General features: G+C 40.2%; 4 protein-coding genes, 1 long non-coding RNA gene, 1 other non-coding gene and 2 pseudogenes across 16 annotated transcripts; 3 read left to right on the plus strand and 5 right to left on the minus strand.

Annotated features, from left to right (window-relative positions):
- Window positions 48,914-48,994, plus strand: MIR155 (microRNA 155). Its single transcript, NR_038583.1, has one exon. It is a non-coding gene; the product is annotated as a microRNA 155 (primary transcript).
- MRPL39 (mitochondrial ribosomal protein L39) lies at window positions 58,803-76,394 on the minus strand. 2 transcript variants are annotated; one of them, XM_005670308.3, is made up of 11 exons: window positions 75,802-75,930; window positions 75,239-75,458; window positions 74,783-74,989; window positions 72,707-72,846; window positions 71,334-71,433; window positions 70,926-70,993; window positions 67,648-67,760; window positions 65,155-65,220; window positions 63,770-63,920; window positions 61,848-61,895; window positions 58,806-59,024 (listed from the first exon to the last, which is right to left on the minus strand). In XM_005670308.3, the coding sequence occupies exons 3-11, from the start codon at window positions 74,934-74,936 to the stop codon at window positions 58,977-58,979; spliced, it is 888 nt and encodes a 295-aa protein (XP_005670365.1). In that variant the 5' UTR covers window positions 74,937-74,989; window positions 75,239-75,458; window positions 75,802-75,930; the 3' UTR covers window positions 58,806-58,976. The 2 variants fall into 2 exon arrangements, with proteins under 2 accessions (XP_003132793.4, XP_005670365.1); XM_003132745.6 differs by lacking the exon at window positions 75,239-75,458 and having other exon boundaries at window positions 58,803-59,024; window positions 75,802-76,394.
- On the minus strand, window positions 104,300-107,067 carry LOC110255310 (annotated as a pseudogene).
- On the minus strand, window positions 108,325-109,799 carry LOC100621445. The gene is made up of 2 exons (XR_002338019.1): window positions 109,686-109,799; window positions 108,325-108,807 (listed from the first exon to the last, which is right to left on the minus strand). It is a non-coding gene; the product is annotated as an uncharacterized LOC100621445 (long non-coding RNA).
- JAM2 (junctional adhesion molecule 2) lies at window positions 109,881-185,935 on the plus strand. Of its 3 annotated transcripts, none has more exons than XR_002338018.1 (11): window positions 109,881-110,488; window positions 150,096-150,161; window positions 156,411-156,518; window positions 159,449-159,601; window positions 162,406-162,608; window positions 167,500-167,599; window positions 174,563-174,670; window positions 175,219-175,266; window positions 176,656-176,671; window positions 180,652-180,694; window positions 183,753-185,935. XR_002338018.1 is itself a non-coding variant. In XM_021070861.1 (10 exons), the coding sequence occupies exons 1-10, from the start codon at window positions 110,422-110,424 to the stop codon at window positions 183,783-183,785; spliced, it is 897 nt and encodes a 298-aa protein (XP_020926520.1). In that variant the 5' UTR covers window positions 109,881-110,421; the 3' UTR covers window positions 183,786-185,935. The 3 variants fall into 3 exon arrangements, 1 of the variants encoding a protein (XP_020926520.1); XR_002338017.1 differs by lacking the exon at window positions 175,219-175,266 and having other exon boundaries at window positions 183,753-183,881; window positions 184,510-185,935; XM_021070861.1 differs by lacking the exon at window positions 175,219-175,266.
- Window positions 178,580-179,169, minus strand: LOC106507178 (annotated as a pseudogene).
- ATP5J (ATP synthase, H+ transporting, mitochondrial Fo complex subunit F6) lies at window positions 191,521-200,326 on the minus strand. 6 transcript variants are annotated; one of them, XM_021071448.1, is made up of 6 exons: window positions 200,152-200,326; window positions 199,975-200,055; window positions 199,649-199,690; window positions 195,219-195,392; window positions 192,191-192,315; window positions 191,521-191,649 (listed from the first exon to the last, which is right to left on the minus strand). In XM_021071448.1, the coding sequence occupies exons 4-6, from the start codon at window positions 195,380-195,382 to the stop codon at window positions 191,612-191,614; spliced, it is 327 nt and encodes a 108-aa protein (XP_020927107.1). In that variant the 5' UTR covers window positions 195,383-195,392; window positions 199,649-199,690; window positions 199,975-200,055; window positions 200,152-200,326; the 3' UTR covers window positions 191,521-191,611. The 6 variants fall into 6 exon arrangements, with proteins under 6 accessions (XP_020927107.1, XP_020927106.1, XP_020927108.1 ...); XM_021071445.1 differs by having other exon boundaries at window positions 191,525-191,649; window positions 195,219-195,395; window positions 200,152-200,284; XM_021071447.1 differs by lacking the exons at window positions 199,975-200,055; window positions 200,152-200,326 and having other exon boundaries at window positions 195,219-195,395; window positions 199,649-199,799.
- Window positions 199,605-237,593, plus strand: GABPA (GA binding protein transcription factor alpha subunit). 3 transcript variants are annotated; one of them, XM_021071441.1, is made up of 10 exons: window positions 199,605-199,730; window positions 207,278-207,382; window positions 210,093-210,237; window positions 212,617-212,701; window positions 215,810-216,055; window positions 222,397-222,591; window positions 226,576-226,629; window positions 227,774-227,914; window positions 228,161-228,353; window positions 233,908-237,458. In XM_021071441.1, the coding sequence occupies exons 2-10, from the start codon at window positions 207,306-207,308 to the stop codon at window positions 234,134-234,136; spliced, it is 1,365 nt and encodes a 454-aa protein (XP_020927100.1). In that variant the 5' UTR covers window positions 199,605-199,730; window positions 207,278-207,305; the 3' UTR covers window positions 234,137-237,458. The 3 variants fall into 3 exon arrangements, with proteins under 3 accessions (XP_020927100.1, XP_020927099.1, XP_020927101.1); XM_021071440.1 differs by lacking the exon at window positions 199,605-199,730 and adding an exon at window positions 199,831-200,243; XM_021071442.1 differs by lacking the exons at window positions 199,605-199,730; window positions 226,576-226,629 and adding an exon at window positions 200,039-200,243 and having other exon boundaries at window positions 233,908-237,593.

The following is a 243,793-nucleotide window of genomic DNA, read 5'->3' on the forward strand; positions in this document are numbered from 1 at the left end:
ATAATATATTGAGTTTTTGTGTTCCTATATGTGATCATGTTTTAACTTTCTATGAACATATTCTTTGTCTACAGGATACAAAAACTGATATTACCTGCATTATTTAAGTGGTTATTAATGAAAGAATATGGCCTCTGGAATGTGCCTTAAAACATAACAGCATTAACTCTCTAATGAAATACGTACATACATAAAAGGGGGAGACATCAATGAAAAAAGAATTGTAAAATGTGATTTTATCTTTTATCAATACAAATTGGAAGAATGTACACATGTATATGCAACTGGGTCACCTTGCTGTATAGGAGAAAATTGACAGAACACTGCAAGCCAGCTGTAATGGAAAAAATAAAAATCATTATAAAATAAAAAAATAAATAAATTGGTAATGGTTTTGCTTCAGATGCCAGCTTTCCTTATTTTTGTATTGCTCTTTGTTTATTCTTTTAACTTTTTAGATGATTTTGCTTAAATGGTCTCTTTTTCCCAACATTATTTTGTTGAATTTTTAAAATGCTACGTGCAAATACTGTTTAATAGAGGAGTTTAATTCATTTATAAATAGTGTCTTAATTTATATATTTCATATTAAACACATCCTTCAAAGCTATTTTTAATCATTCCTTGTTTATAATTGATACTATTATTCAGCTATCTATGCTAGCCTCTAATATGAAAAAGAAAAATATGTCTTTTTTGTTTTTGTTTTTTGCTTTTTAGAGCTGCACTTTCGGCATATGGAAGTTCCCAGTCTAGGGATAAAATCGGAGCTACAGCTGCCAGCCTATGCCACAGCCACAGCAATGCAGGATCCTAGCCTCATCTGCAACCTACACCACAGCTCACATCAATGCCAGATCCTTAACCCACCGAGCAAGGCCAGGGATAGAACCCACATCCTCATGGATCCTAGTAGGTTTTATTAACCACTGAACCACAAAGGGAGCTTCCAATATGTCTTATTTTTAAATTCTATTTACAGTTACATTAGTTTTTAACTAATTTTTAATCTATAAATCCAAATTTCAGAATCAAGAATGAAACGCATACATTCAGTCAACAAACATATATTGAGCCCTTACTCTATGCCAGCCACTGTTATGAGATTTGAAAATCAAACGGCAAAAAAAGATAAACCTAGTCCTTGTCTATACATAGCTTAAAATCTACTTGAAATATAAGTGAACAGGCAGTTACGACTCAGCACCGTAAGGGCGACTGTAGGAAGGCAAACGATGCTATGGAAACATTCAGGGGAGACCCCACCTTGACTAAGAGGTTCAGAGAGTATTTTATGAAGGAAATGACATCTAAGCCAAGACTTTAAGATTGAATAGGCATCAATCAATACCTTTTAAGCTTTATTATTTAACTTAGAATATGTTCAATTCTCTCCCCTACCATCACTACTTCTTAAGTTGTTATTAGTATTATTAAAATTATCTTATGTTGTTATTAATATTATCTTATGTTGTTATTAATATTATCTTATGTTTTATATTTAGGTATTTGCCATTAGTTTGCCAGTTTGCATTTGGGAGAAAATGTTGACCCTTTTCTCAGATTTTTAACAAGATAAGTTAGATACATCTTTATTTTGATTAGCTTTAGTGCTCATACCCATGACTTTTAAGCCATTATCTCCTTATGTTTTAGTTGCTGTTTTCCCTAAAAAATTCTGGCAAGGAGTTCCTGTCATGGCTCAGCAGATAACAAACCCGACAAGCATCCATGAGGATGTGGGTTTGATCGCTGGCCTCACTTAGTGGGTTAAGGATCTGGCGTTGCCCTGAGCTATAGTGTAGGTCGTGGACGCGGCTCAGATCCCGTGTTGCTAGGGCTCTGGCTCCGAAAGGACCCCTAGCCTGGGAACCTCCATATGCCACAGTGTGGCCCTAAAAGACAAAAGGACAAAAAAAAAAATTCTGGCTATTTTCCCTGAGCTCTATATCTAATTCTTCCTCCATGTCTTTAGGGATATTGCTCAATTAATTATCCCTCCTTAACCATATATTTAGCTCTCCCTCTCTTTCTCGGTCTTTTCCTTCAGCCTATAAATATCCTATTCATTGTTTCCTGTTTAAAAGGTCTTGCTTTTTGACCCTCTTGTTTCTTGTAGCTACTACCTACATCATCCTCTTCAATGTCAGACTACTTCCTACTTGGAAAAATTGTCTACACTCTGGGGTCCAACTTATGAACACTCATCTGCTCTTCAAACTGCTGTAAGCCAGTTTCTATCCCAACCCTGCTCTCACAAAGATCATCAAACACCTTTCTGTTGCCAGATTCAAAGAAAAGTGTTAAATTTTATGTCACTTGGCTTTCTTGCCCACCTAAATCTGTAGGGCATCTCCTGGGTCACAATATTCTCTCTTCAGTTGGCTTTTAAGACTCTGCTGTGGTTTTCCTCCTTTCTGGTCCTTCTCCTTTCCCTCTTCCTTCACTCATCTCTTAAGTATTGAGGTTCTCAGACTTTCTGAGGTTGAATGGGATTTTTGTCCTCATCTCTTCTTTTCTCCCTCTAATACTTCTCCTATCTGATATGGTATAATCTCCATGGCATCAAATAATGCCTACATGCTAGTGACTCCAAAATATACATCTGAAACCCAAAACAATGTTCTGGCCATCCCTGTTGTGGCTCAGCAGCAAAGAACACAACTAGTTTCCATGAGGATGCAGGTTCAATCCCTGGCCTCACTCGGGGGTAAACGATCCATTGTTGCAGTGAGCTGTGGTGTAGGTTGCGGACACGGCTCAGGTCTCGCATGGCTGTGGCTGTGGCCTAGGCTGGCAGCTCCAGCTCCAATTCAACCCCTAGCCTAGGAACTTGCATATGTCGCAAGTGCAGCCCTAAAAAGCCAATGAAAAAATTTTTTAAAAATTTAAAAATTAAAAAAAATTAATGCTCTGGGTTCTAATTCATTCTAATTGTGCACTCATGTCTTCGTATGGATGTCCAATTAGCATCTTCGTTCAATGTGTCCATCTTCTTCCAAATTATCTTTTCACCTGTCCCCTGGGTTTTTCTCTTTTCCCAAGCCAGAAACCTCGGGATCACCCCTGACTCGTTCTTCTCCCTGACCCATCATATGGTCAGGTATCAATTACTATTATTTCTACCCTTCAAATTTATAGCTTCTTCTCTGATTCCCTATTACTAACATAATTCAAGGAATCAGAATTTACCAACTGGATCATTGCCAAGGTCTTCCATTGTCTCCATTCTTACTCCACCGCAATTCATTAATGAGATTCCTCACAGAATTATTTGCCTAAAACACATATATGATCATGCCACTTATATACTTCCATCTTTCAATAATTCCTCGCTGCCTTGAAAAGAATATTAGAATCCCTTAACCTGGTATATAGGTAGTTTCTGATGTAACCCCTTCCATTAGTGACTGTCTCATCATGATCACCTCATACACACAGGCTCACACAACCATTTTTCCTAACAAAGCACTTCTTCCCCTTTATATATGCAGCTCCCTCTAACTGAAAATTTAAAAGCCACCTTTTCTTCTTTACCTGACCAATTCCTATGTATCCTTTGAGATAGTTCCTATGTTAGCTCCTGTCCCCTCTACCAGTTTGTGTCTGACAATTTCATCCCCTAATCTGGGATACATATTTTTTCAACTATTTATATCAGTCTTATAATCAATTTTACTGGACCAGTTATACCATGTAAATGATCATCTCTAATATTCAACTAAGAATTCAATGAGGGCAGGAATTATGTCATAAATCCTTCTGCTCTGAGGGTCTATCGCCAGTGCCCTATGATCAAAGTATAGTTTTATAGGTTTACATGAATGAAGAACATGTATTTCAGCATAGATGTATTATGAGGACATACAGGAAAATGGCCAGATCATTTTTTTAAAAAAAAAAATGGCCAGATCTTTAAAAAAAAAATTCAGATAAGGTCTTTGAAAGTCATCAAAGTCATTTTAACAGGAAATGATACCACCAAATGTATATGTTCAAAACCTCATCCTCATGGTTGTGTGGTGAAGAGACCAGAGAAGAACGGAATTGGGAGAAGCAAGTGCTTTGAAATGGTAAGAGGAAACGACTGTGAAAACCAAATTGATGACAGCAAGGATGGAGAGTGGGAGGCAGATATAAAAGATAGTTGGAAAGTAAAGTGAATGGGGTTAAATGGCCAATTCAATATGGGGATTAATGAGGTATTAAGAACCAAGAACATCCCTAAGCCGTCTGACTTGAGTGACTTAGAAAGTAGATTATTCATACTGTAAATCATCAAATCATATTAAGCCTATGCTCTAAACAGGCAATACACCAGGTGCTTAGATCAGGAGATAAATAAATAGAGCATAGTTCTTGCCCTTCAAAATGTATAGTAAGAGAGATGAACACATAATAGAACATAATCAATGTCATTATAGATCTATAGGCAAAGTCCTACAGAGGCAGAAAAAAAACATGCTTAACTCTACTTGGGAATAACTAGCTCACAAAAGTACCCAGAGTGAAATAAATGCCAAGAAGAACGAGGCACAGTCGATGACAGGAGGGAATTCAGGAAGTGGAGCAGAATCTGAAGGAGAGAGGGGTGGCTATTTCAAGTTGGGATTGAGTGGCCTGTTGCATAATCCGGGAGATGCCGATCAGGCAGTGAGGACCCAGAATTCATGGGCACAAGCTGAGCTAGATAGCCTCACAGTGGGATTAGCAAAAGGGCCTGGTGTATATACATTTTAATGTAGCTGCCGTAACAAATCACCACAAACTAGGTGGCTTGAAACAACAGAAGTTTATTTCCCAGAGCTCTGCAGGCGAGGAATCCAAAGTTAAGATCTGGGCAGGACCATGCTCCCTCTGGAAGCTCTATGGAGAATCCTTCGTGGCCCCTTCCAGCTTCCAGACGCTGTCAGGATTCCCACATTTGTGGCCTCAACATTGCCGTCTCTGCCTCTGTGCTTACATCACCTCCTCCTCTTCTGTCTGTCCCAATCTCCCTCTGTCTTTCTCTTCTAATCCAGCAGGATCTCCTCATCTCAGGATATTTAAGTGTATCTACAAAGATCCGTTTTCCCAATAAGATAACATTCATAGTTCTGCAGATTAGGCGGTGGACATATGACCAGTCAACCCATTACAGGCATCCTAAGTGAAGTCCCTGCTTTCACCATTGCCTCTTTCAGTCAGTCCTCAAAACTGCAGCCAGCGAGACTCTTTCAAAACTTAAATCAAGGAGTTCCCACTGTGGCTCAGAGGGTTAAGAACCCGATGTTGTCTCCATGAGGATGCAGGATCGAGCCCTGGCCTCACTCAGTGGGTTAAGAATCCGGCGTTGTGGCACAAGCCTCAGTTGCCGTTCCAATTTGACCCCTAGCCTAGGAACTTCAATGTGCCATAGGTTCAGCTGTTAAAAGAAAAAAAAAAAAAAAAAGGTAAGTCAATTCACTTCTCCATTCAAATCCCTCTATTGCCTCCCACTCCCAGAAATAGCCAAATGGCTTACCGAGCCTGAGCAGATCTGGCCCCCAGTTACCCCTCTGTCATCATCTCCTCTTTCTGTTCCTCATGTTCACTCCACTCCAGACACACCAGCCTCCTGGCTACTCCTCAACATGACAAACACATGCCATCTAATATAACATAGTGTGATGGTTAATTTTAATGTGTCTACTTGACTAGGTCCTGGGGTAGCCCACACATTTGGTCAAACGTTATTCTGAGTGTGCCTGTGAGGGTGTTTCTGAATCAGGTTAATATTTTTTTAAATTCTGTCAATTTATTTCCCGTAAAAAGAACTGGTTAAAGGTAGTTTTCAGTAAAAACCTTTACAAAACCGTTGCATCACAAATACACAAACACGATTAAAAAAACAAAACAAAACAAACAACAAAAAAAAAAACAGTGTCCTGGTGGTTTTGGTTCTGAACATGTATTTAGAAGTTCCCTGTTAGACTTTTCAATAGTGAATAATGTTTATAATTCTAAAGTACGGCAATCCATTTAAGACATATCCATGTGTCAAATTTTTCCTCATCCTACATACAGCTAGAAAGTAATGATTTACTGAAATGTATTCATGAAATGCCGTATTTCAGTGGAAAAGAACATATAGTGAAACCCTAATTATATTAAAAAAGAAATCGGAACGCTAGGCAATGACACTAACGCCATCGAAATCCAGCCAAATACAAATGCACAAAACATCTTGAAACTAGTTAAAACTATGAAAAAATTGGAAGTTCTCTTGCCATGCAGTGAGTTAAGGATCTGACATTGTCACTGCAGTGGCTTGGGTTGCTGCTGTGGTGCCAGTTCCATCCCTGTCCTGGAAACTAACACATCCTGTGGGTACAACCAAAATAAATAAATAGGAGTTCCCTGTTGTCGCTCAGTGGTTAACAAACCCGACTAGCGTCTATGAGGATACGGGTTCCATCCCTGGTATTGTTCAGTGGGTTAAGGATCCAGCGTTGCCATGAGCTGTGGAGTAGGTCACAGAAGCGCCTGGGATTCAGGGTTGCTCTGGCTGTGGGGAAGGCAGGCAGCTGCTCGGATTCGACTCCTAGTCTGGGATCCCCCATGTGCTGTGGGTGCAGCCCTAAAAAGACAATAAATAAATAAATAAATAAGAATATACCAAATCTGTATATAAAATTTACCCCTCCCCCAAAAAAAACCAGGAAAATTAAAATGATCAGATCTCTATAAATACAAGAATCATGTTAATAAGATGTCAGGACTGGTTTTCATTTCATGATTTTAACACAAATAAATGTAAATACAAAGCAATGTGCAGAAATGTCACAGCCAAGGAAAATCTCAGCCAATGACAGTAGGTTAGGACACCGGCAATGGCTCCCAGGTCAGAAAGCACTTGTTTGAGTATAGCCACGCTCACCGTAGTTCACTGCAGAAAGCGCTTTAGCACAGCTGAGAAAGACATTGCAGAAAGTTATTTACGTTATCTCCAGGTTCATTAAATTCAGGCACTCTGCGGGGAGATGGAGTGTCAGACTTCTGTATGCTGCCGTGAATCTAGCAGAGGAATTGTCATCTCTTCAAGGTGGCCATCGTCTGCACTCCCGTGGTCACTCGTCATGACCTTAGATTCCCCAAGGGGCTTATGCATCAGGACAGGACGTTGTGGAGACGTACACAGACATGGGCCCCTTTTCTACAGTAGAGGCTTCAAAGTTGTTTGATACCCTGGAGCAAAAAGGGCCTAGCGTTCCCCACAAGTACTATTCTCACCAGCACCTGCTTTTTTCTTTTTTTTGTCTTTTCGCCTTTTCTAGGGCCGCTCCCGCTGCATATGGAGGTTCCCAAGCTAGGAGTCGAATGGGAGCTACAGCCGCCGGCCGATGCCAGAGCCACAGCAACGTGGGATCCAAGCTGCATCTGCAATCTACCCCACAGCTCACGGCAATGCCGAATCCTTAACCCACTGAGCCAGGCCAGGGATCAAACCTGCAACCTCATGGTTCCTAGTCAGATTTGTTAACCACTGAGCCATGGCGGGAACTCCAGCACCTGCTTCTTGAGGTTCAGCCACATTTACGAGATAGAATAACTGGGCAGATGACTGATTCAGGTTGAACTTCCACCAGTTTCTCAATGAAGAACCCAAACTACCCGCCACAAGCATATCTCTAAGAGGGTCAATGGACTCAAGTTTTTTTGTTTTTGTTTTTTTTTAATTTATTTATTTATTTTTGTCTTTTGAGGGCCACACCGGCAGCATATGGAGGTTCCCAGGCCAGGAGGTCGTATCGGAGCTACAGCTGCTGGCTTACACCACAGCCACAGCAATGTCTGCGACCTACACTACAGCTCATGGCAACGCTGGATCCCCAGCCCACTGAGCGAGGCCAGGGATCGAACCTGCAACCTCAAGGTTCCTAGTCGGATTCATTTCCGCTGCACCACAGTGGGAACTCCCCGGACTCAAATTTATCACTGAATTCTGGAAGTCATGGGAAAGTCTTCTAGTGGTGGCAGAAAAATCAGTTTCAATGTCATAACCTCCCGGGTAATAGTCTGTATCAATGGCATTTGGATCTGCTAAGTGCAGTGGTGTCAGCTCCTCAATAATTGGGGACTCTTGTGTATGTGGCTGGAAACATTTGGTATCCTTTCCAATGTATCTCAGTGGTCCTCATTGTCATCACACAATTCAGAAGGAAGGAAGCTAAGGGACTGCCCTTCAGACAAGCTTTCCCAGCCTTTCTGAAGAAGTCCTTTCAGATTTCTTGGAGGGACAAGGATCAAGATTCACTATTTTAGGAGTTCCCGTCGTGGCGCAGTGGTTAACGAATCCGACTAGGAACCATGAGGTTCCAGGTTCGACCCCTGGCCTCGCTCAGTGGGTTAGGGATCCGGCGTTGCTGTGAGCTGTGGTGTAGGTCAAAGACGCAGCTCAGATCCCGTGTTGCTGTGGCTCTGGCATAGGCTGGCAGCTGCAGCTCCGATTGGACCCCTATCCTGGGAACCTCCATATGCCACGGGAGCAGCCCAAGAAATGGCAAAAAGACAGAAAAAAAAAATCGCTACTTTATACTTTAGTGTAAGTCTGTGTTAGGCTTCTATATTGAGTCACTCTCAGGAGGAGAGTTTGAGGGAATGGGGGAAGCCAGTATAGGGCTATGCACAGATGGCCGCTGCTTTTCCATATCTTGTCACAGACTTGGGGTTAAAGGTACTGAATTCAGGATGCTCTGGTATAACAGATCCTTCCAAGGAATTTCAGTCAAGACTGGTCCAACAGTCACATGGAATGCTTGGAGTGTGAGAAATGGGATGGAAAGACACCTGGGGTGGCATGTCAGAGCGAATGTTTTTATTTAGCTTTGAATCAGATTATGGTCTTGGCAAGAAAGCTGTGATTGGTCTCAAGAGTTTGCCTTCAGATCCAGCCTGGTTTTTCTTCTTTCAACTAATCATCTTGCAGCAAAGGACAAACACCCACCACCAGCAAAAATATCCTCATTATAAAAACGGTAATTCCTAGTCTTTCAACCGATCTAACATTTCATAAAGTCAACATATGTTGGTTGGAGGTGGCATTCTCAAAGTGTTTTTCTCTGTACTTGTAGCTGCAGTTACAGTAATCGGAGCCTTGAGTATTCTCACAAAGGACCCTGTTATGGCAGAAGTTTCCAGCACATTCATCGGTTTCACTCTAACGCTTTTCTTCTCTAATACCTGAATCACACTGATAAACAGTACCATCCGAACTGTTAAAACACATTCCACTATTTTTACAGGGTTCATCTTTGCAGCCTGGAGTAAGCTGTCACCTCCGACTAGGACATAATTGTCTACATTGGCAAACAAAGTGCACTGTCCACAATGCATGTACCACCATAAAGACATGGAATGGAGGAACACAGATTGATGCTCACCTCCCAATATGCCCTTACATTTAAGGCATTGCATTTGTAGTAATAACCTTCAGTAGGTGATGAGTTGCAAATGCCTCCATCCTAGCAAGGGTTATTTGAGAAGTCTTCTATAGCTGTTCATAACCACCCAAGGGATGTATTGGCTGATTATTCAACGTGTGCATAGCTTCTTGACTTGCTATTTAAAGGGATCTCCTGCCCATTCAATTAAGCAGAATCCATACAACCTCTGAAACACTTATTTGCCTTTCTAATGGATAGGACCACCAAAAAAACCACATGGTTGATTATCCAGGTTTAGGGTTTTCAGAGCCCCTGGGACTGTGTCTGATACAGCGTGGACTTGGTCTAGAACTAATCTAGTATCATTTCCATTCATTTCAAGAGTCTTTGGCTATCACAGCCTATCATTGACTTGAATGCTTTAAATGAACACAATTTCAGGACCACTTCCACAGTCAAATTTGAGTTGTAGTCTTTCATTATGAATCTCCTGATGCTATAGTCAGTTCCGCGAGCATACATTACAACTGCATGAGTAGAATATGTTCTAAGCCTCAGGATCAGTTTTATCTCTAATTTGTTGTTATTTTCCAGGTTACCATCTTTTTGGGCCATGTCCATGCATGCAGATCCAACCTGTGCCACAGCTACAATCTGAGCCACAGCAGTGACAAGGCTGGATCTTCAACCCTCTGCACCAAGGGAACTCCCAAGATTACCATTTTAATAGGTAGACTAAGTAATGCATATCGTCCTCCCTAAGATGGGCAGAGCTTGTCCTATTAATGGAAGGCCAGAATAGAACAAAAGGCTGATCCTTCTGCAGAGGAGCAAACTCCTGCTTGACTACTTGACTGTCTTCGAGCAGAGACATTGGCTTTTTCTTGCCTTCAAATTCAAAATGAAGCAAAGACTCTCTCTGCGTCTCAAACCTGCCAGCTTTTGGAATGGGACTATGTCTTTATCTTTCCTGGTTCTCAGGCTTTAGGACCCAGACTGGAACTAAACCATCGGCTCTCCTGGCTCTCCAGCTTGCCTACTCACTGAAGATCTCAGGTCTGGCTAGCATCCATAACTGCATGAGCCAACTCTTTATAATAAATCTCTTTACATGGATACACCCATCAGTTCTGTTTCTCTGCAGAACCCTCATACAAATATATTTTTACCTATTTATCTCGTTGATTGTCTCCCCCAAGAAGACAGCATGAGGTCAGAGATTTTTCTTAGTCTCTGGTCACTTAGTTTTACAGCCTAAAATATGTCTGGCACAGTTTAGGCATTCAAAAAAAGAAAATCTAGGAATTTCCGTTTTGGCTCAGTGGTTAATGAACCCGACTAGTATCCATGAGGACACAGGTTTGATCCCTGGCCTCACTCAGTGGGTTAAGGATCCAGCCATGAGCTGTGGTGTAGGTCACAGACACTGCTCAGATCCCGCATTGCTATGGCCGTTCTGTAGGCCAGCAGGTATAGCTCCAATTCAGCCCCTAGCCTGGGAACCTCCATGTGCCATTTTAGGTGTGGCCCTAAAAAGATTTTTTTAAAAAATCTATTATTGAGTTAATTCATGGATGTATAAAGATCTGAAAGTACTCAGAAAAGCACTGTAATTCCCTTTCAGTTTAAATGACATAATATACAGAATATTTCTTGTGATCTTCAGTGGATTCTGATTCACCTAAAATATTAATGGTCTGTGGTACAAGAGTCATGTAGGAAAAGACTTTTAAATACCCTAAAATTTCAAAGAAAGATGGGAAGCTTTTAAATCAGACAGTATGAAGGAGTTAAATACCCAACAAAAAGAGGAAGAGACAGATAAGAATATGTATCTCTTGAGAAGAAAATAAGTCAAAAACAGAATGATAGGAAGTTTTAGATTGTGCCTTCAGGATCAAATATTTTTAAAAGAGAAGTTAATTAGAAACTCCTCTAAATGTGAGTGCATAATTATGTTTTTAGACTGCTTTTTCTGAGAGCTTTCTGATTTGTAGTCTGTAAGGCTTTTATGAAAAGAGGAAAGGCCATTGAATTATATCATTTAAAAATGTGAACGTTCTGGCTTCCAGTTGAAGATGATTGACCAAGCATCCACACTTCCTTTTCTCCTCACCACAGAGCTCTCTAAAATAAAACAAAATAAAAATATGAATAAATAGGGTGATGCAGGAAATCCAGGAAGGCTTGGATAGGTAGAGTGAGGACTTCTTGAAAATATAAAGGAGATAAAAACGGAGGCTGAATGTCTTTCAAAATGAGGTATAAATAAATGAAGATTTCACTAAAAAGTGAGTTTTTCCCCCAAAGAAATCTTGACAAAAAACCTAACAGCCTAGGCAGCCAAACCTGAGCCATCTTTTAAGCTATGAGTTGGTAGGTGGGGAGATTAAAGCTCCATAAGGCTCTAAGTTCAAGGCGCCATTGAGTACACATAATATCTGCCAAGGCGCTGTTGCAGCACAGTAAACACACAGCTGAGAGAACAGGAGGATGACTCTCAGTCAATAAGGGATTCGATAAACATCTGGAAGCCACAAAGCATGCGAAGGAATAAGCTCTTGATGATGTGGAACAGAGGAAGGTGTCGCCTAAAACATACCCAGAGGCTGACCAGTGGGAGGTGTCTTGTCTTGTTGGTAAGACTCAGAAACTCTATAACTGGTGTGTCAACTGCTGGAAGGGAGGGGCAGGCCCTAAAAACGAGAGGATCAGAGAAATGATCAATCATCTCCTGACAGCCAGGTATTTCTCCCTAAGGAATGAAAAAAATAAAAATGGGGAATTCTCTTTAAACATGGGGTGAAGTCTCAGAGCAGAACAGAAGTGGCTGAGTCTCAGCACCCCAGAGACCATGCCCCCACCTCCAGTTTCCCTAGAAGAAAACTTGCCAGCAGACAGGCCCCACCCCTGCTCATAGACCTCACAGTCAGCTTTTCTATTTTCTCATCTTGAAATATGAATAGAAAACCAAGGATCACCAGACATGTGTGGGAAAAAAATAATATACTAACTATAAGATAACTTCAAGGAAACAGATAAAGTCCCAAAAAGCAGAAAATAACTAAGAAAAATGCTAATGAGTACCCTCAAAAAAATTAAAGTATGATAAAAACCTAGGTTTTGTGTAACTTAAAGCTTAAGCAATACTTTTTAATTTTTTAATTTGTTTTAAATGTAGTTAGATTATTGTTAACATACAATGTTATATTTGTTTCAGGTGTATAGCAAAATGAATTAGTCTTACATATAAAAGTATTCATTCTTTTTTCCCATATAGGTTATTACAAACTATTGAGTTCTATCTTCCTGTGCTATACAGTAGGTTCTTGTTAATCATTTACTTTATATAGTAGTGTGTATATACTGGGGGTCTTTTTTAAAATACTAATTTAGACATATAAGATGGTGCAAAAATGAATATTTATATATGAAAAATACATCACGGTTTAAATTATATAATCTTAGAGATTCCAATCCCTGTCTTTTAAGATTTAGCCAGAACAGCTTTCACAGAACTGCTTCCTGATTGTAAACCTAGTTTTACATGCCCACTTAGAACAGTCTACAGCAACTTTTGGAACTCAAATGTGGGGTCATTAGCTTTCTGGTAAATCTATTCTGCAGGGGAAAGGGAGGTGGAGGAGAGGGAAGATTAGACAGCAAGAAAAAGGTATTTTTAAATGTTATTGCCAAAAAATTCAATAAAAGTTTGGACAGATATAGTTGAGGAAACCTCTCCAAAAATAAGACAAGGAACTCCTCTTCAAAAAAAGAGAAAAAGACTTGACACAAAGAGCAATTATCCAAGTGGCCCATCATCAGACCAATGCAGGTTCCAGAAAAAAAAGATCAGAAGCAACAAAACAGAGATGAGTATAAAGTGAACGAGGAGAATTTCCCTGGGTTGGAGATGGAAGTCAGGTTTTCAATCTAAAATATCCCTCCATATGCCCAAGAGTTGAGAAGACCCACACCTGTACATATTATTGTGAAAATTTAGGATGGAAAGATTAAAGAGAATATTCTAAATGGTCTCAGGGAAAAATTAAAATAGAAAAGGAAGCGATATACAAAGAAACAAGATTTAGTCCAGCATCAGACTTCATTCACAACACTAGATGCAAGAATACAAGAAAATGTGGCTTCAAATTCTAAAGAAGGGATTGGCAAACTACATTCTGTGGGCCAGATCCAGCCGGCTGCCTCTTTCGCAAATGAAGTTTTAATGAAACACAACCAGGCTCATTCATTCACCTTTTGTCTATAGCTACTTTTATGCTACAAAGGCAGAGTTGAGTAGTTGCAACAGAAACCATATGGCCCATGAAACCTAAAGTACTTACTGTCCAGCCCTTTACAGAAGTTCACTGACCACTGTTCCATAGGAAAGTGATTCTCAACCTAGATTTCTACAACCTTCCACAGCATCATGCAAGCTTGAGGTAAGGCGTATTTACAGACATGTAAGAACTAATAATTTAATCTATTATTTCTTCTTAGTTATTATAGATTGGAAAACATAAGTGGAGTTATATCATGGGAAAGGAAAGGACACGTGACCTAAGAAACAAGCGCAGCAAGTCAGGGCGCCACATCCATACTGGGTTGGGATGACAGAGGAGAGGCCTCTAGGAATCAGAACTTTACAGAATTGACCTGATGAAGAGATTTAGGCAGGGAGGAAATGAGGCTATGGTGAAGGCAATACTCTTCAAGGAGAAAATTCTGTTTCCTCTAATAACGTAAGTGCTGACTATTGAGTTTCAAATTGTATCACAAACCTATAAGCAAACACGGAAGATGTAAAACAAAGTTAAATGTCATCAATCACTATGGTGTAAAAGGAAAAATGCAGATTGAAGAGGTCGAAAGATTAAGGGGAGAAGAGACTAAAAGGAAGGTTCTATTCTCTTTGTTATTTCTCTATCTTACCAAGCGAGGCAGGACTCTGAGGTATCAAGTAATAAAGGGACAGTGCTAACCAATATAGCATCAAATGTGATGATGGAATCATATTAGGAAGAGAAGAAAGAGGGAGCGCGTGGTGTTAAGGGAGCTAAAATGTCTCAATCTGATCTAAGAAGGACAGTGATAAAAATGTGTCATTTAGTAATAGGGTTGAAATCACCTGGAAAAACAAGTGAATGTCTTTAAAATGTATCTTTGGGAAGCAGAAGTAGGAGTGGGAAGGATGAGGCATAATTGATATTTTTTAAGCATATGTATCTCTGCATTTGATTTTTTAATGATGTGCTTGGTAAAATATTTGTTTTAAAGTTGTTATTAATTTCTGGATAGTAAAATGAAGAAATGAAATAAAATGAAATGAAATGAAACAACCTGTATTGTATGCAGAATAGATTCACCACTTATTTCTTGATTCTGTTTTATCTTTCTTAAGGTTGTGGAGGTCTTTGAGATTTTTTGGTCATTTGTCTTTGTTTGTTTGTTTGTTTGTTTGGCTACCCTGAGGCACCAGGGATCAGATTTGTGCAACAGCTGGATCCTTTTAACCCACTGTGCCAAGCTTGGGGTCGAACCTGCATCCTGGCGCTACAGAGATGTGAAGATCCCATTGCCCCTCAGAGGGAACTTCAGTTGTGGAGTTTTTTAAATAACATGGGGTTTTTTAAGTAATTTACCCAGACTTAAACTGTGGAATCACTGATGTCTCTGCTCAGGTTTTTAATTAATTTTTTTTGACTATCTAAAAGTATCCTTTTTATGACCATAGCTTAGAGGTGAGCCAATGATTTGGGCAGAGATTGAGCTCAAATTCCTCATTCCCATAGGACTTCTACCTCTGTCAACTGATTTTTGTATTGCTTGCAAAATGCATTCAAAATTACAGCCTGCTTTCAAGTCTTCCCTGGCTTTCACATTTCACCAGGCCCTCTCAGGTCTCCTCCATGCATATATCGTTTCGTAGTCAGCCAAGACTATATGGAGAGTTTATCTCAGCCTTCCTATGGATATCTCATGTCCGTGGTCTTCCCGTTAAATGGCTGGCTGGTCTGCCATTCACCCCAACCAGGACCACATAGTCAGACTTCCAAAGCTATAGATTTTTCCCCATTTATTCCCAATCATGTCCACCCCTTTTAAACAACAAAACAAATTATTTCATCCCCCACCCAAATTGAGTTCATCTCCTTTTTCAGCAAAACTATTTGTTTTAGCATCATCCCTATGCTAATAAAACGTTCATTCTTGCCAACCAAGTTTGAGTGGGGGCTGGGGGAAGGATCCATGCAATCCCAGTCCAAAAGCCAGACTCCTACTGTTCTTACCTGAAATCCTAGCATTTTCCTCAAGAATAAATGCTTCTCAATTTGTCATCTGACTTTGCCCAACTTCTTCACAGCTTCATAACCGGAAATGCCTTCCATCAGAGATTTGAGAAATTATCGAATGCTAAAAACATAAGAACATACTGTTATAAACACACACACACACACACACACACACACACACACACACATCCTAAACCTAAGTCCCCAGAAATGTTAAAAAGTCTTGTATAAAGTGCTTGAATAGGAATTCCTTTGTGGCACAGCAGGTTAAGGATCCCACATTGTCACTGCAGTGGCTCTGATCACTGCTGCAGTGTGGTTTGGATCCCTGGCCCAGGAACTTCCACAAGCCACAGGTACAGCAAACAAACAAACAAACAAACAAAACAACAATAAAAACCCACTAAGCAAAGAAGAAGTCTCAACTATGATTATGGACTAATTAGAAATTAATACAATTAAGACAACACATATAAAGACTAATGAAGTTATGCCAGAGTGGTACCCAAAGCTTTACATTTGTAAGAAAGAAAGAAGAAAGGAAGGAAGGGAGGAAGGAAGGTTGATTAAAATTAAATTTAGGACATTAGAAAAAGAAGAAAATAAACCAAAATAAAAAAGAAGAGGTATTCCTGCTGTGGCTCAGTGGGTTCAAAACCTGACATAGTGTCCATGAGGATTTGGGTTCAATTCCTGGCCTCACTCAGTGAGTTAAGGATCCAGTATTGCCCCAATCTCTGGCATAGGTCGCAGATGTGGCTTTGACCAGGCATTGCTGGGGCAGGGGCGTAGGCCAGCAGCTGCAGCTCTGATTCAACCCCTAGCCCAAGTACTTCTATATGCCACAGGTGTTGCCACAAAAAGAAAATAAAACCAAAAAAAAAAAAAAAAAAGAAGGAAGAGAAGCATAAAGTTAAAAGAAGAAAATAATGAAATACAGAAAAGAAAATGAATCTTGGAAAATAAATACAGTAACTGGTTCTTTGGAAAAGACCAATAAAATACACAAATTTCAAGCATGTCTAATGAAGGAAAAAATAACACTAGAATTAAGCTCCATGAGAGCTTTGTTTGCCACTGCATTCTCAGCACCAGGAAAATTGCATGGTTCATGTGTTACTCTATAGATATTTGTTATATCGAAAAATAAATGAAGAAACATTGAATTGCTTAAAGAGTAGAGAAACAAACACAGAAGAGAATTTTAAAACATTATATAGCAATATTCTCAATCTTATACGTCTCAAAGACATAGAAGCAAACTTAATGGAAATATGTTTGTATTAATCAGTTTTTGCAATGATACTGTTGTATAACAAATAACTCAACACCTTAAAATAATAACCACATATTTTTCACTTATAGGTCTGCAAGTTGACTGCATCTCTGCTGGACTATGTTGGGTTCCATACTCTGGAGTTCAAGCTCTAAGCTCAGGTTCCAGGCTAAAGGCTAGGTTCAGTTCTCTTCCATGTATCTCATCTTCATTTTGGACACAAGACTACTCTTGTAATGATCACAGACATACAAGAGGCCAAGCCAAATTATGCAAGCACGCTTAAGACTTTTACATGCATCGATCCATTAATGTTCCATTGTCCAAAGGAAGACAATGTGGCAGTTCATGCTGTAACAGAATACCATAGATTAGGTAGCTATATATATTTCTCACAGTCTTGGAGGCAAGATCAAGGTGCCAACATGGCCAGATTCTCTTGTAGTTAGCTACTTCCTTGTTGAGTTCTCACATTGTAGAGAGATCATCTCTTGTTTCTCTCTCTCTCTTTTTTTCTTTTTAAGGCCACACCTGCTGCATATGGAAGTTCCCAGGCTAGAGATTGAATTGGAGCTACAGCAGCCAGCCTACACCGTAGCCACAGAAATGCTGCTAGATCCGAGTTGCATCTGCAACCTACACTGCAGCTTGTGGCAATGCCAGATCATTAACTCACCGAGCAAGGCCAGGGATCGAACCCGCATCTTCATGGACACTAGTCAGGTTCTTAATCCACTGAGCCACAATTAGAACTCCTTGTTTCTCTTTTATAACAGCATGAATCCCATTCATGAGGTATCTGCCTTCATGTCCTAATTACATCCCAAAGGCCCCACCTCCAAATACCATCACATTGGGGATTGGAACTTCAAAATATGAATCTTGGGGAGCACAACACCTGGTCCATGGCAGGCAGGAACATAAGCCACACCTTCTCCAGTGTACTGCATGGTATATGCCAGAGGAAGTAGTAATGGATTAGGAACAGTAACCCAACTTACAACAAAGCCCAACTTACCATAATAGCTGAAATGAAAAATAAGACTACAAAGAAGTAACACTTCTTCAACCCAAACAATTGAGAAAAATCCTAAATATATTTTCGTGGTGAGGCTATGGGGAAAGAGGCATTCTAATGTGTTAATAGAATACAAAATGGTACAATCCCTCTGAAAGGGAATTGGGCAAGCTCTAGAAAAGTTTATGTATGTGTTTATCTTTGACCCAGAAATTCCACATCTAACAATCTACAAAAAGATACATCAGTGTGATTATCAGTTTTATGTGTCAGCTTGGCTAGATTATAGTCCTTAGTTACTCATTCAAACACTAATCTAGGCGTTGGTGTGAAGGTATTCTGAAGATGTGAATAAACTCCATAATCAGTTTCCTTTAAGTAAGAAAGATTATACTAAGTGGTTTGAATGGGCCTGATTCTTTTAGCTTGAAAGTTTGAAGAGCAGAGGTTTCCCTAAAGAAGAAATCCCACCTGTGGACTGTGGCTTCACCTTAAACCAAGATTTCTAGTCTGTCTGACAGCCTGCCCTGCAGATTTCAACCTAGCCAGTCTCAACAATCACTCAAGCCTATTTCTCACAATACATATCCAACTAGTTCTGTTTCTCTGGGAGAAACTTGACTAATGAAATTGGTAAAAATACTAAAAGACATAACACAAGAGTATTCATTATAGTACTATTTATAATTACCAAAAATTGAAAACCATTCAAATGTCCATCAGCATGGAGCCTGCCATGGAGGACTACTGCTATGCCCTGTGCATGTGTTGAAACCTTCATCCCCAGTGCAATGGTATTTGGAGGTGGGACCTTTAGGAGGAAGTTTGGTCATAAGAGTGGAACTTCATCATGAGAAGAGCACCCTTGTAAGAAGAGTCAGGAGACTGGTTGCTTCCTTCCTCCATCATGTGAGCACACAATGAGAAAGCAGGAACTACAAACAGAAAGCAGACTCCTGTCAGACCCCAGATCTGACGGACCTTTATCTTTGACTTCCAGCCTCCAGAACAGTAAGAAATAAACTTCTGTTGACCTAGACTGTGATACTTTTTATATCAGGTCAAACTGGATAAGACAACTATAAATCTAAAATGAGAAAAAATGGAACTCCAAAATTTCTGTCATGGCACAGCAGAAACGAATCAACTAGGAACCATGAGGTTGCGGGTTCAATCCCTGGCCTCGCTCAGTGGGTTAAGGATCCAGTGTTGCCGTGAGCTGTAGTGTAGGTTGCAGACACGGCTCAGATCCTGTGTTGCTGTGGATGTGGTGTAGGCTGGCAGCTGCAGCCATATATGCCATGGGTGCGGCCCTAAAAAGAAAAAAGAAAAAAAAAGAAAGAATGGAGTTTCTGTTGTGGCTCAGCAGTAATAACCTGACTAATGTCCATGGGGTTGCAGCTTTGATCTCTGGCCTGACTCAGTGGGTTAAGGATCCGATGTTACCATGAGCTGAGGTATAGGTCATGGATACGGCTCAGATCTGGCATTGCTGTGGCTGTGGTGTAGGCCAGCAGCTGCAGCTGCCATTCGACCCCTACCCTGGGAACCTCCATGTGCCATTGGTCTACCCCTAGAAAGCAATAAATAAATAAAATGAAGAGTAAAGACCATCTCTACCTTCTGCTATGGTGTGATATCCAGACTATATTATAAATCAAGAAACATGAGATAGAGGAAAGTATAGACAGCACACTGACATTTATGTAAGAGAGGAGGATGAGATATATGTTCAAAAAATTGAAGGACAAATTCAATTTATATAAGAAATTTCAAATTATAAAAATATATTTTAAGGAAACTAAAAGAAGAAACAGTGAGGAGACGGAGGAACAGATAGACTTTTTAAGTATGTTTTGTGAATTTGAGTTGGAGACTGTGTAAATGATTTATGAAAAAACACAAAACAAAAACAACTCAAAATTTAAAAAAAAAAAAAACTACCTAAACATTGAAAGCAAATTAAACAAGGGAACTTGATTGTGAATCAAGTTATTCAGAAACAGGGAGAAATTACTTCAAGCAACTTGAAAACAGCGTTTTTGGACTACACATTTTCATGTCCCCTGTGGCTTATACTCTAAGGACGAAGAGAAGTGTAAAAAAATTAAGCTATTTTCATTAGTAATATTACCAGCAATAGCACTGGTTTCATACCCTCTGATGTATATGCAGTAGGATAAGGTAAACAAGTGGTAATGTTGATGCTGTTGGGAGCCAGGATACTGGGCTGGAGAAGAAAGAGATACTGATGTGACATCAAAGTAAAGTGATACCTTGTAGCTTTAAATTTGAATTAAAATTATTAGTGAGAGGTAGGAGTTAATGATAAGGGTTGACTTGTCCAAGAATGGCCACCTGCAGGGAGAAGAAGTTGGCCTCTGCCAAGGGAATGTGATGACTGGCTACAACCCAGCCACTCAAGGCAATCAATCCAGGGCCACCATGATGTTTAGACCTAGCAAATCCGTCTGTATTAGTTTCTTATGCTGCTATAACAAGCCTCTACAAACTCAGTGTTTTAAAATAACATGGATTTATTATGCTACGGTATTTAAAATCAGAATTCTGGAGTTCCTATCGTGGCACAGCGGAAATGAATCCGACTAGGAACAATGAGGTTCAAATCCCGGCCTTGCTCAGTGGGTTGGGGTTCCAGCGTTGCCGCGAGCTGTGGTGTTGGTCGCAGATGCGGCTCGGATCTGGCGTTGCTGTGGCTGTAGCGTAGGCTGGCAGCAACAGCTCCGATTAGACCCCTAACCTGGGAATCTTCATATGCCACAGGGTGTGGCCCTAAAAAGACAAAAAAAGAAAAAAAAAAAGAAAAGAAAATCAGAATTCCAAAATGGGTCAGCAGAGCTATGTTCCTTTAGAAGACTCTAGTGGAGATGTTGTCCTGCCTTTTCCAGTTCCTAGAAGCTGCCCACATTCCTTTGCTCATGGCCTTCTTCCATATTCAAAGCCAGTGATGGCCAGCCCAGTCTTCCTCACATCAAATTACACATCAATATCAACCTTTTTTGCCTCCTCTTTTACATTTAAATGACCCTTGTGATCAAATTGGGCCCAACTGAAGAATTTAGTATAATCTAATGTTACGGTCAGCTGATTGGCAAATTTAATTCCATCCACAACTTTAATTCTCACTTGCCATGTAAACATAACATTCATAGATGCCAGGATTAGGAGGAGGACATCTCTGAGACAGTCATTATTCTGCTTACTAAACCACCCCACCCAAGACATGCCACGAAAGAGGTTATGCCTCCCCAACTATGAATGCTCATGTGGTGAATTCTGTCACTAGCTTGTTATATTGTGTGGCTATAACCATAAGACTGGGACCCTGACCCCTTAATGACCTCGGGAGAAAGGCAAGTGTGTCCCTCATCACGATGCTTACAGATACACAGCCCAGGAGTCAATATCACTCTCCCCAAATCCAACATCTTGTCTGTCAGGTTGCTGCGACCTGCCTTAGAGTGTGAATGGCAACAAGGAAACTTCACATCTGCTGCTGCCCGTGTGCTCATGAATTTTCCCCAGTGAACACTAATCCAGCGGCTTTGGTGATTAAACTATTTGCTCCATGGAAATTGAATACAGCCCAGTGCTTAAAGCAATCAATCATGGTCAACAAAAAGGTTTGGAGTCTGTCACACTAGATAATTTTTATAACAGCAAATGAAGGTACTCAACATTCCAGCAAATTGAAGCAAAAGTTTTGTTACAGAAGGTAGTAATGCAGTAATGGAGAAGAGAAAAGAACATTAACAGAAAAACCTACACTGCATCCAGATCCAGTATTCACACAACCTAGAGAGACAGGAACAATAAAACTGAATGGGTGATCAGCTGCAGCAAGAATGGGGCATTTGCAGCTTCTCTCACTGGGATGAGACAAAAATGACCTTACTACCCTCAAGGTACTGAGCTTCTTTAAATCCCCAGAAGCCTCATATTAGTTACACAGGCAGCTACTTCTAGAGTTAGTTTTCCTGTTGCATAACAGATTTTTTTCAATTTAAAACTGTGCAGCATGAACAAACATTAACTCAAAATGGGTCATAGACCTAAATGTAAAATGCAAAACTATAAAGCTCCTAGAAGAAAACATAGAAGACCAGGAAGATCTTGAGTGTGGTGATGACTTTTTATATACGCCACCAAAGGTATGATCCATGAAAGAAATCACTGATAAGCTGGACTTCATTAAAATGAAAACTCCTTCTCCGTGAAAGGCAACATCAAGAGAATGAGAAGACAGGACACAGGCTGGGAGAAAATATTTGCAAAAGACGTATCTGCTGAAAGACTATCATTCAAAATATACAAAGAACTATTAAAATTGAACAGTAAGAAAATAAACAATCTAATTAAAAATGGGTCAAACACTTTAACAGACACCTCACCAAAGATATACAGATGGGAATTCAGCAAAGATGCTCTATGTCATGGGTCAGGAAAGTGCAAATTAAAGCAAAGAGATACCACTCTACACAAAATGTCCAAAATCCAGAACACCTACAGCATCCAATGCTAGAGAGGACACATAGAAACAGGAATTTTCATCCAATCCTGGTGGTACAGCTACTTTGGAATACAGTTTGGAAGTTTCTTATGAAACTAAACAAGCTTTTTTTTTTACCATATTACCCAGCAATCATACTTCTTGGTATTTACGTAAATATCTAAAAACCTAATTACGTAAATATCTAAAATGACCCTAAAACTGAAAATTTATAGCCACACAAAAACTGTACATGCATTGTTTATAGTAGATTTATTCATAATTGCTAAAATGTGGAAGCAATAAAGACATCCTTTAGTAGGTGAATGGATAAACTGTAATACATATTGACAATGGAGTATTATTCAGTACTTAAAAGATATGAGCTATCAAGCCATGAAAGAATCTTAAATACATATTCTTAAATGAAAGTAGCCAATTTGAAAGGCTGTTTACTAAATGACATTCTGGAAAAACTGAAACTATGGGGACAAAGGTTAAGTAGTTGCTACAGGTTGGCATGTGGGCAGGAATTAATGGGCAGAATACAGGATTTTTAGGGCAATGAAAAATTATGAATAATACCATAATGGCAGGTATATGTCACTATATTTTTTCCAAACCCATAGAATGTATGACACCAAGAGTGAACTCTAAAGTAAATTATGATTTGGGGTGACTATGATGTGTCAGCATAGGTTCATCAATTGTAACAAACTTACCACTCTGGTAGGGAATACTGATGATGGGGGAGGCTATATACATGTAAGGTAGGAGGGTATAGGTGAAATCTCTGTACTTTCTTAAATTTGCTATGATTCTAAAACTACTCTTAAAAATAAAGTCATGGGACTTTTAAGTTTAATTAGGCCCATTCATTCATTTTTGTTTTTATTTTCATTATTCTAGGAGGTGGATCCGAGAAGATATTGCTGCAGTTTATGTCAGAGGGTGTCCTGCCTATATTTTCTTCCAAGAGTTTTATATTATTTGGTCTTATATTTAGGTCTTTAATCCATTTTGAGTTTATTTTTTTGTGTATGGTGTTAGAGGATGTTCTCATTTCATTCTTTACATGTAGCTGTCCAGTTTTACCAGCATCACTTATTGAAATGACTGTCTTTTCTCTATTGTATAATCTTGCCTCCTTTGTCATAGATTAGTTGACCACAGTCATGTGGGCTTTCTATTCTGTTCCATTGATCTGTATTTCTGGTTTTGTGCCAGCACCATACTGTTTTGATGACTATAACTTTGTAGTATAATCTGAAGTCATAGAGCCTGATTCCTCCAGCTTCATTTTTCTTTTTTGGGATTGCTTTGTCTATTTGGGGTCTTTTGTGTTTCCATACAAGTTTAAAATTTTTTTATCTAGTTCTGTGAAAAATGCCATTAGTAATTTGATAGGGATTGCCTTGGGTAGTAAGTCATTTTGACAATATTGATTCTTCCAATCCAAGACCATGGTATAGCTTTCCATTTGTTTGTGTCATCTTTGATTTCTTTCATTAGTGTCTTAAAGTTTTCAGAGTAGAGGTCTTTTGTCTCTTTAAGTAAGTTTATTCCTTGGTATTTTATTCTTTTTGATGCAATGGTAAATGGGATTGTTTCAGTAATTTTGCTTTCTGATCATTCATTGTTACTATATAGAAATTCAGTTGATTCTGTGTATTAATTTTGTATCCTGCAACTTAAAAGATTTGCACAGCAAAGGAAACCACAAACAGAATGAAAAGACAACCCACAGAACAGGAGAAAATATTTGCAAATGAAGTAACTGACAAGGGATTAATCTCCAAAATATACAAACAACTCATGCAGCTCAATATCAAAAAAAAAAAAACCCAATCAAAAAAATGGTCAGAAGATCTAAATAGACATTTCTCCAAAGTAGATGTACAGATGGCAAAAAAAAAAAAACAAACAAAAAAAAACCACATGAAAATATGCACAAAATTGGGAGTTCCCATTGTAGCTCAGCAGAAACAAGCCTGACTGGTATCCATGAGGACATGGGTTCGATCTCTGGCATCACTTTGGGTTAAGGATCTGGCGTTGCCTCAAACTGTGGTGTAGGTTGCAGATGAAGCTCAGAGCCTTCATTGCAATGTATTCCTATCCATCCTAAAGAAAAAAAAAAAAGAAAGGTATATATCACTGAAGTATTTTTATATGTACACTTTCTAGATAACCTTTAAATTCATTGACTTTAATGAATGACTTGATTTATAAACTGTAGTCTAGCCCTTATAATATTGTTAAAAATTTTTAAAAATATGGAGCAGGAATCCTGTTGTGGCTCAGCAGGTTAAGAACCCAACACAATGCCCCTGGCCTTGCTCAAGTGGGTTAAGGATCAGACATTGCCCCAAGCTATAATGCAGGTAGCAAATGTGGCTCATATCTGGTGTTACCATGGCTATAGTATAGGCCTCAGCTGCAGCTCCAACTAACCCCTAGCCAAGGAAATTCCATATGCCACAGGTGCAGCTGCAAAAAGAAAAAAATATATATGGAGCATACCAAATACATTTCAATAGTTCCATCATCTTTCTTTCACTAGGTGAGGGATTAAGCCTTTAGTTCTCCCTAGAAACTATCTAGAAATCATCAAGAATGAATCAGGTGTCAAAGACACTTGTCAGGTTTTTGGGTTTTGTTTTTTGTTTTTTTTTCTGAATTTAGTATCTGATCTTGGGAAGGCAATATCAAAAATTTTTGATAGAAGGAGTTCCCATCATGGCTCAGTGGTAATAAACCTGACTAGTATCCCTGATAATTCAGGTTTGATCCCTGGGCTGTCTCAGTGGGTTAAGGATCTGGCATTGCTCAGAAGCTATGGTATAGGTTGCAGATGTGGCTTGGATGTGGTGCTGCTGTGACTGTGCTTGTGGCATAGACCAGCAGCTACAGCTCCAATTAGATCCCTAGCCTGGGAATTTTCTTATGCTGTGGGTGTGGCCCTGAAAAAAAAAAAAAAGACAAAAAAATTTTTTGTCAGATAAGACTGGTCCTACTAACAAAAGATAAATACAGCTATGTTCATTCACCAAAGTGACAATACAGTGCTTAAAAATAGGCAGAGCAAACAAATGACAATCATTGAGAACTTTAGTATTTCCTGAAATAAGGAGTCCTTGTTATTTAATTTAAATCAAGCCAGGAGCATAAGAAGTAGCATAAAAGCAGTAAGTTAACAGGTGCTCAAGAATTGACAGAATTCATAAGGTGAGGCAGAAGGAAATGTTTGCTATCTGAGTAGAACGTACAAAAGACAAAGGATAATTATTTCTTCATGTCGAGGGAAAACTAAGATCTTTTTTTTTTTTTTTGCTTTTTTTTTTTTTTTTTTTTTTTTTTTTTTTGCTTTTTAGGGCTGAATGTACAGCATATGGAGGTTCCCAGGCTGGGGGGGTGAATTGGAGCTGCAGCTGCCAGCCTGTACCACAGCCACAATAGTGCCCGATCTGAGCCATGTCTGCAACCTACACCACAACTCATGGCAACATGGGATCCTTAATCCACCGAGTGAGGAGGCCAGGGATCAAACCCAGATCTTCACAGATTCTAGTTGGATTGGTTACCACTGAGCCACAATGAGAACTCCTAAGATCATTTTATAGTATTCGTCCTCTTTTTTTTCTATTTTACTTAAGCTGCCTTGTTTATTATCAATATAGCATTTTGATTGTGTGTATATATCATACACAACAGCTACATATAATATATACAATACATTATATGATATATATACAGAGAGGGAGAGGTACAATGTTAAAACAACTCTCAAAGTAATAAATTTTTGCTTTACATCATGTAACATCATGGCTCAGGAGGTTAAGAATCTGACATAGTATCTGTGAGGATCCAGGTTCGATCCCTGGCCTCTCTCAGTGGGCTAAGGATCTCATGTTGTCACAAGCTGCAGCATAGGTCACAGATGTGGCTCAGATCAGGTGTTGCCTGGCTGTGGCATCTAGGCTAACAGGTGCGGCTCTAATTCAACCCCTAGCCCAGGAATGTCCATACACCACAGGTGTGGCCATAAAAAGAAAAATAAAATTATGTAACCACGATGACAACATCCTCCATAGGGATGAGAGAGGAAAGGGTGGATCTCTATGGGGCACCTCCATCAATAGAGGTACCTGGTGGGAGCAGAGGTCCTGCTCCCACAAACTGTCACCACAAGTGTGCGTCAACCACAGTGCAGTGTGACATCCCAGAGACAGTGGCTTCCAGGAGGTAGTACCTCTCCCAACAGGCACCTGCTGAGGATTTACCTCAGTGGGGATTTTCTTCTGTGATAATGCCTTTGAAGGAGACTGTAGCAGAGGGTTGGTGAGGAACACCAAAGACCTTTCCAAACAGTCTGTCACCCTCCATAGGTGCACAAACACACAGGGGTCTGCCGTCACCTCCTGGGGAACTTGTGCCTCAAATGGGAGGTGAGAAGGAATATCGCCACTTGTGATGATCCATTTTGCGTGTCAACTTGGCGAGACCACGGGACCCAGATATTTGGTCTAAGATTATTCTAGAAGGAATGGGAATTCTGCCAGCAGACTGCCTGAAGACTTGAACTGCCTCACCAACTCTTCACTGGGGGTCTCCCGCCTGCTGGCTTACCCTGCAAACGGGGGACTCGCCAGCCTCTGCCATCACATGAGCCAATTCCTCACTATAAATATATTTCTCATACATATACATACATAAATACAAATCTCCTATTGGTTCTTTTTCTCTTGAGAACCCTAGTTTAATGCACTGCTTCCATTTGCCTCGAGGAAAGGCATTAGCTCTGTTCTCTCGCCAGCGCCTAAGAGATGAGTCCCCAAGATGCTGAACACTTTAGACACCACACTCTGAAGAAATGGTCACTTCGCAAAAACTCATTTACCCAAAGGGAAAGACAATTTATATCTCTGAGCACGGAGGTGTTCTGTCTGGCTTTGGATATAGTCCTAGCGTGTGAAATGTGCTCATTGTTCGAGTGGAGGAACAGAGCTGGAAAGAGCAGTGACCTGGGCCTTAGGAACTGACACCCTCTCCCCTCTTCCCCCCACCCCCCACCCTCCACCCATGGCAGCACCAGGGGTATTTACTCACTGTGTTTTGAGGTAGAAGAAGATTCTGATCTCTGTCAAGCTATATTCCTCAGCTCTGTCTTATTACTCATCCTCAACCTCCTTTCAGTCACCATTCCTCACAAAGAAAACCAAATTATTTGTAAAACCAACTGTCTGTAATACATTAAAATGTTTACATTACCTTTTGAAAAAATGTGGGTTTCTTGCCTGGCTTAATCAGCAGGGGCAGTTCCATTTTACTGGGAACAATAAAGTTTATTCCCCTAGAGATCAGAGTTAACCAAAGCATCCATCCCACAGTTTTGTTTGCTTATCTTCAAAGAAAACCTCCCCCTTACTATATAGAGAACATAAAGTTAGATAGATCGCAGTGGCCATGGTAGTGCAATTTTTTTTTTTTTTTTTTTTTTGCTGCACCCAGGGCCATCCGGAAGCTCCGGGGTCAGGCATCAAAGCCAAGCCATAGTGGTGACAACTCGGCATATTTAACCCACTGCACCACCAGGGAACTCCCACAAATTCTTAAGAAAGAGTCAGCCTCAATTAATTCCAAGAATAAAAATAAGGCCAGGGAGCTGAAATATAGCAAGAGCAGGAAATGCATAAGAGATGAGGTCAAAGGGAAATTTAGGGACCTAGCTGCTATAGGACTTTGCAGACCACATAGAAAGTTTGGAGTTTCTTCAGAGTGCAAAGGCAAGCTATTGCAGAGTAAGGATGTGACATCTGAGTTAGGTTTTTAGGTTTTTAAAAGACCACCCTGGCTGTGTATGCATCACAGGAGGAAAAGGTGGGAAACAAGACAGTTAACTAAGCAAGAGAAGATGGTGAGTTGGACTAGGAGGGTAGCAGTGGAGATGGAGAGAGCTAGGTGGTGTCAAACTATGGTTTAGAAGAAGAGTTCATCAAATTTGTTTTTCTTTTTATGGCCACACTTGCAGTATACAGAATTTCCTGGACTGGGGTAGAATCAGAGCTGCAGCTGCAGACCTAGGCCACAGCCATAGCAACAGGACCTATGCTACAGCTTGTGGCAACATCAGATCCTTAACCCACAGCAAGGCAGGGATTGTACCCATATCCATATGGAGAATATGTTGGGTTCTTAACCTCTGGAGCCACAGAGGGAACTCCTTATTAAATTTTTAATGGATTGAATATGCAGAGTAAGAGAAAGCAAGAAATTAAGGGTCCTCAAGCAATAAAGTGGGTGGTGGCATCAATTTCTAAGATGGACAAGGCCACAGAGGAATAAATTTGGCCATATAAATCAAAACCTCTAAAATTTTGAATGTAAAAATAAATTTTTGTTATTCTTCAGGTAAGGATATCCACCAGTCAATACAATTTGATTAATACACATGTACAAAAATACACTAAATGCATTAGTATATTCTTAAGGCTTTATTAGCATCGATAGACCTTTAAACGGTTGACTCAAAATCTACCCCTCTTAAAGTTACCTTTGAATGTATATGCTTGTTATCCTTCTGTTGGCCTCCTGTCTCCTAGCAAAGTTAATTTAATTCTGGATATATTGATTAATTACTTTGTGTTTAACACTGAGCACAATTCTAAGTATTATGAGGAATACTAATTTAGTAACAAAATATGAATCTAATTCCCAAAGATGTTACATTTTCATTGGCAAGACAAAAACAAACACAAGTAATGCTGCTAAATTATGAAATCAAATGAAACTATATTAAATATAAAAGTTAATAATAGAAAAAAATCTTATCGTCAATGTCCTAAGAGTTGGGAAAAATGTTAAGACTATGAAGCTTGGAGAAATTAGGGAAGACTTTTTGAAAAAATAAATATATAGAACTCTAACAAAAAGCTGTGTTCAAGAAGTTAGAAATCAGCCAGACTCAAGCTCTGTTTGTTAATATCAAAGATACTGGTCACTTTTACAAAAGGGGGAATTGCAGCTACACAGTTCCTTGAGGACTGGGTGAATATAGAGTATTGGAAACTAAGGTTGTTATCCAGTAAGAGAAATCACATGAAAGGATTTTGTTGCTTTTTAAGATAACTGAGCCTGGAATATACCGAACTGTGTGTTTCTTGTTAAGTATATTAATCCTTTGTCACATTTTGTGTATCACCATACTATTTCTGTAACTCATTTGTCTCCTCCAATGATAACCCTGAAGCTCAGACTAGCTCTGGTTTCTGGAATTTACTGTCACTATTCTTTTTTACTGAAATACAGTTGACTTACGATATTATATTAGTTTCAGGTATATATCATAATTCAATATTTTATAGATTACATTTCATAAGAACTCATTATAAAATATTGACTACATTCCCTGTGCTGTATATCCTTGTAACTTATTTATTTTATACCTAGTAGTTTGTACCTCTTAATCCCCTTCACCTATTTTCCCCTTTCTCACTCCCCTTCCCTCTGGTAACCACTGTATCTGTGAGTCTCTTTCTGTTTTATTTGTTCGTTTCTTTTATTTTTTAGATTCCACATATAAATGAAAACAGAATTTGCTCTTTCTCTGACTTATTTCACTAAGCATAATACCATCCATGCCTTTTCAAGTGGTAAGATTTCATTTATTATGGCTAATATTCCTATATATATATATTTCCATATATATATACATACCACATCTTCTTTACCCATTCATCTATTACTATCACTATTCATGCTGCTCCCTTAGATCCACTTTTTCACATTTTCTAAGCCAAGCACTGGGGTCCACTCTCAAATTATACTCAACAGAATCAACATTAGAGTACTGTTCTTAAAACAAGCATGGGCCCAAATATAAGACTTGGCACCATAAAATTCCTAGAAGAGAATATTGGCAAAAGATTCTCTGACATAAATCATAGCAATATTTCCTTAGGTCAGTTTCCCAAGGCAATAGAAATACAAGCAGAAATAAACAAATGGGACCTAATCAAACTTAGAAGGTTTTGCACAGCAAACAAAACCATAAACAAAATAAAATGCCAACCTAAAGACTTGAAGAAAATATTTGTAAATGATGCAACCAAAAAGGGCTTAGTTTCCAAAATATACAAACAGCTCATACAACTCAGTATTAAAAACAATCAATCGAGCAACCCAATCAAAAAATAAACAGAAGACCTAAATAGACATTTCTCCAAAGAAGACATACAGATGGTCAGCAGGCACATGAGAAAAAGGCTCAACATCACTAATTATTAGAGAAATTCAAATCAAAACTATAATGAGGAATCACCTCATACCAGTCAGAATGGCCATCTTAAAAAGTCTACAAATAGTAAATGCCAGAGAGGGTGTGGAGAAAAGGGAACTCTCCTGCACCATTAATGGGAGTGTAAACTGGTGCAACCACTATGGAGAACAGCATGGAAGTTCCTTAAAAAACTAAAAATAGAGCTACCATATGATACTGCAACCCCACTCCTGGGCATCTATCTGGAGAAAACTATAATTCAAAAAGGTATATGAAACCCAATGTTCACTGCATCACTATTTACCGTAGCAAAGACATGGAAGCAGCCTAGATGGCCACCAACAGGTGAATGAATAAAGAAGATGTGGTGCATATATATATATGTAATGAAATACTACTCAGCTGTAAAAAAAAAAAAAGAATGAATGAATGAAATAATGTCATGTGCGGCATTATGGATGGACCTAGAGATGATCCCACTAAGTGAAATAACTCAGACAAATATCATATGATATCACCTATATGTGGAATCTAAAAAAAAAAAAAAACAAATGAACTTATTTACAAAACAGAAAGAGACAGACATAGAAAAACAAAGTTATGGTTACTAAAAGGGAATGGCGGGGAGGGATAAATTAGGAGTATGGCTTAATAGATACACACTACTATATATAAAATAGATAACTAACAAGAACCTACTGGATAGCACAGGAAAATTTTTTTTTTTTTTATATTTTTTGCTTTTTAAGGCCTCACCTATGGCATATAGAAGTTCGATGGGTAGGGGTCAAATCAGAGCTACATCTGCCAGTCTTCACCACAGCCACAGCAATGCAGGATCCAAGCCTCGTCTGTGACCTATACCACAGCTCACAGCAACATTGGATCCTTAACCCACTGAGCAAGGCTAGGGATCGAACCGCATCCTCATGGACACCAGTCCGGCTTGTTTCTGCTGAGCCACAATGGGAACTCCAGCACAGGCAACTGTATTCAATTCAATATCTTGTAATAACCTATAATGGAAAAGAATCAGAAAAAGAATATATATGTTACTTTGCTGTACACTTGAAACTAACATGATATTATAAATCGGTTAAACTTCAATTAAAAAAATTTTTAAACAGAACTGGCAATGCAAAAGAGGGTACAAAAGAGCCACTGGGAATATTTAAATAATTTTGAAATAAATCTCTATGAAGAGAAAACTGAGATTATTTTATTGATGTAAAAGAATAGAAGGTGGGAGTTCCTGTTGTGACTCAGCAATAACAAAACTAACTAGTATCCAGGATGCAGGTTCAGGCCCTGTCCTCACTCAGTGGGTTAAGGATCTGACATTGCCATGAGCTGTGGTGTAGGTTGCATATGCGGCTCGGATCTGGCATTGCTGTGGCTGTGATATAGGCTGGCAGCTGTATCTCCGATTCCAGTCCTAGCTGGCAAAATTCCATATGCTGCAGGTGCGGCCCTAAAAAACAAAAACCAAGCAAACAAACAAAAACAAGGAGAAAACCAAACACCGTCATCACAGTCAATGAGTGCTATGGACTGAATTGTATCACCCGCAAAATTCATATGTTGAAACCCTAGCCCTTAGTGAAATTGTACTTGGAGATAGGGCTTTGGGCAGGTAATTATGGTTAAATGAGATCCTAAGGGTGAAATCCAATTCAATAGGATAAGTGGCCTTTAAAAGAGAGAGAGAGATCTCGCTCCATGTACATGCTCGGAGGAAAGGCTTTGGGAGGCCGTGGTGTGAAGTTAGCCACCTAGAAACCAGAAAGAGACCTCACCGTGAACCAAATGGGCTGGCACCTTGATCGTGTACTTTCCAGCCTCCAGAACTGTAAGAAATCAGTGTCTGCTCTTTAGGCCACCGCCTCACCCCCCACCCCAGGTTATTTTATTACAGCAGCCCAAGCCCACTAAGCAAACACATCCAAGTCGCGCTGAGTTGTCAGCATGGTTCCAACTACCCGGTTTGGACACCCTGGTCTTCAGGCAGAAAGACAAGACAAGAACGGATCGCGCTAGTGTTTGGAGAAGTTCCCCTGGTCATTTCAGGGAAGAAAAAACAAAAAGACAGTGGAGAGTGATTTACTGTGAGTGACTCATCAATGCACCAACTGAAGCTGAGAACACTGGGCCAGGCCAGAAGAGATAAGAGCACAGCTGAGGTCAGATACTGAGAGAAGCTGTGTGCCTTTGGGGGAGGTGGGTGAAGGAATTTTCTCTATATGCAATGACGGTAGTAGACAGGGAAGCAGAACAGTTCCCTGCCACTGTTGTTCATAAACCAAAATAGTTTTAGGATCTCCATTCAATCCCCAGACCCTAACTCTTCCTCTATTATGTGAAATTTTCCACCAGACTATGACAACCTGGCTTTCCAAACATACAAAAGGAGAAATGGGGCTGAGAGCAAAAAGACTTCATCGCCATAAAGTTTTAAACATTAAGGTGATAAAATAAGTTATCTACGCAAGACAAGCAGTGAATATACAGACACAAGGATTCTCAGGAGGCAGTTGGTGTGCACAAAGGATTAGACAATTAGGGCATAGCTAATCAGAGCCCATAACCCCCCTGCAATAAACACAATTCTTATGCAGAGGTCCGCCTGACATTCCACTGTGCTTTGGAAAGGGGTGAATGAGAAAGAGAAAGTTGAAAAGTTAATGCTCTGTCATTTGTAAACTTCATCTATTTGACGGAAAGAGGTTTTTAAAAAGGGTGAGAGGCACCCCTTTATCCTCTGATGAGGCAAGCAGACATCCTGCATTTAAGAGTCTCACACAAGACTCTAAACCAGAAACCCATTTAGAGAGGAACAGTGGGTGGGAAAACATAGATTTCAGATGTGAATTTCCAAGACATTATAAGCAGTGAAAGAAATAAAAGTTAAATCACTATGGTAGGAAAAAAAAACAACAACAACAAAAAACACACCCAACTTGTGATGCTTTGTGTATGAAAAAGAAAAACAAACACCATTTATTAAGTCTGAACATCTTATGGAGGCAAGAGGTTTAGCCTCGGGCATTAATTATAGTCGCACCACTGATGGGGTCTAGAGAAAACCAATTTATCCCAGTTCATCCCCAGGGAGAAAAAACATCCACAAGTTCATGAAGTTATGAATTATCTCCATTTTATTATTCAACGGAAGCCTTGTGCTACATTAAATAAGCTGGTAAAGCTTGAAATTTCGCTCTATTTCTTCACCCACCATCTAAAAAGTGAGATCCACTCTGAGCAATGTCTCTCTCTTTCTTATATTCTTCCAAAGGGCTGAGCTTTGCATGCATTTAATACCAAGCCTTCCGGAATTATTTTTTAATTTTTTCCATGATTAATTTTTGAGGACAGAAGTTGTAGGCTGTTCCTAATCATTCCCTGTGATTCTTGTGGTTTCTGCAGAATTTTATGACCTTATGGTGTGTTTAGCAAGATTTTTTCAGTGGTATGTATGTGTGCCGATTGCCACACTCGACTCATCATTATCTATAGTAAGTAATATCAGCAAGTGCCACTGTGGTCTGGGAGGCCACTGGTCTGCCCTGCTCAGCCTCTGGTGGCCATCAGGAGTTGTGAGGAGGGACAAGGACACCAGCCAGGGTCAGCCTTGGACACACATCTGGATTAGTCTTCTAGGGCTGCGGTAACAAAGTAACATGAACCAGGTGGCCAAAAGAAAGGTATTGACAGGGTTGATTCCTTCCAAAAGTTCTGAGGTCCAGTCCCCAACCCATCTTCTCTCTGTGTCAGTTTACATCACCTTCCCACTATGCCTGTCTTTTTCTCTACACATGATAATTTTTTAATAAGGATACCGGTCCTACTGGATCAGGAGCCCGCCTTAAACCTTCATCTGAACTAATTATACCTCCAACAACCCTATTTCCAAATAAGGTCACATTCTAGACACTGGCGCTTAGGACTTCAGCATATAAATTTGAGGGAGACGCAATTCAACACATAAAAACAACCATGAGACAACACTTGTGGCAGCAAGCAGCTTCGACATTCTCAAGCTCTCATTTGAAACAGGCATTGTGCATCCATCATCTTTTTTTTTTTTTTTTTTTTTTCTTTTTAGGGCCACACCCATGGCATATGGAAGCTCCCAGGCTAGGGGCCAGATGGGAGCTGCTACTGCAGACCTATACCACAGCCACAGCAATGCCAGATCTGAGCAGCATCTGCGACCTACAACACAGCTCATGGCAACACCAGATCCTTAACCCACTGAGCAAGGCCAGGGATCGAACCCGAATCCTCATGGATACTATTCAGGCTGAGCCACAACAGGAACTCTTCCATCATCTTATTTAATCCCTGTCTTGGTCTGCTAAGGCTGCCGTAACGAAATACCATAGACAGGTGGCTGAAACAACAGACATATATTTTCTCAGATCTGGAGGCCAGGAAGTCCAAGCTCAAGGTCAAGCAGGATTTGGTTTCTGGTGAGGACTCTTCCTGGCTTGTAGGTGGCCACCGTCCCACTGTGTGCTTACATGACCTTTGCTTTGTATGAGTGTGGAGAAGGCAAGCTCTGGCGTCTCTTCCTCGGCTCACAAGCACACCTGCCCTATTGGTTTAAGACCCCACTCTGATGACCTCATTTAACCTTTATCACCTCTTCACAGGCTCTAGTTCCTAACACAGTCACATTGGGGCTTAGGGCTTCAACATACGAATCTGGGGGAGGGGAATTCACTCCTTGGCAATCCCTAATGGGGAAACATCATTATCCTCATTTTCCAGATGAGAAAATGAGGCACAGAGACGTTAATCCCCAGGTCCCAGAGCTAGAACCAGTCCGTTTGATGATTTCAAAAACCATTTATCTATCCACCATCGCTGTGTATCCCAATGTGAGACCTAATGTGAGAAAGGGAAATTTGGCCAGGCTTTGCAGGATATGACCCAACCCTGGGGGGATCATCATACCTTTCCCCACCACACACTTTGCCGCTCTTCTCCAGCTCCTGGTCCAGCGTGGATCTGGCAAGCAGGGAGAATGAACTTTTGGAGACACACACCTGGGGCAGAGCTGGGTTTGAATCGCTTTTTGACTTCTTACCATGACCTAAGACCAGGTGCTTCATCTCTCTGTGCCTCATCGGCCCTCCCTTATCGGATCACAGGGAGGACTGAAAGAATATATGGCAGGAGCTTTAGAACAGGGCCTGGCACAGAGTAAATGCATTATACATGCTATCTGCTATTAAGATCTTTTAATTACAGGGAAAAGGAAAATATATGCCTTAAGAAGAAAGGGTTTTTAAATGACCCCAAGTTCCTTAATGAACTGTAAATTAAGGACTATGTGATCTTCAGCTTCCGCATCATCAGGCACTCTAGAAACCAATTTTTTTTTTTTTTTTTTGGTCTTTTTGCCATGTCTAGGGTGGCTCCCATGGCATATGGAGATTCCCAGGCTAAGTGTTGAATCCGAGCTGTAGCTGCCGGCCTATGCAACAGCCACAGCAACGCAGGATCCGAGCCACATCTTCGACCTACACCACAGCTCACCGCAATGCTAGATCCTTAACCCACTGAGCAAGGCCAGGGATCGAACCTGCAACCTCTTGGTTCCTAGTCGGATTTGTTAACCACTGAGCCACGACGACAGGAACTCCTAGAAACCAATTTTTGGACATCAGCTAAATACAAACTAGCTTAAATATGTCTTGTTCCCCTCCTTTGGGATGGAGATCCAAGTATAGGAGACTTGAGCTGGAATCCAGCAGTGGCCCTGTCTTAACCCACAAAAAAGCATGAGTCACGTGGCTATGACGTCAAGTCCACTCCTGACTTCCCCGTCTTCTCCCCACCTCCTCCCTGCCCCTCAGATTCCTTTCTTCTTCCTCCTTAAGGTCTAAACGTTTATTGAACGGAGGCTCAAAACCGAGTTACTGAACTAGGCTTTCAGTAGTAGACACGTGTCATGTTTAAGATTTATTTTATTCATTTCCATCCATTGTGCCAAAGGACCTGCTCCAGGAAAATGCTCCCCTGTTGATAGGTGCGGGAGAGTAAAAGGGAGACGATGAAGCTAAATTAAAACTGAAGTCCTTTGTGCTCAGGGAATATGACCTTAGAGTGGGAGAGGGGCGGGGAGTGAGTAGAAAAGTCGGCGAAGCAAAAATAAGGAAGGTTGGGGCCCTGTAACCTAGCATCCTGAAATATCAGCGTAGGTAAGGTAGCAGGCAAGGCACGAATGCACTCAAAGCCCAGGTGTACTTCCCTCATCAAATGCTGGCTCCCGAAGGGTACTGAGGGGAGGGGTCACGCGGGGGGAGGGGGGGTGTCCCTGGATGGTTTTTTCCTCTTTAGGGACCTGCTTGCCGGATGATTCCGTCTCCCACTTGCTTCTCTTCGGCTCCTTCTTTCCCATCTGCCAGGGGAGCTTAAAGACATCTCTGCCGCCCAGTTACAAAAAGTGGCAACTTCCCCTCCGGCCCGCAGACTGATCGCTCATTTGAATGCGTTTCCTTTTCATTAAGAACAAAGGTTGGAGTCCGAGCCTCGCGGCGCGGCGGCCGGAAAGTACAAGATGTGTGTCGAGAGCAAACACACACACACACACACACACACACACACAGAATGACCCACGAGAAAGGGAAAGGGGAAAACACCAATCCTGCGCTGGGCTTTTTCGACTTTTCCTTTAAAAAGAAAAAAGTTTTTCAAGCTGTAGGTTCCAAGAACCGGCAGGAGGGGGGCGAGGCGGGGTGGGGGGGTGTACAGAAAAGGCGCCTGGTCGGTTATGAGTCACAAGTGGGTTATAAAAGGGTCGCACGTTCGCAGGCGCGGGCTTCCTGTGCGCGGCTGAGCCGGGGCGCAGCGCGACGGTCCCATCGGGCGGCCTCCACCCTCGGGACGCGAGCGGAGCGCCGAGCCCAGCGGCGATCACGCGACGCGGGGAAGGAAGGAAGGTACGCCGGCTTTGCCCTCTGCTTCAAGGCGCTGTGGGGGACGCGGCGGGAGGGCGGCGGTTCCCGCGTCCCAACCCAGGCGCCGGGGGCGGGGGCGGCGCGCACGTGGCGCCGAGTGCCCCGCCCGGCCCTGCGCGCCCGGGAGCGCCGTCCGAGGGGCGCCGTCCGCGGGACGTCCACTGATCGTCGGGTCGCACGGAACCGGGTTTCTTCCGGGGAGAAGACGGTCGAGGGGGAGGAGGGGTCCTAAAGATCCGGGGCTCTGTTTATCGGCAAAGTCCCCTTAGTTGATAGGAAAGGTACCTCGGACATGGCCCTGGATGAGCTTAGCTAATGGAGCTGCGGGACAAGTGTTCAGAACGGATTGGAGGGACTGGGTGGATTGGATCAAGACGGACTGCCTTCAAGACACGACCCTTTTATATTTTCTTTCGCAAATTAATAGCATACCTTCATTTTATACAAGTTAGAGTTATAGCTTCTGAGTTATCAGTGTCTTTTAATAGACGTGAGGACTGAGCAGATGTTCCCTGAGCTTCTGTTTTCCTCTGCTTGCATTCGGCCTGGGTGCACTTTGGCAGAGCACGTTGGTTAGCTTTCTTTATTCCCGCAAAACCCCTGTGTGTGTCTGTCCTCCGCGTTTTACAGCTCCCAAGGGTGGACCAGGTCTTTTGAATTTTCTATCATCTAAAGCAGGCATTTTTGGAATGATTATGAGTAAAATTTAACCTGGAATTACTGAAGTTGACAGGTGACAAACTAGGAGCCAGACTCCAGTTCTTAAAAATGAGGGAACTGAGGACCAAAGAAAAGTGAAGTTACTTTTCCAGCATCACCACGGAATAGCTAAGATTCCGTGTGCTTTGAAGAGGTTAACCGTATCTAATGATACTCATAATTTCGTTTATATTTTGTATCAAATAGATGAGGTCAAGTGGAGGTACACTTTTCATATGACATTATGTAGAAAATTACATAAAGCCAAAGTCACTCTTTCTCTCCCTTCTCTCTGGACCTCTGTCATATGGCTTTAATGTAATGGACAGTCTAAAGAACTAGGGCATCTGAATGTTTGATAATCGTAGGACAAAGCTTTTAAAATTGAATATGTATGAAGTATTTAATTGCTTATTTATGTAAACAGTAATATAAGCTGTAAAGTTGTCAAGGCAATTCCCTGCCTATTGTTTGGTTTGATAATCTCAATAATAGGAAATTGGCAGGGTAGGTGTTATCCTCATTCTGCCCATGAAGACTTGTGGCTCAGAGAATTTATGTTTTCTCTGGTAAGATCACTGGGTCCTTAGTTTAAAGCCTGCTTTTAGCTAAGGCATCTGGGATGTTTGATGTTGGAGGTGGGGGCTTAGGGGGGCTGCAGACCAGGAGCCTTTTGACTCTCCACTTAGGCTGCTGTCCCTTCCACTTGCTGCCCCCCTAATTTCTTTCAGGGGACCAAAGCACATTTAGTAATGACTTCTGCTGCATGGATACTCGGTAAGGACCTGTAATGACCAAGTTCCCTCACATAGTGGGTTGGCTCCCCTGCCACAGGACCAAGCTTCCTAACCACATATATTAAGAAACTTAAGCATTGAGACCTACACTGTGTCAAGGCAGAACAGCCGCGTCTGCACACATTTTTATTCTTGTTTTTGCCTAACTAACCATGTGTAAAAAGGATAACATCTTGGTCTTTAAAAAAAAAAAAAAAAAAATCCCTGCGTGCCACGCTCTTTTGATGGCAAGCCCATCGGCATGTCTGCCTGTACCAGACACTATGCCAGGTACTGGAGAGGAGGCAGGTATATCTCAACCTCAGGAGTCTTAGAGGAAAGACTAACAGTCATTGCTGTGCAATTTGATATCGTTTCAATGGCAGTAACATAAATACTTAAACTAGTTAGAATGTGCTGTGAATTTTGTCATCCTTTACTTTCCAGTTGCAAACATGGAAAATTAATAATCTTCATCTTTCTGTGTAGCTCATCAAATTACTCTTCTGTGAATCAAAAAACAAAGCCTCCCCAAAAAGCCCTAGGTTTTAACTTTTGAAAAGGTTTTTCATCAGCTATTTTATGTCCTAAGATCTACTGTTCAATTGAAAGATGTTTCATATTAAAGTTCTTAACTCTTTTTTTTTTCCCTAACTCAAATCTAATGTAGGTTATGTATGCTTTTCCCAGATTTTTTTTTTTTTTTCATGTACTTGTTCACACAGTTTGCATTCAGTGTCAAGAAGCTCCAGGCTTCCCTGAATCTCAGCCTCAACTCTCAACCCTACTGGGGTGGAGTTTCTTAATCTCTGTTCTAAACCCAGTAGGGAAGTTCCCCTTGTGGCTCAGCTGAAACAATCCAACTAGTATCCATGAGGGTGTGGGTTCCATCCCTGGCCTCACTCAGTGGGTTAAGGATCTAGCTTTGCCATGAGCTGTGATGTAGGTCACAGACGCAGCTCAGATCCCGTTGCTGTGCCTGTGGCACAGGCTGGCAGCTGTAGCTCCAATTCAACCCCTAGCCTGGGAACTTCCACATGCCGCAGGTGTGACCCTAGAAGAAGGAAAAAAAAAAAAAGTTAAACAGCTTGAGCAGCAGTGGAGACTGGTGTGGGACTCTACCTTGCACGTGGATTGAGCACCTCTGTCTTTACTAGCTGGCATTTCTACAGTTTTGTGAAAGCAATGGCTAGTGCTTAGCCGAAGCTATTATTTTTAATACCTTTACTGCTTTGATGTTAGGCTTCCAGCCTACAGTGCAGAAGCCTGCTGTTGTGGAAGGAGCACCAGCCTGGGAACCATGCAGGTTTCTAAGTCCCAGCTCTATGCAAATCCCTATGCCTCATTCTTCTCACCTCTAAAATGGTGGGCTGGGACTGAGTCATTTCCAAAGTCTCTTAAACTGATGCAATTCTATGATTCCAGTGTGACTACCACTTCACTTTCATATATCTCCTAAGACACAGCTGGACTCAGTGAATTCATTTCCTCTATCGCCAGAGAGAGTCAGAGTAAGTATCAGTAAAATTGACTAGAGAATGTATATGTCTTTCACTGAATTAACTGTCTTCAAAACTGTCATGCATTGGCTGAAATTGGGTAGAGTAAGAAATTGTGAAAACATTTTTTCTCAAGAAAATACATTAAAGTTTTAAAAGCCTCTCTTTATCCCACACTTTGACTATATCATTAACTGCTTGCGGCAGTTTTTTTGTTTGTTTTTGTTTGTTTTTTTTGTGGCCGCCCCTATTGCATATGGAAGTTCTCAGGCCTGGGATCAAATTTGAGCTGCAGCTGCAATCTACACCATAGCTGCAGCAACACCAGATCCTTAACCCACTGCTCCAGGCTGGGGATGGAACACCTCCAGAACTGCTGCAGTCAGATTTTTAACCTACTGCACCAAAGCAGGAACTCCTGGAAATGCAGCATTTTTAATTTGTTCACTGCTCCGCACACTCACTCACAACTCCAAGACTCACATCAATGTGGAAAACACTTTGAACCAAAAGGCACAGTTCCCAGCCTTATGCAAAATGACACATTAGCCAGAGAATGAGGTTTAACCTCGGTCAGGTGGCAGGGCACAAGACAGACTGTGAATATCTGTGCTAATTCTGAAACAGTATAAATTCCTGGCCGTCTTAACAAAATACAGTGCTCTTTTATGTGGCTGCGCACAGTCAGGCCAGTATCATGGTTCAGAGCATGGATGCTGGTGCCAGGTTGCCGGGGTTGGTCAGCATTTCAAGCTTGGGCAGATGATTTCACCTGCCTGCACCTCCATGTCCCCAGGTGTGAATGAGCAGGAGGATAATACGCCCTGCAAAAGATTTTAAGAGGAATACGCCAGTTGGCGAACATGGAGAAGTAAAACTGGTGTGTGGCCCGGAGGGTGCCCTATGTGAGTGTTTGCTATTGTTATGAATACATTTATGATCTTGTATATTTCAGGAACCCAGTTTGGAAAGTGAGACACAAAAATCAGTCTGAGAAAGTAAAGTTTATACGTACAAAGTGGTCTCAAAATTCTTAACAAGGTAAACCGTTGTTTGGTTTTAAAGAGCTTTTAACAGTCTCAGAATGCATTTTTCTCCTGAGCCCAAAGAAAAACCAATAAAACACTTTAGAAAATTAGTTCCATTGTGGTATACCTTTTAGCAGTTACTTATGACTTAGAGATTAGGATCCCAAAGGATTATTTGGCTTATCCAGGTTTTTTCATAACCTCTAATTTATATAATGATTCAGTCATACAATAGAGAAGGGACCTTGTCTTAAACTTTTAAAACAAGTGCAACATGGAGTAGAAGTACAGGGACAGGCACTCAGCAAGTATTCATGACTGATGTCATTAGCACCATGGCTCGGATCCATCATGGTTATGAGCCTGGTACCCAGCAAATGCTTTACATTCGCTGGGTCACTTCATCTTCACAGCAACCTTTTGTGTAGGCTCCATCATTATGTCCATTCTTAGGGAAGCAATTAAAACTTAATGAGGTCAATTAAATGACCAAGTACCACACAGCCTGTAGCGTGGCTGAGGTCAGGAATGGAACCCAGGCTGGCTGAAAACAACTGAGCGATAACACCCCAGACTTTTCTCTTAGAGTCAGTCACTGTTACCCTCTGCCACATTTGCTTTATTGCTCTCTGTCCCTATCCATCTCTCTCTCTCTCTCTGTCTGTATCTATAAGCAGACCTGGCCTCTTACCTCTAAATTCTTTGGCATATATTTCCTAAGACTAAGAACATGCTCCTACACAATGAACACCCATGATTATGCCATCCATGTGTGGTTCAAAAAGAAAAAGAAAACAGGAATGGAAGCTACTTTTTATCCATAACTTCAGATGATTATATCTGATGGAATTCTCCAGCTTTATCCCACAATGATTATACCTGGTGGACTGAGATCCAAGCCTAGAATGCTCTGAATGTTAACGACCCATTACCAATCTGGAAAACCAACACAGCTCATTGATCTATTTACACATTTATAAGCTCTTACTGCACTACCTCTCCAAGAATCTGCATATTAGTTAAATTTTACTGAAATGCGCTAATGCCAAAGCCAAGCCAGCTGTGCAGACAGGGATGCCTTTGGAGGGTCTCAAGGGTTTACCGAGGGTGAGCCATGTGTCAGGTATAGAGGGGAGACCTAGTCCCTGCCCTCAAGCACACCTCAGCACTAACCAAGGAGACAACCCCAGTGCAGTGTAAGGAGTGCTCCCGCAGAGCATGGAGAAAGGACTGGTTGACCACCTTGGGGGTGACAGTGGGAAGGGTCATATCAGAAGACAAAGCGAACCCAGCCTCGAGCAGTTTGTTCTCTGCCAGGGAAAAAGAAGGCAAAGTGGACACAACTGTGTTTTAGGAGCTATTTGCAGTAGGTCTCTCTGAAGCCTAAGAGTGTGTTTGAGATTATGTCTAGAGATGACTTTGTGTGGAGCCACAGACACGACCCTCATCTGAGTACAATGCTGTGGGGTGTAAGAGGGAAATGGGATGGTGTTTGCCTTCTAACAGGGGAGCCTATACATGAGGCATCTTAAGAAAACCAATTTTTAAACAGGCAAAACCAAACTGTTTCCAGAACTTTCTCAGTTTGTCTCACATCATTCTCGGTGCACAAAATTTTCCTTGCCATGCTGGCATTGTCGAAATAGAAATTTATGAACTGTGGCTTTTGGAAATAGAAAGGCTGATTTTTCCTGTAATGCCAGACATAAGGGACCCTATACATGTAACTAACAAATAGCTTACACATAATAAGTTCCAAAGGAGGCATTTTATTAAAATTCAGTGTGGAGAATAAGCACTGTGAACTCACAGAGGGGGCCTCCTAGAAGAGGCAACACTTAAAGGATGGCAAACACTCAGAGCTGATAACTGCCACCACTTTCCCTTTTTCCTGTGGGGCAGAGTGCGGGGAGCAGAGAGAAAAGAGATTGAAAATAAATTATAAATGAAAAAGAGAAAACTATCACAAAAATTCTCTTCTGGACATGTGATACTTTAAAGTTTAATCGTCAGGTAGGTGGAAAACCTTTTGTGTAAATGTGAAAGAAGAATGAATGGCCATGATTTAAAGCAACAGAATGCATCTCCCCCAAGTGCTCTCCTTCCCAACACTTGTTTTATCCGTGTTAGTTCAAAAACATTTTCCTGGAGTTTCAGGCCTGCGGCTGCGCCAGTGTAAAGTCAGGGTGCAGAGGAAGTCCCCCTCTGTGATGCCTGGGTCCAAGAGGGGGAACTGGACTGGGGCTGGCTCTCCACCTACTTCTGCTTACTCTACAGATTGATTCAGGGGTGTGTGTGTGGGGGGATATTTCTAACCTGTTTTTTTTTCCACAGCCTTATCTGAAAAGTGAAGGTATTAATCACTGTCCCTAACAGAACTGGTGGGACGGTTACTTCTCTTGTAAATAAGTTCCAAAGGAGCTTAAGTAAAAAACTTCCTGGTTTTCAAATTAGGGAAAGCAGAATAATTCTCCAAAGCCAGTATGCTTTCTCGTTTGCCCATGCACGATTAAACGGTCACTCAACGCAATGTCTCCATAGTGAGCCTGTGTATGCACATTGGTTTTCTTCTGAGAAAGTTCAAAAATAAGTCATACCTAGTTTTCTGTGTCAATATCATTATCGGTATATATCTTTAAAAACACTCAAAATGCAGAAAAGTATTGTCTGTTAAAGCTGTTTCATGTGCAAACCAGTCTTTTCAATAAGGAACTCATAATTTAGACAAAGTAGGTGTTTAAAGAATTCTTTCAACTACTAAGAAGAGGGGTGTTTTGTTAGATTTTTATGGAAGTAAATGAAATATCATAACATAGGGAGTTTATAATTTTTTTCCTCAGCAATGGCTTTATTCATGGAACTTCCCTTAAATGTAAAGTTAATGATATGAAAGGTTAATGATATGAAAGGTAATTTTATCATTCATCAAGAGGTCAGGATATGGGTTATTTCTACAGAACAGTTCATCTTATTTTTAGGAGATAGCCATTTGTGTGCTTTTGTCATCCCAGTTAGTTACCATCTTAATCAGTAGCAGGTCACACTGGCAGTCCCTCTTTAATGATGGAACTCATGTGGATTCAAAAAGAAGATAATCTTCTTTGCCCCATTTCTTTATAGCACACAAGTTGACTTAACTCTAAAATCAGTTACTGACGTGTAACACAGAATAATCATATTCTACAGAAAATGTGATTTAAAAAAAAAAAAACAAACCACAAATAAACACCCTTTAGAAAACCAGTCATTTGAATTATATCTTTCTACCACAGAATGCTGAAGGTCCTTATGAGAAATTCCTGAGAAAATTAAACATTTTACATGTGGTTTTATATCACATACAAGTTGAAACACAGAGGACTAAACTCAAACTCAAGCGATACTGTTTTAAATTCTTAATTTGTAGCTGTTTTAGGCTGGATGTGAAAAGGATGAGTTCTCAGAAGATTTGGGGTGTACCCTCATCCTTCCTCTAAATCACTCCTTATCCCCATTAAAACTTACCCACCCCATCCTCCCTCCTCTGTTCTAGATCTCTCCTTTCAAAGATAACTAGCCAAATGAACATAATAAACAAGTCCAAGCAGTTGGAGGGGCGGCCGCCACCCCACCGTCTCCAAATAACTGATTCGCATTTCCGAGACGGTTCACCTGAAGCCTTGCCTGCCACCTTGGTTCTCCCACCTGAAGGAGATGGTTCTAATGGTAAGAAATTCAGACTAAGTAGAAGGGAAGGGAAGCACTAAGACAGAGGTACAATTTCCCAAGATGAACAATAAGCAGAAACTTTCTCAGGATCTTGATTTTTACAGGCCTTCTTTCATCTTCCCTGCTTGGTTTTAGGACCTCAATCAAAACAGCCAACTTCAGAATTTAGGGAATTAGAGCTAAGTTCTGATGGGAAAGCCCAACACTGTTTTCTTATGCAATTTAGATGCTAGTGAATGGATCCAAATAGAAATTCACATTGAATTCCATTTTAAGGATTATGTTTTTTACTGGTACACAAACAATGTAAATAAACATGGGGAAATAGTTAAAGGGAGCCACCTAAACTTAATCATTTTAATTTTCAAAAGCATAGTTACCTTCCTTTTCATCTATTAAAATGGCTTTGGAGCTAGAATGCACCTGGCTTCATCAACATAGGATCATGCCTTTCAGTAGAAATAAGTGTATATTCACTTCTTAGCAACAAATTAATAGTTTCCAAATATTTGTACCTTTCAAGGTGAATAAAGTCAAGGCTCTCTCACCATGGCTTGGTTATAAGGGTCAACCACTGTGACTCTTTTCTTTTTAAAGAAAACGCTATAGCATGCAGTTCTTTTGGTATGCAAATGAGTGGCTGGTGCTGAAAATAAGCAGCAAAATAAGAAAAAATATATATATATATAATTGTGGAAGGATCTAACTTATGACTCATGTGTGAAGAGATCCTTAGTGACAAACTTAACACATATTTTACTGATAACATCTTTCCTGGCAAATCAGTAAGGTAAAAGGGTATATTCAAATCATATGGTCCCCTCTCTAAAAAAATTATCCTTCAGAAAAGCATAATTTAAGGAGATTTTCCCCAGAGTGCTGCCTTCGGCTTAGTTCTATCTGAGGAAGACTAGGTCTGCCATGTAAGGAAAGGAATCTATTGTTATTTACTAGTACATCTAGTTCTTCATTTGGGTAGATTTTTATTCACAGTAAGAAGGAATGGTTTTGACCCCCAATTCCTGAGAACTAAATTGTTAAGAACTACATTTAACTTGGAACCTATCTTCGGCTACTGAAAAGAACTGTGCTACAGTCAAGTTTACATTCACAATAGCTATTTCATGCTGTGGGCCTAAAAGTACTATGGAGCGAGAGGGCTTGAAGTATGTCTTTCAGAACTGCCAAAGTCAAGAAGACCCTCACTCTAATTTGTATTGAATAACCCATATCCATTTTTCTGCACTGCTGTACACTACACATGATGCTTGCTAGTTTTAGGAAGTGGTTAGCAGCTATAGCTGTTGATTGCTGGGTCTGTAACTTTGTATAATTCTTCTCCTACCACATTACCAGCTGGCTGGCTGTACAGATTCCAGAAGAAGCCACTTTTTTATTACCTCGTGACATCACTCTGTGCCCAATGCCTTGGCTAATAGACTAGCCTTTGTTGTCTGTGATCATGGATTTCCACTCACAGAGCAGTTGTCATTGGTTAGCTGGGGTCCTCTTTGCAAACCCAGGCCAAAACATCAAAAGGGGAGCACAGCTTCAACACTGGTGGGCCCTTCTAATGTCTAAACGTCTGACTCTACTTGCTATTCTGCAATAATTTTGCCTTTATTCTGTTTGCTGGGGTTTTTGTTTTTCATCTCTCATTATATTTTTAATGAGATTTAAGATTGTGTAGTGTATTTAGACAAACTGCTCATTTTGTGCCATTTTAGGAGAACCTGAGGAATCAGGCCCGAGAAGTTTGTCTAGATAACATAGTACCATGGTTTCTGAGCATTGAGAACAAAAGGGGACCTATATGATGTTTTTATTTCAGCACATCTTTTGTGTTTGAGCCAATAATAATTAAAAAAAGGCTGTTAGAGTTTTTAATAAAATAGAGCACATTATGAAAAACACTGTCATTTTTCTGAGCACTCTAATCAGGCAATTGTGAAAAGATGAGAGAAAAAAAATTATTATATTAAATGTATTTCTCTTAATACCTGTGCTCAGATGTCACCTTTACAAAACAGGAGTAAAATTTATGAGTAGAACAGTATGCAAGCCATTCACCTTAAATACGAATTAGAAAAAAGCTCTTTAAGAGAAGGTTAAGTTATAGGGCTGGAGGAACTAACATAACCAAGCATTTCCTGTGTCCAAGACTGTGGAGGGAGAAAAAAGTCCTTATTTTGACAATCTTTATTGACCGAAAGTCTGTAAAAATAAACTAAAATCCTGCATTGACATCATTCACTTCAGAGCTCTTCATCATTAAATGAATTCATCTCAGAAAACAGCCGAGTTAAAGAAAAAAGGTACTCTCAGTAAGAATGACAAATTTCCTTGGTTTGGAAATTTCCAAACCACGATATTCTGCCCTCTCAAAATATATTCATTGGGGAATTTTTAACTTGTGATACACTTCTTTTGAACTTAATCACAATTTTACATCTAGCTGGTTTCATGATTAAATAAAAGAGAAGGTGATTCCCCTTTTGCACTAAAGGAGACCACACACTAACTTCTAGGTTCTTCTATAGTAACACCGAAACCAGAAGCTTGTGGGAGAAATGTCACTTTATCTGAGAGAGTAAAATCAGGCTCTAACAGGAAGTAGCAAATTCATCTCTTTCTTTTTTAATCCACTCCTCTGCTCAAGACAAGTAGTTTGAAACCAAGCACTCTGTAAGTCATACTTCCTTTACGTAGATCAAAACCAAAGCCACTGTAGTGCTTTCCCCTAAGGAATCTCTAAATAGAAGATGATATAGGCAGTTTACAATGGATTCCTTTGTAGGCAAGACCTCCCCTGCCTATGCCACATCTTCTGAAAAAAATAAAATAAAGGTAAAACCTCAACTATTTATTACAGCATGAAAATCTACTCCAAACTCTACCTTTGTAAAGCAAGTTAATTTCAGTTTTAATCTTTATGAATCATAAAGTATTATTTTTAATATTCTGGCCTTTCACATCAATTACCTTGTGTCCAGGTGAGATATAAATCAGAAAAGGTAGCGCTCTATCAGAACACAAGGTCTCCCCTCTGCGTTTTAGCATTTGGGGACTTGCAAGAGTGGTTTCATTTTTGTTTTAAAGATGGTACGTATGAGTAAATCATCCAAAGCAACTGCAGGATAGAATTTAAAACATAAGAATTCTACAAGTCTTCAGATACAATGTGAGGTAAAAATGTCATCATTTAATTGCCAATTTCTCTACCCACTTCGACAAATGACTGACTAGGATTTAATGAGCTCTTTCCCTTTAAAAAAAAAAAAAAAAAACATATTTTTTGCTTTCAGATTTATATTCTGTCACTCCAGCTTTATAACTGTATGTGTGTACGCAACCATTTCTCTCTCTCTTGCAGGTGGTGCAAACCAGGAAGGGGAAATCTGTGGTTTACGTTCTCTGTGCCTCATCCCTCTCGGAGAGCTGGAGGCTTGCTGGAGGCTATATGCTGTTAATGCTAATTGTGATAGGGGTTTTTACCTCCGTCTGACTCCTACATGTTAGCATTAACAGGGTATGATGCCTGTTACTAGCATTCACATGGAACAAACTGCTGCTGTGGGAGGATGACAAAGAAGTGTGAGTCACCCTGCTGGATAAACTCAGACTTTAAGCTTTATTATTTTTTGTTAATCATAATCTGGTCACTGGGATGTTCCACCTGATAGTAAGTCTTTAAGAATAAGGTCTTGTAAAAGATTTATCAACGGTATCCTGAAAGCAAACTTTTTTACTTTAATCCTTAAGCCCACATTTTTTTTAAAAAAATCTTTAATGGAAAATGTATTCCTGTCCTTTTTAATTCACAGTTATGGTTTGTTCATTATAACTGTTTATAAACACTTTGAATAATTTAACTAGAAAGAAATATAAACACATTCTGAGTATCTTTGCAGTTAAAAATTAGGACTACTATCCACTAATTAATCATGGATTGTTGGGAAATATGTTCAAAAAGATTTAGAAATTGGTATTTCCCCCATGTAACAATTCTATTTAGACAACTTCAGTTTCAAATGGATACTTTTATATGAATCTTAAAGTAGACTTGAAAGGCTATGGCAATTAGTTTTTAAAAAATGAAAGATTTCATTCTTTTTTATGGCTGAGTAGTATTCCATTGCATATATATACCACATATCCTTAATCCACCCATTCGTCTGTCGCTGGACATTTAGGCTGTTTCCATTTGCAGCAACATGGATGCAAATAGAGATTCTCATACTAAATGAAGTTAAGTCAGAAAGATAAAGACAAATTCCATATGATATCAGTTATATGTGGACTCAAAAATATGGCACAAATGAACCTATCTACAAAACAGAAACAGACCCACAGACATAGAGAATAGACTTGTGGTTGCCAAGGGGGAGGGAAGAGGGAGTGGGATGGATGGGCAGTTTGGGGTTAGTAGATACAGACTATTACATTTAGATTAGATGGGCAATGAGGTCCTACTATTCAGCACGGGGAACTATATCCAGTCTCTTGGGATAGACCATGATGGAAGATAATATAAGACAAGGAATGAATATATACATATGACTGGGTCACCTTGCTGCAATAGCAGAACTTGCCACAACGTTGTACATCAACTATACGTTAATAAAAAAATCAAAAAGATTTTTTAAACTTAGTACAGTTAATGACATGTGAGAACCAATCCATCTTTTCCCTACAAGATAACAAAGATTTGATCAAAAAAAATCTCTTATTTGAAATTAAGTCCCAAAACTATGTTCAAATTCAATAGCTTAGCCGTTAGGTCAGAAAATCCACCTCTCCTCTTCTCAGCTTGTTTATTGTCCCACAGAATGGGCTAATACTTAACAGAGTTGGTATGAGGCTTACGTGAGATGGAGAACTATTTTGTAAAATATGAAGTATCAATGTTAATATATTAATAATATATTAACGTTATAGTCAAATTAATCCCCCCTCTTTGTTAGAGAAAAACTAATGATTTGATCCACAGAATTTTTCAGGTCTGGATTTCTATGCCATTTTTCTCCAGAGTTATAGAACTGTACCACTTACAAATACATAGCTAATTGTAATCAGCATCTTTAATGTGTGTTTGTGTTAGCAACTCTTCTCAATGTTTTGTCAAACAAGTTATGTGCACTGAAACCAAATAAATCACTTGAGTGGTTGATTTAAAATAATTTTTTGTTATGGCCTTTTTTCTTTTGCATCATACAAATTATAATTTCAGAAGTTATTTACACACACACACACACACAAAGACAATGGGAAAAAATTATGAGACCTCTAAGGGGAACATTGCTGACTCTTAGGACACAGTATTCTCATGTGGGGGCATCCCCCCCCCGGCCTATCCCCCATCTCTGTTCAGGTGGTCTGTGCTGCCAAAATAAATTCCTCCTCTTGACCCTGGAAGGAACACGTGGCTCCAGAGAGCCTCCATGTAGGTACATCACAATAAGGCATGTTTCCTGGGACTATTCATTTCATCTGCACTGCTTGTCTTCTAGAGGAGTCCTTACTCTGAGTCCCAGTTCTTCCACACCCTGCTTGCAGCACCTACAGCCACGGAGTCTCAGTGTGTTAGCCCTGGAATACGCTAATCCAGTATTACCTTCCTGCTGTTACAATGAAAAGCTATGTACATCGAAAAGGCAGATTAAGAAAAACTGCTGTGAAATGATTTGTTTGAAGAGCGACAGACCACTCTATATGAAACTAAAGGGAGTTTTACTTAATCTAAGTCTCAGTTTCTTCATCAGTAAAACAATGAATGTATTTCATAAGGATGGCAGGCTGAAATGAAAACAGTATTTCTGAAAAGCATGGTGTCTGCTCTGCAATAAGTGTTAAGTAAACACTAGCTTTAAAAGTTTTAAATTTCTAAATCAAGTGACCTACCCTACCCTAGCAGATCTCTCCAAGGACACAGCAGCTCCAATCTAACCATAATCCCAGGATGACAACCCAGGGAACCTGAATAATGCCACTGTCACTGGGTTTTCTCTTAGCCCAACTCTCTTAGGCCTCTAGTGCCTGACCTCATGGTCTTAGACGGAGTCCTCCTGACCAATATATTTAGTCATTTCAAACATTCTTGGAACATGAGTAAGACTGGGGGTGTGTTTGGGTTGGAGGAAGAGGTAAGTGGCAAGGAAGTGAGTGTGTGTGTTGAAGTGACAAACTAAGAGTGGCTAAAGGGAACGTGGGCTCTGGGATAGATGGTGAAGGGAAAAGGACCTCAGTTTGGTACACAGAATAACAGAACTGTGTGAAGCACTACATTATGCAGGACCTGATTTATTTAATTACAAAAAAAAAACCCTGAAGAATGAGGGTTGTCTAGGATCTGACTCACTTCCCCAGAAAGTTGTTACAGTAGAGATCAGGCTTTTCTTCTTCACTGTCACCAGCTGGATAGACCCAGAAACTTAAAACAAAGGGGGGAAAAAGAGAAGAATAAGGAAAAAAGTGAAATGAGGAGAATAAGGAACTTATATAAAACTGGAGTATTAGAATTTTTCCAAAAATGGAGATGACCAGGACTTTGTTCGAAGGTTAGGAAACTTGAAGAATAAAAAAAGCTTGAAGGAAATAGAGAGCCCATAAATGCGAAGCACTCAAAAAAGGCTGACCCATTATGTGGTTCTCCAGAAAACTGAAACGAATAGATGAAATCTGCATGTAACAGTTCAGCTTTCCACTTAGGATTTCATATTTTGTCATATGCAATACGGAGAAGGAAATAATGCATACGTAAAAGATTTGTTGTTGTTGTTGTTACTATTGTGTTTTAACTAATCTAAGAGTTCCAGTATTAGTCTTCAACCGGCTAACACATATACATCCCTAACCACTTAAGTAATGATTTTTCTAGGTGGATTTCTCAAATGTCATTCCATGCCAACGATGTCTTCCCTAGGTTGGATCACTCTTCCACCCTTCTTTGCACAGCTCAGCGATTTCTCGGGTCACTAGCATTTAACACACTGTATCCCACTTTGTTTTCATATGGGAATGACTGAACTAGAGCAGGTGGTACCCTAGGGCCCATCCACCTTTTCGCCTACCCATATCCTGCTCACTGTTCACCAACTTAATCACCATTATCATTCCAAGGCGAAACCTAAAAACAGAACTCGGCTTAAATATACCATGACCCAGGAACTTCCACATGGCACAAGCTGGGCCAAATAGATAAATAAATAATGATGAATACAGTGAACATTTCACTTTATACTGACAGGTTCAAAGAGATGATCTGGAGGATATAAAAGTTCATTACAGCAAATAAATGACTGGAACATGCTACATATAAATGATGAGCTAGGGCTGCAATTATCTCCTCAGAAACCTGTCAAGGTGCAGGCTCCCAGGCTCCCACCCCCAAGATTCTGATTCTGCAATGAGGCTGAGGAAAGTACCTTTTTACCAAGCTAGCCAGGTGATCCAGATGCAAGTGGTTCATAAACAAACTCTGAGAAACAGTGGTTTACATCCAGTGCTACATTGGTATAGCACCTAGGAATGGTGCTCGGCAGAAATCCTGGACACACAGGCACAGCGTGTTTACACACCATTCACTCTGTGTAGTGTGAGGTTCTGCAACCTGGGCTGACTAGTGAGATGCTCTTATTATTGACTTCTTTTGGGGATAAGCATCAATTAAATGTCAGGTCCCATCTTCCTTCCCAGCCAAAAACACCCTAACTGTCTCAATAAAATCCACCTGACTAGAAAGTCGCCCACTGAAACCAGTTCCCACCAGCTATGACCAATCAATGACCTTGTACTATCTAGGCCTAACCAATTAGCTGCTGCTTGGAGCAGTAGTTAGGGAAGGTCAATGAGGAGGACTTGGGTGCTCGGTCCTGCCAAAAGAGTGGGTTGGCTGACTAAGGAAACAAGCATGAACTGTCACTGCCACCCTATCTCACCTGCTCACTCGTGTGCTGTCAAGGCCTCAGCAATCTTTATTCCTAGGCTCCACTTAGGGAAATGCCATCCTTTCCCAAATGCTGACAGTTCAGCAGTTTCTGATCCCTTTGCCCATGCTGAGCACACAGGAAAAGAGCCCTGAAACAGTTGCACCCAAAAGTGATCTTTCTCCTCTGTTCTCCCAAAGTACAGTTTGTAGTTCTCCTAGAAAAGCGCTTCACACTGTGCCCCCTGTTATTTGCATAAGTGCTATCCTCTCTTCTAGATCATGAGCTCCCGTAGGAAAGAACTATCATTTTAAACACTTCAGTATTTCACTCAGCTCGGGCCCTTGCTCACACTTAAGTGAAATGGGAAAACGTACCCAAGTCTCCACTGACTTTGGAAATACAGTTTGTTATGCTATTGGAAATTGTCTGTACCTGGCATATGTGCATGTCCAGAAAAGCCTGGGGGACTGTTTTTCAAGTTGACTTATATGGACGCACTACAGACAACTCAGGCATCAATCTGGCTTTTCCTAAGTTCTGCAACTCAAGAAGGCAGTCTCCATATTCCTTTTAAGAAATTCCATTATTAAAAAAATCATATATGAAAATCTGTCCTTTTCCTCTCTTCAGGTAGGCTTGACATAATAACATCCAGCTTTGAGATCCCTTAGAAATAACACTGCAGTAGTAGCTGTCACTAAAAATAAATATTTTTCCTTTCTTTCTATATATTTGACTGTATGAAATCTAAAATCTAATTGGATAAATTTATCTTCAAAAGGATGTTGTCTATATTTGCCAAAACTTAAAATATACATACTCTTGGACCCGTAAGATCACCTATAAGAATCTGTATAACAGAACTATTGGCACACATGGAGCATCATATGTACAAGCTACTAACTGAAGCATTATTTTAACAGCAAAAACTTAAAATCAACTATCAACAGAGGACCGAATAAAGAATGGTACACCTTTCTTTAACACAAATAGGATAGTATATACTGAAAGGCTAGAAACAGAACATGCAACCCCTAAAATGAAAAGGAAAAAAGAAGAGAAAATAAGGAAAACTGGATCAATCCAGTACATGGCAAGAAAGGAGAGGGAAAAAAAATTCAAAGAAATGTAATTACAGAAAAGGATAATGAATTAAAATCTATTTCTTAAAAGACAGTAATTCCAAGACTGGATTTTAAAAGACAACAACAGTTTTATGCTGTTTACAAAAGACAAATTTAAACCATAAAGTTGAAAAAGTACAGAAAAACGTATACCATGTAAATACTAGTAAAAATCTAGTGTGAAAACGGAACCAGATTAAAGAAGAAACAAACTTAGGAAAACAGACTAAGAGGGGGGAATCATTACTAGGGATACTAAGGATCCTTATTTAATGAATAAAAAGAAATATTCTGCCACCAAGTTATAAAAATTCCAAACCAAAATACATAGTGCTAACAAAATAGTCTCAAAATAAAATAAGCAAATGTAAACTGTCAAGTCCACAACTATTCTAGGAGAATGGCTTTAAAGCAGGAAAAAAAAAAAAAAGATTCCTATATGTTTGTTTAAAAAGAAAACCTAAAACATAATGACAGGAAAAGTTAAAAGGAATGGAAAAATACTTACCACTAGCCTAAGGAAATCTCATGTAGAAATATCACTATCAGAAAAGCAGATTTTAAGACAAGTCACTCAGAAGGTGACAAACTAATCCAAAAACCATGACTATTTTGAAAAAAAACAAAAAAACAAAAAAACACCTTACCACACCATACATCAAAAAATGCCATACAGCTATAATAACCTGTGTCAGAGTGGTGCAGGGGGCGGACAAATTGACCAGTCGAGTCAACCCAGGATCCGAGCCGCATCTGCGACCTCACGGCAAAGCCAGATCCTTAGTCCACTGAGTGAGCCAGGGATCGAACCTGCGTCCTCATGGATACTAGTTGGGTCTGTTACCACTGAGCTACAACAGGAACTCCAGCTTTTTCCTTACTTAAAGGATCTGATCAGGGAAAAGGTTAACAATGGTTAATCTGGGTAGTGGCTATATGTCAACCTTCTGGTTACAAACAACAGGATCTGCTCTACTAGTTTAAGCAAAAAACAAATGGCTCACAAGAAATGAAGTCTAAGAAATGCCCATTATTACACCACAGAGCAGCTGTTGGGGAAAACAGCCTCACACCTTGCACCAGGACAGAGAAGGCTTGGAAATTCACTCTCCACTTGTTAAGAGACAAGACATAAAGGGGGACGTCACCAATTAGTGGATGTTCAAGCAGTGCCAGGTGCCACAAAGGAGGAAAAATGTCCTTCCAAATAAAGGTTTGTTAAATTATTTTTTGTATGCTCAAAATACTTAACAGTTTTTTAAAAGAAAAAAAATTTTGTGGGATGGAAATCCTGTGAAATCAGATTGTTATGATCATTATACAACTATAGATGTGATAAAGAAAGAAAGAAAGAAACAAAGAAAGAAAGAAAAAAAGAAAGAAAAGAAAAGAAGAGAAAAGAAAAAAATTCAAAGTATAAATCCGCAAAGAAGGGGAATGGGGGAGGACAGGCCAGGAATTTCAACCAATTCCTAAAAGATGGGACAGTGGAGTGACCGGTGCAACAGGAGAGGATGTCACCACCTCAGAACACATGTGGGGGGAGTCCAGCAGAAGAGAGAGCTGACCTGCCCAGCTGGCCTGGAGAAGCTCAGAGATGTGGAAGACTGAGGAGGGGCTAAAAAGAATGGGGTCAACCAAAGGTCTAAACCAAACTAGCTGGGTCTATCTACCCCATACCTCTGACCTCCAAAGACAGAAGGGCTTGAATCCAGATAGTTACACAGCTGAGATACTGGAGGGAACTCATAAAATAAGTAAAGAAGAGTCTAGGGAGAATGAGAGTCGTCGTTGCAGAAACCAGTCACCAAAACTGACAACCTCTTCATTCCGGCATTAGAAAATCCCCATCATAACAGCCAGTTTCACCTACTCATCCTTAAAGAAGCCAAACCTCACCCCTACCACAGAGCTGGGGCTCCCTGTAGCCACATTTTCAACTAAAACAACTAACAACCAAAAATCACTAGACTGGGAGTTTGGGGGGTAGAGGCTGAAACATGAAAGACTGAGATAAGGAAAAAATCTGTCTCTAGAAGAAAGATATCATTCAGGGACTGGGAAATACATGAACAAAGGAATAAATATATATCTACTAGTATCTCCAGAAAGATTCATGAGCACATACTACATCTGTTAAACACGAACAAGGGGCATTCCCGTTATGGCTCAGCGGTATCGAATATGACTAGTATCTATGAGGACACAGGCTGGCCTGGCCCCACTCAGTGGGTTAAAGATCCAGCGTTGCCATGAGCTATGGTGTAGGTTGGCAGCTGCATCTCCAATTCCACTCCTAGCTTGGGAACTTTCATATGCCTCAGGTGAGGTCCTAAAAAAAAAAAAAAAAAAAAAAAAATACATGAACAAGATGCTATGAACGTGTACCTCTAAGAGCTTCACCCTGACACCTGGAGTTTCCGTCGTCACTCAGTGGTAACAAATCTGACTGGTATCTGTGAAGACATGGGTTTGATCCCTGGCCTTGCTCAGTGGGTTATGGATCTGGCATTGCCATGAGCTGTGGTGTAGATCACAGAAGCGGCTCGGATCTGGCATTTCTGTGGCTGTGGTGTAGGCCAGCAGCTACAGCTCAATTGGACCCCTAGGCTAGGAATTTCCATATGTAGGTGCAGCCCTAAAAAAATAAAAATAAAAAATAAAAAATAAAGCTAAAAAAATTAAATAGGCTTTAAAAAATGCTTGACAAAATAATAAGCTCAATTAAAGACATTAGAACATAAATGCATAAATCCAAGACAAATGAGAGGAGAAAAATATAGAACAATGCAGAAGATCCAGAATCCAACTAAAAGGTGTTAAAGGAAAAAAAAAAAAAGAAAAGAAAAAAAAAAAGAATAAAATGTTTAAAAAAACAGAAACTTTCCTAGAGCTCAAAAGAAATGTCAAATTGAAAGTACCAAGGACAGAGTTCCCATTGTGGCTCAGTGGAAACAAATCTGACTAGCATCCAGGACACAGGTTCGATCTTTGGCACTGCACTGGGTTAGGGATCCAGCATTGCTAGTCAGCTGTGGTGCAGGCTGGCAGCTACAGCTCCAAATCAACCCCTAGCCTGGGAACCTCCATATGCCGTGGGTGTGGCCCTAAAAAGACAAAAAAAAAAAAAAAAAAAAAGAAAGTACCAAGGAGAATAGTTGAAGATCTAGCTAAAGATATGAAATTTTAGTACTTGACAACACCAAGTATAATACGGTCCTCAAACTGCCCAGGATATGTGTGCATGTAGGTTGTGTGACAGGGCAGGAGCTGGGGAGGAAGGCAGGATTGCATAGAACTGATTATATAAAAAGGAACAGAATCAGATTGGTATCAGACTTCTCATTTGCAACATCAGAAGCCAGAAGATAACGGAGTTGCTTTCAATCTCATGACAGAAAATTATTTTTCAATCTAGAATTCTGTCTGACCAAAGACTTGATCAAATGTTAGGCTGTAAAACAAAGCTGCTGTAGACAGGCAAGGGCTTACCTCTTAGCCACTTTTTCTTCAGACGGAACTTACTGTGGACTCCAGTGCAATGAAAAAGCTGCACACAAGGAACAGGAAGATACAGACTCTAGGAAAAAGTAGATCCCACCCAGGGAAGAAGTAAGATACTCAGACAAAACCTGTGCACCAAGCACTGAAACCAAAGGATTCGGCCTGGAATGGGAAGAAATTTTTTTGGCAAATCATTTTATAAAACTGATCATCAAGACTCGCGCAAAGCGTGGGGAAGCAGGTGCCCTCAGACACTATTGCTGGGGCTGCCGTTGAGCAAACCGTTTGGGAGGCTAGGCTCCAGCAGCAGCTGTCAAGGAGTCTACTACCAGAAGTGTATTCCTACAGAATCACTTAGACGAGAGACAGTGCAGAGTAGCACATCAGAGCATGTGAGAGAAAGCACCTGCGGCCACTTCCGGCTTTTACCTGCCAGTTCCGTGCTCTCCTGTTTCCTCATTTACAAAATGGAAACACCTTCCACGCAGGTTGTCGGGAGGACTACAGAAGAGATTCCATGTGAAAGGCTCAGCCCGATGGCCAGTGTGGAGGAAATACTTGTTATTCAGCAAATAGTTAATCTACCTACAAAACACTCGCCATTTTGCCCAAGGATGTTGACTGCACCACTGCTTAAAACGGTGAAAAATGGCAATTAGTATGATCCTATTTATGTTTTTAAAAGATTACCTTTGTATTTGTACATATGGGTTTATACATGCAGAAAAAAAGACTGAAAGGAGAAAACATGGCAAAGGGTTACATTCCAAAGAGTAGGAGGGGACAGAGTTGTTTCTGTGTAAAATTTTATTGTGAACATAAGCTGTTTCACCCTTTAGAGAAAGAAAAAAGTGTCAATACAAATCTTACAGAGGAAAAGAGTTAATCTTTACAAGCATGCATAAACATTACATAGAAAACTTTTATTTTAACTTACTAAACATATTTAAATTGAGGAAGTTACTAGGTAGATGCACTTTCCTCTGTAGGCTTAGTTTTATCTTCAGTTACCTGTAAAAATATAAATAGCTTTACTTTTCTAATGAACACTTTTAGTTTGACCCTTTACCCACCACTTAAAGTCATTCCACAATCCTTCTCTTATAATGATCCTTTGACTTTTCTCCTTCAATAGTAATTATTATAGAAAGTTAAGCAGAAAGAGAAGAAAACGTATATAACCAAGTTCCTAATATAAATTATCAAGTAAAGTACAACAATTCTGTTAAAAATATAATCTGAGACATATATCTAGACTTCTTGAGTTTGTTGTTTTTTCATCTATAAAATGAAATCATTAAAATAAGAAAAATATCAGGAGTTCCCATTGTGGCTCAGTTGTAAGGAACCTACCTGACTAGTATCCATGACGATGCAGATTCAATCCCTGGCCTCACTCATTGGGTTAAGGATCCTGCGTTGCTGTGGTGTAGGTCAAAGACATGGCTTGAATCCCACATTGCTATTGCTAGGCTGGCAGCTGCAGCTCCAATTTCACCCCTAGCCTGGAACTTCTATATGCCGCAGGTGTGGCCCTAAAAAGCAAAAAATGAAAGAAAGAAAAATATTGGCAGCGATGCAAAAATTTTATGCTGAAAAATATTAATACTTCTATTTTGAAGACAGCGTATGACAGATTTAGTAGAAATAGGTATCTGTATGTTCACATTTTTATTATAAGCCACTTAGATTTAGCAAACAAATGGAGCTACACTGTGTTCCCCATCCCCCTAAAACCTGCATTACCTATTTCAGTGAAGGGCTCTACCCAGGTGGCCAGCCTGGCATGAGAGAATCCGCAGTTCTCTTGCCTGCTTAGTTAATCACCAGTCCTATTCATTCCACCTAAGTAACTCTCACAGCCACTTTCAATGCCTGCAGGACTTTAGGATCCCACCATCTACTATCCATCATAGGACTGCTGGCTTAAGTCACAGCTATTTGCCATGATGCCCCCTGAATGAGATTTTTTTTTTTTTTTTTTTTTGTTTTTTTTTTTTTTTTTTTTTTTTTTTTTGTTGTTGTTGTTGTTGTTGCTATTTCTTGGGCCGCTCCCGCGGCATATGGAGGTTCCCAGGCTAGGGGTTGAATCGGAGCTGTAGCCACCAGCCTATGCCAGAGCCACAGCAACGCGAGATCCGAGCCGCGTCTGCAACCTACACCACAGCTCACGGCAACGCTGGATCGTTAACCCACTGAGCAAGGGCAGGGACCGAACCCACAACCTCATGGTTCCTAGTCGGATTCGTTAACCACTGCGCCACGACGGGAACTCCGGAATGAGATTTTAATAGGAATAGTTTACCAATAGGTCACTTCCTTGTTCAAATTCTCCAGTTACCTCCAGTCACCTTCAGGAGGGGAAGGAAATTCCATATCACCAAAGACATGCCCCTCGTATTTATTTCCAACAAAGCTACCTGGACTCATCGCCCACCCTACACATGACTACACATGGGGATTCATCTTACATCACCATGCTCTCCACTCGGCCATGCCTCTTAGGCAAGGAGCTTCCTCTGAAATAAACCCGCCCCCAAGCAAATTATCTGCCTGGCCCGCTTTTATTCACCATTTATTTATTTATTTATTTATTTATTTTTGCCTTTTCTAGGGCTGCTCTTGCGGCATATGGAGGTTCCCAGGCTAGGTGTCTAATCGGAGCTGTAGCCACCGGCCTACACCAGAGCCACAGCAACGCGGGATCTGAATCGTGTCTGCAACCTACACCACAGCTCACAGCAACGCCGGATCCTTAACCCACTGAGCAAGGCAAGGGATCGAACCCGAAACCTCATGGTTCCTAGTCAGATTCGTTAACCACTGAGCCACAACGGGAACTCCTATTCACTCTATAAAACCAGCTTAAGAAATACCAATTCCTGGGAACCTTCCTTAACCAAACCCCTAGCTTGGTTTGGGCCCCTCTCCTCTTTATGCCAGAGCCCCACAGGTGCAGACCTGAATTGCCTGCTGATGCATCCAGTTATCCTAATCCAATAACTTCCTTGAGGACAGCAAGCAGATTCTGTTCATTACTACACCTACAGTTCCTGGCACATAACAGACATTCAACAAGCCTGTGTAGATGAATCAATGAACCACATGTTAAACCTAAGCCCCCCCCCCTTTTGTCTTTTATCCTTTTAGAGCAGCACCCATGGCATATGGAGGTTCCCAGGCTAGGGGTCTAATCAAAGCTGTTGCTGCCGGCCTATACCACAGCCACAGCAACACCAGATCTGAGCCTCGTCTGCAACCTACACAGCTCATGGCAACACCGGATCCTTAACCCACTGAGCAAGGCCAGGGATAGAGCCTGCAAATTCATGGTTCCTACTTGGATTTGTTTCCATTGTGCCATGATGGGAACTCCAATACCAGAATAAATTATAACAACACAAGTATTCAAATTTGGTTTTTCAGGACATTTACACATTTAATATGTCAACTGTCAAGGAGACTTTAAAACATATCTGGCAAATCTTTAAATGTTCATGAAGTTTACAAAAAATTTATAAGACCTAATTAACAACATTACAATCATACAGAATTATTACTATTTCTCTTCAAGTTCTACAATATCATTCCCATGATATTAACAAATAAAAACAAAGAGAACTGCCAAATAATTTTTCTCCTGCCAAAATACTATTAGGGTCAGCTACTGCAATACTGCTTTAGCTATTGAGACAACTAATTCCTTTTTTTCCCCTTTCTTTCTCTTTCTTTTCCTTTTTCTTTATTATTTTGTTGTGGTGGTGACGGTTGTTGCTTAATTTCAAGGAAAATTTCTTCATAGACATGTACTCACAAGCTGTTAAAAACACTTACCATTTTCCGAGACCTTTCCAATAGCTTATTCCATATTGTAAAATGTGCCTTGAAAAGAACAGGTTTACTACGAATTAAATAAAGTAGTAAAGTGAAAAACAGGCTGAGTCTACATAAATTTTAAACAAAACACATACATATAAAACTAGGCAGCACTAATGAGGCTAAGTGGTTACAAAAGTGAGTTTGAGTAGGGAAAAAAGGAAGATATGTACTATACAGAACAGCTTTTTGTTTAGCATTTAAGAAAAAGAAGACTTAAAGACTGAATATGCCATTCTTCTTTGTCCTTCTTAATCACTAGAAAGTAGTTCTAACAGGAAACAAAAATCGGCCCCCCTTTCCTATGGTTCTTCCTTAAATCACCAATTTCAACATGATAGAGGTCATTCTTCAAATCATAAGCAATCATAGAGAGAGGGTCATTAAGAGCCAACTATGACACCTCACACTGAAATAGCAGACTTAGAGAATTTGGTAAATTAACCTAAAGAATAAGTAAAACCAACAAAGACAACAGTAAAATTATAGAACCAGTTTCCTTAATCATCAACAAATCTTCTGTAGCAGCAGCGCATGAGAATGCATAAACGAAAACTGTGCAAAGTGCATAATGACCACATCGATGTCACTAAGTCAGCTGAAGGTGACACTAAGGGATATGGGTCAGTCATGGACAACTTCACACACTGGTAAATGAGCTAGTAAAATCTGTAAGAAAAGGTGAAATTACTAAGTATGTTCATGCAAACCTTTCTGGAGGAAGAGCAGCCTGGTATATTTAAAGGGAAAACATGGTTTGTGTAAAAAGGAAAATAGGAGTTCCCTGGTGATCTAGCAGTTAAGGATCAGGTATCATCATTGCTGTGTTACAGGTTCAATCCCTGGCCTGGGAATGTGCTGTAGGTGTAGCCAAAAAAAAGGAAAAGAAAAAGGAAAAAGAGCTGGTGGAGACTCTAAGCTGGTGTTGCCGAAAGCTGCAGTGTAGGTTGCAGATGTGGCTTGGTTCCCACGTTGCTGTGGCTGTGGCATAGGTCTGCTGCTGCAGCTCTGATTCAACTTATAGCCTGGGAACTTCCATATGCCACAAGTGTGGCCATAAAGAGAAAAAACTATATATTGAATGATCTCATTCACATGACATTCTTGAAATAACAAAATTATAAAAATGGAGAACAGATTGGTAGCTGCCAGAAGCAAAGAGGTGCAGGCAGGGCAGAGGGGAGTAGATGTGGGTGGTTGTGACTATAAAAGGCCAACAGGAGGGATCCTTGTGAAGGAACAGTTGTGTCCTCACTGTATCAATGCCCACCCTCTAGGTGCTCACAGCATCAACGCCCACCCTCCAGTGCTCACAGCATTAATGCCCAACTCTATGTGTGATGCATGTTACCACTGGAGAAACTGGGTAACGGAACTTGGGATCTCTCTGCATTATTTCTTATGATTGCATATAAATCTACAATTGTCTCAATATCAGAAGTCTAATTTAAAAAAAGAAAAGGAGCAGCATGGGTGGGAGCAATATGGAAAATGATACAAAATGATACAGAAAAAAGAGAAAAGATCCTCAGAATCAGGAGAAGAACATGCCTGGTGTAAGGTCAAAAGGCATTCCAGAAGGTCTTATCAGTATGTGCTCCACCTCCCCTTGCCACTCCCTCCCACATGCTACTTTGAAAAACTAAAAATACTATCTCAATTTCGTTTAATATTTTTCAACTAGTATTTCATTTGTAAATTATCTATTTACATTCTGGGTAAGATTGTTTTTATTCATAAACCCAAGCTGACAAAATATTAGTGTTACACAGCTTAATGAAAATTAAAATGTATGTCGTTCAAATTGGTATAAAAACCAAGACCAGAATCACGCCCACACCCATACCCAAAGGGAGACCTGAGATATTAACTCTACTTACTCTTAAGTGCACAGGTAAAGAGAGACCCTGGAATCTTCGTACAAGACTCGACTGGGTCTGGAGATTATGAACTGCTGATACTTCATACTGGAAACAAATACTTGTTCTTGGAATAAGAGGGCCTTCGCTCACATCAATGAAATCACCAAATCTGATTCAATTTTAAAAATAAACAAATAGAACCTCAGAAATTGACAAAACATTGTAAATCAACTATAACAAAAATACATAAAAATAAGCAAATAGATCCTCAATTCAAATCACTTACAATAGTATGAAAAAAACATATATTCATTTTCTTTGCCACCATATCCCTAATCAAGAACAATCCACATGGATCAGTTGAGCCTCTAATGGCCCCTGATACAATGATCTCAAGCGAAGAGACTATAATTTTGAAAATTAAAATCAGTGAGTCTTTTGCTTAATTAGCATTGATATAAATTTAAAGATTTTATTTATTTTATTTTTATTTTTGTCTTTTTAGGGCTGTACCCACAGCATGTGGAGATTCCCAGGCTAGGGGTCCAATTGGAGCTGTAGCTGCTGGCCTACATCAGAGCGACAGCAATGTGGGATCCGAGCGGCATATGACCTACGCCACAGCTCACGGCAATGCCAGATCCTCAACCCCCGAATGAGGCCAGGGATCGCACCTGAGTCCTCATGGATGCTAGGTTCATTAACTGCTGAGCCACAATGGGAACTCTGATATAATTTTAAAGATTTTTAAAGATCACTGAACACATTGTGCTATCAAGTGGGTTCAATGTACAAAACTGATAACCTAAAATCTTATAACAACTAATTGCAACACAATTTAGAATTTAGCATGTAGGAAAGATGATATCCAGAGAGCAGCTTGTTAGAGGAAAAAAGTTAAGTCTGAGTCGAGAAAACATAAGGATGCAACAAGCAGATACAGGCCATGAAGATGCTTCTGCATAATGCATTGTCTTCTCTCTCTCATCCCTGCATCAGAATTCATGCTGTGAGATAACTTTACTTATATGAACATAAGTAATAACCAGTTAGTCAGCATTCGTATTTCCATATACACGAGTTATGCTCAATTCATAACAATGAATATTTTGCCCAAATTCAAATTAACTCTAAAAACCACATTTTTTAACTATGGTTTCCAACTCTTAAAATGCAGAAAGAAAAATAACAAACAATATAATGAGGAACAGAAACCACAGCTGTTCCTGAAGATAACAAAGCTTCCAATTACCACCATATCAAAAAATTGAAGCAATAGAAAAGAATAACAAATTAATGTACAAATTCATCTTTTTCAGTCATGCATTAGTCGAGTAACAATAAAACTAAACCTTATTAGCACAGCAGCTAATTTTTTTTTTTTTTTTTAATTTTTTACTTACCTGTGCAGTTTGACTATTCTCTCAGGGTTCTGAGATGCTTTCTCTTCTATGAAATCTAATTTGTACCTAAAAAACAGCAAAGAAAAAAACTTTTTACTTCTAAATATACAAAATGGTGTTTAAAGCTACTTCCCTTTGTCTTCCTCTTCAGCCAGTTTTTGAAAGGGGGTTTACACTTGGAGCCTCCCCTTCCTCACTTCCCATTCATGCCTCACTCTCACCTCCTTCAATCTAGCCACAGCCCCAGGACTCCACCAACCTTTCTTGTCAGGTACCTCCTTGTTTGCACAGTTTTTTGGGTTTTTTTTGTTTGTTTTTTTGGTTTTTTTTGGCCATACCAGCAGCATGTGGAAGTTCCCAGGACAGGGATCGAACCTACCCCACAGCAGCTATCCAAACCACTGCAGTGACAATGCCTGATCCTTAACCCACTGTGCCACCAGGGAACTCCTATACAGCTTTAATAACCACTTACACACTTCTGTCTTCCACACCTTTACTTCTAACCCACATACCTCTTCTGCCCTAGACCATATAGCCAAGACACTTCTGGACATCCACAAGCACCTTCCACTCCCAAATTCTCAAACTGAACAAAAACTTATCCCCTCTTTTCTCACCAAATTTATTCCTGAATTCCCTAGCTTAGAACATAACACCACCAATCACTCACACAACCAAGTGAAAAATTTCAGACTTTCCTTCACTTCTGTTTCTTCTACCACACTCCCTCCATCCAATTCACTACCAAGTCATGTCAATTCTACTGCCTAAATGTCTCTCAAATCTACTTGAGTCTGTGAGCAGAGCTAATAGCAAAGATGACACTGCAAGGCCAAGTTCAAGTCATGACTTCACCACTCACCATTAAGAGCCTTGCCTATGTACCCCAGAATGCTATACAAATATTACACGTGTGTGGGGCAAGGTTGGGAGGCATTAGTTCATGAAAAATATCCACTTACTGCCACACCCCTTCTGCCAGAGTCCTGATGTATTTACTGAGGAAGACAATTCCCTTGAATACTTGTTCCTCCTGATCCACCTCTAAGGGATGCTCCCGTCCTCTGAGAGCCAAAGACACTGAGAGTTCCCCTGCAGCAGGAAGGCCCCATCACTGATCTAGCGTCAACCATTCAAAACTCTCTGTCCCCTTAAATCTGCTCCCAAATGATCTACCACCTCCTTCGACACATTGAGCTGAAGTTACCAAAGTCCTACAAGCCTCTCCTTTGACAGATGGGTCAGGGGAGAAAAAGAAATCTCGGTGTACATGGAATCAAAGTCTAGAGTACGCTGTCCAATATGGTAGCTGTGGAGCAATTAAACGTAATGAGTCCTCACTGAAACATGCCTTAAGCGTAAAACACTCACTAGATTCTCAAGACAGTATGAAAAAGAGAATAAAAATATCATTTTTTTAATACTGCTCACATGTTGAAATAACATTTCAGATACACTGTTCAAATAAACATGTATGATTAAACTTCACTTCTGATTTTTTTTTAATGTAGCTACTAGGAAATTTCATTATATAGATGACTCAGATTATATTTCTATCATACAACACGGCCCTAAAATTTTACCAGGGGAGGTTACTTGATATGTTCTAATTCAAGGAATTTTCTTATAGAATTAATGGTAATTTAGTTGTAAAGAACCGTTTGTACTTTAGTTCAGTATATTCCTACTGTTTTCTAAGGATGCTAGTTCTAGGATATGCTAAATATTATAAACTAGCCTCACGAGAATTAGTGCCTCAATTTATAAAGAGCTAAGGAATTCTAACCCATTACCTTTAACAACTGCAGGTGCAAAATTCTGGCTTCAGAATCTAGCATCTGTTATTTTTTGCAATACAGAATTCCTTTTCTAATTAATTCTAATTTCAATTAAATTAGTTGAAGATAAACTGGAAATTTTCTATGAGAAAGGGAATTGAGAAGCCAGGAAGAACTAAATGTTGGTAAAGAAAACCCATCAAATAGATAATTCCATTTAGAAGACTAAGTCCTGGCTGTGTGAACATTTTATTTCAGCTGTTAGCTCCCTCCAAACAACTGGCATTTTCTGTCTTACTCTTTTCATTTAAAAGAGTGGAAAGATGGGAAGGAAAGGTTGCCAAATGCAATACGGTTTAAATAAATTTAAATTTAAATTCAAAATAATAGTTTCTTAACATATGCTATCACTTCACAATAGAAGGAAAAAAGGGAAACATACTGCTACAGTGACATAAAGAGAAGGACTGGCGAACAAAAAGGTAAAACAAAGTAAGAAAATCATCAAAGGTTGTGAGGGCACTTTTTCTCAGTGAAATAAGCAATGAAAAGAACGAAAGAAAATAGGCTGGTACAAAAAAGAGATCATAGAGCTAAAAACTAAAAGGTGTCCCATGTACACATAAACATAAAAATTCTGAAGAGCTGAATTTTCTTTATCACATAAAACTTTGGGAGGTTTAATTTTGTTTTAAAGGAACCCAACACTTACTTATTGTGTTGAAATATTTCTAATGCCACTTTTGCTTCAACTTCCAGAGTTTCAAATGGAAGATCTTTATAAATTAAAGCACGAGCATCTTTTGTGAAGGAATGTAGGTTCTCCTTAAAAATGAAAGCATTAACTTTCTGTAACAATTTACTTAAAAGTATTTCTCTATAAGACAAATAAAGTTATATGCTTAATATTTTTTATTTTTATTTTTATTTTTTTTTTGCTATTTCTTGGGCCGCTCCCACGGCATATGGAGGTTCCCAGGCTAGGGGTCTAATCGGAGCTGTAGCCACAGGCCTACGCCAGAGCCACAGCAACGCAGGATCCGAGCCACGTCTGCAACCTACACCACAGCTCACGGCAACGCCGGATCCTTAACCCACTGAGCAAGGGCAGGGACCGAACCCGCGACCTCATGGTTCCTAGTCGGATTCGTTAACCACTGCGCCACGACGGGAACTCCATATGCTTAATATTTTAAAGCCAACTACAAGTAAAAGAAAATTTGTTAAGAAAGAAGCATAAATTTGCAACAATTAAATATTTGAAACATAAACTGTAGGATTAGAAATTTCTCCCAACTCTACAAACTATAAAACATATTGCTAACTTATAATTAAATATCGGCCTGTATTAGAAATAATTAAGGATAGTTCTACAAAGAAATTTTAATAAACATTTCATTCAAATTATACATTTGTTTCATTAAAATGATAATGCAACAAGTATAAATGCTAGTAAGAAAATAGTAAGATATAAAAACTTGTTTATACTGTGAGTAAAACTAAGCTTTTTAAATAAATGCATGAGGAAAAAATTATTGTTTATATGAATCAGAAAGTTTCACTAGGAAATGTCGTCACTGGCCTTGTCCAAAATACAGCATAAATTCAATTAGAAATTTCTGTTTAATGAAACTGTCAGTTTTACACAATTAAAATAATGAATACACATTTGTTTATGAGATTTTTAATAAGAACTATAATTGAGTTTTCACACTATAAATCATTACTAATACTGAAAAGATCAAGCACTATTACGCAAATAATTTCTGTACTAAATCCTTTCCATAAACTTTCTAATGGACTCTTTTGAATGAAATGACTCTTCTCCATTCTCAAAGGGATAATTTACTATACAACAAGTCCATATTCATAGTTTAATATAGCTGTTACTTGAATGTAATTCTCCTCTACCATCTCTAAGCCTTCCACTCAACCCCATGGTGCTTACAATTAACTAATACATTTCTCTTTTAAAAAAGGAAAATAAGGGAGTTCCCGTCGTGGCTCAGTGGTTAACAAATCTGACTAGGAACCATGAGGTTGCGGGTTCGATCCCTGGCCTTGCTCAGGGGGTTAAGGATCCGGTGTTGCCGTGAGCTGTGGTGTCAGTCGCAGACACGGCTGGGATCCAGCATTGCTGTGGTTCTGGCATAGGCCGGCGGCTACAGCTCCGATTAGACCCCTAGCCTGGGAACCTCCATATGCCATGGGTGCGGCCCTAGAAAAGACAAAAAGACAAAAAAACTAAAAAAAATAAAATAAAATAAAAAAGGAAAATGAGACAGTAAGTTTCATAGACAATGAGAGTTTATTCTTGATCTCATTCGTTTTTTACTTAACTCCCCCAATAAAATAAGAATCTTGACAGACTTGGGGGAAAAAAAAGAACTGATATTGAAATGAGTCCAGGGATCATGAAGAACGGTTCCAATCTCTTCCCTGACCCCCCTCCATCTCTCCCTATGCCTCTCTCCCTGTCTTTCTTCTTCCTGATTCCCTCATCTTTCCCTCTGTTTTAACTGTTGTTGGCTGTGCCTGCAGCATGTGAAAATTCCCAGGCCAGGGATTGAACCCACAGGCAATGACCTGAGCCACAGCAGTGACCATGCTGGATCCCTTAACCGGTAGGCCACCAGGGAACTTATCTCCTTCTTGATATTAAGCAATTTGGTCAGGATTATACAAGAAATAACTTACAAAGCCAAAATTTAAACCTAAATCTGCCCTGACTCCAAAATTTTTGCTTTTAGGAATTACACTATTTTACTAACCTTTAATTGTGCTACTAAGAAAAAAATTACCAATTATAATAAGATGCTATCTCCTATAAAACATACCTGTTCCCAGAGATATTCAAAAGTGAAAAAGGGAGCTCCCATTATAGCTCAGCAGTTAACAAACCCAGCTAGAATCCATGAGGATGCGGGTTCAATCCCTGGCCCCTCTCAGCAGGTTAGGGATCGAGCCGTGAGCTATGGTGTAGGCCAGCAGCTACAGCTCTGATTCGATCCCTAACCTGGGAACCTACATATGCCACAGCTACAGCCCTAAAAAGACAAAAAAAAAAGTGAAGAAAGATGTATACAGTGGAATTGATAAATGATATGCTACACCACCTCCCCTTTTCTAATCTCCAGACTTCCAATCTGCAGGGCATACAGTTTTGCTTAATTAAGAATCAGGATTTTACCTACTCTCCCTAATCACGACTAAGTCTAGGTCTAGACCCTCTCTGTGAGCCAGGCTCCGGCTGCTCCCCAAGACCCAGACCAACAAAGAGACCCTCATTTTGAAGGCAGACAATTCCAGAAGAAGCTAGTGTGCTGCTATCTGGGTGAATTTTGTCAAAGTCTGACATTTTAATTCACCCCCAACTCTCAATGTAACCCTTGTTTATAGGAAGATCTCAATAGGCAACAGGCTAAAATGGTTTAGAGCAGTGATTTGAAAATGGTGCTAAAAATCCAAGGAGGTGAGGCTCCCAGCTCCCCCTACCATATCAACCAAGATAAACTTCTATATTATATATCTTGATTACCACCCTGGTGTGAATATACTTAATCATATGCCTCTGTTTTAAATATGATGAAAAAGCAACAATAAAGATAGACAGGAGTCCTGTCATGGCTCAGTGGTAACAAACCCGACTAGCATCCATGAGGACACAGGTTCAATCTCTGGCCTCGCTCAGTGTGTTAAAGATCCAGTGTTGCTGCAAGCTTTGGTGTAGGGCAAAGATGTGGCTCAGATCCCAAGTTGCTATGGCTGTGGTGTAGGCCGGCAGCTGCAGGTCCGATTCTACCCCTGGCCTGGGAACTTCCATATTCCGTGGTGCAGCCCTAAAAAGAAAAAAAAAAAAAAAAAAAAGATAGCTACACAGTCTTTTAAATAACTTCAACATGCAGTACTATTCAACAATACTAACAAGGAATCATTCTAACAAAGAAAGGCACAGACTCCAAAATCAATACTCCACAGAGTTACACTTACTTTTGTTGGCATCCACTCATCAAGTCTCTTATCCAAAACAACGTCATAGCAGAAAGCTCCAGCGATTACTATAAATCCAACCAAAATAGAAAGCAATGTCAAAGCAAACAACCAAAGGCCCATCAACCAGTGAATGGATAAATGAAACAGGGCTAGCCATACAATGGAATACCACTCAATAAGGAGAAAGAAGCTAACCACTGCTGCAGGCTATACTAAAAGCCTCGAAAATATTATGCTGAGGAAAAGAAGGCAGATTCGAGAGATGCTTACTATGCATTTTTTTTTAGGGGAGGAGAAAAAGCAAAGTCAAGTCTGCTAGGATGGAAAGTTACTACTTTGCAACAAATGAATATTTAGATCATAAAATGAAGGCTATTAATTTGTTTACTTATATGAGCACATTACCTGGAACTTCTGGAGCTCGGACCAAACTGACCACATATTCATCTTTGAACGCCCTCTCTATCACACAGCCCATCATCATGGCACAAGAACGCCAATAAGCCTAGAAAAATAAAATACACACAAACGTAATACACACTAAGATTCATTAACGTTACTTCAACATTAAAATTCAGGTTGACTTTTGACTTAGGAACTATTTCTCCACTATCTGTCCATCTTCAGCATGAGGCAATTGTTACCATCAGGCCATGACATCACTTCCACCAAGCAAAACCCACAAGGGAATGGAGCACCACCTTCCTGTGGTTAGCGATGCCTGTGTAAGGTAAGACTCACTAATGTCTATCAGGCAATAAACAGTTTTACAATTTTTTTTTATCTGGTAGCAACTGTACTTCTTTTTTCTTTTTCTTTTTAGGGCCACACTTACAACATATGCAAGTTCCCAGGCTAGGGGTCAAATCAGAGCTGCAGCTGCAGGCCTACGCCACAGCCACAGCAATGCCAGATCAGCAAGACGGGATCCTTAACCCACAGAGAGAGGCCAGGGATCAAACCTGTGTTCTCATGGACACTATGTCAGGTTCTTAACCTGCTGAGCCACAAAAGGAACTCCTCTATATACACTTTTAAATAAATCTAGCTCTTAGGATAATTATTTCAAAAAAAAAACTGCTTCCTTTCTCCATTGCACTTTCAGAATTTTTCCTCCTCTGAATCAAATATTTCTATCCTTAACAGTGAGCAAATTTTGTCATGCATCTAACCTACTCTCAGAATTTACATCTATTTCTTTTAATTTCTTTTTTTTTTTTTTTCTTTTCTTTTCTTTCTTTTTAACAGCCAAACCTGTGGCATATAGAAGTTCCTGGTCTAGGGGTCAAGTGAGAACTGCAGCTGCCAGCCTACACAACACCAAGGAAATGCCAGATCAGAGCCGCATCTGCAACCTATGCCGCAGTTTGTGGCAACGTCGGATCCTTAACCCCCTGAGCAAGGCCAGGGCTCAAACCCACATCTATGTCGAGTTCTTAACCCACTAAGCCACAACAGGAACTCCAGTAACTTTATTTTTAACCCAAGATAAAGTTAACTTGTTAACAAACTTGTGCTAAAGTAAAATAAGTATATTAATATGTATTTGGTTATACCATACATAATGAATTGAACACCACTGGGAATTTTTGAACTATGAAAATGCCTAATCTACCAAGTAACACCCTGATTACCTAGTACAGTACAATATCTGAATTTGACCATATCTGCACATTTCATACTCCATAAAAAATAGATTTTAATTAAAAAAAAGAGAAGGAAAAACCTGGCGGGGGTGGGGGGGGGAGAAGGACAAAAGAACACAGAGGCAGAAATACCTTATTTACTTCTCCAGGATCATCATCTTTGAAAGTAAGAAATTTAATTTCACAGGACTTGGTCAAAGGCTTGTACATGTCCCAAGGCTGTCCATCCACAAGGGCCAGAATGGACTTCCTGCAGTACCACTCACTTAAATCTAGAAATTTAAAACAGATTGAAGATCTAAATCTAACAAAACCCAAGTGAAAAGTTACATGTTTAAGTGCTATATAAAGAAATAAAACAGTAGAAAGGCAAGATGGTTCAAGCTGCCTTTTTTGGGGAGGAAAAAAAAAAAAATTGTAGCCAATAGAAAAAGAATTCCCAACACAGCCAATGTATTGTTTTCCTTGTTTTTTGTTTGTTTGTTTTTCTTCGATTTCCTGTTCAGCCATTTCATATAAGAAGAAGACACAAATGAATCCTCCCCCTTCAAATCATGGCAATTTAATCTATCCCATAAGCATAGCCACTAAAATCTATTATTAGGAGATAATGTGGTAGTCAAATGGGAAAATGTATTGTTAATTATTAATCAAATTACCCAAAGAAAGCATTTACAAAATCATTAAGGATAAGTCTAATTTGAAATTAACCTGTCGATTACTAAGTAATAAACAATTTTCAAGAGCTACACTTAAACATTCAGAGAGCAGCATCATAGGCGTATCATTATGGATATTTGGATATACACACACACCACTTAGGAGAGAAAAATATAAAAATATACACCCACAGGAAGTCTGTTCTGGATGTGTTTGGGGACTTGCTCCCAAACCCTCTCTTATCTCCTTAACACGCACTCTTCAAGTTAAATGCTACAGTTACCAGTTGTAAATTATCAGTATGAATTCACATGTAAGTCAATCAGTTCTGGTCTGTTATATGACTCTAGAATACAACTCCAATCCTGATTAGATTTTTTTTGAGTACACAACTATTTACAGAAGTGTTCAAAACACAGGTTCTAATTAAGTTCCATAAGGCAGGGATCATGCCGATTTTTGCTCACTCACCACTATATCTAGAGTCTAGCTCCAGGCCTAAACTATAAACAGGTACTCAATATAAGTTTACTGAATAATGGACAGTATGAATGATAAGCAAGTCTGAGGGTGGGGGTCATGCTGAGAGTGGTTCAGAGGCTTCATCTCTACATGTGATGTGTGTAAAATGCCTTCTGAGCGTTATCTTCGCCTCCTCCGTATTCCTAATGCCTATCTTACAGCAAACAAGTAAGAAATTCTAAGTACTAATTCAAGTGTGAAGGTAAATGAAGATCAAGAGTATACACTCAGGTCACTTTAGGCTTTTACCTATCATTAATTACTTAAATAGAATCATTACTAAGTTTTCCAAAAATCTGAGCAATGCAGCTAATTATATATGACAAGCATGTAGGTCTAAGTATGCATTTTTTGTTCTTTTGGAATTTAAACTTCACCAGTTCTATCAAAGCTACCACAAAAAGCATTCTGATTGAAAATAATGTATCAAGCCTCTGTTCCCTTCATTTCCACACAAAATCGCACCAGGGCATTGTTATCTCCCTTGAGATATGAACACAATAAATATTTTTACCCCAATCACACTCATCTCATGCACATCTCCACCCACACATTTACTACAGGTACGTGTAAATGTAAACAAAACACAACACACACAGAGGCAAGTGCAAGCAGATAAAAGATGTCGGTTAGGCTCTAAAGAGCAGGAAAGGAAAGGAAGGCAAAAAAGCGAGCCATCTGAGGCCAGAGAGGTCCCTCTGTCCCCAGATCTTTTAATGGGACTCACACGGTGACTGCTCACATTCCACCAGAGTGTGTCTAAAAGGGGCAAGCACACTAGTAGCAATGCTTTCAGGTCTGCCTTCTGCAGAAACCCTAGCACTCTAGACTCAGCCAGATGCAATCAAATCCAGGACAACCTTGCCAGACCCATGGACAGCTAAGCTGACAGCGAACACACAGCAAGACAGTAAGGGGAACTTCCAGCAAGTTCAGGAAGCAATTACAGCATCTTGTCTCCTCTGCCCTAGTTCTTCCTCTGATTTATGTAAAATCATCAAAACGGTATCCTGATTCATTACTTACGCATGGCACAACTATAAGGAGTTGAAATGTTTTTATTCATCACGAAGACAGTGCCAGGGTCAGTTTTCCCAACGTGTTTAACTTCAATCTTCTCAGTCCGGGGAGTTAAGGATAGCTGCCTGTTTTTCTCTTTGTTAAAGAGATCATTCTGCATCTCTATCAGTTCGGTCGGTGACAGCTGAGAAGCTGGTGATGTTGCTATCAATCCTGGGCAGAAGTTACAATAGATGTGAAGACTGACATAACAGTAACTTAAAAATGAATATGACAAAATAAATAACCTACTAACCTACCCTGTTCCACTCCCACATCACTACCCTCCTACAACAAGAGCAAGAGGCAAGGGAATTTTAAACGCCCTTTATCAAAATGAGCTCATCGGTAAACTTACACCCTTTCCAATACTAATCATTAAAACGCCGACAGAAGAAAACTGCAGCCTGCCCAGATCCGCACCTTCATTTCAACTGTGCTCTCTCACCATCGAGCTCCACTTCCCAGTTTCCTCGGCCGTATCCCGATCTGTGCTTTACAGTAAGGGCAGAAAGTAACCGGGAAGGGGAGTCCAAACCAGACCGGTCATTGGGAAGGTGAGCAAAGTTGTCGCTTGGAAAAGGTCTTCGGGGACATGAAAGCTCCAAGAGACTGGAGGTCCCGCGCGCAAACCTCCCCGTATCTAAATCGAGAAATGCTGAGTTTATTTTCCAAACCCCAAATCAGAGGTCCCCTGATTTAGTTCTCCTGATTTGCCTCAAATCGGGCAAGCAGGTACGAGTGTTCCCACGGGGAAATCAGGACGTGTATGCACCGGCACATGGGCTCTTCCCCCACCCCAGAGCCGTCCCGCCCCCCTAGGATCGGTACCCCCAAGGGCGGGAGGGCACGGCCGCCACAGCACGGACTTAAAGACCCTCCTCCGCACCAGCGCGGCGGGGCCTCCCAGGATCGGCCTCTGGCCCATTCTGGGCGGACACCACCTCCTAATCCTGGCTCCCGTCCCCATGGCCGCTGACACTCACTCCAGCCAGCCTCGCCGCGGGGGACGGCCCTCCAGAGCCGCAACCCCCAAGCCCCCATGGCCATGGCCTCCTTCCCGAGCGCAGGAACCGCCGCGCGCAGGTCCTGCTCTGTCTTCTTCCCCGGAAGCTCGGAGCGCGCACTCCGGGTTCCGTCAGGTAATTTCGTTCCGGGGCCCGGCCCCCGGCTGCATCTGCCACTAGGGGGCGCGAGAGTCAGTGGCCGGAGGTCCCGCGTCTGGAACCCGGTCTTTTCCAGGCGCTTGGAAGGTGACCAGAGGTCCTGGACGCCAGAGTGGCCGGTCTGCCACCCTGTGGGCTCTGTGGGAGAACAAGCATCTCTTTTGGAGCCTCAAAGCCCGAAACGCACCGTCACCCTCCGTCCTCCACGGGTTCGATCACCTGCTTCTTGCAAACAATATTTCTGAGGATAAAAAGTGAGGGACGGTGACTTCTGTTTTATTCTTTCATGGTCAGCCCTGCCGGCTCTACCGACGACATCTTCCAACTCGTGGCTTAACTCGATTTTTCAAGGGTGAGTTCTTAGGTTGGCTGGAGTGGGTCTGCGCCTGGCTTCTCCGTTCAGTAGGACCACAAAATGCGACCTGTAGATGTTGGAGGGAACTTGGTAATCCGTAGAGCTTTACAAATTATCTAGATTCGTTTTATATACTATAGAAAGAATATAGAGAACATATTAAGAGGCATCCCATGTCAAAGTGCGGGATTTTTGTTTCTTGCTCATTGATGGATCCCAAGCTTGGCGCATAGTAGGAACTGTATGTATGTTTGTTGAATGATTTGAATGCCCTTGCATTCAGCGCAGTCCGATTTCTTTGTCATACTAGAATGTTGCTTCTATTGAAGTAAGCATTCCCGAGATGAAGCATGAAAATGTTGTTATTCGATGTTTTGTTTTGAATAACAGCAGTTTTGGTTACTGCTGTGGCTTTACTTAAATCGTGTGCATTGACAAACTCAGCCCAGGGCCTCCCCACCTAACCCACCCCGCCTACCCACCCCGCTCTCCTTCTGCGCCTGGACTTGCAATTGGAATACACCACCACCAGGTGGCGATACTGGTTAAGGAACAGATGTCACTATCTGCCTCCTGTGGGGCAGCTGGGGGAGGGGAGTAGGTCCCAAGGTACAAACCAGCATAAGATAAATAAGTACTGGGGATGTACGTACAACATCATGACTGTAGTCGACAATTCTATGGGGGTATATTTAAAATTACTAAAGAAACCTGAAAGTTCTCATCACAAGGAAAACGGATTTGTTTTTGTGACTATAGGAGGTGATGAAGGTTGACTAAACTTACTGTGCTAAGTAATCGTTTTGCATTATAAACATATGTCAGATCATTATGCTGTACACCTTAAACAGTGCTGTACATTAGTTATAAAACTGGAAGGAGGGAGTTCCCGTCGTGGCGCAGTGGTTAACGAATCCGACTAGGAACCATGAGGTTGCGGGTTTGGTCCCCGGCCTTGCTCAGTGGGTTAAGGATCCAGCGTTGCCATGAGCTGTGGTGTAGGTCACAGACGCGGCTCAGATCCCGTGTTGCTGTGGCTCTGGTGTAGACCGGTGGCTACAGCTCTGATTAGACTCCTAGCCTGGGAATTCCATATGCCGAGGGAGCAGCCCTAGAATAGGTAAAGAGACAAAAAAAAAAAAAAAAAAAAAAAAAACTGGAAGGAAAAGGAGTCAGATCTGTCAAGGCATAGACCCAAATATGTATGCTGTATGTGTGGGCTGTGTATCTCTGACTTCCTCCTTAAATTTGCGTAGTTATTCCCTTGACACTCTTTGCTTCATTCGTCTTTTAGAATCTGCACTATTTAACCCCATTTAGTTGCCTTCATAACATTTTAGAACAATATTAAACAAAGCCTCAGAACATAAATTTTAGCGAGGTTTTTTTTTTTTTTTTTCTTTTTAAGGCCGCACCTGCGGATTTGGAGGTTCCCAGGCTAGAGTCAAATTGGAGCCACAGCTGCCAGCCTATGCCACAGCCACCACAACACCGGATCCGAGCCGCATCTGCAACCCACACCAAAGCTTGCAGCAACACCAGATACTTAGCCCACTGAGCGAGGCCAGGGATCGAACCTGAATCATCACTGATACTCTGTCAGGTTCTTAACCTGCTGAGCCACAATAGGAACTCCAATTTAAGCAAGTTAAATCATAAATTGCATGGGGAGCAGTAATTGGAAGTCACAAGTATCACAGAAACTGACTTGGTTGGAAGGATGTTAGTAATGCTGATGTCCAATGAATTTCAAACACATGCCAGTCATATTGAACATGCCCATCATCAGGTTTATTAATTCTCACAACCTACTCATGCAGTGGGCACGATAATCTTCATTTTCTAGGGGAGGAAATTCAGGCTCGGAGAGCTTGAGTATTTCCTTACCCTAAATCTTTCTTGCTGCCTTCCCTATCAACCTTCTCCCCAGATTTTAGTCTCACTCTCTCAATCTCCCTCCCACATAAAAAGAACCAGGCATATGGCAGTAAATGTCTAAGGTGAGCTTGGAGCATCTCATTGTGCCGGAAAGCAAGAAAATACTCAAAGATAGACAGAAACATGTGGAAAGGTCATAGGATCCAGCTCGAAGGGGTTCCCTTTGTACAAATTTGAGATCGTTTAAATAACAAAAAGAAGAATGAGGCGTTCCCCTCATGGCTCAGCAGAAATAAATCTGACTAGCATCCATGAAGATGCAGGTTTGATCCATGACCTCGCTCAGTGGGTTAAGGATCTGACATTGCCGTGAGCTGTGGTGTAGGTCACAGACGAGGCTCAGATCTGACGTGGCTGTGACTGTGGCATAGGCCGGCGGCTGCAGCTGGGATTCAACCCCCAGCCTGGGAACCTCCATATGTCATGGGTGTGGCCCTAAAAAAAAAAATAGTGATGAAGAGTTATAACATTATATGTTTTAAAAATCCATGAGCCGTAGTGACACTCTAAATGAGAGTAGAGGGTGGAGAGGAAGTTTTCTTTACAAAAGTATGTCAGATAATACATAAAGTAGGAATAATAGAATGGGGGAAATTACCATTCTGCAACTACCAATGTAATGATTGACTCAGGAAGGGATCCTCTATAGATGCTAAAACCAGTGGGGAGAGTTTGTTGAGGGTCAAGATATTCACAGGGTATGTAAGTATCACCCCACAGATTAAGGATAAAACATTGAGATAAAGGAAACTTCTCAACAGAGGAGTCTGGTGGAGAGCATCTTCCCCAGTGGACAGACTTGTCATCACCCACAATGGGACAATCCGACATGATTTGTGCCTCTCGGTTGTGCTATAAACACCACCACCCAGGTAGTACTCCTACCATATGTGTGGACCCGGAATCTAAAGAGCTACGGGAAGAAAAATAAGATATAGGCAGCAAATGACCCATTCCATAAAACAACTGGCCTGTACCTGCACCCCAATGTTCCCTGCAGCACTATTTACAATAGCCGAGACATGGAAACCATCTAAATGTCCATCGACGGAGGACCGGATAAAGAAGATGTGCTACGTGTGTATTACTCAGCCATGAAAGAGAATGAAAGAATGCCATGTGCAGCAACGGGGATGGACCTAGAGATGATCGTACTGAAGGAAGTAGGTCAGAGATAAACATCATAGGAAATGGCTTATAGGTGGAATCTAATTTTTTTAAATGATACAAATGAACTGGTTTACAAAACAAAACGAGGATCACGGGTCTCAAAAACAAACTTATGGGGGAGTTCCCGTCGTGGCACAGTGGTTAACGAATCCGACTAGGAACCATGAGGTTGTGGGTTCGGTCCCTGCCCTTGCTCAGTGGGTTAACGATCCGGCGTTGCCGTGAGCTGTGGTGTAGGTTGCAGACGCGGCTCGGATCCCGCGTTGCTGTGGCTCTGGCGTAGGCCGGTGGCTACAGCTCCGATTCAACCCCTAGCCTGGGAACCTCCATATGCCGCGGGAGCGGCCCAAGAAATAGAAAAAAAAAAAAAAAACAAACAAACTTATGGCTACCAAAGGGGAACGAGGGAGGGGAGAGGGATAAATTAAGAGTTTGGGACCAACATATACACATTACATAAAGTAGATAATCAACAGGCACCTACTGTACAGCACAGGGAACTTTACTCAATATTCTGTAATAACCTATACGGGAAAAGAATCTGCAAAAGAATAGAGATACACATATATGAGTCACTTTGCTGTACCCCTGAAACTAACACAACATTGTAAGCCACCTATACTCTGATAACATTTAAAAACAAGCCAAAAAAAACTATCAGTTTCAAGATTATCAGTTTCATGAAAGATGGACCAAAAATGTCAGGGAGTTGTTCTAAATTAAGGGAGAGTCAAGAGCCATAAAATTGATATCTTTGTATGACCTCACTTGGATCTTAGCTCAGAAAGAAAAAAATGTACAAAGGATATTATTGTGCCAGAAATGTGAATATGAACTGTGCGCTAAATAACATTGTATCAATGTTATAATTCTTGGAGACTATCATCTTATTGTGGTGAAATGGGAGAAAGTTTTTGTTCTTAGGATAAAATGTTGAAATACTTAGGGGCAGAGTATCATTATGCTTCTAAGTCTCAAATGGGGCAGTAAATAGAGAGAAAAGAGAAATTAAGCAAATGAGGCAAAATGTTCCCAACTGGGGAAGCTAAGTGAGGTGTGGATGGTACTACTCCTTCAACTTTATTCTCAAATTCTTCCAAATAAGAAGCTGGGGGAGAGAGCTCCTGTCCTGGCTCAGCAGTAATGAACCCGACTAGTATCCATGAGGATCAGGTTCGATCCCTGGTCTCAGACAGTAGGTTAAGGATCCAGCATTGTGAGCTGTGGTGTAGGTCACAGATGCAGCGCAGATCTAGTGTTGCTGTGGCTGTGGTGTAAGTTGGCAGCTACAGCTCCAATTCGACCCCTAGCCTGGGAACCTCCATATGCTTTATGTTTTTAGGTGAAGCCCTAAAAACATAAAAAATTAAAAAAAAAATAAGTTGGAGAATGACCACAGTAGTGTTCAACTACAAAAGTGAGTTTTGCTCGCATTGCGTGTGATTCCAAGCTGTGGACACAGCCCCGAGTTGCGGCTCCTCGGTCTTGCAGCAGAGAGAAGAGAGCAGTGAGCCAGCTCTTCAGAGCTTCTGCTCAGACCCGCCTGGTTCTCGGCCTCCTCGCCCCCTCACCCCAGCAAGCCACACAGCCGAGCCCGGTGACCGTCAGGAGGAGGTGTCTGCCTTCTGTGGGGAGCAGTGGCAGTGGGCAAGGTTATAGGAGTCACCTTCAAAAGGCAGAGCAAAAGACAAAAAAAAAAAAAAAAAAAAAAAAAAAAAAAGCAAAGCAAAACACTGAAACTTATAGTCCAGTTACCCTGTTACTCTGCCAGGGTCACAACATGAGCTGGGCCACAAATGCAGACCAACCTCCAAAGCCAATGCTGTCTTTTTTTTCTCAAATGTATGTTTTTTAAATCCAAATATTTGATTTGACATCTTCAAATAATTACACATTTACTTGTGTGGGAAAAAAAAAATTCCCCAAAATATCATTAAAAAGTTTCCTGCCAGCTTTTGTCCCTGTTCACAAGTTTCTTTTCTTTTTAATAGTAAAGAACCAAGGGTACAGATCACCAAGGTATAGAGTTTCGTGAACTAATAGTTTTAGTTTAGTTTTGTTTTTCAATAAAAACATGTGCCTGTGTGCATATAAACCATGTTAACGTAGCACAATGGTTTGTTTCTGACTCATTAGTCAACACCAAACCATGTTTATTTAAAATACTAATGATTCAGTAAGTCTTGAAAACTATCAATGAAATCACAAGTTGAAGAGAGAGTAAGGATCATTTATTCCTCCCTCTCACCCCGTTTAGTAGAGATGTTACAGAAAGGCTAGTACTTGGCGCAAGGTCATACAGAAAGCTTGAGTCGCATCTGGGATGACCACAAACACCAGGGCATGCAAAAAATGCCAGGACTCCTGAAACTGGCATGTGTTCCTTAAAATGCTCCAGATCATCCTGCCCTGTGGCAGCCACACCAAAGCCTTCATTTCCTAGCAACACGGCAAGAATTCTCCCATTTGCTTAGGATTTCCAAGATGTACTAATCCCTCGACCAATGTTAATGTGCATTTTCTTTGATGAAAAAGCACAGATAAGCTCTCCATAAGGAAGCTCCTCTTTCAATGCCACCCCCCATCCTATTTCAGAGTGAGAAAGATTGCCTACACACTGAGGTCTTTATTTTTTTATTTTTATATTTTTTTGTTCCTTTTATAGCTACACCTGTGACATATGGAAGTTCCCAGGCTACGGTCCAGGTCAGGGCTGCAGCTGCCAGCCTGCACCACAGCCATGGCAACACTGGATCAGAGCCACATGTGCAACCCATGCTACAGCTTGCAGCATCGCTGGATCCTTAACTCACTGAGTGAGGCCAGGGATAGAACCCCCATCCTCACAGAGACAGCATAGGCCCCTTAACCCACTGAGCCACAATGGGAACTCCTCAGAGTGTTTTAGAATTGGGGGGTGGGAGACATGCTCTTGGGAGCTGTGGTGAAAATGAAGATAATTCTTTTTTTTTTTTTGTTACAGGAGATTTTTTTTATTTTAATTTATTATTATTATTATTATTTTGTCTTTTTGCCATTTCTTGGGCCACTCCCACAGCACATGGAGGTTCCCAGGCAAGGGGTCGAATCGGAGCTGTAGCCACCAGCCTACGCCAGAGCCACAGCAACACGGGATCCGAGCCGAGTCTGCGACACCCAAGGCATGTGGAGGTTCCCAGGCTAGGGGTCGAATCAGCAATGCTGGATCGTTAACCCACTGAGCAAGGGCAGGGACCGAACCCGCAACCTCATGGTTCCTAGTCGGATACGTTAACCACTGCGCCACGACGGGAATTCCAGATAATTCTCTTTTGATGAAACAGAATACTTCCCTCCAGCATCACTCTCCCTTAAATATGCATAACCTTTTTTCCTTTCTTTCTTTCTCTTTTTTTTTTTTTTTTGTCTATTTAGGGCCACACCCGCAGCATATGGAAGTTCTCAGGTTAGGAGTTGAATCAGAGCTGCAGCTGCTGGCCTACGCCACAGCCACAGCCATGCCAGATCCTTAACCCACTGAGTGGGGCCAAGGATTGAACTCGAGTCCTCAGGATATTAGTTGGATTCATTACCACTGAGCCGCAGTGGGGACTCCCCTTGTTTCCACTCTTGACTGTTGGTTTGAACGCTTCCCCTGTCCTATTCCTTATTCCTTGTCCACAGCGTTTGCCCTCCTCTGTCCTCTCCCTTCCATCCAACCTCGACCTGCCCTGGAAGAGCACAGAAGCTGAGTGCTGATCACCCACAGCCCCCTTTACCCACAGACAAACTCATGAAAGACAGTATCATGAGAGGTAAAAGCGTAAGTCAGACCCCAGATCCCCACTTCTTAGCCCTGTGCCCTTGGGCTAAAACTTACATAACCATACTTTTTTGGATGTAACTTAGGATATTTGAGATATTTTTTAGCAGTGAGTATCTGTCTATCTAAAGTCTGTGCGCCGGGAGTTCCTTCTGTGGCACAGCAGGATCGGTGGCATCTCTGGAGCGCAGGGGCATGGGTTCTATCCCCAGCCCAGCACAGTGGGTTAAGGATCCAGCGCTGGATCCAGCATCGCTGCAGCTGCAGCATAGGTTGCCACTGCTGCTCAGATCTGATCCCTGGCCCAGGAACTTCATATGCTACATAGCAGCCCAAAAGATAAATAAAACTTAAAAAATAAAATAAAATAAAATAGTCTGTGTACGGGTATAAGTATTTCTATAGAAGAGGTTCCTAGTAATGGAATTGCTTGGTCAAGGGTATATCATTTGAAATATTGATAAGTGCTTCCAAAGTGTTCATCAAAGCTATTAACATACAAGACAGGGACTCCCATCGTGGCTCAGTGGTTAACGAACCTGCCTAGTATCCATGACCTCACTCAGTGGTTAAGGATCCTGAATTGCCATGAGCTGTGATGTAGGCCAGTGGCTCCAGCTCCAATTCTACCGCTAGTCTGGAAACTTCTATATGCCGAAGGTGCGGCCATAAAAGGACAAAAAGGAAAAAAAGAAACATACAAGACAGAGCAGAGACATGTTTAGTCCAGATAATAGTTGTGAATATTGTCATAGTTGTAAAAGACTACACTTTGACACATCTTTGAATTTGTAACTGAGGTCCAAGATCACAGCCTCTAATCGTTCACCTCTCATGTTTCAGAGGCCAGAGCTTTTTCAAACCTGGCCAAGCATTCACCTGTTTGAGTCAGGCATTGATTTGATGGAGTCATCAAAGAAAACACAAACTCAGAGCTCATCATTTCAATGTCTGTCCGTCTTTGATTCAAAGGGCTGGATTTTATCGGTAAGTCCTGTTATAAAGGCTTGCGCCTCAAAATTGCATGTCTTTGATTAGAATGAGTTTATCTAATTAGAACTTTTCTTAGTGTTTTCCTCTAGACACCCTCTCAACTATGTTTACATTTTTATTACTGTTTAATATCACACAAACAATAGAGTCTATAAAAACCCAAACATTAGGAACACGAGAGAGTAAAGTATGAAAATCACACTTCCCGATCTTGCTACACTCTCTATATATCTATGCCTCAGATAGCTGTCTTTTTTCAATCCATTATTCAACATTTAACTGCTCAATACTGACATTATTCACATTATTCAAATAAGTCTCTGAGTAGAAGTTGCAAAAGCAATGAAATATAGGGATAACAAGAAGAAAGAAAGAGTAACTGCCTGAACAATTCTCTGTGACTACTGTGGGAGTATTTTGATAACTGTTGGCAGCAGGACACTGCATGTGATGTAGGGAAGGAAACCTTGGCATTCAAACAAGCAAATGGTTTGGCGACAGTTTATAAAATTTCTGCCATGCTTGCAAATGCCAGTAACAATTTCTCAGACCACAGAATTGCTGCATGTGACAGGTTTGAGAATGTTTCACAATTGTCATCGAATAAATCACCCTTCAAAATTAAAAATTACATGAACTCTTTGAATAACTAATTGGTAAAACAAAAGCTCATTGGACTTTATGTATTTAACCTGTGCATTTTGGATGTTTGTCTGCCATAGAATCAGAGGCTGGGCAAAAATACCCATGTAAAATTATAGTTCAGGAGTTCCTCCCTGGCGCAGAGGAAATGAATCTAACTGGGAACCAGGAGGTTTTGGGATCAATCCCTGGCCTTGCTCAGTGGGTTAAGGATCCAGCATTTCCCTGAGCTGTGGTGCAGGTCACAGATGTGGCTCGGATCAAAAGTTGATTATTTGAAAAAATAAAATTAACAAATACACAAATATATAGCTATACTGACTGAGAAAAAAAAGATAGAAAACAAATTTACTAAAATCAGGAATGGAAGAGGGCACATTACTACCAAACTTAAAGTAAGAAAATGGACTATTAGGAAAGCTCTGAACTATATGCCAGGAAATTATGTAACTTAGATCACATGGACAAATTCCTAGAAAGACACAAACTACCAAAACTGCCTCAAGGAAAAATAGAAAACAAGCTTATAACAAGTAAAGAGATCAAATTAGTAATTTTAAAACTTCCTACCAATAAAAGACCAGGTTCAGATGATTTTACTGGTGAAGTTGGTCAAACATTTGAAGGATAATTAATGCTAATTCCTTACAAACTCTTCTGAAAGATAGGAGAGGCAAAAAGAATTTTTATGAGGCCAGAATTACTCTGATACCAAAACCAGAAAAAGATTATCACGAGAAAAAAAAATACAGACCAATATCCCTTATGAATATTGATGCAAAAGATTTCTGTGAAAATACTAACAAACTGAGCCCAACAGTATGTAAAAAGTTTACATATACCATGACCAAATGAGATTCATCCTAGGAACTTGAAAGTGGTTTAATATATGAGTATCAATAAATGTAATGCAGTCTATAATAGAATAAAAAACAAAAAACACATGGTAATCTCAATAGATGCAGAAAAGACTGGAAAAATCCAACATCATCTATTGATTAAAAAAAAAAAAAACTCAACAGGAGTTCTCTTGTGGTATAGGAGGTTAAGGGTCTGGCATTGTCACTGTAGGAGCTTGGGTTGTGGCTTTGGGGAGAGTTCAGTCCCTGACCCAGGAACTTCCAAATTCCACAGGTGCAGGGGAAAAAAAAAACACTCAACAAAATGAAAATTGAAAGAATTTCCTCAATGATCTTCAACTAACATCATACACAACAGTGAAGGATTGAATGCCTTAATTAGGAACAAGAAAGAAAAAGATATCCATTTATTTTCACTTATATTTAACACTGTACTAGAGATTACATCCACAGCAGTTAGGCAAGAAAAAGAAATAAAAAGAAGTAGGAGTTTCCTGGTGACTCAGTGGGTTAAGGATCTGGTATTTTCACTGCTGTGGCATGGGTTCAATCCCTGGCCTAGGAACTTCCACATGACTCAGACATGGGCAGAAAAAAAAAGTAAAAAGAAGTACAAGATTGGAAAGAAAGAAGTAAAACCATCTCAATTTTTTTAGATGATATTGCTAAGATGGCAGTACTCCTGAAATTGATTCTTATATATAGAAGATCCTAAGGAATCCACTAAAAAAGTATTAGAAATAATAAAAGAGTACAAAAAGTCTGCAAGATAAAGGACCAATTTATGAAAATACATTGTATTTCTATAGATTAGCAATGATACTTGTGAAAATAAAATTAAGAAAACAATTTCATTTACAATAGCATAAGAATAAATTACTTACATTAAATGCATCAAAAAGTGTAAGATTTGTACACTGAAAACCACAAAACATTGTTGAAAATAATTAAAGTCCTAAATAAATGGAAAGACATCCCATGTTCATGGATCAGAAAATTTTGTATTGTTAAGATGGCAGTACTCCTCAAATTGATTCACAGGTGCCATAATCCCCATCAAAATCCCAGTTGGCTTTTGAAGAAATTGACAAGCTGATTTTAATATTCATCCAGAATTCAAGGAACTTAGAAACAGTCTTGAAAAAGAAGAACAATGGGAGAACTCTAATTAAAAAGTCAGATATGAATAAGTGTTGGTGAGGATGTGGAGATACTGGAACACTCACATGCTGCTGGTGGGCATGTAAAATGGTACAGCTGTTTTGGAAAATAGGCTGGAAGTTCCTCAAAACATTGAACATAGAGTTTTCACATAACCTCACAATTCAAATCTTAGGCATATACCAGGAGAAATGAAAACATACATCTACAAAAAAAACTACGTGAATGTTCTCGCAGCATTATTCATAATAGCTAAAAAGTAGAAACAACCCAAATGTCCATCAACTAATGGATGGAAAAGAAAACATGATATATCCACACAACGAAATATTCATTGATAAAAAGGAGTAAAGTACTGATATGTGCTACAATGTAGATGAGTCTAGAAAACATTATGCTAAATGAGAGAAGGCCATCACAAAAGATTACATACTGTATGGCTCAATTTATATTAAATGTTCGTATAGAAAAGGGAGTTGGGAAATTGGGTGAAGGGTGACTGCTAATGGGTACTGAGTTCCTTTTAGGAGGAACTAAAACATTCTAAGATTAGATGGTGATTCAATAGCTAAGACTTGGAAATAACATAAATGTCCATTGACAAATGAATGGATTAAGAAGATGTGGTACTGGAGTTCCCATCGTGGCACAGTGGTTGGTGAATCCAACTAGGAACCATGAGGTTTTGGGTTTGGTCCCTGGCCTTGCTTAGTGGGTTGAAGATCTGGTGTTGCCATGAGCTGTGGTGTAGGTCACAGATGTGGTCGTGCTGTGGCTCTGGTATAGGCCAGTGGCTGCAGCTCTGATTGGACCCCTAGCCTAGGAACCTCCATGTACCATGAGAGTGGCCCTAGAAAAGGCAAAAAGATAAAAAAAAAAAAAAAAAAAAAAAAAAAAAAAAGATGTGGTATGTATATACAATGAAATACTACTCAGCCATAAAAAGAAATAATGGCATTTGCAGCAACATGGATGCAACTAGATATTCTCATACTAAGTGAAGTAAGTCAGAGAAAGATAAATATCATATGATATCACTTATATGTGGAATATAAAATATGGCACAAATGATCCTATCTACAAAAAAAAAAAAGAGGGAGTTCCCATCGTGGCACAGCTGAAACGAATCCAACTGGGAACCATGAGGATGTGGGTTCGATCCCTAGCCTCACTCAGTGGATTGAGGATCTGGCATTGCCGTGAGCTGAGGTGTAGGTCACAGATGTGGCTCAGATCTGGCATTGCTATCGCTGTGGCATAGGCCGGCAGCTGTAGCTCTGATTAGACGCCCAGCCTGGGAACCTCCATATGCTGCGGGTGTGGCCCTAAAAGGACAAAAGTTAAAAAAAAAAAAAAGAAGAAGAAGAATAAAGCTACTGGAGTTCCTATTAAAAAAAAAGAGAGAGAGAGACGCACAGACATAGAGAATAGATTTTCGATTGCCACGGGGGAGGGGAGGCAATGGGATGGATTGGGGGTTTGGATTTAGTAGATGCAAGCTATTACATTTAGAATGGATAAGCAATGAGGTCCTACTACACCCAATATCCTGGAGCAGACGTGATAGAAGATAATATAAGAAAAAGAATGTGTAGGAGTTCCCATTGTGGCTCAGTGGTTAATGAACCCAACTAATATCCATGAGGATGAGGGTTTGATCCCTGGCCTTGCTCAGTGGGTTAAGGATCCAGTGTTGCTGTGGCTGTTGTATACACTGGCAGCTACAGCTCTGATTCAACCCCTAGCCTGGGAAACTCCATATGCCATGGGTGTAGCCCTAAAAAGACGGAAAAAAAAAAAGAAAGAAAAAAGAAACAAAGAAAGAAAAAGAATGTGTGTGAATATATATACACACAAACATATATATAATGTATGACTGAGTCACTTTGCTATACGGCAAAAATTGACACAGTGTAAATCAACTATACTTCAATTAAAAAAGAAAAGAAAAAAATTAGATGGTGATGGTTGCGCATCCCTGTAAACGTCTTAAACACTGAATTTACACTTTAAATGGGTGAACTGCACAGCATGTGAATTACATTTTAATAAAGCTGTTTCTAAAAACTTCCTGACCAGTCTGGATGGTCTTCTGAAAGGATGCCTTAATCCCAGTCCTGACACTTGACTGCCTCTTCCCATCAACCTTGACATGCCCTGGAGAGAAGATACAGCTGGATTTCTGACCACCCAAAACCACCCCATGCTAGCTGGGTGCAACCAGCATGAACTGCCTGGAAGAGGAAGTAAGATAGCACTGGCACCAAGCTGCATATTCAAATCCCTCCTCTCCACTTCTTAGCCCTTTACTTTTATTAAAGTTTATTTGCACCTCATGCTTCCAATTAATCATATGAAAAAGAATTAATTGGAGTCATTATACTATTTGATTCATAGCCCTGGGGAATGATTAAAGCAGTTAATTCCTAGAAGGTATTCAGCACTCCAACAGGTACCTTCAGTAAAGTCATTATTGCTGCTGGGCGTGGCCTTGGAGTTTGAAACTTGGACCCTCCTGGGACTGATCTGGCTCAGGTTTCTCACTCCATTTCTCATGGAGATGACAGTAGGTGCCCTCTCTGGCCTCCCCAACCCAGCAGAAGGCTGTGGATTGGCAGCACAGCCATTTGGGCACCAGAAGCAGTTTAATGCATATCCACAGCTAAATGGAATTAAATGTTTTGTTTTGTTTTGCCCACGCCTATGTTATGCAGAAGTTCCTGGGCCAGGAATCAAATCAACGCCACAGCAGCAACCTGAGCCACAGCAGTGACAATGCCAGATCCTTAACCCACTGAGCCACAGGGAAACTCCAAGGTATTTTTTAATTTTAAAATTTTCTGTATAGAATGTATGACAACTCATATTATCCCATTCTTAGAAAAATAAGTATATATAAAAGTTCAAAGAAATGCATTCAGAGGGCTGAGAACATTTAAACATTAAAGGGGGAGGTGCTTGCAATTTCAGTTTTAAACTTTCCACTTACTTGTAATATACTGTTTTGAGTTTGTTTTTTTTTTTTTCTTTTTATAGCCAAACCTGCCACATATGAAAGTTTCCAGGCTAGGGGCCAAATGGGAGTGCAGCTGTCCACCTACCCCACAGCCAGGACAACACCAGATCCAAGTTGCATCTGTGACCTACACCACCAGATCCTTAACCCACTGACTGAGGTCAGGGATCGAACCCGAATCCTCACAAACACTGTGTCAGGTTCTTAACCCACTAAGCCACAACAGGAAGCCCAATATATATTGGTTTTTTATTCAACTTGGGTTAATCTTCCTACTGGTACAAATTATCTCTGATAATTATGTATTTTATTCTCATCCCTTTCCTATACAATGTTTAGATGCTTGAAAAGCTAGAAAATTCAACCCAACATCCTCTTCCTTGATTAAAATATTTCTATCATATTTGTCCATGAAAATTTGAGAATCTGGGCATTGATATATAAATGTTGGTAACTGAATTTTAATTTATAAACAGGCTGGCTTCCTGATTTTTGTTTGTGCCAGTTTCACGAGATTTTATAGTAATTTAGAGCAGTGGTTCTTAACTTTTTTCATTATACAAGCCTTCCCCAAGTAGGTTTTTCACACATTTTCCTAATGGCCCCTCATGACATTTTAATACCATTGATATATGGTATATTTGTTTAAGCTTTTTTCACCTCCAGTGAAACAACTTTCTCCCTCTGGTAACAGTATTGAGAATTCATGGCCTAGAATATTCATATTTTATATCGTAAGAAAATGAAAGATTGAACTATCTTTCTCAATCAAATGCAGGTTGTATTTTCAGGCGCAGGATATAACCAGTTACATTCAAATATTGCCTTTGCTGTTCAGTGTGGTCCAGGATCAGCAGCGTCACCATCACCTGGGAGCTTGTTAGAAAGACAAGTTCTGTCTTGGGAGTTCCCATGATGGCTCAGTGGTAATGAATCCGACTAGCATCCATGAAGACCCGGGTTCGATCCCTGGCCTTGATCAGTGGGTTAAGGATTCAGCATTACAATGAGCTGTGGTGTAGGCAGCAGACGCAGCTTGGATCTGGCATTGCTGTGGCTACGGCACAGGCCAGTGGCCACAGCTCCAATTCGACCCCTAGCCTGGGAACTTCCATGTGCCGTAGGTGCGACCTTAAGAAAAAGAAAGAAAGGAAGAAAGAAAGAAAGACAAGTTCTCAGAAGTTTCTGCCATGATGCAGTGGGTTAAGGATCCTGCATTGCCATAGCTGTGGTGCACGGACAAAAAAGAGAAAAAAATTAAAATAAAAGCAGGCTCTCAGCCTCACCTCAGAGCACTGAATCATAATCTGCATTGTAACAAGACGCTCTGTAAATTCAGATGCCCGTTAGAGTCTCAGAAGTGCTATTTTATAGTACAATCCTCTACTCTGTTAAGAAACATTAAGATAATATATGAATGGAAAAATATGCATAGTCCCTGAAACCAATTTTTAAGTCTTCCCACCCCTTTCCCTCAAGTTCTGATTTAATATACCAAGTTTCTTTCTTGTCTTCTTCTTCTTCTTTTTTTTTTTTTTTTTTTTTTTTGCTGCACCCACAGCATGTAGAAGTTCCCTGACCGGGGATTGAACCTATGCCACAGCAGTGACCCAAACCATTGCAGTGACAATGCCAGATCCTTAACCCATCTCACCACAGGAGAACTCCCCACCAAGTTTCTTAAAAGTCATCGACATTATTTTTTAAACTTAGAACTGGGTGTGTTTTGATGGTTTTTTTTTTTTTTTTTTTTTTTGCCGTTTTTTGTTTTTTTTTGAGAAAGGTTAATTTTTTTCACTTCTCCTAAGCAAGGGAAAATCCTAGTGAAATGTCCTTCTGCTGCCTTCCTCTTCTTTCTTTCCTTTGCTCTTCTCCTCCAAAGAGCAGCAGGGGTGTTAGAACTAGCTGGCAAGAGCAAGATAAAAACAATGAAGAGAAGTTTCTGTTTTTCTCCCCCAGTGAACTGGCCTTCTAACTCACAGTCAAGGCCTCTGTAAAATTAAACTTGTTTTGATAGTGATTACTTCTCTTAGATCAACTGAGTTAGTGGAGCCAGAAACATAGCAGAGAGATTTTATCTATACTACTATTTTGAAGATCCAGCAAGTTTGCATAGGGGGAGAGGATAGCAAATTAATTCAAGGCTTTCGTTTCTTATTTATGAGGATGTGGTTAATTTTTTATTCACTTTTGGTTATGTGTATGGAATTTTGAAATGTGTATGAAATAGAAGTGAAACATTTCAGCCATATAGAAAAGATGAAAAATTAGTATTAAAAAAAGGCCATATTCCAGCCACTTAGGTTAATGATTTGCCATGTTTTGCTTCTTTTCTGTTTTTCTGAAGTATTTTATTTTATTAATTTTTTTCTGGCTTTTGTCTTTTTAGGGCAGCACCCACAGCATATGGAGGTTCTCAGGCTAGTGGTCCAATTGGAGCTGTAGCTGCCAGCCTACACCACAGCCACAGCAACATGGGATCCGAGCCACATCTGCCACCTACACCACAACTCACGTCAATGATGGATCCTTAACCCACTGAGCAAGGCCAGGGATCTAACCCACATCCTTATGGATACTAGTTGGGTTCGTTAACCACTGAGCCACGATGGGAACTCCGATTTTGTTAATTTTTTTATACTGAAATACAGTCAATGTGCAGGATTATGTTAGTTTCAGATGTACTAGACAGTGATTTGACCTTTGCACACATTATGAAATGATCACCACAATAAGTCTAGTAACCATCTGACGCTGTACAAAGTGATTACATTACCCTTTTAATATAAATTATAGATATTATGACATATCACTCCTAAGTTTTCACTGTGCTGATTTTTTTTAAGTAATGACATTTTCTTATATAAAAACAAGTTACACTTGGCTAAAACTTTTGAGGTTAAAATTGGAGTTATTTCCAGTACCACAAAGCTTTCATTATTATTCCCACCACTTTTTCCTTTGCTAGCAGGAGAAGAGGGAAGAACTTGGACCTGTTAAAATTGGTTCAGATACCAGCTGAGTCTTTACTTTTTGGTTTCCAGAGGGGGCCCCTGACATCAGAGAGCAAAAGTCTCTTTAATTCTCAACTACTGACAAAGACTCTGGTCAAGTTAGGCCAAAAGCCAGAGTTCTCCTCATTGAAAAATGCAGTGGAAAGATCTGGCTTAGTACCAGTAGCTTTTTCTTAATTAAGAATCTCAGGGAGTTCCTGTTGGGGTGCAGCAGAAACAAATCCAAGTAGTATCCATAAGGATGTGGGTTTGATCCCTGGCCTTGCTCATTGGGTTAGGATCCAGCATTGCCGTGAGCTGTGGTGTAGGTTGCAGATGTAGCTCAGATCTGGCATTGCTGTGGCTGTGGTGTATTTTGGTAACCGCAGCTCCCGTTCAACCCCCAGCCTGGGAACTTACATATGGTGTGGGTGCAGCCCTACAAAGCAAAAAAAAAAAAAAAGAAGAAGAAGAAACTTAGTCAACATGTTGGAGCCTTCGAATGCAGCAGGAAGGGCAGGAAGTGTAGAAAAGAGAAAGGTGATGATAAGAGGAAGATCAAAAGAGAAAAGAACAGAAACACTCTTATAAACTTAAATCCAGGAGTTCCCTTTGTGTCACAGCGGAAACAGATCCAACTAGGAACCATGAAGTGGCGGGTTCGATCCCCAGCCTCCCTCAGTGAGTTAAGGATCCGGTGTTACCATGAGCTGTGGTGTAGGTCGCAGATGCAGCTCGGATCTGGCATTGCTGTGGCTGTGGCTGTGGCATAGACCGGCAGCAACAGCTCCAATTAGACCCCTAGCCTGGGAACCTCCATACGCTGCAGGTGCGGCCCTAAAAAGACAAAAGACAATAAACCCAAATCCAATACCACAATCAAGATATCTTTTTCTTCTATCTCCTTACATCCCTTCCCATGCTAACATTTTTAACTTGCTAGGATAAAATTAAATATACTTTAAACAGTTCATGAGAGAGAGACTGTGTGTGTGTGTGTGTGTGTGTGTGTGTTCAGTGGCTGGGGCAAAGGGAAAAGAAAAAAAATCTGTAGTAGTTGAACAGAGGTTGCTTATCTTGACAAGTTTCCGGCAGCAATGTAATGTGGTATTATTATTAGAAAACCTGCTAATTCTTTGTTTCTGAATTTGAAGACGCACACCTAAGAAAAGTCTAGTTTGAGAGTTGAAATAAGTGCTTTTAAAAATCACACACTACTACATTTAGAATGGATAAGCAATAGGGGAGGGTCCTATTAAAAAAAAAAGAATGTACATATACATATGACTGGGTCACTTTGCTGTAGAGCCGGAATTGAACACCATTGTAAATCAACCATACTTTAATAAAAATTATTTTTCAAAAATCACATTACTTCCGTCCCATGTTCTGTATGAGGAACAGAAGTTCCAGAGGTTTCAGGTGGCTTATGTAAAAGTGTCTCGGGGGGGGGGGTTCAAAAGTAGTTTCTGGAATGGCTACTATGTCTCTGCTTTTTAATTTTCAGTTCTCCAGGATGTTTAGGCCTGTCTTAGGAAGGAACAACAAGGATGGCCATTTCCGCTGTGGGTTTTAACCCCCGTATCCTGCTTGTTAAACTGCATCCACCCCACTGGGCATTTCCAATGTCTCCACCAGAGTTCCCTGCCATTGTGTTCACTGGCTCCAAGCCAGCAGACAAACATTTGAACTTCTGTCTCTGCAAGGATTCTGAGCACTTCAGGGAGTCAAAAGCCTGGCGTTTGTTATAATATCACAAGTCCAGGGAAAATAATATTTTTTTGAAAACGGTTCCAATTCCTAGGAGCACTCACATCTATAAGGCACAAGGCAAGCCTTAAAATTCAGGGAAACATAGTTCTCAATGCTACTCGGCAGGATCTCATTGTAAATCCATTCCAAGTTGTATCTATGTCTAGATACTTACATTGTAACGGAACAAAGGGTGGAAAAAAAAATGTATACAGGTAAGTGTATCTTGGCCCCCGTGCTGTACAGTGGAAAAATAAATAAATAAATTTTTTAAAAATTCAGGGAAACAACGAGAGGGTTTTAAAGGTTATCATCTGAGGAACCACGCCCCTTCTTGACTTCAGAGAAAGACAGATCTCGAGTAAGGTGCACAGAATGTTGTCACTTCCTGCGTTAGCAGTTGTGAAACCAAATGTAATCTTCTGCTGCTCTTCCAGTCAGCTACTCTTCAACAGGGCCAAAAAGAGCATTCCAGAATGACTAAAACTATCCACCTGGCTTAAAAGGGCCAGATCCAAGAACACAGCAGAATGCCTGAATCTTTGGGAATGAGAAGTCATCACTCTGTTTCTGACTCGCCATCTCATTTTTGCTGTAGCAAGTTTATTCAGGTTCTCGAACCCCATTCCAAAGATCTTAAAGATGAAAAATGCAACTGAGATGCTGGTAAGAAAAGGCATTCTCAGTATAGAAGCTCATCAGCACTAAGAATTTGGCTATGCAAAAATGTAAAGGTTTATACAGATACCTTAGAGGAAATGTGTGCAGGATACAAGCGTAAACACTAAATAAATCATAAGCAGCCTATTTTTGCTTCAAGTACTCCAATTTATCTCCCTTACATTGGAATACATACTAAACCTCGTACTTCAAAAAAATGCCTTGAGGACTAGGTCCGAAGAAAAAGGGCTGCCATAGATTCTATCTTTTCTTCTGTACTCCAAAACAAATGAATGAACATGCAAAGACTTTTTACGTCATGTTTTTCTTTGTTGGCACAATGGCAAAACATACTCTCTTGGCAAATAGGTGGGTAATAGCATCCACTCCTAAAAACTCAGATATTACTGTTGCCAGTGTATCCATTTGAATTGAAACCTTCTGGCTTTTTTTTTTTTAACCACCACAACCATGAGGAAATAATCAGACAAGGGTACAAATATAGAAGAATGTCCATCACAGTTTTCTTTAGGATGCTAAAAAGTGAAAACAACCTAAAAGTTAATAAAATATGGCTCTGTTAAATAGGTATTATATCCCTACAGTAAATACAATGGTGCCAACAGGACTGGCTTGGAAAGATGATTGATATCTGGAATGATGGGCAATGGGAGGCTATGGTACAGCACAGGGAACCGTGTGTGATTGGGTCATTTTGCTGTACCAGAGAAACTGAAGAAACATTGTAAGCCAACTATACTTTAATTAAAAAAAAAAAAAAATGGAGATGTGGAGTTCCCGTTGTGGCTCAGTGGGCTAAGAACCTGGTATTATCTCTGTGAGGATGCGGGTTCCATCCCTGACCTCGTTTAGTGGGTTAAGGATCTGGTGTTGCCATGGCTGCATCGTAGGTCTCGGATGTGTCTTTGATTCGACACTGGCCCGGGCATTTCCACATGATGTAGGTGTGGCCGTAAAAAGGAAAAGAAATACAAATAAAAGGGTGGCGGTAACATGGCAGTGCTGCAGAGTAAAGGCTTTAGAGATAGACCCAGAAACACGTCTTGTGCTGCCACTGACCTACTGGGTACCCCAGAAACATGTCTTGTGCTGCCACTGACCTACTGGGTACCCCAGAAACATGTCTTGTGCTGCCACTGACCTACTAGGTACCCCTGAGGTAATTTATTGCACTTCATTCACTCAAAAAAGATCCTGCAAATAGAGCACTTAGAAAGGAGAGTGGCATATAGAGGTAGTGAAGCGTCAAAGTACTACTGACTTTTAAAAGACATTGTTAGTGGACTGAAGGTTTATGTTCCCTCAACAATCATATGTTGAGACCCTAATCCTAATGTGATGGTATTTGGAGGTGATGAGGTCATGAGGGTGGAGCCCTCAGGCACAGGGTAAGAGCCTTTATGAGAAGATAAGGAGTTCCCATTGTGGCTCAACGGGTTAAGAACACAACAGAGCCTCTGTGAGGATACAGGTTCGATCTCTGGCCTCGCTCAGTGGCTTAAGGATCCAGTGTTGCCACCAGCTGTGGTATAGATTGCAGATGTGGCTCAGATCTGGCATTGCGATCAGCTGACAGCCGCAGCTCTGGTTCAACCCCAAGCCTGGGAACATCCATATGGCGCAAGTGCAGCCATTAAAAAAAAGAAAGTAAGTGAGCTTATTTCCTGTTGGGTAATGAAAGATACGAAGGATGTGAGAGAAGGTGGAAGGTAAACAAAAAGTGGAGAAAACCGAGGTGGGATGGAGAGATGAGAAGAACCACTTAATTTTCAACTTGATTTTAATGTACATATTTAAAAATCAATTTTAATTGATTTTGAGTGGCACCTCGAGGTACAGATGTTCGAAAAACAAGGAAAACTGATTTGGAGTTTAAGCAAAGGCTCTGAGGTAGAGAGACGTAGACTCAGGAGTTATTAGAACATGAAAGAGGACCGAAGGGAAGGAATGGGGCATAGCAGGGTTGTTAGAGCCAGGTGGTTTAGGGTCATTATCTGCATGGATTTGGCAAGTTAGAAAGTCTCTAAGTCCCCAGAGAGATGGAGAGAGATCATCCCTATCACAGCCAGCCAGGCTCCCGATAGCATGCATCCCATGTCCCCAGACAGCCTCACACCTAGCTGGTCACTCAGAGTACCCTGAATATTCCTCATACAGAAATCATACAGGGAGTTCCCATCATGGCTCAGTGGTAAGGAACGGGACTAATATTCATGAGGATGAGGGTTCCATCCCTGGCCTTTCTCAGTGGGTTAAGGGTCTGGCATTGCTGTGAGCTGTGATGTAGGTCAGACTCAGCTCAGATCCTAAGTTACTGTGGCTGTGGTGTAGGCTAGCAGCTGCAGTTCCATTCAACCCCTAGCCTGGGAAATTCCACGTGCTGTGGGCGCAGCCCTAAAAAATTAAAAAAGAAATCATACAGAATTTGATCTCTATTGGTTTAGTATCTGGAGTTGATCAGGCACTTACTGATATCCATCAGGTATAGATAGAGCTGTTAAAATATGCATAATCATATACCTTTCGCCAGCTCCCTCCCTGGGTTGTTGCCTAGATCCAAAGAGAAAATGCATATGAAAGGACTTTCAAAATATCATGTGTCAAATGAAGACGACACTATCATCACAGCGATCAGGGGACAACGTTCAGGATGGTATTTTTCTTCTTCCTAGAAGAGAGAAAAGCCTTCCATCGGAGTCCATATTTTCAGGGGTCTTAGTAGGTAGGAACATGGGTTTAAATCTGGTTCAAGGAGTTCAGGCTATGGATCAGCAATAATGACCCCGACTAGTATCCATGAGAACTCGGGTTTGATCCCTGGCTGCACTCAGTGGGTTAAGGATCTGGCACTGCCATGAGCTGGGATGTAGGTTGCAAACATGGCTCAAATCTGGCATTGCTATGGCTGTGGTGTAGGCCAGCAGCTGCAGCTCTGATTCAACCCCTAGCCTGGAAACTTCCATATGCCATGGATGCGGCCCCCAAAGAAATAAATAAATAAATCTGGCTCAAATATTTCCTAGTTGCCCAGTTCTGGGTCGGGGGCTTAGCTTTCCTAAGCCTTTGTTCTCACCTGTAAAATAATAAGGCATCTCTTCACAAAGTTCTTTATTAGATAACGCCTATAAAGTGCTCTGCAGGGTGCCAGACAAATAGTACTTAATACATGCTAACAATTACAATCATCATCGTCTTTTTTTTTTTTTTTCCTTTTAGGGCCACACCCACGGCATATGGAGGTTCCCAGGCTAAGGGTCAAATTGGAGCTAAAGCTGCCGGCCCACACCACAGCCACAGCAACTCGGGATCCGAGCTGTGTCCGCCACCTACACCACAGCTCACAGGCAACGCTGGATCCTTAACCCAATGAGTAATGCCGGAGAGTGAACCCGCAACCTCATGGATCCTAGGCAGATTCATTAAGCACTGAGCCACGGAGGGAACTCCCCATCACTGTCTTTAGAAGTGTCCTGGAGAGCAGCGCACCAAAGGGAAGAATCAATGAATCTTTCTCAGATCTTTTTACTATTTTCTCGTCTGGGCTGTATTGCCATCCATCCAAGATGGTGAGTTAAGCTGCAGAGTCTCCTGCAACCCAGGGGAATTTTACTTCCTCTACTCCCTTTTTAATTAAGGACATATATTAAGTGTAGTTATCCTAGGCAAGGGCCTCAGGAGAGAACTAGATATAATGTGGGTCAAGTTACATGCAAAAGGGTAAATCCATTCCCAGTCAACGCTGAGGGGACTGCAGAGGAAAGACATAAATAACTAGCGTTCATTCCAGGCCTGGCTCTTTTCTATCTTGCTGTGTGATCTTGAGTAAATTACATCACTGCTTTGGGTCTCATCCTTAACTTGAAACGAGGGAGGGGGAGTGTGGGGAGGGGATGGAGTTGAGAACTATCTCTTTTTCCCCCGAGTTTTAGTTGTAATGACTCCATCCTTATAAACTAACCATCCTTATAGCCTGTCCATCCTTTGTTTGACCTTGGCAAATGTTTGTTAAATGCTGCTTCCTCCCCTAAGATGATAACCTTTGTGAGTGGAAAATTCCATTTAAAAAGTCATTTTTGTACTAATTCCTTATGAAATTTTTATTTATTTTATTATTTATTTATTTATTTATTGTCTTTTTGCCTTTTCTTAAGCCGCTCCGGTGGCATATGGAGGTTCCCAGGCTAGGGGTCTAATCGGAGCTGTGGCCACCAGCCTACACCACAGCTCACGGCAACGCCAGATCCTTAACCCACTGAGCAAGGCCAGGGATCGAACCCGAAACCCCATGGTTCCTAGTCGGATTCGTTAACCACTGTGCCATGACGGGGAACTCCTGAAATTTTTGATTATCATTCAAATTTAAAAAACTATTGGGAATTCTCTTGTGACACAATGGGGTTAATGCTCCAGCATTGTCACTGCAATGGCTCAAGTTGCAGCTGTGGCTCAGGTTCAGGCCCTGGCCCAGGAACTTCTACATGCCATGAGCATGGCCAAAAACAAAAACAAAAACAAAGAAACACATTGATATGCACATGGAGGTATACGGAATGATTGGCCAATGGGGACCTGCCGTACAGCACAGAGAACTCTACCTATGAGGCAAAACGATCTGAAAGAGAATGCATGTGTGTACACGTATAACTGAGTAACTTTGCTGCAAAGCAGAAATGATCACAACATTGTAAATCAACTAGACTTCAATAAAACTCTAAGCAATGAAAAGAAAATCAAAACCAAACAAAGCACCTTGAGGGAGTTCTTGCTATGGTGCAGTAGGTTAAGAATCCAGCTGCATGTAAACCAACTGCAATGGAAACAATAAAAATCATTAAAAATTTTTCATTAAAAAAAAAGAATCCAACTGCAGCAGCTTGGGTCAGTGTGGCAGTGTGGGTTCTATTCCTGGCCTGTCACAGTGGGTTAAAGGATCCGGCACTGCCACAGCTGTGGCATAGGTCGAAGCTGGCTCAGATTCATTCCCTGGCCCAGGAACTTCCATATGCCATGGGGATAGCCATTAAAAAACAAAACAAAACAGGAAACAAACAATGAATTGATAATAAGTGTGCTTTATTTTAAAAAAAGGAAAGAAAGCATTAATATTTAACTTACTGATCACCAGTGTGATTTATTTGTCAGGTAGAAGTGCCTTACTTAAGTTATTTAGCAGAGGCTGTGAAGGAATCTTACTCCTCATTGTATACAGAATTAAGTGAAGCTAGTAAGCTTGCTTGCTTGCTTTCCTTCTTTCTTGCTTTCCTTCTTTCTTTCTTTCTTTCTTTCTTTCTTTCTTTCTTTCTTTCTTTCTCTCTTTCTTTCTTTCCTTCTTTCTTTTTCTTGGAAGACAGTTTTGAGCACTGTACTGTTATAATGTACCTGAAGAAAGATGTCACTTTGGGAGAATCAAGAAGGCTGCAGGCTGGAATCTCTGTGGGCTTCTCTGAACAGATTTATTTGGCTGGAAAGGACTGTGGTTTGAGAATGAGCTATGAGTGTGCTTGCAGGCCTATCAGAATGAAAAGCTGAAATCAGGCTTATTCCAGATTTCAGGGATAATTACGCGGGATAAGTAATGAGCCTCCCATGAAAGACTTAAATTCTATCCATAGGCATCTCGAATTCATATGAGAAACACATGGGAATTTATGTGGTTCTGAAAATGGAAGACCCTTTTATTTTTTCCCTTTTCTCTACACTGCAGAGTGTGGGCACTCTTGCCAGCACCTCCTCCACACCCAGGAGGAAAAATAACCCATTCAACACAGAAATACCCAATCTGAGATGTTGTGAGAAGTCACTCAACAGCCCTTCTCTGCACTGCTTGTTTTAGGAAATGTGCCTGACACCTCCTCAACATTACCTTGAATTCAGAAAGAGAGTGGCTGGAAAGGAGGAAAATGGGAAGACATCCTAAAACTCCAGATCCCTATTTATGTTGACCTGACAAAATGCTTATAGTATCAGAGTGAAAGTGATTGTGACACATGGCGGGGGCGGGGGGGGGGGGGACCCAGTCACTGGAGAATAGAACAGAGCTTGGAGGGGCTCCCATGGTAATTCGTCCCTATTCTTCCCTTCATGTTGTTGCCTGATGCTCCCTGGGAGAGGGATTCTTACAGGCAGAATAATAATGAAACAAACTCCCAACCCCCCACTAATGGAGCAGCATCAACTATTGCTATTCCTTTCATCATCCTGCTGCTGATGTCTGTCATCACTTCAGTACTGGGGTTTTTGTTGGTTTGTTTTGGCTGCACCGGTGATGTGCAGAAGTTCCTGGGCTAAGCACTGAACCCGCCACAGCAGTGACTGGAACCACAGCAGTGACAACACAGGATCCTTAACCACTAGACCACCAGGGAACTCCTCAGTATTCGTTTTTTATCTTATGCACTAGTTTTATACTTTCGTAAATACAGAACACAAGTCTGGGGTTCCCAGCATGGCTCAGTGGTAATGAACCTGACTAGTATCCATGAGGATGCAGATCTGATCTCCGGCCTCACTCAGTGGGATAAGGATCCCACATTGCTGTGAGCTGTGGTGTAGGTCACAGATGTGGCTTGGATCTGGCGTTGCTGTGCTGTGGTAAAGGCCAGCAACTGCAGCTCTGATTCAACCCCCACTTAGCCCAGGAACTTCCATATGCAGCAGATGCGGCACTAAAATGCAAAAAAAAAAAAAAAAAAAAAAAAAAAAGGTTTACTGCAGGGCCATGCATGGAGATGGGTGGTTCATGCTTCCAAAATATCCTAAACTTCCCGAACCAAAATTACAAAGCCTTTCCAAAGGCAAGGTGAGGGAAGGCATTCCCATTGTGGTGCAACAGAAACAAACCAGATTAGTATCCACCAGGATGCAGGTTCCATCCCTGGCCTCACTCAGTGGGTTAAGGATCTGGCATTGCCATGAGCTGTGGTATAGGTTGCGGACATGGCTCAGATCCCACATTGCTGTGGCTGTGGTGTGAGCCTGCAGCTGTAGCTCCTATTTGACCCTTAGCCTGGGAACCTCCATATGCCATGGGTGCAGCCCTAAAAAGACCGAAAAAAAAAAAAAAAAAAAAAAAAAGGCAAGGTGAGGGATGGTGTGGTTGGTTTTGGCAAACTTCTCCTTTGATCTGATAGCTGTCCACAGAGGTCAGATCACAATGTTCCTGTAAACTCCAACAGGACACACGTATGCTTCAGAGAGGCGCTAAAGCAGAGGATATGCGGGAAGGGCCTCCCCTAGGAAGGCCCCATAGGGTCCTGCTGGGTTACGTTCTCAAGTGTTTGTTTAGTACTCAAGAATTGGTCACCCCAAAATATCCCTCTTGGGCATGAGAATTATTTTAGGCTGGCTCCAGATTCCTCTCAGACATCTTTGACTACTCTTTTTTGTGCTCTTTTGTTTGTTGGTTTTAATTTTGTTATCAGATTTTATTAGGTTTTAGATTCACAACAAAATTATGCCGAAGGTACAGAGATTTTCCATATCCTCCCTGCCCCCAACACATCATGGTCTCCCCATTATCCACATCCCCTCCAAAGTGATAGATTTGTTACAACTGAAGACTCGGTATTGACATATCCGCACCCAGTGCCCAGAGTTTACATCAGAGTTTACTGTTGGTTTATATAGTCTATGGATTTGGATTTCTTTGCTCCCTGCCTTCCAAAGGGGCTCTCATATTTTGTACTCCCATTAGCAGTGGATGAGGGTTCCTTTGGCTCTACATCCTCACCAGCATTTGACAGTGTTGGTGCTGTCGGTGTTCTGGATTTTGGTCATTGTAATAGGTGTAGACTGGTATCTCATTGTTCTTTTTTTTTTTTTCGAAGGCCAAATCTGAGGCTTATGGAAGTTCCCAGGCTAGGGGTTGCCTTGGAGTTGCAGCTGCTGGCCAACACCACAGCCACAGCAACGCCATATCCAAGTCGTATCTGTGACCTACACCACAGCTCATGGCAATCCTTAACCCACGGAGCAGGTCCAGGGATCGAACCTGCATCCTCATGGATACTAGTTGAGTTCGTTACCACTGAGCCACAACGGGAACTCTGATCATTGTTCTTTTAATTTGCATTTCCTTGATGATATATGATGTGGGGTATCTTTTCATATGCTTACATGTGTTGACCTAAAACAAGTGGACTGCCATTTATTTCTCCAGTAAGGATGGGGGTATTCGGGATTGGTGGAGAAGTACAATTTGGAGTCTGCAACCATGGTGAGCCACATGCAAGTCCCAGTACTGCAGGGAAAAGGGAACCCTTTTATAGATGGGAAAAGGAAGTTGAGGGCAGGGCTATAGTAAACTAAGAGTCCATGGCCAGTCCTTGCCAGGAAAGAAGAGGAGTCTTTCTTCTTCCTGTTAGGTTCCTCTGTTGTCACAGGATGTGAGAGCTCCTCATTCTGGTCTCCCAACTCTATTTAATTCATTAATTTTTTAGACTTGCTATCTGTATATCTTCTTCAATGAGCTGTCTGTTAAGGTCTTTACAGATTTTTTAAATCGAGTTGTTTTCTTGTTGGATTTATAAGTTCTTTTGGGTAATGGTTCATTATCTGATATGTTTTTTGTAAATATTTTCTCCCAGTCTGTGGCTTCTAATTCTCTGGAAACTGTCTTTCAAAGAGCAGACGTTTTTAATTTTAATGAAGTCCAGTTTATCAATTCTTTCTTTCATGGGTCACGCCTTTGGTATTATCTCTAAAAAGTCATCACCAAACCCAAGATCCTCTAGATTTTGTCCTTTGTTTTGAAATGGAGCAGAATTGGTCACCCCAAAATATCCCTCTTGGGCATGAGAATTATTTTAGGCTAGGCTGATTACTTTTTTTTTTTGAGAGCTGCGCCCACAGCGTATGGAAGTTCCCAGTCTAGGGGTCAGATCAGAGCTGGAGCTGCCAGCCCACATCACAGCCACAGCAACGCAGGATCCAAGTCCTGTCTATGACCGACACCACAGCTCAAAGCAATGCCAGATTCTTAACCCACTGACTGAGGCCAGGGATCGAACCCATGTACTCACGTGTACTCAGACTTGTTACTGTTGAGCCATGACGGGAACTCCTGGGCTGATTACTTTTAAGCCACAGCAAACATTGGAAAAGCTCTGAAAACTGAATAGAAGTTATACTTTCGTAGGAGACATATTTAAAAGGGAAATCTCCATTTGCATGGGTATTTCCCTCTCTGTCCCTGGGAGAGACAGGTGACTTTAAATCTCTGGAAACACTTATCAAGGAAGAAGGCAGAGAGTTAAATCTACATAACAACCTTATTCTTGTTTACTGTGCTTTTCCTGGTAACTGGCCTGGAGGGGAGTGGGAGACCCAACAACCTGTTTTGTCTCTAACTTAAGTGGCATTTAAGGTGATGGCTTGGGCCACTCTGGAGAGTTACTCAGTACCCTTAGATATCTCCTATGTACATAGAAGGTGTCAAAATTACTAAATGTGTTTGTATTTCTCTTGTTAACCCATCTTTTCATTATGGGGGGATCTCAGCCAAGAACCTAGAAGGGTAGAGGGAAAATTATTTCCTAGGAGTTGTATAGTTTTGCATTTTACATTTACATCCGTTTTGAATTCATTTTTGTGAAAAGTAGAAGATTGTGTCTAGATTCACTTTTTTTTTTTAACATGGATCTTCTTCCTACCTCTTACTGAATTTATTTCCTTAGATTTACTTTTAGATAGTCACTTCTTTTTTCTAATTGATCTCAATCATTTACTCTCATAACTTCTCCCATCTTCTAGAAAAGTTCCCCAATACCAGTCTATTGAATAGTTGCATCAGAATCAACCAGGTTGCTTATTGATATACAGTCAGCCCTCTGTATGCAAAGGTTCTGCATCTTCAGATTCGACCAACCACAGATCAAAAATATTTGAAAAAGAATTCCAGAAAGTTCCAAAAAGCAAAATTAGAATTTGCTGCATACTGGCAATGATTTACATTGTATCGAGTATTATAAGTAAACTAGAAGTGATTTAAAGTATATGGGAGGATGTGCATAGGTCATATGCAAATGCTAATGCCATTTTTAAAAAGGGACTTAAGCATTCTCAGATTTTAGTATGCATGGGAAGTTCCTGGAACCAATCCCCCCTCAGACACAAATGAAGAGACTGTGCAAATTCTCAGGCGCCCCAAGATTGAAACTTCTAGGACTCAGAATTTTTAACATAATTTTAAGCAGAGAATCATATATAAGGGTCTCTAGGGGATTCTGAGGAGCAGTCTTATTCATCACTTTTCTAGGGAATGGTGATGATATTTACATTTATTTTTTTTAATCAATTCTGAGAGCTTCCTGAATTCTAGTCCAGTCTTTCTAATAGTTTACTGGTCATCTTGAGGTAGGAGGTAGATGGGTCCCTGGGCTGAACAGCTGGAGTTTGTCAGGCTGAGTAGATTGGAGCTTGTCTCCCCCTGCTATTTCAAGGGAAAAGTTAATGGCAGAAGCTGAAAGGAGCTGAGCTCTGCTGGAGTAAAGAGAAAAGATGACAACATCTTTCATTCTTGAGGTCAAGGAGACCTCCTCGACTGCACATGCGCAAAAAAGTTCCCTGGGGGGTCAAAAAGGGAGGGGGCACTAGCCCATGATATATCGTACCAACCTCCCAGAGATCCCTGCCCTGGATTCCACCTTGGTAAAAAGGTGCCCACGCATATCAGGGAGGGCCTTGAGTCAGATCAGATCAGGATATGAAGACGATGACTGGCCAGAGGAAAACAAAGATGCCAGAAGGTGGCCCCTATATAAGCAGTTTAAACCACCCCTCTCGTGCTCCTCATTAGGGAGGACATCCACAGCCTTTTTCCCTGGGTGTATATTTCTGCTTTGCTTCTGTCTTTTTTTTAATCAAAAAAAAAAAAAAAAAAAAAAAAAGAACGTCAAATTTAATTTAAAGAAAAAAACCCAGAAATTGACTGAAAAAACAATGGAGCAAATCAACTCCTGAAAAAGAGTTCTGCGTCTTGGTGATCACATTTATTGGAAGAGATGAAGAAAAATCAAAAATGCCATTTAGCTTAAGATTCTTCTGAGTTATCCACAAATGAACCAATTTCAGGGGTGGAAGAATTCTTGCTTATTTCTTAGTATCAAAATGTACGCAATGGAGCTCCTGCCGTGGCTCAGCAGAAATGAATTTGACTAGCATCCATGAGGACGCAGGTTCGATCCCTTGCTCAGTGGGTTAAGGATCCAGTGTTGCTGTGGTTATGGTGTAGGCCAGTGGCTATAGCTCCAATTCTACCCCTAGCCTGGGAACTTCCAAATGCTGAGGGTGCGGCCCTAAAAAGACCAAAAAAAAAAAAAAAATGTACGCAGGTTTCTATTTGGGGTGTCTTTTGCATTTAAAGAGGCAATCCCATGATATCCCCCATTTCCACACAGGATAAATTCTTTGTTTCAGCCAACTCTCAATGGCAGGGCAACTAGCACAACACAATCTCCCTGGACAAAGAGCATCGGCATGTTCTGTTTTGTTGATTTGTGTTTCTCTCCATACATTTCTTCATCAATTTCTGTAGTTATCACAGTTTCTTCCACATCTCCCAAAATCATATTTAAGTGCTGATCACAAGCATGTCACCTGCCTTGAAGCTCTCTGCCGTTTCTCATTTTCACATAGATTTGCTCATCCAGGCTGAGCCTGATGAGCTCCAGGGACTCGTCTATGGTGTTGGTAGTTTGTTGCTGGTCCACGTTGTCAACCAGGTTTCAAACCCTGTGCACTTTCTGCTTCTGTCTTAAATAAACTACTTCTTCATGTGCTCTTTCACATGAGTTGTGTTTCTATGTCTGTTTTACAGCCTCAGACTTTCTATAAAATTCTTTTTGCAAAGCAGACAAGAGCCAAGGGCTCTGCCTCTAGCCACTAGCCTCTGGTTAGGATTCCTAGTTTTCACCCAGGTGGCCCAGGTTCAGTTCCTAAGATTTTGCTGCAAGTTGCTGCATGCCTTTTTCTCCCTGAGATCAGTCTCACCTAGATAGCCCTGAGCCAACTCCTGCCAAAACTGCTGGAACTGTGTGTACTCCCTATATTTCTTATTTAAGTAATGATGCTATTTATAACACCACATACAGTCGCACAGGCTGCAAATCTCAGTTACTACAACTTCTCCCCGTTCTCATTTCTGTGTCTCATTGACGACACAATCCTGCTGACTAGGTTTGTGAATATTATTTGAATCTATCTGCTTTTTCACTTACCCCTCTGTGACCATTTGCTTCATGACACATCTCTTTCTCAGAACACTGCAAAGGTTTTCAGACTTGGCCAATGTTCTGATTTCTCTCATCTCTAATCTGTTCTCTATATTTCCAAACAAATCATCATTCTAAGGCACCAGTGTCATATAGGACTTTCTGCAATGATGGAAATGCTCTAGATCTGCCTTATCCAGGAGAGTAGCCATTACTCCCATATGCCTATTGAGAATTTCAAATGTGGCAAGTGTGACTGAAGAACTGAATTTTTTTTGAGGGCCACATGAGTGGCATATGGAAGTTCCAAGACTAGGGATTGAATGTTGGAGCTGCAATTGCCACCTACCCCACAGCAACGCGGGATCCAAGCTGTGTCTACGACCTATACATAGCTCTCAGCAATACCAGATCCTTAAACCATTGAGTGAGGCCAGGGATCAAACCCACATCCTCATGGATACTAGTCAGGTTTGTAACCTGCTGAGCCACAATGGGAACTCCCTGAAGAATTGAATTTTAAATTTAATTGCATTCAAGTGTATATAGCCACATGGATCTAGAGGCTACTATATTGGACTGCACAGTTCTAAAATATGGATTATTTTATATCCTACCCTAGTGTTTTCAAAAAGCTCTTTACCTACAGGATAAGGTCTAGAGTCCACAGTATGTTGACGGACCCTCATAATCCAATTGTCTTTTCAGTTTCTTCCATCTCCCCTGCCCAGTTCTATATGTACTCTAGCTCTGTAGAAGCTTGCTTTTCATAAACAAGCCATAATTTTTTGATCTCTCAGCTTTTGATCCTGTTTTGCTCTGCCTAGAATGTCCTTCTCTGATTTCCTTCCGTTTAAAATGTGGCTTAACTTTCCATGCCTAAATGGGAGGATGTGTGTACATTACATGCATCCCCAACATAGGAACATCCTCTTATCCTTGACCTTGAACAAGCTCCTTAGCATCTCTCAGACAGGTTGTCTCATCTGTAAAGTGGGAATGATAATATTTTCTCTCTTACAGAGTTGTTGGAGGATTAGATAGTGCCCTGTTCAGACTCTGCTGAGAAAGCACTCAATAAAAATCTTTTTTTCTGTCCCCCAGTAACACTTACCATGTGGTTTTAGAGGTCTTTCCAGATGGAACTCACTGTCTTTCCTCAAGACTGTGAGCTCATTAGCAGCAAAGACTCGATCTTGTAAATCACTGTCCTCCAGCATCCGGCACATCGCAGCTCTTTGACAAACACCTTGCCTGGTGACAGATAACGCAGTGAATCAGTTATTCACATAGGATGTCACAGAATTAAAAAAAAAAAAATTCCACTTTGTGTGTATCTGTAGGGAGGAAGGAGCAAAAGAAACAGTTGTGGCAAGAATGAGAAAAGAGGATGCCAACAACTTTTCTTCTGCAGCGTTAAATCTTTCTTGTCACAGCCCAGAAAAACTGGCATAAGCTCGTTGTTGTTCACGTCCTTTCTCCTTGCTCGACTGGGTACAGCTCTAACATTTTTGCCATTTCAATTTTCCTTTCTGGGTCCCCTCTGCCCCTCTCCCACCATGGGCGTTAAAGCCTCCATCACTGTCACCAAGGAAACAGTAGGGACGCCTCATTCCTCACAGCTCTGCATATCTGAACTCTGGCTGCCTTTGTCCACTGAGCTAAGCTAAATTCTTTGCGTGCACACCACTAAATCAACTGTCTTCTATGCAGAACTTTACCCATTATTCTACAGTTTAAAAAACACATGGGGAACAATTCCATCTCTTAGGAATGGCCTTTTTCCAGACCTGTCAATACTCTTAAATGCACCAGACATTTTTTGGTCCCTAGGAGGAAATTTTAAAATTTCCCGTTTAGCCCTTGTACTGTGTGCGATGTAAGTGCGGGTCAATTTTAAAGCACGCAACAGAGCATTCATAATGGGTTTCCCTTTTAAAAGCACTGTAGACCAAAAATAAACCTGACAAAGGGCAGCTGTAGAGTTTTAACATGTGGAAAACTCCACAGGCGGCAGTTATATAACTGAAAAGAAACATGATAAATATTTCACACCGTTAGATGAACTTCTGACACGTGGAAAGCAAGGAACACAAAACACAGCTTAACCCTCTAAGAAGCAGGAAACTTACACAGAGAAGGAGCCAAGGCGATGGCTAACATCTGAGACCTGCCTTCCAGCACGAGTCTCAATTGTTTTTTTTCCCCCCTTCGCCTCCAAGGCGGAGCCGGAGAACCCCATCTCCCCGGAGCGCCTCCCTCGCAGCTTCGCGGGTTGGCCAGAATTTTCCAAATATCTCCACCCCTAGGCTGAAAACCCCCAAAGAACTTTTGTGCGGAGGAGGAGAGGGGAGTTGGACCAAGGCAGGCGGAGTGCCCTCTTGCACCGTGCCCCACCCCCCTGATCCCGGCGGCCAGCGCCTCCCAAGCCCGGGCTCCTCGCCCTGGGGACAGCTGGCAGCCCCGCGCCGGACCAGACACAAAGCCGATCAATCCCGGCGGCGCGGGGGCGGGGGCCGCCCCGCCAGGGCTTCCCTTCCGCTCGTCGCCTCCTCCTGCCCCCTCGTTAGGACCCGGGCAACACCTCGTCCGGCTCCCACTGCCCGCCCCTTCTTACCCCCCCCCCAAAAAAAATAACTGCCCAGACCCTCAGGCCCCTGTCTAGGCCAGACCCGCCTCTAGGCAGCCCGCGGAGAAGGCGCCCCTGGAAAAGGGAAACTGACATCCCATCAGGGTCCGCCCCTCCCCTGCCCTGCACGCGTCTCTTCTCTCAGCCACCGAAGTTCAGGGAGTCCCCCGCCGGCCTCCAGCGGTCCCGCCACCAAGACCCTCGGCTTTCGAGGAGCCGCCAGCTCCGACCCCGCGAAGATGGCGAGGAGGAGCCGCCACCGCCTCCTCCTGCTGCTGCTGCGCTACCTGGTGGTCGCCCTGGACTGTAAGTTGCTGGGGGTACCTCCATCCTCCCACCCACTCCTGCGGAGACCACCTCCCCCAAACCTACAGCCCCTGGTCGCGGCGCTGGCGGCGGGCTGTCTCAGGGCTCTGGGCCGAGGGTTCTGCGGCCGGGTGTCTAACCAGACACTCAGCGAGCCCATAATCCGGGGTGCCAGCAGGGGCGGGGAGCCCGAGGTCTTCCTTTCCTTGTATATAGCATCTGCTTTTTGTCAGTACCAGTTAGAGAAAATTAAGAATCCACACCAGCAGGTTCTCACCTTCTTACAAAGTTGGGTTAAGTTTTCAAAGACACAGACACAGGGACGTGAACAGAATGCAAAACTCACTAACTCCTTAGAAGATGCTAAGATCCCAAGATGGCATCACTCAGAGCCAGGCGCCGGCCACCCTCTTAAGTGCCAGAGGAGGGGGCGGTGTTAAAGTATTTTTGGCTTCTGGGGGTCCCAGTTGCACCAGTCATATGTAGTGCACTTTTGGGTCAGGGGTGGGAGGGAATTCGGGGCTGCTGAGCCAGAATTACTTTTATCCTCGCCACCTGCACATCTACATTCAGTTAGAGGAGTCTGGTCTGGGCGCTCCAGCCAGCTGCTGTGTCCTCAAGCGACGTGCAAGGGGATGATTGTTAGAAAGATACAAAAGCCGAATGATAGAATAGCGGGAGACGTCCCAAAGCCAATTTCATGGGATGGTTCTAAACAGGATTTTCACGGATTCTGGGCTCATAAGATTTCAAATCCTCGCGTTAATTTTTTAGAAAAATGGAGGAAACGACAATAGCTCTTAAGCACTTCGGCACAGTTTTCCTTTTTTCTTTCGTTTTTCTTTCCTTTTATTTTTCATAGAATGGATTACTGTTATTGCTATCCAAGTTCTGGTAATATAATACTTAAAATAATCTGCCGGACGAGTGTCTAATACCACAATATAATGACTTTTTCTGGCTCTCTCATTGCCTAAGTGAGTATTGCCAAGCTCAGTGTGGTGTGGGTTTTTGTCCCTTAGTGGAAGGTCAAGTTGTCTCAGGGAAGGGACATGGGCTGCCCTATGTTATAAAAAATCAAACCAGAAAGTCAAGGCTTCACAATAAAACCACTATGCAATTTTTAAATATCAATTAGTATCATGTTGAACACAGAAAAAAAATTACTAATGCTGTCGAAGGCAACAAAGAAGCAGGTTGGAGATATTGTAACAAAACTGCTAGGAGAGTTATGTATTTTACTGACAGCCTTAAATTTCAAATAAAAAGGACTGACTTTAGTGGAGAATTATCACTAATTAAAAACAGAGAAAATGATTTTACTTTGGTATCTTGTTCAATAGTCAAAAATAGAAACAGACTACCTCTTTTTCAAGCTTTAGGTAAAGCTAACACATCGTTCCTTCTAATGCTGACTCCTGTAGGGATTAACTTGGAAGTGGGTAGTGATCCTTTCTGTATTGGTCCTGGGATGCCAGAAGGCCTAGTACTGCAAGAATGTTTTCTTCTATTTGTTTTTTGTTTTTTGTTTTTTTTTTTTTGAAAACAAACTTTTAAACTTTCATAGCAGTTTAGATTTAAAGAAAAATTACAAATGTGGTATAGAGAGTTCCCATACACACCACACCCACTCCCCCGTTATGAATATTTTACATTAGTATGATCCATTTGTCACAGTTAAGGAACCAATATTGATACTTTTTTTTTTTTGTCTTTTTTTGCCTTTTCTTGAGCTGCTCCCACGGCATATGGAGGTTCCCAGGCTAGGGGTCTAATCGAAGCTGCAGCCGCCGGCCTACGCCAGAGACACAGCAATGCGGGATCCGAGCCACATCTGCGACCCACACCGCAGCTCACGGCAACACTGGATCCTTAACCCACTGAGCAAGGCCAGGGATCAAACCCACAACCTCATGGTTTCCTAGTCAGAGTCGCTAACCACTGCACCATGACAGGAACTCCTGGGGATACATTATTTTTAACAGAAGTCCACACTTTATTCAGATTTCCTTCATCCTTCCCTAATGTCCTCTTCTGTTCCAGGCTCCCAGCCAGGACACCACCTTCCATTTAATAGTTCTGTATCCTGAGGCTCCTCTTAGCTGTGACAGTTTCTCACACGTCCCTTGTTTTTTGTCACTTTGACAGGTCTGAGGAGTATTAGTGAAATATTTTGTAGAATGTCCCTCAACTGGTATTTCTCTGATATTTTTCTTATGACAAAACTGGGTTTATGGGTTTTTTGGAAGGAAGCTCATCTAGGCAAAGTATCATTTTCATCACATCATATCAAGGGTACCTATTATGAACATAGTTCATATAGCTTACACTGTGTAACATAAGTATTACACACATACTTCCCTCCCTCTCTCTCTATCTCTGTCTCTCTCTGTCTCATTTCTATATCTATCTGTCATCTATCTATCCATCTATGAAACGATTATATTGGTAACCAGGTAAAGAAGATGGAAGATGCCATCGATGGAGCCAACAACATGCATGGTGATGCAGCAGCCAGGTGATGGAAGGTGTAGGATTTTGAATTTATCCTAAAGCAAGGAGAGGCCATTAAAGCCTTTTGAACACTGACTATGAGTCAGATTTGCATTTCAAAAGGAGAATACAGTGGATGAAAGATGGAGAAGGGGCAGAGGGGAGTAGGGGGGACGTTGAAGCAGATAGACCTGTTAGATGCAATTGGAGTGGTCCAGGCAATTATTTCATACATATTTCTTTTAAATAGTTTCCTGGAATAGATACATACACAAACATATATAAACATATACAAGTATCCAGAGAAACTTGTTTTATTTTTGAAATGTAGTTAGTGACTTTTCGTCAGAGGTTTGAGAAAAATTGCTCTTTGGTTTTTAAGGAATTTTTTAAAAATCACATATGCTGCAAGCATTTCTAATTTTCTGTTCATCCCCCAACATAAACACATAAAGCAGTAGCTCTTTGGGTTACTGTTTCTCTTCTTTCAGTATTGTTCTCTTTTCCAATGCCTGAGTTTATCTTCTATCACTATTTTTCAAGTGTTTTTAGAATTTCCCCAAGCTGCCACCCTCAGGAGGGTGATTTGATTAGACGTGATTGGGCGAAGAGTGGCCTTCTATGTTGCTAAGAGTGTACACGTGTGCTGGCCACAGAGAGGGAGCAGGATGTGTGTGTGCAAATGAGTGCCTGCTGATAGGACCACAAAACCCTGCACAGGATCTTCAAATCAGTGAGTGGTCGGAAATGCTCTGCAGTTCGAATTGTTCCTATGTTTATGAGCAAAGTAGCAAAGAGCTGTAATGGACCTAGCCCTGTGAAACATATCAAGAGCTATTCTCTCTCTCTTTTTTTTCATTATGGTTTATTACAGAATGTTGAATATAGTTCCCTGTGCTATACAGTAGGACCTTATTTATCCATTCCATATATAATAGTTTGCATGTGCTAATCCCAAACCCCCAAGAGATTAATTAGGAGTTTAGGATTGAACTATACACACTACTATATATAAAATAAACAAGGACTTACTATAGAGCACAGGGAAATATATCAGCATTTTGTAAAAAGTTAAAATGGAAAAGAATCTGAAAAAGAATATATATATAAATGAACCATTTTGCTGTACACCTGAAACTAGCACAACATTTTAAATCAACTACACTTCAATAAAAAATAATAATAATTTAAAAATATATTTTTAGGAAACAATTTTGAACAGCTCCTGAAGTGCTGCTGTGGAACCCTATGATATTCTAAGGGATAAAATTTGAAGAGTGGTGATTTAAAGCATAATTTATCTCTTCAAAATGCTCTAAAACTGTTGAATGTAGAGGTAGAACCTTCATTTTACTCTAAGTAAACAGGAGTCATTCGTGTCTGTCTGTTCGACTGCTTTTTCTAAATCTTCAGAGCATCTCCTGCTGCTTTTGTTGACATTACTAGCAGCTCACTGGGAAAGAAACGTTGCAGAGAAAAATGTCAAATATTTCCTTCTAGAAACTGGAAGTGGGGAAGCATACAAGAAGAGTGAATAAAGTAAATAAAGTGCTCTTGAATGATTTAAAAAAAAAGAGAGAGAGACACTCTCCTAGCTGTCCACTCTTTGGGCTCAAAAAGTCCTGAGCAAGAATCCTTGTGAGTATAACAGACATGAGTTTTAGTCCTTAGCTGAAGAGTCTTGTCCTTTTCTCCTTCTTTTTACGTCATTGGCATCAAGATTTTGTTTCGTTGAATTTTGTGCTTTGTTGTAGTTTTCATAATGTTTTGCGGGGACAGTTGGGGACAGATTTGTCTTTATATTTCTACAGTGTGAAGAAGCCTAGCCATTCTGTCTCCTTTATGCAAGGTATTTCCAGCTTGCTGGCTTGCATCTTGTCAAAACAGTCACCTGTTTTTGCTTTGTTCACACTGCGAAAGCTTGCTCAATACTTTATGATGGACATAATCAAAAGACAAAAATAGATCATTGTTAAATGTGTTTAAATAAATGTTTAGTACATGTTTAACTACAATTATATATATATATATATATATATATATGTATATTCCCTGTGCTGTATAACATATCCTTGTAGCTTATTTATTTTGTACACAATAGTTTGTATCCTTTAATCCCCTACCCTTTATTGCCCCTCCCCTTTCCCTCTCCCCCCTGGTAGCCACTAATTTCTATATCTGTGAGTCTGTTTCTTTTTTTGTTATATTCACTAGTTTATTTTTCAGATTCCATATATGTGATACGCAGTATTTGTCTTCCTATCTCCAACATTTCATTAAGCATAATACCCTCCAAGTCCAGCCATGTTGTTGCAAATGGCAAAATTTCATTCTTTTTTCATGGCTGAGTATATTCCTCTGTGTGTGTGTGTGTGTGTGTGTGTGTGTGTGTGTGTGTGTGTGTGTGTGTACACATGCTACATCTTTATCCATTCATCTGTTGATGGATACTTAGATTGCTTCTGTATCTTGGCAATTGTAAATAATGCTGCTGTGAACATTGGGGTGGGGTGCATATATCTTTTTGAATTAGTGTTTTCATTTTCTTTGAATACATACCCTGAAGTGGGATTGCTAGGTCATATAGTAGTTCTATTAATTTTTTGAGGAAATCCCATACCATTTTTCACAGTGGCTGTACCAACTTACATTCCCACCAACAGTGTACAAGTATTCTCCTTTCTCCACATCCTCACCAACAAAGAAGCCCCCTCTTAAGTTTCTTGCATGTGATTCCAGAAAAATTGTGGGGGTAAATATAATTCCAGCATATCTGAGCATTCCTCAGATAGTTTCTTTAAAAATAAAAATCAGAATTTACTGTGCTTACTGTTCTGCACCTTCCAATAAATCAAATCATATTATGTATTGTATTCTGTGCTTTCCTACAAAATTTTATTTTTTCTAGTAACTAAAGCCACAACCCAAAACTCAGTCTCACAGACAGAACTCATGTTAATAACTTTCAGATTTCTTATCAGGTTTTTTAAACCCTATGCCAAGAAGCCGTAGGCATTACCTTCTAGTTAAAAGCAACAAATAAATATTAGTGAAATGAAGTGATATAACAAAACAGAAGGAGGAATTCCCATTGTGGCTTATTGGGTTGAGGACCAGATATTGTCTCTCTGAAGATGCTAGTTCCAACCCTGGCCTTATTCAGTGGGTTAAGGATCCGGCGTTGCCATGGCTGTGGTGTAGGCTGGAGGCTGCAGCTCCGATTCGACCCCTAGCCTGGGAATTTCCAAATGCCACAGGTACAGGTGCAGCCCTAAAAAAGAAAAAAAAAAAAAAAAACAGAAGGAAATAAACTCCCAAACTAGTGACCAAACCTAGAAAAGGAAAAATTTCAACCCAGACCCAATGAAAATGCCCAAAGGTGAAGAGTGTAAAGGCCGAGGCCCAGCAGGGACAGAGACTCCAGCACCGCTAAGGTTTACAGACAAGTGTGAGCTGGTGCTATTTTTAAAGGAGACGAAAGAAGTAATGACCACAAATAAAATTGGAACATGTTGAACTAACTACTGGGAAAGTGCTAAATTTGAAAAGAGAGAATTGTGTTTATGTGTTTTTGTTTTGTTTTTTTGTCTTTTTGCCATTTCTTGGGCTGCTCCCGCGGCATATGGAGGTTCCCAGGCTAGGGGTCCAATCAGCAACGCTGGATCCTTAACCCACTGAGCAAGGCCAGGGATCAAACCCGCAACCTCATGGTTCCTAGTCAGATTCGTTAACCACTGTGCCACGACAGGAACTCCTGTTTATGTTTTTTTAAAAATGCCCCAGAGCCACTTGAAAATAGGAATGGATTCCAATCAGAAGTAGAACTGACATGATGAAATAAACAATGACTCAAGTGTAAATGAACACTGATATATTTAATCCAATAATTTAATTATTAGTTACTAATTAATGTATTATTGAATCCAGTAATATAAACATAGTGAACTGTGCCATGAAAATTATGAGTTCCTGTTGTGGCTCAGCCGGTTAAGAACCGGACTAGTATCCATGAGGATGAGGGTTTGATCCCTGACCTAGATCAGTAGGTTAAGGATCCTTCCTCAGGGCAAGCTGCAGTGTAGGTCACAAATAGATGCGGCTTGCGATCTGGTGTTGCTGTGGCTGTGGCCTAGGCCGGCAGCTGCCACGCCAATTCAACCCCTAACCTGGGAATTTCCATAGGCTGCAAGTGGGGCATATTAAGAATTCATAGGAAAAAAATGATCAAAGTTTCACATAAACTGATTGGAGCTGTGGGATCATTGTACTTTGACCTCACGTAATGCTTTTGATCCCAGAAGAGGGTCAGGTGCTTTTGTGCAGTGTGTGCGCATGTGTAAAGAAGTGCCATCTACCCAGTTTTACCTACAGTATGTCTCCTCCCAACATCCATCTCTTCTACTCTGTCCTCATTGATGTGTTTTCCATGTCGCCAAATGCAATTCCTCTCTGAAAGTCCAACTCCAAAATCCCTTACCTCTTCTCTGAGTCTTTCCAAGTCATCCATTCTTCAAAGTCAAAGTCTACCGCCTGTTAGGATCAGGGCGCTCTTGGCATGTTCCTGGTTCTCTCATGGCACTTATTGGACTGTACTGTTACCATTTTACGTGTGCATCTCTCTGGATTGTGAATTTGCTGAGGGCAGAGACAACCACTATGCCTGACACATAGTGGTTCTCTAAGAATCAGTTAAATGCAAGTAAGGAGCCTGGAGTTTAACGTTTATTTGCTTCTCAGCTTCATAAAATCACATAGCTTTTGAATCATAAAGATCCCAGGTAACATGCAAAATTCATAGTTCCCAGTGAATGCCTAATTTTACTGCTCCTAGACCTTCCTTCTCCTTGTTAACTGTGACCTTCCTAGAGTCACAAGGAAGTAGAGCGGCCAGTCTACCTTCCACAGTTGTTGATTGCCTGATGCCTCCTTTTATCATGAAAAACACATAAGCTTCTCCTGAATTGATAAGCACTGATTATAAACTCAGATGAATCAAACAGTACCTCCTCACCAGTTGGCTGAGGTAAAACGGAACATAAAGTGTTAGAGAATTTTAAAAGTACTCTCTGGAAGTTGCTATTGTGACTCAGCAGGTTAAGAACCCGACATAATGTCCATGAGGATACAGGTTCCATCCCTGGCTTCACTCAGTAGGTTAAGGATCCAGCATTGCTGTGAGCTGTGGTGTAGATCACAGATGTGGCTCAGATCTGATGATGCTCTGACCGTGGCATGGGCCTACAGCTCCAGTTCAACCCCTAGCCGGGAACTCATGCTGCAGGACCTAAAAATAAAAATAAAATAAAATAAAATAAATTAAAAAAGTACTCCCTGGAGGAAGGGATCTCAGACTTTCCCCTCATGGGCCAGTCCCCTTTGCCACTCAGTTGAGATCATAGTAATCCATATCCCACTACAGGCAAAAGTTTATTCAGAGAGAGGAAAAGACAGAACATGAAAAAGTGATCTTTATTTCCAAACTAAAGGTCGTTTTCCTAGGCATTCTTGACCAACAACCATAACATCTTCTTGTGGATCCTCTTATTAGTACTGAAAAAAAATTTCCTTAAAATCCAGGTGAATGCTCATCTCAGTCCCAGGGTATCAATCACATCGTTCGGCATTAGGCAGATGCCAAGACCAGACACATTCTAAGAATCTCAGCTCTAGAAGTTCCCGTTGTGGTACAGCAGCAACAAATCCGACGAGTATCCACGAGGATGCAGGTTCCATCCCTGGCCTCAGTGGGTTAAAGAGACAGCATTGCCATGAGCGGTGTTTGTCACAGACGCAGCTCCAATCTGCTGTGGCTGTGGTGTAGGCCAATGGCTGCAACTCTGATTCGACCCCTAGCCTTGGAACCTCCATATGCCCCCATCTGTGGCACTAAAAAGAAAAAAGAATCTCAGCTGTATTGTGCTAGTGCTGTCTGAGGATGCCAGAATGTCCAGAAATCACTGTCTGGAGTTCTCTGGTGGCTCAGCAGGTTAAGGATCTGACATTGTCACTGCTGTGGCTCTGGTTACTGCTGTGGTGTGGGTTTGATCCCTGGTGCAGGAACTTTTGCATGCTGCAGGTGCAACCAAAAAAAAAAAAAATCACTGGGGCACTAGTCTTCAACCTTTTTTTTTTTAATTTGTATCTTACTTTTTTTTAAAAAGAACATATGTACCAACATAAGTTTTTGTACATGTATTTCTGTATCAATATAGTACATTAATTATAAAATATACATAAAATGAATATTAAGTGCGATAATGGAAAATAAATGAACACTAATAATCCTGGGCAGAAATGAGGTGGTGGCGGCCCTACAGTATAGAATTTGATAAAGCCCCTGTAATTATAACACTGTACAACTGATGCATGAAGAGATTGGCAGATGGAACAGAATATAAAATCCAGAAATTGGCCCAAGTTCATTTGGAAATTTAGGATAGATAGATAGAGATGAAAATAGAGATCGAGGAGTTCCCGATGTGGTGCAGCAGGTTAAAGATCTGGCATTGTCTCTGCGGCAGCTCAGGTTCAATCCCTGGCCTGGCACAGTGGGTTAAGGATCTGGCGTTGCTGCAGCTGTGGTATAGGTTGGAGTTGTGGCTTGGTTTCAGTCCCTGGCCCAGGAACCTCCAAATGCCGTGGGTATGGCTAGAAAAGAAAAAAAAAAAAATAGAGCTCTATCTATGTCTACCTTCCTTTCTATCTATATCTATTTATCTACGTATAAAATGGTAACATCTTAAACCATAGAGAATTCTTAATATTATAATAACAGCTGTGCAGTTATTTAAGGGAAATTGGATCTGCACCTGATGTGTATATGGGGTTTAAGCCCAAATGAATCAGAGATCTAAATGTAAGTTAATTAATAAATAAGACCATTACCCTCCCCCCACCAAAAGAAAGCTGAGCAGTGAAATGCAGCAATGTATAGAAAAATGACATACCTCCGCTTTGACTTCTCAAACCCACACCTGGGAACCTGTTTCAAATCTGTACAAAAACAGGACATGATTCATGCATAGCATTATTTATTTCAAAATTCTTTATTATAGAAAAGACTGAAAACAGTCAAATGCCCATCCGTACAAGATTGGCTGAATAAATAACAGAATGGTATGCAATGTAGTCCTTAAGAGGGTGATCTCCGTATACAGATAGAGTAAGTGAAAAAAGCAACATGCAGAACTCCATGGTTTCACATGCCACATTGTAAGAAAGAAAACACTGGGAGGTTAAATGAAAACTGTTGACAATGGGTGGGCAGGAATGGAACAGATGTCTCTTAGTAACTTATTACATGGATTTAATTTTGAAAACTTAAAGGTTGTATCTAAAAGATAAAATTGGAAGTTCCTGTCATGGCTCAGCAGTTAGCGAACCCAACTAGCATCCAGGAGGACATGGGTTTGATCAGGTGGTTAAGGATGGGGCATTGCCATGAACTGTGGTGTAGGTTGCAGAAGCAGCTCGGATCCCATGTTGCTGTGGCATAGGCTGGCGGCTTCAGCTCCTATTGGAACCCTAGCCTGGGAACCTCCATAGGCTACGGGTGTGGCCCTAAAACAACAAAAAGACCAAAAAATTAAAAAAAAATAAAAAGTAAAATAAAATATAAAATTGGCTAAAACATCCACCTCTAAAAATTGAAAAGAATGAACCTACTGTATATCAAATCAGTGATGTAACCACATAGAGCAAAGAATTATTCCAGTCTGAGCTTAGAACGTAATATTCTACTTAATAAGAAGATATATTTTAAGGCTGACTAAAGCGGCAAATACATTTTAAACTAATTTAAAGTAATTTAAAATAGTGGTATTGTCCTGTGGAAACTACTTCGTATTACAGGACAATGCAAATCAGTAATTATATTAATATAGATAGATCAAGATTTCAGTGGATTTCCTGTCATGGTACATCAGGAACAAATCTGACTAGGAACCATGAAGTTGTGGGTTCGATCCCTGGATTTGCTCAGTAGGTTAAGGATCTGGCGTTGCCATGAGCTGTGATACAGGTCACAGACGCAGCTCAGATCTGATGTTGCAATGGCTGTGGCGTAGGCTGGCAGCTGTAGCTCTGATTAGACCCCTAGCCTGGGAACCTCATATGCCACATGCGGGGCCCTAAAAAGCAAAAAAGAAAAAGATTTCCGTGGAGGACAGAAGAGAAACATGTGTTTTTTTAAATGTTAAGTAAAAGTCCTATAATGTTATATTTGAATTAAAAATATTAGCATGAATTCATGATGCTTTTTTTGGAGGGGGGGCACCCTGTGGCCTATGGAAGTTCCTGGGCCAGGGATCAGATCTGAGCCACACTATGGACCTACACCACAGCTGTGGCAATGCCAGATCCTGTAACCCACTGTGCTCAGTGGGGGATCAAACCTGCATCCTAACACTGTAGGGACACCCCTGATCCTGTTACACCACAGCAAAAATTCCTAATGATGCTTTTTTCCAAAACTGCACATTTCTTCTCCCTGTCCACTGAAAAGGCCTAGATGAAATAAGTACCTCTATCAATCAGCTCTTATGAAGTAACAAGTAACCCCTAAATCTCAGTAGGTTGCAACTGTATACTATTTTTTTTTTTTTTTTTTTTTTTTTGGCATTCAATCATTGGCTCTGCAGAATCTCTGCTCTTCTTGTCATCTCATTCCAGGCCCCAGGCTGAAGGAGCTGACCCTGTTTGGGACAGACAGTCCTTGTGCCCAAGGCCAAAGGCTAGAGGCAGAGCTAAATCATGTAACAGCTCTTAAAGCATCCACTTACCATGGTGGATGTCCATTGGTCAAAGCATATCACATGGCCAGACCTGGAACTGGGGTGGATAAGTGTGTTCTGCCTGCAAGGATGCTCTGGAAATCATGTGATGATAAGTAGGAGGGGAATGAGTAGTTGGGAATAATAATACAGTCTATTCCAACATCCATAAAAGTGATCATATAGGAGTTCCCGTCGTGGCACAGTGGTTAACGAATCCGACTAGGAACCATGAGGTTGCGGGTTCGATCCCTGCCCTTGCTCAGTGGGTTAACGATCCGGCGTTGCTGTGAGCTGTGGTATAGGTTGCAGACGCGGCTCGGATCCTGTGTTGCTGTGGCTCTGGCATAGACTGGTGGCTACAGCTCCGATTCAACCCCTAGCCTGGGAACCTCCATATGCCGCGGGAGCGGCCCAAGAAATGCCAAAAAGACAAAAAAATAAATAAATAAAATAAAAGTGATCATATATACATTGTGACTGCTAGATACCATTCTACACTCGCACTGACTGGGACATCTGATTCCATGTTTAGAGTTGGGATATATAAGATGAGTCTGAGACATTTTGTTGTACCAGAGAGCAAGTTAGAATTCTCAAAGCTAATTCGGTTGTGTCTAAAAGACACAAGAATCTACATAAAAAGGCTCCCTTTGGCCAAATTAGAGGCAGTTGGAGAATCTAAAATTTTTAAAATTGTTGAACACGATTTAAAGATGTTGAACAAGAGTTCCCATTGTGGCTCAAGGGTAATGAACCTGACTAGTATCCATGAGGATGCAGGTTTGATCCCCAGCCCTGATCAATGGGTTAAGGATCCAGCGTTGCCATGAGCTGTGGTGTAGGTCACAGATGCGGCTCGGATCTGGCGTTGCTGTGACTGTGTAGGCTGGCAGCTGCAGTTCTCACTTGACCCCTAGCCTGGGAACTTCCATATGCTGCAGGTGCAGCCATAAAAAGAAAAAAATAAAATACTACTTAAACCCATAAAGACAGGAAAAAGAGGCGAAGGATAAATATACAGAAATTGTAATATTCACCCCTCTGGTTTTTCTTGTACATTTTGCCTTAGAATGTACTGGTCTAAAGAAAAGATAAATAGACCCAAGTCAGTCTACTTGAATTATCTGAAATATCTGTTCTCTTAAACTCGACACCTTAACCAAGGTAGTCAGTATAAGAAACTGTTTAAATAGCCACCTTTTAAATCTCTTTCACTCTTATAAAATACCTGCAGACAAATGAACACCCTGTCAGCAACGATAGTACAACCAAGAGCCTGGGTTGTACAGCGAAGTTAGTAAATCCACTGCATAGCAACTTTGTTTTTCTTCATGATGTGGCGAATGCCTTTCAGTTTATTTCTTTTGAGAGGGACTTTAATATTTTATTCCCTAAAATGTAGAAGTACCCATTAGATGAGTGCATGTCACATTCATAGACTGATGGCTCGAAAAGGTGAATGTAAAAGAGAGAGTTGATTAAATTCCTAAATATTTAAAATTTTTTCTCTTGAACTTATTTAACGGAGGCTGATTCAATCCAGCCTTTCTCATCAAGCCGCTGGCTCAACTCCTGAACAACAAAGGAGAATACGTGAAGCCTTCTTACAGGGTAAGGGCATATCCAGCAGTTGACATTATCAACTCAAACACATTTTGGAATTGCTCCTACTTTCTGGAATATTTATTTACGCTTCAGACCCATGTCATTAATAACTTAATGTCAGGTTCCAAATGAGTTCTTTAGATGATTTAATGTCCTATAGCTCCTTGAACCTTGAAGACCCCAAAGTTCAAAGGATTCTCTAGGGAAGACTCTGGTTGTGGGGAAAGAATGGAAGAAATAGAGGCATTTGGAAGCAACCTAGAGCCTGTGTCAGCAACCTATACATACTAGCAATTTAGTCATTTATGTCGGAAACTATTTTTGACACTTTCCCCAAATACATCATGAATTCATGAGCAAGAGAATGTCAGCGTTCATAGAGGAAGGAGTTTCACTTCACCTTCCATTTCATTATTTCTTAGTTTTAGAGTGGAAGAAAGATGGTATCACAGCCCTTTTACAGAATTTCTGTTTAGAGTCCTATCTGAACGAACAAGTCAAGCTTGCAGCATTTTACCTATGCAACTATTTATCGTTCGCAGTGAGATGCCAGAATTTGCTGGGGAATGATGAGACCAGTCACAATTTGTCATTACATGGGCTAGAATTGCTGAAGAAATGTATTTCTTCTTCTTCTTTTTTTTTTTTTTCTGGTTCCTTTTGCTCACAATGTATTGGATAAAGCGCATCACAAGGTGCACTCATCCACAAGGATGGGCAGGAAGTGCAAGTCTACCATATGCCAGGGAGGTGGTGAGCCAGAAATATTTGATGAGTAGCACCAATCATTGCCAGACCATGTCGTCTTGATGTGGCCTCTTTGTCTTCTGTAGCAGGATACCTTTTTGTGATAGTTTGCAGTCTATTGGTTGAAGGTTGTTCAGCAGTTGGTTGTAATTTTGTTGCTTTTTTGAGAAAAGGTGAGCTCCAGTCCTTCTGCTCTGCCATCTTAGTCCTGTCTCCCCAGAGGAAATTTATTTCTAATTATTAGAAAATAAAAGGACAAATAATTTTGGAAGTGGGATACAGCAGCAATTTTTTGCTTTTGTAAAGCTAAATTACCTTACCAATGAGTGTGTGGAATAGAAATGTTTTTTTCTGTTCAGAGGACAATGGATTCCTATCTTTTATTTGAAAGAATATCAGTTACATCTTCCCTGATGGGGAGACTCCTGGGCTGGTCCCTTCTGACTGGAAGGATGGGCAGAATCACCTTCACTTTTTAAATGGGTTGATGTTATAAATTATGTTTCTAATATATATTTGACAGTGATATATTATTGAATTAATAAGTTAAATATCCATGTAAAATGGCTCTTCTGGATGGTCAAAGAATCACCTTATATTTTACTAAACCATAAATGTCAAGTTTGTTCATAAAGAAGCAAAAAGTATGATGTAAATAAAATGGAGGTCGGGATCCAAAGAACTAAGATTGTGTCATTTCTGCTCTTAGGAATAAAAAGGTGAATGTCAAAGAGAGAGTTGATGGAAAGAGAGCCCTAGGAAATGGCTTCATTTTATTCATGACTTGTTTCCCATATTTCTAAATTGAGGGAGGGGGTTTGATTCAATGATTATTAGTGTTCTTTATAATTTACCAGTTTATGTTTTTAAGGGGAGAAAAGGTACCATACTTGGCATGTGATGATAAAATTATTTTAGGTGGAGTTGTGAATGTTTTCACTCTAAACGACTTCTTTTAGAGTTCTTATTGATTAGAACCATTTGTTTTGGGAACTCCTGTCATGAATCAATGAACAAAACTGACTAGTATCCATGAGGATGTGAGTTCAACCCCTGGCCTCGCTCAGCGGGTTAAGGATCCGGCATGGCCATGAGCTGTGATGTAGGTCAAAGATGATTCTTGGATCCTTCAGCTGCAGCCCCGAATCAATCCCTAGCCCAGGAATGTCCATATGCCATAGATGTGGCCCTAAAAAGACAAGCAAACAAAAAACAAACAAAAACCAGTTTGTTTTGAAAAGGAGTAAGACATAGGCTCCAAAGGTGGCTCGGAGTTCATGACTTCATGTATATTATGTTTAAAGTTCCAATTTGATACAGCAGGAAACAGGAAGCTGCTGGAAGTTTTAATGGGTAAATCAATATGCCAAAAATTGGTATTTGATGTAAACAAGAATTCTGAGTTTTACATATAGGATAGGCAGGAGGAAAGAGGTAACTTTAGCCCAGGTATTAGGTAATAGGGTCTAGGATTAAATTGGCAGCTGTCAAAAAATTGTTTAGGAGGAGTTAAACTCAGAAGACATTTAAATAGAAACTGGTAAGCCTTAGTGCTTGGTTAAATATAGAGGACATCAAAACAAACTTCCAAGTATTGCAAATGTGAAGAATTAGAGAAATCATAGTATTTAAGGAATGATTATTTTCCATAATTTAGGAGGCAACAAAATAGCCAACTAAAAATGTGTGGGGACTGTTGGAAAAAAAGAGGGGGAGAAATGTAACTTCTCTGTACCTACTTAATTTTTATTTAAGTGGTAAATAAAAATAGGAAGGTTTTCTCTCACTCTGGGAGAAAACGTGGAGGTAGATTAGTAGGGGCAAAGGACTGACCTCTGCGAATGCGCTCAGATAAAGAATATAAAGGAACAGGATAATGAAGAACAAATGCCCGGGGAAGTAATAGAAAAGCAACAGAAGAGCGTCGTGGACGCAGGGAGGAATTTTACTGACTCGGTTGTTAGTTGGAGGCTAAAAAGGATGAAAAAGGGAGACGATCAGAATGAAGTAATGGACGATCGAAGGGATTAAGAAGTAGAGAGAAAAACAAAATTAGCATTTGAATGCAACTCAAAGACTGAAAAAATCCTTTCACAGGAAATTATAGCACTTAATTCTCTTGTTCGCATCTCTGTGTTGTACCCGGAACTATTTTTATCACGGTTTCATAAATGAGAAACTGAAGCCTAGGATGTTTTCAGGGAGACGTAGAGGCAGGACTTGACGTTAGGATTGCTAACCCCAAGTCTCATTTTTTTTCCTTTGTGGAAGACGAAGTATCAGGAAAGGTAGAAAGTTGAGGAAATTTTCGGAGGAATGAAGATGCTCCTTTCTGGTGTTCACTTCAGCCCGTGATTCACAAGGAGGGGAGAGAGGGAGTCTCCGTCTTGTTAGGTACAGATTTAGAATCGGCACACAGTAAGCCACAGGCGCAGTGCAAAAATGACTAATTGTTTCCGTCATAACAAAAAAATGATTTGAATATTCTATTTAGGAATGTGGCTCATGGTTTAAAATATTAATCTGTTATTAAAGTACTTTTTGACATCTAGTGTATGTGCAGCATGGTTGTTCTCAACATAACATAGATGCTTTCCATGTTCACAACTCGAATTCAAAGCAATAACCTGAGGAGTTGAGCTCCTGCTATGGTGCAGTGGGTTAAGAATCCAGCTGCAGGAGTTCCCGTTGTGGCGCAGTGGTTAATGAATCCGACTAGGAACCATGAGGTTGCGGGTTCGTTCCCTGCCCTTGTTCAGTGGGTTAAGGATCTGGCGTTGCCGTGAGCTGTGGTGTAGGTTGCAGACGTGGCTCGGATCCCGCGTTGCTGTGGTTCTGACGTAGGCTGGCAGCTACAGCTCCAATTCGACCCCTAGCCTGGGAACCTCCATAAGCCGCGGGAGTGGCCCGAGAAATGGCAAAAAGACAAAAAAAAAAAAAAAAAGAATCCACCTGCAGCAGCTCAGGTCACTGCAGAGGCTGGCGTGTGATCCCCCGCATAGTGTGTTAATGGATCTTGTGTTGCTGTGGCGTGGATTGCAGCTGAGACTGAGATTCAGTCCCTGGCCCGGGAACTTCCGTTTGCTGCAGGTGTGATCATTAAAAAAAAAAAAAAAAAAAAAAAAAATTCAAATAAAGAAATAACCTGAAGTGTAATCCATAAGCCTGCAATAAATATTTCAAAATCTGAAAATATTGTTTAAGTAAATGGTAAAAAATATCAAAAAATAAGCACATTTAATATCATCAGGGATTTATTATAGAATTTAGTCAACCTCCTAGCATCACAGATTATTTAAAAGGGAAAGAGGAAAATCCTCATAATTTTTTAGCCATTTTTTTTGGCTGTGCCTGCAGCATGTAGGAACCCGAGCCACAACAGTGACCTGAGCTGCTGCAGTGACAATGCCGGATCCTTAACCTGCTGTACTACAAGGAATTAATTTTTTTCTAAATACTAGTATTTAAAGAAAAGCATGAATGCTGTCTTAAGCAAAAACAAATATGTATTATACATTTCCTAAATTTTATATATGTACTCTTTTCAAAATTGCTCTGTGCTGTCTGATGGTAGGACGCAAGGTTTTTTCTTTATTTTGAAGTAAATAACTCTTTTGGCTAATGTCTTTGGTACCATTTTGTCTTTTACTACTTTCCAACTTTAGTTTCCATGGGAACAGGATCAGTTGGAAAGTATTTGGGACTCTTTCAGAATGGTGAGTCCAGGATTCCTAATTAGGCTTCAAGCACTTATAGCTTAACTAAAGGGAGTCTGTGTGGAATCTTTGAAGAGAGAGAAAACTGAGTTCTGATTTCACAGTATGGTTACCATTTCAAAAATTTTCATTGAAGATTTGGATCAGAGCTTAAAAATGTGATAGTACGTGCCTGAAAAAAGAATAAAATAGTTTTAGGCACATATTCCTTTTTTTTTTTTTTTTTTTTTTTTTTGCTTTTTAGGGCCACGCCAACAGCATATGGAAGTTCCCAGATTAGGGATCAGGGGTCAAATCAGAGCTACAGCTGCCACCCTACCCCACAGCCTACGCGCCACAGCAACGCCAGATCCGAGCCACATCCTTGACCTACACCAGAGCTCAGGCCAACTCCAGATCCTTAACCCACTGAGAAAGACCAGGGATTGAACCTGCATCCTCATAGATCCTGGACAGGTTCGTTAACCTCTGAGCCGCAAAGGAACTCCTAGGCAGACTAATCTTGAGAAATAAGGAGACTTCAGAGACATCCATTATCCCAGTTAAATTCATAAAGTCAGCTAGAATTTTCTTTGCTGAAAATGTTATCCTTTGACATACAGCATATTGTGAGTAGGAAGAATTAGACTGGGCTTCAATTTGGAGCAATAAGTAATTTAAAGTTGAAAGATGTAAGGTAGGAAGTAACAGAATCAAAAAGCCTCCGAACTGTACAAAATAGGCCTTGTAAAATAAATCCTGTATCCTCTGTGGTACCCCAGTGGCAGTTTTGTTGTGAGGACAAGTACCATCAGTGGATCATCATATAGACTGTAAATTTTACTCTTGAAAAATTAACTTTGTGGTCAGATTACATCAGCTGTATAAGAGAACATTCTGAGTTTATTAAACAAAGCTTACAAATTTCTGTTCGCTGATAATGTGTTGAAGAAATTCAATTGGGAACTACTAACAGGAGGGGTGTTCCTGCCCCAGGGGGTGTTTGGAGTTCTGAGGGACCTATTTGATTGTCACAATGATGGGCGGATGCTATACTTTAGCTGGACACTGGGTGAGGCTGATAAATTCTATATTCCAGGCCATGTTGCAAAGTACAGAATTTCATCCTCCGTGACTTTCCCCGGCCCCACTGCATGTTCAATAAGTGCAAACTTGATAACTATCTGAGTCTATAATTTGTACTATTTTACCTATTAACACAGTTTTTGTTTGTTGTTGACAATGTATACCTAAATCTACAAGTTTCTATTCTAATGTCCAAAGTAACACCGTTCTTTATTTTCCTGTACCATTTGGAATGACTTCTGGTTTTCTTACTTCCTTTAAATCCAGTTTAACATATTGTTGTTATTATTACTATTATGAGCTTTTAAAAAATAAAATTCATTTTTTAAAATATTTGACATATAAGAGAGATCCTATGGTTTCTCTGTCTCTTTCTGACATTTCACATAGCATGATGTCCATTCATTGTTGCAAATGGGCAAGATTACATTCTTTTTTTTTTTTTTTTTTTTGGCTTACAAAAAAACAAAAAACAAAAAACAAAAACCATTCTATAATGTATACCCCATAGTTTCTTTATCCATTTGTTCATCAATGGTTGTTTCCATATCTTGGCTATTGTAAATAATATTAACATTATAAGTGTAGATTAATATCTGATTTTTTCACTGTATCTTCTAATGTATTCATATACAAGCATTTGTAAATTGAAATATATATTATTTTATTATAAATTGTTTTCCATTTATTTTTCCTTAATATCACAGGAAGATTATATTTAGTTTTCCAAATCTGTAGATATGTATATAAATATATGACATGTTGTATTATCTATAAATTTTGTATCAGGCTAGTTTAAAAAGGCATCAGAGATTTATTATAAAAACAGACTCTAAATTAAAATAAATAAATGCAAATTACATGTAGTTCATCACTGCACTACATTCTTCAGTTTGTGGCAGTTGAAGATGGGAAATTTATTATGTATTCTATTTTTAGGGAACCAATTTTACCCTTTCCAAAGTCCATTTTTAGCTGATATAATAAAATAATTAAATTGGAGAAAAATGTTTAAAAAAATGACTTTACAGAATGCCCTGCAGAAAAATCATGTGTGCATATACGCACATTTCACTAAAATATGCTAAAGTAATTTTTTCCTTTTATATGTAGTTAAGGTATGGATAGTTTAGAGTTATGCAATGTCAGTATTACCTTTAGATTTTTGTACAAAGAGCTATAAACTTTTAACATTATCAAATAAATGTTAAAATTAAAGTAAATCTTAGTACTTTATTTTAATTCAACTAGTATTATCTGTAGGTCCAATGTACCAGGTATTGTGCTAGATTAAAATATATATAGTTTATGCTATATATGACTTCTCTAGGACATCAGACATTGTTGATGCTCCCTCTTTGAAAGTTTGCCCATCCTTACCTTCCATGTCATCATTCTCTCCTGTTTTCTCATTTCTCTGATTGCGTCATCTCAATCTTCTACCTAATTTCCTCTTGGGCTTTTTCTCTCTTATTCTCCTCTGAGTCATATTCCATTGGAAAGTCACAATGCTCCTTAGCATATTAAAGGCTCTCAAAATAGAATAGAAACTTTTCACTTGTTAACCCAATATTTGCCAAACTTTAAAGACAAATATTTTTATATATATTATGCAGTATATATATATTATATAATATTATAATATATAATCCTTGTATAAAATACTAAAAGTCAGTGGCCAACCTGAGAGAGAGGAGACAGAGAAGGAGCATCAGAGAAAAGAACCAGGGAGGAATGGTGTCACAAAAGCCACCAAATATAACAAATCATAAAATGCTCTTTAATTTTATCAAAGTATGTGGAAAAAGATAGTTCCATGGCTAGTCAAGATGTTACTCAGAGCTTTCATAGGAGAACTTCCTAGAGGTGGTGAGACTTAAGAGGGGCCCTGAAGATTAGAAATAATTTTAATGGAGAATTCTAATGCCCACACTTCCCCTCCTGTGAAGACTGTATGCAAAAAAAAATGATAAGGAAGATTAAATAAACATGTTATTGAAGATATAGACATGGGCCTGAGAAAGGTATTTGTTAAGGTTTAAAGGGGAGTGATTGACTGTGTAAGGTTGGTCTAGATCAGCTTTCGAAGAATATAATTTTTTAAAATTACAGTGTATTCTTTTGGTGGGAATGTAAGATGATACAGCCACTGTGGAAAATGGTATGGAAGTTTGTCAGAAAACTAAAGATAGAGTTACCATATGATTCAGCAGTACCACTCCTGGACATACATGCAGACAAAAGTATAATTCAAAAAGTTACATGCACCCTTGTATTCACAGCAGCACTATTCACATGAGCCAGTACATGGAAACAACCTAAATGTCCACTGACAGATGAATGGATGAAGAAGATGTGGTACATATATACAATGGAAAACTACTCAGCCATAAAAAAGAATAAAATAATGCTATTTGCTGTAACGTGGGTACAACTAGAGATTATCCTGCTAGATGAAGTAGATCAGAAAAATATGAATGTCATATGATATTGCTTGTATGTGGAATCTAAAATATGACACAAATGAACCTATCTATAAAACAGAAATTGACTCACGGACAAGAAGAACAGACTTGTGGTTGCCAAGGGGAGGGCATAGGAGGAAGGATGGAGTGGGAGGTTGGGCTTAGTAGATGTATACTCTTGTATGTGGAGCGGATAAACAACACGGTCCTGCTTTCAGCACAGAAAAGTGTACTCAATGTCCTATGATAAACCGTAATGGAAAAGAATGTTTTTTAAAAAAGAAAGTATATCTGTATAACTGAATCACTTTGCTTTATAGCATAAATTAACACAACATTGCAAATCAACTATACTTCAACTTAAAAAGTAAATAAATGAAGTTACAGTATATTACCGAACCTCCGAAAGGAATTCCTAAGATATAAAGAACACTTGTATTAAATTAGACACTCCAAAATTAATTTATTACTATAATCATGATGCTTGTGTTAGTCAGAGTTCTCCAGAAAATAGAGCCAATAGAATACACACACACACACACACACACACACACACATACAAAAAGATTTATTTTAAGGAGTTGGCTCATGCAATTAAGGAAGCAGGTAAAGTCTTCCCACTGTGGCACAGTGAGTTACGAATCCAACTGCAGTGGTTTAGGTCACTGCAGAGGTACAGATTCAATCCCCAGCCCAGTGCACTGGGTTAAAGGATCCAGCATTGCCACAGATATGGCATGGATTCAGTCCCTGGCCCAGGAACTTCCATATGCTGCAGGTGTGGCCATTAAAAAAAAAGGCCGCAGACGAGTCCAAAATCTGCGGAGTGAGCCGGTGGGCTGGAGACCCAGGAAAAGCCAATGCTGCAGTTCAAATCCCAAGTTTGTCTGCTTGCAGAATTCCCTCTTGCTGGGAGGAGGTCTGTCGTTTGTTCTATTCAGGACTTCTACTGATTAGATGAGGCCCACCTACACTATGGAAGGAAATCTGCTTTACTCCAAGTCTACCAATTTAACTGTTAATCTCATCCCAAGACACCCTCAGGGAAATATCCAGAATAATGTTTGACCACATATCTGGGCAATGTGGCCCTGTCATGTTGACACAAAATTAATCATCACAACCCTGCTTTAAATTGTAAATCAAAACTTTTACTCTCTTTTTCTTTTACTTACTTTTTTTTTTCTCTTTCTACAGCCGCACCTGCAGCATTTGGAAATTCCTGGACCAGGGGTAAAATCAGAGCTGCAACTGAGGCCTATGCCACAGCCACACCAAATCTGAGCCACATCTACAACCTATGCCACAGATTATGGCAACTCTAGATCCTTAACCCGCTGAGTGAGGCCAGAGGTTGAACTCACATCCTCATGGAGACAATGCTGGGTCTTTAACCCACTGAGCCACAGTGGGAATTCCCAAAACTTTTAAAAAGCAAATAATTTTGTTTTAAATAATAAAATTTCTCCCCTTTGTGGTTACTAAAATTAGAATTTTTTATTACATTTATTTTTACTTTTAAGTGACAAGATATTTTAAAAACAGGAATGGTGATTTATAGCATTCAAAATCACATTTTCAGGAGTTCCCATCATGGCTCAGTGGTTAATGAACCCTTCTAGTATCCATGAGGATAAGGGTTCGATCCCTGGCCTCGTTCAGTGGGTTAAGGATCCGGCGTTGCTGTGAGCTGTGGTTTAGGTTGCAGACCCAGCTGTGATCTGGCATTGTGGTGGCTGTGGCATAGGCCAGCAGCTACAGCTCCGATTTGACCCCTAGCCTGGGAACCTCCATATGCCGCAGTTGCAGGCCTAAATAAATAAATAAATAAAATCGCATTTTCAGATATTTTAGGAGTTGTTTCCCATCATTTTTAATATTAAATATGTTCATAGGTTAATTTTTGTTGCTACATAATATGAAAATTGATTATTCACCATGATGTCATGATAAAACTGTTTTTAGTTTCAAACTGGCTGCTTTGAATTTTTCCATTATTTAATCTTGTGCAGCTTATCCCTTAATTTAAAAAATGAAGTATAGCTTTTTACATTCCATTTCCACTTTCTCCCTAGTTCATTTCCATTCATTTGGCAAATATGTATTGAGTATCTACTACACATCAAGCATTATTCTTGGCCTTGGGGATATTGGTAAAGAAATGAAGGCCCTTGCCCTGAAAACATCGGTACATTGTATACTGTGTTAAAAAGAAAGAAAAAGTCAAAGCAGGATCAAGGGAATCAGGAGCTTGGAAGGGAAAAGAGCAGGTGAAGGTGAGGCGGTGATATTAAATAGGATCATCCGTATAGACTTCACTAAGGAGGTGCCTTTTGAGAATAAACTTGAAGAAGTAGAGGATGTAGTTGACACCTGAAGGAAGAGGATCCCAGGCAGAGGAAATAGAGCCTGGCCTGTTTGGAGGATGATAAAGGAGTCCTTTGCCCCTGGAGGAAAGGGAGGGAAGAGTTAAGGAAAGAAGGTCTGCAAGGCAATTGTATTGGCCCTTCTAGGCTAATGAAGGGTTTTACCTTGACTCTGGTGAACTAATCCAAGATGCCCCCATCTGACTTAGCATTTTTTTTCCCTTTTACAACCACACCTGCAGCATATGGAAGTTCCCAGGCTAAGGGTTGAATCGGAGCTGCAGTTGCCAGCCTACACCACAACCACAGCAACACCAGAGCCGAGTTTACAGCATTGCCAGATCCTTAACCCTTTGGAGCGAGGTCAGGGATCGAACCCAAATCAGCACGGACAGGATGTCAGGTCCTTAACCTGCTAAACCACAATAGTAAGTCCTGACTTAATGTTTTAAAGGAGATTAAATTCTGTAGGAGCATGATAGAGTAGAAGTCTGGCCAGGAATCTGTTGCAGTGATCCAGACAAGAGACAGTGATGCTCAGACCAGGTGGTAGCCATGGCAGTAGTGAGAAGTAGGCGGGTTCTGGATGCATTTCGAAGGTAGAGCCAATAGAATTTGCTCATGAAGTGGATATGGGCTTGGAGATGTAGAATCATTAAGGACACCTGCAGGGTTTTTAACCAGAGCAACAGGAATAATCATCTGAAGGAAGCAAAGTGGAGCAGGTTTAGAAAGAAAAATGAGGAGTTCCCGTCGTGGTGCAGTGGTTAACGAATCCGACTAGGAACCATGAGGTTGCGGGTTCGGTCCCTGCCCTTGCTCAGTGGGTTAACGGTCCGGCGTTGCCGTGAGCTGTGGTGTAGGTTGCAGACGCGGCTCGGATCCCGCGTTGCTGTGGCTCTGGCGTAGGCCGGTGGCTACAGCTCCGATTCACCCCCTAGCCTGGGAACCTCCATATGCCGCGGGAGCGGCCCAAGAAATAGCAACAACAACAAAAAAAAAAAAAAAAAAGAAAGAAAAATGAGGTTTGGATATAGTGTTTGAAATCTGTGTTGAACCTGCAAAGTTGAAGAGGCATTTAGATCTGAGTCCAGAGTTTTGCCAAGACGCCTGGAGATAGGTATTGGGGAGTTGTTAGCACCTGGGAGTATTTAGTGTTATGAGCTGAGATCACATCATCAAGGAAGAAAGTATAAACAGAGAAGAGGAGATGACCCCGGATAAGATCCATGAGAGGGAAAACTAGAACCAGTTCTGTTGTCCCGGGCGCTAAATGCAGAAAGCATACAAAGGGGAAGGGTATGGGAGTTTGGGGTTAGTAGATACAAATTATTGCGTCTGGAGTGGATAAGCAATGAGATCCTGCTGTATAGCACAGGGAACTATATCTGATCATTTGTGGTGGAACATGATGGAGGATAATGTGAGAAAAAGAATGTACGTATATGCATAACTGGGTCATTTGTCTGTTCAGCAGGAATTGACAGAATGTTATAAATCAACTATAATAAAAACCTTTTTTTAAAGGGGTCAAATTAAGATAGTTAAGGAAGGCACCATCATAAATCATGATTTTGTTTGTATTTTTGCCATTTCCTGGGCCTCTCTCGCAGCATATGGAGGTTCCCAGGCTAGGGGTCTAATCAGAGCTGTAGCCACCAGCCTACACCACAGCTCACGGCAACGCCAGATCCTTAACCCAATGAGCAAAGCCAGGGATCAAACCCACAACCTCATGGTTCCTAGTCGGATTCGTTAACTGCTGAGCCATGACAGGAACTCCCCATAAATCGTGTTTTAACAAATGACAAAAACACAATCCAAAGAGGCTATAACTGTCCCAAACATGTCAAAGCAAGAATTTAAACCCAGGGCTTCCTTCTCTAAGCAGCCACTGTAATGAAGCCAAGTTAATCATTTTAAAAAGAAAAAGCTATAACCCTAACAACTCATCCTCTGATTTCATAGTCCATCTTAATACATGGAATCATTTATGTGGAATCATTTATGAAACATTAAATTTGCATCATCACATTGGCTAAAAAAAAAATAAGACAACGTGGAGGGAGGAGAGGGAGAGGAGACAAGGACCAAGTGCCAGGATCTAGGCTACGCCGTTAGGTACTTGGTTTAATTTCATCATTACAACCAATAAGAAGACATTAGTAGCTTAATTTTACCTAAATGGAAACTAAGGTTTAGAAGGCTAAGGCTGTAGGGTTTCCCAAGGCAATGAGACTTGTCATTCATAGCACTGGGTTTCAAAGCTAGCTAGATCTCATTTCCTCTATGTCAGTTCTCACTTCCTAAAGACCAAAAAAAAAAAAAAAAAAAAAAAAGACTCTGTTTTCATTTGTAATACTTAGGTCACATTTATGTCAGGCTACCCTTTCCTCACCCATCTGGACTTTAATGTTGCTTTCTGTTTGACTTTCGATAGTATTTAGTCAAAAAGCCAACCTGCTGAAGGTGGTGGTGGTTTTGGTCCAACACTCTTTAGCTCTTTATCCCCACGGGTGAGACTTCGTTCTAATACCGCTCTATCAAAAACCTCAAGTGCTGTAGGAGTTCCTGTGTGGCTCAGCGGATTAAGGATCAGGCATTGTCACTGCACTGGCTGGAGTCACTGCTGTGGCATGGATTCAATCCCTGGCCTAAGAACTTCTGCATGCTGTGGATGCTGGAAAAAAAAAAAAAAAAGAAGAAGAAGCTATTTTCAGAATATCTTGCTGATTCTGCCCCAAGTTCAGTCATCCTCATGGCACACAGGATTGCAGAGCCATTTCCCCTAAATGACCATTATAACCATTACACCCTTGCTTACCATTGTTGGACACAAATACCTTTGTCCATCTTTTTAACACTTGATCTGAGTAAGTTTCAAAAATTGGGTCTGTAATAGGATGTCCTCATCTCCTGCCCATTCTAGGATGCACCCCTGTAGCTCCACTGATTGGACTGTATGCAGATTGTCTTAGTTATGTGTGAACTGCTGTCGCAAAAATACCACAGATTGGGTAGCAACAAACATTTATTTCTCACGGTTCCGGAGGCTAGAAGTACAAGATCAATGTGTTGGAATACCCAGTGTCTGGGAGAGCCTGCTCCCTAGTTGCAGACTGCCAACTTTTTGGGGGGGGGGTTGTTTGTTTTATTTTTTTTAAATAGCTTTATTGAGATATAATGCACATAGCATACAATTCACCCTGTTAAAATAGATCATTGGTTTTTTTAATCATATTCACAAATTTCTGCAACTGTCACCACTATCCAGTTTCAAAAGAAACTCCATATCTAGTAACAGTCACTCTCCGTTTTCACCCCCCCAGCCCCTGGCAACTATGTACTATTTTCTGTCTCAATGGATTTGCCAGTGTTGAAAATTTCATTAAAATGGAGTAGTATAATGTATGCTCTTTGGGACTGGCTTCTTTCACTTATAATATTTTCAAAGTTTATCCAGGTTGCAACATATCATCAGTGCTTCGTTCCTTTTCATTGGCAAATAATATTCCCTTCTGTGGAGAGACCTCCATTTGTTTACCTGTTCATCAGTTGATGGACATTTGGTTTGTTTCCACTTTTTGGATGCGGTGAATAATGCAGACTGCCACCTCCTTGTGTCCTCATCTGGTGGAGAGGATAAGGGTGCTGTCTGGGGTCCCTTTTCTAAAGACACGAATCCCATTCATGAGGGCTCCACTCTTCTGACCCCATCACCCCCCCCCAAAGGCCCCACCTCCTAACACCATCACATTGGAGGTTAGGATGACAACATGTGAAATTGTGGGGAGACACAAACATTCAGTCCACATCACAGATGTTCATCAAGCCATTTCTTTTACTCGACCCAGTTGACTGACCCCAAAAAGTGCATTTTGGTGATAGCTCAAAGCTGGATGTGTAGGACCAGTACTGAAATAAAAGAGTGAGTCAGAGAACTGTCTTTACCAAAATAAAGGGGAAATTATAGTCCTTGGACTTGAGCACCCTAGAAATCAGGATAACTAATTCTGAGCAGTCTTGCCTGACAGTTGTAAAATACGACAGTTAAGCAATGCCAAGCCATTGTTTCCATGTGCTGAACTTCAAAATAAATGGTTTTTGTTCCTTTGGCTTCCTGAAGACTAATCAAAGGAAACATGAAGCAACAATAAACTGGGAGGGTTTCTCTGAGTTTTTAAATCTCTTTTGAAAGCATTTATGATAATAGAATTTAATTAATAACAAATGTATGAAATGTAAGGGCTAAAATATTTATGAATCATCATCCAACAGGAGAGGGGAAAACGAAAATTTGTGCAACTCTCATATTTTAAGAATTGAAATTTGAGAAAGAGAGCACTAAATTGTTGGTCATATACAATCTTAGTATTTTAAAGGTTGAGCTATCAGACAATAGACTCTGGAGACTACTTTCTTTATTTGTGGGTGGTCTAATTTAGGAAGCCAAATAAACTCATTTTTAAGGAGCAGTCCATAACTGTGTGCAGGGGTGGATCATTACAGCTCTCACTAAGAAAAATTATACCAAAAAATCATATTGCAAATTTTACAAAAAGTGACCATGTTACTATGCTCTCTCCATCTCACCTCCAGGGCCTTAGGAGGTGTCCTTGCAAGCAAAGACCCCAAAGCTTAAGCCTTCTTAACCTTGTGGTCAGTCTGCCTTCCCTTATGTGTCTATTCACTACATTTTAGAAATCTTCTGATTTAGGAAAAAATGAAAAATTAGGAGTGCTTTATATTCTTTTTAAAGATGCAAAGATAACTTCTTTTGCAGATGGCAAATTTAATAGGTTGGTGATATTAGAGGATCTTTTTGATACTTTTTTTTTTTTTGTCTTTTTGCCATTTCTAAGGCCGTTCCCATGGCATATAGCGGTTCCCAAGCTAGGGGTCAAATCGGATTTGTAGCCACCAGCCTACATCACAGCCACAGCAACGTCAGATCCGAGCCATGTCTGCAACCTACACCACAGCTCACGGCAACACCGGATCCTTAACCCACTGAGCAAGGCCAGGGATCAAACCCGCAACCTCATGGTTCCTAGTCAGATTCGTTAACCACTGCGCCACGACGGGAACTCCAAAAAATGCAAAGATAACTTCTTTTGCAGAAGGTAAATTTAATAGACTGGTGATATTAGAGGATCTTTTTGATACTTTTTTTCCCTATTTAAAAATTTTTACTGAAGTATAGTTGATGTATAAGATTATAGGTTAAAGATATACAATATAGTGATTCACAATTTTTAAAGGTTATATTCCATTTACAGTTATTGAAAAATACTGGCTATATCCCTTATGTTGTACAATATATTCTTGTAGCTTATTTTTTTTCCTTTTTTTTATTAAAGTATAGTTGATTTACAGTGTTGTGCCCATTTCTGCTATACTGCAAAGTGACCCAGTCATACACACATATAGGCATTCTTTTTCTCATATCATCCCCATCATGTTCTACCCCAAGAGACTGGACATAGTTCTCTGTGCTATACAGCAGGACCCCATTGCCCATCCACTCTAAATGTAATAGTTTGCATCTACTAACCCCAAACTCCCAGTATCCATTCCTCCCCCTCCCCCCCCCTTGGCAACCACAAATCTGTTCCCTGTGTCTGTGAGGCTATTACTGTTTTGTAGATAGGTTCATTTGTGCTATATTTTTGATTCCATAGATAAGTGATATCATATGGTATTTGTCTTTCTCTTTCTGACTTATTTCACTTAGTGTGTCTTTCTCTTCCTGACTTATTTCACTTAGTGTGAGAATCCATGTTGCTGCAAATGGCATTATTTCATTCTTTTATATGGCTGAGTAGTATTCCATTGTGAATATGCACCACCTCTTTTTAATCCATTCACCTATTAATGGACATTTAGGTTGTTTCCATGTCTTGGCTATTGTGAATAGTGCTGCTATGAAGGTAAAGGTGCATGTAACTTTTTGAGCTGTGGTTTTGTCCAGATATATGCCCAGGAGTGGGATTGCTGGATTACATGGTAGTTCTATACTTTTTGATACTTTTTATGCTAGTCCCTAGAAAACACAATTTGTATTCATAGCTGCATGTTCATGTTTTCCAAAAATGAAAACTTTTGATGCATTAAACTCTTGCTAGTGATTCCTGGAAATTCACTCAGTCAGGTAGAAAAATATTACTTGAAGTACTAAGAAAGTGGAAAACAAATATCTGTCTAGAGTGAGGGTTGGAGAGAGCTCAGAAAATGATAGAGAGCTCTTGTCTCACATATCTTGCTTAAGTGGATTTCTAAATATCAAATGACTGTAGAATAACCGTTTCATTATCCTCTGATCCAGACAGCCTCTGAGTAATCTGTCTTGTCAGCTGTTAGGACTTTTTGTGAAGTTTCACACATTTTGGAGATTCAGAACCAGAGTTCAGAACCAGACTCAGAAACTTGGGTTTAGCCATTTGCTCAGAACCAGTCAAAGTTCTGGAGAAATGGTTTCTAATACCTGCTCTCAAAAATTATTTATTTGGCAATGATATTAGTATGTTCATTTCTGCTGAGAAATGTAACTACTGAAGGCTGGTAGTGATTTTGGGCTTTTAGTCTTGAAAAACTATGAAGTTTAAGAGTGAGCAACTGTGATTTTAGGTTAAAGGGTAATGAATAATCTTAAATTAAAATGTCATCAAGCTCTCAAAGCCCGATGCATCAACTCTACTTTAAGGATGTGCCTGAAGCACAATCCAGGCTACAAGTCAATTAGTGAAGAGAGACACTCAGGTTTGTTATCTTTCACCTCTTTTATTTTAGTATCATAGACATTACCCTGTGTGTTTGTTTTGATATCTGACATCTTTAGTAATGATTTCTGATTTTACAGTAACAAAATATTAGGGCCATTGTTTCCTGGTACCATAATTTTAAGGACAGTCAGTTAGAAGAACACGGAATGGTTAACATCCATCCCTTACTTTGAATATGTGACTCTTAAGAGCATCACTTTTGGAAGGTGGCATTTCTTCATCTTGTCTTGAGAGTCTGCTGGATTTGAAAGGACTGTCATTATCTATCTAAAATCTATAGTTAATGCCACTGGTGAACCGCTTGTGGTGATTGGCTGAGGTTGTCACTTGTGGAATATCAAAGAAAGATCTCCCAGTGCTCAAATGGCATCTTTCATATTCTCATGGACTGTACCTGGTGAGAAATCCATAGGTTGAGGACTTTCTGATGCTGTTGGCCACCATTAAACATTGGAAGATGTACTTGAAGGACTCTTCTTTGAAATTTTTGAGAATTAATTTTACTATAAAGACTTAATTTATTTACTTCATCTTGAATATCACCTGAAAAATTTAACCATCCAGTTGTTTGAGTAAAGGAATGCCCCGAGAATTTCCCTAAATTTACTTAAGGCGTATAGTTTTATGGAAACAACGTATACTCAGTTCCGAAACACCAATCATCCTTCTTGTACTCAGGGATTAAAAACATCAGAAAAGCCGAAGTTCTCATCATGGCGCAGTGGTTAACGAATCTGATGAGGAACCATGAGGTTGTGGGTTCGATCCCTGGCCTTGCTCAGTGGGTTAAGGATCCAGTGTTGCCATGAGCTGTGGTGTAGGTCACAGACACGGCTTGCATCTGGCTTTGCTGTGGCTGTGGTGTAGGCCGGCAGCTACAGCTCCATTTTGACCCCTAGCCTGGGAACCTCCATATGCTGCAGGTATGGCCCTAAAAAGACACACACACACACACACACACACACACACAATCAGAAAAGCAAGGGGGCAAAAATTGTGTGTAGTATATAATAAATATACAAAGTTTATTCAAATTAATTCATTCATAAACATTTGCCCATTTATACTTTCTCTGTTAAAATGGCAATTTGTTACCTACTCCCTGAACAATATTTTCACAGTGCTAAATGTTGATAATGGATATGTATTTGCAGAGTGTCTGAGTTCATCATATTTGATACTGCTTTCTTACAGTGCCTTGCACTGATGGGGTGGGGGGGAAGTTGGAGGGGGTCTGTGGAGCCAGACAACTAGCTGTAGTTAGATGCAAATCTTGGTTTCCCTTCTTGCTAGTGTTGTGACCTTAAGCCAGGTACTTAGCCTCTCTCGGTTGTCACATCTGTCCAATAAGGATATAAACAGAGTGGAGTCACGTCTTTGTTAGATGCTGGGTTCCTAAAGGGAAAATTTATTCATTGTCAAAATTACCCTTAAATTCCTTAGGTCATCATTAACTCACCAGGACATTCACCATGGGTGGCTCCAAAGTCAAACACATCTTTTATTTCTCCTTGAACCTTGTTGTGGCTTCTGCTTCTTTGGGGGAGAAAAAAAAAAATGGATATCAATATTTCATTAAGAGGAAGGGCCAGAATGGCTGGAGACTAGAAGGACATGTCTGTCTGTACGTCTTCTCTCTCTCCCTTTCCTTCTTTCTCTTCTTCTCCCTCCTCCTACCCTCTCCTTCCCTCCCCTTCTGTGACCTACGATGGTTGAATGATAGTGAGATAGATGAGTATATTATCTAATGTATCTTAATTCCTACCTCATAAGTTACTTTCTAGCCATATAAATATTTATCTGTAATAAATACAGATAAATGGCAATCTTGTTACTGCTAGCCCTGTGGATCTTTTGTTTTGTTTTGTTTTTTGTCTTTTTGCCTTTTCTAGGACTGCTCCCGCAGCATATGGAGGTTCCCAGGCTAGGGGTCTAATCAGAGTTGTAACCACCAGCCTACGCCAGAGCCACAGCAACACGGGATCCGAGCGGTGTCTGCAACCTACACCACAGGTCACAGCAACGCCGGATCCTTAACCCACTGAGCACGGCCAGGGATCGAACCCTCAACCTCATGGTTCCTAGTCGGATTCGTTAACCACTGCGCCACAACGGGAACTCCCTGGATCTTTTTAATATTTGTTATTACAGTAATTACATATAAGTGATTATCAAAACCACATGGCTATTCATTTTTATTTTTGACAACTTATGAAATAATTTATAGCCACCATTTTTATAACTGGCTCTTATGCATGATCTTGTCGGTAATGGACTTTTAAAACAAACAGAAACCGTCTATAACATGTCAATTTTCCCAGTCATGTTTTCAATTACAAGCATTAATTTAGGGAATTCCCACTGTGGCGTAATAGGTTAAGAATCTGACTACAGCGGCTTGGCTTGCTGCAGAGATGCAGGTTTGATCTCCAGCCTAGCCCCATGGATTAAAGCATCTGGTGTTGCTGCAGCTGCAGTGTATGTCATAGCTGTGGCACAGGTCACAACTATAGTTTGGACTCAGTCCCTGGCCTGGAAACTTACATACGCTGCTGGTGAGGCCATTAAAAAATAAAATAAATAAAGTATTATTTAAATAACACTTTTAGTAGTCAGTTTATAAATTGTGGCAGAGTGAATACATATTTATTCTTAGTCAAGCCAGATTCTTTTAGATGAGCAATAGACAATATAAGAACCTGCCTTCTTGTGGGGGCCAGGGAGAAATACAAAAGGTTTTATTTGGTTAGGCATTACCTGACTTGCAGTTTTGCAAGTTATGGAAATAATCATCCCTTAACCTCATTTTATGAACTTGGGCCAGCAATTTTGGAACACATCCATAACTGCGAAAGATGTTTTGTAGCTAACTTTAAAACAATTGTTGACCTCAGCCAGCTGAACTATATGACAATTTTTTGTTTATTTTTCTATTTAACTTACTCTGGAAAAGCGAAGAAAAAAAAATCAGTTCAAGAAATTAGCCAACAGAGACTATTCCTAACATCTGTTGGTAAAATGTTAGGAATAGTAAATTGTTTGTATCCAGGAAAAGTTGGATACAAAATCCAACATTTTGTTTACATAAAAAGACAACTGGGTGCAAATGAGCAAAATAAAACTGAATTGAAAGATTTAGAAAGGCTGGGACTCAGTAGCAATCTTATAATTTTTTTTTTTTTTAAGATTTAGAATTTTCTGTTTAAATAAGTTCGAGATAAGTGACCACAGTTTAAAAAATATTATTACTTAACTAAAGGCAAACCTTGAGGTAAACAATTCCAGGAAACAAAGTAGCTAGGAGAAGATGCTTACAATCATAGAAAGAAATATTCAGCTACCAAGAAATGCTACCTATTTTTTAATTTATTTTCTTATTTTTTTAAATTTTTTTGCTTTTTAGGGCTGCACCCACAGCATACGGAAGTTCTCGTCGGGCTTGGTGTCAAATCAGAGCTGCAGCTGCCGGCCTACGCCACAACCACAGCAATGTCAGATCCAAGCCGAGTCTATGACCCATAGCACAGCTCAGGGCAACAATGGATCCCTAACCCACTGATCCAGGCCAGGGATTTAACCCGAATCCTCATGGATCCTAGTCGCGTTTGTTACCGCTGAGCCACAACAGGGACTCTGACCTATTTATTAATTTAATCAAACTAATCCCCAGTATAATATTTTTGCCTTTACAGTTTTGCAAATTCAATCAAGCCTTTCTTTTTGCATGTCTGGGACACATTTTTTTTTTTTCTGTTCAAATATAGACATATAAAATGATGAGGGAATTACTAAAATTCCTGAAGTTAACAGCTGGACTTTAAATAGAACTTTAAGAGCGATTTTTGAAAATGTAAGAAGTAATTCTCAAAGAAGGTTTTAGCTGGCAGAAAATGGACTGGGAAGCGGGGAGTTTTGATTATACCCTGTCCTAAATCTCCCAGTCTCAGATTGGACTAACGTTTGCCTCAAATGAAAGAAGACCAAGTCTCCAAAAGAAAATAAACATTCTCAGGAGGCAGAGTGGGGTCTGAAAAGTTCAAAGATAGGATGTGAAGGGAACAAAGAATATCTTTTCCTATTTTGCCAACACTCTCCCCTCAGCTGGTTTCTAGGGAATATGAATCTTCATTGTTTTGTCTAAAAGTTGTACTAACACAGTTCAGAAGTCACAAGAAATGCCAGTCATCATTGGAGCTTCTCCAAGGGCACTAATTTACATATGACTCAAGGAGAAAAAAGACTTTTTTCAAAGTGTACTTCAAAAGTTTCATAGCATAACAGTTTATTTTTTTGAATTTTATTTTTATTATTTTTTTTATCACATCTGTAGTTGTATAATGATCATCACAATCCAATTTCACAGGATTTCCATCCCACAACCCAAACATATATCCCCCCCACCCAGGATAACAGTTTAGAATCAGAATCATTGGCAAAAACTTGCAGCAATCATGCCATTTAAATGTAGGTGTTGGTGTTCCAGTTGTGGCTCAGCAGTAACAAAACCGACTGGTGTCCATGAGGTTGAGGGTTCGATCCCTGGCCCCATTCAAGTTGGTATTGCTGTGAGCTGTGATATAGGCCAGCAGCTGCAGCTCCATTTGGATCCCTAGTTTGGGAACTTCCGTATGCCGCAGGTGCCACCCTAACAAATAAGTAAATAAATAAAATATTAATTATCTAATGAATGAAATGTAGGTGTAGTGTTGGAGTTCCCTGGTGGCTCCGTAGGCTAAGGATCTGGTATTGTCGCTGCTGTGGCTCAGGTCACTGAGGCTGTCTGATCCTTGGCCGGGAAGTACTACTTTGGAATGCTATGAGTGTGGGAAAAATTTAAAGAACGTAGGTGTGGTGCACAAGAACTCATGAGGCTCTGACTTTTCTCCAGCTCACTTAAGAGGATTCTGGCTTGGCCAGCTTAGTTTCTTCTCTTCCTCTGCTCTCTGAAAATCTAAACTCTCCCTTTGGACCCTACAAAATAAAATTGAAGAAGGAGAGGAGAAGCTGGAAAAGAGAGGCACTCAACCATGAAAAGGAATGAAATCGTGTTGTTTGCAGCAACATGGGTGGACATAGATTATCATACTGAGTGATATAAGTCAGACAGGGAAAGATAAACATCATGTGACATCACTTAGATGTGGAATCTTAACATATGATACAAATGAACCTATTCACTGAACAAAAACAGACATACAGACTTTGAAAACAAACTTACGGTTACCAAAGGGGACAGGTTGGGGGAGGGATGGACTGGGGGTTTGGGACTGGCATATGCACACTATTGCATGTGGAATGGGTGGTCAAAGGGGACCTGCTATATAGCACAAGGAACTGTACCCAATATGCAGTGATAATCTATGTGGAAAAAGAATCTGAAAAAGAATGGATAGTGTGTGCGTGTGCGTGCGCGTGTGTGTGAATCACTGTTGTAGAGTAGAAATTATCTCAACATTGTTAACTACACTTCAATAAAACTTAAAAATGAAAAAAAAGGAGGGGTTCAGAGGACTATGCACCATATTCTGGTATGTGACGGAAGTAGATGGAACGGGGAAAATCAAGTATTTAAAAAGATTCCTTAGGGCCATTCATGGTTCGAAATTACTCTTTGGTGGCCCTCTCTGAGACTGAGCCACATGGGTGACCGCCTTATACAACTATATATATTTACAAGGGTCAATAAAAGAATCAGCTCAGGCCTCCATTCTTCACATAGACACAAGATTTGCCAGTCTCCTTAGAAAATGCTTGCAACTTAAAGATATGTACAATCTGAATAGTTAAAGTTGAAGAGTGGAGTTAGACATTTGAGGTTTGTAGATTTTTGAGATTTTTATTTTCACAATTAGATTTGTTGTCCAGACTTCCAAGGAAGAGAGAAAGGTGGGGGGGGGGGAATTATCCAGAATAGCAGGTGCTCTTCAAGAAGAATAAAATGTAGCAAAGTAGAAGAATCATTTATGTGGCAATGTACATATAGACGAATGATTGAAAGAAAAGATGCCATGTCATTGGAACAATTTTTCCCACCTTCTCAGAAGTGTAATAAATTATTCAGAGTTAAGATATCATAGAAACTTTCAAAATCCTTGATCTGATGGTTCCTTGCCCTCCTGAAGTCTATTCCTGGATCTTCAAACCAACCTACCTGTGAGTCTAGAGTAGTGGTTCTCCACAGCTGTGGCTTCCCCATCCTACTCTAAATGGACATTTGTCAATATCTAGAAACATTTTTGGTTATCATGACTTGGGGTGGGAGGGATAGGGATGGCATCTAGTGGGTAGAAGCCAGTGACACTGCAGAGCATCCTATAGTGCACAGGACAAGCTCCCACAAGAAGGAATGTTCCAGTCCCAAATGCCATCAGTGTTCGCATTTAGAAACCCTTGTCTAGAACCTTCCCTCTGAGATTACTTGGTGTCCTACCTGTATAGCCTCTCAGCTTCCATCTTCCTGCTGTTCTTCTGAGCCAGTCTTTTACTTTCATCAAGACCACCCGTTTCTCAGCCTGTTCCATTTTCATTAGATCCATGGACCTTTCTACCTGGCATCTTTAGTTAACCTGATGCCACAGTTCAGCTTGTGGGGAATGTGATATGGTGCCCAGTATAGAATAGTAATAAACAATGTGGACATGGAGTATAATTCAGATGAAAGGTCAAATCCCAACGCCACCACCTACTACTTGTATACCCTTAGCCAAGTTTCTTACCCTCTCTGTGCCTCAGTTTCCCCACTGGGAAAAATGTGGATAAAAATGGTACCCTGCCACAGAGACGTGTGAGCGTTCAATAAATGCATACATGTAAAGCAATGGGAATGTTGCCTAATACCCAAGTGCATAATAAGTGTTAGCTGGTGGTGTTCCTTCTTGAGAGCCCACTAAGGCCTATGTCCTCCCACCCACCTGCTCCTCTCTACTCTGGTCCGGGGAGAAGGTATATTTTACTCATGATGTCTTTGCTCAGATGTTTGCTTAAGCTATGCATTGTTTCCATTTCCCTGTTGGCCCAGGTTTCTAAATGTGGAAAGGCAGGACGTACCCTGCTTTTCTCTCTCTGTGGGTTTTGGCTACCCACATCCCCTCCCTGAGGCAAAGAACACTTGGCAGCCTGGAGGTGGGGGAGGGCAAAGAGGAGAAAAGGCACATGTTTCCAAACACTATCCTGAAAGATACACACCTCTGTCTCTAGATGGAAATGGATGAGTAAATGGATGAAAGGATGACTGCTCATGGGCGATGTGCCTCATTTCCTGGCTTGAGTGACCATGTGGATTGTAGGACCTTTCACTGTGATGGGACCTGTAGAAAGAAAACAAAGTTTGGGGACAAGCAGAGTTCAGTTTTGCCCACGAGTCTTGGTGCTTGTAGAAAATGGAGATACAGATACTCACCAGAAGAGGAGTTTATGGATTTAATCTCAAAAGAGAGAATGGAGCTAGAGACACAGATTTAGGACTTTTCAGTAAAAATGGTAGATGGGTCAATAAGAGTATATAAAAGTTTATACAGAAAGGAGTTAGCTGAGTTGGGAAAGCAGTTTCTGGATGGATGGATGGATGGATGGATGGATGGATGGATGGTTGGATGGGCAGAACAAGGAGGAAGAAGACCCCACAGAGACCAAATGAAGACTAAAAGAGAATCATGTCACCAAATCCACAGGAGTCAGCACAGTCAAATGTCAGGAAGAGATTAGTAAGATAAAACCTGAAAGTGTCCATTGAATAGGGCAACAAAGACATCATTTTTGATGGTTTGTTTTTTGGTTTTGGTTTTGGCTATACCTACAGCATGTGCAAGTTTCCAGGCCATGAATAATCAAACCTGCATCACCACATCATCTGAGCCACTGCAGTCACAACACCAGATACTTAACCCACTGAGCCACAGGGGAACTCCATGTCATTTTGGCCTTGGTGAAAATAGGGTCAGTGAACTATATGATGACAGAAAACAGATGGTAGCATGAGCAGAGAACTAGCATTTCTAGTAAACTGCAGAAATATATCTTCAAGGAATAAACTTCTTAGAGTTCCCTCATGGCTCAACAGGTTAAGGATCTGGTGTTGTCACTGCTGTGGCTCCAGATACCGATGTGGTGTGGATTCTATCCCTGGATGGATAACTGAAGGCATGCAGGCCTGGCCAAAAAATCAACAAACAAGCAAAGAAAAAACAGAAAAGAAACAAGAAATAACCTTCTTTAGATTTTTATGAGTTTAATTTGGTCTTAGACTATTTCCCATATGATTTTTTAGGGTGAACTGCAGTTGGATTGTTTGCCTAAATTGTTTACTCAGGATGATTTTACTCAAGATGACCAGCAAGAATGCTTTGTATTAAAATAATTAACACCAACCCAATATTGCGTACTTATGACACCTTCCTAGAGGCATGGCTTGTCTTCCTTCTAGGACCCTTCTTTAGTATCATTTTGCCCTGACCTCATTTACTGGATTCTTCTCACGAGTAAACAATAAGAAGGGGTTTCATTCCTTACTTCAGTATATCGTCATTGTGCCTTGCTTTATGCCAGGCATTTTTCTAGGTGTTTCAACTATATCAGAGAATACAACAGGCAGAAAATCTTGCCCTTGTAGCATTTATATTTCAGAGATGCATAGTAATAGGAAATGATTTAAATTATTTTTAAACATGGTCATTAAGCTGGGCCATAGAGTGATATCCATAAAGTGAAATAATACAAAGTGATCTTATCAAAGATTAAATCAGACCATTTTAATTCCTGGTTCTGCTACTTTTTTTTTTTAAAGTCTTGATTATGCCTACCACACCAAGTCATTTCACATATTGAATGTTATTAAATTAAAAAAATATGTGAAAGCACGTCTTTAAAATGAAAACTTCCATATAACTTTACAAGAGCGATGCTGATGTCCTCACTATTATCCTCCTCATCATCATTAGCAGCAGCAGCAGCATCCAGCAATTAACTATCAGATCCCATTAGGAACCATAATAGGTCAGTCTTTTCAACCCTATAGACCAATCCTGGAAAATCATTGAAATGTTTAGGGGGAAAACAAAGATATTCTATTTGAATTTTTCATCATAATCTTATATACAAAGTTTATAAACATTGTATACCACGTATACATTTCATAACCCAAAAATATGCTAAGTGACTCATTTCTATATGTTGTAGGTATAGTTAGGGATAAGTTTCTAAGGCAGTTTATATCCTTACGTAAGGCACTCAAAATAATTAGCTTTTGTTTTCAGGGGGCAATAGCTGTGATAGTATTTGATCACCTACTAGGCTGAATTAAGGACATAGATTCTTATTTAACAAACAGGCTTGTTGTCTTGGGGCGGAGGGGCAAATAGATTCATGAGTTCTGCTTGGCGAAATGCTTAAAGGGCAAAACCGCAATGGAGAAAATGGAATAAAAAACAGAGAGTTTGCCTTGGCATTTCCTATTTTGATGCTTTAAAACTTATGTGTTATGAACTGCGTGAGGCTGTCATCAAACTAGGTCGGTTTGCTTTAATATGGCATCCCATTCAAGCGTTTGAGAATGGCCTTTTGCACCATTTTAATTGTCCTGTCTTTTTCATCTTTCAGATCATAAGGCCTGTGGATTCTCTGACCCAAAAGATCATCACGTAGTCACAGCAATAGAGTATCAAGGTAGCGTATCTTACTGATTTTCATGGGCTGTACTGTTTAAATGACTCATGGGGATGACATGCATGAGCATCTTTCTATTTTTTGTCAGGAACTTCTGCCTCACTTCACACTAACTCCTCTGCCTGTAATGTTGCACCCTGCTGTTTTCACCTGGAGAACTCTTTCTCCATCTCCTCAGTGGAAATTCTGGACATTCCATAAAAGACCTGATATACAAAGAAGGTCTCTTATTGGAGTTCCCACATGACTCAGTGGAAGCGAATCTCTCTAGTATCCATGAAGATGCAGATTCGATCCCTGGCCTCACTCAGTGGGTTAAGGATCCAGTGTTGCCGTGAGCTGTGGTGTAGGCCGGCAGCTACAGCTCCAGTTTGACCCCTAGCCTGGGAACCTCCATATGCCTCGGGTGCAGCCCTAAAAAGAAAAAAAAAAAAATAATAAGGTCTCTTATTATGTAAACAAAAAAAAAATAAAAAGGTCTCTTATTATGTCAAGTATCTGCAACACAGCAAATCTAATTCGTAGAACTGGAAGGTGGTGATCTTGCAAAATTTCCTGGCAGCTCAATTTCATGAGTGGAAATTAACATAAGCCCTACTGTATGTATTTAAGATAACATTAATAGAGCTTATCTGGTGGTATCATTTTGTTATTTTATTTTGGCTTCTTAAATATTTATAAGGGAGAAGTTGGTATTTAATGGGTATAAAGTTTCAATTTTGCAAAATGAAAAATTTCTGGAGATTGCACAACAATGTGAATATATTTAACACAAATTAACACAATTAAACCATTAAGAAGGTAAATTTTAAATTAAGAAGGTAAATTTTAAATTAAGTGTATTTATCATAATTAAATTTTTTTAAGGATCTAATAACCAAAAGGAATTATAAGAGCTTTTATCAATGGACTTCAAATATTGACATCTACTACTTTTCCAAAGGATCTTTTACTGAGAACACATGAATAATACTGGGCAACAAGAAGAATTACCATTTCTTAAATGTGATGCTTCTTGAGACCATAAATATTTAAGAAATAGGTTTCAAATGTTTGATCCCTCTTCTTTGAATATGTCTTAGGTTCTTAGAGAGAGAGAGGTTTGGAATAAAGAGACAAAGATTTTAAAAAGAGGGCTGAGGTGAGGAGGAATTAAATGAACTAATATTTAACCAGTGTTTATAGTAGTGCCAGGCATATAGTAAGTTGTTTGTGCTTGTTAAGTTAAAATATGCTAGGATAAGAACCAGCCTGTCATTCACTTATTTTAATTATTAAGGTTAATCAGATTCTTTGAAATCCTTATATTTTACATGATTAAGCTAATAAAACATGCTTTATCATGACTTAGGTTTTCTTTCTTTTTTTTTTTTTTTTTTTGTCTTTTCAGGGACGCAACTACAGCATATGGAGGTTCCCAGGCTAGGGGTCTACACCACAACCACAGCAACACAGGATCGAGCTGTGCCTGAGACCTACACTGTAGCTCACAGCAACACCAGCTCCTTAACTCACTGAGTGAGGCCAGGTATCAAACCTGCAACCTCATGGTTCCTAGTCGGATTTGTTTCTGGTTCCTAGTCGGATTTGTTTCCGCTGCACCAGGATGGGAACGCCTGTTTTTTTCTTTTTTAGCCATACCCACAGCAAATGAAAGTTCCCGGGCCAAGGACTGAATCCAAGACGCAGTGTGGACCTACACCACAGCTGCAGCAATGCTGTGTCCTTAACCTGATACACCACAGCAGGAACTCCTATCATGACTTAGTTTTAACCGTGGGGAGAGGTGGGATAAAGAAATTAATGATTGGGAGTAATCTGGGACTCGGGAGTACTTATAGGGAAAGATAAACGTAGTTGAGTGAGAGGCCAAAAAGAGACTGGAAATGCCAGTGAATGAGCACAGTGAGTGGAAAAGATGGGTCAGGATGTCCACGTGGCACAAAGGAAATGAAGTTAATTTCTCCTACTTTTTACTTTCCTATTCTTACTGTTGGGTCCAGGTGGACCCAAGCACTGCCCCCCAGGCACTAATGCCATGATATCTGATTTACGATGCAAAAAGTATATTCTTGAGTCTCAGGTTACTTTAAAAATATGTACTGAGGTGAAATCCACATAACCTAAAATTCATGATATTACAGTGCACAGTTAAGTGGCAATCATTACATTTACAGTGTTATGGAACCACCACCTCTATCTAATTTCAAAGCATTTCCATCACTCTAAACTAAAACCCTTTACCACTTATATAACTTTGTATTTTTTTTTTTTTTGGCCACACCTGCAGCATGTGGAAGTTCCCAGGTCAGGGGACAGAACCCTCACCATGGCAGAACCCAAACAGCAGTGACTGCCCGATCCTTAATCTGCTGAGCCCCCAGGGAACTCCCCACTGACAGCACTTTAAAATATGTGTTTGATTTTTAATATAGAAAATCCTTCCATATTTAGGGCAATCAGATGTTAGTCTTATTTACTCCCAAATAAATATTTTCTATTTTTTTGTTTCACCTCTGCTCCTTTTAATTAAAAATTACATTTTGATTCTATTTTATATGTGCTCCAGTCATTCCAACTTGGCTTTCCATAAAGCAAAAATAAATGTCTACCTTCTTCCACCTTTCAGTTTTAGGTTATCTTACAAAGTAACCTAATTTTATGTAATGTCTAATATTTTATGATTTGTATATATGTGTATGTGTGCTCCCCCTAGTTCATTTATTTTTTTTTTGTCTTTTGTCTCTCTGATGCCTCTAAATCATGAATTAATTAATTCTTTCTTTTCGGTACTGTTTTTCTGTATCACTTCCTATAGTGATGCCAAAAGCAAAATGAGAGTTAAATGAGGGCCCCTCTGCCAGGCTTATAAATTATATAAGTGGCCTTATGCAGAGAGTGTCAAGCCTGAGAGCAATAAATCAGAATTTAATAGCATGCTTTTCTCCATAAAAGTTATTTATAGTAATTCTTTAGACCTACTTTGCTAGTATCAATTTTCTTACATTGTGTAAGGTTTTGATGACTTTTAACTTGAGCACAGAGAATGAAATGAAATGACAGCAATATAGAATCTTAGAAAAATTAAAATTCACAATGATTCAGTGTGATTCCTAAAAGTGATTATTTTGTTACATGTTGAAAAAATGATTTTTCTAAATCAAGAACTATTTTTTTCTCAATCCAAACTGAAACAGATATTTTTGGCAATATAATAATCATCTAACAGAAAAACTAGGTGCCGTTTTTTGCTTTAATATGCCTTGTTTTGAGAAAGTAAATATTTATATCTGTATTACATTTTCTTTGCTGTCTCAAACACGGGTAACACTTTAGTTCAAATCTTAGTAATATGGAGATCAATTTATACTTATACTATTAAGTATGGACTTCTAGGAGTTCCCTGGTGGCCGAGGGGTTAAGGATCCAGCATTGTTGGCAATGGTTCAGTCCCTGGCCCAGAATTTCCTCATGCAACAGGCATGGCCAAAAAAAAAGTATGGATTTCTATCATGGCACAGCAAGTTTGCAACTAATGGATTTCTTTAATGCACAGCAAGTTTGCAACTATAGGTAAGAGAAAAACCTCATAGGTGAAGGTAATAATGAACATCTATGGAGCAAGTACTATATACAAAGTACATTTGTGCCCAAACATATAAACACATTATCTCATTTAATCTTCACAATAACTTGGAGAGATGAGTACTGTTGTTCTTCTCATTTTACAGATTCGAACACAAGCACATCTTTTTTTTTTTTTTAAGTTAAATAATTTACCCAACATCACACATCTAGTTTATGGCTGAGGTCTAACTCCAAAGCTTGTCCCTTAAACTTGAGGGCTAGACAGAGAAAATTATGCTGGCCATGCATGTTGAATTTTGGCTGAAAAGAGAGAGGCGAGTCCATGGTAGTTACTTCCTAAGGTCACTTAGTTCCTTATCCTCCGATGTTGACCCCATGATTCCGTAGATTGACTGTTTCTCACAGTTTTGAAGATCAAGATGCTCCCCCGCTTGGAACACTCCCAAAGAACCGCAAAACTAAACTGAATTTGATTTTGAATTCTAAGGAATTCGAATTCCCTCTCTTAAGTCTTTGGTCCAATCTCACCTTTGAAATGAGGTGAACCCAGACTACTCTATTTTTTAAAAATTGCACCCCCATCCCTTAGCATCCTCCAACTTCCTGTCCTCTGATCTACTCCACCTTCTTTCCATAACACTCATGACTTTTACTGTATAATTCACTTTGTGGTGTTTCTTGTGTGTCTGAAAATCATAAGATCCCAAAGGACGGGGACCTTTGTTTTGCTCAATGCTCTAATTCCAGAACAATGCTAGACACACAATAGTCCTCCATAGAATTTGGAAAAATTGAATACCCCGTTTCTCCATGTTTCATAGGGTCCATGAGACGGAGGCTGGAGTGGAGTCACTGCACTTTAGCAAACCATTTGGTGACATTTTAAGTATAATTTCTGCAGAGGTTTTCCATAGAGCAATGAATAGAAACATCAGGAAGAATTCACCCAAAGGGATGTGTGTGTGTGTGGGTGTGTGTGTCCAGTTAAAAATGTGAAACAATATGATTATTGGAGTATAAATTTATTCCTAAGACCTAGGAGTTTGGGCTAAAAATGAGTGTGGGTATGTGTTTAATTGTTGGAAACTCAACAAAATACGGGAAGGAAATCTATCTAAAACTCAAGACTCCGGAAGGCCACCGCCCGCTCTCCTTAATCACCACAACAGAACCGCGTTTCCTCAGACAAGTCCCTCTGCACACATTTCTGTGTAGCATAACTGTAAACATGTCTGTAAAAAGACATTTGTGTGTATCTATATGCATTACAGAGGGGGGGGAAAAGTCTCAGGAATATGAAGTTGACACTCTGGAGAGCCCAGCTGGAATATACTTTAAACATATTTAGAACTAGAGGTTTCCACTTGGCAATCACCGCAGTTGGCAGGCAGGCCCTGGGGTTTTTCCTCCCTCAGTCATCTTGTTTGGACAGTTATAAGAGGGGGTTCATTGGGTGATTCCAGGAATTCATGAATGACGTAAGTGCAGTAAATTCCTTATGGGAAAGTGACCCTGGCGAGCTCCACTGAGGCGGTTAAGCTTGATGCCCAGATTAATTCTTCTAATAATTTTTCCGGATGGAGATGAGGGGTCGGAGTCTGTGATTTATTAGAAGATCACAAAGGGTGTGTATTAGCTTATTTGCAGAGAAGGTCATTAAAGAAGGGACCGTTCCGGGTTCCATAGTGTGGCATGGGCTGGACTAAATGACTTTCTTCATCACTCAGTGGGAGGTACCCACTGCTTCCCTCTATCCTGGCACTCTTCATGTTGGACTGAAATGACATTACTTTATTTGCCTCTTCTCCCAGACCCTAAACTCCTTGAAGACTGAGAAGAGGAAGAAAAAGATAAATAATTAATTGTAGCTGTAATTAGTCATAGCTGTAAAGAACTTACTGTGTCCAGGCACGTGGGCTTTGAGTGTGTTATTTTATATGATGACTCATGACACCTCTATGACATACTATTTTATTTTATAAATGGCACCTAAGGCTCAAGAACTAGGGACAGTAAAAAAAAAAAAAAAAAAGATTTGGGAGTTCCCTTGTGCTCTTGTGGTTAGGACCCAGCGCTTTCACCACTGTTGCCCAGGTTCAATTCCTGGTCTGGGAACTGAGATACCCACGTCATGCCACTGCACAACACGGCCAAAACAAGGAACTAGGGAAAGTAGTATAACGTCACAAAATTATTATGTGGAAGAATCATAATGTTTTCTTTCTATTTTTTTTTTTTTTCTTTTTAGAGCTGCGTCTGTGACATATGGAAGTTCCCAGGCTAGGGGTCGAATTGGAGCTGCAGCTGCCAGTCTACGCCACAGCCACAGCAACACCAGATCCAAGCTGCCACAGCCTGTGGCAACACTGGATTCTTAACCCACTGAGTGAGGCCAGGAATCCAACCTGTATCTTCACGGACACTATGTCAGGTTCTTAACCGACTGAGCCACAACGGGAACTCCAAGAATCATAATGCTTTCGATTTATCTTTGAATTAAGCCAGCATGGTACCTGAGGTACCATCAATTGAGGTAATTTATGAGTAAATAATTGAATGAATGGATGGAAGAATAATTGAAGGATGTTAAGCCTATTAATTTAATAAAGTATAATTTCAGAAGGACAATTAGAAAACAAGTATTTTTGTTGTTGTTCCTAGAGGTTATTTTAGCCTGTAAATACCCAAAGAAGACCGTGTCCTCCAGATTAGAATGGAAGAAACTGGGGCGGGGTATCTCCTTTGTCTACTATCAACAGGCTCTTCAAGGTAAGAAGCTGGGACTCAATGAGGGGAGGGCAAGAGACCCCGATCCTTTAATTAACCAAAGAGAGCAGGACATGGCTGATGACTGAAAATGTGTTTCTGTAAAGCATGAGCTGAAACCAGCAGGGACCAAGACCTGGAACACAACAAGCACAGAAGCAGAGGACAGAGAACAGAAGTGGGTGAACTCCACGGACCCCTCATTTCTCCGTCCCGTCCTAGAGGCCATTGTTCTTGGTGGCCCAGTAGATTGAACTCTTGAGAGAAAGGAGGAAAAGATGATGGGGTTGGGGTGAAAGGTCACCGCTCAGTTGTAGCAACTGCCCCATTTCCATATCACCATCAAGAAACTAACCCATCACTGAGAAGTTTAGGGAGTTAGGACTTAGCGGAGGGTAAATTCAACTATCTTTATACAGTGCTTTCTTTTTTGAAATTTTTTTTATTTGTCATACATTGCTTTCTACTCCCTGTTCTTCCTGTTGAATATACAGTAAGCTTTTACCTTCAAGTGATGATGATCATGGGATTTGGTTCAAAATAATCCAGTGGTTAGAGGAACAGATGAAGCAAGATAGGCTGTGCATTGATTTACCATTGTAATTGGGTGATGGTTCAGTCGCTGAGGTTCCTTTTAAACTTTCTCATTGTCTGTGTGCTTGAAATTTTCCACTGTAATTATTTTAAAAGTGGTAAGTATAACTTAACAAGTATAATAAACATGTTATTACTTTAAAATACTATGTATTACTTTAATCTTTAAGAATTAAGCAAGCAAGCAAGTGTTTAAAGTGCTTGGAGAATTTAAAATATCCCTCTGGGTACATCACGGAGAATGCTACCCGATATTCTGTGATAATTTATGTGGGAAAAGAATCTGAAAGAGAATGGATGTGTGTACATGTATAACTGAATCACTTTTCTTTAGAGCAGAAATTATCACAACCTTGCAGATAAACTATAATTCAATAAAACTTGGAGTTCCCGTCATGGATCTGTGGTTAACGAACCCAGCTAGCATCCATGAGGACATGCATTCAATCCCTGGCCTTGCTCAGTGGGTTAAGGATCTAGTGCTGCTGTGAGCTGTGGTGTAGGTCACAGATACAGCTCAGATCCCACGTTGCTGTGGCTGTGGCGTAGGCTGGAGGCTACAGCTATTATTCGACCCCTAGCCTGGGAACCTCTGTATGCCACAGGCGCAGCCCTTAAAAAAAAAAAAAAAAGACAATAAAACTTTAAAAAAATATCCTTCTGTTCTTATCTGTCAAGATGAGATAAGACTACAGACAGCAGGGGTCTAAGAGCACAGGCTGTCTTTACTTGAATTTTCTATAATTGCCAATCTGACACCTGAACATGAAACAAAACACTGTTTTAATTCTGCACCCATTACTATCAAAAACTAACCAAAAGTATGTTATTAAATACCCCTCAGCTTCACTTTCGTGGACAGTACCATGTAACCCACCACACATAAAGTTACTCTTCCAGCTAATTAAAGATATGCTCTGGTATCCTCAGAAGATGTGAGTATTTTAATAAGCATACTAGAAAGGGGATGAGTCAGGAATGAGGGTTGAATTCTTTACAATAAAATATGGGGGAATTCCCACTGTGGCTCAGTGGGTTAAGAACCCAGCTAGTATCCATGAGGTTGTGAGTTCGATCCCTGGCCCCTCTCAGTGGGTTAAGGATCCGGTTTTGCTGAAAGCTGTGGCGTAGGTCACAGATGTGGATCAGATCTGGCATTGCTGTGGCTGTGGCACAGGCCTCAGCTCTGGTGGCGTAGGCCTCAGCTGCAGCTCTGATTCAACCTTTAGACTGGGAATGTCCATATGCCATGGTGCAGCCCTGAAAAAAAATAAAAATAGGAGTTCCCATCATGGCTCAGTGGTTAACGAACCGGACTAGTATCCATGAGGACACGGGTTCGATCCCTGGCCCCTCTCAGTGGGTTAAGAATCCGGTGTTGCCATGGTCTGTGGTGTAGGTCGCAGACTCAGCTCAGATCTGGCATTGCTGTGGCTGTGGTAAGGCCAGCAGCTATAACTCTGATTGGACCTCTAGCCTGGGAACCTCCATAAGCCATGGGTGTGGCCCTAAAAAGACAAAAGACAAAAAATAATAAAAATAAAAAAATAATAAAATATGGGAATACAGAACTGAATGTTCTTTTGTCAACAGTATGACATTGTAAAGAAAAAAGTAGGGAATTTGAAATAACAGCACCCATATATAATTTTTTAGCTTTTTTTTTTTTTTTTTTTGTCTTTTTGCTATTTCTTGGGCCGCTCCCGCGGCATATGGAGGTTCCCAGGCTAGGGGTCGAATCGGAGCTGTAGCCACTAGTCTACACCAGAGCCACAGCAACGCGGGATCCGAGCCGCATCTGCAACCTACACCACAGCTCACGGCAACGCCGGATCGTTAACCCACTGAGCAAGGGCAGGGACCGAACCCGCAACCTCATGGTTCCTAGTCGGATTCGTTCATCACTGCACCACGACGGGAACTCCTTAAGCTTTTTTTTTTTTTTTTTTTTTTTTGTCTTTTTGCTATTTCTTTGGGCCGCTCCCGTGGCATATGGAGGTTCCCAGGCTAGGGGTCTATTCGGAGCTGTAGCCACTGGCCTACACCAGAGCCACAGCAACGCGGGATCCGAGCCGCGTCTGCAACCTACACCACAGCTCACGGCAACGCCGGATCATTAACCCACTGAGCAAGGGCAGGGACCGAACCCGCAACCTCATGGTTCCTAGTCGGATTCGTTAACCACTGCGCCACAACGGGAACTCCCTCCTTAAGCTTTTAAATTAAGTTTATCAATAGGAAAATAAATGCCGAAGTTATTGAATGAAGTGACTAGAGGGAGGTAGTTTCTAGAAAGTGACTGCATCATTATTAACACCATTGTCTTCTTTTTCTAAAAGGTGCTTTTAAAGATCGAGCTGAGCTGATAGATTTCAGCATACGGATCAAAAATGTTACAAGAAATGATGCCGGGAAGTATCGTTGTGAAATTAGTGCTCCATCCGAACAAGGTCAAAACCTGGCAGAGGATACGGTCACCCTGGAAGTATTAGGTGATGTGCTCAAATGTGTGTGATGACTCCTCCCCACCCTTACCCCCACCACCCAGCCCTGGTGGGGGCCCCAGTCGGTAAAGTTATAAACTGCCTTTCCTGCCAACTCTTGACTGTTTCTCCTTTTCACATCCTGTGGCTGCTAACATTTTACTCTTACTGATTCATTATGACAAAAATCTCTTTACATTTAGACTTCTCGTTGTGGTGCAGTAGAAACGAATCTGACTAGGAACCATGAGGTCATTGGTTCGATCCCTGGTCTCACTCAGTGGGTTAAGGCTCCAGCGTTGCCATGAGCTGTGGTGTAGGTAGCAAATGTGGCTCGGATCCTGCATTGCTGTGGCTGTGGTGTAGGCCAGCAGCTGTAGCTCCAATTGGACCCCGAGCCTGAGAACCTCCATATGGCGCGGATGTGGCCCTAAAAAGAAAAAAATAAAAATAAAAAATAAAAAAAATAAAATAAAAATTGAGGCATATCTTAATGGTCCTACGCTGTTTGCAGAAGCATTTCCTCAAGAGTTTAGTTTTCCATCACTTTCAGCATATGTAGTCATTCTGTTACCATAGAAAAGTTTCAAAGGAGATAATAGAAAAGCCAATAAAACAAACAAACAAAAAAGGCAGCTGGGGGGGGGTCTAGAAGTTTTTTTGGTAAAGAAAGGACATAAGCATTGATTGTGCAGCTAGTATGTGTTAGACTTTCTCACATATGTAATTTTACTTAATCTTCACTGACAGAGTGGTTTTTACTGATGAGAGATAGATGCTAAGTGATTTTCCCCAGTCTGCACAGCTAGGAAGTATCTGGAGCAGGATTTGGAACCTGATGGAGTTAACTTTTCCCAAACCAATACCTTTAGTTACTCTAAGACTCACTAACAGGTGTAACTGCCCATGATGACAGCTGGTGGAAGAACACCTTTTCTTCTCCACAGATGTTACTAGAAAGTGCCAAGCAAAGAGAATAAAATAACTCTTCTTCCTTTTTCTATATAATCTAGGCTCTTTCTAAAATTCTAATAAGGTACTTTTAGTCTTGTACTCCTACAGAGCAAATGATGGCAAACTTAACAGCTTCAAACACTACCCATTTATTAGCTCATGGTTCTGTAGATTAAAAGTCCAGCATGACAGCTGGGTTCTCTGCCCCAGACATTGCAAGGCTGAGCTCAAGGAGTCCGCTGGGCTGAATTCTTGATTGGAGGCTCTCGGGAAAAATCTGCTGCCAAGCTCATTTTCGCGGTTGGCAGATTTTGGTTCCATGTGATTGTAGACCTGGTCCCCAGTCTATGCTGTCTGTCGTAGAGCCACCACATTCCTTGCCACGTGGCCTTCTTCACCCTCAATCCAGCAAAAGCACATTGAATCCTTCTTGGGCTTTGCATCTTTGACTTTCCCTTCTGTGAGTAGCCTGAGAAAAACTACTTAAGAGATCATGTGATGAGGTCGGACCCATCTATGTCTATAAAGATAATAGATTTGGGGCCTTAATTACAGCTCTAAAATCCCTTCAGAGTAGTACCTAGATTGGTGTTTGAGAGAAAGTGTGTATACACCAGAGGTGGGGAACTTGGGAGACCATCGTTAGAATTCTGCCTACTACAGACCGTTATTTCCCTGGATTGGACTAAAGTCTGATTTACTTTATAAATCCCTGGGACCAGAATAACTCTAAGTCAGGTATTCTCTACATTGGCCTGAATGGGACCTTAGTTTGAGTACTGGCCTTGAAAATATACTCAGGTTTGAGTTTTGAATGTAGTTGGTAATCATACATTTACACCATTGGTGAGGGGGAGTTCCCTTGTGGCACAGGGGGTTAAGGACCTGTGGTTGTCACTGCAGCAGCTTGGGCCACGGCTGCAGCTTGGGTTCAGTCCCTGGCCTGGGAACTTCCACATGCCACAGGTGTGGCCAAAAAAAATTGTTTTTTGGGTTAAGGAAAAAGTGGAGATTGTTTATCTAAAAGAGAATAGCTGTTATAGTAGCCAATGTAGTGCTTGCTATTGTTAACAGGTAAGTCCTGAACTCTCAGTGAGTGGCTCATACATAATAGACATTTCTTTCTCATGTAAATAAAGTCTAAATAGTTGAAGACAGAGATTGTAGTGGTGGAACTGTACGGCTCTACTTCATGACATCAGTAGGGACCCAAGCTGATATAAGTCTGATATCTTCAATGCCCAGTTCTCTGAGGTCACATGGATATTAACACCTATGTGGTAAAGGGAGGGGAAGGGGAATGGAGAATCTTGCAGGAAGCTTTTATGGATCAGGCCTGGGAATAGCATTTATCACTTTCCCCTCATTCCATTAGCCAGAACTCTTGACTGACCCCATCTGGCTACAAGGGAATTGGAAAATGTGGTCTAGCTGTGTGGCCACCAAGAAAGGAAGTGGATCTCCCGAACAAGTAGCCAGTCTCTATCACAGGTGCCCAATAGGTCTGTCTTTACCTGGCTGTTAAGATCCTTATTTCGCTTGTACGGAGTTCGCATCGTGGCTCAGTGGAAACAAATCTGATTAGCATCCATGAGGATGCAGGTTCGATCCCTGGCCTCGCTCAGTGGCCATGAGCTGTAGTGTAGATTGCAGGTTCGTCTCAGGTCCTCCATTGCTGTGGCTGTTGCGTAGGCTGGCAGCTACAGCTCTGATTCGACCCCTAGCCCAGGGACTTCCATATGCCACTAGTGCAGCCCTAAAAAGACCAAATAAAAAATAAAATAAATAAAAATAAATAAATGAATAAAATCCCTGTTTTGCTTGTAAATAACCAGTACCATTTGACTTCCATCCCTCAGTGGCTCCAGCAGTTCCATCATGTGAAGTACCCAGTTCTGCTCTGAGCGGCACTACGGTAGAGCTGCGATGTCAAGACAAAGAAGGCAATCCAGCTCCCGAATACACATGGTTTAAGGATGGCATCCGTTTGTCAGGGAATCCAAGACTGGATGCCCAAAGCACCAACAGCTCATATACAATGAATGTAAAATCTGGAAGTCTGGTAAGGACATTTCAAGCATTGGCCTAATAACTGTTTGCATGGGGAAAAAAAACATCAGAACTAGAATAATGAACAGTAGAGGGCTCATAACCATTGCTACTTAAGTGGCGAGAGGAAGGGGTAGCAGGAAAGACGGTGGCACTCACACAGGGAAGTGATGGAAAGGCTGCCACAGGAGAGAAGACAAAACGGAAGACTGGGGAGCTGGGCACACGAAGGTCTACACCAGGCGCCTGAAGTGAGCCAAGATGGATTCATGATGATGGATCAGGCCTGGAAAGTACCCAGTGCAGTCTCATGTTTAGAATATCAGGGAAATAAACGAAAAGTCTTTTGGGAGAGGGAGCCCTCCTACACTGTTGGCGGGAATGTAAATTGGTGGAGCCACTATGGAAAACAGTAGGGAGGTTCCTTAAAAAACTAAAAATACAGTTACCATTTGATCCAATAATCCCACTCCTGGGCATAATCCGGATACATGCACCCCAGTGTTCATAGCAGCGCTATTTACAATAGCCGAGACAGGGAAGCAGCCAAACTGTCCATCAGCAGATGAATGGATAAAAAATATATAGTATAGGAGCTCCCACTGTGGGGAAGTGAAAATGAATCTGACTAGTATCCAGGGAAATGTGGGTTCAATCCCTGGCCTCAATCGGTGGGTGGGCAATCTGGCCTTGCCATGAGCTGTGGTATAGGTTGCAGACTTGGCTCAGATCCTGTGTTGCTGTGGCTATGTTGTAGGCTGGCAGCTGTAACTCTAATTCGATCCTTAGCCTGGAAACTTCCATATGCTGCTGGTGCAGCCTTAAAAAGAAAAAAAAAAATGTTGTGTGTATACACACACACACACACTCACACACACATATGTAATAATGGAATATTAGCCATAAAAATGAAATAATGTCATTTGCAACAACATGGATGGACCTAGAAATTATCGTGTGAAATGAAATAAATCAGATAAATATATTGTAGCACTTATATGTGGAATCTAAAATATAATACAACTGAAGCTATTTACAAACTAGAGACGGACTCACAGACATACAAAACAAGCTTATGTTACCAAAGGGGAGAAAGAGGGGGGGAATAAAATAGGAGTTTAAGATTAGCACATACACACTACTCTGTGTAAAATAGAGAAACGACAAGGCCCCACCACGGTATAGCACAGGGAACTATATTCAACATTTTGTAATAAACTGTAAGGAAAAGGAATATGAAAAAGAATATATATGTAAAACTAAATACTTTGCTGTATACCAGAACCTAACACAACATTGTAAATCAACTATACTTCAAAAAAAAAAAAAAAAGGCTGTCTCAGGGAAGCCCTGACCTCAGTGCCAACCATGTGGGAAGAGTAACTTTTGCCAACCTACAATAGGGTGTTTATGTCATTAAACTCTTTCATAACTGGATCATTGACAATTGAGTCTGTGACTTATGATTTTGTCCACATTGTCTGATTGATTGAAAAGCATTTCTAAGAAAGACTGATGGAAATCTATAAATAAGCTTTTTATAATTAATGACATTTACAAATAAAAGTGTTGTTAATATTTTTTCTCTGACTTTTTAAGGTAGCGGTGTGAGTGGAAAAAAAAGTCATTAAGGGAGGTCCCATTGTGGCTTAGTGTGTTAAGAACCCAGCATGGTGTCCGTGAGGATGCAGGTTCGATCCCTGACCTTGTCCAGTGGGTTAAGGATCCAGCGTTGCTGTGAGCTGTGGTATAGGTCACAGACACGGCTCAGATCTGGTGTTTCTGTGTCTGTGGCATAGGCGGGCAGCTACAGCTCCCATTCAACTCCTAGCCTGGGAGCTTCCATATGCTGCAGGTGCCACCCTAAAAAAAAAAAAAAAAAAAAAAAAAAAAAAAAAAAAAAAAAAAATCGTTAAGTTTGAAGCTTTTTTTTTCCATTCAAAGGAATATGTCCATTTAAAAATGTCTGATTTCCGGCAATGCAGAATCACTACCGCAACCATTCTCAAAAAATCTTAAAAGACATGGTAATAAATTTGGTAATGAATTTTAAGAGGAGGGTGTAATGTTCCTTGCATTCCTTCAACCTACAAGTGCACAGTAACATTTAAAAACTGGATCCTCTGGTTTGTCAGTAATGGAGCATATGGATAAAGCGACAGTGATAAGCATTTGGGGGGATGTGGCTGCTCCTTAAGGAAGGCCACGCTGCGCCCTTTCACTGTCAGGAGGCTCAGTCAGCAGGTCCGAGTGATATTTACACTGAGAAATTGGGCAGAAAATCTGCTGTCACACTTGGCTATATTTACTTTCCAAATTTATTTTTTTCTCAGAGCAGGTGATAAAAAGCCCCAAGGCGAGTCTGAAATGATATAGGATAGGTTCTCTTTCCTCAGTTCACCCCAACCCTTGAAATACCTGTGATGTCAAAGGGACGCACCCGGCCAGAAGCAGGGTGGGTTGTTCTCTGGGCAGTGAGCGAAACAAAGACTCTAGTGTGTGGTTAACAACGGCTTCCTTTTTTAAAAATCACCAGTTGTAGTGTGCTGGAAGATCATTTTCAGTTTTAGTCTCACTTATTGTTTACACGTAACCTTGGCTTTGAGTTCAGGGTGAATTTTTTTAAAGGAGTCTAGCTTTGGGGACTGATGATTCCATAACATGAGAATATGCAAAGAAAGGCTTTTCCTTCTTTCTTTTTTTTTTTTTTCTTGTCTTTTTGCCATTTCTTGGGCCGCTCCTGTGGCATATGGGATGTTCCCAGGCTAGGGGTTGAATCGGAGCTGTAGCTGCCAGCCTATGCCAGAGCCACAGCAACGTGGGATCCGAGCCGTGTCTGCGACCTACACCACAGGTCAGGGCAACGCCGGATCCTTAACCCACTGAGCAAGGGCAGGGACCGAACCTGCAACCTCATGGTTCCTAGTCAGATTCGTTAACCACTGTGCCACGACGGGAACTCCCGCAAAGGAAGGCTTTCTATCTCATCATGTTGAGGGCTACAGAAAGCGGGCACTGAAGGTTGAAAAGAGAGGAAAAGGAGGAGTTCCTGCTGTGGCACAGTGGGTTGAGAATCCGACTGCAGGAGTTCCTGTCGTGGCTCAGTGGAAACGAATCTGACTAGTATCCATGAGGACGCAGGTTTGATCCCCAGCCTTGCTTAGTGGGTTAAGGATCAGGTGTTGTCGTGAGCTGCAGTGTAGGTCTCAGATGCAGCTCGGATCCCTCATTGCTATGGCAGTGGCATAGGCTGGCAGCTGCAGCTCCGATTTGACCCCTAGCCTGGCAACCTCCATATGCTGCGGGTGTGGCCCTACAAAGACGGGGGGAAAAAAAAAAAAAAGAATCCAACTATATAGCATCTCCAGTTGCTGCCGAGGTATGGGTTTGCTATCTGGCTGGCACAGTAGGTTAAAGGATCCAGCATTGTCACAGTTGAGGTGTAGGTCACAGCTGCAACGTGGATTCATTCCCTGGCCTGGGAACTTCCATATGCCACGGGCGGGGTCGTAAAATAAAAACTGCAAGGCAACTTCCCCATCTATAGACTGGAAATCATGCCTTTACTTTTAACAGTGCTGTGGTGAGAACAAGTTAATTAAAAGAAGCAGATGCAAATAAATAAATAAATAAAACTTCAAAAGAGAGAAGAAGGAGTTAATAGATCAAAAACCCTGAGTGGTTTAATACACAGATATTACATGAGGGTGAGATTATACGACTATAAGGTGGTGCCCCTTAGAAGTTCATGGCCTCTTGTGGGTACAATCAGCAGTGACCCCTGCAGTCCTGAGGGGGTGACAGGAGGATACTGAAAGGATGGTTCTGAGCACCCTTCTCACCCTCTGTAGGTCCTGGCAGGATCCTTCCGGGTGTCCAGGACACACTGCATTCCCTCCTAACTAACTTCTCGCCTTCCATCCACCCATCCACCCATCCACCCATCCCTTCTTTCCTCCAGCCTGCCCTCCTTCCTTCCAGAAATTCTCCAAGGGGCTAAAACTACTAGTAACAATTAGGAAGCTCATTACATCCACGCCTGAACTTTGAGTTCCTCTGGCAGGGAGTAGAGGGAGCAAGGGTTAGACGTTATGACCTCAGAATTTTCCAATACTCGCTACCTGGTGGAATGTGTAATCCCGTAAAACCACCTTGAATAAGGCTTCCTGAGGCCCTGAGCTACTTCCTGGTAGTAACTCTGGCTCTTGAGAGGATGTGTTCATTGTTTGCCCCCGTGGCGAACTCACCCGTGACTTAGAAAACTATCCTTTAAGTCTGAGGAGACCTTCACTTTATCAATTGTGAGTCCCCTTCATGGCTCAGCAGTTAACGAACCTGGCTGAGATCCATGAGGATGAGGGTTCCATCCCTGGTCTCGCTCAGTGGGTTAAGGATCTGGCGTTGCAATGAGCTGTGGTATAGGTCACAGAGGCAGCTCGGATCTGGTGTTGCTCTGGCTGTGGTGTAGGCCGGCAGCTATAGCTCTGATTCAGCCCCTAGCCTGGGAACTTCCATATGCTGCAGGTGTGGCCCTAAAAAAAAGCAAAAAAAAAAAAAAAAAAAGTGTTCCCTAGGAATAAGAAATACCTAGAATACTTAACGCTGCCATGTGCTATAAACTTTAAAAAATACCCGCTGCCTTCCTAACTGTACAACTTTTTCAGTATCACTCACAAAAGACACACTGTATAAATTTAAATCTTTCTCTGTCAAATTAAACGGGAGGCCTAGCTAATTACTCCTTGAAGACATGGCAGATTTTTGAATTCACAGTAAAGATAGAAAGTCTTAACTCATTGAAAAAGGAAAAACCAACTTAATGCTAAATTTAAGGAACACAGTTGTTTCAGGAGTCTACTGACAGATTTATTGCTTAAAGATATATTTTTTTCTTCCACAAATAGCAATTTAATGCTGTTTCAAAACTGGACAGTGGAGAATATTCCTGTGAAGCCCGTAATTCTGTCGGACATCGCAAGTGTCCTGGGAAACGAATGCAAGTAGGTAAGCATGAAATATTGGGAGAACCAAATGGTTTGCATTTAAAAAGTGCAAATATTTGGGGAGTTCCCCTTGTGGCTAAGCAGAAACGAATCTGACTAGTATCCATGAAGATGCAGGTTCCATCCCTGGCCTCAATCAGTGGGTTAAGGATCCAGTGTTGCTGTGAGCTGTGGTGTAGGTCACAGACGAGGCTCAGATCCCACGTTGCTGTGGCTATGGCGTAGCTCAGCAGCTATAGCTCCGATTTGACCCCTAGCCTGGGAACCTCCATATGCTGCTGTTTGGCCCTAAAAAGACAATAAATAAATAAATAAATAAATGTGCAAATATTTGGGAGTGGAAAGAGCAAGGAGTAGATAAGGCATGAGTGATGCGAAGGATGAATGGGAGAAATAAGTGTGACATAACATGTTACAGAAAACAAAAGTCCTGTTTTCATCCACCTTATAGCCAAGCCAAGAACATTTATCATTTTATTTTATAGATATTCAAAATTTTCAAATAATTATTTTAAAAATAGGCTCATCTGAGCAATCCTCTTTCAAACAAAAGCTAAGAGTCTTATAAATTGCTCAGCGTCAAGGATTTGGATGGGGGGTTCAAATTCCAGCTCTGCCACTAATTACTACCTGCTCTTGGGCAATTTAATTAACCTCTGTGCCTCAGTCTCTCCCAAACAGAATTAGTAATATATTGTCCTCATAGGGTTGCTATGAAGATTAAAATAATATTCAAAAGTGTTAGAATAGCACCAGCATATTGTAAGCACTATATAAGTATTGACTATTTTAATTGGTCATTTTTTCCATCCCCTGAAATACTACACTTGTACCTATCACAGAGTGAGCTCTCAGAAAAGACATGGTGAGTATATGTCATGGATCCAGGTTGCTATGAAACATAGCTGCTGTGTATCCTATTTCACAAAATGTTTCTTAGGGTCCAATAAAATTTGGGCTCACCCACACACCTACAGCCAACTAATCTATGACAAACGAGGCAAGAATATACAATGGAGAAAGGACAGCTTGTTCAATAAGTGGTGCTGGGAAAACTGGACAGCCACATGGAAAAGAATGAAATTAGAACACTCCCTAACACCATACACAAAAATAAACTCCAAATGGATTAAAGACCTAGATGTAAGACCAGACACTATAAAACTCTTAGAGGAAAACATAGGCCAAATACTCTCTGACATAAATGACAGCAACATCTTCTCAGATCCACCTCTTAGAGTAATGACAGTAAAAACAAAAATAAACAAATGGGACCTAATCAAACTTAAAAGTTTCTGCACAGCAAAGGAAACCCTAAACAAAATGAAAAGACAGCCCACAGAATGGGAGAAAATCTTTGCAAGTGAATCAACTGACAAGGGATTCATCTCCAAAATTTATAAACACCCCCTGATGCTCCATACCAAAAAAACAAACAACCCCGTCAAAAAATGGGCAGAAGGTCTAAACAGACAGACAGTTCTCCAAAGAAGACATACAGATGGCCAAAAAAAAAAAAAAAAACACATGAAAAGATGTTCAACATCACTCATTATTAGAGAAATGCAAATCAAAACCACGATGAGGTACCACCTCACACCAGCCAGGATGGCCATCATCAAAACATCTATAAACAATAAGTGCTGGAGAGGGTATGGAGAAAAAGGAACCCTATTACACTGTTGGTGGGATTGTAAATTGGTGCAACCACTGTGGAAAACAGTATGGAGATTTCTCAGAAAACTAAACATAGAACTATCATTTGATCCAGCAATCCCACTCCTGGGCATCTATCCAGAGAAAACCACGACTTGCAAAGACACATGTACTCCGATGTTCATTGCTGCACTATTTTCAATAGCCAAGACATGGAAGCGGATCAAGAAGATGTGGTACATATACACAATGGAATATTACTCAGCCATTAAAAGGAACGAAATATCAACATTTTTAGCAACATGGATGGACCTAGAAATTATCGTGCTAACTGAAGTCAGCCACACAATGAGACACAAACATCAAAAGCTTTCACTGACATGTGGAATCTGAAAAAAGGACAGACTTAACTTCCTTGCAGAACAGATGCTGACTCACAGACATTGAAAAACTTATGGTCTCTGGAGGAGACATTTTGCGGGGTGGGGGAATGTGCTTGGGTTGTGGGATGGAAATCCTGTGAAATTGGATTGTTATGATCATTACACAACTACAGATGTGATAAAAAAAAATGCTTTTGCTTGAGAAGACATCTTCAAAAAAAAATTGGGCTCAAGAATCTCATCATATTACATGGGTTTCAGAGCAAACATTAATTTTTTTCATTTTATTTTTAACAATTCTAATTCTTTCTTGTATGAAAGCTGTGCATTTTGAAAGTGGTTGTGTAATAGGGAGATGGCAGTGGAGGGAGTTAAAGGTCATTCAGGAGGGCTGTACCCTGAGGCAGTTCAGGGGCTTAGCCTCAGCATGGTGGGGTCAGACTTCTCTTCTCTTTTTTTAAATTTTACTTATTTTATTTTTTTATTTTTGTCTTTTTAGGGCCTCCCTCATGGCATATGGAGGTTCCCAGGCTAGGGGTCGAATCGGAGCTGTAGATGCCGGCCTACACCAGATCCACAGCAACTGGTGATCCGAGCCACGTCTGCAACCTACACCACAGCTCATGGCAACACCGGTTCCTTAACCCACTGAGCAAGGCCAGGGATCGAACCTGCAACCTCATGGTTCCTAGTCGGATTCGTTAACCACTGCACCATGACGGGAACTCCCTTTGTTTTCTTTTCAAGGCCACGCCTGCAGCATATGGAAGTTTCCAGGCTAAGGACTGAATTAGAGCTGCAGCTGTTGGCCTGTGCCACAGCCACAGCAGCGTCAGATATGACCTACAGCACAGCTTGTGGCAATGCCAGATCCTTAACCCACTGAGTGAGGCCAGGGATTTGAACCCACATCCTCATGGATACTATGTCAGGTTCTTAACCCACTGAGCCACAACAGAAACGCCTTTTTTTTTTTAAATCCACTTTGGGGTATGTACATATACGGATAGTAATTTGTATTGTTTATGTCCAGTTACACTCAGCATCATTTTTTAAAGAAAATATTATTTTATTCAACTTCAGAATATCCTAAAGTAAAAGGTATTCAATAGTATACTCTAATTTCCACAACTAAATTTGAATTTCAGGTTATTTTAAAATTCAAGGATACATATTATACACCAAATTCACTCAAGTATTGACCATTTAGAATCAAACATAAGCATTTGCTCAAATTTCAGAAAATACCCCTCTGAGGGCTACTTCGGAGCTATTAGAAAAATTCAGTATAACATTTTTTTTTTCTTTAATGATCGTTCTTAATTTCAATGCCTAATTTAGCCTCATTTAAGAAATAATATCTGTGAAGTCATGGTTTTGACATACTAGATACATTTAAAATGACTTTGTTTAAAGCTCATCCAAGAGTTCCCATCATGGCTCAGCAGGAACAAGTCCCACTGGTATCCATGAAGACGTGGGTTCGATCCCTAGCCTAGCTCAGTGGGTTAAGGATCCAGAGCTGTGCTGTAGGTCGAAGATGCAGCTCAGATCCTGCATTGCTGTCGCTGTGGTGTAGGCCAGTGGCTTACAGCTCCGATTCTCCCCCTAGCCTGGGAATGTCCATATGCCATGGGTGTGGCCCTAAAAAGAAATTAAAAAGCTCATCCATTGATCCTAGATGTTTCATACCATTGGTTTTGAATTCACATCTTTGGAAATATATAGTTCATGAAATCTCATTTCCAGTTTTCTTTGTGAATTCTCAACTTGTATCCAAAACCAGATTTGTTAACTGTTCTAAATAAATCCTGTTTGAAGTATAGAAAGAAAGTAAATCATGGGTTTGCTAATTATTCCCAAGCTGCTTCATTGTTCAATTTCACGCTTAGCCTTTTAGTATTTAGTTCCTTTCCTTTTGGTTAGAATAAGAATACTTTCCTTTTATTGTGGCTTTTTTCTTTTTAAAGAAAGAACACAATATTTTCATATGTCTTATTATATTTTCTCTTTAGTGAAGCATGAGGTGGGCATATGACTTGCTCAGGATTTCAGAGTAAATGGCAAATGGAATGAAAACAATTGACAGCTAACTTAAAAGTCTTCTATCTTATATTTTGCTGAAGAAAGTAAAATAACATTTATACCACCACTTAGTACCTACAGGATTAGATGTTTTTTTTTTTATTAGAATTTGCCTTTAGCTTGAATTCTTGATAGATGTCAAATCCATTGACTAACTACGGGATAGTTTTTTATCAGATAGTAGCCTTTAGGTTGAACCCCTTGTAGATGTCAGATTCATTGACTATACAAAGCAAATAGTAGGCACACATTTGGTTCTCAGGAGTTTCATTTAGTTATTAATTTAATTTTGCCATAGATGGTGATTATTGTGGATTTTTCTCCTCTCTGCTAATTTTCAACTAAGTGATTAAATAGCTGAATCTTAATCTCTCAATATCCAAGCAAATATGACCTGAGTTTATACCAAGTAATACTTCATATTTCCTACTTTGCTCAAATTACTCAGCTTTTCAAAGGATTTATCCAGATTCCTTCTTTTTTTTAAAGTTAATAGTTCAGAGGTATCAAAAATTAGTAACATTTTGCATTAGAACAAAAATTTAAAACCAGGAAGGAAGTTCTCCTCTGGCTTAGTGGGTTAAGCATCTGGTGTTACCACAGCTCAGGTCTTAACTGTGGCTTGAGTTCAATCCCTGGCCGGGAACTTCCACATCCTTGGAAGAGGCAAACAAACAAACAAAAATTAAGACCAGGAAGTTCTATGATAGCAGACTCATTTCATATTTTTTTAAAAAAAGTCATTCCACAAGTAATATCTAAGATTACTATTGAGAATATCCTTGCTAATATTTTCTCCAAATTATTTATTATACATTAATTAATACTTGCTTTTAAAAAAAAGAATTCTTTGTTCCTTTTAAAAGTGTAGGTAATTTGCATGTCAATCAATATATAACAAGTGCCTAACTGACAGAAAGTGTGGCTCATGAAATCCTCATGGACAAGACGGAAAAATGTGACCCACATTAAACGTGTAGATTGATTCACACGTAGTTGCATCCAGAGCATGCTAGCACATTTTGTTATATGAAGAGATATGTCTAATGGCCTGTTATATAGTTCTTTCCCAAGGTCATGTTTATCATTTTATTAATGACTTGAATAAGAGTATTTTTTTTTTTTTTTTGCTTTTTTTTTTGTAGCCGCACCCGCCGCATATGGAAGTTCCCAGACTACGGGTCAAATCAGAGCTACAGCTTCCAGCCTACACCACAGCCACAGCAACTCAGGATCGGAGCTGCATCTGCGACCTACACCACAGCTCAGGACAACACTGGATCCCCGACCCACTGAGCAAGGCCAGGGATTAAAACTGTGTCCTCATGGATACTAGTCGGATTCGTTTCTGCTTCACCACATTGGGAACTCCCTGAATGAGAGTATTTTTGATGCAGTTCCGAGCTACAGAAATATTATCCTTACAAGGTTAATAATTTTTTTTTTTGTCTTTTTGCTATTTCTTGGGCCGCTCCCACAGCATATGGAGGTTCCCAGGCTAGGGGTCCAATCGGAGCTGTAGCCCCCGGCCTATGCCAGAGCCACAGCAACGCAGGATCCGAGCCGCGTCTGCAACCTACACCACAGCTCACGGCAACGCCGGATCATTAACCCACTGAGCAAGGGCAGGGACCGAACCAGCAACCTCATGGTTACAAGGTTAATAATTTAATTCTTGGGCAACAGAATCGGTAACTGGAAAAATCCCCTAAGTTGATAACGTGGTATTGATTTCAAATTTAGGTCCAAAAATGCAATTATATTAGGCTGGAGGAGAGATGACTTAGTAGCAACAGGAAAAAATCTTGAGGAGTTTAATTCATTTTTAACCGAATAGGGTAAGTTTAATGGCATATGTGTATGTGGTGTATATGTGTGTGTGTGCAGTATACACACACACACACACACACACACACACACACACCCATCCATATAAATTCAAGAAAGAAGATGTTTCTGACACTTAGTTTTACAGAACAACAGTGGAATGAGCTTTCTTTGGGGCTGAATGCTTGTCCCTTATTTGTGAAATTGACACAGATGATTATGTAGAGGAATTTTAAGTAAAATTTGAGGGGAGGGAGTTCCCTGGTGGTCTAGTGGTTAGGATTCCATGCTTTCACTGCTGCAGCCCGGGGTTCAATGCTTGGTCTGGGAATTGAGATCCCACATTAAGCTTCCACATGCCACACACACAAAAAAAAAAAAAAAAAAAAAATTGAAGGGAGTATGATATTAGAATATTTGAATTCGCTGAACTTCAAAAATCACTTCCAGCCTGGTATTTAATCATATGGATTATACCTCCAGGAGCAGGTCATACATTTTATTTCCAGATCATAGAACTTTTTAATTTTTAATATTCTTTTTTTTTTCTTTGTCTTTTTAGGGCCACACTCACAGCATATGGAAGTTGCCAGGCTAGGGGTTGAATCAGAGCTGTAGCTGCCTGCCACAGCCACAGCCATGGCAACAATGGGTCAAAGCCATGTCTACAACCCACACCATAGCTCAGGGCAACACTGGATCCTTAACTCACTGAGCGAGACCAGGGATGGAACCTACATCCTCACCTTTGTTACCACTGAGCCACAAGGGGAACTCCAAAATTTTAGTAGTCTTGCAAAACTTAGTTCTGTTAATATTTTCAATCAACTTTGAATGTCCTGAAAGTAAGTTAGTTGAACACTTTTAAAAACATGACACTATCCACGTTTAAGGCTAACTGCAAAAGGGAGCACTTTTGAACTTTTTCAATTGAATGACTACATCTGTCCATCTTCTTTTTTAATGTCCATCTTTTTGACATGAATTCATGCATGGTTTATTTTGCATTCCAGACGATCTCAACATAAGTGGCATCATAGCGGCGGTAGTCGTCGTGGCCATAGTGATTTCTCTCTGTGGCCTTGGCGTGTGCTATGCTCAGAGGAAAGGCTACTTTTCAAGTAAGTGAATTTCACTCTTTGCTAGACAGCTTCCTGCAGATACAGAGTTCTCTTCTGAGACACTGTTTCTCCTAAGTTCTAAAGAACTCTGGAGAATATTTTTCATTGGTTTTTCTGCAGTAGAAGATACCCACGATGACAGGCAGGTGAGTCATGAAGCCCCTTGGCAAACATAGGAAGGAAAGGCAGAGCTGTCTCCTGGCAACCTTCCAGGAAACCCACAGAGTAGGTGAGAGGCACCCTGGAGTACATAGCGCAGCTGTCCTGGGAAATATGCAATGCGGATGGACATGTATATTACCTGGACATGTATTTAAGATCCTTTTATTCTAAGTTAGGAAATGTGTATCTCAAGATGTAAATTAATTTCTGATTTATGATAAGAAATTTCACTGAAATAAGTCTGTGAAATGTTTTGTCAGTGCAGAACCGTGGAATGTTCAATGTCATATTTAGCACAACTGTATTTAGAAGAGAAATGTTCGATTAAAAACTAGAAACCTGTTGTATTACAGATGCTTCTAAGGTTTTTAATTCTTCAAATTTAGATCTCTTGGAACTCCCATTTGGTGATACAGTCAGTTTGATGTAAATGGGTAAGATTTAAAAATAATGTTTTAGTCTTTTAATGCATTTGTTTGTTCCCAGTCTTTAAAATTATCTGGGACCTTAAAAGCTGTATAATTCCATCAAGTCTATTGGGAATCATGAATAAAGTAGAAGTTTTCATGAAATAATAAATTTGTAGTATGAACAAGTTTTAGACCCCCTGTTTTATTATTGTGAAGATTAATTTTGGAATTTAGGTTTAAAAGATATTTTATACCAAAATAAAACAAATTTATAAGGTGTTTCTAATAATACCTACAAAAGAGGTATTAAGTATTACAACATGTTCCCATGAACATGATTTCTAAGGATATTTTCTGCAACTAAGAGTAACGGCTCTGTGAATTAACAGTGGCTGTTCCTTTGCCCAGTCTAGTCCAGTGTAATGTAATCTGATCAAGTCCCCCTGCTGGTCACCAGTGAAAGTACAAACAGATAAGATTGCTCATTGATAACCCTTGTCAACTTTATTTCTACTTGCAAAGAATACCTGAGTATTTTTTATTAAAAACTTGGTAAACAAATTTTTCTTAAAATACTTAAAGATTTGATGTGAATATAAGCCATTCATTAGCTAAGAAAGTTAATCCTGTTTTCATCCAGCAGAAAATCTAAGAGAATCATTTTCTTGAGCTTGCATTTCAGACAGGGCTTGGCAAACTATGACCCATGAGCCAAATCTGGCCTGCCACTTGATCTTTTATGGTCCATGAGCTACAAATGGTTTTTACAGATGAACATGGCAATCTATATGATAACAGAGGACACTAACAGTGAACCCAAATTAAGAGAAATCTTATCTCCCCCTAAAAGAATTACATTCTTCTAATTAGTAGGTCTGAATTGCAAGGCTATGATTATTATTATATTTTTTATTCATTGATAAAAATTTTTGGAAATTTGTTTTCTCTTTTGTTATATTAAGTACCTGCCCAGTATTCATGATTTCACCTCTTTGTCCACAAAGAGTAAAATACTGGAGTTCCCGCTGTAGTGCAGTGGGTTAAGAATCTGAGTGCAGCCATTCAGATCTCTGCAGAGATATGAATTCGATTACTGGCCCTTGCATAGAGGATCAAATGATCCAATGTTGCCACAGCTGCACCTAGGATTCAGTCCTCAGCCTGGGAACTTCCATATGCTGCAGTGTGGACATTAAAAAAAAAAAGAAAAGAAAAGAAAAAAAAAAGCCTAAAATATTTTTCATGAGGTCTGTTACAGAAAAGTCTTGCCAACCCTTGATTCAGAAGTCATAAATGTCAGAAAGTGAGAATCAAAATTGAGAAAAAGGAATTAAGCCAAAACTTCTTTTTATATGAAGCTGTATTATACCCTGTTAATTCTTGTTTTAATGGTATATACTTATTCTTTTGTAGAAGAAACCTCCTTCCAGTAAGTATACTTTCTTAATGCATGCTTTCCCCCATAACTTCTACTTTATTGTTATTTGTCTGTTTAAAGGCAAGAGTGGGAAGTTGGGTTATTTACGTGAGTTTAGTTCTATGAGAAGTGACTTAAATTCATCAAAGAAATATACCACCTTATGCCTCATGCCTACTTGTGAGTGATGTCCAATTATCTAGGGAATAAATATAGTCACTAATTTTACTATAGGCATTTCCACAATACTACTTGAACATTTTTTTTCTCTATTTTCCTAACTTTAAAAAGTTCAAAGAATTTCTCCCCAACTGTCCTTTTAACATTGAATTGAATACCGACTATGTGCTCAAGACTGCCCTAGGGACTGACAACATAGGAATAAACAAAAAAAGGCAAACAAAAACAAAAACCTCTGCCTCATAGAACTTACTTTCTAGTAGAGAAAGGCAGGAAGCAAACAAATATGTGAATGCCATAGTATATCAGCTTGTGAAAAGTGTTATGGAAAAGAATAAAGCAAATGAGAGAATAGAGAATGCACAGGGGAGAAATGGAGATTGTCCTTTTAAATACAATGGTTAGGGAGGACCTTTCTCATGAGGGGACGTTTGAGAAAGGAGCTGAGGGAGCAGGTCATGCAGATAAGCATGAGAAGGGTGTTCAAGCAGAGGGGAGAGAACAAAAGGAAAGTTCTTGAGGCTGGGCATGCCTGCAGTGTCTGAGGAACATCCTGGGAACCAGTGTGGTTGGAACAGAGTGAGGACAATGCAGAGAGGAGACGAGTGTGTCTCTTCCAGGCAGTTGTGAGGAGTTTGGCTTTGGTTGTAAGATGGGACATCACTGGAGAACCTCGAGCAGAGGGCTGGCATCTTCTTACTTAATTCTTAGAAGCTCACCCTGGCAGCTCTGTTGAGAATAAACTGCAGGGCGACAAAGGGTGGAGGAAGCAGGGAGACCTGTCAGAAAACTGCTGAATAATCTAGACAAGAGAAAATGGCGGCTTGTTTCAAAGGGACGGTGTCGGAAATGTTGAGAAGTGATAGGATCCTGGATAGGATTTTGAACACTATGCTCATTGATCGAATGTGGGCTGTGAGCCAAAGCAAGAACTCAAAGATGCCTCCAAGACTCTGAAGAGGATGAAGCTCCCATTTATTTACTGAAGCAAGAAAGGTTTTAGGAGGAGCATGTTGGAGAGTGGTGATGGGGGTAAGTAGAGAGGTCCGGAGTGCTCTGGAATTTTCATATTTGAGATGCCTGTTACACTTCCATGTAGAGATAGTCACTGAGTAACCGAATATATGAATATATGAATATTCATATGAATATATGAATCTGGAGTTTGGGGAAACACCTTAACTAGAGTTAGAAATGGGGGGGGGGTCATTGGTGCGTGAGATCTAGATGAGATCACAAAGTCTGCAGTTCTGTGCCCTTGATTTGTGACTGGCCTTCTTGTATGCATGGACCCAACCTTCAGTCTGTGGGCCTCTCCCTCCACCTCAGCCTCCATGGCTTCAGATACTTTGTCATCTCCTAAGTCTTTGGAAGACCTAGTTGCCGTTGATTTCCTGATCCTAGACATGCTCCTTAGTGCTGGCCTCTGAGCCTCATAATATCCCAAAGTTCAGGATGAGGGCCACGTTAGCAAGCCTAGCAATAGCTAGTTCAAGGGCGAATTCAGAAAAGCAGAGTGTCCTGATGGTACAGCCACCCCATCACCCACCAGGCAGTTGTGAGGATTCCCATTTTTATTAAGATGGAAAGCAATTGGAGGGAAGGCTGTGAACAGAGGGGAGACATCATCTTCCATGTGGAGAAAGGCTGGCATTGCCAAGGTGAGGGACGTTATTATTCTTTCATTCAATCAGTGTCTCTGTGAACGCAGACAGTAATCTGGGAGGCAGTATCTTTTTCTTTTTTTTTTTTTTTTTTTATTTGACAATCATCAGTTCTCATCCACGTTAACTGTCTGTAGATTTTTGAAAGTGATGACAGGTGTATAGGTGACCAATGTATAGAGCTTGTTTGGTGAGTCTTCATCTTCATTTCATTTTCTGGACAACCACGCACGGATCCAATATGGGACATTCCTTATTCCTTTGGCCCAGATGGCTTTGTTGAGCCTGGTGTTGATGCACACATCCAGAGTTCGCATCCCCTTCATGGCAAATTTCCGGATTTCTTTTAGAGCCCAAGGGGCATGCTTCTTAAAACCCGCTCCATGGATGTCGATTGTATACTCCCTGGTCACCATCTATCTCACTGATGGTGGACAGGCCCTTCTTCTTCTCACCACCTTTCTTTGCTGGAGCCATTTTCCCCAGCCCTGGTTGGAACGGAAAAGTGGAAGGCAGTATCTTTATTCCTAGACCTGCCTCCCATTTGCCAGATCCTTTTTTTTTTAACGGTTTTTATTTTTTCCTGTTATAGCTGGCTTATAGTGTTCTGTCAATTTTCTACTGTACAGCAGTGATCCAGTCAAAAATACATATACATTCTTTTTCTCACATTATCTTCCATCATAAGTGACTAGATATAGTCCCCAGTGCTATACAGCAGGATCTCACTGCATATCCATTCCAAATGTAATAGTTTGAATCTACTAACCCCAAACTCCCAGCCCATCCCATTCCCTCCCTCTCCCCCTTGGCAACCACAAGTCTGTTCTCCAAGTCCATGAGGTTTTTTTTTTTTTTCATGGAAAGGTTCATTTGTACTGTATATTAGATTCCAGATATAAGTGATATGATGTGGTATTTGTCTTTCTCTTTCTGACTTACTTCACTTAACATGAGAGTTTCTAGTTCCATCCATGTTGCTTGCAAATGGCATTATTTTGTTTTTAATGCCATTTGCCAAATCCAAGTCCCTCGAAATTTGTTGAAAAATCAACTGGATATTAGTCTGCTAGGGCTGCTTTAAAAGGCCGCAGACTGGGTGGCTCAAACAACAGAAATGTATTTTCTCAACGACAGCAGAATTGGTTCTGAGAGTCACGAGGGGAAGATCTGTTCCGGGCCTCTTTCCTTGACTTAAAGATGCTCTTCTCAGGGTTCCCTTGTGGCACAGGGGGTTAAGGATCCAGCATTATCTCTGCAGCGGCTTAGGTTGCTGCTGAGACTTGGGTTCGATCCCTGGCCCAGAACAGGGGGTTAAGGATCCCGCATCGCTGCAGCTGTGGCAAAGGTCACAGGTGTGGCTTAGATTCAGATCCCTGGCCCGGAAACTTCCACATGCTGCAGTGCAGGAAGAAGAAGAAGAAAAAGATGGTCTTCTCCTTGTCTTTGCTCCATCTCTGTTGGTCTAAATTTCTTTTCTCCTCTTCCTCCTTCTTATCTTTCTCCTTCTTTTCCTTCTCCATCTCCTTTTTCTTCTTCATCCTCATCTTCTCCTCCTCCTCCTTCTTCTAATAAATTTCTTCTTATAAGGACATCAGCCATAGTGGGTTAGGGCCCACCCTATTTACTTCATTTTCATTTAATTATCTCTTTAAAAACCCCATCTCCAGATAATGGTCACATTCCGAGGTATTGGGGGGTAGGGACTTGAATACATGAATAGTTGGTGATGACACAATTCAGCCCATAACATATAACTGGAACCGCAGTCACTATGTAAAACTTTCTTTCCACGGAAAAAATGAAATTGAAGATTTAATGATCAAGCTTTCAAAATGTTAAATGTCAGCGACTTTGTGAGTTAAAAGTCATTAAGTCTCTGGTTTACATATTCTGTATAAGCTGTTGGTGTCTAGCCCGAGGCTACAAGTAAATACACAGGGCTTCACATATACCGATATTTTGTTGCATGGTTTTCTCTGTGACTATTGTCTATACATACAAGAAATTCAGTTAGATTTGCTGAGGGTGGGGGGGTTGTATAAATATTTAGAAAATGTGTGGGGTAAATAATATGAACTGGAAAAGGTTATGTGTTTCAGAATTGGAAGTGAAATGTAGTAAACGTCTTTTATCTTCCACAAACAGGAAGAGTGGTTCTGCATCTAAAGCCCCTACAATGAGTGAAAATGTGAGTATTTTTAAAGCATATGTATAGAATGAATGTGTTTAGAGAATCAGACAGGGAAATGAATTAATTGTATAGAATGGAGGGATTTTCACTTTTTTTTTTTTTTTTTTTCTCTTTATAGGACTGCACCTTCGGCATAGGGAGGTTCCCAGGCTAGGGGTCAAATCGGAATTGTAGCCACCGGCCTACACCAGGGCCACAGCAACAGGAGATCCGAGCCGCGTCTGCGACCTACGCTACAGCTTACGGCAACGCTGGATCCTTGACCCACTGAGCAAGGCCAGGAATCGAATCCGCAACCTCATGGTTCCTAGTCAGATTTGTTTCCACCGTGCCACAATGGGAACTCCAGGATTTTCACTTTTAATAAACCTCGTACAAGTGTCTTGGAAGAACTAAATTCTCTAAATGGGCTGCCCAGCGTTTGTAGAGCACTGGAGCTCTACCCTCCCAATATTTTCTCTTTGGTGTTTCCTATTATTAGTCAGCCTCCTTAGGATCGGTAGATCTGGCCTTATCAGCTCCATCTTATACCCGAAGAATTTAAGACACAAGTTCTCCCAGGATGACAGTGAGTGACTGAGCTGGGACCCAGATACCTTGATTCTTGTCAGCTCGACCAAGCATATGGCTTGTGGCAGATCTGTGGTTCCAGGACTCTCCCGTGGTTATTCAAAGCATTTCGAAATTTTAGGGTTATGGCTTATCCTCTGCTTTTGCTGAAAGGAGCATTTCAGAAATCCTTGAAAAGATGCAAGAATTCTCTACCTCAGTTGCTTAAGGAGACATAATTTAGAAGTTTGGGCCCTTGAGGACTTTGCATTGATGAGCACTACAGCGAAGCAGAAAATACCACCATTTCTCAGTTTTGTAGCTCTTTGGATAGATATTCAGCATACTGGACTATTTTTAGGAATACAGTGATAGGAGGGAGATTTCCCATGTGTTTAGCAGTCTAAGCCCTTTCTTGAGAAACTGAGCACCAGTACCCTGCATTTGCTTAGATTTCCCTTCAACAGAGCTTGGGGTCAGGTGTGGACATTAGTATGATAACCACTTAGGTGACTCTAGCAGACACTAACCTTTAAGACCCATGTACTGCTCCCTAGAGTTTATTCTGCCAAAATTTAAAAAAAATATCTACTCCAGGAGTTGCCTTTGTGGCTCAGTGGTTAACAAACCCACTAGTACCCATGAGGACAGGTTTGATCCCTGGCTTCGCTCAGTGGGTTAAGGATCTGGCATTGCCATGAGCTGTGGGGTAGGTCGAAGACAAGGCTTGGATCCCACATTGCTGTGGCTGTGGTGAAGGCTGGCAGCTACAGCTCCGATTGGACCCCTAGCCTGGGAACCTCCATATGCCTCAGGTGCAGCCCTAAAAAAAAGACAAAAGACAGAAAAAAAATTATCCACTCCTGAATCCATCATAGAAGTGGCTTTATTATATTGTACTTTATAATACCACAGCATATTGTTCATTAATTAGCAGACTAGGAATATGTAAGTCCATATTTGCTCCAGTAATTTGTGGGAAATACTCCTTGAGTGAATAAAACAATCTCATCCAACCAAATAGGAAGAGACACTTCATGGCTGAGTTGCAAGAACAAAAGCCTCTTTCTTCTTCTTTGACTTCCTCTCTGTTGCCTCATAGCCTAGAGCAGGGTTTCTCAGTCTTGGCACTGTTGACAGGTTCTTATAATTCTCATGTAAGAATTTACATGAGAAATGGCAATTTCTGGAGTTCCTGCTGTAGCAAAGCAGGTTAAGACACTGGCATTGCTGCAGATATGGCGTAGGTCGAAGCTGCAGCTTGGATTCAAGCCCTGGTCCAGGAAATTATATATGCCACAGGTGCAGTTGAAAAAAATAAGAAAGAAAGAAATGGAAATTTATCATTCTTGTGTAAGGAATCCTTATAATTTCATGTACTTCTTTATTGTGTAGGCTGTCCCATGCATTGTAGGATGCTTTAGCAGTACCTGACCTCTCCCCACTAGATGCCAATAGCATCCCCTCAGAAAAAAAAAAATTTCTCCTGTTCTAGTTCAACTCTTTTTGTTTTCTTTTCTTCTTTTTAGGGCCGCATGTGTGGCATATGGAAGTTGCCAGGCTAGGGGGTCAAATCCAAACTGCAGCTGCCAGCCTATGCCATTGCCACAGCAACACTGGATCTGAGCTGTATTTGCAGATGGCCTACACTGCTGCAACTTTAATCAACGCTGGATCCTTAACCCACTAAGCAAGGCCAAGAATGGAACCCTCATCCTCATGGAGACTACACTAGATTCTCAAAACGCTGCACCATAACAGGAAAACCCACTCCGACTTCTTTACCCTTTTTTTTTTTTTAATCTTTTGTCCTTTTTTAGGGCCACACCTTTGTCATATGGAGGTTCCCAGGCTAGAGGTCTAATCAGAGCTATTGCCTGAGCCACAGCAACATGGGATGAGCTTCATCTGCAACCTACACCACAGCTCATGGCAACGCCAGATTCTTAACCCACTGAGCAAGGCCAGGGATCAAACCTGCAACAACCTCATGGTTCCTAGTTGGATTTTCTTCCACTGCGCCACGACAGGAACTCCAACACTTTTTTTTTTTTTTTTTTTTAGGGCCGCACCCGTGGCATATGGAAGTTCCCAAGTTAGGGGTCGAATCAGAGCTACAGCTGCCAGCCTGTGGCAGAGCCACAGCAATGCCAGATCTGAGCTTCGTCTGTGACTTATATCACAGCTGATGACAACACCGGATCCTTAACCCACTGAGCAAGGCTAGGGATCGAACCTGCATCCTCATGGATACTAGTCGGGTTCTTTTCTGCTGAGCCACAATGGGAACTCCTGACTTCTTTACACTTTAGGCTAAGTTTCAAAGCTTTGCCTCCTAGTATTAAATTATTTAATTCCCCATAAAATAGAGTTAATTAAATGTACACTGGTTTGTACCTGTAAGATTCTCAGAGTGGATATAGCTTTATACTGGTAAGATTTATACATGTCTTTAAATATGAATTAATACATCATACTTAAACTTGTTTTTTCTTTCTTCTCCCAGGATTTCAAGCACACAAAATCCTTTATAATTTAAAAGGATCCCACCTTTGCGACACACCCAAACCACAGTTGTTGCACACAAGTTATTAAAAGATTATAAAACTCTGCTTTGTCTTACATTTGCAAAGAGGTACATGAGGAGATGAAATTGGGATTTAATTATACAATCTTTATGACTGCTAAATCCCTTGAAATGTTTATTTTATACAAATAGTTCTCCCAGCAGCTAAAATAGAGTCTGGCTTCTTGTGTCTGGAAGGAGTTGAAGGAAATCAAAATGCTTTGTAATAATCTGAGGCTTATGAAATTAACTTCTAGAGAAAGTTACTGAACTGTCCTAACTTCTAGAGAAAGATACTAAAACACACCATATTGGTTGTGAAATTAATCTGCAGAGCATGAAAATGTAAACTTCATGCATCCTCTGTGCAGGATTCTGATTTAGAGAGTTCAGAAATTACTCTGACAGATGCAAAATGAACCTCTAGTCTCACTGCTACCAGAATCCTCTTTTCTCCCCTAATATAATCCTTATTCTGCTGCTCATTTATCACTAACATATTCACAGAAGGGAAGTGGCAGGAAGGGTCTTTTACCCAAGGATTTGCAGTTTGTGTTTACTTTCATTTCTGAGAACCAAAAGCAACATGAAAGGAAACACCTAATGACCAGAACTCTCACCTGGTGTGTGTCCTTGATTTTATTAAACATCATTTTGAGAGTCAAACACAAACCCAAGTGTCTTATTTCACCTTCAGAGCTGCTTATTGCTATTTCCTTCCCCTGAGAACCCTTTGAAGAGGATCAGCAACCTTGACATCAGAACTTACCCCTGCACTGGAGCTGATACACATAACCCTGCAGATGTGGCTTGATGGTGGCTTCATATCTCTTTCTCTAAAAATCGTGCAGTGGAAATTTTGCATTGGGCCGCTCCTTTGCTGTTATGGCCAGGGATTTGCCAATATTGCTTATGGCAAAGTCAGGGATATGGACGGGAAGACAAATAAAATGAGATGAAATAGCTCAGTGTGGCTCCCGGCACCTGGTGCCATGCTTGATACACAGAACTCAACGGAGAAATGAAATGAAAAATGGGTCTGATCCTCTGGTATCCGAACTGATAAATCACAAAGACCTCCAGCTGGATTTACAAAGGGAAAATTCCAGTGACCCATGTCATCGTGAGAGCAATTAGCCTGTGTTAAAAGCATGATCATCTGGAACTTATTTTGATTATTCAGGTCACATTGAAAACAGAATACAGTGAGGGCACTTCTAGTTCCAGGCAAATCTGGATGCTAAGGTCTCTCACTACCTTTGGCAACTCTGAATGTGGTTAAGAGGCTTTTCAAGACATTCACTCTTTTTAGAGTTCCCGCGGTGGTGCCCTGGGTTAAGAATCCTACTACAGTAGGTCCAGTCACTGTGGAAGCGCAGGTTCGATCCCCAGCCCAGGAACTTCAATGTGCGGCCATAACAATAAAAATAAAGGAGTCTACTCTTTTTGCCCAATTGGCAAAGCAAATCCCTAGGATTCGCTGGACCGACAGCTGGATTAAGTATTCACCAAGTGCCTAACATGTGCCTGGACACCAAGTGGCTGGGAAGATGCCTGTTGTTAGATGCCCCACCCACCTGTGTCAGTGATTTTCACCAGACCCCTTTCAACATTTTTCGTAAAGGGCCATGGGGTCCCCACTACAACTACCTGTATCGTACTGACCTCTGCCATTTTCATACCATGGTAGCATGAAAGCAGCCACAGAAAATAATAAAAATTAATAATGATCATGTTTGTGTTTTTGATTTACAAAAACAGCAGGCAGAGACAGGATTTGGCCCACGTGCATAGTTTCCCAATTCTTGGTGGTGAAACATGGAAAAAAAAAAATCTATCATTATGGTTCTTAGAGCATTTTGATTTAATTTTTTCTGTGTGAAATTATGTTGTACAAAGGGTTAGGGCTCTGGAATCTGTAATAGCAAGTTTTGTTTTGTTTTGTCTTAATTATTATCATTGCTGTTGTAACTACATTTAATTTAATTTTAGCTGGGGGGTTAACCTAACTAAATTTGGAACAACTGTGTTTCAATACAGCATTGCCAAGAACTTCCTTCATCTCACAGATGGTTTTGTTTGATGAAAGTCTACATTAATAAAAATAGCTGAACTTGCTCAAATTTTTTAGCCCAATTTAATGATGCAGGGGATAAGTCACCCACCTATTATTGTTCAAGAAAACCCAGGAAACTATTCCCTCTTATCATCTGTAGCCACAAGGCCAGCGCTTTAACTGCTTAAGATGAGAATCTCATCTCTTGGTCTGAATGCCTGCCAACCTCTCAAAGGCTGAAAAATGCTTTGAAAATAAAATGCCAAAACTCTATTGAACTGGTAGCATACAGAAGTTTCTGAGCCAGGGGTTGAACTGGAGCTGCAGCTGCAGGCCTATACCACAGCCACAGCAACACCAGATCTAAGCTGCTTCTACTACCCGGGCCATAGCTCAGGGCAAGGGATCCCCAACCCGCTGAGGGAGGCCAGGATCCAGCTCACATCCTCATGGACACTATGTCCAGTTCTTAACCCACTGAGTCACAAGGGCAACTCCCATTGAACACTTTCTATATGTCATGGAAGTGGGGGTGGATAGAGGTAAGCGTGTATAAAATCTCATTCACCTCAATGATTTTGTAAAGTAAGCCATATCATCATTTTACAGAGAAGGAAACTGAGATGAACTGAGTCAGTGACTGCCAAGTTCACAGAGCTGACAAGTGAGAGGCGGGTCTATGTGACCTGGGTCCATCTGACCCAGGGTGTTTGACACAAGATGTTTTTCCTCTGCTCCCAACGCTCCCTTTTGAATTCTCCAATTCTCTCCTAGCACACCTTCCCTTCATCCTTGGTAATCTCTGGCCATCCACCCACCCCACCCCCAGTCTCATAGCCCGGTGGGACTTTTTTATTTTATTATTTTTTAACCATACCTAATGTGTAGCTTATATTTAATATATGCTGAATGATTTTTTTTTTTTTTTGGCTTTTTAGGGCTGCTTGTGCAGCATATGGAAGTTCCCAGGCTAGGGGTTGAATCAGAGCTACAGCTGCCAGCCTACATTACAACCACAGCAATGCAGGATACGAGCTGCCTCTGTGACCTACACTAGAGTTCACAGCAAGACCAGATATTTAACCCACTGAGCAAGGCCAGGTATCAAACCCAAATCTTCATGGATACTAGTCAAGTTTGTTACCGCTGACTCACAGTGGGAAATCCTGACTTTTTTTTTTTTAATGGCCTCACTCATGGCATATCAAAGTTCCTGGGCCAGGGACTGAATCCAAGCTGCAGCTGTGACCCATGCCACAGCTGTGGCAATGCTGGATTCTTAACGCACTGCGTCACAGCAGGAACTCCTTTTTAAAGATCAAAAAAGCACTTGTGAAAGGACAATTTATTTCTTTTTACAGCTAGCCACACCTGCAGCATATGAAAGTTCATGGCTAGGGGTCGAATCAGAGCTATGGCTGCGGCCTAAGGCACAGCTACAGCAACACCAGATCCGGGCCACATCTGTCCCATGCTGCAGCTTGCAGCAACACTAGATCCTTAACTCACTGAGTGAGGCCAGGGATCAAACCTTCATCCTCATGGTTACTGGTGGGGTTCTTAACTCATTGAACTGCAATGGGAACTCCTGAAAGGACAATTTAAAGAGTATTTTTTTTTTTTTTTTTTCCGACTGCAATCAGTTTGATGTAGGATCTCAGTTCCCAGAGCAGGGATTGAACCCTGGCCAAAACAGCGCCAAGTCCTAACCACTAGATACCAGGAGACTCCCTAAAGAGTATTTATTGATAAAATTTCTCTGTAGATTTAGAATACTAATAAAATATTTTACACTGCAGTATTTTTATAACCAGTTCATTTATTATGCAGTCACAAAGGAATGCTGCACGAATTAAGGCTGGACAGAAATTACTTCTCTCTTGTTCTTTTTTTTTTTTTTTTTTTTTTTTTTGTCTTTTTACTATTTCTTGGGCCGCTCCCGCAGCATGTGGAGGTTCCCAGGCTAGGGGTCGAATCGGAGCTGTAGCCACCGGCCTACGCCAGAGCCACAGCAACGCGGGATCCGAGCCGCGTCTGCGACCTACACCACAGCTAACAGCAACGCCGGATTGTTAACCCACTGAGCAAGGGCAGGGACCAAACCCGCAATCTCATGGTTCCCAGTCGGATTCGTTAACCACTGCGCCACGACTGGAACTCCCTTTTCTCTTATTCTATTTCTTTTAGTTATTAGGCATCCATTTCCACACAATTCTTTAAAAGATCTTAAAATATTTTTCCACTTTCAAGTTTTAAAATTTAACATGCTGGGAGTTCCTGTTGTGGCTCAGTGGTAACAAACCTGATTAGTATCCATGAGGACATGGGTTCAATCCCTGGCCCCACTCAGTGGGTTAAGGATCCAGAATTGTGGTGAGTTGAGGTGTAGGTTACAGACCTGGTTTGGATCTGGCATTGCTATGGCTGTGGCATAGGCTGGCAGCTGCAGCTCCAATTCTACCCCTAGCCTGGGAACGTCCATATGCCTTGTGTGTGGCCCTAAAAAGACAAAAATAATAACAATAATAACTTTCCATCCTTTGTTTCTTGTTATCTATGTTTGGGACAATTTTAGTAGTAACTGGTTAGGAAATCCAAGGTAAACTATACACTTTTTCATACTGATACTTTCATGGTCAAATCCAAGTTCATGTGTCCCATCCACAGTGAGCCCAAAGTGAACCATAAAAGTTTGAAACAGAGGAAGGTTTATGGCAAGGGCCACTCAAGGAGAATCTGCTCAAAAGGCCTGAATTCCCTGATGATTTTCGGGGAAGTTTTCAAAAGCAAAATCTGGGGTGAGGGCTGCAGGGAGTGCTGATGGGTTGGTGGTGACGTAATAAGGTAATGTCTCCTGAATCCCAGACTTCTGGTTCCACATGCCTGTGGTCACCAAGAAGCCACCATCCGCACCGGCAGAACGAGTCAATGAAATGCATCAGATTGTTATCTCCTTCCCTTTAGGAGGAACTAGGAGGCCAGGAGCCTGCTCTTTGGAACTGAAGGAAGGCCTAGGAGACTAAAGCCTTTCTCCACTACAAACAAGCAACTGGGAACACTGGGCAGGGGCGGGGGTACTTTTATATCCAGAAGGGCCCTTGTAGGGTCCTACTTGGTTTCACTTGCCATTTAATCTTTTTTTTTTTTTTTTTTTTTTTGGTCTTTTTAGGGCTGAACCTGCGGCATATGGAGGTTCCCAGGCTGGGGGTCTAATAGGAGCTGTAGCCGTCAGCCTACACAAGAGCCACAGCAACTCGGGATCTGAGCCGCGTCTGCGACCTACACCACACAGCTCACGGCAACGCCGGATCCTTAACCCACTGAGCGAGGCCAGGGATCGAACCCGCAACCCCATGGTTCCTAGTTGGATTCGTTTCTGCTGTGCCACGATGGGAACTCCCTATTTAGTCTTATGTTGGGTTGCACCCTGCAGGCCTACAAGGCCAGTGCTTGCCCACATTCAAGACCGAAGAGCCCAGAGCCAGCAACAGAGACATGAATCATTTAATGGATGGGGGAGCTTACACATCTGAAGCAAAGTCCTAGAGGGATATCCCACCGTGTGGGGTGGACAGCAGGCAAGTCTTCCCTGGGGGATGAGCGGGGCAGATCACGTTACTGGGGGAATTGATGTCAGGTTTGCTCCTTAGTTACCAGGGAAACCAGCAGAAGGCCACACCCCTCACCACTCCTTTGATAAGCTATCACTAGCTGAGGCCTGGAGCAAGTACATGGGAAAGTCAGTCACATGAGTGGGTACAGGTGAGGCAGGCACTGGTTGGGCAGGGGATATACAGAGAGTGGGAGAACAGCACCTTGAGTGGCCTGGCCATACATAACAGGTAGGCACATGTCCATTTCCAGGTCTTTCTACCTTCCCTCAGTTCAAATTCACTGTTCTTAATAAGAACACCTGTCTTCTTATAAGGGCCTCGGGCAGACTAGAGTCAAGCCCACACTGACAACCTCATTTTAACTTAATCACCTTTAAAGGTCCTACCCCCAAACACAACCACATAAAGTTTCAAGAGTTACATCTTCAACGTGTGAATTTTAGGGGACTACACCTCAGCCCGCACCACCACGTAAGGGAGAAAAATGCCATTTTAAACAGCTAAAAGTCCAGGAGGTTGAGGTCATTTGTAGTAACACATAAAGTGGTCCAAAATGGTAGGTGCAGAAGTACACTGGGTCGGCTGAAGTGGCAGACAAAGGCTGGAGTCTGCAAATGTGAGGCGGCCTCATCAGAAAGAGGAAGGGGATCTGAGGAAACATCAGGACAGGACACACCACTAGAGCATTCAACTGGGAAAAACAGAGCACTTCTCTGGCCAAGATTTGGCTTTAAATGCAAAGGCCTATGATGGAGGTCACAGGTGTTCTTGCAGTTAGCCACAAAGAGGCCTTCTGTTTACACAATGACTGGATGTTGAAACGCAAACTTCCAATAGTTGTTAGATGAAAAATGTATATGAAGAAATAGGTGTGAGATTATGAAAGGTAAAACTCAACTAAACTCTTGAGGTGGGGAGGGAAGGGCATGCTGACTGAGACTGCCTGCCACAGGAGGCTGGAATAGAGCCACTGCAGGGGAGGAGAGAGGAAGGACCCGTTACCTTTAACAGTGCCATAATCAAACATCGGAGTGTGTCAACACCTACAATGATTTAAATAAAATTCAACTGACTTGTCTTTGCTTAGCTTCTTAGGAAACTGGGTAGTTTCTTCCTACTACTTTACCCTTCCCAATTCCATCTCTTCACATCTTACGAAGTTTAATCACCTATACCTTCAAGAGATATTTGTGGATCTTTTAAAAAAGGTATTTCTCATCAGGTTTAGGCTTCAGCTGTATGGCATGCCATCGTAAAAAATCTATTCCTCTTCTGAAGTGAGCTAACCTCATAAGGAGGGCTGTTAGTTTTACAGAAAATCTCCAAAGTTTTATTATAGACTCTATTGACACAGAGAGACTGTCAGATATAAAAAGGCACAGCCCCCCTCCCTTTAAGAAAATAACTAAAAATTAATTTCCCGGCGAGCCACCTTCTCACTGAAACTTTGATGTGCCTGCTATGCCACTAATCTGGCACATACCTGCTGGATCTTCCATTAATTGGGTGAAACAATACCACACAGCTTCATCTTTTCAAGGAAGTTCTTTGTAGAGCCCTCCTTTCCCCTGGCTCCCAGCTTCCTTGCTCTGTCCACACAGCACTGTAACAGACACTGATCGCTCACAGCAAGGGGAGGGACTGGGGTTGCTGGGATAATACAGAGAGATGGAAGGTAAAATATGATGGATGTTCCTATACATATTCATAATCGCACTTGGTTTCCTGAAAAAAGCTGTGATATTAAGGATTTATAAATCATTTCTTCATATTTTGGGAATGGGTGTATCATCCTCCATAGCAAACATTCCTTGAGTCAGGGTGGTTCCCATCAGGTAATAAATCTCCACAATAAAAAGGATATCCTGCACTCTGAGAAGAGTCTGGCAAGTGATAGACAAGCTGCATCCAATTAATCCAAGGTATCGATCTGCCTTGTTATAACCAAAAAGGAGGATCTAAAAACACAGAATTCACTCCACTTAAGTGTACACCAAACACTACCCGATAATGTATTTGGAATCAGAATTAAAAGAACAGTATGTTGTGAAATGTACATTTATTTTGATACGTCTGATCAGTTGTACGACTAATCTAACGAATTACCAGATAAATTTTACATTATTTCTTCAGGACTGTGGTTTTTCGACGGCTTCAAATTTGGGGTCTAAGAGGGGAAAAAAAAAAAAGGTTCAAGCTTAGCCATACTGTAATAAAGTACACTTTCCAGACAGCTTCAATATTTAGCTCATCGATCTGATGATTTTAAAAAAAACTCTACATGGAAACATAACAATTACTTAAGATTTATGCAGCACTTAACAATGAGTTTGGCTCTCCCATTAATTTACATATATTGTGTTATTTAACTACAACTATCATCATGAGGACGTTAGTATAAATCTCCCCAAATGTCAGATGAGAAACAGGGACCAGTTAACTATCTCAAATCACACAGCTCATCTGTGACACCGTCAGGATTCAAGACCAGGGAGTCTGGTTTTAGATCCCCACCAGTTACCCTCCATGCTGGGTGATCTCCTACTCCAGTGGCAAACATTGATTCCGGAGCTTCCTCTGCACATGTCGCTATCCTAACAAATTTGCCTGGAATTGTCATTTACTCCTCTAACAACCCAAGCAAGAATAAATATTTTCCACTTAAAATGATCCCCCACAAGAATGAGTCTGTGACTAAAAAGACTTACCTTCAAATGTGAAGTTAGGGAACGTATTCATGTCTGCTTTACCATACATTTGCTTAAGCTTAAAAAGCTCCCTGTCGAGGTCCTGCTGATACTCAGGGCCAGCATCAACAGGTCCTCCAGATGTCCTGTGGGGTAAATGACCAAGTATTAACTCATTTTAAGCACTGGTTTACACAAACAAAAATAACTTTCCATGATCGAGTTTCACAGACCTTCTAAATGCAGGGAAAAAACAGATTTTTCTGAAAGATAAGTATTTCCACTTAAATTTCAATTTGAACTTTTAAATATGAGGTTTCACACAAATGAGGCAACTTCAAACAAACCTCTAACATTCGCGGTCCATCAGTATCAAGGATACTCATTAAAAGTCAGAATCTCTCAGGGTCTCAGCTGCAACACGGTGTCAAGGCTACGTCCAAGGGCTCTGGGGTGAATGACTGCTTCCCTTTGCACATCAGCTCTCCAATTTAGTAACTGTGTGAACTAGAGCGAGGTATGAACCCCTCTAAACTTATAGTTTCTGCATCTACAAGGGAAAGTCTTACCCACTGGTGGTGCTGAGAGCACGCACATGCCCCACTCAGACAGCGCTCTACTGTCATTAGGATTTAAACCAGCCACTACTGAACAGCTGTCAAAGATCTAAGCAATTTCAAGTCTCTGTAATAGGAGCCTAACAAAGGAGCAAATTACTCTCTACCCTGAGAGGTTTTGCCACGTAGAAGGAAAAAAAAAAACAAAAAAACATGTTTATAAACATTTATGCTGTAAGGGAGTTAAGAGATAACCTTCAAAGACGCAGTTTAACAAAAAGCTATTGGAGTTAAGGGAGCACTTTTGCTAAGCTAAACAGAAAAATTTCATTTTTAAAAGGCGGCATTTTTGACAAACCATGTATTTGGGTCAGGCTTTAATCTGAGACTTTCTAAGACTGAAAAAGCAAGGATGTGGAGGTAGATTTGGCGGTATGTGGGGAATACTACACATATTCTAGTGCAGTCTAGATAGAAAAGGCAGCACTACTCAGATCACAGGAGGCCTGGGACATTAAGCCTGGGAGTCTCTATTTTGTTTGCTAGGCAATAAAATGACAGAATTAGAGTTACGCTTTGGGAAGATGAATAAAGTATCACAAACCAGCAGTGGGGCCAATTAGATCTAATTAATTACCATTGTCATGTTACTGCCCACTTATCAATGAACACCAAATACAAAGTGGCTCAGCAGTAATGAACCCGACTAGTACCCATGAAGACTCAGGTTTGATCCCCGGCCTCACTTAGCGGGTTAAGGATCTGCTGCTGCTGTGAGCTGCGGTGTAGGCTGCAGACGAGGATCTGGCGTAGGCCAACAGCGGCAGCTGATGCGACGCCTAGCCTGGGAACCTCCATAGGCCTCGGGTGTGGCCCTACAAAGACAAAAAAGAAAAAAAATTTACAAGTGAAAATTCCATCCAAAGGTAATATTTTCACCCATACCTATGATAAAAGCATAGGGTCTTATTTCTGTTACAGAATTTCCACAGAAAAATTCTGAGCCAGCTCTAAATTAAACTTGTTAATAATGTTTGTAGTCACAGATCCAATTTTCTCCTACATTAGCATGTGCAAAAGAACTTTCTGTGATAACAGAAATGTGCTGTATCTGTGCTAACAAGGTAACCACTAGCCATATCTGCCTATTGATCACTGGAAAAGTGGCTAAGAAGACTGAGGACAGGAATTTTTATTTATACTCAACATGTAGATAATAGCTCCTGGGACATACGGTGCAGTTCTAGACAGAGCCTTCAACCAGGTATTTTAAAGACTGTCATCCAGTTCTGGGATCCACAAGTTTTTAGAACAGTCACTCTTCCAAGCCACCTTCCAAAAAATGCACCAGCTAGAAAGAAGCATTCCATTCTATGAACTCCCCAAATACCAAATGTGCTATTGTCTTAGCATCTAGCCTATTTTACCTTCTATTGTATCTACTTTTTACAAAATTTCTACCCTCTCAGATTTTAAGACTATTGTAGAAATACAACACAACTTCTTTCTTTGTGGTCCACCACTGTTAGGAGTCCAGGGCTTTGCACATGGTAGACAGCTAAATAAAAGAAAACAAGATTCTGGGAGTTCTCGTTGTGGTGCAACAGAAATGAATCCGACTACGAATCATGAGGTTTCAGGTTCGATCCCTGGCCTCCCTCAGTGGGTTAAGGATCTGGCGTTGCCGTGAGCTGTGGTGTAGGTCGCAGATGTGACTCAGATCCTAGATTGCTGTGGCTGTGGTGCAGGCCAGCAGCTGTAGTTCTGATTCGACCCCTAGCCTGGGAACTTTCATAAGCCATGGATGAGGCCCTAAAAAAAAAAGACTCTGAATTGATCTACATCACTTTTCTTTTCCAAAGACTTGAGGATTGAACTTGATGATGGTTAAGGTCATATTCATCTCCAAAACTGTGAGGTTCAATAGCCATGCTTTTCCTGGACTTGCTTTATGCCATTTCAATCCTTTGATATTCCCAGAAATATATAACTACGAAAATAACATTAAATTAAAAATGCTATGCTTATTTACAATTCCCCCAAATCATGATGTCACAGAAGAGGCACTAAATTGAGAGTGAGAATATTTTAAAAACCTTTTCCCTACAATTAGTTTTATGACCTTAGGCTAATCAATGTCTAAGGGGCTTTGTTTTCTTAAGTAGGATTCCTAAGAGAGTTCCAAGACCCCATGTTCTTGTATGAGTTGACCCTAGTTTACAATACATTACATTATAGCAGGGATGTATCTAAAATGGCACCAGACTTAATGGGATTCTTTCTTGGAACCCATACAAGGAAGGTGAAATTTGGGACCTCAAACAAAGGAAGACCCCCATCTTTTGGAGCAGCTAATGAAACTTTATGCCAGGGATCAGCTCAGTGAAGGTCTGAGACACTTGCAAATGCTAAGGAATTCTTTACTACCATCTCAACACTTAAACACTTTGAGTGTTCCTATTTACATCATGGTTGATTGTCTATCCACTTACTGTCGCTTAGTTCTGTATTCTCTAATCTTGTCCACGAAGAGCTTCTGCACAGGATCGAGCTCCTTATTAAATGCCACCGCTGTAACACCAATGTTTCTCCTCAAAGAGACCGAGACTGCAGACTGAATGACAGAGGACAGTCTGAAGAGCCTCTGAAGAATCATGGTGATTCTGCTACTGGAAAAAAAGCCCCAGAAAGTTAAGATATTTTAAAATAGATATAATTGTAAAACACCTCTACATATGTTACTGTGGGCATCTAGTTCTACTAATTGCTTCAGAATTAAATCATTCCAGAACTCAGTGAATACGAAGAGCAGTCACCAGACCATAGCTCTCTTCTGCTCTCTGCTCCCCACTGCAAGTTTTTTTTTTTTTTTTTTTGCTTCTTAACCAAAAGGCCCTGGGACCTAGCAGAAGATAGGAACCATTCAGGCCTGTGACTGGCTCCACTAAGGTTAGATGCAGAAAGAAAGCACAAAATTTGGGATGTGGTATTTCTTCTCCATGAATTTATTAGTCTTGGACCAGAGGAAAGAACTGAGCTAAGACGTTAGAAAACTGCCCACTCTCAGCAGAAAAAGAATAATACTCGTGCCCAAATTAAGGTACAAGGTTTCTCTGACTCCCTCAAAAGGTGAAAAGGGAGCTCTGGGCAAGGAGACTGGAGACAATTGCCTCAGCCACAGTTTCTACTTCACAGGAAGAGAAACTGCTCTGCCTGTTACATCTGCAGGATTCCAGGCACTCAAAAATACCCTAAAAAGCAAATTCAAGCCCAAAAGAACCAGCAGGGAGAATGGTATCCAGTCCAAGGGAGCCCACCAACAAAAGATGGAAAAATCAAGCAGTAAAACCTAATCAGTGAAACAGAAGTTGTGAAGGCTGAATTTTTAAAATAAAGACTTAAAGATTTCCAAGTCCTTAGACTTCCTGAAGCTAAAATACACGATCTTCTAGCTAAAAAAATTTCACTAGATAAATCAGAGGATGATCTAAGTTGAGACCTCATTTAGTTTCTTGAAAGATCAAATGCAAAAAAAAACCCCACAATTATCTGCAAACAGGAATTCCAAAAGAACAGGAATAATTAAGGAGACCACACATAATTAGAAGAAACTACCCCAGATTAAAAGACTGATTAAACTGAAAAGGCTTACCAAACCCTATTGTTAGGGTAATTAAAAATTCAGACCTCAATATAGACTGGTAAACTTCTGAGCCTTAATGATAAAGTGAAAACCTGACATGCTAATATGATTGTCATACCCCCTCAAATCATCAAATAACAACAAGCATCACCATACTGACACTGGACTACTATCATACTATATTATACTACTATACTACATTATACTGCTCAAACTATGGGCTGTGGACCAGCGGTAGTGTTGTTACTGGTCTATAGTAATATCAAAATTGGGAATAAGCATTTAGAAACTTTTATAGCAATCTGACAGTGATTTATATCTGTTGATTTAAATAATAAAAAATCAGAATTTGTATTTTGTGTTTCTCCATTGTTATGTCTTTCATCTAATTTTTCCAATAATTCTTTTTTTTTTTTTTTTGCTTTTTAGGGCTGCACCTTAAGCATATGGAAATTTTCAGGCTAGGGGTCAAAATGGAGCTGCAGCTGCCAGCCTACACCACAGCCACAGCAACGTGGGATCTGAGCCTCGTCTGCAACCCACACCACAGCTCACTGCAACACTGGATCTTGGACCCACTGAGCGAGGCCAGGGATCAAACCTGCAACCTCATGGATACTAGTTGGATTCTGTTCCACTGCGCCACAACGGGAACTCCTCCAGTGATTCATTTTTATTGTATTCTTCAAGTTTTCCCCCACCAGGCTTGGGGAAAACATAGACCTCTACTAATGAGTTTGAAAGCACTAAGCCAGAAGACAGTGGAATAGCAGAGCAGTTCTCTAACAGAGGTGGGGTATCCCCCAGGATATTAGAATGCCTGAAGACATTTTTGGATGTCCTGCTAGGAGTGTTACTGGCCTCTAGTGGGTAAAAACCAGGTTGCTGCCAGACATCCTTTAACAACAGTCTCTCCACAACAAAGAAATATCTGGTCCAAAATGTCAATAGCGCCAAGGTTGAGAAGCCCTGAAATAGCACATAAAAACCACTAAAAGAAATCCTACAATCGGAGTTCCCGTCGTGGCACAGTGGTTAACAAATCCGACTAGGAACCATGAGGTTGCAGGTTCAATCCCTGGCCTTGCTCAGTGGGTTAAGGATCCAGCGTTGCTGTGAGCAGTGGTGTAGGTCGCAGACGCGGCTGTGATTTGGCGTTGCTGTGGCTCTGGCGTAGGCCGGTGGCTACGGCTCCTATTAGACCCCTAGCCTGAGAACCTCCATATGCCCCGGGATCGGCTCAAGAAAAGGCAGAAAGACCAAAAAAAAAAAAAAAAAGAAATCCTACAATCAACAAAATATCCTTCACCTGTCAGAACGAAAGCAAACTACTTAAAGAATTCATCCTATAGCACTCCTATAACTCAGCAGAGAAAAAATAATTGAGAAGACTCCAAGCAAACATTTTAGGGTATACTTAACATCATTCTCATTTCACATATACAGAAACTGACCCTTAGAGGTAAGTACCTGACCCAGTATAGTTATACAGTAGAATCTGAGGAGATACACATGTATTTTTAAAATTGTGCAATTCAATATGTATTTTCCCTCTGGCAACACACTTGACACTGCAATAAAGTCACTTTACATTTGTTTAGCCCCAGATATTTTGCAAAGTAGGTCCTAGCAATACTGGTAAAAAACAACAACAACAAAAAAAAAAACAGGGGAAAGTGATGGGTTTTTTTGGTCTGTTTTTAGGGCCATACCTGGGACAAAGGGAGGTTCCCAGGCTAAGGGTCTAATCAGAGCTGTTGCTGCTGGCCTACGCCAGAGCCACAGCAACCCGGGATCTGAGCCGTGTCTGTGACGTACACCACAGCTCACCGCAAAACTGGATCCTTAACCCATTAAGCAAGACCAGGGATCAAACCCACAACCTCATGGTTCCTAGTTGGATTTGTTTCCGCTGCACCACGATGGGAACTCCAGGTGTAAAGTGTTTTTCTCCCTCCTTTATTAGGGACAACAAATCAATGTTTAAGAATGGTTACTAAATTCCCCTTATTTCCCACAGTTAACTCATTCTGACTGCAAAGACCACGTTATTTCTATTTCAATACAGGTAAAATATCCATTTTCTGTCAAAGTATTAATGATTCCCAAATCATACCTTAAATTTTGATCTTTTTCCTCAACTCCAAACCTATACATTCAACAGCTCTGATCCTTTCATAAGTTCTATAGAGCCCTCTACTTACCTAAATTCAAAGTATCTAAAAAGTAAACACACAATCTCTGTCAAAACTTGCTTTCCTTTACTCCCTTTCATTTTTTTCCTCACTAGATCCCACTGATCTAGTGAGAAAGACACGTTATTGCACAAATAAATATAAAATACCTACTGTGATTAAGTTCTCTATTTGAGTACCATGGGGGGCCACTCAGGCCTGTAATAGGGATTTGAAACAGAAAAATTGGGACGGTAACAGCAAGAAAAAGTTTTAGCAGCCGCAGAGGCCTTAGACGGAGCATGGTCTCCTGATTACAGCGAAGACTGACCGGCCTAAGGTTTATGCTTTCGCTGCCTCTTTCGCATATTCCTAAAGTCAATCCATACTCGCCTAGCCTGACCCTCTCTTTTTCCTTCTTGGCAACCATGTTAACAACGTCTGTAAGCCAAGTCCCCTCTTCTGCAGCTAGCGTCTGCTTCGTTAGGGTTTTCGAGGGGTAGAACTGTAAAACAAAGCTGCTTAACCAAGTTTTAGCACTACCAATCCTTACAGTTGGGTTGCAAACTTTCAGGATTCCTATTACCCTTTTCCCTCTAACGTTCTACTTTAAATAGTTCAGAACAATCTCTTGCGCGCCCTGGCTGAACAGGCCTGGCTGCAGACCGGCCCGGCAGGCTTGACCTTGAGCTGTCCCAGCCGGGGAGATAGTCCAAAAGCCCCGGACTCCACGCCTCCCATACCATCCCGGTTTGCCCCGAGAGCAGTATTATCAGGGCTATTGAGTCTGCTACAACCTTCAGGCCTAAAAGCGCCGAGCAAAAACCCCGGGCCAGGCCGTGAAGGTATCCGGGATTTAAGGCTGCTCTCTCTTCCTGAAAGGCAGAGGTAATAAGCATCCCTGCCTCTCGTGAAGAAAGCCACAATCTGAGTTCTAGGAAACAAAGTTAGTCCACTACCCTCCCAGTCACCTTGTACTCAGTCCCGAGCTGCCAGAGCCAGCACCGCCGCCACCGTTCTACTTCCGGCCCTGGCTCCGCCCCCCACCCGCCTACCCGCCATTGCAAGGCATTGTGGGTCGCCGTTTCAGTCGGTCGACACTCACCGGACAGGAAGCGTCTCGGAGACAGTCTGCGACCGGACGGCTCTAGGTGAGACAGAAGCCAAACAGAAGGAGGAAGTGGAGGGTAAGTGCTTCCGGGTCCCCTGGACGCCTCCGCCATCTTTCCCTCGCCCAACTTGACCTGCTCTTCCCCCCTCGGAAATCTTTTGTACGCATGCGCACTTGGACTAGCCTTTCTCCTAATTCAGTTTCCCCCACCCCCACCCCGCGCCCCGAGTCAGCGTCCTATTCCTTGGGGGTGGTTGAGGTGTATGATTGCGCAGGCAAAGTGAGGGTGTAAAACAAAGCGGATTGGGGCGTTGCGTTACCTGTGCCTCGCGAGCCCCCGTAGCCTAGAGTGTCCGTTTCGCACAACCTGCTGGGAGTTGTAGTCCCGGACCCGGGGGTGCCTGGGAGGCGGGAGGGGGGTTGGAGTTTCTCAGCGCCGTTTTCGCGGGAAGGGCCCGGGGCCTCCCATTTCGAGTCGCGGGAGCTGCGGGTCTTACCGGGAGAGACGCTGCACGTGGAGCCCGCGCCGCTGCCGTTCTCAGCCGGCTCTGGAGTGCGGGCGGGGGCGACGGGGCTGAATCCGGAGCGGGTGAGTGCGGCCGCGGGGGAGGAGGGGAGCGCGGGCCCGCGCGGGCCGGCTTCGTTCCGGGGCCTTCTCCCCCACAGCGGCCCCCCCGCGGCCGCCTCTGTGTTTTGTTTCCGCTGGTCCCCGGCGCTGTGACTCCCATTTCCGTTCGTGGAGACTTGAGGGAGCCGGGTGGGGAGGGGCGGGGGAGGCTGTGCGGGGAGCGGAGGGGAGGGGCGGGGGGCGCGCGGCGCGGGGCTCTGCGAAGCCGCGCGCCCCCGGGGCTGGGGTCGTTCCTGTCACCTTTCGCCACCCCCTTCCTTTACTGTCCCCTGCTGGACTGTCCGCCGTGGTCTGCATTCGCAGTGGTCGAGATCCGATCCTGACGCCCCCAGGATTTCGGAGGAAGATGCAAAACCAATCTCCTTGCCAACTCAGCGATTCGCTCACTTCAAATTCAGTTGTATTTCTAGAATTGTTTTACAGTTGCATCCAAGCCATCTGTTAATGTATATGGTGTCCATTGGATTTCTTTTAAAAACGAGGAAGTAAGACGAGGAGGAAATGATGGGTTAATGTAGTTCATCAGCTTTTTTAGATTTTCATGTTGTGTTTCAGCTTGATTAGGTTAACGGCAGGGAGGACTACGCCTAATGTTGCGTTGCCAGAGCATGAGTAGTGATTTAGAAATACACGCAGAAAGTCTGACCCATGGGAGGAGCAAAGATTTAGAAGGCTTCACTTGAGCAAAGTGAGGAATTGGGCAGTGATAACATTCTTAGATACTGCGTTGTCTTAAACTTCCAAAGAAACTGGTCCACTCATTCGAAGCTACTTTAAGGGGATAATGACCTCTCTCAGGGTTTGACCCAGACTTTTCAAGTTTATTTATTTTTAAACATAGTCTGACACGAGGTGGACTTAAGTCAGTTTTACCTGGATTGTGTCTACAGGACCGAAAGCCTTGAGGGGTGTATATAGAGTCTGGAAGTAAGGACATAAATAATGAGGGAGATGTTAAATTGAGGCAAGGCATGTGGAGGCTGAATATTAAGTTAAAACTGTTGGTTTTCATTCACCTCCAGCTTTATTCATAAAACTTAAAAAGTCTGCAGGATAATTGAAAAAAAAAATACAATGAAATGATACAACCAACATCTTCACCTTCAGAGGTCACCAAGTGTTAACCTTTCTCCACATTTGCTTTCTCTCTTTCCATGTGTACACACATTCACACACACACAGACTTGTGTGCTTATTTTTAGCTATTGACTTTATTTTAAAAAAAAATATTTTTTAATTTCCTCAGGTATTTAAAAATATTTTTTAACTTGAGAAAATACGCAGTTGATCAGGCAGGTACTCCCCAATTACACTTGTTATTTATTTGTTGTCCTTTTACTGGGGTAAAATTGTCCTAAACACTGTAATTTAGTAATGTGTTCCAATGAAGAAGGATCATGCTGAAATTTATCTATGACTGTAAAAGAGAATGTTAAACGTAACTGTAAAGTTTTATTTGTATTTAGTTTGTAAATTTAGCTTGGGAGGCATTTTGAACCCAGGTTTGATTTGGTCTAGGAGAAACTAGCATGTCAAGGGGCACCTTTCCTGGGTAAAAAGGCTCCAAGTCATATTCTCTTCATATTCTCTTGTCCATTTTCTTTTTTTTTTTTTTTTTTTTTTTTTTTTGGCTTTTTGGCTTTTTGTCTTTTCTAGGTCCGCACCCACAGCACATGGAGGTTCCCAGGCTAGGGGTCCATTTGGAGCTGTAGCCACCAGCCTGCACCGGAGCCATGTCTGCAACCTACACCAGCACTCACGGCAACACCGGATCCTTAACCCACTGAGCAAGGCCAGGAATGGAACCCGCAATCTCATGGTTCCTAGTCGGATTCTCTAACCGCTGAGCTACAACGGGAACTCCTCTTGTCCATTTTCTGAAGTATTGATGTGGAATCCTGAGGAATAGGTTTCATAGAAAGAGCTAAAACCCACTCAATTAGTGATATCAAGATTTGGACAATTCCCAGATTTCTCCGTTGCTTCTTTAGGCTTCATTTAGAGATCTAAGAGAGAAAAACAAGCCTCTGTCTTAGTGCTTGTGCGTATTAAGGGTGCCACAGGTATTCCTGCTGATAATCCCTCAGGGCCATTTCTCGCCCTCTAGTCTTGTTTACTCAAAAACTGGATTCACCTCTTGGTGGGTGTCAAGCCAAAAGACACAACCAAGCCAAAGATCAGGAGAAGGAAGAATTTATTGCTGCAAGTAAGGAGAACATCTGGGATCTTTCCCAAAGCAATGAATCCCCTACAGCAAAATTGGGGAAGTGTTCATCTAAAGGTATATGCATGTTCGTGAAGGGGCTCCAGCAGGAGAGATCAGCATAGCATTAGGGCAGAGGTCCACAGAGCCCAAGTTGATTGAAATCATGAGGGTCAGAAAAGGCCAACATCATCATCCTTTAGATTCCAGTTGATCTGGTGGTTGAGCGTTTGAGAAGGGGTTTAATTCTGCAGAACAGCTCGAGAAAGTGCTTTGGGCTAATCTTTACCGTCTAAATAGACCTCGGAGTCTTGATAACTGATTTATTATCTTTGCTATTGCTGCTCCTTAAGATCATTATTACTGAGATCTGTTCAGGGACAAGGATTGTGACCAAGCTTGGATCCCAAAATGGCCTAGGCCCCAAATGGCTTCTCTTATGTAAAGAAAGCCATGCCTGGTTCTTTCTCCAGGGACCTCCTACTCTATCTGCTTATAATTACTTCCTCATTTGTTTTCTATTTTTCCAGAGTTCCCAGAAAATTCATTTGTGTTCTGATGTTTAAAATTGGTTATGGAGGTGGGAATGGACTTCCTTGTAGGGCCTGAAAATAAATAATCCTTTCAAGTGCTGCCCTGCTATAAATCTTATTCTCTTTCTCACTTTCTTCTATATGGCAGGTTTTATGATTTTTTTGTGTGCGTATACATTATTTTCTTGTTTCTAACTGCTTCTAAAGTTCCATGATGTCTGCTTCTTTCACATTTTCTTGTATCGAAGTACTCTCTAACCATAGGTACTTTTATTGGCTCCACCTTCCAGCTCTCCTCAGAAAGCTGCCCTTAACATCCTATTATCAGTCAATGTGAGAATGTTTCTGGAATGCCTATCTAAGGGCAAGATTGCTTAGTCATGGGTATTAGCATACTTTATTTGAGCAAGTGCCGCTAGATTTTTCTCCAGAATAGTCAGTCCTGTCTGGACTCTATCAACAGAGGCAGGATTCCTGTGCCTCCATGTCCCTGCTAAGTAACTCTTTTCAGCATTCAACATTCTAATCTTTGCCATACACACACAGTATAAAGTGGTAGTTCCTTGTTTCAAATTGCATTTTTGAGTGATTTGAATGTGAGCTTTTTTCCGTGTCCTTAGCTGTTTTGGTTCCCCTTCAAATGAATTTCCTTTTCCTATGCTTTACTTACTGTTCTAATTTGTCCTACCTCTTTTTGGGTTGTTATCATCTTGCAGAGGTTTGCAACTTGCAAGAGTTTGCTGTTTATTCAGTTAATAGTCCCTTGTCACATTTGGATATCGGAAATATCTTTTCCCAGTCTGGCCTGTCTGTTGAGCATAAATCTTAATTTTATGTAATCAAATCTATCAGGTTTTTTCCTTATGGTTTGTTTTTGGAATTTTGTTTAGGAAATAAACCCTCTTTTATTCTTAGATCTCAGAAAAATTCCCACCATTTTCTTCTGCTAGCTTTGTAGTTTTACCTTTCACATTTAAGCCTTTTAGGCATCTGGAGTCAACTGATAATGGTGTATAATAGTTCTTATAACATTCACTAATTCAACACATTTTAATAGAGTGCCTACGAAGGCAGAGGCACTGTTCAAAGTACTTTGTATAGATTCGTAAGCTTCCCAGGTGGAGCTCTTGTCCCTCAAGGTTGGTTCCTACTGGGTCACCACCACCTGTTCTGCTATAGTGCTTAGGATGAATTCCACACTTTTACATATTCTAGCAGTTACAAAATGGGCTTTGTGGAGAAAAGGAAGACTTACTAGACGAGGGTCAGCAAGAGAGGCGAACAAAAGCACTTCCTTCATCATCCCAAACAAAATCAGCTGGGACTTGGGCATTCTCCTGGATGGATGTCCATGACCTGTATCTATTCACATAGAGAACCCCACCCTCTTTTCTTCTTATAGAGGAGGTGTGAGAGCAGCCTTAATGATGGGGGGAGGGGGGGAGTCAGATCATTTTTGTACCAGGAAGTCTAGATTTGGATGCCAGTGGTGTACAGACTAAGTTGTCAGAAAACCAGCTCCCCACCAGTTTGGAGGTGTTAAAACTCTTTCTAAAATGGGAGAGAAGACTGTATTAGTTTCCTAGTGCTACTGGAACAAAGTACTACAAATTCAGTGGCTTGAAAACACCAATTTATTATCATACAGTTTTGGGTTTTTTTTTTTTTTTTTGTCTTTTGGTCCTTTTTAGGGCCACACCGCAGCATATGGAGGTTCCCAGGCCAGGGGTCTAATCAGAGCTGCAGCGGTCGGCCTACATCACAGCCACAGCAATGCAGGATCCGAGCTGAGTCTGCAACCCACAACACAGCTCACGGCAACGCCAGATCCTTGACCCACTGAGTGAGGCCAGGGATGAAACCCGCAACCTCATGATTCCTATTCAGATTCGTTTCCGCTGCTCCACGACGGGAACTCCTGTCATACAGTTCTTGAAGTCAGAGGTATGAAATGGATCTTTCTGGGCTAAAATCAGATGTTGGCAAACCCGCTTTTCCTCTGGAGGCTCTAGGGAAGAATCTGTTTCCTTTCCTTTTCAGCTTTTAGAGGCTGCCTGCTTCTTGGTTTGTGACTCCTTTCATCTTTAAAGCCAGTCACAGCTGTCCAGTCAAGTCTTTCTCATTTTGTTGTTGTTGTTGTTGTTGTTTTTGGCTGGGCTGGTGGCATGTGAAGTTCCTGGGCCAGGGATTAAACCTGCACCACAGCAGCCACCCAAGCTGCAGTGACGGCACCAAATCCTTAACCCACTGCTGCTGCAGGAGAACTCCAAGTCCTTTTCACTTTAAATCACTCTAGATCTTTTTTGAATTCCATCTTCCACTCTTAGGAATCCTTGTGATTTCATTGGACTTACCTAGATAATCCAGGATAATCCTGTATTTTAAGGTCAGCTGATGAGTAGATTTAAATCTGCTTTGGTAGGTGATTTAACATAGTCACAGGTTCTGGGTTATTGTTGTGCTTACCAGAGAAACTTTGGTCCCTTGAGAAGCTGAGACCTGGGAAAGCCCCTCCCACTTCAAGAAGCTAGGGGCAGTCCCTAGTCCAGACAAACCAACCTAAGTTCTTGGGGTCACTTTTGGACAGTTTTGGTTTTTGTACCTTGACAGTGATCCGACAAAGACAATAAATTTAGTAAGTTAATGATATAGTATGTTAGAGGGCAAGTGCTATGGACAAGAAGGATTCAAGGATGAGCAAGGAGGCCAGTGTGGGAGAGGCAATGAGGACAGTAATGGAATGCGGATGGAGAGTAGATCATGTAGGGCCTTGTTGGCTGTGGTGGTCTGTCGATTTAACTCTGGTATCAATCAGAAGGTGTAATGTCACTTTGAAAAAGCACCATGGTATTGACTGGAAACGACTGGGGAGCTGGGGAGGCGAGGGCACCAACACAGGCAACCATGTTAGGAAGAGGCTGTTGCAGTTACAAGTAAGAGATGGTAGGGGCTCTGGTACTAGTTTATGTTTGCAGTACAGAGCCTGTGTTTGAGGAGACCATGGTTCAGCCTCACCTGGAGTAGTGTGTACTTCAGTTGATAGAGTCACAGGCAGTTTAGTATGAGGGCAGACTTAAAAGATTGTTCTGTGTGAAGCATTTGAAGGTTGTGTCTGATACTCAGTAAATAATGGTTGTTATTAATAGGAATATTTGATTTCTATTAAATTTTCATTAACTTTTTAATAATTGCTCATTAATTTTCATGAATTCTATTCATTTTGTTAAATTTTGTTTAGGAGCATGGACACTTTTGTAAGTATTAAAATACCAAATTTAGAGGATCGTTCCTTTTAAGTCAGAGAGTCAAAGGCACATATAAGTGTCTTTTTAGATGCGGTAGTAAACTTAGAAACTTCTGCTCTGGGCTGAGACTATGTATGGAGTCCAAAGACAGATGCACTGAGGTCACAACAACCTGAAACTTACAGCATGCATACCTTGGAGATGGACACACAGAAATATCAAAATATGCAGTTATTTCTATATTATTTAGCTTTTTAAAAATTATGTTTTAGTATTAGTGGTACAAGTGGTACAAAACAGCATATAATTTATTAGTGGTGCAAAAATCAATGGAAGTTTAATATACTAGGTAATCATTTTACATGAGATAATTAAAAACTGAATTAATGGGTTGTTTAAAATGTATAAAATAATATCTGAAAAACAGTAAAAAAAATTATAGGGTGTAATCAGGATAATAATGTGCATATCTATAATGATTTTGTTACTTTATTTTGCTATTGAGAGTATTGTACTGGCAATTATGAGGTATGTAATTTGCAACACAAATTCACAGCTAGGATTAATTTTTAATTAATACTACTCTGTCAGTACAACGGTTTGAGTAAATTCTGCCAATAAAGTACAGCTTTTAGCTAAACAGTTGTAAACAGTTCATTTCCGTGTTGGTTTTTAGGCTCCATGCTTGAATCTGTTAAGACTGAATTGCTGTGATATGGATGATATAACTTTCACTTGATTTTGAAGTAACCTGAATTAATTTTTTGATGGAGATTGGGCTGACAAACATCAGTAAATCCAGTGGAGTGATGATGATGCCATGTCAGGCTAATAAAAACTATGTAAACAATAACTAGTTTATAAATATCACTTGTGGACTTTCTTTCATATGTGAAGATTATTCCTTCCTCTTCTCTTTACCCTCTGCTTTAATTGAGTTGGGTCTTTCCTTCTCGTATAGCATTTCTGTTTATGCAGATAATTTCCGAATGTATTAAAATTTAACTCTTGCAGGGCTGAGCTTTTGAAATACTTCACAACAATGACGAAAAGAGAAGCAGAGGAGCTGATAGAAATTGAGATCGATGGAACAGAGAAACCAGAGTGCACAGAAGAAAGGTTGGTGTTTTTTAATTTACCGTTTTTATATTCTCAACATACCTAATTAAAATTAAAAATCAAGCCAAAGTTCTTTTGGGGCTTTTTTTTTTTTTTTTTTTCCCCATGGGCCTGAGCATTTGAGGGGGTAATGTATTGCCTCTTTTTTCTGACTTAATGGGTTTATAGCTGGGAGAAAAAAAACCTTTTCAAACTAAAGATAGTAATAAGCATAGCTGATAATGATCAAGCGATTGATTGTGATGATTTTTTCCCCTGAGGGCACTGTTTGATTCTTTTTCCTTTTGTCAGTACTGATTATTTTTATTTCACGAAAAGTTTAATCCATAGCCTGAACTAATTAACAGATAGTAACTGTCAGGAGTACATGAATAAATGCGACTGTAACTTGCCCTTGGAGAGATCATCTTGTACCTGAGGAGACAAGCTGCTGTGTGAGCCCTCATGGTACTAAGCACACAGAGTAGTGACAGGTGTTCGTTTCGGAATAGTAACAGACTGTTACTTCCTCCTTTAAGGAAGGAGGGCAGTGGACATGATTTCAGGATCCAAGAAGAGAATATGGGTAAAATATAAAGATTTGAGCATCAAGAAGGGTAGGAAGGTCATGGGTAATGGTCCTTCTTTAGTCTGTAAAGGAGAAGGGAGGGTTAATATGCTGAAACTGAAAGGGGCTAAAGACTAGTAGTAAACTTCTATAGAGAAACAGAGGTTTAGAATAAGTATGGTGGGAATGGACAGGATTGAGTAGATTGCTCAGTTTTGAAGAGTATAGCTGAGATCAAAGACCTTAAATTTTTTGTTATTTATTTATTTATTTTGCTTTTTAGGGCCACTCCTGTGGCATATGGAAGTTCCAAGGCTAGGGGTTGAATCAGAGCTACAGCTGCCAGCCTAGGCCACAGCCCCAGCAAAGTGGGATCCGAGCCTCACCTGCAATCTACACCGCAGCTCATGGCAACACCAAGTCCCTGACCCACTGAGTAAGGCCAGGATCGAACCCTCATCCTCATGGATACTAGTCAGATTTGTTTCTACTGTGCCACAACAGGAAGTCCCTAAAATTTTTAAAAATTTTAATGTGATAAGAACATTAATGTCCTCAACAAATCTTTGAATGTATGGTACAATATTGTCAACTATAGGCACAGTGTTGGACAGCAGATCTCTACAGCTTATTCCTCTTGCATAATAGAGATTTTATGCCAGTTAATTAGCAACTCCCCCATTTTTTATGCCCTGAGGTCGGGGTTACTCCTGTCACCTCTTCTGCTCAAGAGTTGCTATCTGCCTCTAGCTCAAAAGACAAACTCTGTTTTAGTTGTCCTTGGTCCTGTCCTGTCCCACCATGCTGTGGCACAGGAATGTTTTCCTGACAGAAAAGGTCTAAAATACCTCATCGCCGCTGCCTGGAAGACCTCACATTTTTAATGGAGCTTTTCAACATGTTTGATTATGCTGTTTTTCTCTGGCAGAAGAAACAATAGGCTACATGCCTCTTTTAATTTTCTCTTAATTTTCAGATATATGTATAAAAGAATCAAGGGAGAGGTCTTTTGAGTCTTTTATACACACACACACACACAGTTATTTATATATGTAGGAAATTACTCTCTTAAAAAATTACTGTTAGAGAAAAAGAAAAATATAGCCCACTGTGCCATAGCTGAAGAATTTAGTAAAAATACTTAAATAAAAGACCCAATTATTTTATCTTAAATAATAATAGTTTGCTATTATTTTTAAATACTCTTATTTTTTTTCAATCACGAGGGATCTTTTTATAAATTTTAAAACAGTCGGAAGGAATTTAGGCTAAATTCATTAAGTGAATATTATGTATATATTGCATTATGCTTGGAATTTATGTGAAAATGGAACTTGACAAATTTTTAAATACTTAATGTTTTCACAACTGCAAATGAGATTTAAATCATATTTAAATTAAATATGTTGTGAAACTTAATTTATTCTAGATTTACCAATTCAGCAATTATTATTTGGTGTCTATCTTCTGTTTGGCCTCAAGTAAGGATTCACAAAAGTACGTATGGGATTACTTACAGAACATTTTACCCTTAAGGAGCTATGGTTCCATAGAATTCAAATTAGGAAATAACAATGCAAAAGAGCCCGTAGAGAGTTTTAAAAGAATAATACAATTTTATCTAAGGTGGATCTATGCTGTTTATAGGTAGTAGTTATCAGATTAGATGAAATGGAAAACGTTTTATAAGTTATATTATTAAATTGTGCTTATGTTGGGAAGGGAAATGACTAGTAGAGATGTCATACAAAGTTCGAGACTTTATATCCCTTTCTGAGCCTAAAATTCTTCAAAATAACTTGGAGATATAAATTCAGACATTTCTCCTTAAATATTGTATATGCAATATTTGTGTGTATATATACATATATATATATTTGTACAGACGTGTACATGTATACAAATAATGAGGTCTGTTTGCAGGGTTGCTTTAAATTTCAAGCTAGCATTTCTCCATGCGATTCAGTATTCAGTTTAGCAACTTGTTTCTCTGAGCCTACCATTATGAAGGCTGTCAATCTAGAAATGAGTTTCAAAGACCGGGAATGTGTTTTGGTTGAGTTTTATTTTGAACATATTGTAATGTTAATAATCTAGAGTAGAAATGTAGTTATTAACCATTATGTTCTTTAACATTGTGTCCTTTAACCTTGTGTTCTTTAGCATTGTAGAACAAACCTATACCCCAGCTGAATGCATAAGCCAAGCCATAGACATCAATGAACCAATAGGCAATTTGAAGAAACTACTAGAACCAAGACTACAGTGTTCTTTGGATGCTCATGAAATTTGCCTGCAAGATATTCAGGTAATTTTTTTTTTCTTTTTGAAATTTGTATTTTAGCACTTATGTCTAATAAATGTTTTTTTTGTTGGTCTTTTATCTCTATAGCTATAGCCATTGCCTTTATCTCTAACTAGAAGCATTTAGTAATAAAAGAATTCTTTCAGCAAAATTTCCTCCATTTAAAGTTATTTTTAAAAGATTAAGTAATAAATCAAACATCCTTTTTTAACTTTGACAAATACAAAATGAGAAGTTTAAATACATTTGAATCGGAGCTTAAACAATAGGAGAAAGGAGCACATTGACCTTGGAAGCCAAACTGTGTCTTCACGCTCTCATTTCTGACTAGCTTCTCTGTGTTTCAGTTCCTCATATTTAAAAAGAGATAATTTGACCAAGTGATTTTACATTCCCTTCCACATTTATTTGCTCTAGCAGTAAATTTTGGATTAAAATTCAAATACATACATACATATATATATACACACATATACATATATGTAAATTTCTTGGAGTTTATTGCAATAGGATTTTACCTGAGATAGTATTATAATAATAAATTCTATAAATTGTAATTCAAGGGAGCTATTAAAAATTGGTAAACTGTGGCTATATGGGCAGTTTACATTGAGTGAAAAAATATTTGCAGAACATTTCTAAATTGTCTCATTTATTCTTCACATCAGTCTTTGAAGTCAACACGTTCTTAATGAAATTCTGTAGATGTAGAAACAGATTTAAAGAAATAAAATATTTTTCCCAGTGCATAACTACAAAGGGATACAGTGGAATTTGAACCCAGGTCTTTGCGACATTCAAAACTCTCATCATTTGTGAGGCTGACTTTTTAAGAAAGTCGTATTGAATAATTCAGTGTCACTGGACTTAAGCTGAATTTTCTCATATGTAAAATTGAGTCTCATATGTAACTCAATCCCTACTTGCCTTTTAGCTCTGACCTTTGTTACTGTTTTTATGATACCTCACCTAACCAAAATTAAAGTATGACTTGCAAAGTACCCAACCTATGATAGGTTCTCAGTAAATACTGGTTGAATAAATGGAAATATGCATAATTGATAGTATCATAGGATTCAGAGGTGCCTTGGATACAGGGCCTTTTGTGTTTCTTCCTATCTTTCTTCTTCTCAAAAAGGATGTAAGGGGAGCAGCTTCTGTTTTCTTTGGCAATTAATACAGATATACAGTTGGAGTCAGAATGCTTGCCTCTTGTCATAAAGCTTTTGTATTTTCAGATGAATGCTGACTTCTGAAAGCTAATGAACAACTGTTGAGTTGCACTTCTCTAAGCAATATGATCCGAGATCAAATATTGTGCTTGAGTTTGATTCTTGTGCCAGTTCTTATAGAACTAGCTAGTGAATTCAATACCTGAGAGCCCTCTTTCAGAGTTACACAGGCTGTAGTTTCTGGTAGATAATACCAGTGTTGACTAGTTAGGGGAGAAATTTTTAACAAAGTAGTAGAATGTTTAACAAAGTGTCAGCCAAAGCCTGTTGTATTAAGTGAAGTTGCCAAGGTTCATCCGTCTTCATGTTAAACAGGTTGTCTTGTTTCTGTTTAAGTTAGAGGCATAGTCTCTTAAGATTTTAGGATTTACATATATGACATTTTTAATATGAGAAAATATGTTTGTACCATGACTAAAGTGTTAGCTGAATTCTTGAGAATGAAGGTGGGAGGAGCTTTGTACCTCCAGCTATATAATATGCAGACTCAGAGTATACATTATTTAAAATAATTACAATGGGAGCCCATTTCTAAACTTGCAATAAAATGTCTAAAAGTTAGAATTAACTTTTTGTCATCAATTTGCCATTTGTGTGAAATGTGTTCAAGACACTAGTATTGAAAGGATATAGAATTGTGATTAAAGATACTCATAGCTAGGTTAGGTACTAAGGTTATAAGTCCTTTATGATCGGAAATTTAGAATTAACACTCATCTTAAATGTGTATCATTGGTTGTATAAGGGACATATGGCAAAAATTATGTAAATAAATGTATATAAATTTCCCCCATTAATAAAACACTCTTACCTATCCATGGCAGGTAAATTGCATTATCTTCTATTTTAAATACTTTTACAAAAAAAAAATTGCCTTTTGGCATCATTAAAAATTGTAAACTAGACTCCAGAGCTAGGGAAAAAACACTACTTAAAATAAATGTTGTTTGTGTTGTCCTTAATTGCTACCACATTGGTTCAACTAGTTTCAGCTTTGGCAAAGAATTAAATGATATGACAACTTGAAAAATTAAATGTGTTCTTATAATTTAATTAGTATGCCTCAGTAATTAAGTCCTGCTGGCATATCCATTTGTATTAAACCAGATGACTGAGCTAAAACAATCTTATTCATTTTACCCATATTTAGCTGGATCCAGAACGAAGTTTATTTGACCAAGGAGTAAAGACAGATGGAACTGTACAGCTTAGTGTACAGGTAATTTCTTACCAAGGTAAGATACTTTCAGTGTTGTTATTTAAAAGTTTAGCTCATGTTTTTAATATAGGAACTTTTATAAGCTTTAGATGCTTATCTAAATTAATTAAGGTGATGTTATAGCCAAATATTCATGCTTTTGATTTAACTGTTTTATCTGTCAGGGTGAAGCAATTAGTATAATACATTCTGCCTACTACAAGAAAGGATATATAGTGTAGGGTAGTAAATAACAGGATCCTAGGGAGGGTTGGAAGGGGAGGTTCTAATGGACTTTCTGAGAATGGCTTAGCCACACTGCAGAACAGCACTGCCAAGTAAGCTGCTGCTCTGCTAGGATCTGGAAAATGGCAAATCTGAAAGCCACCCCTATAGCTGATAACTTGGAACCATGCTGCCTTTTCCGTGAACCACATTAGCCAAAAAATGGATGCCATGTATATGCTTGTCCCCTCTTAGCTCATTTCCAAATAGAAGATGCATGCCTAAATCACACCTGGAATCCTGTCTGCAAAGCAATCTAGTCTGTGTAGCTTAGCACAGAGAGAGGAATTTGCCAAGGGTATGGAGTGACCCAGTGAGCCATATCTCTCACAGTGTTTTTACAAATCTGTGTAAGTACACAAGATAGAAAATTAGGAAACCATTTTTGGTACATTGAGTTTTAGTTTTTTAAAATGAGCCTTTGAAATTTCTGACTGGAGTTTTAGACTGATTTTAATCTCTGAATGTATTATATTGCTGACAATTATGTTTCTCCAACCAAAGTTTTGTTCAGATTATGAAAATGGTAATTATCCACCTTAATTTCCCCAGGATTTACTGTTGTTGGAAATAAGAAAGAAAATCAGTCTTTTTTTCTATCTTTAAAAGCTTAGTGACCTCTCAATTCAAGTGCGTTTACGAATGGTTGACGAAATTTGAATGGAGGTTTAGGGGAAATTTTTTTTTCTGAAAAATTATGATTTTTTTTCATGTATATTTGAAAAAAAGTGATTTCTTTTATATTACCTAATAAGTGATAACAGTATATTTTCTTATAATACTGGTTCCACAATTGAATTGAATTGTTTTTATGATTGAACTTCACAGTATTACACTTGAGTTTTGTTTTTTCTTTCAAAGCACTTAAATTAACTTTTGATACAGATTGTAACTGAATCAGTGAGCAAACATTAGCTGTTAAGTTGTATGATAGTTTCTTAGAGCTGTCATTTTAACCTAAGTATCTGAGGTTATTTTGTAAAGAAGAGTTTTTTCTCTTTTAAATATCCTAAGGATTTGGGTTTTTCTTCAGTCGAAAATGAGAATTTAATGATGTGAATTTAACTTAAATTCAGTGTCTTTATTTTCAAAACATGTACTTTGTTTCCTTAAAGGAAAAGCAGTCAAGGAGTTCCCGTCGTGGCTCAGTGGTTAACGAATCCAACTGGGAACCGTGAGGCTGCTGGTTCGATCCCTGGCCTTTCTCAGTGGGTTAAGGATCCGGCGTTACCATGAGCTGTGGTGTAGGTCACAGATGCGGCTCGGATCCTGTGTTGCTGTGGCTGTGGTGTAGGCCGGCGGCTACAGCTCCAATTAGACCCCTAGCCTGGGAACCTCCATATGCCGTGGGTGTAGCCCTAGAAAAGGAAAAAAAAAAAAAAAAAAAGCAGTCAATAAATAATTTTAGTTTGCTTAGAAAGACTTTTTAAAGTTCTGAAGTTAGGTAGCTACTCATATTTGCCCTCTCTGGTTTAGTTTTTATTTTCTATTCTACACTGGTACTTTTTTTACTGGTGTTTGTCAATGGGGTGTGTATGTATGTGTGCATGTGTGGTGGTGGGGGTCTTAAAGTGTTTTAGACGTAGAGAAAAGTTGCAAGTGTAGTAAAAGAGTTGTTGGATGTCCTTCGTCCAGCTTCCCCAAATGTTAACTTTCATTACACTTGCTTTATTCTCTCTCCCCTTCATCCTCACATTAGTTTTCTGACGTGTTGAAAAATAAGATACTGGAGTTCCCATTGTGGCTCATCAGGTTAAGAACCCAGTGTAGTCTCCATGAGGATGTGGGTTTGATCCTTAGCCTCGCTCTGTGGATCAAGGATCTGACATTGCCTCAGGCTGTGGCATGGGCTGCAGATGCAGGTTGGCCTCCATGTGGTCATGGCTGTGGTGTAGGCCTGCAGCTGCAGCTCCCTTTCGACCCCTAGCCTGGGAACTTCCATGTGCCGCAGGGGCAGCTGTAAAAATAAATAAGTAAATAAATAAAAGTAAAATAAAAATAAGATTCAGACACAATCTCTTTAGCTAAATACAGTGGTGTGTGTGGTTTCCAAAAACAAGGAATTTTTTTTTTTTTTTTTTTTTGCAGCATATGGAAGTTCCCAGGCTAGGGTTGAATCAGAGCTGTAGCTGCTGGTCTATGCCACAGCTACAGCAACACCAGATCTGAGCCACATCTGTGACCCACACCACAGCTCATGGCAACACTTGATTCTTAACTCACTGAGCGAGACCAGGGATCGAACCTGTGTCCTTAGGATATTAATCATTCATTTCTGCTGAGCCGTGCCAGGAATGTCAAACAAGGAATTCTTTTATATGATCACAATTATCAAAATAAGGAAATTAATGTTTATATAATACTGTTATCTGATCTACCAAAGTTCTGTTGAATTGTTATTTTTATCATTTAATAGAAATCTGTTAAGGAGTTCCCATGTGGCTCAGAGGTTAACGAATCTGAGTAGCATCCACAAAGACATGGGTTCGATCTCTGGCCTCTCTCAGTGGGTTAAGGATCCGGCGTTGCCAAGAGCTGTGATGTAGGTTGCAGATGCGGCTTGGATCCTGAGTTGCTGTGGCTGTGGCGTAGGCCAGTGGCTGCAGCTCAGATTCGACCCCTAGCCTGGGAACCTCCATATGCTGCGGGTGCAGCCCTAGGAAGATAACAGATTTCTCATTTTTTTTTTTTTTTCATCTTTTAAGTTGTCTAGACATAGTGCCAAGAATATTTAAAATGGGTTTTGTTCTACCATTTGAGAATGTATGAACACATAAACTAATCTAAATGTTGTTAGTGACTTTCATTCATGTTCTGACTTAAATATGCTTTTTTATTTTCTCTCCAATTTACTATTAAGGAATCGAACCAAAGCTAAACATCCTGGAAATTGTTAAACCGGCAGAAACAGTTGAAGTAGTTATTGATCCAGATGCCCACCATGCTGAAGCAGAAGCACATCTTGTTGAGGAAGCTCAAGTGATAACTCTTGATGGCACAAAACACATTACAACTATTTCAGATGAAACCTCAGAACAAGTGACACGATGGGCTGCTGCACTTGAGGGTTATAGGAAAGAGCAAGAACGTCTTGGGATACCCTATGGTAATAAAATACATAATAATGATGTTAGGGAGAATAATAAGAATTAAGCTTGACATAGAAAACACTAGGGTGAGTAAGTTATCTATTTTAGATGCAGGATATTTAGGTAATATATTGATTTTCCTGTTTTTTTTTTTTTTTGCTGTTGTTTTTTTGGGGGGTTTGGGTCTGTATATGTGATGGTGCTGGGAATACAAACATACTAAAAAAATTTTGCTCTCAAAGTGTTCACAGTGTAGTTGAAGAGCAAGAAGATAGATGAAAGGAGATAATTGACATAAAGATAACATGTTTTTAAGCTATCAATAACCGGTATAAAGGAAACTGAGAATTACAGTCTCAAAGGGATCATAATGGCCTGGGCGCAGGGCGGTGGGGGGAAGTTGGGGGTTTATTATAGACAAGGAAACTGTTGGGCAGAGGACGACCTTCCAGATAGGAAATGTATGTGCAAAGCTGAGACGTGGGAGTATGCTGTGCGTGAGCATGAGAACATACAGTGAGTGGGGAAGGATTATTCTGTAGCATTATAGAACCGTTTTTGATTGATGGAAGTGACAGTTGAAAGCGAATGTGGCAGCGCAGTGTGGCATAAGTTAGGTGGTTTAGGTGTGACTTAATGATAATATTTAGGTTAGCCTAGACGAGGTGATTTCTGTGGGAGTAGAAAGGAAGAGGTGGATCAAAACAGTGACAGGACTGAGCAACTGATGGATTGTGTGGGGGTAGAGGGGATTCAAATGCTGATCTAATTTCTCAAGCTTGGATGACTACGCAAGAATAATATTGATAAGAATTGATTATGTCTTTGTTATCTATTTCCTGAGTGAGGCACCATGGTAAATGCTGGGCTTTCAGTGGTACATGGGAAAGACACTCCATGTGTTCCAAACTTTAGTGGGGCAGGGGGCGTTGGAAAGTCTAGTACAGGAAATCTTTCTAGTGCAGGAAAGATTTTTGGATTTTTGGTTGGAAAGGAAAGTGTTGATAATTCTTGATTTTGAAGTAATATATACTCAACTGGAAGTCGCCAGAAAGTAGTTTCGGGTACACAAGATTTAGACTAGAGATAATGATGTTATTTGGGACATTGGATTTGTAAGTCATAAAAGTAGATGTAGTCTGATGGAAGAGAGTAAAATGGAAAAGAACACGATGCTGGACCTTGTCAACGTTTAGGGTTGAGGAACAGGAAGAGCAGAGACATGGAATAGCTGGAGAGAAAGAAGGAAAGTAAGAACTGTATATAGTGTCTCTGAATTTGAGAAAGAATTTTTTTTTTTTTTTTAGGGCCACACCCATGGATGGTATATGGAAGTTCCCAGGCTAGGTTGAATCGGAGCCGTACGCCGCAGCCACACCAGATCCAAGCCACATCTGCAACCTGCACCACAGCTCACGGCAACTCCAGATCCTTAACCCACTGAGTGAGGCCAGGGATCGAACCTGCATCCTCATGGATCCTAGTCAGATTCATTTCTGCTAAGCCACGATGGGAACCCCAAGAAAGACTTTTAGGTGGTCAAAAATCTTGACGCTGCCTAGAAAGTCAAAAATGCTGACTGAGTAGTATCTTACTAAATTTGGTGATCAGAGGCTCATTGGTAGATATAGATAAAAGTAACTGTTGAGTTGGAGAGACAAAGCTGAATTACAGGAAATAAATATTGTAGAAATGGAGAAATTTGAGTATTAGCTTTTTTCAGAGGTAAGTGGAAGAGTGCTGGGGGGACAAATAAAAAATATTGAAGGTCCAGGAGTTGGTGGTGTGAGTGTATTTGTAGATAAATGATGTGGAACTAGTGGGAGAAGGAGAGATTCGGGAAGCAAGGAGAGGGGTTCATTGGAGCATAACAAGATAAGAGTCCAGTTTGAAGCAGGAGACCTAGCTATTCCTCAAAGAATGAGAAGAGCTGTTCAGGATCTCGTCTTTTTCTCGGTTCCGTCACAGTGTGGATCTTCTTAATTTGCTCAGGGCTTTTTAGTGTAGCATCTCAATCCAGCCCTGTACTTAGCCAGTGCGGTAGCCACTAGTCCCATGTGAGCACTCAAAATATGCCTGGTTTGAATTGCAGTGTTCTCTAAGAGTAAAACGGCCAAGACAAAAAGAGAATGATATAAAATCGTATACATTTTTTATGTTGATTACATGTTGAAATGATAACATTTCGATGTAATAAATGACATTTTTATTGAAATGAATTTCATCTAGTTCTTTACCTTTTTAATGTAGCTATTAGAAAATGTAAAAATTACATAGTGGCCTGAACTGTCTTTTGGACAGTTGCTTATCCAGACCATTGTAGGCTTCAGTTCCGGGAGTTTTCCTTCATTATAATTGCTTTCTGTGTTTCTTTGTTCTTGTTAATAGAACTCCTGTTGAATCTTCCGGGTTGATCCTCTGCATTTTGTTTCCTTCCTTATTTTTCATCTCCATATCTAATTGTATTACTTTCTGCCGAATTTTCTTGTTGTTTTATTGCAGCCTCTCTGATTTTTATTTTCAGTTTACGAGGGTTCTTCATTCTGGTTGTTCCTTTTCCATAGCATTTTGATCATGTTTTCTCTTCTCTGAGTATGTTGATTTCAGTGGAGAGGGGGTTATTAGTTTTTGATTTTTTTGGTTTGTTTAGTTTATTATGGCATTACTTCTACTTTCTCTGGGTTTTGTTTTTCTGTTTACTTTTGTTTGTCTAGTGGTTTGTTTTTTAGTCTCTCAAATACCTGATTGTTTTTAACCATCTTCTCATATTTAAGAGTGAATAACTTTAAACCTAATTAAAGTCTGGAAGGGGTTGGTTGACTATACTCTGGTAAAAAAAGGTGTTGGTCATTTAATTAAAATATTTTCAAGTGTCAGTATATATAGATCTTTCTTCTGGGTCTCTTCAGCTTCTCTTGAGAATTGGCCAAACACCTGTCAGGAGTAGAAGGCTGCGGTGAAGATTTAGGGTCGATGTGTATCTGCATTCTGGAAGTGCAAAGTGGTGGGAGGAGGGGTAGGAGGGTCTCACTCTTCTGTTTGTAGACTTTTCTTACTGGCATCTGTTCTCTTAGCTTCCACTTTGTATTTCTCCTTGATCTAAAGTGTCCTGATGCCTACGTGTGAGGGGATGCTTCCATTCAGTTGGCTCCTAAGAATGAAGGAGAGGCTCTGGAGATTCTAACCACAACACATATTTTAATCTCCTCGTTTTCTGTCTACAACATGGAACCACCATGGCCTGAGCTAGTAGCAGGAGGGATGCTCCACTTTTTAATTGGTTTCCTCCTTAATAGATATTTTAGGTCATAGCCTTTTTGGGGGGGTTGCCCTGGGGCATATGGAGTTCCTGAGTCAGGGATTAGGTTATCGCTTTTTTTTTTTCCACTTGATTTTTCACTCTACTTATTGTCTTCCAAAAAATTACTTGAAATCTCTCATCCATTTCTGTTGTTTTGCATCCATGTTCCTAGGAGTTTACATCTTTTGAAAATCTCTTTACTATCCTTTTACCGGGAACTTAGAGGAAAACATTCATGGCAGTTAATTAGGTTAAACTGGAAGTTCTGATGTTATTTAAGAAAAAAGGTGGACCAAATCTATTCCCCCCCCCCTTTTTTTGGTCTTTTTGCCTTTTCTAGTGCCGCTCCCACGGCACATGGAGGTTCCCAGGCTAGGGATGTAATCAGAGCTGTAGCCGCCAGCCACAGCCACAGCCACAGCATCGCGGGATTCAAGCCGCATCTGTGAGCTACACCACAGCTCATGGCAACGCCAGATCCTTAACCCACTGAGAAAGGCCAGGGATCAAACCCGCAACCTCATGGTTTCCAGTCGGATTTGTTAACCACTGAGGCATGACAGGAACTCCTCCCCTAGTTTTTTGATACTTTTTGTTCATGTGTGTGTACAGTAGGCTTCTTTGAACTTTGAAGTTTGGTTCAGGATAGGTTTTCTAACTTTCTAGAACTCCTTCTCTTGTTTTCAAGTAGTATTAAAAATAGAGCATCTTGGGAATTCCCACTTCAATGGGTTAACGATCTCGCTTGTTTCTGTGGAGACACCAGTTTCATCCCTGGCCCAGCCCAGTGGGTTAAGCATCTGGTGTTGCCCCAGCTGTGGCATCAGTCACAGATGTGGCTTAGATCAGTCCCTGGCCCAGGAACTTCCATATGCCATGGGTGTGGTCCAAAAAGGAAAAAAAAAAAGAGCCTCTTGCTTTCATAGTTCCTGCCTTTCCTTACTCCACTTTTATCTGGATCTCCTCTTTCCCTTTCCTTGATGTTCCTGTACTACTCAGTTTCAATTCCACTCCCACCAGTTTTTCCTTATTTTGGTCTTTTCTTCTGAAAGTGATCCTTGACTTAGTTTGAAAATCTCATAGGTGATATACTGCTGCATCACCTTTAAAGCTTACCCTGGACCTTTATACTCCACTGCTGTTGGATTGGGCAAAACTGCTTTGAGCTGCTCCTTCAGCTTGGCCCTTTGTGCTTTCAAAGAGTACTTCCTGGCTGTTGTTGAGGTTTTCCCATGTTCAGGATAGAGAATGGGTCAGATGTCCCTTTGCTTCCTTCTTTGCTTTCTCTCCTGCACAGATGCTCATACCAGGCAAGGCTTGTGGCTCTTACTGCTTTGTCTTCAGCTGTGTGTATTTTGGGTTCCATGGGGATATCAGATCACGTGGTTATAAATGCCCATGAATTTTTGCTTTTGCCCTCCAGTTCCTTTTAATGGTGGGCTTTTTTGTTTTGTTTGTGTTTGTTTTATGTGTACATTGAGAGAAGTTTTTTAAATTTTCCTGTCATCTTCTCAGAATCTTCCTGAACTTCTTTGTGAAAAAACAAACAAAAATCGATTCTGTGGCTCTCATTCCTGGTTTTTTTTTGGTTTGTTTGGTTTTTTTTTTAGCTTTCCAGGGCCACACCTATGGCATATGGAAGTTCCCAGGCTGGGTGTTGAATCAGATCTACAGCTGCCAGCCTAGGCTATAGCCATAGCAACTCGGAATCCAAGCCACGTCTGCAACGTATATACCACAGCTCAGAGCAACACCGAATCCTTAACCCACTGAGCAAAGCCAGGGATCAAACCTGAATCCTCATGCATCCTAGTTGGGTTCGTTAACCACTGAGCCACGAAGGGAACTCCTCCTTCCTGTATTCTTATGTTTGATTCATTTTTGCTATAAATTGGCTCTTGATGAGTACCTAAATGTTATTTTTCCCACTTATTTTCTTATTGAATAGCATGTATCTTGGGGGCATATAATCAATACTATTTAGGTGGATTAACTTCTCCATGAAGAAATACCTACTCCAAAATTAATTCAGCTAGTATTTATTAAAATTCTGTGAGAAGAATGCTGTATTAGGTGCCAATAATGAAGTATTCATACATGTTGGCCATCTTTTTCATTTGTGCATTTATTAGATAGTAAAAAATGATGAAGAAAATGAAGCTATTTGGATTCACCTTTTATAAATTTAATGAAGTATGCACAAAGCATGTGGTAAGCTCTGAAAATTCAGTGCTTTATAAGACACAATGCTTATATTTAAATAAGACCTCAAGATCTTATAGGGGAAGACAGCTGAGTAGTCATGCAATTAGCATGTTTTATTGTAAGTTGCCATCATAAGGGTAAGTTCAGAAGCAAGTAGATTTTTACAAGAAGAAAAAATGAGGAAAAATTATTTTGGAGAATATGTCTTGCACCCTAGAAACTCCTTAGAGTTTTGTTTTTTTTTTTTTTTTAATGCATCAACTCATTACTACAAAATTTTTAAAACTTGGATAACTTACTCCATTTTCTCCAAGGTAATCATGTATTTTAATTCTTCCATTTGGCCCAGTAGAGAGCAGTTTTGCATTTTGTTTTTCTTATTAAATTTCAGAGTAACTGATGTAGAAACAAATGAATCCATCAAAAATTTAGATTAAGAAATTGACAAGGAACGAAGGAGTAAATAGAGCATATGAATCTTTTTATTTCATGGAGTTCCTGCTGCGGTGCAGTGGATTAAGACTGCAGCAGCTTGGGTTGCTGTGGAGGCATGGATTTGATCCCCAGCCTGGCATGCAGTGGGTTAAAAGGTCTGGCGTTGCCACAGCTACTACATAGTTCCCAGCCAAGGCTTGGATTCAGTCCCTGGCTTCTGTGTGCTGTGAGTGCAACCATTTCAGAAGAAAAAATAACCTTTTTTATTTCATATATTAAATTTATTTCACTTGAGGGAGAGAAAAACCTGCCTGGATTTTATATGCATGTTTATATGTATGTGTGTTGACAAGTTGACTGTAAATTTAGATAATATTTAAGTTGCAACTAGACCAACAGTAATATTTTTCTCTTTAGATCCCATACAGTGGTCCACAGACCAGGTCCTGCACTGGGTGGTTTGGGTAATGAAGGAATTCAGCATGACCGACATAGACCTCACTACACTGAATATTTCCGGAAGAGAACTGTGTAGTCTCAACCAAGAAGACTTTTTTCAGCGGGTTCCTCGGGGAGAGATTCTCTGGAGTCATCTGGAACTTCTTCGAAAATGTATAAAGTTGAAATTATTTTCTATTTGCATTGTAACTTAAGTTTAATTTATTTTTTTATAACTTTGATTTCATCTTAATTATCATTGATGATAGTAATAATGATTAACATTTGTTAATTGTGTAAAGCTGTACTGAGAACTTTATATGTATAGTTTCATTCAATCTTGTGCTAATGCTGCAAATCATTACTTTCCTTATTCATATAGGAAACGGAAGCTTAGAAAGATTCTGTGCCCTGCATTTAGCTCTTTGCATATAAATGTTCTAGTAGCTGACTTCTGTTTCATCAATCAGTTCTTTCATTTGTGCTCATCTTCTAGAAATTTAAGAGTATTTGTTCATGGATAGCTTCTCTCTCATTCTCATCATTTTTGAGATTAAATCTTTTTAAATGTCTTTTAATTCAATGGGATTTTAAGGGAGAAAGGGAAATTGTAAGTATGAACCCACCATCTTGAATTGGACTGGTTATAGTGTTGTTCCACAGACATTATTGTAATGATTAAGGCTGTCCAACAACAGAGCCTAAATGGACATAAGTTATTTTGTTTGAATTTTGATCTATCTTGTATCTCAGTGACTGTTAAAGTATCTTCCAGTAACCCATTTCCTAACGCTGTTATATAAATTGTAAATGCTAGCTAAACTCACACTTTTTTCAGAACGTGTGAATGGGACTCTCTGACTTTGTTTTCATAGTGGCTATGGATGAAATGTAATGGGTAACATTTCATTCTACTCTGTACCCAATAAGGGGACAGCTTTGGTGGAGGGATTTTTTCAGAGTCATTTAATGCTTAGGGTTTTCATCTGCTGTTAAATAAGAAATGAGCTCTGTAGAGAGGCTTTCCTATGTTGTTTTTATTGGTAGTGTCTCTCTTGCGTTGGGTTCTTTTAAATATTAGCAGGAAAAAAATATCTGAAAGTCTTATTGCTTTTCATTACGTTTACAGGGTTTATTTCCAGTTTCAGTTCCTATTAGATAAATAAATTGAATATTCTGGTTGAAGGTTTGTCCTTGGCTTCACAGGTTTTCTTCTCTGCAGAGCTTTTCATACGAGTAAGGTAAATTCTGAGTTGTTTCAGATTCCTAACATGTGAGTCATGTTTACTGAAATGTTTTCTTGTAGGAACTCCCAAGAATAGAAGAGGGACAGTGTTTAGACTACAGTTTAGTTTTTCTCAAATTCATGGTTTTCACTGTCTCCCGGAGATCAGCACTTGGTTGTTTTTTTTGTTTTGTTTTGTTTTTTTCTGATTCTTCTAGTGCTTCTCAAATATTAAAGCTCCTTCAGAGACATTTCCTAGCAAAGGAGGCAGAGGAATCTTATGTATCTTCCCATTCCCTTGCTGTAGAACGGGTCTTCTTCAGAAGAGCTCTGCTCTGCAATTGTTTTGTTTTCAAAAGTATCAAACCCCAGAGCATCTTTGCTCTGCTGGCAAGGAAATCCCATCTGCATTGGAAATCCAGTGCTCAGTTCAGAATCCGGGAGTGGGTAGTGGTAGTATGATGTGTAAGGCTATTTCCGGTGGACTTTCTGTAATTCACAAGCCTCGCTTCTCAGGACAAGCTCTTTTGAGTGTGGTCTGGGTTCTCTGATCCCTGTTATAGAGTGACATCTACAGCATACTTATTTTTTTTTTGGCTTTTTAGGGCTACATCCCAGGCATATGGAAGTTCCCAGGCTAGGGATCAAATCAGAGCTGCAGCTGCCAGCCTACACCATAGCAACACCAGATCCGAGCTGTGTCTGTGATGTGCATCACAGCTCACAGCAACACTGAGTTCTTAACCTACTGAGCAAGGCCAGGGATTGAACCTGCATCCTCATGGATACTAGTTGGGTTCATTACCATGAGCTACAATGGGAACTCCTTACAGCATATTTCTGAAAGGTATTTATTAACCCAGCATCTGTCATCTGTTCCTCAGTGATCTAGATCTAGCAAGGAGAAGCAGTATTAAACAGAACTTCCTCTTTAGATTTTTGTATTAGGTTACCCACCTTCCTGCCGTTCCCCTTATCTGCTGTACAGGACAGGGAACTGTGTGTGCTTGGGTCCCTCTGCTGTACAACACAAATTGAAGAAACATTGTAAATCAGCTATAATTGAAAAAAAGAAAGAAAGAAAAAAGAAATTTCCTCTAGGTCCTACAGTACTTGTGGAGGATAATTCATTAGGAAATGTTCCAGTAGTACCATCTCTGTGTTGTCCTACATATGAATATGTCTTCTGTCACCAAAGGCACAAAGCTTTGTTTGCTGAGGATTTTCTTTAGGAAAAAGAATTGCCTCATTTCTTTAATTCCCTAAGGTATTTCTCCATAAAATACCTCCATGTGTCCCAGAGCTTTGCCTTTTGGGGCTCGGCATGCTTCGTGCAAGGCCAGGGTTTGAGGGCTACAGAGGACTATGGATTTAGACTGCATATGTGGTCTTGGACTGGTCTTTCAAAAATTTCTTTCTTTTTGTTTTCTGCCTTCTATCTTAAGAGTTCCCAGAAAACAAACCAAACTCCATTCTGAAAATCAGGGCTGAGGAACTGATGTTACAGGCCAGTAACACCTGTACTGTGTGGTAGTGATTGGCTTTTGCCTCTTTTTAAGCTAGGGCACTTGTTCATTTATAGTCACAAATGAACAATATCATTTTTACAAAATTTGGGGGAAATTTTATAAAGCTTGGGGGAAAATATACAGCAAATATAAAGCAGGGACTTTTCAAGAGAGATAGTTCTTGGGGAGAATGCTCAGAACTAGGGATCTGGGTTAAAGAGTATTGTCTTTACTGAAAAGTCAACTATGTTTCAGGCATTGTGCTTGTTCAAAGCATTTCCTTTAATCCTCATAGCAACCCCATGAAGTGGTAGGTGAGGGTATCTCATTTAAATATGAAGAAATCAGTGATCAAGTTGCTCGAGTCATTTACCATATTCATTTAGCCAGTAAGTGAATACTAAGATCAGAACCCAGGTCTGTCTGAGGCTCATCTTGTATAATTGTTTAAATTCCCAAACTCAGGGACCCCCAAGGGAAAAGCTCCCATCTGAGAGTAGGATTCAGATCTCCTTTTAGTTTTCCAGCCCTCTCCAGCTCTGGGTCTGGAATTGGATCCTGGCGTGGCTTCCTAAGCAGAACTGTGATGGGAGCCCAGGCCTCAGTACACAGATCACTGCTAGTGGGTACAGTTTCAATTCAGGAGAGAAGCATCCAGTCTAGATGGGAAGATGGGCATAGATCGGCTGAAGGAATAGAGACTGGAAAGTCTAACTCTTGTCTGAGAGGTAAAGAACAGCATTTGCATAGGGAATAGCAACAGATGAGTGATGAATGGTTATCCAAAGGGCTGAATTAGGACCTTTTACACTGTAAGTCTTATGTTGAGAGCTATATTTATAGATGTGTTAATGATTTGGTTTAGTTGTGACACAGGACAGCTATCGTTCCGCTGAAAATTTAACCGTCTTTAAGAAGAAGCATTACAAAGTCAAGGCAGTTTTGTTCAAAAATGGATGTTAGATGAGTAAATTATGACGATCTCTGAGATCATCTTGAGGAAGGCTTTTTGATGAAGAGTGTAAATAATTTCAGTGTGATGTATATTCTCATCTTTGATCTGATCTTGGTGATTTTTCTGTTTCTTTTACATGGTTTTATGTAGATAGATAAATGATTTAGAATAAATATTTATGTTTAGAAAACTCTGCTTCTCTGAATAACTTTTCTGAACATTAAAAGAAATTGGAGTTTTCCCTGCTATTTCTCTTAAAAATATCTTTTTCCTATAATGTGACTGTCAAGTATTTTTTAAGTTATTATGCCAGTAAGTTTCAGTTGTTTGATGTTTTGCTTTTATGTTTGCTTGGTTTTTGTTTTAATTGTGGAGGGTTTTTTTTTTTTTTCATTAAGTTGAATTTTGCTGGATTAGACTTTACATTTCTGATTTAAATGAAAACAAAAATTTTTATGTGTGTTCTTCAGATGTATTGGCCAGCCAAGAACAACAGATGAATGAGATAGTTACAATTGATCAACGTGAGTACTCATGTGCTCATAATATATGGCCCATTTTTCAATAAGACATGTTTTCTTTCTTTAGTACTGCAAGGTAGTAAAAAGAAAAACTAGTTTTTAAATTTTGTATGAAGTATTTTAGATATACAAAGAAATTATAAAGATATACAAAGAAAATATAAAGAAATTATATACACCATAAGAGAAAACTTTATATATCAAGTTCACCTGTGGTAGATCCCATTTTAAATGAGTGTCCTGAATTTGATGTTTATTATTCTATGCATATTTTATATTTTTACCAACTCTATAACCATAAGCACTTTATAGCATTGTTTTTACACATGAGTAAACTTTCTGGGAAAAGTGGTAATATATTGTGTGTAACCTTTTATAACTTGCTTTTTTGTTTATTTATGAGACCCATGTTGATACATGCAGCTCAGTTTCATTCGTTCTCACTGCTGTGTATTATTTTTAAAACTTTGTGAACATCATTGAATGAGAGTTTATAAGAATGCGTGTCAGATTCTCTGGTTATAATACAGGGTTGCTATCCTTTCAATCTTACTATACATTACCAAATTTTTTCTCAAAGTGGTATTAAGTTTGAACTCTTATCAGCAGTGGAACATGAATTATCCTTTCTCCACATTCTCCAAAATTTGCTAAACCATTTTTTATGGATAAATATTTTAAAAATAGATGTTTTGGAGTTCCCACTGTGGCACAACAGAATTGGTGGCGTCTTAGAAGCACTGGGACGCAAGTTTGATCCCTGGCCTGGCACAGTGGTTTAAGGATCTGGCATTGCCGCAGCTGTGGCTTAGGTCACAGCTGCAGCTTGGATCTGATCCCGGGCCTGGAAACTCCATTTGCTGTGGGGTGGCCAAAAAAGAAAGAGGGAAAAAAAAAAAAAAAAAAGTTTCTATAACTTTATCTAATGTATATACATCACCAAGGTTTTCCAAAATAAAGAGACCAACTCGTATTTGCTAAGATTCACAAACTGTAATGCAAACATTATACCTTATTCTCTGAACTTTTATTGAGGTAATTAGTGAACATTACTTAAACTAATTGCATTTTATTTCTTTCAGTAATTTTTTCCACTGCTTATATTGGAAGGAGGAAAAAAAATTTTTTCCCTTGTCTTTCTTTGCAGCTGTGCAGATTATTCCAGCATCAGTTCAGTCTGCTACACCAACTGCGATTAAAGCTATAAGTAGTAGTGCAAAGGCAGCTAAAGTACAAAGAGCTCCAAGGATTTCAGGAGAAGATAGAAGTTCACCTGGAAACAGAACAGGTATTTTTGCATTATCACCTGTTATTTATAAAATTTGCCAAGTTACGAGAATTTTCGTTTTATTTCACTGCATGAAAATGTGAATATGGGCTATTTCTCTGGCAGTATTTAGACAGCATTTGTAAAAAAAAAAGATTGGTGTTTTTAGTGTGGCTGAGATATGAACTAGGGGACCAGTTTGTTTCCTGTTGCTCTCTGTTAATCCATAGCACTGTGGTCAATGCTTATCATCCTTATCAATTTTAGGAAACAATGGTCAAATCCAACTGTGGCAGTTTTTGCTAGAACTTCTTACTGACAAGGATGCTCGAGATTGCATTTCTTGGGTTGGTGATGAAGGAGAGTTTAAGCTAAATCAGCCTGAACTGGTTGCACAGAAATGGGGACAACGTAAAAATAAACCCACCATGAACTATGAGAAACTTAGTCGTGCATTAAGGTAAGCATTCATTACTGTTTGTTTTTTTCTTTTTAGGGCCACACCTCTGGCATATGGAAGTTCCCAGGCTAGGGGTCAAACAGGAGCTGCGACTGCCAGCCTGTGCTACAGTCACAGCAATGCCAGATCCAAGCCACATCTTCGACCTACATTGCAGCTTGTGGCAACTCTGGATCATTAACCCACTGAGCAAGGCCAGGGATAAAACCCACCTCCCCACGGATACTAGCTGGGTTCTTAATCTGCTGAGCCACAGCAGGAACTCTTTTTTTTTGTTTGTTTTAATGATCAAAACTTTCTAAAAAATGTTATCTTATTCTAGGTGTAAACATTATAATATAATGATGTTAAAATACTTGTTTATGAGATGTTTATTTTAAAAAGCTAAAAATTTTCACACTCCTGTTAAAAATTACTTCTTAAGATTTTTAGTAATTTGAGATACATAGAAGTTTTAAAAGATAATTCTAGGATTATTTTTATTTGATTTAAAAGCATATACTCCTCTGTTTAAAACCAACATTTAATCTTTGAGGTTTTTTTCATTTGCATAACAATTAGAGCTGTTGTCATTTGGCATAGGTGAATTGGATGAGTGTAAATTCTAGCAAATGCATAAATATTGTCACTTTTTATAATTAGCTGCAAAGTGTTCACCCATTTCCCTGTTTTTCCTTCCCCTACAGTCTTCCTAAATCTGAATATCCAAATTTTACACCAGTTGAGTTGGAATAGAGTAATTATTTGTAATTTCTTGAGTGCTATGAAATTTTTTGACATAATTACTGTGAGAAATTATGCTTACTACAGTGATGAAAATTCAATATGTGCACTTAAGTATCAGAGAAGTAGGATATATAGAAATTACATCTTATGTTTTTGGAAGAGTGAATTTGATAGAGCAGTTCTGCAGGCTAAATAACATGGTTTTGCTGCTACTTCATGTTTCACTTGGGCATTGTCTGAATTACACGTTGAGAGATTATGATTTACCTCTCATCATTATACACACACACACACACACACACTCACACACACTCCTCTTCCATCCCCTCATCCCTATAAAATTATATAATTATGTGGAAGTGTTCATTAGATCAGTATTCACTGTTTCAGCATCATGACCATGTAAGTACTTTTACATAGTTTATCATGATTATTTGCCTTTTCCAGAATGACCATTTGTTTTCCTTAGCATACGTAAGTAAAATGCTTTATTTTCAGTGTGTGTATCACTTATTCAGCCTCAAACACTTTACCAACTATCTAAAGATTCTTTCCATATAATCAGAATTAAAACTGTCATTTTTGACAGCTGATGTGATTGTAATGCTTACAAGTTCCTCAAAATTACAGATGAATTATTTGAATTAATTAGGGTGTTACTTCTCCCCAGATTGGCCTAGGTATCAGTGTAATAACCACCTGAATAAGTTTTTTCGGAGAGCTTGACAAGATAATTGTAAAATTTATATAGGAATATAAAGTATCACAATAACCAGGATACCTGAAGAAGCTTACTTAACAAAGTGGGAAGACTTGCTCTACAGGATATTGAGACGCACTGTAAAGCTACAACAAGATGCTATGCCATTTTCCTAGGATAGACAAATAGACCAGAGTTTACAATAGATAAACTCGAAGAGAAACAAGAATATAGAAACATTTGATTTAAAGGTTACAGTAGGGGAGTTCCCGTCATGACTCAGTGGAAACAAATCCGACTGGGAACCATGACGTTTCGGGTTCAATCTCTGGCCTCATTCAGTGGGTTAAGGATCTGAGCTGTGATGTAGATCACAGACGCGGCTCAGATCTTGCATTGCTGTGGCTGTGGTGCAGGCCGCAGCTGTAGCTCCGATTCAGCCCCTAGCCTGGGAACCTCCATATGCCGTGGGTGTGGCCCTAAAAAACAAATAAATAAATAAATAAAGATAACAGTGGGGAAAAGACATGAGAAAAAGCCCTACTTTTCAGTCAGTAGTGTTGGAACAATTGACTATCCATATTGACTCATTCCCATTGCATAGTAAAAATCAGTTCTGTGTAGCTGGTAGCTTTAAATGTGAAAAGGAAGATAGGGAAGCATCTAGAAGTGCCTCCATCACTTTGGTAGATGAGGAAGATGTTAAACAGAACCAAAAGCACTAACCTCATTGAAAAGATCAGTTCGTTGGACTACATTTAGATTAAGAACTTCTTGTCATCAGAAGCTGTCATTAAGAGAGTGAAGGTCAAGCCACACTTAAATCTGAGACTCTTAATTAGAGTATCTAAAGAACTCTTACAAATCCATAGGAAAATTGGAAAAAATGGGCAAGAGACTTAAATAGACACTTCAGAGATTATACAAATGACCAATGAATATATGCAGACATGTACAACTTCATTAGTAATCAGGGAAATGCATTTTCATACCACAATGAAATGGCACAATGCACATCCCAGCTGAAATTAAAATAATTAAAGTAATTGCCCGTACCAAGTCTTAGTGAGGATATGGAGCAGTGGGGATACTTCTGCACTGTTAATAGGAATTTAAACTGACTAGTAACCCAGCAGTTTCTCTTCTGAGTATTTACCAGACAAAAGTAATAAGTTTGGGTGATAAGAATATAAAAAGAAATAATGGAATTGTTATCACGAAACAGGATCATATTAATCTTTTAGAGCAAGGGAAGGTGATATTTGGGAAGGGCCATGGAGGGGTCCTGGGGGGCTGGCAGTGTTCTGTTTTCTGACCTGAGTTATAGTTAACAGGTGAATGTTCCCTTTATAATAAATCACTGAGCTGTTCACTTTTGTGTCTTTTCTGTTTGTGCAATATATTACCTAATTTAAAAGGTTTTAAAAATTACAATTTTTTTAAAGTGGAGGAGAAAAGAAATCATATCCATGAAAATACAGGTATTGTGTACCTTTCTACTTTCTTCATTTTAAGGAGAGAACAAATGCAGTAAGTGCTGTTTGTTATATGTGGTTGTATGATGCATCTGTTACTAGATTGGAGAAGTATTTAGTAAAATTGCTAATTAAAATGAAAACTTATGTGCATTTAGAAAGGATAAGCAATGAGGTACTCTATAGTACAGTGAAAACTATATCCAATCTCCTGGGATAGAACATGATGGAAGATAATATGAGAAAAAGATAAATATCTGGGCCAGTTTGTTGTACAGCAGAAATTGGCACAGCTTTGTAAATCACCTATACTTTAATTTTATAAATTTTCTGTCTGTTTCTCTTTTGTAGATAGGTTCATTTTTGCCATGCTTTGGATTCCACATATAAGTGATATGATACTTTTCTTTTTCTGGCTTACTTCACATAGTGTGGAAGTCTCTGGTTGCATCCATATTGGTGCTAGTAGCATTTTTTATTCTTTTTAATGGCTGAGTGGTTATTCCATTATGTATGTGCACCAAGTCTTCTTAATCCTGATGATATAAGGAAAAAAAATGTATATATATGCATGACTGGGTCACTATACTGTGCAGCAGAAATTGGCACAACACTGTAAATCAACTATAATAAAAATTAATAAAAGTAAATTAATTGTAAAAGTGTAAATAAAATATTTTTAAATAAAAAATAAAACATGAACCAAAACCAACCCTTACGTATGTGGTGTTTTATAACCTCTTAGCAAGAAACATGATTAAACCAACTCCATTTCCCTCCTAGAAATAAACAGCCTCTTTCCTTCTTTATTTTCCTTTTTTTTTTCCAAGTGTCTGTCTGTTGTAGCCTTACATATTATATTATGTAGAAACTTTAAGAAATTGAAACGTCTACAGCATTTAGATAACAACCAGATGGTGGTTTGTAGGTTGAGATGTAAATTCTATTTTGATGTAATTGACAGAAGAAGAGACACAAGACTGCCCAGTTTGTTGTATCTCTTACTGGGAAAGTGAACATAATAACTGCTTTACTCTAGCCTTTCCAAAATTAGGGAAAGATGACATTTTCTGCATTTAATCTTTTCATTAATAGATTTTTGGTTAAACTGAGTGATTTTTATAATAAAATCCTGTTAAGTATAGTCATTTATATACCAGTGATACTTTTGCAAAAAGTTGGTTCTTTTGTAACAGCTCTGCCTCAGATTGGGTATAAATGGGCCGTGTAGTTTTAAACTAAAAGGCTTCAAAACCTGCCAACCCAGAGAAGTCTTGACTTTCTTAGTGTTGGAATTGGCAGTGTATGAGGGTAAATAAAGTGTGTTTCCAAAGTTAGTGTAAGTCCAAATCTGTTTCTGTTTCCATAGAAAGCAACAGTAGTCCAGACTTGGAGAATGATTTCCCTAGATGTACCAGTGTAGGTTTAGAAACATTGCTTCTTTTTCTTTTTTCTTTTTTTCTTTTTTTGGTCTTTTATAGCCCCTGGCCTACACCACAGCTCACAGCAATACCGGATCCTTAACCCATTGAGGACAGGATAGAACCCCTGTCCTCATGGATAGTAGTGGGGTTGGTTAACCACTGAGCCACTCCTAGAAACATTGTTTCTTTATGATGGTCCCTTTTCTGTTTTTCTGTATCTTCTCTTCTTCTCTTTTTTTCTTTTAAGCCCTTTTTCTTATACTTTTGAGGCTCCCTATTGGTTTGGAGAATTTCTCATAAAGAAAACCTTTACGTATTAAAATGGTAAAGGTGAAAGTATAGCTACATAATAAAAGTAGACATTCCAATAATCCAAAAAAAATGTGTGTTAAATCTTCATGTTATTTGGATTTTTAGTTATCAGCTTAGCCGCTATTTTACGGAGGGCTATATGTGCCAGTCATTGTGTACTAATTAGCACTTTATAAGATAATCATTTTAATCTTTAACCATTCTGAGGGTTAGTGCTGTTTTTAACCTCATTTTATAAATGAGGAATAAGCATAAAGAAAATGTGGTGACTTTCCTGTGGTCACAAAGGGTAAAAAGTTGAGTTGTTAGGTTGGGGGGGGGGGTTGTTTTCTTCTTTTTCAGCTGCACCCACAGCATATGGAAGCTCCATGCAAAGATCGAATCCATGCTAGAGCTGCAGCAATGCTGGATCCTTAATCCACTGTGCTAGGCTGGGGATCTTCCACAGAGACAAACTGGATCATTAACCCACTGTGCTAGTCTGGGGATCTTCCACAGAGACAAGCTGGATCATTAACCCACTTTGCCACAGCAGGAACTCCTGAGAATGTTAGGTTTTGAATCTGATTCTGATTCATAGCCCTTGTGTTTAGATTCAGTTACTGCTCCAAGGGTTTTTTGTTTTGCTTAAAAATGTTTATTTTTAAATTATGTTTCATCATAATTGTTGAAGATAATCTTTGAATTTGGTAATAAAATTTTAGAGTACTTAGCCTCACAATTGCAGTTAATGATATTTTGATGTTTCCTTGGATAATATTAAGGATTTCTATAAAACTTTGATGTGAATTGTTACTGTGATAGATACAATACTAGGCTTAAGCTTATGGAATAGTCTGAAATATTGTTAAGTCAAAATGTTTATGTTTTTATGTAGTCCTAATGTGTTTTGTTTTTGTTTTTTTTTCTTCTTAAAGGTATTATTATGATGGGGACATGATTTGTAAAGTTCAAGGCAAGAGATTTGTATACAAGTTTGTCTGTGACTTGAAGACTCTTATTGGATACAGTGCAGCAGAGTTGAACCGTTTGGTCACAGAATGTGAACAGAAGAAACTTGCAAAGATGCAGCTCCATGGAATTGCCCAGCCAGTCACAGCAGTAGCCCTTGCTACTGCATCTCTGCAAACAGAAAAAGATAATTGAGCCCAGGACCTTCTGGGAGTCCAAGGTCTTTCTTAAATGTTAGAGCAAGTATTGCTCTTACCTTTATTACTGAATTTGAATCTTCTTTTATTTCTAGACTGTACGATCTGATGCATGATTTTTTTATAAATATTTCATACTCTTGTGAATTTGGATCTTTTTACTTTGAGCATATATTTTAGAAAATGTGTATGTTAAAGGATCACCACAATGTCTTTCGGCAGATTCATTGTGGGATAGTTTGTTAACAGTCAGGAAAGCTAAACTGGTCAGTATTAATGTCTAGCCCTACCAAAAATAGCCGGTAGCATCTGAGGTTGAAAAATAAATGAAGTATCTCCAGGAAACAGTCTGGCTTAACTATTTTTGAAAATATAACTGTTTCCCCTCTCTGCTGCTTTAGATGTTGCTTTACATAGAACCAGGAATTTTTCACAGCTAAAGCATGTATGCCTGTTTCATCTAATCAAGCAGAGTTAAAATAGTCATATCAAATAAAATTATAATATTAATTACTAAACTAAGAGTATCACATTATTAGAGTAATTTATATATTTGCAAGCAAAGGACGATAAAGGACTGGCAGGAGAGCTGTGCTGAAGAAGGAGATCCAGGTTTAAATCTGGCTTTACTCAAGCCAATTTTAAGGATTTACTGTATAGACTATTCCTAATGTCAGGCCAAGAATTTAAATTATTATAAGAGAGGCATTAAATTTAAATAAACCAACTATTGCAAAAATTCTCAAATGATCTCTGTTTCTCCTATCAGAGATTTAAAAATCTGAAAAAGTATACCTCAACCAGAAAATAAAAGTTCGGTTTAGTTTGGTTTGGTATGGCTTCCTTTTTTTTTTTTTTTTTTTAATTACCCTATAGTGCTGGTTTATGACAGAAAGCAGTTTACAAGTTTACATAGTCCTCTGTGTTTCTATTGAAATGAAGACTTTAAATCAGTCAGCAGTACTTTACTTTTTATGGCATTAGGAGATTACTTGAAGATTTTTTTAAAAGGAAATTTTGACCTCCAGTATAGACAGTCTTCTCTTAAAATTTTCCATTTATTTAATTTTTTTCCTTTGAATATTATATATGTGTGCAGGTATACAGATATATACATGCGCAGTTGACCATCATATATATATGTGTGTGTGTGTGTATATACACATATATTTACATATATACATATATATACCTGTACACATATAAATAAAAAATGATATTCAAAAGGAAAGCTATTTCAAAAGATAACTCATTTAAAAACATTAAAAATTAAATAATTCTTATATACATGCAACTCTTTATTTACCACAAGCCAACACTAAACAGAAATGGCTAGAAATGTCTTTCTTTTTTTGCTTGTTTGCTTTGCTTGGTTTCTTTCTTTTTTTCTTTTAGTTTGTGTTTTAAGGTATTATGCATGAATCATGATATGAGATACTGGCAAATAGCCTTTGATTCTCTTATAGCAGAAGATTGATTCTCAGATATAACATTATGTACCTTCTCCCTCATCATCGCCTTTAAATCCATCTCCTTAAACAGCTTTATGAGAGCTCACTTAATGCTTTTGACTAACTAGGAGGAAAGGGCCATGGCAATACACAGGGGCATTGCTAGCAGTTGCTGCCCCTAATACCACATAGTGGTTTGGAAAGAACCGAAGAAGGCAGAGATCTTAAGAACAAGGGAAAGAGGAAGGAATCTAAGACCTTTTCTAGTAACCTCAAATCACAATATTAAGTGTTATGCTCTGGGACTACAACGTGTAATGGTAACTCATTTATATTGTTGTATTAAGTCAAAGACCCTGCCGTAGAATCTAAAAAAGAAGAAAATGTGTGATTTCCAAGTTTACCTTTTTATAAACACATTCAGAGTAGACTGACAAATTATTAATTTAATTTGGATACTTGATTGCAAGAATATCTGCAATCAAGTAGGATAGCAATATGAAATATATAGAAGCTCTAATTTCAGATAACAAATAGATAGCTAAAAAGAATGTTTTACACCATGATGCTCTTATGGCCTGGGAAGTTGACAAGTCATTTAGTTTTAAAATAATGATAATAACGCCTGCTCTTCTGGCAAATTATCAAGAGCTTAAAATTGCTGACTTTCTGATTTAAAATGCTGTGGGGAGAGAGAGACATTATGTTTTAGCTTAGATGACAGACTTCATTATGTCTCAATTGCATGTGTATATACATTTTTAAGACACAGGACACCCATATTCTAGATCCCTAAAATCAACCTATCTCTTTTTTCCCTTGAGCATTTCTCAGATGCTTTAAAACAAAACAAAACACATTCTATCCATTTTCTTCCTGTGGCAATTTTTATTTTATTCCTCAATATCATTTGAATAGGGGCGGTTCTCGTACACTGAGATCAGTTGCTGTTTCTGTTTTCTTCTTTGGCTCTCACCATCATTTTATGCAGCGTAACATAGGTAAAGTAATAAGAGTAGTTTCCACAATTGATTCAAGAAACTTTCATTACTTTGTCTAAGCTTCTAAATAAACTATTTCCATTTTCCTTATTGAGATTGCAGTTTTCAGAAAGCCTAATAGTCTTTTCTTTTATTGGAAGATAACTTGTGAAAGAAAATAAAAATTCATGCTATTCTTTCTTTGCTCTGTTTTTATGAATGAATCTTCCATAGGCAAATTTACAGTATAGTCAAAGGAAGAAAAATAAAATTATGGGTCTTCTCTGATACCATATAAGTACAAAAACAATGAAATGTTCATTTTTGGTTTAGAACTTTTCCACACAAAATTCTCAGCCAACTTTCATATGTATCTTGCTAGCCCTAAGTTTGGAAGTTTGTGTTGGCATCAAAAAAATCAAACAAAATAGGCAAAATTGCTATGCAGTTGATTACCAAATGAATCGATTCCTCACATTCATTTTTGTGTCAATCCCTGTCAGTTAATTAGAAAAAAAAATTATTTAGTTGTTTTTATTCCCTGATAAATAATGAAATTGAAGTATGATATTTCTTTAAAGGGTTGTGCCTCCGAATATTTTTGGTGAGGTCTGCTGTTTTTCATATTCATCATTTTATGCTACTGCCTTTTAAATAAACTAATGTATCTTTAAATAGCACAAAAGTGTTTTAAAACTCATAATTTGAAAACAACTTGTGACTAACTTAATGTCTTCATATCTGTAGGGTATAAAAATATTGATATTTCAGTGATATTTCACTTGCTGCCAGAAAAAAAAAAAATTCTCAGTCTTTTGTAAGAGGGAGGAGGATTTTTGCATACATTTTTACTCTTTAAATAAAGACACTTATACTGTCATAATAACAATTATGTATTTCTTTGTGGTTTTTATTTTTTGTAATTTTACATAAAACAGTTATTTTCTATTTTTACTCAGATAAAAATATTTGTGCATAAAATGTAAAAATAGTAAAATGAGAAAAATAAAACTATTATACAGTATATTTCTGTGTTTTTTAGAAGTTTTTTCCCCAAAATGCAGATAGTCTCAAATTCCTGGGATGTTAGGTTAGGTAAAAATATGACAATACCCATCTGATGTATTATACATGTGATTCCCACGCAGTTTACTTAAAAACTATGAATTTGGGAAGAACAGATTCCACTGAACTAAAATTACATGTTGGAGAGTTTAGGTTTTTTTTAAGAAAATACATGACATTCCATCCACAAAACTGAACTGTTTCAGAATAGCAACAGGAGAAATGGTAACACTTGAGTACTCCGTCAAAAGGCAGGTTGGTGATTGTTAAAATAGAAATTCTTAGTAAAGCCTTTATTTTTTCTAATTATGAAAAATTACCTGTCCATGTTGGTTGAGTAAGAACAGGATGCTGCCTCCAGGTTGTGAGTTTAGAGGAATCAAAGGGGACAGGAGAGGCATTCCTGCTGTGGTGCAGTGGGTTAAGGATCCAGCTTTGCTGCAGTTGTGTAGGTTGCAGCTATGGCTTGGATTCGATCCCTGGCCAGGGAACTCCCATGTGTTGTAGGTGTGGCCAAAAAGGGGGGAGGTGTACAGGAGAAAAACCTGGCTTATACTTTTGTATACAGTCAAGTGACTGACATCCTTCAAAAAGAAATAGTTTGAGTGAAATAAATTGCTTTTCACACAATCTAATTTTACCTAGTTTGAAGTGATGAAAGTCATCAGGAAATTAGGTATCTTTGTTCTCCCAAGACACTGATGTTTCTGTATTCAACTTTAAAGCTTAATTTGCAAGCTATTAAGTACATGGTTAAAGGCATTTTACACTAGCAAACTGATTTAGTACCCTGCTTTTAAAACTTTTAAGTGGTGAAGAATGACTTTTATTTCTAATTTGTCACAGACTGAAACTTATAAAAAGTGAATTAATTAACGGGGGAAGGAGGAAATGGAGAGTTGTGTAATGGGTAGGAAGTTACAGTTTTTAGATGAAAAGCTTCTGGAGATTTGTCACACAACAATAAATATACTTAACACTACTGAACTTCAGCATGGGTAAGAGGGTAAATTTTATACGTATTTCCCACAATTAATACTTTTTAAAAAAAATTGCTAGGAGAATTTTAAAATTCAATGTAACTTACCAAATTCACAGTATACAAGAGGGGGAAGAAATCTCAATGGATGCAGGAAAAGTACAATAAAATTCAACATCCATTCATAATAAAATCTCTGAGCAACTAGAAGAAGGGAACCTCCTTAATTTGATTAAAACAATATGAAAAACCTACAGCTAGCATCATATACAATAGTTGTGTTCCATCTAAGATTTAGGGAAAGCAGAGATGTCTGTAGTTCCCATTTCTCATTAACACTATACTGAAGACCCTATCTGGAAATAAGGCAAGAAAGAGAAAAGGCATACATATTGTAGGAACTAAAGCTCTGCAGAAAACATCCAATATATTGTAGATGCTAAAGAATAGATTTTTTAAAAAACCTGCTAGAATTAGATAAGTTTAGTGAGGTAAGGCACAAGGCCTATATACAAAAATCAATATTATTTCTACATGCTAGCAGCAATTAGAAATTGAAATTTAACTATCATTTACAATAGTATTAAAAAACATGAAGAAATTAAGGGGAAATACAGCAAAATCTGTACAAGGCTTGTCCAATGAAAACTATAGAAATATCTAAAACATGTTTTTAAAAAATATGGGGAGATATACCGTCACTATGAGTTGGAAGACTCCATTTTGTAAATGTCTCTAACCTGGGCTGTGATCAACTCAAAATTCTGGCAGTCCTTTCTATAAATGAGCTGATTATAAAATTTGTACGTAAATGCAGACGACCCAGAATAACCAAAACAATTAAACAAAAAAACTTGCACTATCTATATAAAGCTTTGCTCTTCTTACACAAGATATATTGGGATAAGGAGGATAGACATGGGCCAGTGAACAGAGTAGTCCAGAAACAGACTCACAAATGTATGGCTAGTTGATTTTTTTTTTTTTAATTAGGAGTTTAGGAGTTCCCGTGGTAGGTCAGCGGAAAGGAATCTGACTAGCATCCGTGAGGACACAGATTCGATCCCTGGCCTCACTCAGTGGGTTGAGGATCGGGTGTTGCCATGAGCTGTGGTGTAGGTCACAGACACAGCTTGCATCTGGCATTGCTGTGGCTGTGGTGTAGGGCAGCAGCTGTAGCTCTGATTCAACCCCTAGCCTGGGAATCTCCATGTGCCTCCAGTTCGGCCCTAAAAGGACAAAAGACCAAAAGGAAAAAGAAAAAAAAAAAAAAAGGAGTTTATTTCTGGGGTTTCTTGAATAGGCATCAAATTGGAAAGCACTAAATATGAAAAAATACAACTCAGGAGGAGGGTTGGCAACCCAAGGGCCTAGGGAAAAAAAACGTGAGAAACGCAAACACAGTTGGCTAGAGGGACACACGTTTTCATGAGTTACAGGGATCCAAAGATTTTTAAGAAGTGCGAAGGGCCTGGATGCACGATGGCAAAATACAGCTGATGATGTGGGATGCACTTGTCTGAGGCTGTTCTCCCAGCCTGGGTGTAGGGAGAAGACACATCATAAAGTCAGTCCCTATGGCACTTCCAGCTGCCCTGCTCCTGGAAACACGCAGAGCCGAGGTCTTAGGACAGTGTTGCAAGTGAAGCTGCTTTCTATGATATTTGATTTCCTGAAAACATCCATGGCTGGGGACATCAAGATAAAATACTGCCCCTGGCTGGAGCCCCAAGGGACATCACCAGTCATGAACCCTGGAGCAATTCCCTCCTTAAGCCTGGGATGTGATCTGATGCTGGAGTCTGAGCAAAAGATTGCCAACGGCAGAGATGGTTCCCAACATACCATCCAGAATTGGGTCCTCTTAACATAGGAATCAGAGAAATCGAATGGCTGAAACAACCCACGAGGATTCTCAAAGATAAAATTATCCCTGGTAATATTTTAAAAGCAATGGCCCCGTGGTGTTGAGTTTAAGAGAGAATTCAAGAGCCCTTTCTGGTAATCAAGTCTAAATAAATCTCCTTGAGCAGATCGTGGGCATGACAGGGTTCTTCACATTTAAAAGCTGGGTGTCTAAGAAGGGGTGCTTGCTTCTCTCTCTCTCTCTCTCTCTCTCTTTTTTTTTTTTTTAGGGCCACACCCGGGCTGGAGGTAGAGTCAGAGCAGTAGCTGCTGGCCCACACCACAGCCACAGCAATGAGGGATCCAAGCCATTTCTGTGACCTACACCACAGCTCAAGGGGAACCCTGGATCCACACTGAGCAAGGACAGGGATCGAACCTACATCCTCATGGATGCTAGTCAGATTCATTTCCGCTGAGCCATGACAGGAGCTTCCCTTCTCGTTTTTCATCCCAGGAAAAGTGATTCTGGGGAAACTGGACCTTTTAAGCATTGTACACCAATAAAACCCATCCCAAGACTCATAAGCCATGGGTCTCATGAGAACTATGAATTTGGGCAAGGGGAGAAAATCGATTTATTAATGGCAGAAGACTTAACACATCCAACACCTCTTCTGCTTTTTTGGAAGCAGTTGTGTCACAGACTCAATTTTCTCTTTTTTCTTTTTTCCTTTTTACTGCCAGACCTGTGGCACGTGGAAGTTCCTCCTCAGCAAGGGGGCGAATGGGAGCTGCAGCTACAGCCTACACCACAGCCACAGCAAGACCAGATCTGAGCTGCATCTGCAACCTAACACAGAAGGCTTGTAACTCGGGATCCTTAACCCAGTGAGTGAGACCAGGGATCGAACCTGAATCCTCATGGATACTAGTCAGATTCTTAATCCGCTGAGCCACAACAGGAACTCTGCAGACTCAGTTTTGACATTTTCCGCCAGACATAAAACTGGTCTCTCTTCAAAACAGGGCATCTGACTAAAGCATGTCTCTCCAGCTGCGCAGAGGCAAGGTTCCCACTTAAAACACAAATGTGAGTTCCTTCACCTACAGATGGCACATATCCATGGATGGTGCCTGGTGGAGGAGTTGGAGGGACATTCATTGATGTCTGCCCCCAGATTTTGATTTTTCTCCAAATTACCCCAAACACTCCATACGTGAATTACTACTAAATGAATGCTGTGGGTATGGAATTACTGGGAAGAAAAGCATACCTCCCACCTGTGCTTCTGTCAGGGAGTTTTATGGCTAATTGAGTTTTGACAAAGGTGCCAAGGTAATTGAATGGGGAAAGGATAATTTTTTCAACAAATGTTAGGACACCTGGATATATTTATGGAGAAAAGTAAACCTTAATCCTTATCTCCTATCACACACAAAAATTAGATGGCTAAAAATGGATCATCAGTCTAAATCCAAGATAAATATAAAAGTCTCAAACTTCTTGGGCGCTCCACTCAATATTGTGTAATGACCTATATGGGAAAGGAATCTGAAAGAGAATGGATATCATATGTATGTACGTATAACTGATTCACTTAGCTGTACACAAGGAACTAACACAACAGTGTAAATCAGTTGTATCACAATAAGATTTAATGTAAAGAGAAAAAATTGATAAAGTCTCAAAAAAAAATTTTTTTGGTCTTTTTAGGGCTGCACCTGAGGAATATGGAATTTCCCAGGCTAGGAGTCGAACTGAGCTGAGGCTGCTGGCCTTCACCACAGCCAAGCAATGCAGGATCTGAGCTGCATCAGCGACCTACACCACACAGCTTACAGCAATGCCGGATCCTTAATCCACTGAGCGAGGTCAGGGATCAAACCCGCATCCTCATGGATATCAGTCGGGTTCATTAACCGCTGATCCATGAGGGGAATTCGTCTCAAACGTCTTGAAACTAATATAATATTGTATAAACTATACCTCAATTTAAAAATAAGTTAAAAATTTTAGAAATCTCTCAAACTTATAAAACAGAAGAAAATTTCCATGGCCTTGGGGTAAAGTTTTCTTAGATAAGTCAAAAAAGCTAAATCATAAAGAAAAAAAAATCACTAAAATAGACCTTGTCAACCTTTTTAAAAGATCTCCGTCCTTGGAGACACTATTTAAAAAGTAAAGGCAAAACATAGACTGGGGGAAAACACTTGCAATACCTATATCTTACAAAGTTCTTATTTCAAACTTATATATGAAACTCTTAGGAAGACAGTCTAGAACACGTGGTCAAAGGATTTGAGCAGACGCTTCACAAAAGATACACAAATAGTCAATAGGTATATGAAAAACTGCTCAGCATTATCAGCCATCAGGAAACACAAAATCACGATTCAGTGTCATGAAATATTCATTATGACTGCTAAAATTAATTGTAACAGCCAGTGTTGGTGATGGACCAAATGAAATCACCCTCATTGGTGGTGAAAATGTAAAATAACAGCGCATGATTTTGGAAAAGTTAAGCACATTTTGTCACCACCCAGTAACTCCATTATAAGATGGGAGGACATTTTATTGCCAAGAAAATTATTTAAGGAGTTCCTGTCATGGCTCAGTGGAAACAAATCTGACTAGCATCCATGAGGATGCAGGTTCGATCCCTGGGCTCGCTCAGGGGGTTAAGGATCCGCTGTGAGCTGTGGTGTGGGTGACAGATGCAGGTCAGATCTGGCATTGCTGTGGCTGTGGCATAGGCCAGTGGCTACAGCACTGATTTGACCCCAAGTCTGGGAATATGCTGCAGGTGCAGCCCTAAAAAAAAGAACAAAAAAAAATCATTTAAGTGTGAAAATCTACCCTGCTGGTCTGAAATTTATTGATTAATTGATTCAATGAATACAGAGTACCTAACCATACAGGATACATAACGCAGTGTGTTAAGGAAAGAACCCAAAGAACTAGGTTCTAGTCCCAGCTTTGCCACCGGCTAGATAAGAACTTGAGGGCAAGTCATTTAGCCCCTCTGCTCCTCCATGTCCTCCTGTCTCAGCTAGGATGGAGGATACTTTTGCCTACAGGTGTATGAAGAGGATTAAATGAAAGCATCTTGCAATTAAATAACACTAAGGAGCGTTTGGGTCTGGAAAAGAAAATCTACCCTCCAAAGGATCCCATTCTTTAGTATTGAAATTTGTGCTTATCTCATTTAATGATACAGTATTGTAAAATGAGGGGATATTGTAAAAATGACAAAATATGGTTGAATGGCTGAATGAATGACTAATGAATAATGGCTAATTCTGATCACTTAGCACAGTACCTCCTAGGT

This window comes from Sus scrofa, chromosome 13 (assembly GCF_000003025.6).
Source record: "Sus scrofa isolate TJ Tabasco breed Duroc chromosome 13, Sscrofa11.1, whole genome shotgun sequence".
NCBI classification, from domain to species: Eukaryota; Metazoa; Chordata; class Mammalia; order Artiodactyla; family Suidae; genus Sus; species Sus scrofa.

What these genes read in the sequence shown, in the direction of transcription:
- MRPL39 (XM_003132745.6), bottom strand. Translation starts at nt 75,865, where the DNA reads ATGGCCATGGGGGCTTGGGGGTTGCGGCTCTGGAGGGCCGTCCCCCGC. An exon ending in TCCTTATAGTTGTGCCATGC is followed by an intron (nt 72,847 to 74,782) that starts GTAAGTAATGAA and finishes TTAAATTTCTAG; the next exon opens with ATTTAAGTGAGTGGTACTGC. An exon ending in ATGAGTGGATGCCAACAAAA is followed by an intron (nt 67,761 to 70,925) that starts GTAAGTGTAACT and finishes TTCATTTTTAAG; the next exon opens with GAGAACCTACATTCCTTCAC.
- JAM2 (XM_021070861.1), top strand. Translation starts at nt 110,422, where the DNA reads ATGGCGAGGAGGAGCCGCCACCGCCTCCTCCTGCTGCTGCTGCGCTAC. An exon ending in CCTGGTGGTCGCCCTGGACT is followed by an intron (nt 110,489 to 150,095) that starts GTAAGTTGCTGG and finishes TTCATCTTTCAG; the next exon opens with ATCATAAGGCCTGTGGATTC. An exon ending in GGTCACCCTGGAAGTATTAG is followed by an intron (nt 159,602 to 162,405) that starts GTGATGTGCTCA and finishes TCCATCCCTCAG; the next exon opens with TGGCTCCAGCAGTTCCATCA.
- ATP5J (XM_021071448.1), bottom strand. Translation starts at nt 195,382, where the DNA reads ATGATTCTTCAGAGGCTCTTCAGACTGTCCTCTGTCATTCAGTCTGCA. An exon ending in GAATACAGAACTAAGCGACA is followed by an intron (nt 192,316 to 195,218) that starts GTAAGTGGATAG and finishes TTTACCCCACAG; the next exon opens with GACATCTGGAGGACCTGTTG. An exon ending in CCCTAACTTCACATTTGAAG is followed by an intron (nt 191,650 to 192,190) that starts GTAAGTCTTTTT and finishes TTCCCCTCTTAG; the next exon opens with ACCCCAAATTTGAAGCCGTC.
- GABPA (XM_021071441.1), top strand. Translation starts at nt 207,306, where the DNA reads ATGACGAAAAGAGAAGCAGAGGAGCTGATAGAAATTGAGATCGATGGA. An exon ending in TTTGCCTGCAAGATATTCAG is followed by an intron (nt 210,238 to 212,616) that starts GTAATTTTTTTT and finishes ACCCATATTTAG; the next exon opens with CTGGATCCAGAACGAAGTTT. An exon ending in ACAGGTAATTTCTTACCAAG is followed by an intron (nt 212,702 to 215,809) that starts GTAAGATACTTT and finishes TTTACTATTAAG; the next exon opens with GAATCGAACCAAAGCTAAAC.